General features: G+C 32.7%; 6 protein-coding genes and 6 long non-coding RNA genes across 12 annotated transcripts; 8 read left to right on the top strand and 4 right to left on the bottom strand.

Annotated features, from left to right (window-relative positions):
* The first annotated feature begins 7,213 nt into the window (after positions 1 to 7,213).
* On the top strand, positions 7,214 to 8,254 carry LOC121124636 (trypsin-1). The gene is made up of 4 exons (XM_040719811.2): positions 7,214 to 7,462; positions 7,517 to 7,722; positions 7,778 to 7,920; positions 7,998 to 8,254. The coding sequence occupies exons 1-4, from the start codon at positions 7,232 to 7,234 to the stop codon at positions 8,213 to 8,215; spliced, it is 798 nt and encodes a 265-aa protein (XP_040575745.1). The 5' UTR covers positions 7,214 to 7,231; the 3' UTR covers positions 8,216 to 8,254.
* Positions 8,255 to 9,865: 1,611 nt separating this feature from the next.
* Positions 9,866 to 13,412, bottom strand: LOC121124257 (uncharacterized). Its single transcript, XR_005866259.2, has 3 exons — positions 13,148 to 13,412; positions 12,743 to 12,964; positions 9,866 to 12,686 (listed from the first exon to the last, which is right to left on the bottom strand). It is a non-coding gene; the product is annotated as an uncharacterized lncRNA (long non-coding RNA).
* A 21,848-nt stretch (positions 13,413 to 35,260) lies between these two features.
* LOC121124798 (uncharacterized) lies at positions 35,261 to 128,635 on the top strand. The gene is made up of 6 exons (XM_040719998.2): positions 35,261 to 35,394; positions 121,251 to 122,303; positions 123,866 to 124,253; positions 124,313 to 126,778; positions 126,838 to 127,179; positions 127,244 to 128,635. The coding sequence occupies exons 2-6, from the start codon at positions 121,385 to 121,387 to the stop codon at positions 128,325 to 128,327; spliced, it is 5,199 nt and encodes a 1,732-aa protein (XP_040575932.1). The 5' UTR covers positions 35,261 to 35,394; positions 121,251 to 121,384; the 3' UTR covers positions 128,328 to 128,635.
* Positions 109,803 to 111,454, bottom strand: LOC139906404 (uncharacterized). The gene is made up of 3 exons (XR_011781898.1): positions 110,772 to 111,454; positions 110,577 to 110,716; positions 109,803 to 110,514 (listed from the first exon to the last, which is right to left on the bottom strand). It is a non-coding gene; the product is annotated as an uncharacterized lncRNA (long non-coding RNA).
* On the bottom strand, positions 128,350 to 142,921 carry LOC121124799 (mitochondrial protein C2orf69 homolog). The gene is made up of 3 exons (XM_040720000.2): positions 142,539 to 142,921; positions 140,928 to 141,018; positions 128,350 to 129,186 (listed from the first exon to the last, which is right to left on the bottom strand). The coding sequence occupies exons 1-3, from the start codon at positions 142,689 to 142,691 to the stop codon at positions 128,639 to 128,641; spliced, it is 792 nt and encodes a 263-aa protein (XP_040575934.1). The 5' UTR covers positions 142,692 to 142,921; the 3' UTR covers positions 128,350 to 128,638.
* LOC121124800 (uncharacterized) lies at positions 137,460 to 138,715 on the top strand. Its single transcript, XR_011781819.1, has 2 exons — positions 137,460 to 137,812; positions 138,429 to 138,715. It is a non-coding gene; the product is annotated as an uncharacterized lncRNA (long non-coding RNA).
* A 379-nt stretch (positions 142,922 to 143,300) lies between the features above and the next one.
* On the top strand, positions 143,301 to 148,783 carry LOC121124902 (uncharacterized). Its single transcript, XM_040720103.2, has one exon. It carries the CDS (start codon positions 143,548 to 143,550, stop codon positions 148,480 to 148,482), a length of 4,935 nt encoding a protein of 1,644 aa, XP_040576037.1. The 5' UTR covers positions 143,301 to 143,547; the 3' UTR covers positions 148,483 to 148,783.
* Positions 148,784 to 151,558: 2,775 nt separating this feature from the next.
* LOC121124436 (uncharacterized) lies at positions 151,559 to 152,794 on the top strand. Its single transcript, XR_005866308.2, has 2 exons — positions 151,559 to 152,188; positions 152,394 to 152,794. It is a non-coding gene; the product is annotated as an uncharacterized lncRNA (long non-coding RNA).
* Positions 152,795 to 193,215: 40,421 nt separating this feature from the next.
* LOC139906354 (uncharacterized) lies at positions 193,216 to 195,456 on the top strand. The gene is made up of 2 exons (XR_011781832.1): positions 193,216 to 193,529; positions 193,592 to 195,456. It is a non-coding gene; the product is annotated as an uncharacterized lncRNA (long non-coding RNA).
* Positions 195,457 to 198,010: 2,554 nt separating this feature from the next.
* LOC121124584 (structural maintenance of chromosomes protein 3) lies at positions 198,011 to 202,706 on the top strand. Its single transcript, XM_040719741.2, has 5 exons — positions 198,011 to 198,372; positions 198,463 to 198,642; positions 199,025 to 200,231; positions 200,303 to 201,840; positions 202,319 to 202,706. The coding sequence occupies exons 1-5, from the start codon at positions 198,028 to 198,030 to the stop codon at positions 202,583 to 202,585; spliced, it is 3,537 nt and encodes a 1,178-aa protein (XP_040575675.2). The 5' UTR covers positions 198,011 to 198,027; the 3' UTR covers positions 202,586 to 202,706.
* Positions 202,707 to 204,128: 1,422 nt separating this feature from the next.
* LOC121124872 (uncharacterized) lies at positions 204,129 to 208,592 on the bottom strand. Its single transcript, XM_071890901.1, has 4 exons — positions 208,492 to 208,592; positions 205,122 to 208,321; positions 204,654 to 204,743; positions 204,129 to 204,588 (listed from the first exon to the last, which is right to left on the bottom strand). The coding sequence occupies exons 1-3, from the start codon at positions 208,501 to 208,503 to the stop codon at positions 204,698 to 204,700; spliced, it is 3,258 nt and encodes a 1,085-aa protein (XP_071747002.1). The 5' UTR covers positions 208,504 to 208,592; the 3' UTR covers positions 204,129 to 204,588; positions 204,654 to 204,697.
* A 65-nt stretch (positions 208,593 to 208,657) lies between these two features.
* On the top strand, positions 208,658 to 210,951 carry LOC121123993 (uncharacterized). The gene is made up of 2 exons (XR_011781693.1): positions 208,658 to 208,935; positions 210,635 to 210,951. It is a non-coding gene; the product is annotated as an uncharacterized lncRNA (long non-coding RNA).
* The last annotated feature ends 77,407 nt before the right edge of the window (positions 210,952 to 288,358 follow it).

Genomic DNA, 288,358 nt, shown 5'->3' on the forward strand with positions numbered 1-288,358 from the left:
AAAGAGAAAAGATATAGTTAAATGAAGTCTACAAGGACCAAGCTGTAGAAGTTTTTATGACTGATATGCGTGACTGAGATGGACCAGACCAGAAAACAGGTCTGGATGGGACTGTAGTTTTTTACAACACGACCCATGGTTTTTTTTGTCTTTTTTTTACAACTATATGATTGAAAAGAGGATTTTTGTGAGTTTGGAAGAAGGAAAGATGATATTATGTATGTTCTTAGAAAGGAAAGCCTCAAGTTGAATATGAGTTACACAAACGAAAGTTTATAAACTTAAATTAAATAACAAGTAGCAATGTCTATGCACAAAAAAAAATACTTTGTTTAAGGTACTAAGAACTTTTTTTTATTCATTTTCATGGTAAATAAAGAGAGATAGTCCTCAAAAAAGTTTTATTAGATGGTGTCAAAGTTTTTAAAAGGGAAAAATAAGGCATTCTTGTTCATAGATTGAAGGTAAATGCATAAATGCATACTCAGTTGCGATATTTGCACTTTCTCATAAAGGCAACCGCGTCCCCCTACAAATCCAGCGTTTTTATGTGACGTCAGCACTCTTGATGTCAGCCAATTGGGAAAAACAAAGAAGGCTTTTTCTATTGAGATTAAGAAAGATAGCGAGCTACAGTGTCCAAGGAAAAATCATAGACTTTTTGAAAACGAACAAATATTAATAGGATAAAATTCTTGCAAGAATGAAAAGAAGTAAAATATTGAGGCTTACTCACAGACATCTTTTTAGATACATCTTTCTTTTTTTCAAATTCTTTTGGCTGCTACCATGGGCTCCAATCTGAGCTGAAAAGCGCCACAGGACTTCTTGATAAAGTCCTGGGATATGGTCACCCACTGATGCTTGATAAAAGCCTTGAGGTCATCCAAATTTAGGTGAGGGTAGGACTCTCTTCTCGCCTATGCTTTAAATAGCATAGTCGATGGGGAAACCGTCTGGGGAGGAGAGCGTCCATACCGACCTCTGCTTTAACTAAGTCAACAATTTCTGGCCTCTATTGACCCGGTTGGCCTTGGTTGTTGTTGAAAGGAGTTGTTGATGTCCTTATACATAAGATACTTTCTCCAAATCCTTCTCGTAGATCCTTGCAGTCCAATTACTGATATTGAGAGTCTTGGCATGCATGGCCGGACTTCTTATGATCGCAGAATACAAGCACTCCATGCTCCCAATTTTCTGGCTTGGAGTCACCATAGTTTTAATCTTATATACAAGAACCTGGGATCCCCCAACAGCCGTCATGATTTCCTCAACACTCACTTGGGCGTGGAGTAGATCAGGCACCCTTTTCACCTTTTAGATGACACTGCTGCAGTGCTGCCACTCGTAGGGAATTTAATCTGTCGTAGGAATCAGTTATATTATTGAAGGAAAAGTCAAAGAATTCCCTACGCTTATCTTTACCTAGGGATATTGTATCTTTACTTTTTCTTTACTAACTACGAATGTTAATCCTCACGGAACCTCGTGGGATAGACATACTTAGAAATCATAACATATCTATGGAAGGGAAGAGTTTGAATTGAGTCGCTTGGTAGTTTTGGTTTATCGGTGATTAATATTGATATGTTCGAGAAAACATTCGTATAATGGATCTTTATGGAACGCATTCTTTCATTGAATCCATATCTTCTACTTTTAATATCCAAGGAATACACTTTCTTGTTCAGAGATCTCAACCCTTCGAAGCAGGATTTTGTCTTACTCATTGGCTCTCATCTCATTTAACGAAAGGATCATTCATTGTGGAGATACATTTTAACATAAATTCCCGATATATATAAATAAGTCGCTCAAGGTTTTTTATGGAATCCTGTTATACTGATGAATTTCTATATTGAGCAAGAATAATCAAATAATAGATCCGATAAGGAACCCGGGAGTTATCTTCTTATATTCAATGCTACTTCATTGAAAATCTTGAATTGTGTCCTTAATATACATAACAAACGAATTACTCATCTCCGACACAATGATAAGTGGTATCAATTTCATTTAAGGTTGTAGGGCCCTTAACCCCAACCAACTACCTTTATCCTTTAACCACTAATCAATTACCTCCTTTTACTCCCAAGGCTTTCACACCCCAGAACCATCTACCCCCTTGCATTTTACCCCCTTGTGCAACAAATAGCAAACATACAATCTTTGAACAACCATACAAACGTAATTATATATTTAACTTAATTACGTAAGTATTAGTGATGTATTAGACTTCTCTTGACCTGATCGCTTGTCACCTCTTGAAATTTAAGGAGGAGATTAAATTAACTATACATTTATTTATAACTTATTAATTGTTATTATAATAATTAACAATAAATTTATAATTTAATATTATACATAATTATATATATATATTATAGTTTATTATTGTCAGAGGTGGGAACTTGAACATGACTTGAAATTTTACGTGGATTTGCAATATAATGATGTTGTACCTACTCTGATTAATGTGCTATTGCAAGCTACAGGATTGGAAACGACATTCTAAATTCCTTGGAAGCTATGGGTTAAATATATACATAAATGATTAGACACCTACTAGAATTCAAGTGTGGGCTCATTACATTTTTGATAAGGACTTTGAAGAAGAAACTATCTATCAACAAATCTTATCATTTTTCATGTCATGGACTAATAAAAAGAAGCAAACTGAAAAAAGGTAAATGTAGTTCCATCGATATTTGTACCCAATACACACTCCTCAATCTTGCTAAAGATGAAATACGAGTTGGGTATCTTTAGAAGCAAGACTCAGGAAATCATTGGAATGAACAAATAGACGCGTTTCACTCCTCCACTCAAATTCATAGTTTTTCACTTATCCAATAAAGGTTGTTCTTAGAGCAAGAGCTTACTTTTTATCCTTATCTTTAACATAAGAACCTTCATTGTCTAAGCATGTGTATATTGTGAGGTCAAATAAAGTTAAGATTGTTGATAGAATTCGTACCGTCATAGCTTATTTGAAAGAAACTACCGACTATACATAATGTGGAACAAAAATAGATGATTACAAAAATTAGGGAATTCATTTCTTCTAGTGTCTTTGAATCCAGAGGATCGTAGAGGAAGACTAATATATGTATATAATGGACCTTGTTTTTAATTGCTATTTGCCTTGTAAAATTGTACGATGATTTTAAGATTGATTGAATTAATACCCTAGAAAACGCGTCATTTCATAACTAAAAGTCCCTCTGGTAATCTGCAAGAAAATAGAAAATGCATGAAACAAAGTGATCCTGGAGAAAATAGAAGAGTGATTGAACTGTCAAATGTATCTTGAATTAATTTTATTTGTCCTTAACAATTATTGTTTTTAATATTATAATTGTATCTATAATATTGTAGCAAGTTTATGTGCATTTCATTTCTGTATTCCGGGTGAAATATTATTTCTACTGAGCTAAATTATTGAATTAATTATTTATAGTGATGAATTTGTCCTTCAAAAATAAAATATCAACTTCAGTTTGGGTTTATACAAGACTATTATGTAGTAAGTTTCATTGAAATAACTAATTAATATAAAATACTATTCTTCAATTGATCTGTCTTATGTGATTAATTCATAAATTCGATATATTTGCATAATTAATCAAATGGATTTGGAATCAAATAATGTAATGTTTGGATTAAGACCCAAAATCACAAAATATTATTACAAACTATATAATAAGAATGATTGATTATTAAATGTGTGTATTTTTAATTAAATTGTTTATGCGGTTTTATTATTTTACGGACTCAAAATTAAAAATTTAATTTCTAGAATATGATTCGAATAGTTTTTTGAGGTTGGAATTGTAATATTTTGAGATACAAGCTCCGAATCTGCAAATATTTTAAAATTTGCGACTCTAAATCATAAATAAATAAAGTATATATCCTCTGTGTTCCAAACTAACTCCGTGAGAAAAAAGCTCGTCAAACCTAATTATTACTTCATGGGATTTAGATGTACCTAGTTACTAAAAATTGCATTATTTTGATTCTTTAAGCTCATGAATAGGGCTATAGTAAATCAATAAAGTCTGACTGATGTTTCCAATTAGTTCTATTTCGGCGCCAAATATTAAAAAATCTTGGTTATACTAATGAACTAATTACATTATTAATGAAACACTAATGGTGAATATCATATTTTTTAAACAAAACTTATTATAATTCAAAATCCATTCAACTCCGTGCGTAAATACATGAAACTTTACGGCTCAATTAAATGTAATTACATAAAATTGCATCATTTTATCTTAGTAAACTTAAAAATTTGGGAATATAAGTAAGCAATTCAGTCTGTATGAAGTTTTCTATCTCTTATTGTTCAGCAACTAACATTTAAATCATAATCACCCTTAAAAATTAATTGAACTATTATTTAAAGATTAATTAAGGATTTAATATTTCATATTATTTGAATAAAACTTACTACATAATCCTGTAGAAACATAATTTGAAGTTGAAATTAATTTTTAAAGGGCAAATTCATGAGCTTTAATAATTAGTTTGATACTTTTTTTTTTCAATTTTACATTAGAAAACTCTTTAACATATATCTACTTAGATTTGGAGTTATATACATCACGTTAATCCATCATTTTTTGCTCAAAAATTGTCTTTAAGGATTTCAAATATTATTCCATAAATGGAGGAGTTGCCTAAATGAGTTTCCGAAGTGGAATTCTTGTCAGAAATGATATTTAAACCGAATGGGTTATTTAATTGGATAACGTTCGTAGTCCAGGAATTTGTTTTCTTGGTGTTCCTCCTAGAATAGTCTTTTTACGACTCAGTATTAAGCTACGTGTTCATCTTCTTAAAGACAAAGGATCATCGTCTCAAGAACAATCAATCCTCTAAATTGTAAAGAGCCACATTTTTATATCAAATTTACTGGTTTTGTGAACCTGTTGTGGGAACATGCATTTTTATTGATTCCACTATTTTTTTTATTTTTTTTCACGTTTGCTTCTTTGTATTCAGTATCCTCTTTTTAGGCTCATAAATCTATGAAATTGAAATTAATTAATTCGTCATTCAGACATTACAATTTTCAATTTATAGCCCCATTATAGCTTTTAGTTATCAGAAAGGTTGTGTATTTATCAGTCTAACAGTTCTGTTTCTTGAATAGCTAGAACCATAACCGACAAAGTCGAGCCAAATCTTATAACAGCATCAAATATATAAACCCATTATACTTAATGGTTATTAGCAAGGTTGTGTTTTTATTGATTTAGCAGTTACGGATCGTGAATAGCTAGAAACTGAACCCAGAAAGTGGAAGAGAGACTGCAATATTGGTTATCGGTCTTGGTTCTTGTGCTTTTTTTTCGATGTAGAAAATAAATTGATTTTTTTATGTTGTCAAGGTGATACATTTGCATCTGAGTTCTAAATAGCTAAGAGCTTCTGTAAAAGTGGTTTTAGGCACCAAACGGTGTAAATAAAAGAGGGAAGGGGTGGGGTAGATTATGGATTCAGGTCCGCTACTAAGCTTGACGGTCCACCATAATATGATCGCTATAATATTTCTAAAGGCAGTCAAGTTATTAGTGAATCGACAGCTGTAAACAAAATATTCAGGGTATTTTTGTGTTAGAGAGGTAATGTATGTAATATAAAACTATAAGGGTGATAATTTTGGTAAAAATACAAAAGTGTGTAAGGACACGAGAAGAAATACTTATGGCATCATTGATTAAATAAAATCCCGCCTTTATTATTCAATATTTATATAATATTAGATGCTGATAGTCGATAGAGAACTGAATAAAATGGCTAAACTAATGTCACCTTCTGTCTGGATTTCTAAAAATGGAGGCCCAGAAATTTGGAAAATACTTGCCAGATGGGAAACAGATGGCTTGCCGGATTTATCGATATAAATGTGCCTTTAGTCCCCTGTCTAGAATTACACGCCACTCATTATCCTCATCTCAAAGCAAGAGTACGGATATTCATCTATAAAATCAAGTTAACGATGAATAAATCAAGTCAGACTTTAACTTTCATCTCACAAAGATGCTTATTGCATGTAGTATAACCTTATCTATTGCTAATCATCCTACGTTCAAAAAATTATTGAGAAATACACGGGTAAATTCTTCCCTTCCCAAGGAACCGTCATTAATTAATGGGGGATGTTGGTAATGATGTCATTTATGGAAATACCCCCATCGTAAATTGTGAAGTTAAGATAATTTTCAGCATGTTTAGAGTCATCCACACCAAATTTCGAAATGGAACTCTGAATTTTGTACCATCTAACAATAAGTATTCATTTTTTTTTTTTTTTATCAAATCATAAAATAGGATTCTATTTTAGCTAAAATTATCAAGAATTATGATACACAACTCATTAAATGGCAAAAACAAGTGCTTAAATGGTCATAACAACGGGGGTAGTAGCTTTGGATAGTTCGCAACTAGTTTGTCTGACATTAGTTTTTTCACTTAAAGACTTGAGTATGATCATTAGGTTTTCCAATATTACATAGTCAATAAATATTACTTTTTTATCACTTAAGGATTACCTACGGTTCATAAGAAAGAAATATAAATATTTGTATTGGTAATCTCTGAACTCTCAGAGTTTTCTTCATTATTCATAAGTCTAAAATGAACCACCAATTATTATATTAAGCATTTATTTAATGAGAGATCATTAATTAGAAATTTGACTAATGATATATAGTAAAGTTTACAAAGACAGACTAAAAATTCAATTTTTATCATTTAATCATTGTTAAATATTTTATTTGTGCAAATATTGAATTTACTACACTCATTCAATAATAAGTAGTGTTGTGTAGGTTCTTACTTAGGACTGAAGACTGGAGTCCCGTCCAATTCAGTTTTGGTTCGGTCCAGCTCAATCCGGCGTATCAATCCTAAAAAGTTATAAAATTGTGTCATTGACGACATCAACCACATTTATTTCTTCTTCTTCAATCAGTTCTAGTATTGATAGTCCGAAGGACCAGTCCTAAAACTGGACTAGACCAAATAAATAAGAACTGACACAACACTAATAATAAGTAGTATTATATTTAATATTATCTTCAAATACTCATCGTTCCATAATTTTGTATCATAAAACGTTATCTCCATGAATTATATCTAATCCTTGATATAATTCGATTCAGAAAAAATCATATATAAACGATAATTGTCATATAATTCATTATCATAAATATTAATTATGAACAAGGTTATTTCAGCTTTATTTTTCTTGGTCGCAACTGCTCTTGCAAAACCAAATGATGGCATCGCCAAAAGAATCATGGATATGAGACTTATGTATCCTAATCAATTTGATGGTAGAATTGTTGGTGGTGAAGAGGCAGAGCCTAACGCTTTTCCCTATCAGCTTTCTCTACGAACAGGTGGTTTACTTTCATATCATTTCTGTGGTGCATCCATATATGACGAAGTAAGGTACTTTATTCATTTTATTTCTGGGTAATATCTTCTTTTTTAACGGTAGAAAACAGCTATTACTGCAGCACATTGCTGTCGAAATCTTCCTAAAAATGCTAAAGTTGTAGCAGGAGATCATTCTCAACTTTCTTTAGAAGGATTTGAGCAAAGAATCCGAGTCAAATCCTATGTCATACATCCTGATTTTGGAACCTCTGGAGTAAATAATGATATTTGTATTCTACATCTCGAAAAACCTCTTAAATTCAACGAGTTAGTTTTTTTCTTCTTACAATGTGTTCATAATTAACCTTGAGTATCTTCTTAGTAAAGTAGCAAAGATTGCAATGCCTGACCAAGATCAAGCATTTGAAGGAGAGGCTGTAATCTCAGGATGGGGAACTACCTATTCTGGAGCACCTCCATCATTTGTTCTAAGATGGGCTAAAGTTAATATTGTGTCAAAAGCAGGTAAATGTTTCAGTTTCAATGATTAAACATATTTTATTTCAATTTAGTTTATTAATATTTCTGATTTAATTCCTTAGAATGTCAAAATGCTTATGGAAGCCTACTTGACGATTCAATGATCTGTGCTGCAGCACCGGGTAAGGATTCTTGTCAAGGAGACTCAGGTGGTCCAATGGTTTGTGATGGAGTACAATGTGGTGTTGTTTCATGGGGATATGGATGTGCTGCTCCAAAATACCCTGGTGTCTATACTAAATTGAGCAAATTTATGGATTGGGTTAAAGAAAATGTTTAAATTTAGAACTAAATAAACTTGATGCTCCATTTCTAATAACCTTTTAGCGTTTTTCATTTCTTTTTCAAAAACAAAATTATATTTAATGTACATCTTATAAGTGTTCTTTATTCAATCAAAAACCAGGCTTCGATATTGAGCAGAAAATAAGCCCTGTTCATCCTTACCGTACATTCTTGAGCGCCTGAACAGAAAATAATTTAACTATTAATGGAAAAATATTTGAACGGCGTTCATGTGACTTTAAATCATCCACCCCTCTTTTATTTTTCTCTAAAGACATATTTTGCCCAGGAACAAAGCTAAACCAAAATCAGGAAACGAATAATGACCAAATGATAAGATGTCTAAGAAGAGAAAAAAAAGTTTTGTTCTTATTATTATTTGATACGTCGTTACCTTTGATGTATCTCGCAGCCTTTCTTTCAAACAGAAGAAGAGGCTAAAAATCAGTTGGTAATAACTATTTGTTTTCCAATTATATAATTATCGTTTGGAATAGTTTACAGATCAACAAAAGCTAATTCAATCAACGTTCAGACCAATGATAAGGAGAACAGCACGACCAGCTTTTGTATCAATATATACTCACACAGAGGGATTTTTTTTTTTCTAAGACATATAGTAGCCTGCCTTCTGTATTTTTCTAGCACCCAACCCCTATTTATTATTTAGTAGTGTTGGATAGTACTAAAAAGACTTCAGTTCTTTCAGTACAATTTAATATAATTTGTTAATCTTAGGACCGATCCTTATTGGTCTTTTATGGTAACTACAACAACTAAAATGACATAGACACTATGTTCTTTCAGTTGTTCAACATAAGAGATAACTGATAAGTCAATCAAACCCTATCATAGAAAATAGTTGTTCATGAAAATATATATTATATTGATAATTTTAACAATCACTGAGTAGGAAATGACGAGGCTTCTAAAAGCAGGCCTTAGAATGTTAGAAACTAATATAAAAATCAAAATCCTATTTAATATATTTAATAAGTTCATAGGACGTACTACTTAGATTCAGCTGCTATAAATCATTAGAGAGATAGCTCATGAAAATTTGTTTATTTAAAAAAGCGAGCCGTGCAGAAGAGAAAAATCGACAGGTGTCCTATATAAGTTGGCCTGCACGTCATACTTTATCTTTCTATCTCGAAATTGGAGACAGCGATAGAGAATAGTTGAAAATCAATTCTTGCAGCCTTTCAATAATAAGGAAATAACTTTGGAACGTCAAGTGAAGGACCGCGAAGTGAAGGGGAAAATATTATTGGTGGAGGAAGAGTAGACGCGTAGTGAAGCAGAAGGATCAAGACTTTTTCAAGTTGTTCAGTTAATTAGCACGGGTCACGGAATCAGATGGAAGGTCACATTGTGTGGAAAGCATCATTCGAGACTGAAAGAGAAAGTATGACGTGCGGGCCAACTTATACAGGATACCCAGTCATAAGGCGTTAAAAGAAAGTAGTGCATCGATGCAGCTAGCCTATAAAAATTCGGTGTACCCGCGATGCCATTTTTTCTTAAATATATTTGTTGCGTCTTGACGAGGGAGAGACACAAACTTATTTATAGTAGGAGAGATCCAGAATGACCGAGAGACAAATGAGAAGAAGAAATGGCTTGGAGGAATAAGACTACACTGTTTATAAGATCATATGTATTCTTTATAATACAAAACCATACTCGTAATTTATTTACAAAATACACGACTATTTATAATACGTAAAACACAGTACTTATAATACATACAAGAAAATACAAGAAGATAAAACATGAAAGGAAATATGAAATACATAACAATATTTTAAAAATTTATGAAGTTTGTCTTCCTTTTCTCTTTATGGATTTATCAGTTGTTGTTCAACTTGCATTCATTTTTTTCGGGTGGATGCTCTGTGCTCGGATGTATGAGCCGGACTCTTTCCAAATACAAAAAAAACAACAACATGGAAATGTACAGTTTTTTAAATTTCCTTTTCCAAAAAATGCAAGAGAACTATCTAGAAAAAGACAATGATTAAATATATGTTTCTTATAAGAACGATTTTTTTAATAGAGAACTTAATAAATATTTAAGATTGAGAAGCCAACTTGCTATTTTTCTATTTGCTAGATTACATGAAGATTTTTTTTTTACGGGCCACATGGTTAATACTACTTTGTTCTTTGATATAGCTTTTACCACAAAAGTTAAAGAATTAGAAAGCTACTTGGTGTAGAAAATGGACAAAACATGATTTTTTTTTTACATTTTAAATCAAAAGGAATACATGTAGTTCCCTTCTGGAGCAAATTAATAAGCAATTTACTAAAACAACGTCTTAGATTTTAACAATATTTGACAGGATATGTCCGAAGAATATATTAATTTATATGAATGATTGGCATGTAAAGCTACAAATTATAACAAATAGCAATGTTGGATTAAGGCCTCCTCTGTCAACAGATTTTTGAAAATTTTCTATTAAGTCGTATCTTCTCCAGAAAAAATCAACATCAAAACATATTGATTTTTCCTGAGATTAAAAAGTTTGTACAATCACAGTTGTTTATTTTGAGTACTTTTATAATTGATGAGGCTATATAACCAAATAAAAATATAATAAATTAGCCTGATCTAATAAGAAATTTGAGGTTGAAAAACTAAAGAAATCTAGCTGAGATTCAATATTATCAATTTCATCTTCGAAACATTCTTCTTCTTTTTAAAAATGACGAAAGCATCGTAAACGTCTATCCTGCATAATTTTACAAACACATTGAACCTTTTTTTTCTGCTGCAAAAAATTAACAGCAACACAAAAAGTAATCAGCACCAAATAGTTGCCTATATTGGCCAAAAAGACGTTCAATGGGATCTGAGGTTATATCCCATGACACATCTACAATAGATTTTTCACTTCCTGAAGATATTCGCAAATTTCAATGGGGGCAGTATTTGCTTGAATGGCAATAACAACGTTCCCTTTAGTTAAACCCTTCTTTTAACATATTGGTGAAGCTTGCCACAATAATAACCTTCTTTAAAAGTCTTTCAAAGACTCTAAGTTCAGTTTTTGATTAATTGAAATAGGTTTTCTTTCTTCTCCTCTTTCCATAATTACAGATTTTGGATTTTTAACCGATTTTACGCTCCAACAATTGTTGATAACTTCTAAGAATATCTTAGTGCAATTCTATTCTGGGTAATCTTCTTCATATTGACATAGTCCAGAGATTGTTAACAAACTAAGAAAACGCTCAGCTAAATTCACTTTAACTTTTTCAATTGATTTAGGAGCCAGAACATTATTGTTTTAACTTTATGGGCAGGCCAAGTTCCTTGTTATGCGTTGAAAAATATGATCTATACTGGTAGTACTACATTCTTCGTATTGACAGTCTTTTAAAATGAATGATGGAAATACAAACGTTTTTCTGTTTGAAAAGTTGTGTATATGTTTTTAAAAAAGTTTACTGTATCAAAAAGCAAGAAAGTTTGACTTCGTGGTGCGTAAGTATTTTCAATTGATGCCTGTAAATTCTTTTTACATAGTTCATGAGTGTAAAACTTGCGATTTGATGAATGGCCATCACAAAATGAACCACATTGAACAAAGCCAAGTTCAGTTAGCATTATAATAGCCGACATAGCCCCATTTTAAATTATATTAGAGATGATTTTAACAGTAGGAATCATTGCGACAATATCCCTGTATTTGGATGTCAAACTTTTCACCATAAAGCACAGCACTGTTTTTGTAGGTACACAATTATCTTCTGCTCCATAAAATTTTCGTCCAACAAATTCAATTCTTTGGGAGGAGTACACTTTTCTTCTGGAGGAATAGGGGTCAACCTTGCCTTGAGATAGCAAATTGTAGAATATTGTTGTCAATATCGATGCTCACTTTTCCAGAATATCTTCGAAGATGCGATATACTAGGGAGACATAAGCGATCTTCAGATACAATTTTGTTGTAAAGGGAGGGGGCTGCAATTTTCCTATGGCATACACATCGCTAATAGTTCCATAGAGTATCGTCTTCCATTTTTGGGGTTTGACAATAGTTCAAGCTGTTCCGAAATAAAAATAACTTTCCTCTCAATTTCCTCATCAACCCTGTCAACAGTCCTTAAAGTTGAGATGCATAGTTCAATTCTAGATTTCACAAAGCCCTGAGATGTCAGGGATTTAGCATAAGCCAGCAAGTTTCCAATTTGGTAAACAGTTTTAATTCAATTTGTTGAACAAATGTGCCTAAAATTATTTTGACTGATGCGTACATCATCATGATATGCATATCAAATGATAAATCTTGAGAGAATATTGAATTTAAGGAACTTCACCGGTAATAGAACAAATTACCAAATTATCTTTTCCTTTTATTCAATTAATTTCTGAAGGCAAGAAAGCAAAGTTTCACAGAGTTTTCTTTGAAGTAGACTATGTCATCATTTGACGTCTTAAATCCTTTTCAAATCTGAAAAACAAAAAATGGAATATGCATATATCATAATATATATATATGAATCATACCTAGTTGCAAAAATGGAAGCATTAATTCTAGGAATTGCTGGTTTTTAAAAAAAAAGTAAAACTGTGGCAATATTTGGGAAAATGGAAGGAATGGAACCAGTTTTGAGAAAACGCCAAGTGGGGATTTTTTTTTCTATTTGTGTTGGAATCGATACTCTCAAGTTTGTAATTTTGTTTCGTAAAATGCACAATCTTGAATATTAATTGGGTTCCTCATTGCGTCTGAAAATAGGTAGAAATAAATTAAGATCTTAAGTTATTTATCGTACTGTAACATTAATTATTCTTTTTGGAAGCATTTAGTTAGTCAATTTCTGTGTTTCCCCGATACATGAATTCGTATGAAAATAAGTACTTTATCCATAGAAAAGTTCTAATATGAGGATATAAAATTACGATGCAAACCTCAGTAATACTCGGATCTATTTAAGTAGGAGATAACCATCTTTTAGAAATAGCCTATGCAGAACTAGGTTGTCCTTGTTTGGCATTCCAGGATAACGCAACTTACAGCCCAGAGTACAACAAATACTAGGCATTTTTGAAATATCGTGAGAAGAATGGATTGTTTATGGACACGGTAACAAATAAATATATACTACGTTTTTCCAATGAGTTCTCATACTATCTGGAGCTCCAATCTCCAATCACGCAACCTGTTGTGATGAAAACCATCATTTTTGATGATAAATTCCTCTTGGTAAACTCATATGTACTTTGTACAATTATAAGGCTACAATATTGGTCGTAGTTGTGTTTTTCTCTTCACATCACGTGTTATTTTATGCAACTCTTCCATTTTGGATAATATTTGAAATCAAAAAAATTGTTTTTTCTGTAAAAAAAAATAATGAATTGATTTAATGTATACAACTCAAAATTAAAGTAGATGTATGTTAAAGATTTTTTTAAAGTAAACTTAAAAAAATCAATAAACTGATTATTGAAATTACGGAATTTTCCCTCAAAAATAACGTGTCAACTTCAGATTGGGTTTGTACAAGATTATTTAGTAGGCTTCATTCCAATAATACGAAGTATTATAATTTATAATCCTCCATTGATCATTGAATAATAGTAAATACATACATAACTATGATTATTTGTATTTTAGTAATAGAAAACTTTATACAGATTATATCAATTACTCATATTCCCAATTCAAGAGTTTAGAAAGATCAAAATAATGTAGTTTTAAGTAATTTAAATTAATTGAGCCGGAAGTTGTTAAAGTCGCATGTATTTAAGCACAGTCTTGAATGGATTTGGAATATGTTTTATTCAAATAATATCAAATGTATCCCCATTAATGTTGCATTCATAATTGTAGTGTATGGTAAATCGTTTTGATATATTAGTTTTAGCTTCGTGTAAAGTTTATACATCCTGGAGTGTGACTCCCTTTTTACCCGTGGGCCGGGTCACTTCCCTATATTTTATTCCGTGTATTTAAGTGGATCTATACAATATACTCTTAAACAATACCTTGTCCGGAGTGCCCTCTTTTATATTCATTTTACCCGTTGGGTTGGCGATGAGACCGAATATTAATATATTGATTATATCTTTATATAAGAACACAACATACTGTAATTAATTTATAGGGATGAGTAAGATTCTTACATTTGATGCCTAAATAGAACCAATTGGAAACATCAGTCAGATAGTATTTATTTTCTATATTCCCATTCATGAGCTTAAAACTATCAAAATAATGTAGTTTTTACTACGTGAGTACATCTATTTCCCATGAAGTAATAATTATTGCTATATAATTATAAATAAGTGGGCCGGGAGTCAGCAGGGTCACGTGTATTTTCTCTCAGAGTCGGTTTAGAAAACAGAGAATATGTATATTTATCTATGAATTGGGAGTCTCAAATTTTAAAAGAGCTGCAGATTTGGAAACCAGAATCTCTAAATATTATAAATCCAGCCTCAAGAATCTATTCGAAGAATACAAATCAGAACTGAAGTAAACTTGGATTTTAAGTGATTACATGTGAACTTTTATAAGGGGGGGTAATGATTTAATATTTATTGTGTTGGCTTGTGAGTTTACTCACTTACGTTTGATGAACTCACAGTCCTAGTTTTGTTGCTTGTAGTATATTATCATTATTCATTGTTGTGTTTCCTACTTCGATCCATTTTGTTTTTAATAAAGCCTACATTTGGTAACTTAAGTGATTCTCTTATTTAAATTAGTTTGATAATATTTTGAAAATTTACGTTAGAAAACCATTTACTATTAATTTACTTTGATTTTGAACTGAATACACTAAGACAAGCTATCATTTTTTGTTAAAGAACAAATTTTTGGGATTTTAAATATTATCCCAAAATGGAAGACTTGTTTAAAATACCGCGTGATATTGATAGAAAATTACAACTACGACAATTTTTTTAACTTTATAATTTGACAAAGTTCATATTAGTTTACCAAGTCGAATTTCTCAAAATAAGTTATGTTTTTAACCGCCATAGGTTGCGTGATTAGAGTTTGTGCTCCTCTTGATAGTATTAGAACTCATTTGTTTTTCCCTCCCTTTCTGTTCATCCAAGTCAGAGAGTACTTAGTTCTAGTAACATTTGAGGGGATCTTATTATAAGGATGGAGGTAGTGTTTATTTACACGAGAATTATACAACTTGTCATAGATAATGACTTTCAAAAAGTGAGGAGGCAAATCAAGGAATTTTTGGTCTTGATGGAGAAAAATTGAGTAATACTGAGTATTTCTTAGGGAGTTATCTTCATTGTTATTAGAGAATAAAATTTATTTTAACCGACGCCTAATTACTCCGGGCAGTGCTGAGTACTACCGTTAGTATATAATAGAACAAAGAAATTAAGCTGTAAAAATTTTCTAGAACAGGGGCGTCCGCAGTATAATATTTTTGAGGGGTCTTGGTTTTAGGAATCTTTTTTCAAAAAATTATTAAAAAAATTTAACTTTTTGAAATTTTTTTGAATTATTCAATTTTTTTCCAAAAAATTACAAAATTTTACAGTTTTTTGCAAAGTAAAATATTTTTTGTTTTTAATAAATTTCAAACATATTTTTTTTTTTTCAATATTAAATTTTTCTCCGAAAAATTTAAAAAGACTATGGTTATTAACAAAAAGTTAAATTTTTTGGAAAAAAATTAAATTAAATTTCTGGAATTATTTTTTTGTTAAAAAAAATCAAATATTAAATTTTCTAGCATAAAGGAAAAAAATTCTTAATTTCTTTTTTTAATTATTCATTTTTTTCAAGAAAAATACCAAAATTCAGATTGGTTTACAGTAAAATAATATTTTTTTTTTTAAAAATTTCAAATATAAAATTAAAAAAAAAAAAAAATTCACCCATAATTAAACTAGATTTTAATCATTATTTTTTTCAAATTTCTTCTTATTAATTAAAAAATCCTTAATTTTTTCTTTTTCTTGAGTGGGCTACAACCCCTCCACCCAATCGCTGCGGACGCCCCTATAGACTATAAGTTTTAAGTACTTTTATTCGTATGCCCACTTTAACATCCAATAGTTCACTACTCTCTTTTCATAACAATGAAAAAAGGGTTTTCATTGGTGTAAAGATTGGTTATTTAGGACCACAAAATGGACGAGATTAAAATTGTGACGTCACGTGAAAAAACTTTATATTCTACCCAGGTATTTCAAATCTGTGTCCAAGACCCGTCCTACATTTTTTAAAATGATAAAGTTTGTCTTTTCCCCGATTTTAATATTTATTTATGCAAATAATTTGTAATTTGTACCTAAAACACTACTCCTTAGACAAACATGGTAACAATAAAATGATTGGAAACTGATGGACTCATCCTGGTCAATTGACAAAAATGAAATTTGATCTTTTTTTTTTTTTTTTTTTGGCATAGTGGGATCGTCTATCGTTTGTGTACTTTTTCTCTTTCTATATTTTATCTATTTAGTGACTTGAATCATTTGTGTTTTTTTTATTTTTTTAAATACTATTTTGTAAGAGACAAAAAAGATAAATAAACCTGAGCTAATCGAGTAAAAATAAAGTTATTTCTTGGGACGATATCAAAAGTCGTGTTCAATTTAAGTTAAAGGTAAGGAGGTATATTATCATCTATGATGTCATTGAAATTATAAAAAATGGAGCTGTTAACATTAAAAGCAACGTATAATTATTTTTATCAATATTGACTGTATTTTATTCAATTTGTATTCTTCTACGAATAATCATTCTTGATTTCTACAGGGGTATCCGTAGGGGTGTAGCCTCCCTCTAATTAAGGATTTCCTTCTTTTGCTAAGAATTTTTTCTTGGGTCAGGATGACAATTTTGTAGGAGAAAACAGGTTAAAATCTTTTATTTTGAAAGATTTATTTTTCCAAAAAATAAATATAAGTCCTTGAAAAAAAGCTTCTAATTTTAAGGCACACTCTACAAAACATCATTTTAATAACATTATAATAAAGTATCTTAGTTTACTAATTGAGTTCTTTATGTGCCTTGCATGCATGAGAATAGTTTGCCATTATTCTGTGGTGAAGCTGTTTCACAGTGATGCACATCGTGATCATTTTGAGGATGTAAAAAACCAAAAACAATAACAACGTTAAAATCAATATGGTAACCCTGATAATTTGAAGAACGTTTTGGAGGAGTGCAGCTTAGCTATCATGACGTTTCATTGGATCAGCTACAGAAGAAGGAAATAAACAAGGACATAGGTAATAATTACTCCGACGTCGATCCCTAATTTTCTCTAAATACAAATATAGGTTACAATTCCTGAACGAATCATCAGTGTTATTCTCTGTTTCTTGTGAGCTCACGCAAATGTGCCATGCAGTTTCATAAAATCATGGCAATAATATAAAGGAAGAGTAGTTTTTCAGATGAAACAGAGAAAAACCTACTATAAGTTTTTTACTTAAATCAAAAACCAAGCGGGAATATTTAAGAGTCAAATACAATATTAAACAACTGAAAAACATTCCCCTTATGCCCTAATTTCTTGTATTGTCTTGTATATCCATATATGTGTTTGTAAAGTACCGTCTTTACCTCTTATAAGTATGAATAACCGTCCAATATTTATAAATATCAGAGTAGTGTATTGTATTAATAATAAAATAATAGTTCCTATTAAACAAGCATTGCCTTATTCCTCCACGTATTTTCTCTCCTCAATTCTCTCGGTCGTTCTGGATCCCTTTATATAAATAGTTTGTGTCTCCTCAACCTTCGTGAAGATCCAACCTCTGTCAATTTGATCGTGGGGTAGTTGAACTTTAACTCGTATTTTGATATCTTCAATATAATCAATTTCATTTGCTCAGGTTTGTTCTTCAAAAGCATTCATCGATTGCTGACGGGGCTAGGAAGATGAAAAAGTCCCCATCAATGGTGTTCAGCGCATAAAAGATTTTGAACCACCCCAAGGGAACCTGTAGACTCATTGTGACCTTTTCTGATGAGAATACCTTCACTGTTGACCCTGTATTCAACAGACAAAATGATTGAGTAGGGGCATTTGGGGATGTAGGAAAGGAGGAGCACCGATATGTTTCCAACTCCAAACATGTTGTGGATGTTTAAAGTTCAAAGTGTTCAGATTTTAATGGACCACTCGGTATATAAAAGAAATAAATACAAATCCCACTTTGTATCAAGTAAAAAATATTCATTTTTGAGTCCCATTGGGACTTACCAGGGGTGCAAGAACCAAAGGCACTAAGAGACTATTGGTTCCCCACTTTTGGAAAGCTTTAGAATCTCCAAAAGAAGAAGAATGTGATGATGGGATGAAAATATGAAGGGGTGATAATGAAATATTAGACATTCACATTTAAGGAAATTGCACGAATTAAAATTTATTTTATTGTTTTGCATAGATATAGAAAGATGCAGAGACTGAAAACGAAACATTGTTATTTTTTTCCGCGTCTCACATTCTTAAATAAATCAAATTGCATCATGGCAAATATAAAAACAAAACATTTTATTTTATATAAATGCAAGCATGACCACTTATTTATTATTCAACAGTCATAGATTTCCCTACGAGTAAATGACTAGTAAATGTTTCCTTTTAAAGGAAAAACTGATCCAACTAGAATTGTACATTGTCATTTTTCCTATATTGGATTTTTTGTATCTTTATTAAACCTACTCTTTATCTCAATATATTCCAAAGTTATGGTCAATTATTAGTGATGCACCGCGAGCTGAATTTTACTACATGAGTATTTTCGAGTTTCTAAAAAGATGCTCGAGGAATTACGAGCTTAACTCATTATTCGCTTGAATACTCGTTACTTGACTGAACACTTGATACTCAACCCAACATTTTAGTCCCCTAAAAAACTCGTGAGTCAAAGAAATCTTATTTTTTAATGATTTATCGAAACTTGTCCTCTAGAGGACTTTGTATTTGTAATGGAATTTATTATCTTATATGTACAAAAGAAACATCTATCTTCCTCCTCCGTTTTTACTGCCTGGCAACAGTTTTTGTTTTCTTCTATGGTGAAGGGAAGATTGTATTTGTCCGTTAATTCTTATTGGATTAACACTTATGAGATAATTTTTTAGGCATTATAATGCAGAATACTAAATTATTTGGAGGTAAATTTTAAAGTTGACATGTAGTTGGTTCATCTATTAAGCGATATTTACTTTAGGCAAGATAGGAGTAGATTAGTTTATTGGGTTTAGCAACATACTGAGATGATTGCTACGTAGATTCTGTTGACTGTTTACTGTTAGTGAATATTTGGTATCTTTGAAATTTGTTGGGTTGTCTTCAAAGCATGCGTAACTTTGGGAGTGTTGCCATAAACAATACCTGTTTTAGAGTAATTCTGACGAACAACCTTTTTTTTCCTATCAAACTCAAGAGGCTACCCATTTTTTTTTCATTCGTTCTTGTTTTTTTTTTAAATTATAGTTCTGGAATAAATTACGTACTTTAACATTCGATTCTAATCGACAAATATAAGTTATGAATAATATTATTTTTTTGAACTTTTAAATTATTTGACCACCACCATTTTGTGTTTAAATACGTTCCTGCTCATGCGTCCATGGAACGGGCAGATTCATACTAGTATATGCATATATAAAAGAATCTTATAATACATTTAATATAAGGTACTGAAGACCTCACATAATTGTTTTCTTAATTTATGATCCACATATTAATCTAAAAAATATTTTAACTTATTTGAATTGTGGTCATAAGGGTAATTCAACAGTTTATACAATCAATAAATCATCACTTTACTTTAGTGTGGTCATAACTTGTAACAAACATGTTTTTAGTCGTACGGATGCTTATTAATATGAATGTATATTGATGATAATATATAGAAAAAATGGATGGCTAAGTATTTCCAAGTAATGTCAAATACTCCCGCTAGTCTGCTAAAAAAAGATTATTCCTTCAAAAAGAACTGGGATTATTGGGGAAACGTAAATTATAAATTTTGCAAAGAAATGGTATAGAAAACTTTTATAAAGTGTCCCAAGTTTCGACGAGTTCCGAGTAAATCTCTGCTTTTATGCTCACGAGCCAAGTGTTTTTTTTTATTTACTTAATAAAACTCGAGTACCAATTTACAAGTTTTGATCCTGGCATATCACAACGACGATTATGTATTTTTAATGAACGATTTGTGTAACTTTGACCTAGATGGTATTGGAATGTAATGACCTCTTATTGCAACCACATATAACCTTCATACCAAATAAGATAGAAATTGACCTTTAAGTTATTCTGTAATCCTGGTTACTAACAAACAAAAAAATATTGGTTAAAACAGATTCTCCGTGCAACTTCTTTAGGAAAGGTAAATATTGCTTCTTCAGCTTTCATTTGTGACCATTATACATAAAAGTAAATTTGAACAATTTTTCGACAAATAATCGTTGATTTCTATAAATCAAAAGAGTTTTATATCTAAATCCTGTGAATTATTTTAACTCACTCATTTTTTCGTGGAGTTGTTAATCTCAAGAAGGTATTTTCTTTTCCTTAGCAGTTGTCATTATTATTTAATTCCTGAGTAGTGAACATCCTCCTTTCCTAAATAGATTGAATTATCCTGTCTGCTCATAAACTCGAGAATGCTGCTGTAATTACAAGACATCGATGTCTAAAGTAACTCAGTGTAGTGCTTATTTTTCTTATTGTGTACGTTTTGTTATTCAGTATTTTCATAAATTAAAAACAACCGGTCCATATGCAAAAATATATATATATCTTCAACGAAAAAAAAAATTCATAAGAATATTTTCACTAATTATAATTTTTTTAAATGAATAGTACTTATATGTGCTTGAAATTCTTGACATTGAATGTGATGAAGAATATCATTTTGATCGTTCTATATTCTGTTCAAATTGTCATGTAATTCTGACGTAAATGATAATTTTCAAAAAGATATAAAAATAACTTAATTTATGTTAAAAAACTGAAGAGTAAAAAAAGATTTAAAAATTTAACTGTTGAGATTAAAAGGCTGATTTATTTTCTTAAGAATATTTATATACTTCTGCAACCTATATAAAAGTTTACCTTAGCTAATTGTTCGAGTATTATTATAATATTATTTTTAATAATGAATAAACTTATCATATTTACAATAATATACCAATCAATGAAGTAAAAACATAAGAATACCCACTGATGTAAATCTAGGGATTTTTTCAGCTGCTACATTTTTTTTTTTTTTTTGAATGGGTAATCTAAAGAATGAATTTTCCTTTCCCTAGCAGTTGTCATTAGTATGTAATTCCTAAGTTTCGTTCTTTGTAAAAAATTAGATCTGAAAATATTTTGACCATCTCATTGATGGGAGAGCCAAATTATATAATGATGACCTCATACAGAATGTTTCCAGGACTTAATGGAAGAGTCATTTCAACGAATATTCAACATTCGTCACATTTCAATCCGAAAGCGTCAAAAAAGAAAATTTGACTCTGGCGTTACCAAGTCTGTGAAAGATATAGCTTGAGTGGTGACTGGAAAAACTGGCTTGTCTTTTAAATAACACTCCAGCTTTTTGGTTTTTGATAGCTTGATTGCCAGAGGCATATACCAAGCATGATTTATAATTTTCTTCAGAAAAGAGGTTCTGTATTCATTATCAATATGTTAATATTGAAGCATGTTTTTAATCAATCACATATAGTGGATGGGAGCATCGGTGGAAGATTTTGCTGTTATCGAGTGCTTTTATAAAATAAAGCCAGGAGTTGATTTATTCTTCTAGTTTAATGATGGTGTCCCTTTCGTATTTTATTCAATTTAAAATCATTAACATTTTCATAGCATATGTATTCTTGGCAATCCAACGATCTTGGTGAATCGAACCGGTCTTGGTCCAATTAATACCTCCACTTCTTATATGAAGTCTGCCCCTTGGAGATGTCTTCTATAAAAATTGTTTATTGCATTATTTGATTTTTTCTTCATGGAGTCCATATCATTTTCAACCTTGGCTAAAATTCTTTGATTGTCCTTATCTAACATGGACCAAACTTCATTTAATTTACCAACCATTATATTGTCAGGCCCTGACTCTTGCTAAAAATAGCCTCCCATGGTCCTCCAATGATCAACTCTGATATTTGATGTCTACAAGCAAAGTAGAAAACTTTTCGCCCAAGTTTGCCTTCAATCAGTTTTGCTGCAATTGTTGATGCAACAATTGCTAGCTATTGTGTCAAATCCTAGACCAGCAATGCTGTTTTTCAGGTTCCATGTTTCCAATAGATCAAGTGTAGCCTTGGATAGTTGAAGTCCGGTGGAACCTGTTATGAAAAGAACACCGAGCAATTTTCCTTCCTAGTACTGTGGAGCACCTGAGACGGGTACAGCTAGACTATTAGCTATTATGTGTCTTTTTTAGCATAGAGTTATTTGCTTTGTTCAAGGAAAAAAAGTATCTTTTGTAATAATAATAACTTAGGATCATACATAAAATGATAGAGAAAATAATGTAAAAAATATAAAAACAACCTTTAGCCTTTATTTTAGAGCCACCAGCAAAGAATGTTCAAGGCCCATGCAGTAGGCATAGCCACAGTCCAAGTAACAGATATATTTAGTTTTTATAGATCTTAGAAAACAGGACAAAGTTATATATTAAAAGGTTTGAAAAAGAAGTTAAAAGTAGAACAGGTATACTAGGCATGGAAGCCTAATGCTCCATGATGACAGCCACCAGATTTGCCTCAGTTGTGCGGGCACCTCAAGCAGCTTCAAGGTAGTACCAGACAAAATAATCCATTGGATTAAGATTGGGGCTACTTGGAGGTCCTTGGTTACAAAGTCGTAGTAGTTCTATTCAAGCAAGGCAAGAATACTTGTTGGAAACATGACGGGGTCAAAAGTCCCCCTGCCACACGCAGGGAGTGCCCATATTCATCTGTGTGATCAAGGGGATCACCGTCTGCTGATTTGTCATTTATAAAAATGGATACATAACTTTGGCTCATCTCTGTTCCTTCTCTGTAAACTAAATCTCCAGAATGTAGTTCATCCATCGTGATTAAATTAGTCTGAATGTATATTTTTTCTCTGTATAATACGCGGGATTAAAAAAAACAAATTATACGACGACGACATTTGGTTCCAGGGCGACCAAAAGAGGGAGAGATTTCATCTTCGAATCCTGTATGTTCACTTTATACGACATTATAATGAAAACATGAATATTTTTTGCAAATTATGTTTAATACATTTAAAACATATCACATAAATCATTTAGGAAATATTCCAAGGACTGGTCTCCAGAACTGACAGTGCTAAGGACCATAAAACCGGTTCTAAGACTGAAATGGACCGAATAAATAAAGACCAACACAACACTAATTACAGTACCTACTAATAAATGAAAAACTTAACCCAGAGTGTTTATATTAGGAGTGGATGACCAAAAAAGTAATTATTTATGTATCCATTGATTAATGAATTAAGGCTGTAATTAGAGTTTAATTAGTATTCTTTTTAGGGCGTTTGCAAATATGTATATGAGTCCATGTACCTAACCTTATATCAGAGCTTCCGTGATCCAAAATGGGAGATTGTACTGTCTATACTATGACCCACTTGATTCAGACTGTTTTTTTTTTTTTTTTTTTTTTTTTTTCAAATACTTGAGCTCATGAGTCATATAAGGATTTTTATTGTCGTGTCAATTCTTATTCATTGAGGTCCTTCCAGCCGTATGACCGGTTCTATCAGTACTTTGGACAAGTCTACAAGAGCATCGGTCCTTTACAGGGTCAGTAGTAAAACTGATCTAAAAAAGAAGAAATAAAGTTGAGTGTCGTCATCAAGGACCGAACTTTATAAGTATTAGGACTGATATGTTGAGCTGGAACGGACTGAAACTAAGGTGGGCGAGACTGCAGTCTTCAGTCGTAAATAAGGCCTGAGACTGAACTGCACTGAGACTGAACTGGACTAAGACTAGACTGACAATGAATTGGACTGTGACTGACCTGCAGTTCTATATAAGTAAGGGTGATAATTTTGGTAAGAATAGAAAAGCGTGCGAGGAGAAGAGAATAAATACTTATGGCATCATTGATTAAATAATATACATCTTCTTATATCAATTATGAACGTTATCATTCCCGCCTTTATTATTCAATATTAATATAGTAATATTAGATGGGGATAGTCGATAGAGAACTGAATAAAATGCAAAAAATAACGTCACCTTCTGTCTGGATTTCTGAAAATGGAGGCCCAGGAATTTGGAAAATACTTACCGGATGAGAAACAGATGGTTTGTCGGATTTGTCGATATCAATGTGCCTTTAGTCCCCTGTCTAGAATTACACGCCACTCATTATCCTCATCTCATAATAAGAGTATCGATATTCATCTATAAAATCAATTTAACGATGAATACATCAAGTCAGACTTTAACTCTGATCTCACAACGATGCTTATTGCATGTAATATAACCTTATCCATTGCTAATCATCTACGTTCAAAAAATTTATGGAGAAATACACGGGTAAACCTATCCCTTCCCGAGGAACCATCATTAAATTAAAGGAGGCTGTTGGTACTGATGTCATTTATAGAAATACATATAAAAATGTTTTGAGTCATCCACACCAAATGACGATCAAGTTATCAGTAAAAAGTATTTACGAATATCGAAATGGAACTCTGAATTTTGTACTATCTCACAGTAAGTATTCAATTTTTTTTTTTAAATCTAACCATAAAATATAATTCTATTTTAGCTCAGTAAAGGGCAAAAACAACTGCTTAAATGGTCACAACAACGGGGGTAGTAGCATTGGATAGTTTGCAACTAGTTTGTCTGAGACTACTTACTTCGCTTTAAGACTTGGGTATGATCATTAGGTTTTCCAATATTACATAGTCAATAAATATTACTTTTTTATCACTTAAGGCTTAGCTATGGTTAATGGGCTCCAAGAAGTGGTGTTCAGAAAACTCATAAAAGGCAAAACAACTGTTTAAATGGTCACAACAACGAGGGTAGTTACATTGGGTGTTGCATTATAAATAACAATTCTGTATATTCTTCATGATAATAGTATGTTGTTATATAAGCATACCTAAATAACGGGGGGAAAATCTTTTTTGATGCTCTTAATAGGGATCAATATTGCCGGACATTACTACATAATTAGCTTTTGCTCTAAATCTTTACGATTAATTTATTTATAACATTTTTTTATTAGTATATTTATTGTCTAATTTTATGATTTTGACATTTACTTTATTATTAATAATTAGTTAGATCTCATCGGTAGAGATATATCTATCCTGTGCACAATTGTATATAGCAACTTCCACATGAAGAAGAGGGGTGATTATCTTTTTGATTAAACTCCACGTCTCGTTTGTGTTTTGCAACCTAAGTTATGACATATTTAACTGGATTCCGGTGTCAGAACAAGAAAATATTATTTGGATCAATCTATGATTTCAATATTCTGTGTTTATAATTTATTGTTATTATTAGTTATATGATTCTAATTGTTTAATTTTGTATATTTAACATAAATGTATGATGGTATATTTTTTAGTATGTCTATTATATTTAATTTAAGCCTTCTTTTTTAAACTTTGAACTTGAAATATATTTCGAAATACTCTTACTTTGTCGTTTCATTAGCTATTATTCTGAGAATAAGGTTCAATTACAAATTCATGGAGTGTGACGTTTTCAAATCTACTGTAACGGATAAAAAACGTCTAAGTCAATTATACGTAGTATATCTTCATTAAACATTTTGCTAATAAATACATTCGTTATACCCTCAAAAATCATTATAAAGCAGGCAGATTATAATCACATCAGTATTTTAAACAATGATACCATATGTCTTTTCCCCCTCCTCCTTGCACGCGTTTTTCTCTACAATATTATCAACTATATATATAAGATCGATCACTAGAGGCAAATATCTTTATCGGGTATTATCTGAGTTGAACTAATGTTTAGTACAATGTTGTGTCGGCTTGATTTAAGGCTTGAATTGAGTATGATAGAAAAAAAACAAAAAAACGAGAGGAAAGGAAAGGAGTAACCAGTCTCACATGCTCGAAGCCAAAATAAATTGCTGTGAATATTACAAAATAATTAATAGAGTTGTATAAAATATGATATCAACGCGTTTGGATTTTTGTTTTAATTGGTAATCTGAAGAATCTTTTATACTTTCCAAAGTTGTTACTATTATATGTGTATGAATTCTATATATTACCAGGAAAGGATTAACAGCCGTTGGTCGGCCAAGGAGGGGGGGGGAGGGAAATCACAATGGTCCATAATATTCCTTTTTAATATGTAGACCCCTTCAGCACGGGCCAGTATTATAATTAAAGTTGATTATTTGATAATTCTGTAGAGAAAAACGCGTGCGAGGACAAGGGGAGGGGGAGAAGGGCTTATGGTACCATTGTTTAAAATACTGACATGATTATCAGCTGCCTGCTTTATTATGATTTTTGAGGGTATAACGAAAATATTTATTAGCAAAATGTTAAATGAAGATATACCACGTATAATTGACTTTGATTTATAATTTTTGCAGTAGATTCGAAAACGTTACACTCCATGAAATTGTAATTCATTATGAACCATATTCTCAGAATAATAACTAATGAAACGACAAAGTAGAGTATTTCGAAATATATTTGCAGTTCCAAGTTTAAAAAAGAAGGCTTAAATTAAATATAATCTACATGCTAAAAAATAAACCATCATACATTTATGTTAAATATACAAAATTAAACAATTGGAATCATATAACTAATAATAACAATAAATTATAAACACAGAATATTGAAATCATAGATTGATCCAAATAATATTTTCTTGTTCTGACACCGGAATCCAGTTAAATATGTCATAACTATTTATGAATAAAGGATTATCAATACAACCCAGTACTAATTATATTTTAAATTATTTTATAAAATTTATTTTTTATTTAAAACAAAATGGCTCATTTTTGATGTTTTCGGTGCTAATCTTTCAAAATTTTAACATTCTTTTTTTTACTCATTTTCCCAGAATAAATGGCTCAAAAATTTAAAGTCTAATAATTATATTGAAGTGTGAATCATTTTCAAATAGATCAATAATTTTTTTTTTTCACAAAGGGTCATGAAACACCTTGAATCAGTGTTTTGATATCCTAGAATCCATCAAGACATTAATTCAAGGATGTGACTACAACACTCAAATGATTGGTTAAATATTTTTTTTATTATCATTCTTTTTTTCATTTACTTAAATACAATTTATGATATTCATAAATTACAATTTGCAGAATTTTAAACTCTGTGAATATGAAAAGTCTACAAAAATAAATAAATGCCCATAAGTTAGCAAGAATTACCGATCAGCAAATCATTGAACAAAAGAAGAAGAAGAAAAAATCACCTCATCGATATCTACAGGGTTCTTCATAAGTTGTAAGAGTTACATAATTTGCAGGAAGTTTTTAGGGCTCTACGATCAATCTCCAATCTGATTGGCTTAAACATAAATCCCAGATCAATTACACAAAATAAAAAATAAAAATGGTAACAATTATTATTTTTTTTTTTTAATTTGAAAACTTAAATTTTTGTATAAAAACCCCGGAAGTGGAGGGTAGAACAATGTGAGAAGTTTTATGAACAATTAGATAGACCATCGAAGATAATCCAAAAAGGTCAATGCACAAATTATCAGAGGAGTTTAGTCTCTCGGAAGCCACATTGTGCAGAGCGCTAGGGTACTTTAGTATGACCTCATATGTCAGATGGAAAAGTCAGCCAGAATCGTACAAAAACAGTAGACGAAAGAGGGAAAACCTTTAGCGGAATAATTGAGAACATGCTGGAGACAGAAGGACGCCATTTTGATAAATGAAAGTTGAATATGTAAATAATTAATTGTATTAATAAATATTTTGTATATGACCATCCAGACTGCCTCCAATAGGCATTGGACTGGGCTAAATTTATTTCCGAGATTGGCTGACACACACATTAGAGTCCAAAGTTAAGGTTTATTCCTATCAAAATTTGTTATCTCTTCGCATCATCATCGAAAAAGTTATGATGGACTTTCTGTAAAAATACATCCGTATCACTTCCTAATCACTATTAACATGTATCAGGACGTCATTTCTTATCTGTAAACCCCATAAATCCGTCTCTCATCCATCACTAGTCATCCCTCATATCCAGTCCCGTCTGCCAAAAGTCTCCCTCTACAGCCCAACTCAAAGAATACTAAGTACTTTAGAAACGTCACTAAATATATCTCTTCAAAGTGGGAATGAAATGTATGGGGATGAATTTACTGGGAATTAAATTACCCCGAATCAAATTTAATTCGGCCTGATTATATCCCGTTAAATAATACCTTTGAAACTTATGAATAATCCTGTATATTAATGTCTTTATTTACAACAAAAAATGGTTTGCATATTTGCAAAAAAAAAAAAAAGAAGGACATCAGGTGTTTTGTCTTGTTTTCTTTTTCAACCTATGAGTCAATCTTCCTACATGCTTTTTCATCTACGAACAATAATATGTTTGCATTTGGTTCCATTACTAATAATCTATATGTCTTATTTTTGCAATCACAATTTCAAATTTTTAATCATTGACTACACTATCCGACAAAATCATACATTTTTATGCACGAGAACAACATATGCTCAACTTAGTTCAATTTGACCTCATGATTCCAAATATGGCCTTATTTTTTCTCTCATAGCCTCATGACCTTCAGAAAAAGGTCATACATTTTTTATTCTTTTTCGCTATTTTTAAGGTTCAAAGCTGTTTTAAGCCCTCATGGTTGAAGATAAGGATAAATTATGTTCATATATTTTAAAGCCGAAAATTAAATTTTTTTAAAGTAATCCCACAAAAAGTACAAATCCACAATTTTTCATAGAAAATTTAAAAAAAATTTCAAAAATCCATATCTATTGAGATAATTTTTTTTTTTTTTAATTAATATAAAAAAATTAGTTTTATTGGAACAATAGTTTTTAAAATTGAGTTTGAAGTATTGAATTTTTTTCGAAAACAATCCACAGTTTTTCACGATTTTTTTTTTTTTTTTTTTTTTTGATTGCAGATGTATTCTTCTGTAATGGCGTACCAGTGCTGGCTGTCAGAGGCTTTGAGAGTCTAGGTTTTTGGATGATGGGAACCGCATGCCTTTCCCCTCAACAGGCCACCAAAATGTGTAGTCGATTCTCCACCCTCACAAGGCTCTTTTCAAAGCTTTTGAAAGCTATCGGAAGTGTTTGTTTTGAAACTTGAGATCTCTTGCATGCCCTTTATGGACCTCAGAGGAGATTGGTCTGGGCTGTCGTATTCAACCCTTCTGTGTCCAGTTTGGTCTTTTCGACAGAGCTCTTTTTTCCAACGTTTTGGACTTACTGACGGCGTAGACGGTCGTTCTGGAGATGCCCAACTACTTGGTTACTTCGGTCAGGGGTTTTTTCAGTGTCAAGGAGTGCAGGGATGAAAATTTGTTGATCACGTTCAAATGTCATTTTCTCGACTTTTACGTAAGCTGGAGAGTTCAGCTTTGTTTTGTTTCTTAACTATTTGTTTATTCTTTAATATATCGAAATAGGAATTAATTTCTAACTTTATTAAGTATTGAATTTGTAAGTGTTCAGATTTCAATGGACCAACCAGTGTATAGCCTTTATAGAGTTGTATAAAATATGTCCTGCTGGTATGTAAAAATAAAATAAACCGAAAATGAACGTAGTAGTCCAAACAATTTGAAGACTATTTGGAGGAAGAGCAGCAAGCGCCTGTGAATTTAAGGAAATAATCACAGATCTCACTCAGTATCCAGCAATAATATATAAAGACATGAATTAATCGATTGCCAATATTCTCTTATGCTTTGAGTACAAAAAAGACTTATATTTATATAAGTCCCTCATTAAAAGAACCTTCGGTAAATAAAAGTAAGACAGAGTAACAGATCCAACATTCCATTTCTGAGCTGGTCTACTTTGGATAATACTACATACCAAATATTAGTCAAATCCGTTTCCTCGTGGAAATTTCTCATAGAATATCCCATCTCATAGACCCATACATATGTATATCCAGGGTTAATAGAAATACAAGGTTATACCATAAAATGTGTCGACTGATGTTTGACTTCTACCATTTTTTTAAATAATGGCGTCATAGACTATGATTGGTTGCGTTTTTTGGTTAAAATCTATCTGTCTTGCCTAGCAGTATGCACGATACATCAAATTGAAAATTATAGCAATAGTGTTGTCATAGACTATGATTGGTTGCATGTTTTCTCATGACCTATCTGACTTGCCCAGCAGCCGGTGCAATACATCAAATTTAAAATTGTAGCTAGTCGTATTACATGTTGGTTAACATTGTACATTTAAACTACCACTTTTTTAACGTTTGACAGCTGTAGTAATATTCTCATTGTGTCTAATATTTTGTAAAAGGTCTTCGGTTTACGAAATGGTTAAGTTTACGCTCAAAGAAAATTGGGAAATACTGAAGACTTACTTCCAAAATGGAGAGTCTTCAAACGAAACTACAAGAAAATTACGCTCAAAAATTGGTCGAAATAAAGCGCCTTCCAGGCAGTTTGTGGATAAATTTGTGAAGCGTGTGCGCAAAACTGGTTCATTAATGGATCAAACAACGCGTTTTCGTGTTCATCCAGTGCGCTCAATCGAAAACATTGCTGCTGTTGCTGAAAGTGTAAGTGAAACCCCATCGGCAGGAATTCGACATTTTTCGCACGTCTCTCCAACGTATTTTGACGAAAGACCTCGGCCTCAACCCATACAAAATCCAATTAGTGCAGGAACTGAAGCCACACGACCATCCGATGCGTTTTCAGTTCGCCCAATGGGTCAAAGACCGCTTCATCGAAGATGAACATTTTTACCGAAAAATCATCTTTTCAGATGATGCGCATTTCCACCTCGGCGGATATGTCAATAAACAAAACTGATGAATTTGTGTATAAGAAAATCCGCACGCAACTTTGGAAAAGCCAATGCATCCTCAACTAGTGACTGTTTGGTGCGGAATGTGGACCGGCGGCATCATCGGCCCGTTTTTCTTCGAAAACGAGCAAGGAGCTGCCGTTACGTCAATGGTGAGCGCTATCAGGCCATGTTGGAAGATTTTTTGTTTCTCCAAATGGAAAAGGAAGACATCGACAACATTTGGTTCCAACAGGAGTGCGCTACGTGCCACACAGCCAACGTTACACTGGATCTTTTGTGCACTGTCTCCGACAATTGTATCATTAGCCGAAACGGCAACGTCAACTGGCCACCTCGTAGCTGCGATTTTACTCCGTTGGACTATTTTTTGTGGGGAACCGTCGAGGATAAATGTTACGCCAACCATCCAGAGACGATTGACGATTTGGAACACGAAATTGGAGTCGCCATTAGTAGCTATTGAAGCTCACACAATCGAAAATGTATTGACAAATTGGATCGACAGAATAAGGCTAGCTACGGCTGTCATATGAAGGAAATGGTGTTCCATTATTAACCGAAATGTTGAGGCCTTCAAATAAAAAAAAGTTATTGAAAAATATCCATTTGTCTTTTTTTATAGAGATATCAAAAAGTTTCGTGGGCCACTCTTTATTTCTATTAACATTTTGTATATTCAAGTTTCATTTAGTGTAACAAGCTCCTTTAGATGGGGTTGAGTGGTAGGTACTTTAGACTTTGATTTAGTTAATGGTCCCAACCGATATTTCCTGTGTTGTATCTTCCAAATTAGAGGGGTTTCCAAAAATGATTTTAACTACTTTATAATCAAATAAAAAAATTATGCGAGTGTGGTCTGAAAAGTTCTTAACCTCAACGTGGTTACAAACTTCTTCATAAATAATGAATTATAAACAATAAAAGTTATATAATTATATAAGTTCTTAAGTTCTTTATAAATAAAGCTCTGAGGAACTTTATTTATAAAGAAGTTTTAAATGGTTCCACCCATTAAAATATTCAGCACTCTGGCTTTATGGGACGAGAGGTCAGGATAAATACGTGGAAGAAGACTGAATGGCATAATATGTCGTACAATTAAAGAGATGGAGGGTGAAGGCCCAACCCGAATAATTGATATTTAGAGGGAACTTTTGGACTTTTGGAAGAAAAACTCAGAGGTAAACTGACAAATGGCAATGAAAACCCTATCAACAATGGAATTGCCAGAACCACGTAGAAGATAAAATGAAAGTCTTACGTTCCTAAGCTAACAATTCAATTAAGAAGAAAATATATTTTGTGGGAAGATCCTTAATGACCTCTCAAATTATATTTTTAGTAAAAGACTCGAGAGTCAAATAATTTAATTTTTACAGTTAAGAATATCGTAAATGTGTTGTGATAATAATATTAATTAAATAAAATGTATGTGAATTTAAAAAAAAACGGTTAAGAATGAAATGGATCAAAAGCTATCTATTGCTACTAAACTCATAAGTTTCTGAACATAATTTATGTACTCCTAACATAGGAATAACATTACAAACAACCTCTCACTTCAAAATTACTCTTTACTCTAATGATATTGACTATTCGAAAGTAATGAACTAACATAGGCGGATGCTATATTCTACCTAACTTAATAATTTAGACTTTAGAGATGTTTGGGAATTGTGATTGTGTGGGCCATAGAGCACGTTTGAAATTTGTTAAGTAAATTTGTAAATGAGTTTACTGTCCAGTTTCACAAATCAATAGTAATAGTATCTAGACTTGTTGATTGGAGTTTTTTTCTAATTGGCAATCAATTGCGATATGGTGATATTATATCGCTGATTGCAGTATCGCAATCGGTCCTCATCTGTATATCACTATATCGCAACAAAAATAACAAAATATTGCAATCCGATGAATTTGCACAAAATTACATATCATCTAATAGTGCTAGGTTTTCGAGACCCATCTTTGTCAGGAGACAGCTCTCGAGACTCCTTTTTGATGGTTTTGGTCTTGCCTCGGTCTCGGAACATCAAAGTCTTGTACTCAGTCTTGGTCTCGAACTTAAAATACTGGTCTTGGTCCTGATTTTCGTGTCAAACTTTATCACCTGGGGCTTGACTATATGACGTGGGAACTGATTTCGGCCAATATTTATAAACAGCAGTGCCAGCAGCGAATGTTTGTTCTCCAATGCCAACCAGATCATGAGAAAAACTAAATAGAGGTGGAGAGTGTACATCTTTGAGAAGCAGCTCCTGTCAATGTCAAATAAAAAGCTAGACGAGAAGTGATTTATGCAGATTTTTCTTTATTCGCCGGCAGACAATATTTCAGTTTTTCCCCATATATATTTTATTTTTTTATTATAGTAAAAAATTTATAAGCAAATACATTTGAAAAAGGTGTATAAATCGTGTATTTAAGTTAAAAAGGTATATATATACAAATAGATGTTTTAAAAATTGTATTTTTAAATAGGATCGCAATTAAATTAATTGGATCTCTGATCACAAATTTTCCGATTTGGCAGCTCTGGCTGAGGTCTGAAGTCCAGTCCAGTCTTGTAGCACTTTCCGGGCCTTAAAAACAAGGTAACATTAATCCTTCGTGTCGTAAATGAGGGTGTTTTTCAATTTTTTTAATTATTCTGTTATATAATAAATTAACTCATATAACTAAGTAACAATAAAATATGTTCATGTTACATTGTATAATAATTAAAAATTATGTATTTTTTTGCAAGATATGTGCAATAATCTTAAAATATATTTTATATATCGTATTTGCCTTAATTAAACATCGATGTTTTTATGAGAAATTCCATGGACCCAGAGTTAAGTCCCATTCCCAAGGACTGGGCCCATTGATCGACAGTCCTGAGGTACAATAGAAATAGTTAGACCGGGATGGACCAAATAAGTAAAGATGGACACAACACTAGTTTTAATGTAACAGTTGTTTGAGTGAGTATCCAGCTGTCATTAAATATTTTTTGTCCAAAATGTCAGAAACTTTGGTGAGTAACTGTCAATGGATGCTAAATGGATATGACTATTTGTTTCAGGTATTTTAGGCTATTTCAGATAATTAATATTGAACAACGGGGTCCTTGGTCATATGACACATGCTGCGCTTGGGGTTACTCTGGATCTTTTTCCTGATGCACAAGATGAGCCTAGGGATGCCTAATGTCCTTGTTCTGTGGACTTTGGGCCTGTCCTTAAGTGTATCAGTCTTTCTATAACGCTTGAGTATAATCACAACCCTCGATTTCTCTTCTTGATCTCACAAATAGTGAGACCCTGATGTGAAATATGCACAATCAACTTTATTTTTCAAATTTTATCTTCCATTTCACTATTAATTATCTTAGCGACTTGAAAATTTCGCTAAACACGCGTGAATTTATCAAAAAAATCATCTTTTATAAACGAAAAATAAGATGCTCCTTTTTAAAGGAGTCCCCTACATACAATGGCTGGGGTTAGTATTGTATCAAGCCTTATTTAGGACTGAAAACTACAGTTCCATACGGGCCAGTAATGTATATAAGTCCTAAAACGGATAAAATTCTGTCTTGATGACGCCACTCAACTTTTTTTTAAATAAGTTCTAGTACTTATTGTCGTAAGGACAGACGATATTAATGAACAATCCCCAAGAACTGATGGGACCGGTCCTAAAACTGGACTGGACCGAATAAATAAGGAATGAGAAAACACTAGCTGTGGGTAAAAAAAAACTATTAAAAAACTTTTTGTTATATATGATTTAAAAAATAACTATATGACTATTACGAGTATTTTTTAAAGACACAGAAAATGATATTGAGAAATAAAAACAAAAATCATTGTGCTCAATATGAACAGCGCTTCTGCATGCATTTTGGGTGCGCTCAAGAAGAAAAAAGAGGAAGGAAAAACGGGGAATGAATTGAATAATAATAATAATAATATTTCACGTTGTGTTTTTCTTCATAACGGCCGATAGTCAAGTACTTCACGGTGACTGAGTCACTTGTAATTCAACACACACCTCTTACATCAGGGGTACATCCTCTAGCAGTGATATTTCGTCCTAATCATAAATATTTAGTACATAACAAGGATAGCCATATTCAAAGGTAAGGTCATTTCCCACATTTTTATGTATGTAGTATATAGCACAAAAACATAAAAGGAAGATGATTCTCAAAATTGAGTGTGGAATACATTTCTACTCTTCACTTAATTATCCTCCATTTCTATCAACCAATTATTCCTAATAACCCTGTGGGTGCGTCGCAAAATGTACTTAAAGTAGACAAAATCGATAGTCACAATATTTATTTTTTATATTGATTAATTATATTTTAAAGTGGCCATATCGGGGCTAATATAAGTTCCTTAAATAAATTAAAGACTCCCAACTCTAGCTAAAACCCTCTTGTACCTTGTATCATCCCAGTAATTTGAATAATAAGCCTATAATTGACTTACAAATGAAATATTCTATCCAATCTTATTCTATGAAATATTGGATTGTAAATATATAAAGGTAAAAAATATATTGGAGTTTTCTTCTTCTACTGATTTTTGTTCAAAAATATTTGTGAAAAATAATACATGACCGGCAACTACAATGATTTTGTGTTCCCTCAAAATTGAGTTTGGATTACATTATTATTCTTCGAGCCTAAAAATCGAAATATATCGAGTTCAGAAAAATATACAGGTCAATAAAAACACTTTTTAATCGTTAAAAACACTTTTACATAAGTTATAATAATCTATCATTTAATTAGGGGATTGTTTTAAGGGTAAAATGACTCTGAGCGTATAAAAACGGATATTTCAGAATTAAGATGACTGAGTGAAAAGCTGAGATCAGTTTTTGATTCAATTATTGTCTTTAATTTATTCTTACAAAAGTTTTCCCCTAATTGTTCCCTCGTGTTATATTTGAAAGGGGCGATATTGGGGCCAATATAAGTTTCTTAAGTCGAATAAAGGTTCGAAACTGCTAATAAAATTAGTGTGTAAACAAGGGTGTCCGTAAGGAGAGGGCTGGAGGGGCTGTAGATCCCCGGCCCAAATTAAGAAATTTTTTATTCATACTAGAAAATTGAATATATTAAATTCTTATAAATATTTTTGAAAAAATTTGGAGCATTAAGTTTTTCTCTACAAAATTTAATATTAATTTTTTTTTTTCCAAAATATTGTATACTTGAAATTTAATTTTAGAATTTCTTTTCCAAAACATTTCATATTTTTGTAAACAGTTCTAGACTTTTGAAATTTTTTTCTAAAAAAATTTAATTTTCTGAGAGAATATAGAGATTATTTTCTAAAAAAAAAAAAATTCTGAGAGAATATAGTGACTATTTTCTTAAAAATTTTAATTTTCTTAGAGAATATAGAAATTTTTTTCTAAAAATTTGATTTTCTGAGAGAAAATAGAATTTTTTTTTTTTTAAATTTAATTTTCTGAGAGAATAAAGAGATTTTCTTCCAAAAGAATCAATTTTTTTTTAATAACTGTATTTTTTTGAAAAAAAAATAATTTTCTATCAACTATAATTTTTCGATTTTTTTTTTTCCAAAAAAAATTCAAAAACCATTCCCTTCCAAAATATAATCCTACAGACGCCCCTGGTTAAAGAATAAAAAAAAACATATTTGAAGGCAATGATAAACGTTATTTGATGTTGCCTTTTCTTCTTATTAATGACGGCCATTTTTGGAGCCTCAATAACCGAGTTTGATAACAATAACAACCCTATTTAAATTCATAATTTAGCTATTACATGAGGGTTACCTATGAATTCCCCTTCCTCCTTTACAGAACGGCATTAACGCCTCCTACAACTTATTTAATATTCCTATATAAACTATTAATTTAGTATCTTAACACGTCCCTCAAATTTGAAAAATAAAGAGTGTCTTCAGGAGGTGGGCTGTTTTTTCTCGTTTGGCTAATTATCTAGCTAAGCAAAACTCGTAATATTTGAAATTTTTTTCTAAAATAATTAATGTTGGAAATTTTTTTTTCAAAAAATTATTTTTTTGGAAACAGCTTTTGATTTTCAATATTATTTTTAAAAAATTTAATTTTTTTAGATTTTTGTCCAAAAAAATTTAATTTTTTTAAATTTTTGTCCAAAAAGGTTTAATTTTTTTAAATTTTTGTCCAAACAAATTTAACTTTTTTAAATTTTTGTCAAAAAATTTTTGTCAAAAAATTTAACTTTTTAAATTTTTGTCCAAAAAAATAATTTTTACTAAATAGCTAAGGATATGAAATTATTTTTCTTCAAAATTTAATTAATGAATTTAATTTACTAAACATTTAATGTTTGAATTTATTTTACAAAAAAATTAATATATAAATATAATATAATTTTTTTTTTTTCCCCAAAAAAATTTATTTTCTTTGAATAGCTATGGATTTTTTTATTTATGTAAAAAGGTTTGGATTTTGAATTTTTTCCAAAAATGTTATTTTTGAAATTTGTTTCAAAAAATGTTATTTTGAAATTTGTTTCCAAAAATTATTTTTTTCGTCAATAGACATGGATTTTTTTTTTAAATTTCATAAAATTTTAGGAATTGGATACTTTTTTTAATACATTCCAAAACCGAAGCCATCCCTCCCCCCCTCCTCCCCCAAATAAAAAGAAAAGGATAATAGGATAATCCTTCAGAGACGCCCCTGATAAGCTTATATTTGAATCTAATATATCTATGAAATATCTGCTTCTATATATAAATTAATAAAAAATAAAAAATTGGATTTATTTTCGAGATTGTCCCAATACTGATATTTATGTAGATATTAATTTGGCAATCATTTTTGTATTTTAACCACATATATGAATATTGTTTAGTTTGAAGATTGGCGAGATTTTAATAGTTTATAATTTTAATTCAATCTACAATCACTGATACTTATCAAAACATTATAACAGAATATAACTTCTGGATTCAAGTCATATTAAGTATGTATATTGACTATTGTACTAAGTGAACACAAAATCAATCCTAAACATAAATGAAGAAAATCAAACATCAATATTTAATCAGAGGGGTCCGTAGGCTTATATTTTGGGAGCCTTGGTTTTTGAAAAAAAATCCAATTGTTTGGAAAAAAAAATCAAAGATCTATAGCTATTCATAGAAAATAAAATTATATTCTAATTTATGTTTCGGATTGATACATCTAGGAACATTGGTTATAGCATAAAGTCTTCACTTAATATATAAGACTTTGTATTCTTCCAATGTGACCCCTTTCAAATGTAATAAATAAATCATATCTTTTTTCTACCAAAAAAAAGGTTTACATATTATAATTTATGGTACAAATTGAGATAGCCAGGAATATTGGCTATATTCTGAAGACTTCCCTCAATATATGAGGCTTTGTTTAGCTCCAATATGCCCCCTTAAAATATATCATATCTTCCATATTAAATATCAATATTTATTGGACTTATTTCGGCAAAAATGGACTATATATTATAATTTATGTTATGGATCGAGAGAACGAAAAATATTGCCTATAGCCTTCATTAAGTATATGAGACTTTACGTAGCTCGAATATGACCCTTGCTAATATATATCTTCTTTTTTTTTTGTAGCTGTTTAGGGAATGTACAATTTGCATCACTCAAGAAGGGTTTATGGAAATATTTCTGAAATAGAAATAAAAGATAATTAGATTGAGACTGCAAATTCATTCTCTTTTGTGAAAAATCATGCCAGTTTGTTTTTGTGTTGACGTGCCTCATATATACGAATATGTAGACCTTTTGTTTCGTGAATTACTATTTTATTTATTTTTGAATGTAGGCATTTATTTACTTAATATTCGGAGTGCATTTAATACTCACTTAATTACTAATTATTTTAGGATATATCTAAATTTATTTAGAGAGGAATAAATGTTGATAGTAAATTAAAATGATAATAATTAATTTTGCAAAAAAATTAGCAATTATCCCTTGCTGAGAGAGAGGAAAATAGAGACTCAGTTATAGTCAGCAACTATTTATAACTGAAACATTCAAACAGTCACCTCTCGGATTGAGAGGTAAACATTTGACTACGTAGGAAGTGAATCGATCCACAAATTAGGTATTTAATAAATTCAATAAATTGTCAAATTCTTGACGAGTATATTTATTTTCAATTTGACCTCCCTGCCCTCAATAACTACCTCAATTATCCCCCGGAATGTTCGAGAGGCTTTGATGATGTTCACAGAGGAAACTTTTGCAGCCATGCACCTGATGGTGGCCTTGAGAGCCTAAACGCCATTTACGTAAATCCGGTGTTTTTTTTAGCTGGCTTGTATTTTTTAGAATTGGTCATCCGGAGAATGCATTTTCTTTTCCATAGCAGTTATCATTATTACTTGATTCTGGAGTAGTGAACATCCTTTCCTAAATAGATTAAATTACATTTAAAACCTGATTGAAGAAGGAGATTAATTAACTTTAAAGATTTTTGGCAGAGTTATAAATGTTAGTCATTTTTGGACTCAGAGTAGAATTGAGGATCGACATTGGAGTAATTCTAGCAAATGTCCTGGTTCATATCCTTTTCTCCTTCCTCCTTTGTCCCAGCTGATCTAATTAAACTTTATGAGCATTATTATTTCTCTGCTCCTGATCCTCGGTTTCTTTTTTTAACATGCCCAATGAATTTTCATCACTACATCATTTTCAAAATACGCTGTATTTTGAGGTGACGCAGGCGTGCCTCTTCAACTCCTCTTAGTTATTGAAGTCCAAGGGTTCAGATCAGAAGAACCTGGAAGGTAGGAGTCGCTTTCTTTGCCTGAGACCTACCTTGGACCTTCCTGGTGATGTTGCAGGAGTTCTAAATCTTCTCAACGCCACTCCAGGCTGTGATCCTGTGGGTAGCTAGAGAGTTTGGTGATAGTGTTGAGTTCGTGGCCCGCGTGGAATAATTGGTAGATAGTTTCCTTCTATGCTGGTCCATCTCAACAACTGATTCAAAATTAAAACCAACTGATGTTTTCTTTATTAGTTATCTAACCTCCTCTTTGAGCAGGACAAATTCAAACGGGATCTGAAAGAGATCAAAATTCGTTTCGATCGTAGTGCACGACCAGGTACATAAAAAATGGACAAATTTCCAACATATCTAGATTCAATTCCATCAAAATTTTAAAAAAATACTTAAGCCTGCATTGAATCTAATGGATGCCAATGATCAACAGTGAAATTTGAATATAGTCAAAATAGTATCTGCTGAAAATCTCTATGAAATATCTAAATTTGTACTTTTTTTGATAGATTATGGACAAAAAGTAGGATGATTTGTCAATTTTTTTATATTCATTCTATTGTAATAGTTAATTTGAATCTACCATAGTGGAAATAAGATTATAAAACTATGTAATAACACATTTTTAATACATTGTAAGACCAGATGTACAATAGAACTGGGGAAATATAGTGATGTGTTTTGAATAGAGAGTATGGTTTAAGTGTCCTTTTATTTCTAGGTACCATTTTGAGATATAGTGGTCTACTATTTCACTTCATATTAATTTAAATAGGGTTTGTATTGTTTTAAAACTCAGTTATTTAGGCTCTCAAAATGTCGTCATTAACGTTACGTAAAAATGGTCTATATAATTCTATAATATTTAGTTTACAATTTGATAAATTATATTTCGATAAATATTGACATATACGTTGTTTTGGGTTCACTACTTGGTTTAAAAGGCTTTTCTATTGTTTAAAAAAAAACGTTACAAGTTTTTTTTTATGGGTAAGTACATTGACCATCATCCTCCAGAGATCAATTATTGTAAAAAAAAAGGTTCTTGCTCACGTTTGAATATATGTACATAAATCTCCTCTCTGTTTGTTCCTCGTTATTAGAGAAATGACTGCATGCATAAGTATATTTTTAGCAATGTGAAACACGACATTGCATTAAAATAACTGCAAAAATAAATTGTACATATATACTGCAAAATGCTAGAGTTAAGAATTTAAACATATTTTTTTTTCTTTTCATTATTGGAGGTCAGCTTTTTTCTACTCTTCAAATTCAAATAGTGTTAAATCTTTTTTTTATGGGGGGGATTTTAACCTTATGCAACTAAAAGTACACTTGTGACTCTCAAAGCAATTCCGAAGCAGACCTTCTCAAATAAATGAGTAAAAAATCCCAAAAATTTTAGACTTCAAATAATAAACTGTGATGTAGATATGTTTTGTGCCGCTCTCAGCTGAGATGATCAAAATACAGTTAAATTCGGATAATGGAAATTTCTATTTTTCAGATGCAATGTTGACTATGACTGGGTTTTTAAATACCCATGTAAATAAATAATTTTGAGATGTGGAGGAAACGAGTCTTTAATTAGATACTGTTTTTGACCAATCATTGAGGATTCTTATCTAGTACTAGAAAGTATTTTCCGGGGAGCGCTAATGATTGATATGAACCCGTATTGATAGAAAAGCAATGTGAAATGAACTTAAAATGTAACATAAGCAAGAAAAATTGTGGAACAGCCTAAGATTTCTACCTATAAAAAGAAGGAATCTTCAGGGGAAATCTTCTTTCTGAGGAATTCTTATTGAAATTGATTGAAAAAGTTAACTTTAGTCTGACTTTTTACTTCTTGTTTCCACTTTATGCAGTATTTTCATAATATTTGAATGTTTTATAAGCGGATTTGATCATTTGTTTTCTTATTACTCACAGTGAGACTCTAGGGGTTGTCTCTCGGAAATAATGAGATCAAGTCCTCGTGGGGAATGGTGAGAAGGCTGGCAGGCAGAGTGGCATTCAAAATTGTTTTCCGTTTGTTCCTAACCTTTGATTTTGTGATAGTCACAATGGAAACCCCTGACAGGGGATATTGACTGAGAGCCAGAATTCAGAATGAAGCAAAGGATAAATGTGTGAAGCTTCAGGCTGCAGTCTGCTATCAGTTCATTTTCCAGTACAGCAGGTTCTCCCTTCATTCAAAGCTAGCCTTTATGCCCACTCGTAACCTTGATTGTCAAGAGGGAAAGGAAAAATTTGAAAAACAAAGAAACATATGGTAGCTAGCCTTCTGTATTTTCTTGTACCAACTGTTAATAATCATTAAAGAAATAAATTTCAATTTTTATGCATACTGAATTACACAGGAAAACAATTAAGGGGGGGGTACAAAACTGATCTAAGTTTTTCTATCAGTTATCTGAATTCTGAAATATCTAAGATTATAGTATTTGGGACTATTATCGTTTAGAGTCATTTTTTACCCTTAAAACAATCCTCAAACTAAAAGTAGAATGAATAAAGCATATGGAAAATTGTATTTTTGATAAAAAAGTGTCTTTATCAATACGGTATTTTGTTCTGAACTCGATAAATTTCAATTTTTAGGCTGAAAAATAATGAAAAACGACACTCGTCTTTAGACCCATATAACTTATTCATAAAATATCATAGAAAAATATTTAATGTATAATTTAAAAATATATATTAAAAAAATGGATCTCGAAGGATTTTTGCTCTATTTTGTAGTGATACCATTTTTCTGGGGATGTACTAGCAAATAGTCAACATTATCATCTTGTTTTTTTCCAATTTTCTACCCCGTAATAGGAACATCGAGGCAATGAAAGAAAGATATTTCTAACTTGATCATCCATCTCACGAGATGTTCGAATTTGGATTCTGAATTCCAAGAGGGACAATGGAAGGGTAGTTCACCCGAGGAAAACTACCAGACCTCATAAGAGTTGTCTCCTTCCTTAGGAATGAGATACCAGGATCGAAACAATAATTTGATCCATACAAAATGAGTAGTTAATTTTAATATGTCAAAATGGAATCACTTACAAAATGAAACAAAAATTCTTGGAGGTGCAATTTATCTACTTAATTCATATATCTACATACGGCCCAATGTTTCATAGATATATTTGAGTCAAATATAGGCTTATTATTCAAATTTAATAATAATTCAAGATACACAAGAATTTTAGGTACAGTTTAGAAGAATTCTTACATTCAAGGAACTTATTTTGTGTCTGGTATGACATTTTTCAAATACATTTAAATCGATAACATTTTTTATTTTTTTGGACTACTTAAGTGTAATTTGAGGGACACTTACTGGGTTACTACGAGTAACTTGATAATTCAAAATTGACAATGATAATTCGTCTAAGAATACAATTGTAATCCACCATTAATTTTGAGAAACATCCTTCTAGATTGCTTTTGAGTTGATGCACAGCATTTCTTTTTTTCATTTTTTTTCTTGGTTCCAGATTGTTTTAATGTTAATTCCCCACACATACATAATATATTTCCTCCCACGCTAAAGAGAGAAAAATTGCAATTTAGTTTGCAGTCCACTTTTGTACAAATCCAGTATTTTGTAACAAGTGTGTGAACAGTTGCCACATTGCATTTTATTTTTTACGATCAAATAAACTAATCTTTATCTCAACATAAAGTATTATTTTTAGGCAGGGATGTCTACCACAGGTGGTGTGCAGGAGGGTTTGTAGCCCCCCCACCCCACCCCAATGAAGAAATTTTTTTACTTTTTACTAGATTTTTTTTTGGCAAGGATGAAAACCTTGTACTCGAAGAAAAGGGTAAATAAAAAATAAAAAATAAAGGTCATTCGGATCAATTATGAAACAAAACCAAAAAATTAATCATTTGTTAGTAGCATTGGATTTTTTTTTTAATTAATTTTTGAATTTTATTTTTGAAAAAAATTAATTTTTGAAATTTTTGTCAAGAAAATTTCAGAATAATTGTGAACTTTTTAAATTTATCCAAAAATATTTAATTTTTTTTGAATAGCTGCAAATCTTTAAAAAAAATTCAAAAACTTTAATATTAGAAGTTAAATTTTTTAAAGAAAATAAATCCTTAAAAAAACTTTCAACCTCTGTTTTCTCATTTTTTCTTTTTTTTCCAAAGCGATACTTTTCTTTTCCAAAAACAAATGTTCCTTATTTTATTTGGAGAAGGGGTATAGCCCCACCAATCCACCCCCTGCAAACGCAGCTGGGTAGACAAACTTCTTTCATGACCAAAATTAGTTTGCCCACTAAAATCATAACCCTTTCGGACCGGTCTAAGATTGGCATACCTAATCTAACACTGATATATAGGACATGATATTATTCAACTTGAAACGATCATCCCATTTATGTATTTATTTAAGAGTACATGTTATTATTAAGATGTGAATGTAGTTGACAACACTTGCGGAGGCGTCATGACTTGGCGCCATTTTTGAAAAAACACACTTCATAATAATAATAACAAAAACTACAAGAAAAAAGAAGAAGCAGAAGATAGTGGGAAATACGAAAAAATGCACCTTAAGTAAATATTAGTGTTAAGACTCGGACCAAGACCGAATGTTTGAAGGTTCTTAATAATAATAACAGGGGTGGCATCCACAGGATGGGGAGGGGGTTCTGAAATTTCAAAAATCAAAAGCTATACATGGAAAAAAATTAATTTTTTTGGAAAATAAAATCGAAAAAGTTAATTTTTTGCAATAAAACTTCAAATATTTAATTTTTTGGAATAAAATTTCAAAATCAAAAGTAATTGACAAAAAATAAATTTTTGCAAATAAAGAAATTGAAAAATTAAACTTTTGAAAATAAAGAAATTGAAAAGTTGAAATTTACGAGAATAAAGTAATTAAAAAGTTAAACTTTTTGATAATAAAGAAATTGAAAGGTTAAACTTTTTGAAAAAATATTTGAAAGGTTAAACTTTTTGAAAAAATACTTGAAAAATTAAATTTTTATGAACAATATTACAAAAATCCAAAGTGATTCACAAAAAATAAATTCAAAAATTAAACTTTTGAAAAATTTTTTTTTTTTTTTTTTTCAAAATTAAATTTGTAAGATCAAAATTTAAAAGTTAAATTTTTAAATATTAGATTTTTTGAATAAAATGTCAAAAGTTCAAAGCTACTCACCTAAAATTAAATTTTTGGAAAAAAAAAAAAATTGTTAAAAAAATCCGTAGCTTTAAAAAAAAAAAAATTAAACTGGCGGTAAAAAAGTTAGATGTTAGTTGTTAATCCACCAAAATTGTGACGTCATGCTCAAATGCTCAATACAACACTATGCAATGGGACTATCCTAATGGTTGGTTAACATAAGAACAATATTGAAAACAATTTCAGGAAAGAAGAAATGTTCAATTACATTTAGTATATATTTTTGAATGGCACAGCCTTTCATACGATAATAATCAAAAAAGGGGGGGGGATATTTGGAAAATTCAACCAATCAAAAAGAACCAGAAACATATGGATATCGACACCTGATAGCAAAACACACTCTCAAATAAATAGAAAATTAAAAAGGCCGAAAGTATGTAGGTATTTGGCTATTTTTTTGCAACTGTGGATTTTATTCAATAATTGTTGAATAGTGTTCACAGTTTCACAAGGGTTAATTCTAATTTTATTGATTAATGTTTGTCACTAATTAGGAAAACAGAAGCCAGAGCAGGAATTGAAAAAACCACAATGTGTTATTTGTTATTCGGTGAAAAGCTATTTGGACAGTATTTTAAAAACACAGCTGTTTGTGTAAAAAAAAAAACAAGATGATTTTGGTGTCAAGTACCAACAGTAAAAATGACTAAAAAAAATCGATTTTTTTTTAATTTCAAAAATTTATAACTATTCACAAAAAATTTCAAATATTGTTTTCTTTTTTCAAAAATCCATAGCTATTTACAATAAAAATAAATTTTTTGGAAATTTTTTTCAGAAAAAAATATCAAAAATCCAAAGTTATTCACAGAAAATTAATTTTTTTGGAACAAAAAAATTCAAAGATTAAATTTTTTGCTCTGCTCCATAATTTGCCATATTTTTTCATCGTCATCAAAAATTTTATAATAAAAAACGAAAATAAATGTCTTACATTGTAGGGTGAGGGGGGAGGGGTGCTACAGCCGTTCAGAACACTGATCAGTAGAAATGAAATATTAATATGGATAACTAACATTGTTGCAATATAATTAATGCAATTAATTTAACTTCATATGACTTATTTGTAGTCGCAATGGTGCCGGGCCAAAAGGCCATCCCCCCCCACTTTTGAGGGATTTTTATATTAGAAACAATAAAACAAATTTGTTTTGCTTCAAAAATTTTCAATGTTAAGATTTTTGATCTATTTATTTTATTTGTCTGTTACAAAAAAAGTGATTCTTTCAAAAAATTTTGAAAATTTTTTTTTGTCTCAAATTTGACATTTATAAGAAAGCAAAACCTTTTGTCAAAGTTATGAAAAAAATCTCCTCGCCTTCTCAATTTTTGCAAACACCCCCTGATGACGTCATCAGTATATAATTTGCCCCCACCTCTTTCAAATACATACCGGGACCGGTCAGGGTGTCTGCATGATTACATATATATTTATTTTTTGTGGGAGGGAAGGAGCTTGGCTTTTGGATTAAAAAAATTAAAAGTCCCAAATATAATTTTTTGGAACTTTATTTCCGAAATCTAATATGAATTTTTTTGTTATTTTCTTTCAAAAATCCATAGCTAGTCTCAAAAAATTATTTTTTTTTTTTGGTAAATAATTTCAAAAATCCACAGCCTTTCTCAAAAAACTAAATTTCACGGTATAAGTTATTTAAAAAAAAATCAATATTAAACATTTTTTTTTTTTGGAAAAAAATTTAAAATAATTATATTTGTTAAAAAACAAGAAAAAAATTTTTAAATATAATTTTTTTGCGAAAAAACAACAATATCTTAATTTTCAGGGGGCTAAATTCCCTCCAGTCCGCTCCCTGCGGACGCCTATGCCGGTTTTTGTAGTCCAATTCTCACAATTTTCGGAATCACAACTGTCGTCATTAACAATTCATTCGTAGACCAAATTTTAATGAGAACTATTCGGATCCAACTATTCCTTTGAGAGCAAACAAGTTTTTCCTTTACATTGACTCGGTCTACTAAAAATCTGAACCGTTTCAGACCGACACCCAACACTAATTAGTATGTATATATAAAAACGCAACGTATGTTTGTTTCTTATGAAACTAATTGAAGTTGACTCATGCAACTTGACAGACTTGAATAAAATAGGGACTTATTAAATCTTATATAAATTTATATTCTGCTAATTAAAAAGATCTACGATTGACAAATGATTGATTCTATTACTATATAACGAGTATCATAAATATACAATGACGACGAGTATGTCGGGAATACTTTCATTGTATCTCGCAACCTTTTATCCAAAAGAAATATCGGGAAGACTATTTTATAGCAGTTATGAGGTACTAAAAAATTGATTAGTGCTCCAAAAAATATTTTTTATAATTGTATAAGGAACAAATTAATGGATCAAGGATAGGGTGGTTCTGTTGTTCAAAAGGTTATTGGTGTTTCAAAAAACAAATATACAAAAAGTACGTTTTCGAACTTAATTCACAACCAAAAAAATTACGAACAAAAAAAGAAAAGTGCACTTTCGTTCTTTTTTCACTTGCGGAAAAATGAATTTCTAATGAAATATGGGATCTTTAAATAGAATACAGTTGGTAAAAATTGGTGTAGAAATTCGTTTGCATATAAATTTGAGAAATAAAAATTTATGTTTAACAGGAATATTTTGTGATTTTTTGAATAACTTTTCTCTTTTTCTTCAACAAACGCAAATTTTCAATTCTTTAGAATAAATGCCACAAAACAATCCAATTTTCATATGCAATTATGAATCACAATAAATTAAATTTTTGTCTGGAAGGTTTTATTTACAAAAATGAGCCAGTTTTCGACGTTCGGTTTTTTGACGACAATATTTATTCTCTTGAACTTTTTTACTTTTGCGAGTACTAAAAAATATTAATAAGTTTGTTGATCTATTTACAATGTCAATAAATATTTTTTACAATTTTTTGGCAAAATTAGTCCTAAACAGTTTTTTACAGTTTTATTTGCAAAATTCAATTTGTTTTCTTCTTCAAATCGAGATTTTTGACTCATTGTTTTTGCTGATGTTTAATTATTTGAAAAAAAACCAAAAAAAAACCCCGGAAATAATGGCTTCGTAGTGGTGGCAGAAGCCATGGTATACGCTGCAGATATTGTTATTTATCATACCGTACCAGCTTACAGTGGCATTGAGTGCCTTGGGGAGTTTATATATAAAATAACACATGGTACTGTAGGTTGTGTAGCTCAGAATGTCATATTAAAAAAGCAAAGGGGAGTAGGGTTTGTTTGTCATTAATTAATTTGTAAATACAGTAAAGACCTTATAGTCTAGAGTGGACACTCTTTCTGTAAAGTTTGCTCCAAATCTGCTTAGAAAAAAATCACTTGAGACCGAGAAAAAAAATCGATCTTGGGTCGAGTTTCATGCCCCCATTTTTCTGTTATTCTTCCCAATATATCTTTACTTTTTTTATTTATATATATTAACTAACAATAATATAGAGAACTATTAGAGTTCTACAGACAGAAAAACCTGGCTTAAATCATACGGAAAAAATCATTTTTGTTATTCACTGCGTTTATTAGTACATAGACACGTAGTTTCTCAATACTTGAATCTTATTTTTTCAATTATATCATTTTTTTTATACGCTGCGGAAGGACTTCATTTCACACCAAATTTACACCAAAGATAAGCGAAAATCCTTCTTTCAGAGGAAGAAGTTAACACCAGGACGATCTATTAAATAATAAACCACAAAAGAAGAAAAGAGTGTACGCAACAACCGTTTTTCTTTTTCTATACTTATTTTTCTCATTACAACCATGCTATTCTAGTACTTTAGTCTCTAGAGCACTACCTGGCTATGTTTTCGATACAACCACTCGCTGTTTAACCTCATTTAAACACACATTTCTTAGTTTTTATTTTATATAATGTATTTTTTCTTCTTTTTATTAGTTACACAAGCTCATTGTTAATAATGAGTCCTCAACTTTTATACACTCAGAAATCCCTAAACTTAGCTTTATTAGCCCTAAATGTCTGGACATTTCCCCTCCAGGTGACAAATTTTACATATCTCTAAAAAATATATGCGGATGAGTCTTTAAATATGACCTTCTTCAAGAGTTGGGTTATTATAAAGAGAGTTTCCGTTCATTTGTATCTTTCAAGAGCTCCATGAAATTGAATATTTTAAATCTATAAGGTGATTAGTCATTATATAATATTACGAAGAAAAAAACAACAAAGTTACCTTGTCCTCTTTTTAATTGCTGTTATTTTGAAAGGGGAAATAATGATATTGCAAGAGTCAGGTATTTTAATACTCCAATTGACAGCGGTTCTTGATCAAATGCAAGTCTATAAAAATAGCAATAACAATAATAAATGCCGATTCATTAATCATTTTTCTTATTCCATGTCTTCACATATTATAAGATATTATTCCCATTGCACTCTCTTTTGCAAAGATATCATCAATCAGACTCATCAAGCCAAAAGGGCCTTCTTCTTTATTTATGTTAGAACTTACAAATCAGTGCGAATAGACAGAATATTACAGAGTTGATCATATCGAGTGGTACACATTTTTTTTTATTTTGTATTTTTCAAAATTCAAATTTAGAATTTAAAATTTTTGAGGACATTTATTTCACAAAATCCTTCAAAAAAGCGCTCAGCACAACTTTTATTCAGTATGCAAGCCCTCAGCTCTACTAATTCCCTCAATACGTGGCCTAAATCCGTTGCAGACCTTGACTATGTAGTCAGACTCAAGGACTACATACTGAGCATTCCCGTGAGGAGTAGCACATACTCTTGCCTCCAGATGCACCCAGATAGATGCGAAATATATATTCAATTGTACCATATGTCTTGCTCCCGCCTCCTTTTACGCCCTTATAATTTAAAGAAAAATGCACCTCCAAGGATTTTTGTTTCATTTTGTAAGTGATTCCATTTTGACATATTAAAATAATCTATTCATGTTGCATAGATCAAATGATTGTTTCGATCATGTTATCTCATTCCTAAGGAATGAGTCAACTCTACTCCCTTATGAGGTCTTGTAGTTTTTCCCGGGTAAATTACCCTTCCATCGTGCCTCATGGATTCCAGAATCCAAATTCGAACATCTCTTGAGATGGATGATCAAGTTAGAAGTATCTTCCTTTCATTGTCTCCATATTCATATTACAAGGAATGAAGTTATGAAAATGACAATTATATCCCCATAAAATATATGAACACTACAAAATGGAACAAAAAAATCCTTGGAGAGGCAGAAGGGCCTTAATTCAGTATAAAAAGTTTCAAGTTTGAAATTTTATTCACAAGTTCTAATAATACAATAGAAAAAATTAAGTGAATGTCGCTGGATACGAGGGATAAAGGCTTTTGCAGGCATTGTCCACGTCCTAAAGAAAGACTATGTTCCAATACTTGATGAAAAGAAGTCGATGCTATTGTGTGAATTGGTAGAGAGCTTTATCTCAATCTTTCCCAAAGGAAAATAATGGGATTCATATAATGGGAGTTATTGGGCCTGTTTTGAGGGTGTCACAATGACTCTTTCTCTTCTTTAAACAAGTTGGAGTCTTGCAGGCCTTGTGGTAGGTGGCCGAGTCTTGTCGAAATAGCTATCACTTGGTCTGGCAGGAGTTCACAGTACCTGGCGGTACTTGCTGGCAGGAAACTTGGTTTTAAAGACGGGGTGGGGGTGGTTATTTTTTCTCTCTGTGGCGAACCATCTGTCGTTCTAGAAATTGTAGGATCTATCGACAATCATTTCAGATTGAAATTAACGAGTTAAATGTTTTCCTTATTGTTCAGGATGTCGTTAAAGATGGTACAAATTTACTTGAATTACCCTGTATAGTAAAAAGTAACTTGGTAATAAATAATACGTGATTCACACACATAATATGTATAACAAAGGATTCTTTTAATATTTGCAACAATAAGTAAGTTAGTATTAAATGACTACTCCGGTTTTGGCACCGTTGTCCCATTTTGTAGAAGTTTAAATAAGTTCTTTTTCTAAATAATTGCCCATTTAATCAAATGATGATGATTCGACTGTCAAACAGAGAAAATAAGAACAAGAAAAGAAAATAACTTCTTCAATCTTCATGTTTATTAAAAATAATCCTTTATACGTGAGTCATTCATTCCTCATCTGCAGTGAGGAGTATATGTACATTAGGGTGGACTTAGAAATTCATTTTTTTCACGGATTGTCTCTCCCTTCCCCATTTTGCGGTATCCATTCTCTGCAAAAAAATATTTAACTTCAATAATGGGGGTTCGTATTCCTTTAACGAATTGATCTTGTTTTTTATTATTGATCTTCATTCATGTAGATACAATGTGCATAACTGTGAGATAAATTTTTAAATTTCATTCAATAAAATCACCTTCCGCCTCAAGTATAGTCTCTATACCAGGACGATCGCGGAAGTAGGTATTTGCTACTTGGTCCCTTGGCAACTCTTGGAATTCCTTCTTGATCGGACTGAGAAGTTAGTCTTTGGTTCTGCTGGAGGTTCGGGGGGGTTTGTCGTTCGATTGCCACACAAAAAAAAAAAAAAAAAATACATCAGATTCAGAAGAGGGGAGTTTGGAGTTTGGAAAGTGATGTATTCTTGCAAACGAACATCTCACTGAGTACTATAGGTCTCCCGGTGCTGATTCCAAGGAGGTCTATATGCCTTTTCTAAGTATTTGGGGCAACGAATTCGTCAATAGACTACATTTTTTTCTACCCGGTGCACGTTTAAACTAGCTATCTAAGAAAAAAGCCTAAGTGCCTACGTTTGCCCAAGAAAGGAGCGAAAGTGGTGGATAGCTTGTGCGCCCTTTAGTTAGCTACAATGTATTCAATATGATTCCCATTAGTTGTCATAACAGCCTCCGAATGGGTCTTAAATTAAGAGAAAGTCATCTGGGAGTAGCCCTCACGCTGTTTATCCCAGTCTGTCCTGTGGGAGATTCAAGACGCTTCCATCTTTACAACACTCATATTGCTGATATCCAATGGATTAAGATCTGGTAATGATTCGGGCATATGGATGCAGCCCAAAAATCAAAATAAACCAAGGTTTAGAATATAAGTCTTCAAGTTGGTCGGGATACTTCATGTCTATCCCTAACTGTGGGAGTACCATCATTGGTTGACAATGTTCCTTGGCTTTATTCCAGCCCTGAGAAAAATCAGGATGTTGTTTCGTTTTCTTTCATCCATAATTTAAATCAAAACAAAATGAGTTGCTAAGTAGAATTGTGTAACATTAACAAGAATAAGCATTTCAGCTTAAAGTGAGACGTTCTATCCAAGGCAAACACCTAAAAAGCAGTCCAATATTTGAACAAAAATTAAATTAAATTAAATAATTATGTTCTAAGCATAGTAAACAATCCATGGGTATCCCTCGATGAAAGTGTTCATACCTCCGAACAATTATTTTCAAACTATTCATGTATGTAGCTGAATCCAACAGTTTGTATTTGACAGTGTCAAAGCCCAGAATTCCCAGGAATATCCAGCTGCAGAGAACAAAACTAATACTCTCAAATTTTATCTATGAATTGGCGTTACACATTCCAATTTATTGGTAATAGGAGCTTTGGCACTCAAAACAGTCAAACGTATAGCCCGATTTTCAAATCTGTTTCGCCTTTGCATAGTATAAGCCGAAAAAAGGGTTTACGCTAAGGTATTAACATTTCCCTCTCCTCGAAATCTATTTTTTATCCCGCCCTTTTTCTTTCTTTCTTTTTCTTTTCCTACTCTGTTGTCGTTTTTATTTAACTCCTTAAACGACCTTACTACTCACACACAAATATATACACTATAATTTGTTGTCAGCTGCCGATGTTTCTGTTTCTCTTGTTAAGCTGTGTATAATTTTCAACAGCTATTAGATAATCATTCCGTAGTTTGGAAGAATGGGACGCCAACAGCTTCAACCAGGTACAGATCAAGGCCAATGTGGTCAAAAGAATTGGTTGAGGCAGTTAAGGGCACCATTGAATGGGAGTATGGGCAAAGTGAATGTCAATGGCTTGCTCGTGAATTTGACAACAGCCAGACCGCCTTGTGGTGAAACAAGTCTTCAACCTTAATCCCTACAAGGCAACTCCACGTGAGGTTTGAAACCTCTGGATCAAGTAAAGCGTGTGACACCGTACAGAATCCTCTTCAACAAGCTTGAAAAGCAAGAATCTTTGGCTTCAACAGTCCCAACTATCCTCCCAGACTTTAGTATCTTGGGCCCTCAAGGGGAAGCTTTTTAGGAGTCCGATACACAACAAAGAACAAAATGAAGGCTGCCGACATTACTACTTGACCCAACGTAGAACATTGCCTTCAAGAACTGTTGTATAAAGTGCTGCACCAGACTCGAACTTGTCATTAAGTTAAAATGGATATATTGATTGAGAATGTAAAGAAGGTGTGGTGTGCCTTGATTTTATTTCTGAATTAAATTTTCCAAACTTGATAATATTTTTTAATATCTCATCAACTTTTGTAATTATTGGAAAATCTTTTTGCATTTTAGACCAAAGAGCATCTATAAACTTTGCTGTGAACTTACCTTTTTAATTTTCATAATATTTTAATTATGATTATTGCTTTAGATCCTATTGAGTATTGCCTTGATACTAGGGGGACTGCCAGACGGTAAACAGTCCATATACCAACTGATTATATTTTGGAGCAATCCAAGTTTAAACTCGCTGAAATGATCAATCAATATAATTGATTGTGGAAAAAGTAATTTCATATTTCCCGCCCCTTTTTTAAAACTAAGTATATCTTGTTCATTATTAGTCACATCGGATCAAAGAATAAAACCATGTGTAAAGGTGTGACTTTACCCTATAAATGCTTTGCAGACAATATTGTCTATGGCAGGTTCCGTCGTGAAACATCGTGCGTCGAGTATGGAGGTCTCACAGGAAAATTTTCCCCATATTTTAATTTTTTATACACGTAAAGGGAAACACGCATTGATAGCTACCAATAAAATTTGCAATGTCTTTTGGGCCGATAATCTGTCAGTTTATGTTGCAGAGCAGTGGTTCGAGCGATTTTTTATCTGCTCAATTTTCCCCTCTGCTGTGAGCCGCAAACATATTTAATGACAAACCAGAAGCTCTCGGAGCACAGATGGGAAGTTCATTTATCCACAGTCCCAACTTGGCGGCCAGCTACTATCATCTGTGCCTGTCTATGGCCAACACGCTTGGGGTACAACTTGACCTTAATATAGGGATGTGAAAATTGGTTGTCCGTGTTTTTTTGCCTATAGGGACAATAACTTTTTACGAGAAGGGCATTATGAAGTTAGATTCTCGTTGTTACCAAGTTATCAAATAGAACGGGGCATATTTGGCTTCAATCTGAGGACTCTAACACTTCTTATTGAAGCATTGAAATAAAACGGAGAATACGAAAATACTTTTTACACGACCTATTATTAACTAATTTTTCCTTTTAATGTGGTGAGATATCGCGTGTTTTGCAAAAAAGTGGAAATTGAAAATGAGATATCCCAAGAAATATCCGTTAAGAGGGTAATCTCTTAACCCCTATTATACTTTTAATATGGTCTAAAGTACTTTGTGTACAGTCAAAACTCAAGATTATTTGGTGCATACCTCTCTTTTTAACATGAATGAATCTTAATTGTTTCTATATTTCATTTGTGTTTAAATAACAAGTAAAACGTCGTCATCAAATATTGAAAATTGACAATTTTAGTAAAAATTTTAAAAGCCAATACGTTCACTAACAAAACGGATTGAAAGGGTGAAATAATGTAAATAAAGACAATGATTTTTTAGATACAAAAAACAGAGCCACCCTAATAATATATTAATCTGCTCAATTACAGATTTATATAGTATGTACTGACTTCAGGAGGCATAAATCTGTCAGAACTGCATTTGATATTCTCTCTCTCTTTCATCTTCATTTTTAAATCCCCCCTCCCTCTGCATAAATAAGATTATTTAGAATCTTATATATGTATTATTATAATTATGAAGAAAAAGAAGAAATTACCCCATATTGTATTTATTAGTGATGGCTTTTGTCTCAAAATCCAGGACCGGTCTCAAAGAAAAAATCGATACACAGAATGGGGATCCAAAACATACCATTACAGTTTTATCACAGTTATTTTTCATTACACCACCAAATAACAGCTGAAATAGGGTTGCCAATTGTCCTTCGAAAAACAGCCTCTTCCCGTAATTGAAAAAAGAATTCATCCTGTAATAAGTTGAAATTTTACAATAAACGTGTTCCTGGGGTATTTCCTACTCCGGAACCAATGACCTGACAGCATATTTACACAAGACCGAGAATACGCTCATCTAGTTGGCTGAGGAGGTACTGTTGCGCGAGCAGAAGATCGTGAAATATAAGAAAACATAAATGACAGTGAATGACAGGCCAAAACTGCTCTAAAGGGGTCCAGCTCCAAACAGCCATTCAAATCACACTCCTCCGAAAACAAGTGAAAAGGATGAAAAATACCGGGAGGAATGGGAGAAAGCTAACACCTGGATAGAAAATACGCGTGAAAACATCTATAAAGCGCAAGGAGAGGTGAAGGCGACCCTGCCAATGACGTGGCCCATATTTATTTTTCAGAAAGTTAGCAAACCTAAGCAGAAAAAGAGTAAAAATGTTGGAACAACGACAAAAATCACCTCCACGCTGGTGTCAATTCTGAAAAAGAATGTAAAGGCCGTTGGAAAACTCCATCCAAACTGCCTATAACATCAAGAAATCCATTGCAACCTAATTCACAATATGGCAGACTTCTGGTCTGCATCCTTATGGACCTCCTCCAATCATGAGCCCAACTTCGCGGAAATTACAGTTTACGACGTCTTGGGGAAGAATGAGGGGCACAACTATCAACCAAATTTGTATTCACTCCGAGTGTGATTCGCCATAAACACTACCTAAATTTTTGTTCTCCGACCTGTTGCGACTGTTATCAGGGCCATCCGCAGAAATATATAGTTGTTCTTTCCTGATTCCATAAAAATCATGGTTTTTGTAATTTTTGTCACTAAAAAATACAAAATTTTGGTGATCAGAAAATTGGTCAATAGTTATTGACAGCTTAAAACCGAACAAAGAAATTTCCCATATTAATTTTTTTTTGAAAAAAAGTCAAAAATGAAATCAAGTTATTAATTATTACTTAAATATTTTCAAAAATCTGGCCTTGGACAAATTTCTAATTAGGCTTGAAGAAAAGGGGTCAATTTTCTTCCCATCTGAGGCCACGACTCCCAAGTGCATTGTTTGGGCTGGATATTTTGTTCTGAAGGTGCCCTTGACTTCCTCAGGTGAAGTTTCTATAAATCTGTAGTTTCTGTGGTTCAAATACTAGTCCATTGTGAATTGTGATTGTCTGAGAATTTATTCATAGTCGACCGATGACTCTTCAAGTAATTCAGGACTTTAGCCATTTCTGAAGCCTTAAGACCTTCATCCTGTCGGTAAAAATATTTCTTGAAGTCCTGATGAAGCTCTTAAGGCCGAGGTGATCATGCACTGCCCCCTGGTAGTGATTTCGCCCAATACGTTACACTCCTCAGAAAAGCATTGCATTGATGCAGTTGGATCTTCTTTGATCTTGGCCTCCAGGGACTTGAGAAATGTTTCATCTCACTTCAACCCATTTCATCCACTTACAGCCTTCCTTTTGACTCCTTTCCCATTCTCCTTGGTCACTGCTGGTCGTTAAAGGGACTGGAAGTAATTTAAATTTTTAGGAGGGGAGCTCAGGCTCTCTTCAAGACTACGGCCCAAATGGTATAGTCGAGAGGGAACAGGCTGGGGAGGACGATGACCAACCCGAACTATTATTCTTTAAACAAGTAATTAATTTCAGGCTTCTCTTGACCCTGTTTGCTGTTGAAAGCATTTGCTGATGTCGTCACATAAGAGGACTTACACAAGTACTTCCGATATCTCCTCACAGAGCAATGACTGATATGATTGATAGTCTTGGCGTGCTGCCTCGTCGACTTGGCCTGACTTTTGGTGATCATAATTGACACTCACTTGGGCGTGGAGGGAATCAGACACCCTTTGCCTTTTCACGTCCATATTGACAACTGTTGATTGTTAAAAGTATTTTTTTATTGTTTACTTGCCGAAATAATCCTTACTTTTAATAAATTATCCCAATATTTTAAAATATTCAACTTAAAGCAATCCAGATTGATTTTAAGTCAAGTTCATGATTTTACCTCCGACAAGATTTAATGTTCTTTCTTGCAATTAAATAGGAATGATGTTAAATTTAAATTAAAAGGGTTCAGGAGAATTCCGGACTCTAAACTTATTCGTTCCGGAAGGAACGTCGAAAAGCGATGCATTGAATAACTTTGTTAGGACTTAAATCCATACAGATTTTATAAGAGGGAGTTATTACAGGGGCATCCACAGGGGCGAGGTGGAGGAACGAAGGCCTCTACAAAATATACAAATTTTCAAAAAATGTAATTTTTCAAAAAAAAAACCTTCAAACAATGTAATTTTTCAAAAAAACCTTCCAAAAAATTTAATTTTTCAATTTCTTTTCCAAAAAAATAAATATTTTGTGAATAGTTCTGTATGTTTGAATCTTTTGTCAGAAGAATTTTAATATTTGGTTGTTTTTTTTTTAAATTCATAAATTTTTTTCTCCAAAAATTTAATATTTGATTTTTTTTTTCCCAAAAAATTTAATTTTTTTTGTGACTAGCTATATATTTTGATTTTTTTTAAATTTTTTATGTTTTTATTTTTTTTTGAAGAATTAATTTTCAAAAATTTTTTCAAAAAAAAAAAAAAAAGCCCAAAAAATGTAATAATTTTTTAAATATTTTGTGATGTTTAAAAAAAGGAATAAATATTTGGACCAAAATCCACCCATCCCCTCAAATATAATCTTGTTGAGGATCCCGTATTAAGATAGTGAATTGACTCTCAAAAAAATATAAGTGAACTTTTTTTTAAATTAATTCAAGGACCTACATCTAGTTGATTCGAGTGGATACAACACTATAAAATGGACTCTCAAAGGCCTTATGTGTCTGTTTATTTATTCACTTTCCCATCCCTGTTTATACAAATAATTAGTTTATGTTTTATCAATATAAGTATTTTGCTATCGCTATTATTTCGTCTCTCAAACTGGTATGAAGCTTTTGGTCAGCCCACGCAGACACTTTTAAATGGATTTCAATAGATCCCATACATAAATTATAAGAAGTCACTTATGTATGTGTAGAGTCTCTATTGCAGATAAATATTATAGTTAATTATGAAAGAAATCCATTCTGAATCTTTTTTGATCCTCTAATCAAAATAGAAGTATTGTTTTTGTTTGGTTTTCTTTTTGCAAAACACAACATTTAAATAATTCAGGCATATTACAACAGGTTTGAATATTAAACAGTATATCATTAACACGAAATCCTAATACAAAATCATATATAGGGGAACCAGTGTGGATTTGCCTTGTGTGTGCATTTCCCTCCTTGATTCGGATTGTGTTTGTCGTTGACCAACAAAAATTAAAATTAACATACTAGGCCAACTGTTATTTTTTACTCATCTCTTTTAAGCAAATTTTGAGAGGTTACGAGTAATTTATTTTATAACCTTCCGAGGAACTATGTTGTAGAACACATAATCAACCGTAGATTGCTAAGAAAAACATTATCCTTGTCGCCACTATGAGCACACACACGGGAAGATGATTGAGCTCGCTGCGCTGATCCACGCAGGATTGTAAGAAAAGTCCATGTAAGAACAGACTTGGGTGAACATCATCGCAACACAACATCACGTTGTGTTATACGGAACTCTTCCATTTAGGATAATATTTTAAAATCCACAAAAATGATGGATCGACTGAATGTATACAATTCAAGATCACTGAAAAACGGGGCTGCCTATACTAATACTAATTAATTAATGTTTGATAAATGATAAGTCAATCAATCATATTGGTATTTTCTTTGTTTTTTCTTCTTCTCCATGGTATATAATTAATCTGGTCGATATAGGTATATACAACAGTAAATTTCGAAATGAAAATATAAAAACATAAGAAGGCGGCGAATATGTCATACGGCAAAATGCCCTATAGTCAAAATTACCGGAGGCAAAAACGTTCAAGGTAAAATTGCTTAGAACCTCTTTATGACGTCGGATGCGCAAAAAACGTTCCTAGGAATATGCTAGGTTGATTTTAAAGTCTACATTCTATGGACTGATATGTTTGATTGTGTTGTTTTGTATGTATGATAACAACCAAAACAAACTTATAACTCCTTAAAAGACTCTGTGACGTTTGAGAGAGTTCAGCTTTTTGTAAGAAGTGTCTTCCCTACAAAACAAAATATTTTTCCAGATTGCCTTTAAATGTCTTATTAGCCCTTTTTTGTTCGACTATGTTGTATAAGGAATTGTTTATTTTTCAAGTATATAATATTTGTATGAATTTTGCAAATGTGTACATTGCAAGATCCTTATCTGGATGAAAGGAACGGTGGACGGTTACAAACATTTAACAGTAATAAAGCGTTTGACAAGTCTTATTGTTATGGATAAAAATATTGTTGACGACGCGGTAGGTAATGAAGTCATTAGCATAGATGACAAGACGAGAGGTTGAGTGGACAAAATGAAGCTCATTTGGTGTCCGTAACTACACAAGCAAAAGTGAATGTTTTTTTGTTTTTTTAAATTGAGTATGATGAATCAAAACTGCATTGCAGTATGAATCATCATCCAATATATTGAATTATTATTTTCAGACAATTGTCTGTTTGGCAAAGTGTCCTAAAATAGTGGTTGACAATGTTGTGGTCACGGAATACAATGGAGGGTTCCCCATATGCTCATTTTACCGCCACATCTAACTGTTGGTCGTCTGATAAGAAAGATGCGCTCATCGAACTCTTATGAGATCAAACACTGAAAACAGATTTTGATTATATTTAAGTTAATCCTAGAATAGACCTGCTTGGCTCAACGCACAGAGTGCATCCGTCAAATTAAAAGTTTGATTTGTTTTTAAACCTGTTTGTGCATCCACAGCCTGTAATGTTATTATTTGTTTGTAAGTCTCAATTTTGACTTTATATACCACATCAAAGAGAATTCGTTGATTAGAAAAGAGTCCAAGTATCATATTTATCGTTCATTATATATTTACAAAATATTCGATTATTTCTTATTTTTTTATAAATATAATTAAATGACTTAAATTATTTAGCAAACTTTTTTATGCGTTGTATGTACTTTAAGTTATATATTTTATTTGCATAAAATGAACTCCCAAATATATATTCATCTCTCAATGAGAAGTGTAGGAGTTGCAGATTGTTTAAGCAAATATTTTACGTCTCGAAGTCATAAAAGTTTGAGAATCACACGAACACTCGTGTCATGACTAGTACTGTGTGCGTACTTGTCTATTGAGTCCAGACCAGTCTTAGTTTCCATTCTCGTATTCGTCATATAACTAATAAAGTTCGGTCATTGATGACGTCACACAAATGTATTTATTCTTTTATTAATCAGTTCTAGACTTGACATGTCCTAAGTTTGGACTGTACCGAAAAAATATGGACTGACACAACACAATTGTGGATCAAATTTGTATTCTTCCGGGAATGTACAAAAATTTATATGAACAACTTATTCTAGTTAACAGTATGGAGTCCCGGTAAATTGCACTTAAAGTATCCAAAATTGATCGCCACAATAACATAATGTCAAATTAATAGATTTTATGTTTGAAAGAAGCCATATCAGGGCCAATATAAATTTCTTAAATCAAATAAAGGTTATAACCTATACTATATATAATTTTTGAGTATCTTAACCCATCCCGTAAGTATAAATACAAACACCTTATAATTGGCTCAAATATATCTATGAAATATTGAGATGTACGTTCATTGTATTATAGAAAAAGCGGGAAAAAAAAAAAAAAAAGCATATAACGAACAAACAATATGGAATGGAACCATTTTTTTTTTATTTGAAGCTACATTTGATGACATTATGTTATTTATAATGAGATCTGCCTCTCTTGATAAGCTCAACCAGATAGAAAGTTTGGGAGGCTTGGGCGACCTTGTGCATATCTAGCTTTGTTATTGAAATGGTGCATGTTTTTGCACTTTTAATTTACTTTCCCCAGATGAATGGATTAGCCAAGGAAGAAATTACACCTTCCCACAAGACAGTAGTACATCAGCCCACAAGGCCAAAAAGTGCAGAATGTCTTGTAGATCAAATGTCCTTACTTTTGGAGCCCGGATGTTTGCCTTACAAACAGGCCGTATCTGAACCCATCCTATTTGTATCTGTAGGAGAATGTCTAACATGAGGCTTGTCTCAAGATCATTCGTCCCTGAGAAGGTCAGCTGCCTGTACAATGACAAAGCTGGATTTACACGAAAGCTTCCGGTGACGTGTGGGGTGTGGGTTGTGGACAAACTTTATGATTGAATATCATTGGATCTATCTTTGAAAGGTGATGTGTGCCAAGACATTTAAAGTTTTAGTATATCTCTTAAAATCTTTCTACAAATGCACTGGGGACTTTGTTTACACAGACTCCATTTGCAGGTTTTCATTCTACCCACTTAATTATGCATATTCAATGACGTGATAGATTGAAACATAAATTGAAGTTATGTTGGAAGCTTAGAGTAGATATATTTATGTAATTAAATAAAACGGACAAATTTCAATAAAATGTTAAAAAACTACGAAAATTAAAAAATAATTAGACTTAATGGCTTCATTGTATAGTACTTAATACCAAGGAATGTGAGTCATATGGGAACATAATCAATATCCTGAAATCCATATGATATGTCTAAATTTGTACAAGTTTGTTTTTGAATTTTGATAGATCTAAGTCAATTATTCCTTTCGTCGACATTTTCAAATAACAAACATACAAGATGGGTGACCTCAACAACAATACTGACGTCACATGGGAAATATTCTATATTAGAGTTGTATGAAATATGACCTTAACGCGAGCGAGATTCTGTTCTTTTTCCGATCTTTCGATATTGTTCATCTATTTCGCAAAGTTGTTATCTTTATTATTTTTTTATTTCGTGATGAGAGAACGTCTAAATATAAAGTCATCACTCGTAGATGTCCTCATAAATGACAGAGAGAAGTACTGTGGATTTGTTAGAGTCCTTATTGGACTCGGAATAGAATTGATAATTCACATCAGAGTAATTCTATTTCTGTCTATGTCCTCGCTAGTTATGGAATAACATGCCTGCTAATTTCCTTCCCTTCATCTAAGGAATTAGATCATCTGGTATCCTTTCAAACATTTTTCAAATAGTCAACTGTATAAACTTATTTTTTAGCTTGATTTTTTTTTTTTTTTTTTTTTGATTTGTAATATGAAGAATGGATTTTCTATTCTTCAGCTGTTGTTGTTATTGTTTAACTCCTGAGGCATGAACTTCCTTTCCCTCTATATTCAATTTTATTCACAACCTTATTGAAAATTCGTGTGTGCTTATAAGAAAAACGAGATTAAGGATCTAAATTTGTTGCAAAGTTATAATTGTATATATCCTTGTTGGAGTTTCAGTATAATTGGGGTTCCATATTGGAGTAATTCATGGATTTGATCTCTTCCAAGACATTCCTCAAATCATCAGGGTTCCCATGCTGATGTTTTTCTGTTGTTGTTTTTTTCACATGCCCTTTATACTCAGGATTTTAATCACTGTATTACCAAGGCTCGTCAAGTTTGTATTCCATAAAAATCCCTCTCTTTTTTTAAATGGTCCTTTTTCTAACATTACTAAATATTGTATTCGGTAGGATATGAATCTGTTGGCAAACAAAACAAATACTTTCAAGAAAAGGCTCATTAGTCATTTGTTAACATATTATTGAACATCTCAGTGGTTGGGAATCCAAATTATATAATAATACCGGTATGATTTTTTGGTGGGCCGTGACTAGGATTTTTCTTTGGGGGCGGGGATCTTTTTGCAAATTGTAACTAAAATTTTTATTTATATATATATTATCAAATTTGAAACAAAAAACTTTTTTTTTGATATTTTTAGAGTAATTTGACCCGTTTTTATGGAGTAGGGATTTTCTATTCGTTAGATGTTGTTATCATTTAACTCCTGGGTAATGAACCTCCATTTCTTACTAGATTCAATTATATTCAAAACCTGATTGAATATTCGTGGGAGCTTAAAAAAGACTGAAAGTAACCTTGAGGATTTATTACGGCTCATCTAAATGGAACATCACGGCAGCTATGCTGCTCTCCTTCAAAACATTCTTCAAATTTTCAAGGTTACCAAATTGATTTTGGGTTTCTTTTATTTTAATATAACACCATGACATATTTTAAACAACTCTATCTACTATGTATTTATAAGTATTTCAATTTGAAATCCATTCATGTAAAATGATAGTATATTATGCCCTCAATTTTTGCAATAGAATTCAAATATAGGTAGAGTGATTAGGATTAGATTTGTAAAAATTAATTAAAAAATTTGAAGGTAGGAGCAAATCCAATTAATTATTTGTTCTTTTGCTAATTTTCCTTTGGTAGGAAAGATTCAATTTCATAGTTTGTTATGGAGCAATGGATACCAATGATATATGTATTAGTCTTGAGACACTATACAAGACCGAATTTTTTTTACAGTACTGATTAGGAACATTGTTAGTGTCCAAGCGGTAGCATCAACCTTTTACGTAAATTTAATCAATTTCAAACCGTGGATATTATTTTTTGTCTTAATATATACCGAGTGTTCCATTGAAATCTGTACACTTACTAATTCAATAATTAATAAAGGTTGAGCGATTGAAATTCATTCATTTTCCAATAACTTAAAGCATACAAAATTATTTTCAAAAGAAAAATAAACCTTCCCTCTCTGGCTCACGTACAAGTCGAGAAAATGACACTTGAACGTGATTAACAAATTTCCATTAGAACAACTTAGCATTTGGGTATCTCCAGGACCACCGTCCACACCTTCAGCAATTCTGAAACGTTGGAGAGGAAGAAGGGCTCTATCAAAAAGGCCAAAAGGGGCCGGAATAGTTCAGGAAACAGCCCAGGTTTATTTTTACATGTGCATGAGGACCCATACAAGAGATCCCAGGATTTTACAACATACTGAGAGCTATCAAAAATGTGGGTGGAAAGAGCTTTGTCCAATTAGTATTGTGTATATTCATAAAGTCTGGAATTTTGTTTGAGTGCCAATGGGTTGACAAATAATCAAATCAAGATTAATTCGTTGAGCTTGCATCCTACCACTATTGGAATGTGCATTATATTACACGCAAGCTGTAGAAACTTATTAGTTATTACAGATTCAGGTTCACTCCAATACTAGAGGTGATCAATTTCCCAGGAATTGGTGAAAAATTATCGGGAATCAATCAAATAAGCTTCCCAAAATTATCTGGAATTATGGATTCATTCTATAAATTTTAATTGCGGTAGTACCCTGGGTTGCCTTGAGTAATTAGGAGTCAGCTACAATACACATTTTGCACACGGAGCACCCCGTGACAGTTTTTTTATACAAATAGCTAGAAACACATCCCCTGCCTTATTAATATTATAGATATAACTGTGTGGTATTTGAACTATATAATGTGCCAAAGAATACGTATATTTGAGTAATTTGTATTAAATAGTTTTATATTACACTATAAATATATAGATCATTCATGGAACATTCAATTATTGCATGGTCCTCATCCTAAGTAGCGTAAATCCTTCATCAAAAATTAGCCATCTCATTTTTTGGATGTAACTTGTACAATTTCTTTATACAAGTTACAACTTGTACACAACATATACACTGTTGTGGTTTTTTTTTTCTTAATCTGTGGATATTCTTTCATCCCTTTCTTGATTTATGAGATGTACAACTTTAATTTATGCAACAGATTTCATCTCATAGGACGTTATTGAGTCAAAGTGTTCATAATTTTGGAACTCACATGACGTTCTCAACAATTCATCAGTACGATCGGTCTGGACCGAAAAATCAAATGTGACCAATCCAGACCAAATAGCTCTGTGGGAAGGATCTAGACCGAATTTTTCTATTTGACCGACTGAATTAGATCGGCCCACTAAAAATCATAACAGTCTTAGACCGGTCAACGACTTTCTGACCGAAATTCCACACTAATACCGATTGGTCCACTAAAAATCATAACAGTCTTAGACCGGTCAACGACTTTCTGACCGAAATTCCACACTAATACCGATTGGTCCACTAAAAATCATAACAGTCTTAGACAGGTCAACGACTTTCTGACCGAAATTCCCCTCTAATACCGATTAGTCCATCAAGAAATGAACACTTTAAATTTGAAAATTCAACAAGATATAATTTATTAATTAAGAATAGAATTCCAACTAAATTAATATTATAAAATGATGTGTGGCTGAGATCTCTGAATCATTAATGTAGGTAGGCGGCGGTGGAAGGCCTGGCACCTACTGCAGATTACGTATTTACTATCATAGGGGCATATTGCTGGCTGACAGTGACTTTATGGGATGGCAGGCACTGCAGCCCTTATCCTCGCCATGTACCCACAAGGGATAATCGAGGAGGTTGGAATCAGGCCTGTAAGAGGCTAAAGGTGTCAAAAAAGAGTTCAAAATAACTCTGAAGACTGATTCAAAAGAGGCTTGCAACCAAAAAAGATAGGTTTCTTTCATTGTTGGTGTTAAAAGTAGCCTCTCACCCTCACAAGGCTATTTCCAATCATATTTTTGATAGCTCCCTGGACAGTCTGGTGTAACCCTCGAGATCTCTTGCATGGGCCCTCATGGCCATCTGGGGATTGGCCCTGGGTGTTTTCTTTACATCTTCCGGACCCTTTTGGCCTCTTTGATAGAGCTCTTCTTCCTTTGCAACGTTTCGGACTTGCCAACAATGTAGACAGTGGTCGCGGAGACGGCCAACTACTGGGGTGCGCGAATAGAAATTTGTCAATTACGTTCAAGTGTCATTTTCTGGACTTGTACGTAGGCATTATTTTGTTTAGTTAACTAATTGTTTATACTTTAATATATCAAAATATGATTTAATTTCAGTCACTCAACCTTCAATTATTGTAAAAGTGGTTGGATTTCAATGGACCACCCCATATGTATGTGGGACGTATATTTAACCTTTGTCTTTAAATTACATCCATTGCCGATTAGATCAATCACGACTATTTTAAACGTGTATTTAATATACAAATGTACCTAGAGAAAATATTGTTAAAATAGGTATATAATTTACGACATATACGATGGTAGTCTGAAAAGTTTCACCCTAATAAAGATAGAAGACATTTTTGTCCAAGTTGGATTGACTGCTAGTGTTTGAATCTAAACAAATGTTTAATGACAGCTCCTCCATACTCGATATGGGTCCATTTTCACAAAAACACTTCGATCAACTTACTCAGACTTACATTTACATTTCAACTGCGCATCCAAAATGGCAGGAACTGTAGTATGTTACTGTCAACAGATACTAGATAGAAGTCCCTAACTTTTTTCTTACGAGTGCTGCCCTCTTTATGTGAAAATTGGAAACTTTTCAGAATCCCCTGGTAATTAATTAAAATTGTATAATGTGCTAGGTGATGTGAGAGTCTGTACTTGTTGCTTTAAGTAGTAGTCTTAAAAAAATGGGATATAAGTCCGAAAAATGATAAATTTTGGTGTCTTATGACGTCACACAATTTTATTTCCTCTTTTTTTAATCAGTTCTATTGCTGACTTGTCCTAAGAATCAGTTCCAAAGACCAATAGAACCGGTTCTGAGAAAGCAATGAGCTGGAACGAATAAATTAGACCAGACACAACACTACTCAGGCCGTCTGCAGGGTCTATAGCCCCTCCCCCCCAGAGTAAGAATTTCTTACTTTCTACAAGAAAATTTAATATTGCAAATTTAATTTTCCAAATTTTTTTCTCAGCAAATAAATTTTTCTTTGAATAGTTGTGGGTTTTTGAAATTCTAAATAAAGTTTTAGAATTTTTTTTCCAAAAAAAATTTAATTTTTGTATTATTTTTCAAAAAAAACACCCCAAAAATTAAAAAAATATATATATCCAGCGAATACTAAAATGTATCTAATTGATATACATCATTTCATGGTTGTCTATAAAGATGACGTCATCATTCATATAGTATATCTACATATTATTTGTGACGCACCACGAATTGATTAATGAAGACTTTGCAAAAAATGATTTTGTTTTATTCCTTAGAATATAAATGCATACATCTATTGTGATAATAAAACCGTCTTCTAACAGGTGTGTCCTTTGAAGTCTGTATTTATGGGTCTTATTCTAACATATAAATATATGTAGGTTAGGGTGGCTCTAAATGTGTACAGAAAAATCCATGTTTTTTTTTTTTTTACATTATCTCATGCTATCAATGGGTTTCAATAGTGGAAATATATTCATGTGCCAAAAACCTTAACATTTAAGATATCCAGGGAGGGGCAGCAAAATATGGGCTCTAGAAGTTACCATAGAAATACTTTCATATTTTTACATTTTTAATAATAATAAAAAAATGGTTTTAACAAAAATTGTAAGCAATGCCTCCCTTTGGCCAATCAACATAGCCACCTTCAGGATCAGTCACTGTCTTTACACGTCACCGGAAGGCCTTGGAGGAGTTGATAACAAATTCCTATGACAAGTTTGCCAAAGTTCCCTTCACAGAAAAGTCAAGGTGGGCTCAAATCTGGCGAGCAAGGACCACATCTCTTTGCCTTTTTACCTCTCGAGCCTTCATGACCTCTGTCAGAAGGTGGCTTGGGATCTTTGTGTGTAAGATAAATCCCTTTTTACTCTTAACGGCCTTCCTAATGGTCCATGCAGCCATGGAGAAGTCGTTGGCTAGGGGATTCATCAATTTGGTTGGGCCTTGCTTGATCTTCGTCTCCGAGCTGGACAGGAAATCAGAATCCCTTTTTAAATTGTGACCTCCACTTCCTGCTTTCTTGGAGAGGTTTTCTGCATCATTCTTCATCTTAGTCACCTTAAAAACCAGGCTTCTGGAGCACTTCAATATGTCCATAATCCTTGCCTCATCAACTTCCGCATCTTATACTTATTATAGTTTGCTTATGCACAAAGGTTGGCAGAACCAGATTGTCAAAATTAATCACTAAAACCTCCTATATCGATGATGGAATTAAAATTAATTAACAGACCACATTATACTTCCCGATCCTATATATATATTTTTTTCTTTAATGTTCCTCTAATTGGTCAAATGGAGTTGCATTGGTTAAGTAAAAATTATAGTATTTCAATTACTCCATCAGGACTAGGAACTGTCTTTGAAGTCCATATACATTCAGTATATTTCCTTCACTAGGAATGACCGAGTATCGAACCTTCGCACATTCAGTTGAAGAGAGTGTGTTATTCATTGAGTCGTGTCGTTCCATAAATGGTTCTTAAACTTTTGACTATAATTCTAAATTTATCAACATGAACTTATGAAGTTTTTATTTTTAAACAGAAATTAAACCTAGAATAAACTAAAATTCAGTCAAGTCTAAGAAGAGAAGAGTGCTCCAAATAATGGTTTGTTTTGACAATAAAGTAATTTATAATACAATAAATATTAAACGATCTTATTGGCAGTCAAAAGAATTGAATATTGAAACTACATAAACTTCTAACCTATTAGAGACATTGCTGCCAATCTTTATCTAGAACTGAAGACTTCAGTCCCTTCAAGTTCAGTCTCGGTGTGATCCAGTTTAGTTCGCTTCCTCAGTCCTAAAACTCATAAAGTTGGTCCTTGATGACGTAATTCATCTTTTTTGCGGCTTTTTATCAATTCTAGTACTGACAGTCTGCAGGACCAACGGTATTTGAGACCGTTCCCCAGGACAAATAGTCCTAAGACTGGACTTGACCAAATACGTAGGTTGCTATTATAAATTTTTTGGCTAATAATGAAAAAATAAATAGTTAGTACCAAAATTGGCTTTGATTTCTTTTCAACAATTACTGCATGAAGATCAATATATTTTTGCATACGTTTGAACCAGTTTTCGAAGTTGTTGGTTTTTTTTTTCATACTGATTGAGGTAACTCTATAACTTAAGTATTGAATACATCAGTGCCTTCTCTTGATGATGAAATTCGTTGACCCCTTAATTTATTTTAGATTTATGGGAATATAAAAAAATCATTCTGGGCTAAATATCACTGATATTGGAGAACGTATTTATTTTCAAAGAAGTGTATCAAATACAAATTATACATTAGGAACTGTAAGTGTTGAAAGTTTATAAAAGGAGAAGAATCTATTACTCATGTGGAAAAATAAAAAAGGAGACGAATCAAGCCAATATACTTTTATTTTCTTAATATATAAAGCAAATTTTCACTTCTACGTATTTATAATAACATCAACTCTTGCTTCCTTCAATCTAAAGGGATATTTCATTAAAATAAAGAGTATATTTCATCATGTGAACCTGGGATACAATGTGAGTATCAGTGAGTTGATATAATTTGACTGGATATAGTGAAACATCTTGCTAATTGGTGTGAAAATCTATTTAAAAAGTACTATTGACTCAAGTTAAGAGCCATCTAGCGAGTAAAATATAATGTATGGATATAGGAATGTTTGTAAATATATATGTGACATTCATAGACATATTTTGATCTAAGAAATAAATATGATTGTCTAATAGCTTCGAGCAACGATGGTATCTAAGTATAATTCCATGGGTTAGACAAATCAAAGTAAAATGTTAATCGTTAAAGACCACCCTAACGTACAAGGTATGATGTACTTTGATGGCGAGGATGGTGCCATGGTGCTTAATGAGAAAGTTTTGAAGGAGGATTCTTCTATTGTTGTTGCAGAGTTAATTTATTGTCATTGTAACGTGAGTTTGGGAGTAAATAAATATTTAAAATGTAAATATATGTAAGGAGGAGATATTTTTAAAAGAAAAAATAAGCGTGTTTGTGTGACTCAACACCCTTTAAGAAACAAATCCCATGGATTCGGAAAAAATCCTTTGAAATATTGCAAAAAGAATTAGGTATACCTACAGAGTGGTACCAGAAAACTTCCATTAATATGATTAAATAACAAAAACCAAATGTTATTGACAACTCAAAATCAATGTTATAAATCCTCCTCACGTGGCCAGGATTAGTGATATGTTTGAATACTATATTTAGCTATATTTTTATTGAATATGTCCTCCTTTACAAGCAATAACAGCCTTGACACGCCTCCGAACCTATTGGCAGCTCTTGACAGTGACAGTATGGTGTAGCAAGCTGTCATGATAGCCGATAGGAGCTAATCATAATTTGAAATAGAGGCGTGGCATACATTTCTCTCCATGACACACCAAGCTGCAAAGTCCAGGGCTGATTTCAGAGCTGCAGGTGGGCCACATGAAAACAGGGCGGAAGTCATGCATAATAATAATTTGTTCTTCTAGGCTGTATGGAACTATAATGGACTTCTTGATGTTGTAGACAGTTAAGATAGAGATGCCAACGCTCGAAGCAACACGATTATGGCCTCTGTAGCCTACTCGGTACTAACACCGGTGTGGAGGAGATCGTAAACGCGTTGCTCAGAAATTTTTATACTTAGAGACATGGGATAAAATCAATACTCCTATATTTTTGTTTCAGCTGTCGTTTAATTGTGTAATCAAAACTCATATATAAAAATAATGGGGAAACCCCCATTATTAAATGTTACTATAACTATTGGGTCCCCAATCTCTATAAAACTTTCTCCCCCCCAAATGGCAAAATCCAGGGGGTTGAAGTGATGTTTGAAGCAAGGTACATAGAAATAAAAGATGTATTCGGGCTTGCTATAACTTTCAATTTAACGAACTGTACCGATTGCTGAGTAAGATAGGCATATATGACGTCATAGGGTATAACAACTTTACTCTAACAGAAACAGTCAAGAAAGGCGATATATATAATCTACTGTTTGTAATAGTTATACTACTATTTGACGTCACTATAAAAAAGCGTGTGGAAGTTAAAATATCAGCCGAAAAAGCGTTATGGTATAACTTTGTATTTCTACTAACCTTGGCCTGGCGGAGAACCACAATGGAGGTAGGCCAGAAGTCAGCCATATTATTGCTGGATAGCTTTTGTTCTTTTTAGCTGTATGAGACTATCATGCACTTCTTGATGCAATAGGTTATTCGGATGGACATGTCAAGGATCTTTGAAGCCCTTTTTTTGTTGTAGATCCGAGATTTTTACACTTAGTGACATGGGGTAATAACAAAACTTGTTTATTGGTATTTGAGCTCTCCCTTGGTTGCTTAATCAAACTATGTCCCCACTATGTATAGCACAAGATTTAATAGTTGCAACCTGAACCTTGTTTTTTATTTTTCAAAACTTTAATTATTATTATTTTATAAAAATTGTTAGTCATTAATCTTCCTTTTAATAAACAGTCATTTTAGGTTGTTTTTATGTCGACAGGCCACATCTTTTTCTTTCTTGAAATAATAAAAGGGTCAATTCATAAGTGTACATATTTTGTTGTTTGATTGGATTTTACTCTTCCGCCCTTTTCCGTAAGTGTAAGTCAACCGACTTGTGTTAAGGGCTTCTCCATATTTGGAAGATGAAAAAAAAGTTGAGAAACATAGATCAACCCACACAAAAAGATCGGATATGCCTATAAGACAAGAATGTATGTATTTACAATGTACAAACATATTCTTTCAACTGGCTTTGTGGTTAAGGTATCCCGCAAAACAAGTGTGCAAGTGGGAATGATGTAAAACTGTACTTTTTCTTAGTTTAATTATCCCTCATTTCCTCGTGCTCTCCTAGGATTCGACCTTTAAGTGCCTCCTAGAATATTCGAAGGGAATTTGTCTTATTTCATCTCTCGGCCTCTATTTTTGACTCATTATAGATCGCAACGAAATGGAAATCACTGCTCTTGGAAGATATTATGTTTGTAAATGATAATTAATTGATAACGGAGAAGTGATATCACTTTTTCCATTCGAATCACTGTCGTGTTTATTTATTAAACCGTATAGTTTTCGTCTCACTTTCTGCATTGACCATCTTTAGCGGATTTAAAACAATTGTAGCCTTAGAATGATGTTATATAAGAGGTGTGTTCAAAAAGTAAAGTGCCTTTGTATTTATAAGAAATAATATTAAATTATTCATCAATATTTATGCTCCTAACTGCAAAATAATCCTTCTCAGATACAATACACTTGTACCAACGCTTTTTTAAATCCTCCAAGCATTTCTTATTAGGCCTTATAGATATAGCCTTGATCTTTTGAAGTCATGCATTGTTTATCTCCTAAATTTTTGTATAAATCCTTCCTTTCATAAGTCCCGTCATTTTTTGGAGCAGGAAAAAATCACATTGGGTAAATCCGGCGAAGATTCTGGCTAAGGCATGATCGTGCCGTTGTTTCTCCACAATTCAGGACGTTTTCTTCGTATTCCTTCTTACAAGCGGTGCATAACTTCAAGATAATACCCTTTATTGACAGCACGATGGTTTTCAAAAACAAATTTCTTCACTGTTTAAAAGTTTTCATCTCTTGTGGACGAAGCTCCTTATTGGCATCTTCCCAGCCATCTTGTAAGAGTTTGTACCAATAGTAAACATTATTTTTTACTAAAAATGGTTTCACCGTATGGCATTGTCAACATTTCAAGTATTTTGGAGCACTTATTTTCATTTTTTACGCAAAATTTGATGCAAATTCTTTGATCCATTTTTTTGAATAGCAAACTATCGCCAAACAGGGAAAATACTTGGGACTTTTATGCCTATCACAAACAAACTAAACATATTATAAAGCTGAAACAGTAAATATATGTTTGCAGCGAGTGTACTAACATAAAAAATAATAAAAAAGTCGAGCATACTAAATGTGCCATCCCCGCGAAATTTGAAAAGTAATCTTACTTTTGAACACAGCTTGAATATATGTACATTATTATTTTTTCTGGGAGTGGTTAAGATTTTTTGTTAGCTATTCTAGACAAATAAAGATATGTGTTCTAAGACAAACATAGTAGCCTACTTGGTAAGCGGATACCTCCACCCATGATCATTTTCCCTGAATGAAATATGATTTATGCTCTATCTTAAGTCTTTTATATATATATAACGCCATTTGATTGAGCTACATTAAGATTTATTGGAAAATTGTCCTTTTTATATTTCCAAAAGGTCAACTTTGAGCCCTCCGAAATGGCGTCCCTTAAATTATGATGCAATTGATGACGTCAGAGAAGAAGCTGTATGTTGTATTATTTATCATTATTTGACATGATAAAGAAGCTCAATAACAAAATAAATTGTTGTCAGTCCCCAAAATTGAATAGGAAATGCAGTTACAAAATAATTAAATGAAACTTCGGTAACGAAAAAGGAATAAATACATAAAAAAAGAATTATTTGTGTAGTGTTTATTATTATAATCATGGCACCTGCACTGCTTTAAAAGAATTGATTATATATATGATAGCCTTTTTCATCAGGAAACTCCTTTAGAAAAGTATAAATGTATATTCATGATCTAAGAGATGATGTTTTTTTTTTTGGTTTAATTTATGTCTCCAGAGACTAAATGGGCCTGGGATTGTAAATATACGTAGGAACATATTTATTATGTATTTGGAAATGAATCATGGCCGGCTCCATTTTCTTTTCTTTCTAAAATATAAAAGGGAGGAGAAAAGAAATGAGTATTCCTTTTCTTCTCCTTTTTTTTCTCGTTTGAATTTTTCCCGCTGCTGACATTAAAGGTAAACATGACTATATAAATAAAAATAAGTATTTATATAGTACCCCTAAATATAATTTCTTTTAGAAATACGGGGAGTCATAATAAACATTATACTTTTAATTTATTAAACATTAAATAAATAAAATCTAATAGGTATATATTATTTTTGGCATCACTGAATAAAAGAAGATTGAGAGTATCCCGCTATGATGAGTACGAGTTAACTCTTGTACTCACTTCCCTTCTTCTTCTTTTCAAGCGGAGCCCCTTAAATTTACAATTTTTAAAAGAGAAAAAAAAATGATTTGATGTTTCAAAAGAATGAAAGTACTTTAATTAGACCAAAAAAGGATTTAAAGCTATCCATAGAGTTGTGTAAAATATGTCCTGACAGAAATGTCAAAATAAAATTAACGGAGGAAAGCATCTTAGCTCTCACTACGTTTTATAAGATCAGCTGACAGTAGCCTGGTTGAGGAAATTAATAAACATAAATCCCACTACGTATCTAGCAAAGAAATCAATGGTGGACTTACTCCAATGTCAGGGGCGTCCACAGGGGGTTGGCTTGTGAGGCTATAGTAGAAAATGAATCAAGAATTTTTGTACCTTTTACTAAAAGCATTTTTGGTCAGGATCAAAATAATTTACGTGAAGATAGGGGTAATTTTATTTTTAAAGATTTTTTTTTTTTTGAAGAAAAAATACACGTAATACGGGCAAATTATGGACAAAATTTTATTGTTAGTGAATAACTGAGGGTTTTTGTAATGTTTTTGAAATAAATTAATATTTGAAACTTAATTTTTGATAATATTTTTATTGATTTTTTGATTGAATACTTATTTTTTTTGAGAGGTATTTTAGTAATTTACAAATACCTGCAATATATTTAAACACAACTTTAAATACCTAATACTTAAAAGCCTGCAAGATTTCATTCATTTTTCCATCCGTAAGGAAGTTGAAAGGTGGTTTTGCTTATGCATCTGTTTATTTGTTAGTCACCAGGATTTCTTCAAAATTTATAAATCCACTTTGATCAAACTTGGTACGAAGATTATATATGTCAACAATAAGAGAACATTAGATTTTGAGGGGTCAAGCTGACACCTAACATGACCTTATTTGATTTTATAGGAGGTTTTGCACTCTACCGTGTGCCCATTTAAGTCACATACTTTTCTTGTAACTATTAATCTATACTAAATAATAAATAAACGCGGACTTTGATAATGAATTATTCCGATCTGGATCCTCAATTCTAATTTGAGTCTAATGATGACTTACAATATTAACTCTGTAACAAATCTTCAAGGTTACTTTCCGTCTTTTTATGCACAGACGCATTTTCGATCAGGTTTTGAATATAATTGAATCTGTTTGTGAAAGGTATTTCACTACTCAAAAAAATAAGTATAACAACTGCTAAGGAAAAGAAAACTCATTCTTCAGATTACGTAAATACACAAAAGGTATTTACATCACTAGTCCTTGCTACAGTACTGTTTGTGTCAGGCTTGGGTAATAAAATTTTATTTCATTTACTTATGTGTACCGTCAACACAAGAGCTAGCTGGAATTATTTCTCTCAAAAATTGAGTGTGAATTACGTCTCTATTTTTCAACGGATATTCGTCCATTTAAATGTTATAGCTTGCTACTTCCTTTAACATCGTTTTTACACCTCTGCTAATGAGGGATCATAGATTGAAATCCTGCTTGTTGTATGGCATACATGGACGATTACTAGTGATGAAAATCTTGTCTATAACGGACATGTTTAAAAAAACAACAACGAAAATCAACATGGTAACCCTTACAATTTGAGGAATGTTTTGAAAGGAGATTCGCTACAATCAGCTGCCACAAGGATGAAAGGGAGAAGGAAATAACTAAGGAAGTTTGTAATAGTTACTCCAATATGGATCCCTCAAGTCTACTCGGAGTCCATCATGGATTTACAATTATAACTCCACAACAAACCCTCACTCTTCGTCTTTTAAAAGAACACGGTAATGTTCAATCTGATTTTGAATATGAATGAATGTAATTGGAAATAGAATTTGAAACCTAAGGAATTAAATATTAAGAACAACAGCTGAGGAAGAGAATATTCATTCCTCGGATTACCAATTCCAAAAAAGCAGGCAGCTAAACAATACACATGCCTACTCATTGCCACCCTTCCTCTCTTTTGTTATCTTAGCATTTTTTTTAAATATATTTTTTAATGACATCTCCCATATTTCATGACCGGCCCCTTCCTTATTCTCATTTGGCATTTGCATCCACCCACACATTTCTGCAAAGAATGATGATTAGTATGTACGAATGGCAGACATATACATGATATGAACTACGAACATAAATATAAATATATATATAATTTCGTTTTCTCCAGCATTTCTTTATCTCTTTTGTGGAATATTTAATTAGACTAATGAAAATCCTTGCTTTTTGTTTTCCTTTTAATACCTTTTCATTAGAGAAGGTGAGCCTCCTACCTGTGTGAAGGTTTGGAGGTATGTACAATTCTTTGTAGAGTCAATATTAAACTATTTAAGATGTAATCAAATAAATCTTATACGAGGGTATTTTGAAAAGTCCGAGAGATGGCACTGCTTGCGCGTATCGAGGTTATTTGTTGTTAGTAGCATCTCTAAGACGACAAACAAACGTCTATTTTTAGTCAGATCGGTCAATTTCTTTCTGTTTGCCATTTGACAAATTTTGATTTGGTCTGACCTGGTACACCATGGGCAATGCCTTCATCGTCAAGAGCTGTCAATCTGTTCCCTGGCGACTAAAGGTTGTTATTGCTCTTGAATGAAAGGATATTGAATAAAAAGTATAGCTAAATATACCATTCAAAGATATCACAAGTCGGTTTTGAGCTGTCTTTTCTTGAGTTCATGAAAATAAGGTTTTTCGTAATTTAGTCAAACTACTGCAAGTTTTGGACCCACACTCTTTACAGATCGAGATTTGAAAGGCTTTATACCTTCCAAACATTTATTTTCTTCTTTAACTTCTACAAAAATGCTAGGATTGTAACAAAAAGTTGTCAAAAATCAAAATTTAGGGCTTAAAAAAGTTACCTATCCCTTATGAGACTTATGCCGTTGTGAACGTTGTTAAAAATAGGCAGAAAAGAAAGGCCCAAATCTCTTTTTGTTATTTATTAACTAGTCTTTGGAATTTTTACGAGTACCCTAACAATATCTAATTCGAACTCAACCAATTGTCAACGTTCAGAACACTGATTAGGGTGGAATAATATTCAGTTAATAATCATGGGAGGACTCACTGGAGCATGAAACCCGATCTTGCCATCCCAGAATCTGAAGAGAATTGTCATTCATCCTACCTTATGGTTTCCTCCAAGAACCCCTCATTTCAAAAGGAGTTTAAAAACCTTTAACTCCATCAAACAACTAGTAGAGATGATAGTCTTAAGAGGGACACATAGAGAGAGAGCCGGGTTTGTTCAATCATTTGGACGTGGCTTGCTTGGAATATTGGATGAAGAGAACAAGGGATTTGAAGAGATGGGGAAGGTGCATTGGCTCGTAGTCGAGCTCGCTATGATTCGATATTTAAGATGTTTCGCTGTAGAGGCTAGAATATTAGATTTTTTTTCAAGAATTTAATATTTGAAATAATTAAAATTTTATATTTGATATTTTTTTAAATATATATATGTACGTATGCGGATGCCCCGAGGCTATGATATTAGGAGAAGAGCGGATATGAGTCCGACGGAGTTAGAAAAGGATAATCCACTCTGAACCCATTCCTCCTTGTCTTGGAATAAGTATTTTATTAATTCGGAATTAAGAGACGAAATCCTTTGTGTAGATACTTTGAATTACATAAAATATGTGGCCCGTCACCACAAAAGCAATCTTGAAGGATGTTTTTCGGGCATTTATATTTTCTGAAAAATGCTCCTCAATTCTAATAACAAACTTTTTAAGTGTTTTTTTTTTTTGGTGTGTCGTAAATTACATTTACAGCAGCCGACAATTAATATATTTTAGTTGAAAGGGTCAATATTGGAGCAAATACAAGTTCCTGAAATCACAAAAACATTTTAAACTATACCTACGACTCTTGTGTATCTTAAGTCATCCTAGAAATGTGAATAATAAGCGTATAATTGACTCAAATATGTCTATGAAATATTGGACTATATGCCGTATACATATATAAATTAAAAAAACATAAATTTGGATTTTCTTCCTTACTTTATTTGTGTTCCAGATTGTTTTTATGTCGATGCATCACAATATACATTCGTACATAATCCTATGACGAATGTTTTGACGAAGGAAGTCGTGGGGTGAGCTTGAATGATATAAATAGGTAATAATATATCCACGTGCGCCCTCCGTAATTAGACTCCCTATCCAAAATAATCCTTAGAGGGATTCCTAACAAAAAGAATACAATTAACTGGAGGGTCCTTGATCTATATAAGTAAATCTACAATATTGTATATACTTGATTATAATAAGTGCAAGGATTTTCTGAATAAAAAAATGTGTTAATTTGAAGGTGAAATATAATAATTTTACATTTTTTGAGTGGGTTTCATGGTTGATATTAATAAGCAAAATAGAGTGTATACAGTTTGAAGAGAACTTGTTACTTATTCTGAAACAATGACTGTCCAAAGACATCAGAGTCATTCACTTAATTTCCCCAATTATTTCATACAATGTATTTGTTTTAATAATAATTAAGGATGTACCCATGTCATCTTTATGAATGATACCGATTCCTTATTGGCTTTATGTACATATAACGGAATTAAATAAAAAGTGATTTACCTTTTTAATGCTTGTTATTATTTCACTTATTAATTGTTAAAATAAAAAGTAAAGAAAAACTAATTTTGAATGGGCACCCACAGATAAGAGCTCCTTGTCTTCAAGATATGTTAGTCCAAACTATGATCCTCACTTCCTTTTATCGGATGACCATTTCAAATAAGACGATTAGAGTTTAATTTTGCTAAATAATGGTATTGTGGGAATTGGAATTAATGAGCCGATCCCATGTGCATCGCCACACCCCTAACAATGAGTCATTAGTTTGTATGTAGTATATACAAAATGGCAAGCTTTAATTCTAGTTACAAGATTTTACCAGAATATGAATATATTTTACTACACATTGGATACAAGTTGTGACTATAAATGGACATGTAGTATAGTACACGGCATTGCCCTGAGACATTAAGCATTGTCTAACAGCATCATCACCTTGCTTTCAAAATATAGAAAATAAGTCCCAAAGAAATCAAGAGTAGTGTTACTCTTGATTTTTCATGAGGGCCCCCACACGTAGCTAATCAATATCTAGAGGTTCTCTCCTTATCAATGAAATATTAGTTATAACAGTTTAATATTATTTTTTTGTTATGCTGTGATGAGTATTTTAGTCTCTAGAGCGCTGCTTGGGCATGCTTTAAGTATACACACCCATTGTTAAACCTCATTACATTTCAGGTTCAGTATTCTATATTAGCGGTAGTATCCGAGATTGTCCGGAGTTATTAGGGGTCGACAAAGATTTAAATGATGCCAGAGATTGTATTATGGGTCATTTACAAATAGGCTCGCTACTATAGCTGTATGCGGAGAAGTGCTATACTCTGCTACGGCCCCCTGACTACAAAAAAAGTTATTTGACAAATATGGGAATTATTCAAGAAAAATTGACCTTTTTTTTTTTTTACAAAAGATCATTTTAAAAATAGAGGATTGATAAAAAAAAGTTCAATTTAAAATAAAGATAAGGATGTTTTCTATTGCAAGTGAGCGTAAAAATTAACTCAAAAAGAATCACGTTGTTTATATCTTATAGTATTTCAACTCATCCCAGAAATTTACATATAAATTTTAACTCTAGAATATACTAAAAAGTTTTTTGTCTTTTTCTAAAAATGAATTAATTGTACTACAAAATTGTATTAGGGGTAATTAACAAACAGACTCACTTCACACCTCACCATAGCTATTTTCATAAAATTAACTTGTTTGAATAAAATTGAAAAAACCACAGTTATTCAAAGAAAATTAAATTTTTTGGAAACAATTTCAAATAATAAATATTTTTGAAAACAATTTCAAATAATAAATATTTTGGAAAGAAATTTATAAAATCCATAGCTATATACAAAAATTAAATTTTTTGAATTTTTTTTTTGAATACCCAGCTGTTCGCAAAAACATTAAATTTTTCGTTAAATTTTTTTTTAAAATCTCTAGTTAAACACAAAAAAATTCAAAAATCCATAGCTAAATACAAAAGTTTTTAAAAGTCCTCAGCTGATCACAAAAAAAATTAATTTTTAGGGAAAAAATCTCAAAAATCCAGAGTTTTTCACAAAAATTTATAAAATCTTTTGCTCTTTACAAGAAAGAAAAAAACAATAGGAAAACAAATTTGAAAAATTAAATCTTTTGAGAATTTTGTCTCTAAAAATTCACAGCTATTAACAGAAAATTAAATTATTTGGAAACATTTTTCGAAGAAAAAAAATCAAATCCTTGCTGCAACATTTGCCGGAATAACCTTTTTTATAGATAAAATTATTTTTGTTCCAATTGTTTTGAGGTTGACTCAGCAGACACATATTATTATTAAATATTATGGTGTCCATATAGACGAATTTGCAGAAAAACAATTTAATCTGTTTCAAATTAAATGCTTTTCAATATGAGCTTGTTGATTTTGGGGAACAAATTATGTTAATAGTTATCTGTATATATTTAAAAGGGAAGAAAGAAGTAGTTGCCTACTTGCTTGATTAAAGGTCTCATTTTCATAAAAATACATAAAGAATCCCATTTTTGGACTAACAACGTAGTTAGTATAATATCCACCATACTTTTTGCAAAAAAAAATAATACAGATTTTAATTTAATAATGAATAAAAGAGCACATTTTGTATAATAGAATATTTGAAGAGAAAGAAAATATTATATTTATATGTTATACATTTAAATATTCATAATAATTAGTGATGTGCCGCATGCTGAATTGTACTACTATAGTATTTTCGAGTTTCAAAAAATTATCGAGGAATTACAATCTACAGACGACTTCCCTTTTAAAATACTGGGTAATCCATTGATATTTGAACATTTACTTATTCAATAATTAATCAAGGTCGTGTGATTGAAATTAATTCATATTTGGGTATATTAAAGCATGAGTAATTAGTTACAAAACAAAACAAAGCTGTGCTTTCAAGTTTATATACAACTTGATTGACAAATTTATATTCGTGCACTCCAAGCATTTCGCTGTCTCCAGGACCACTGTCTACCCCGCCAGCAAGTCCGAAACGTTGTAGAGGAACAAGGGGTTTTGTCAAAAAGGACACACTGGAACCTGAGGAGTTAAAGAAAAGAGCCAAGGGCTATCAAAAAAGAGAGTGGAAAGAACCTTATGATAGTGGAGAGGCCGCTTTTGACACTAGCAATAAAGGAAACCCATCTCCTCCTTTGCAAGACTCTTGTGAGTTATTTAGAAACTATTTTTTGGCCTGTCTACAGCCCTGATGCTGCTAACCCCCTCGACTACAACTTTTAGGGCATGTATAGGGGACACCATCAGTGTTTGCCATCCAAATAATGATACCCTCAAAGCCACTGTCAGTCAGAAATAGGACTCCATGACAGAGGACTACATCTGCAGCGGGTGGCAAGCCTTCTCCGCCTGGAAGCCATTATTGACACTAAGGAAGGGTGGCTACATTAATGATTAAGAGAACAAATCTATTTATAGAATTAGCTACATTGAAATTCTATTGGTATTTAATAAATTATATCTCGTTGAATTGAATAATTCCAAGTGTTTAGATTTTAAGGGACCATTCAGTATATTAGTTTTGAGTTTGGTCTGTCCAGGACAGTTATGATTTTAGTGGGCGAACTAAATCTGGTCTAAGAAGATGGTACTAACTGAAAATGAAGGGAATTTAAAACAAATAGGTTTATCTAAGTCCGGGACTTTTCCACCCACTTCTACAAAGTATCGCCAATGGGAAACCAATAATTCAAAATTTTCCAAAGACAGGGAGTAATTCTATGAAGATTTCCATTCCATTGTCTACTCGAAAAATATGAGGAGGGCTTCTAAGTTTGGACGAGTGACGAGTAAATACTCACCTTTTATGTACATGAACCGAGTTTTTGGGGTCTTCTATTGTTTTGTTTTTTTGTTAAAACTGGATTAGCAATTGAGGAACTTTGCTCGTGACACATCACTAATAATAACCATAATTCCCATATTTTGATTATTTTTGGTCAAAATTCTAACAACATACTATAAAGAAGAAAAGGAGCATAAGGCGGATATCCACCTATATACATAGATAAGTATATTTATGTACACACATACTTATAGAATTAAACAAGGCAACTTTAAATGCTTATGTTATTGGACTGAGTGGGTGCATAATTGCTTTTCCTTACTGCTTACTCAAAAGGCACTCTTCTGCACCATACGTGCTCCGACTTACCTATGCATGCATGTAACTAACTGTAACATATGTTATATTAGGTTGGGGAAAAAGTAATTTCGTATTTCCCGCCTCTTTTTTAAACTATCTTTATCATGTTTTTTAATGGTCACATTGGATCATAGGATAAAGTGTTGTAAAGGAGGGAGTATATACTACAAATGCTTTTCGGACGGTATTTTATTGGGCCGTCTTAATCGTGAATTATTGTGTGTCAGGTATTGAGGCTGCAATGTTTTATATTTTTAATGCCTCAAAGGGAAAAACACGGTGAAAGCGACCGAGAAATTTGTAATGTAAACACGGCCGATACTCTTTTGATTGTTTGTGTTGCACAACAGTGGGTGGATCAATTTTCCCCCTTGCTCAATTCTGCCCTCTATTGTGACCGTTTGAAGCTGGTGATCGAACAAAAGCGGACAGCATTGGAAAATAAAAAACAACAACGAGAAACCATCAAGACAACGCCAGGCTTCACACATCTTTGATGACACCCCAAAAGCTCCGGGAGCTCGGATGGGAAGTTCTTATCCTTCCACCCTACAGTCCGAAACTGGCACCAAGTGACTACTGTCTCTACCTTTCTATGGTCAACGGGCTTGAGGATACATGTTTGTCCTCAATAGAGGCCTCTGAATAATGGTTATCATCTAAATTTGGGGACAAGGCTTCCACGATAAGGACATTAAGAAGTTGGATTCTCGTCAGCAACAAGTTATCGAACAGATTGTAACACTTTTTATAAAGCATTTAAATAAAGCAAAAATACGAAATTACTTTTTCTATTATCATTCATATTTAGTGAATGAGTTTGTGATTATTATTGCTGTAAAAATATGACCTTGGAGGAGACAAAACGTATAATAGTTATTAAATTAATAAAATGCTTGTTTGGGTGCAATTCAAAATAGCTAGTTTTCAAGACAGCAAGTGAGAGTGTAGAGGGGGGGCATAGTGATCTTCTTGACTTTGATCAAATTTTTGGTCAAATTTGGAGAATTGGATCTTGCTTCATCTAGCTTGCGAGTCCCACTTTTTGCTCACTTTGAAGGGCTGGTAGAACTTATAGGCTTTTAAGAACTTGGGAAAGACTTCGTATTAATCGTCGCCCCGTTGTTTGGATAGTTCAAGTCAACAAGAGGATTATCCTATCTAATCCTGTGTCAATAGCCTTTTTGGGGACCCTGGAGCCCTTTTTGATCCACTGACGGAAGGTCCTTTGATTTCTGACGTTATAAATACATGGTATTTAATATTTAAAATAATCGAATTAAAAGTAATGAGAGTTGTAATCTTCATGATGAATTCTCCCTATATGGAAAATTCAAACGTAGCTTCAAGCGTCAAGCTTGTCCAATAAAACGTCATGAAATCTAAGCGACTGGCTACCAAAAAGTCGTTAAAACTTTATAATTTAAGAAAATTGTTATGCTATTAATTCTGAAGAGGTCTCCAATGGAGACGAAATGGATTAAATGATACTGATCCCATAAATATCTATGTTTATGGGTGTTGGTTGAGTCTTCTTTAAAAAAAAAAAAAAAAATTGTAATGGTTACCACATTAATTATGTGGTAGTTATAACTGAAAGTCCATGTTGTACCCGGATTAGAATTAAGGATCAACATCAGAGTAGCTCTTCTATGTCTTTCATCACCTCTCAACAGCTGTTTATACCTGATTTAATAATACAATAATTGAAAGTCCTTTTTAGACTTACAACATAGTTAAGTAATTATTACCTATGGTCATTTTTTATTTCCTCCCCCCGTGTGGCAGCTGCTTATAGATGATATAATAAAACGTCATGACAGCTAAGCAGCTCTCCTCTAAAACGTTCTTCAAATTGTCAGGGTTACCATTTTAATTGCTGCTTATTTATAATTATAAGTCCTTGATGTACTCCGAGTAGAATTGTGGATCAACATTGGAGTAGCTCTTCTATGTCCTTGTTTATCTCGATTATACCCCTCTTAACAGCTGCTTCTAGCTGATCTAAATGAAACTTCAGGACATTCATGCTACTCTCTTCTAAAATGTTTATCAAATTAACAGGGTATATATTGATTTTCGCTTCCTTATTTTTACAAATTCCCAAGATTATCAAGATTAGTATCAGGAGTGATGAAAAGCGTTTGTATTTTTAGCTCTATCTAATTTTAGAATTGGTAATCTGAAGACTGAATTTTCTCTTAATAACCTGTTGTCAATATATTTATTTAATTCCTCAGGAGTTAATCTCCTTTTCTACTAAATAAAATCAATTATATTCCAACCCTGAGTGAATACATGTGTGTGCTCATAAAAGACGTAAAGTAGCCTTGAGGATTCGTTGTGGACTTATAATTGTAAGTCCTTATTGGACTCTGAATAGAATTGAGAATCGACAACAGAGTCATTCTTGCCAATGCACTTTATTATTTCCATTTCTCCTCGTCAAAGCTGCTTATAATTAATCTAATGAAACGTCATAACAGCTTCATATCGTCAGAGTGACCGTCTTAATCTTCACTTTCTTTTCGTTTAACATGCACCAAATGCTACCGATGAGGATCCTTGTAGTGTATATGGTAGTCAAGATACATTGTGAAAATCGTTAAAGGCATATAACGAACGAGATAGATGGGATAGAACCATGCACTGTTTGTTATTTGAAAACTACATTTAATAACATTCAATTATTCTGCATGAGATCTCTCTTTTTTGGTAACCTTGGCCATACGGGGGCCTGGACGACCTATTGAGAATTCAGCTTTCCTATTGTACTGGTTCTGAGGTTTTGTACTTTTAATTTACTTTTTCTGGATAGATGGAGTAGCCAAAGGAAAAAAATACAACTGTCACGGCTTATCTTATTAAACATCAGGAGAGCTAAGCTATTCTTCAAATTTTCAAGATTACCATATCACTTTTTGATTTTTTTTACTCTTACCCACCACCGACAGGTGATATTTCATACAACTCTGTAAAAGTAAGCACATTATTTATGTGACATAAATTAAGAGTCATCATGTTGAAGTTTCCATTGTAATGCATGCCAATTCAATTTGCATTTTACGGATTATGGATAACGTTTTCTTCTTATTCTTCTTAATTATAAAATATGAACTCTAGTTCTAAAAGTATATGTATATGGCGTAAATCAAGGACTTTCAAACAAAGCAAAATGAAACAAAAATCCCTTAAAGAGACCTTAAATGACCCCTCCTTGAATGAATCACGAGAAGTCTTTTTTTTCTCATTATAATAGATTTAAATTGCAATTATGACTAAAAGATACTCCTCCACGTAATTAAAAATCATTTTTTTAAAGATTCTTATCCCCCTCCCCCTGTCCCCCGCCCCAAATGATAATTTTGGAGTTGTTTCCACCAAAATAATATGCTCTATTCTTGCCGCCGACACCTGCACTTCTAGAATCTATATATTGTAATCAACGTTGATGTGATGCATGTACACAGGGTGTTTCGGATAATTCAATCCATGAGGAACTGTTTGAAGTAACTTATTTCATATATATATATATATAGTAGTGATGTACCGCTAGCTGAATTTTGTAATGCCCACAGGCGTGTACGGAAAGTTCCCCCGGTCTTTTCACCCCAAGTTAAGTTTAACCCAAGACAAGTTTATATAATTTATATTTGCCTAAATTGAATATAGATCTATTGTAGAGTACAGTGCACTCATTTTAACATTCCCTAATAATTATAATTTAGATTATATAAAGGTGTATTTGTTCCTCGAGATGAATTTGTCATGGGTTGAATTTAACTAGGTATGAACTTATCTGGAGATGAACTTTCCTCGGGGCGAAAAGAACTCGATGAATTTCCCTGTAAGCACCCACAAGCCCGCAAACTTGCCCTCCAGAGCCCAGGAATCCTGTATGCCCAGAATAAAACATAGCCTTAGGTACGTAACTCAGAATTTGGAACAACTATTATTTTGCGGACGGACATGTACTATATTAAAAGATATATAAAAATCAGGTACATCCTATGTGCTATAATATGTAGAATGTAGATGTAAATTTAATACGAATTAAAAAAGAGAATTAGAAAGAGTACTAGCGAGTTTGTCTTAGTATGCATTAAATAAATAATTCGTAATCAATTCTATAAAACGAGTACATTCTAGTGTACTAGAATATTATATTATAGTAAATTATGTTAGTATGCATTTCAAAAAAAATACACTTAAGTTAAGGAGGAAGTCATTATCCAATGTTAACACAGCGTGAAGATCTATTAAAGAATGAGCTAAAAAGAACATTAATACCAATTGTTCTTCCATTTCTAATTTCAAAAGTGTTTTTTAATTTACGTTTTACCCATCTTTAGATGTGGTTGAGTAGCAAAACGTAATCTTTCGAGTCTTTTGGCCTTCCATAAGAATTAGTTTCTATTTGAAGGTGTATAAAGATAATCCCAATTGTCCTTCACAGTTCTCCTGAGTGTCCTAGCAGCTACGGGAAAGTCGTTGGCCAGGGGATTTATTGATTTGGTTGGGTCTTACTTGATCTTTTTCTCCAAACTGGAGAGGAAATCTGGATCCCTCTTTTTCTTGTTTTCCTGGAGAGGTGTTCTCAACCATACTTTATCTTGGTCACATTGAAAACCAGGCTCTTGGAGCACTTTATAATCTCCATAACCCTCACCACCTCAACTTTGGCATCTAGGAGATTTGAGATGGGCTGCCTATTGTCTTTTTTCTCACTCATGATGACGAGATGACGAAATGTTTGTTTATGCACAACAGATGGCTGAACCAGAATGTCAAAGAATATTCATTAAAGCTTCCTATATTAATGAGAAAATTCACATTTACTAATTTTCCACGATTTGCTGTCCAACCCTGTATATCAAATAAAATAATACTCGTCCCATAAATCTTAATTTTTTGCATATATTTCTTCATAAAAGAAATACAATACTCAGTAATGTTGACATTATGTGGTATGTGCGATTTGGAAATTCGGAGGTAACAAAGACGCCTATAAATCTTTTCATCCCTGTAGACAATGTTGCATTCATTCATCACCGACCTATCCATCTATCTAGGCCTAAATAATCGTATGTATTTATTTGTATACAATACATAAAGGAAGATTTTTTTTCTAATAAGGAGTTGTTGATAAGGCAAATGTGATGGATATCGATAGTAATAAATGTACAAAGTGTGACCAATAAGGAATTAGTATATAATAAGCTCATAGATCCTGGTTCTTGAGTGACTGTCCATTATATTTTACATCAATATAAAACCAATCTTGAACGAAAAATAAGCCAAGAAGAACTTCCCAATATATTATTGTTAATTCAAAACTTCATTTGAGATGCGGTTTGTTCAAATCTTGTAATTGGAACAGGATTTATTCCGGAAAACACATCTTTTTATCCCTTTATGTTTTGGGCACCGGAAATGTGGCCATCGGATACATAGCACTTGGAGGGATATGTGAATGGGAGATAGAGCCGTACACATTACACTTTTACTCCTAGTTGGCTTCCATTCTCGATGCGGTGGCCAATATGGACAACAGACCCGTTTGATTTTCTACTTTTGTCAAATTTTGATGACGGAAAATGTGGAAAAGCTGTGATATGTGTAGAAATTATCTATGCAAACTTTCATTTTTGCTAGGATATCCTCTTTAGGTAGTGAATCTAGTTCCAGGTTTGAAAGGAAACTTTAAGTCTCTTTATTTCGCGAATAAAGATTAAAATACAATATTAATCATTATTTTGTAATTGTTAATTATGATAGACATTATTTTAAACCATAAAAAACTTTTATAAAGTGTCCTTCTAAAATTATCATATAGAGTCAAAAGAGAGAAAAATATTAAAGAACTTTGATCTTTCCTTTCTGAAAATGTAAAAAACCAAAAAAAAAAAAGAATCCGTGCTATATGCAGATCATCAAATTTTTCCTAACTTTTTTTTTTTTTTTTTTCATTGTGCAATTTTAGAAAAAAAACTTTTGAAACACTTTTTAACCTATAAAATAATGTCTATCAACATTATTAATGCAAATTAATTTAAAAAAATCATCTTATCTAGTATATATATTGACTAAGTAAAGAGTTTTTACCCTTTTTCATAATTTAATCGAGATTTACCACATAGAGATGAGGATGTAGAACAGCAAAAATTAGCATATGCTATTTTCACACCATATCACAAATTTTCTGCACTATCCATACTCGAAATTTGACAAAAGTTGAAAATCAAAGCAGTCTATTGAACAAGGAGTTACTCATCAAGTCCTCTGGTAGGTTCAGGACATAGTTAGAGGCTGTGGTTGAAGCTAGTGGTAGTTTATGCCATTCATTGACTTGAATATAATGGAACCTGTCATATAAGAGCTAAAGATTTGTAATGCCTAAATTCATTATGGGAAATAAATTGTAATATACATAACTATTAAATGTTCCAGGTTTAATATCCCTACCATGTACAGTAGTAGACCAGTTTGATTGTCAACTTTTTTCGAATTTAACAATTACGACTAGTACAAAAAAATGTTGTAATATTGTATAAATATTACCTATACAAAATTCCATTGTCCTACAAGATCATCTTTGGGTCGCATATCTAAAGGGAAAAAGGCAAAACTCTTTACTTAGCCAATATAGAAGAAATTTTTATATGTTCGAACGGTGGTTCCCAAAGTGAGAGTTGCAACCCTTATGAGTATTGCATGACACAATGAGGGGTTACGAGATGATTTACTAAAAGAATATTGTTTAAATTGACATTATATTGTGTGACGTCAAAATTCAAAGGATAATGAGAGCACATATTTTTTATAAGTCACTTCTAGATCATTTTAAAATATATTTCCTAGAAGATACAAATGTATAATTGGATGGACCCCTTTTACTACAACAGCTAATCTTACGTCGCCTGATATGAAAGATGTGTTTATTTAACTTTCATGTGACCAGCACTAAAATCATATTTTGATTCTAAAAAAGCTTGAAGAATTGTGGATGTCTGTGTTGGTTGATACAGCTCTGTATTTACTTTGAACTTTACAAGGTTGATATGGACTTTAAGTAATATATATTCGCATAAAATGCGCTCAAAATTTTATATTCATCTCTCAATGAAAGGTGTAAGGGGTCGAAATCAAAAAGTTTGGGAGCCACTGGGTTAGATGAATCATAATTAATTTATGTAAAATAATAACTAATGCAGTAATTTAATCTTTATTCAGTAAGTAAATAACATTAGCTTCCTTTCAAAATTTGAAATAAATGTGTTGCCCAAGGATGACATTGTAGAAAACTGAAATTTTGCAATGGTTATTATCTTACTATATGACCACTTTTCAAAATTATCCGTAATCAAAATTCGAAAAAAGTTGAAAAACAAAGCACCCTACGTTATGTACATACCTTTATTTTTCCTCTGCTGTCATTAGTCGTAGTGAAAGATGATATACACAGGTATGTATTTAAATTACACACTCAGGAAGTTTATACTTATCTACATAACATCCAAATCCTCTAGGCCTTTAATAATGACTTTGTGAGAGCCTCAAATGATATGCGTACAGAGTTTAGAGGTGGATCGAGCTAAATTGGGCTGGGAAGTGTTGGGTTTTTATCCAGATTGATTTATTTTGGCCCTAAATATGAGAATCTATACAATATATGTGTACATTATATACTCATGCGAGCTAAATAAATTTAAAACATCAAGATTAGATATATATATATATACATTAGTGTTGGGGTTCGGTCCGGAAATCCTAGACCGGTCTATGACCATTATATTTTTTGTTGGACTGAATTAGTTCGATCCAACAAAAACGCTCGGTCTGGACCGGTCTCATATAAAAATACATTCTGGATTGGTTCAAATGAAAAGTTTGGTCCAGTTCGGTCCGGAAAAAAAACCAGTCTAGACCGATTTTACAGATAAATTGTTTATAGCATTACATCATATGTATCTTCAAGTACAATGACCATATACTCGGATTAATGTTAATCCAGCCGTCTCTTGTGTACATTCAGAATTTGTTCTAGTCCTGGTTATTGTGTCCTTTTGAGATTTTTTTTGAAAAAAATGAATGACAGTTGATCTACAAAAAAAATTGGTTTCTCATAATATATGAGACAGAAAAAAAAATGTCCTCCATAAATTGAGACCGTAAAAAAAAAATGTCCACTAAGTAAGACCGAAAAAAATCGGTCCATAAATTGAGACCGAAAAAAAATATGTCCACTATGTGAGAGCGAAAAAAATCGGTCCATAAATTGAGACCGAAAAAAAAATCGGTCCACGATCAGAAACTGCGGTCTGGACCGAAAAATTGGTCTAGAAAAAATTACTTAAGGCCGAACCGAAAAAATGCGCTTTAGGACTGAGATTTTGAATTTTGAAAGAAAAATCAAAAATTAAAAGTTTTTGCTCCTTTTTTATTAGAAAAGAAATGATAAAAATTATTCTGGCACAAAACAAAAATTTCTTCATTGGGGTCAAATCAAAAATGAATGACGTCATCGATTAGTAGTGAAGGAATTATTTTACATTAGAAATAAATGTCAGGCTGGAAGGTTCAGACAACAGGCTTTTCGGGTTTAGTAAAACTAGGTTCGGACGGAGGGCTTACGGGCTTGGACCTATACCGAATCCACCTCTAGTACAGACTCGTGCGTAGTATGATAAGTATAATGTACATTCTACCAAATAAAGACAATGAAGGAGAGATCCTTACTTATCATTTGAATATTATGATAGTACTTAAAAATATTCAAATAAAGACACTGACCACCAGGGTCGCCTTGTATTAGCTAATGCATTGAACTACACACAGAAATGAATTCCACATAAATTCAATGAGCAAAAATAGTGAAATAAATAATAATCAAATGATGGTTATTATTATATATATCATCTCGAATAGACGTTCGGCATTCAAAAAGAAATGTTTTCTTTCTTTATTTGTCATGCAAATGAGTATTTACGTATATTCATATTAGTGTTGGGGTTGGTCTGAAAGCCCTAGACCGGTCTATAACACAGAGTCTGAGACGCTAAGTAGTAGCGACTTGAGCATGCTAAAAAAACCCCGATAATCAACACGTTAACCGTACAATTTGAAGAATAGGTTGGAGTTTAGCATGACGAATCATTAGATCAGCTGCTAGAAGCAGCTGTTAAGAGGGGTATAATCGAGATAAACAAGGACATAGAAGAGCTACTCCAATGTTGATCCACAATTCTACTCGGAGTACATCAAGGACTTATAATTATAAATAAGCAGCAATTAATATGGTAACCCTGACAATTTGAAGAATGTTTTGGAGGTGAGCTGCTTTGCTGTCATGACATTTTATTATATCATCTATAACAGCTGAAACAAGGGGGGAGGAAATAAACAAAACATAGGCAAGAATTACTTCGACGACAATCTTTAATTCTATTCTGAGTATGTTGTTGTCTGCAGTCGATGTTTCATCCAAAAAGAAATGAGTACATAGGCCCAAAGTCAGTTGGTTGTAATAATTACTCAATAATTGGTGGTAATTATTCATAGTTAAAGTTGATAATCCTATATCCATGCGTGCAAGGAGAAGGAAGGGATAATGGGGGAGAAAGACGTATGGTATCATTGTTTAAAATACTAACATGATTATCAGCTGCCTGCTTTATTAGGATTTTTGAGGGTATCACGAAAATATTTATTAGCAAAATGTTTAATGAAAATATACTACGTGTAATTGACTTAGACGTTTTTTATCCGTTACAGTAGATTTGAAAACGTCATACTCCATGAAATTGTGATTCATTATGAACTATATTCTCAAAATATTAACTAATGAAAAGACAAAGTAGAGTATTTCGAAATATATTTGAAGTTCCAAGTTAAAAAAAGAAGGCTTTAATTAAATATAATCTATATAATAAAAAATAAACCATCATACATTTATGTTAAACATACAAAATTAAACAATTAGAATCATATAACTAATAATAACAATAAATTATATATACAGAATATTTAAATAATATTTTCTTGTTCTAACATCGGAATTCAGTTCAATATGGCATAAGGTTGCGTTATACCATAAAGGTAACGAACTAATTCGGGTACTTTAAGGAGTCGCTGTTTGGACTGGTCTCAAAGGCAAATAGTGTCTAGATCCCTCCAAACTATAAATTGGCTCTAGGACGTCGAACAAAAAAATCTATCTGGATCGGTCTCATTTATAGATTCGGTCTATACCGAATCTATAAATGAATTGTTGATGACGTAATACGTATTTCAAAATAGTGAACATTGACCTACACTAACGTCAAATAACGTCAGGACAACCGTTTACAGCATCAGCAAGTCTGAAACATTGAAGAAGAGAAGGGTTCTGTCAAATAGGACAAACTAGATCCGGAGTATTTAAAGAAAACAGCTCCGGCCAATCCATTAAAGTCCATTATGGGTCATGTAAGAGATCTCAGTGTTTCACAGCAGACTGTCCAAAATCACTGAAGACTGAACCGGAAAATGATTCATTCTCGGACCGCGTCTTAACACTAATAAATACATACATATTTAGAATTTACTCAATGTAGCATTTTGGGTGAGATCAGTTCTTTCGGTTTCCCCCTTTTTTTTAAAGGGAGTTAGTTCTTTCTATTAAATTATAAATAATTCAACAAAGTTTCATTTATATATTGTTATATATTTAAATGTTCAGAGAGTGTTTTTATTACTCACTGTTTAAAGAAGGTGGGAAGTGAACGAATGACCATATTTAGGCACTCGGTTAATAAAACAAACAGAACAGGATTATATGTAAATGTACCCTCCTAGCTAACTAGTTATGAGTGAAACTGAGATGGGAGATCGGATCAAGTTGTGCTGTGAATGGATTCTATGTATGAATGATGATTTACTAACCTACTTAAAAATAATAGTCTAGTAGCCACAGAGAAGTATTTACGAGACGATTTATCGATTAGGTGGAGCTCTCCTTGATCTTCTTCTCCTAGCTGGACAATATCCCCGTCCTCCACTTACGGCTCTCCTGAAGAGGTATCCTGCATTATTCTTCATCTTGGGTACTTTAAAAACCACGCTCCTGGAGCACTTTGACAAGTCCAGAATCCTTGTCACCTCAATGTCAACATCTAAAAGATCTTAGATGTGCTGCCTTTTGGCTCCTTGCTCACTCATGATGACGAGATGGCGAAATCTTTATTATAATTTGTTTATACTCAAAGGACTCCTGAACCAAAATGTCAACTATTATCTTTATTAACCTTTCTATATTAATGAGAAAATTAACATTAATTAACAGTCCACTCTGGTTGCAACCCATACCTCTATATTTTTTTTTGTAAATGAGGTAACGGCAGTTTATATGTAGAAAATAATACTATTTATGTGACGTATCACTCACTTATGAATGATGATGTATTACCCCACTTAAAAATGAGGTCCTGCTTGAAATGTACATAGTTACATTATTAACAAATAAGTAAATGCTGTTAAGCATTGATTAAATTCAATGTCATACAAACATGCATCTAGCAAATTGAGTTAATAACACACTCAAAATAAGGTGTGATGTAACGTGTGTATGACTTGATGCATCTTCGTGATTCACAAGATGAAATGGAGGATTTTAAAATACATAAATCCTGACATATCATCATCTACCTTCTTTCACTCCTCCAAATAAGGATAAATATCTCCATGATCCGTTGTCTGTTTACTTATATTAGAAGATATTTTTTCAATAATTTGTTGGAAAGCGAGGAATCAATAATAAAAATTGTTCAAATATTTAATGTAAATTTGTAAGGCTGTAAGACACTCACAACCACGAAGGAATCTTGGAAAAAAATTGGTTATGTAGGGGAGACTGTGACCATTTTACCTACTCAACACATTATTCAAATCTATAAAATAAGATCTATTGTAAATTTATTTTTTTGGGAAATATAGACAGATTTGTGAGGAACGTACGTTTACTGTTAAGGTCTACTTGTCGAATCGACTATCTGTAATTACAACCCGAAGTGGCTTTTGGAATCATTTCAATGTATCCCCGAGATTCCCGGATCCTGACTAGAAATGTCACAGGGAACTGTCCATTTCACTCTCGATATGTTAGAATTCAGTCCTAAAAACTTAGTATGGTAGGTCCTTGATGACTTCACTCATCTTGTTTTCTTTTATTTTTAATCAGTTCTAGTACGTCTGACAGGACCAAAAGTCTGTCTTAAGGACTGGTCCAAATGACTGATAAGATTAGGCCTAAGACTGCAATGGAACGAATAAAGAAGGACCGATACAATATCTGCTATTTTTAAAAAAGGCTCATCCTTGGTTTATTTTTATATACTTTTGTCCCATGTCCTTTGTGAAGTCCCGCCGGCGAACAGTTTGGTTGCTCTTGACGATGAAGACCGTGTCTACCAAGCTGTTATGATGGCAATTCTGAGCGAATCAAAATTAGAATTAGAGGTTATTTAGTAAGACACAACAAACTGCAAAGTCCAGGGGGTGAAGTAAGGGCTGGAGGCCAGACACATGTAGGCAGGTCAGAAGTCAGCCATATTGTTGATGTAGAAGTTGTTGTAGTTTTTCATGGATATATGGGACTGTAATGCACTTCTTGATATTATAAGTAGTCTGGATGCAAATGCCAACATTCTCTGCAGCCTTTTCGGCACTGATCGCAAATCCTTTGCCTTTTTTGTTGCAGCTCCAACATTTTGCACAATGAAGCATGGGATAAAAATAAAAGTTGTTTATTTTTATTTCAGCTGTCGTTTTGTTGTGTAATGAACCCTCATATTTAAAAATAACAGGGATAGACACGGTATTACATGTAACTGCAAGTTTTGAGTACCCACTCTGAATTAACAACCAAGTGAATGGCTCCCATCTCCGAATGATTGAGCCAAAAGTGACAGAATCCTCTCCTGTCTACCCTACTTACTTATTTTATGGATATTTTGTGTTTTTTGAGAATAAATAAAACAAATAACTTCACTTTGACTCCCACGCAAAATGTAAATCTGATGAAAAATGGAAATGAAGATGTCACACAAAATAAATTAATAGTGTTAAGTTTTGGTATATAAATTTTAGACTGGTCTGAGATTGTTATGATTTTTAGTGGACCGAACAAGCTAATTCGGTTTTTTATAAGAAGTTTAGTCTGGATCGTTCTCATTTAAAATTTGGTCTGAACGGATTCTACTGTTGATTATTTCTATTATGTTTAAAAATTGTGAATATTGACCTACAATTACGTCATATGAAGTCATACGATACATAAATGAGATTGGTGGAGAAAATCCATAGATTGAGACTGGGAACCAAGGGTCCACAATTTAAACGCGATTAAATTTCATTCTACAGTCTGTGATTGCGCCTTGGATCAAAATAATCGTACGAATCGGTCACTTAAGACCAGACAAAAGACAAACTCGGTCTTGGACTAAGTCTCAACCCTAATTGTAGGGACGTACATACAAAGAAAACATTTTTAATCCTTGAGAGGAAGAATATAATGAGGCAAGATCCTTATCAACATCCATGATACTGCAGATGATATCTTTTTCAAAAATGGATGAAATGAGTGTTTTCTGATTTACTAATAAATGGTTATAGAATACGAAATGAGAGGAAGAAAGGATGAAACCATGATCGGGGTACAAAAACAAAACGAGGGGATATTAATAATAGTACCTATCAGATCCAACAAATATGTATGTACATATTTGTCATCCATGATGTTTAATTGACGTCAAGGAAGAATCAAATTGTCTTTTGGAATGCGTTCTTTCTTTGATGTGGTGGTTGACATTTTATTCTGGAATAGAATAACTAAGTTTAGAGATTAGGAAATAAAAAAATGGTTATTCGTATGATTACTCAAAAATGAGTGTGCCTGGTGATTTTGCCTTAAAATATTTAGCCTCAAGTCATGTTATATTTCAATAAATAAGATGTATAGGTTAAAATTGATGTAAATTGGAACTTTAATCAAAAATAAACAATAACGACGTATTTATTTATATATTAAGGCGAAATCCCCTGAGGCAAAATAGTTTATGACAAAATTAACAAACACCCTCAATTTGGAATAATCTTACTAATAACATTTTTCCCTTTTCTAATCTCTATATTTAGTTATTCTATTACAAAAACGTCAACTCTATTAACCTAACGCCCCAAAATGAGATAAACGTATCTACTTTTTGACGATCTTGAACACTAGAATCGCAGCTATAAGAATTTTATTTTTGAAAGCTGTTGTCATTATTGTTTAATTTCAGAAGAGAGTGTTAAACTTAAGTGTGCAAAAAAGCTTTAAGCCAAGTAGTGAGGCAAAAACCCTCGCGATCAATATCTGAAAAATGTCTTGGCGGCAGACACATTTTTAACCGCTAAAGGAACTCTTTAGTTATTATTAGAACAGCACGTCGTTACCTTTATTGTATCACACAGCCTTACCTCCAAAGGATAACTTTCTACAATTAAAAAAGCATTAGTAGAAGGCAAATATTTTAATTATATTTAAATTAATATAGGATTATATTTATTTTAAAAAGAATTTTAATACAATTTACACCCAAAATAGGCGATAATGAATACTTCAGAAAGAGAAGTTAACACAACAACGAACTATTAAAGAATGGGAGAAAAAACATACGCTAAAACCGTTTTTCTTTTTCTAATTTCATATGAATTTTCAGTATATTTTAAGATTGGAATAAAATATAAAAATGAAGTAACTCTCGCAAGGGTTTTTTATGTAGCATACAAGGAGTATTTGTTTTGTTTGTGAGCACTCTATAGTCTAAAGTACTATTATTAATTTTTTCCCTCCAAAGTATCATTGATATTAGAAGACATATGATTTGAAAGAAGTTTTAAGTAATTAAGTGGGATTGTGGCCGTGAAAAGGAAGAGCAAATCTCAGGATTTCTGAGGGTGTTATCTCCTATATATTAGTCAAAACAAAATTTGTCTTTTAGCCGACGCCTAATTTATCCGAACAATATTTAGTTCTATTGCTAGTTGATTTATTAGATAGTCCCTGGACGCTCCAGACAGGATGTACTAGGAGGGTGGTTTGTCATCCTATCTGATATATGCGTAGAGAAAGTATAGCAAATTATTGCGTGAAACTCTTTGAGCAAATAACTCATAATTGTTACATTAACTCATTTTTGTTCATGAATACATTACATTGTACATTAGGGTGGATTGTATTTCAACTTTTTTCGAATTTTCATCACAACTGGTTTGGAAAAGTTGTGATTTGTAATGAAAATAACATATCAAAACTTTTTATTGCTCTTTGATGTCATCTTTAGGTTGTTCATCCAGTTCAAAGATTGAAAGGATACATTTAAGTTAATTATTTCGTCAATAAAGATTAGATTACAGCAAGAGTCCTTATTTTACATAAATTAATTATGATAGACATTATTCTGACCTATAAACAATATCAATAAGGTTTTTATTCTGAAGCTACCCTATTAAACAAAAAGTGAGAATATCATCAAATAATTTTGATCTTTCCTTTCTGAAAATGTATGAAAAGTGTGCGCACTATACGGGGATCATCCATTTTCTTAACTCCTTTTGTCCTATAGAAAAATTTTAGAAGAAAACTTTTTTTAACACTTTTTATAGGTTAAAAAAATGTAAATCCTAATTATTTTGTACAAAATCCTCGAAAACGTCGTCTTAGTATCTATATTTGTTAAGTAAAGAGTTTTTGCCTTTTTTCATAATTTGATCGAGAAATGTAACCTAAAGATGAGATTGAGGATGCATTGGTAATTCTCATACCATAAGACAACTTTTCCACAGGTACCGTAATCGAAATTCGAAAAAGGTGAAAAACAAACCGTCTTTGTGTACATATTTTATTCAAATAAAAGGATAAAAAGTGATTATTAGGAAGCCTTAGTTTCCATAATGAAGAAAAAATCTATTTAGGATCAACGTCTTCATAAATCCCTGGAATAAACACCCTCTGATAAATTTTTTAGGGGTGTGTGGAATATGATCACAATAGTATTAATAATGGCTATTTATCACACAGACATTCATACAATACTACATAATGCGATCAGTTAACGAACCATATTTGAATATTTAGAAAGAGATACTTAAAGGGTGATGTGACTATGAAATGAAGGTCAAAGCATTGCTTCTATGAATTATGTTTCTAAAAATAATTTTAATATTAATGGATATCAATTTTGTTATTTAAAATCTTATTTCATTACAATCTCAACATTTTGAATTTTAAACATCAACAAGATATAATTTATTAATGAACAATAGAATTTCAACCTGTGTATGAGCTCTCTTAATCATTTATGTAGCCACCCTTAGTAGTAATGAGGGCCTCCTGGTGGTGGCGAAAGACCTTACACCCACAAATACGTACAACCTTCAATTTCTTATTCCTTCAGACTGTCATTACTAGAAATAATTAACAAAAGAATAATAAAGTCGAGTGATGTCATCAAGGACCAAAATTTATAAGTTTTAGGACTGATATGCAGGACTGAACTGGACCAAGACGAAATTGAAGTCGTTTAAGACTACGACAGGGACACCATGCAGTTCCAAAACAACCACCATCATTTCACAAATAATTTAGGACACCTTCAAATAATTCAAAATAAACTACGGGCCATGGGTTGATTAACGCTACGGCAAAAATACCAAGCAGGTTAAAAACCAAATCAAAACTTCAAAAAAAAATATTTAGATACTTCAAAATAAACCCCGAACTCAAGGTTTTTAACCTGTCTTGTGTCTTTTATCAACCCATGGGCTCAAGATATATTTAGGAGGTTCTGAACATGGTATATATGTTCTTTGAAGCCACATCGGTGTTGTTTTTAACCTACATGGTTTACTTGTCGTAGTCTTAAATGACCCATGGGCTTGAGGTTCATTTTGTAGTATTCTAAGGGGGTTTCATTGCTTTTTGAATTTACAATTGTGGTTTTCTACATGCTTGGTGGCTCTACCATTCCACAAAACCTGTGTTTTGGGCCGAGATATTCTGATTTTGTTAGTAAATGACTGGAAAGTTTCCCAATCACAATTTTTCACATGAGATATTTTCTCCAGTGCAATTTTCCCCAATGAAAATTATATTAATGTCAATTTTCCTAAAACCATAATTTACCTACAAAAAGAGAACTTAATGAAGGGATTTTTTAAAACGAATTTTCCGTCGAAAAATATAATAAAATAATCATCAAAAACTGTTGTATAGCATCACTAGAGTCCAAATTTTCTCTATTTATTTTAAAATTTCATATTTTTATTTTTAACTATGAAAATCTCGGGGCAGGAGCATTTTAAAAATTTAATGACAAATAATTATGCAACACTTGGTATTATTTGAAAACGTTGTTGATTCAAATATTGATAATAGCCAGTAGCCATATTGCATTATATTAGTCATAGTGATGAAGAAACTGATAGGGCGCCATTATTATTAAAAGCATACAATTAGATAAATTACACCTACATAATATCGAAGGAAATTATTATTCATTACAACTTACTTGGAGGTTTGACAAAAGAACGGATTTATTCAAAGTATTATGAACTTTAGCAGTCATTTAACCGAAAGATGTGGTAAAAAATCTAGATTGAGTGTGAGGTATGGGACTCGTCAACACCAAAGTAAGCTAGAACGATACTTATCAAAATTGAATGTGGTTTGCATTTGTATTCTTGGACGAATCTATCTACAAATTATTCTAATTAACCCTTTGAGTGCGTCGCAAATTGTTGCAGAAGTTAGTCTTGTGTCAATCCTTATTGATTTGATCCAGTCTTGGGACTGGTCCTTTCAGTACTTGGAGCCACTTCTTAATACCGTCAGTCCTTCAGACCGTCAGTACTACCAGGTGGTCCATTGAAATGTGAACACTTATCATTCAATAATTAGTGATGGTTGAGTGATTCAAATTAAATATATATTCCGATTTATTCAAACATACACACTTAGTTACAAAACAAAACAAACTTGAGCTCTCTAGCCTACGTACAAGTCGAGAAAATGACATTTGAAAGTGATGTACAAATTCCCATTCATGCACTCCAAGCAGGACCGTCGTTGATGCCGTCAGCAAGTACGAAACGTTGGAACAGACGAAATGTTCTATCAAAAAGGTCAAACTCGATGCGGATGAACTTAAAAAAAAAGCCCGCGCCAATCCCCTCAAGTCCATGCAAGAGATATTGGGTTTCCACACCCGACTCTCCGGAGAACTATTCAAAAAGTGGGTGGAAAGAGCCTTGTGAGGTCGTAGAGGCCCCATAAGATACCTTCAATGAAAAAAAAACACATTCCCTCCGTTGCAAACCTCTTTTGAGTTCTTTTTTGCAATTTCTGGTCCGCTACAGCTCTGATTCAAACCCCCTCGACTACATTTTCTTGGTGGATTTCGAGGAGAAGATACGTAGTGTTCGTCATCAGACACAGAGGCCGCAAAATTACTATGAGTCAGCACTGGGACACCATAAGAGATTACTACATCTACAGCGGGATGCAAGACTTTCATTGCCGCCTGGAAGCAACCATTTCCTGCAAAGGGCGACTTCATTAATGAATAAGAGAGCCCAGACTCACATCTATTATAGTACTCATTTTGTTGAAATTTTATTGCTAATTAATCAATTATATATTGTTGAATTTTAAAATTAAATATATTCATAAGGAATAAGGAAAAATTTTATTCATATTTTGATTAAAAAATTAAAAGGAACATCAATTATAATTATTCAAATAATAAATGAAGTAACAAGTTTTGAGTGTTTTTTCGCTTTATTTCGACAAATAAAATTAAGATATTTAGGATTATCTCGTTTAGATGGTTCCAAACGGGTGTCTGGCTAATTTTCAGTTCCTGGACAATCAAATAAGTGTTCTCGACGGTTTCCATTATTTTATCGACATTTTCGACGTCCATATTACCAGAACGGAATTGTTGGAGCCACTGCTTTGCTATTGCGTTCATACTGTATTTGATCAGTAAACAGCACAACTTTGTTAGGGGGACGGCTCCGCCTTTTAACCTTGGTCGTAGTTATCCTGAAGAATGCATCGAATTTTCTCTTTTTTACTTCCATATTGGAACGCTGTAATACACAAACACAAAACTATAAATGAACTTTTTTAAAGTGTAAGCTTAACATTTAAGCATACTTTAATCTTTTTTTCATGCAATGTATTAATAGTGACATATAACTCACACAAGACAACATCAAGGGAAAACGCTCAGGGCTTTTTACTTAACCTAATATTAATGCGAAATATCCTTTCTCGGTAAAATAACTTTAAGGCAAAAGTACTTTGCGACAGAAAACACTATGAAGATTGCCAACAATAACAAAAATTACACGGCAAAAGATGCTTAAGATCTACAATCCTAATTAATACAAGTTTGTTTGGGTGTTTTTTTACTACACCTCCAAATATGATAAATACAATTTATTAATTTTTTAAACAACATATAGAATTAGAAATGTCTAAATGAGAGGAAAATATTGGGTGAATGAAAGAGGAATCAAACAAATAAAGAGTCGATGCACAAAATGTGTGCATACTCTACTCCAAAAAAGAAGACTATGGCACATATAATGCAGGCTCATAATCACCTTGTTGAAAATGAGATCGAATTCATGGTTACTGTTTTAATACGGGATGATATTGCTCCAAAAGGTGTGGGCAGTCATTTTCAATAGAGTATTCAGTAAATAATTGATATAGACTATAGATTGAATGTATGTAAGTATTAGGGTTGAGACTCGGTTCAAGCTCTATTTTTTTCCGGGTTGGATTGAAGTGATTTTTTATAAACACATTCCGACGGTTGTTACATCGCACCAAAAAAAATATCTCAGAGCGAACACCGATTTTATTTTTGATGTTCTGTTAAGAAGAAGTCAAATGAAGTTGACCTGATTAAGTATATGTAAACATGTTAGAATTAATATTAGATGGTTTTTTGTAAAGGTGCAAAGAGAAGGTGAGAGCGAGACATATTGTACACCTGAATAAAGTCCCTTGTTAATATCAGCTGTTTGTTTTACCTTTTCAGGAGTAGAAATTAAATTATTGCTATAAAGAGGAAAACCTTTCACATTTAAAATATCATTAATGTAGGGAAAATATTATTATTATATATAAATATATTTTATCATGCTTTATTATACATTTTTAAATCAATTTACTGCAGAGATAGGCGAGAATTCTTCTTTCCGAGGGAGATGTGAACACACACACGACTGATTAAATAATGAATAAAAAAGAAGGTCAAGCGCACGCATTAACCGTTTTTCATTTTCTAATCCCTATACTTAGTTTAATCTTTATACATATCCCCTCATTATATATTTAATTTACTCCATCTGACTAAGGAGTGTTCTTTGAAGTCCATATACACATCAATTATGCAAATCTAGTGTAGAATGGGCACGCTACAAAAGAAACCAAAAATCCACATGGTAACCCTGACAATTTGAAGAATGTTTTGGAGCCGAGAAAGAATAATGCGCATGACGTTTCAATAGATAAGCTACACTCATCTCTGACAAAAGAGCAAGGAGAAAAGAATATAAACAAGGAGATAAACTTGAATTACTCCGATGTCGATCTCAATTCTCCTCCTATTCTAATGAAGACTTACAATTTTAACTCCCCAACAAATCCTCAGTGTTACATTCCTTCTTTTATGAGCACACAAGAATGTTCAACTAGGTTTTGAATATAATTAAATTATTTAGAAAAAGGTGTTTACTTCTGAGGAATTAAATTATAACGACAAAAACTAAGGAAAACAAAATTCCTTCTCTATATTACCAAGTACAAATTAATGGGCCAGCTAAAAAACACAGCGGATTTACAGATTATACATCCTGTATACATATTTCCTTCCATAGGAGCGACCGAGTATCAAACCAACGAACATTGAGTTCAAGAGAAGAATGTCTCCTGAGTGCGTTGTTTATTGGGTTACGTCGCTCCGGCCAAAATCTAGCCGTTTTCAAATAGTGGATTGAATAATTCCCTCTCAATATATCACGTTGTTTCCTTTATTGTATCACGCAACCTTTTCGCATACAAGAAAGTGAAAAAGGCTCAACATCAGTTGGTGGTTAGACAATTCTTTCCGACTATGGAATTAGTGTGAGTTGTTTCCAAGGCTTAAAAAGAGCAAATTCAAATTCACTGAATCAAATCTTAATAACACTGATTAGGAGAAAAGGGGAAACCTATCGACAGCTGAAAACAAAATACTAGGTATATTTTTGTGTAAGCGTGATAAGACTCACAAAAGACCCTGTTTGTTTGTTTTTCGTTCCTAATCCTCCTAAAGACTTGTATGTATGTGATTTAATTGCAATATGACTTAATTGTAGGTCGATCTTCACAATTTTAAACACATCAATCATATAATCGTGGATCGATTTTCTCAGACTCTATAAATAGACCGATATTTATTTACACTCCTGATTTAGGAGTTGCACAAATAGGGTTTAATGCAAGACATTTAACTTCATATACGGAGTGTTATCTTGGTAATACAAAAATTTACCATGTATTTTGTCGTCAGCTGTCATGTTTCTGCTTCTTTTTTTCTTGTCTGTATTCTAAAAGTCGATTGAACGAATTAGAATAAAATCATTTTTTAACTGTGAACAATTATTAACAAGTGTTGAATGATAGATTGTCTCTTTTGTTATGAAAAATGTTCACCGTTGATGCCACTGCGAGAACAGCCGCTGCATCACAACTGTCTATATCTCAGCTTCAGTAAGAACTGTCCCAGAACTAAAAATCCAGGCGGAACTATGGTCTTGATTGTTGTGCAGTCCGCTCTCCCATTTTTGTAGAGAGAATAGAAAGACTTAACGCAGATGCTTAGGTCGAACTTCTGGGCAAGAAACTGCTGTTTTGGGCCAGATAAAATTTTGGAATAACTTTGTTTTCATTCAAAACGGGTCTCCGTCTCATCACACCACTAAGACCCAGGTATTCCTGCAATACAAATTTCTGGACTTTTAGGAACGTGTACCCGCCCTCTTCTTCATACTGAACCCCTGATACTAATCTATATAGGCGCATCTGGAGGAGAGGGCGTGTGCTAATCGTCAAAGGAGTGTTCTGTCTGTAGATACTTCCATATAGAAGGAGTAGACTAAGGTCGAGTCTGACTACATAGTCAATGTCTTCAAGGGATTTAGGCCTCGTATTGAGGTAATTATTATTACAGATAATGATATATATCTATAAAAAGAATCATTTTGAAATGTTTACGAAGAGAATACTTTTGGAAATCTACAGTATCGTCTGATTGTTTTAATCTCCCATATTCCAACTATGGTGTACGTTCAACAATGAGTAATTTATGTCAACTCAAATATTGATGCTCCCTCCTTAGCACAGTAAACGATACTTTTTATACTACTCTTCAACTGGCCATGGGTGGGTACGCTCCATTCAAAGGGGCCTTGATAGAAATTCCCACTTATCTTCTCTTTTTCTTGGATGATCTTCTTAATTATAAGGATAATCTTTTAGCTAAGATGACGCATAAAAAAATTTCTAAAATGCAGAAGATTCGACATGGGCATACTTATGATTTTTCTAAGGAGGTTTATTTAAGTCAGCAGCTCGCTAAGATAAAAGTTGCATCAATAAGAAAAATGTGGTGTGAATCCTCACTACCACTGATTAAAAATGTTTTAAAGAGGAGCAACACACAATTAACTGAAAGACAAGCCTGTAATAGTTTTCAGAACCCATTGCTGACTCCTTCTGAAAAATGGTTTTCTTACATTGTGTGATTACTGGAACACTGGAAGTGGCAGTTTTTTAAGCAACGACAAACTTTGCTACTTTTGTAGGGATAAAGCAAGAAACAACATCTCACAGTCTATTTGAATGTAAAACACTGCAGCCAATATATGAAACATTGACAGAAGAACTAAAAGTGATTTTTGGAAGGCCAATAAAGCAATAGGATTATTTTTTGTTCCAGTATCAAAAAGTGACGTAAAACTGTATGCAGTAATCGTCAAATTACAGTATGGTGTGTATGCAATTTAAGGCAAAGAAAATGGATATTGGTGCATGTATTTTGAAAATTGGAAGAAATTATTGAAAAATTTTAATGAACTAGGGTTTTTAATTATTTTGTTTCTTTTTTTTTTTTATGTGTCGTTTTATTATTCTTGGAAAATTTGTATGGTCTTAATATTTTTCGATGTAGTTTGATACTTTTACTGTTTTTGTATTTTGACTAATTGAGCACCAGATTAAATTCATACTGTTTATAAAAAAAAACAGTCTAGTTTGGTCTCAAAAAAACGGTCTAGACCGATTTTACAGATAAATTGTTTCTAACATGACATCATATGTTGTTTTTTTTTCAAATACAATGACGTTATACAAAGTTTAAACAGACATAGCTTGGATTAATTTTGATCCCCCCGTCTCATTATGGATACAGTATTTGTTCAAGAACTTATCGTTTACTTTTGATATTTTTTCCAAAAAATGAACGGCAGTAGAAAAAAAAAAGGTTTCTCATAATATATGAGACCGAATCAGTCGATAAAGTGAGACTGAATCAAAATCGGTCTGCAAAGTGAGACCGAAAACAATTGGTGCTGGACCAAGTCTCAAAAACAAGTGATCACGTTGATTTTTATATCTTTCGATATTTTCAGACAGAAATCCATCCCTAATAGCATATAAGTACGCATAGGAAATATTATCAGACAAGAGTTGTTTGTTTGTTGATTTTATTTTTAATAAATGCAAAATATATGATAAATTAGGAGTGAAATGAATTCAAACATTCAGAGACTCCATCCATTCAAATGGAAATGAAATAAGGAGATTTATATGACTCGCACATATATATACCGATAAATCAAATGATGTTATGAATCTATTCCAGGCATACTCTGTAGTAGTGATGGGTTTCAGTCTGAAAATCATATACCGTTCCGAGAGTAAAGGCGACCACGGGTGTGGGCTGGGGGATGAGCCCTCCCTGAAAATGAAGAAATTTTTGCTTTTAATGAAAAAAAATTACTAATTCGATAAATATTATTTTTTCCAAAAATTTAATTTGTTGAAAATAGCAATATATTTTTTGAAATTATTTTACAAAAACTTTAATTTTTTGTGAATAGCCATGGATTTTTGAATTTTTTTTTCGAAAAATTTAATACATGAAATTTTAATATTTATAATTTTTTTTTTTGAATTTGTTTTTCATAAAATTTACTTTTCTCTGGATAGCTAAAAATTTCCAAAAAGTGTATACTTGAAATTAATTTTTTAAATTTTTTCAAAAAAATTAAATTTTTGATTTTTTTCTTCAATTTAAAAAAAATCATCTGGACGCCACTGGAGAGCATTATGATTTTTAGGTAGAGGCGAATCTGGCTAGAAAATATCTGGGTTTGGGTAATTTGGGCTACAAAATACCGGCTTTTGGGCCTGCTTTGTAGGACAAAATATGCAAATCAATAAATTAAAGGTATTCCAATATATACTCATGAGAGCTAAATATATTTAAAACATCCAAATGTAATAACTAATTGATGAAGTCAAATATAACACAGGGTCTGAAGGATTATTTTTATATTTATATACAAAAATTTCTTCATTTGGAGGGGGAAGGGGGGTATCAAATCGAAAATGACGTCATAGATTAGTTGTAAAGGAAATATTTTACATTAGAAATAAATGGCAGGCCCCAAGAAGGTTCGGGCAAACTCATTTGGTACAATGTTCTTTAACTAAACATTTTTATTTACATATCTCAATTATTGTTTTTTTTTGCCACAATAATCTGGATTATTTTGTACAATTGTAATCTACAATTTGATACTCTAGAAAAAGGGCATGTTGCACCTGCCTTCTTCCCTATTACACATCAATACAAAAGCAAGCTAAAAAATTTATTCTTAAAAATAACTATGAATTACTTTTGATTTCTTCGACGAATATTTCTCAATTTTTATTTAACCTTTGGATGGGTGCCAAAACTTGTACACTTATAGTAGCCAAGGGTAGCATAGTTAAGGAAGTAATTGTGGAGACCAATTACTCTGGACTGGCTCCAGGAGTACCGCTACGACTGTGGGGCCAAGGATATTTGGCCTCGTAGCTCCCCCCGTCCTTCCATCAACAGCAAAAGATTTTAAACCTATTACATTTCCAGAGGCAAAACACAGGGACGATATTATGATTTTTTAATGAACAAGGGTCTGGATATCAGCAATGTTGAGGTCTCAAATATGACATGGATTGACTGGAGAATGTTTGCAGAGTTGAGAAAGCCCCGGTGGAGACCAAGGTCCACAGAATTTGTTTTAGGAGAACCTCCTTCCTTGCCCCCTCGACCTGAATTCGATGAATTATTTTGTTAAGAGCAGCATTAAGTCAAAAGTATTCAGAGAAGGTCCTTGACTTGAAACGAAGAAGTTCCTGATCGATTCCAGCATCTTGGAATGCAAGAATTTAGATTGGGATCTAGTTTCGAGGGCCAAGTTACAGGACCCTAATCGAGGCCGTTAATGAGAGCACTGGAAGCTATATTGGGAGACAAATATTCTCAATTCTCCTCAGTTGTTTTTTTTTTAAATAATCTTCAAAAATTTGAATTTATGTTAATTTAAAACAGATAAATCAAAAGCCCTGGATTTCGTTGTTACATCCTATATATTGTAAAATATTCATTTTTGAAAATTCAAAAATAGATAAAAATAATTATGATTCGTATATTTGATTATTATTGAATTAAATATAAATTAAGATTGGCAAGGCTGTTTTTCGTTCGTAAATCATAAATCAATTTTAAATTAAGTATATTAATTAATGTTGCAGAATTAAATTAAACTTCATCTGTTTTCATATACGATAATATACACTGAAAAAATATTAGTGTGTATTATACATATATTTGACTTGAGGGGGTTTGTTGAAATGTCTACCACAGAGACATACAATAAGGAAAATGGGGCAATATTTATGTTCATCGCAGAGGGATGATTTATGACTCCGTATAATGAGACTTCCAAGGTTTTTAATAAATTGTAATTAAAACGGTATTACTTTATATCAGTTTCTCTCTTGCAATTACTCTATAAAGGATGAACTTTGCCTATACCTACATAATACCGGGTGGTCCATAAAAAATCTGAACACTTACTAACTCAATAGTTAATTAAAGTTGAGTGATTGAAGTTAATTCAAAATGCATAAATAATAAAGCAAACCTGAGCTCCTTAGCTTACGTACAAGTCGAGAAAATGACGCTTGAACGTAATTGACGAATTTCCATTCCCGCACTCCAAGTTGTTGGGCGTATCCAGAACCATTATGTACGCCTTCAGCAAGTCTGAAACGTTGGAAAGAAAGATTCGTAGTACAATGAAAAATATTATAGTTTTGCAAGATATGTACAATAATCTTAATACAAATTGCATATATTTTATTTGGCTTAATCATCCATCGATATTTCTATGAAAAATTCCAACTGTCTTAAGGATCAATAGTACCGGTTCTAAGACTGGACTAGATCTACTGAATATGGACCTACACAATACTAGGTACTGGTAATAAATAGTCAATAAATAAATAAAGAATTATTATGAATGATGTGTAATTTTAAGCTAGCCCGATTTTTTTTGGAAATGGTAATATGAAGAATAAATTTCCTTTTTTGTTGTAGTATACATGATGTATAATGATTATAGTTGATAATATTGTAGAGAAAAACGCGTGCAAGGAGGAGGGGGGAAAAAATACATATGGTATCATTGTTTAAAATACTGATGTGATTATCATCTGCCTGCTTTATTATGATTTTTGAGGGTATAACGAATGTATTTATTAGCAAAATGTTTAATGAAGATATACTACGTATAATTGACTTCGACGTTTTTTATCCGTTACAGTAGATTTGAAAACGTCACACTCCATGAAATTGTAATTCATTATGAACCTTATTCTCAGAATAATAGCTAATGAAACGACAAAGTAGAGTATTTGAAATATATTTGAAGCTCAAAGTTTAAAAAAGAAGGCTTTATTTAAATATAATCTACATACTAAAAAATAAACCATTAAAAATTTAAGTTAAATATACAAAATTAAACAATTAAAATCATATAACTATTAATAATAATAAATTATAAATACAGAATATTGAAATAATAGATTGATCCAAATAATATTTTCTTGTTTTAACATCGGAATTCAGTTAAATATGTCATAACTTTAGGTTACAATACACAAGCGAGACGTGGAGTTTAATCAAAAAGATAACCCCCTCTTCTTCATGTGGAAGTTGCTATATACAATTGGGCACAGGATAGATATATCTCTACCGATGAGATCTAACTAATTATTAATAATAAAGTAAATGTCAAAATCATAAAATTAGACAATAAATATACTAATAAAAAAATGTTATAAATAAATTCATTGTAAAGATTTAGAGCAAAAGCTAATTATGTAGTAATGTCCGGCGATATTACTCCCTATTAAGAGCATCAAAAAAGATTTTTCCCCGTTATTTAGGTATGCTTATATAACAACATACTATTATCATGATGGATATACACAATTGTTAATTATAATGCAACACCCAATGTAACTACCCTCGTTGTTGTGACCATTTAAACAGTTGTTTTTGCCTTTTATGAGTTTTCTGAACACCATTTCTTGGAGCCCATCAACCATAGCTAAGCCTTTAGTGATAAAAAAGTAATATTTATTGACTATGTAATATTGGAAAACCTAATTATCATACTCAAGTCTTAAAGCGAAGTAAGTAGTCTCAGACAAACTAGTTGCAAACCATCCAAAGCTACTTCCCCCGTTGTTGTGACCATTTAAGCAGTTGTTTTTGCCCTTTACTGAGTTGTGTATCATAATTCTTGATATGTTTAGCTAAAATAGAATCATATTTTATGGTTAGATTTAAAAAAAAAAATTGAATACTTACTGTGAGATAGTACAAAATTCAGAGTTCCATTTCGATATTCGTAAATACTTTTTACTGATAACTTGATCATCATTTGGTGTGGATGACTCAAAACATTTTTATATGTATTTCTATAAATGACATCAGTACCAACATCCTCCATTAATTTAATGATGGTTCCTCGGGAAGGGATATGTTTACCCTTGTATTTCTCCATAAATTTTTTGAACGTAGATGATTAGCAATGGATAAGGTTATATTACATGCAATAAGCATCGTTGTGAGATCAAAGTTAAAGTCTGACTTGATGTATTCATCGTTAAATTGATTTTATAGATGAATATCCATACTCTTGTTATGAGATGAGGATAATGAGTGGCGTGTAATTCTGGACAGGGGACTAAAGGCACATTTATATCGACAAATCCGACAAACCATCTGTTTCTCATCCGGTAAGTATTTTCCAAATTCCTGGGCCTCCATTTTCATAAATCCAGACAAAAGGCGACGTCATTTTGGGGATTTTATTCAGTTCTCTATCGACTATCAACATCTCATATTATATTAATATTGAATAATAAAGGCGGGAATGATAACGTTCATGATTGATAGAAGAAGATGTATATTATTTAATCAATGATGCCATAAGTAATTCTTCTTTTCTCCTCGCACGCTTTTCTATTCTTACCAAAATTATCACCCTTAATAATGATGTAAACCCGGTGTGTTTTTAGCTGGCCCGTTAATTTTTAATTGGTAATATAAAAAAGGAAATTTATTTTCCTTAGTTGTTGTCGTTGTTATTTAATTCTTCAGAAGTGAACATCTTTTTCTAAATAATTTAATTATATTCAAAACCTAGTTGAACATTCTTGTGTGATCATAAAAGACAGAGTGTAACCTTGAGGATTTGTTGGGGAGTTAAAATTGTAAGTCCTAGTTGGACTTGGAGTAGAATTGGGATCGACAGTGGAATAATTTTAGGAAAAGTCATATTTTATATCTTTTTCTCCTTCCTTTGTTGTCACTGCTCTAATGAAACGTCATGAGCATTCTTTTTTCTCTCCTCCAAAACATTCTTCAAATTGTCAGGGTTACCATGTGGATTTTTGGTTTCTTTTTTTTAACATGTCCACTCTACACTGGATTTTCATCACTACTTATTATAATTATTATTAACTCACTTTTTCTAATAATATCCGGATATTGTTACATTGATGTTTCGGGTACTATTTGAAAAAAAAAACTGTTTTATTTTTATTGTTCGATAAAAAGGAAGCTAAAAGCGAATCATTGCTTACAGTTACATTAGCAAAGTGCATTTAAAAAAATAAAAAAATTATTGTATGTAGAAAAATATGCAAATTTTGCATTGATTTGTTATGATATATTTATTTCTTGTTCAAGTGATGCAGTTCCTTCTTTATTGGGTGGAGATATAATCAAATCATATTTAAACGATTCAAGACGCTTAATAAATTGTTCTATTTTTTTTATGTGTGTTATTGAATGTATTATTTAAGAAGACGGATCTTTGAAATATATACACTTCAACGCCGTGATCATAAATCCCCAACTCTCATTTCTCTTCCAATGCATACATTTAGTACACTAGTCAAATTTGATGATTTGATATACTGACTAATGAGCATAGTTGTAAATAATATAATCTGTCGGTATGCTAAAAAAAAGAAACCGAAAATAAATATGGTTATCCTGACAATTTGAAAAATGTTTGAGAGGAAACCAGCTTGATTCTTAATGGCCGCTCCTGGGTGGTTCATTGAAATCTGAACACTTTCTAATTGAATAATTTATCAAGGTAGAGGGATTGAAATTAATTTATATTTTGATATATGAAAGCATGGGCAATTAGTTACTAAACAAAGCAAACAAAAAACGACACTATGATCAAGGATTTTTTGTTTCGCACACTCCAAGTAGTTGGTTGTCATTAGGGACGACTATCTACACTGTCAGCAAGTCTGAAACGTTGGAAAGGAAGAAGGACTCTGTCAAAAAGGCAAACTTGACCTGGAGGAGTTAAAGAAAACAGCCCAGGCCAATTCCCTCAAGTACATGAGGGTCCATGCAAGAGATCTCGAGGCTTCACAACAGACTATCCAGAGAGCTATAAAAAAAGTAGAGCCTTGTGAGGGCGGAGAGGCCACTTTTGACACCAGCAATGAAAGAACCCCATATCTTCCGGTACATTACTCTTTTGAACGAATCTTTTGAGTTCTTTGGAACTCTTTTTTGACTCCTTTGGTCCCCCTACAGCCCCGATGCTAACGCCCTCCCATACACCTTTTGGGTGCAAGTCGAGGGAAATGCCTGCTGTATTTCTCATTCAAACACTGAGGCCCTCAAAGCACCTGACAACCAGCACAGGGTCGAAATGACATAGTACTACATCCACAGCGGATGCCTAGCCTTCAGCCTCCCGTAAGCCATCAATGCCGCTACGGGCAGCCATATTCATGATTAAGGGATCTCAAACACACATCTTTTTATCAAATTAATTTTTTTGAAATTGTATTTTTAATTAATAAATTCCATATTGTTGAAGTTTAAAATTCAAAAGTGTATAGATTTTAATGGATCACTCGGTATTTAGCAATGATAAAGGCTAGAATTAAACTAATGATAACACTACCCAGGATTGATCAGGGTAATTAAGTATTGACTAAACGACACTTTACTTTAATAATATTGTAGATAACTCCACAACAAATCCTCAGTGTTACTCTGCGCTTCATGTGCTGACTCACACGAAGTTACTTTGTACTTAGATATTGTCTCCTCAAAAATGAAAAAAATAATAATAACAGCTTGATAATTTTTTATCATAATGATATGATGAGTAGTGATGAAAATAGCGTGTAGTTTTTGTACTGGGTGATTTCATTTCCAGTCAATGCATCCCCTGTATGGTCATTTTCACTTTGAAAGGAGATATATAGTGACGTCATAAGGTTTTTGTTCCTAAGCTAGTAAGTAGTTTTTGTGTAGGGCTCTCAGTCGGGACTGGAGATGAGTGATGGAGTGATTAATAATGGAATGCCAATCCGTGGATTTTGATATATCTTTTTTTTATTTTTGAAGTTTTAATTTTATATTTACAAATTACATAAGAAATAAATGAAGGAAGAAGGATCAAGTAAACAGATCACATAAATAAACATTCTAGTTTATAATGATCCCTTTTGAAAAAAAGAAACTCTACCTAAACACTATAAACAATTTACTTATCAAAAACAACTAAATAAAATCCTTCATCACAGAGCATTTAGAACACACATACAACCATTTAACAAAAACCAAAATAGGAATAATATAAGGAGAAATCCACCATTAAAAGTACAAACAGTCTCCATAGAAAGGCTGTTTCTTCTTAAAAGCTTTGTAAAGTCTTACAATCCACTTTAAAGGATCTAAATATTTAGCGGACATCGAGGGGTAATACGTATTTTCGATCCAGATCCAGAGGTGTCAGAAACCATCAAAGAGAAGGCAGCATACCTTGCAATAGCTGAGATAATGACAGCTCTTACCTCTTCAGCAGATTAGGCTTCATAATTTGTAATTTTGCTGGCAATAAGAGCTTTGGAATTTAATAACGCGTATTCCAACGTCTTCGTCTTTCCCGTAGATCCCTTTCGTTTTGAAAGACCGAACAAAACCAGTGTTTTTGTCAATTTTGATTCTTGATCATCTAGTCCCTTAAAATTTAAGGAAATAAATACTTCCAGCATTCGAATACTAGGACAATCTACGAAAGCGTGAATGGGGTAATTAAAAGTCTTTCCACAGTCTTTAGATAGAGCATTATAAAAAATAAGGCGAGCCGAGATTTTAAACTGCGCAGTAAATTTTTTGTCGTCATAAATATATAGTAAGGATATCTCGATTTTTTTATACCAGGATTCCGGGAGATGTAAATTTTTTATAAACTTTTCACATATCACAGAAACCTTACTCTAAAAATCTCGTGAATAGAATATTTTCAAAAACCATGTTGTTGGAGGAATTTTGGCTCCTAGCATTCCTGAAAAGCAGAAAACAAATTTTACCCTTCACAAAAACCGAATTAGGGTATTTTGGAAGGTCATAGACAGTCCAAATAGATGTATTTATAACCATAATTTCTAGGCAGCTTGGATCCTCTGTAATATTGAAAAAAGGTTTCTTTGCTCAATTTTGATGAATTATAACTTTGATAGCGTTCGACTCATACGTTGGAGTTCCACACCGTAAAACATGATGAAGAGCACCCCATGAAAATGAGATTGTCTCCACTGATCCATTTGATTAAATAGTACCCATCATGAGAAGCATGTATACCTAATACAGTAACTCTCTATTCAAAGAGGGGATTCTTTGTTATGGGATAAAAAATCTTCTGGTATATCTTGGGGATAATAAAGTTAGCCACCCTCCTCTAAATTTTCTTGGCATTTTGAGAAAAGAGAGGTACTTTGAATAAAGAAGGGTATTCAGCCAAGAATGGTCTTGATTAATTGCCTTCTCAGCTAAAAAGAGGCAGAGAATTTGCTTTATATAAAACCAGGGAAACTATTTCAGCACCATACAATTCAACTTCAATTTTAAGAAGACATGATGAGCCAAAAAGTGCATTAGTCTCTAGAACGCTCACTGACTGTGCTTTATCTACACACGCTCGTTGCTAAATATCCTCTAAAGTCCCATTCATTATTTTTTGTTCTTCAAATGTACTCCCATTTTTTTTATATGAGTTCGATGTAAAAAATGAGTCCTAATCTGATACACGAATAAAGAAAAGAAACAGACATACTTTGACTGATTAATATAGATTATAAGGAATTAGTTCGAGATCAAAAGAGTTATCATAACTCTTCGCCTTGCCCACTAGAAAAAAATATCAGTGCACTAAAGTCATAATTTATACAAGTCTATATATTGAAAAATAAACAATTTTATTTTTTCGACCCAGTTGAATGTTGCGGATAATTTATAACTTGATTCATTTGGTTTTAATTGTTTCTTGGAAGTCAAGCCGTTAAAATTTTTATTGGGAATAAGTTATGTCCATAGATAAATTATGGGTGAAAGGTAAATAATAATAAAAATAGCCATAGACAATAAGTACCACTCCTATGCATAAATTAGATAATTCAAATAATAATTAATTATCAGATATGCAGTAAGTAACGGCAGGGTATTTAACATACAATGTAGTGATATGTTGCAACCTAAATTTTACTGCTCAAGTATTTCCGAGTTTGAAGGGGGAAAACTGCAGGTTTGCAACATGAACAGGTTTTTGCATTTTCCAAAGCTGTTATCATTATTATTTAATTTTGAAGACAGAACTTCCCCACGAGATTGATAGCGTAATGAAGAGATTTGCAGCCACGTGGCCTAAGAGTTATCGTTGTTTTGATCAGGGGCATAGGGTGAATTGTTGTAGATTCAATTCAAATTGCTGACCGATTAATCAGCGTCCTACATTTTGTACTAGAGCTATTACCTGACATTGCCCGGAGGTATTAGACGTCCACGATCATACAAATTTTGCTTTAATAATATCGAAGATAACTCCGTAAGAAATCCTTCGTGTAAATCAAGTCTAATAGAAATACAAGGTTATAACATGATGTAATCGGGCTTGCTAGGATTTTCAATTTGATGTATCATACCGGCACCTGGGCAAGACAGACATATTTTGAGCAAAGACGCAACCACTCATAGTCTATGACGTCACTTTTGCTAGAATTTTCAATTTAATGCATCATACCGACTGCTGGGTAAGCAAAAACAGATTTTGACAAAACACGTAACCACTCATTTACTATGACGTCTTTATTTAAAGCATGGTTGCAGTCAAACATGAGTGCCCACGCGTTATGGTATAACCGTGTATCTCTATTAACCTTGGAGTAAATCTCTTCTTTTTTTTTTTTCATGAACACAATCATACGTAGCTCCTCACACAATACTTAGAAGTTCTGTCCTCAATAATAAACTAATAAGAACAACAGATTGAGAGATAAAATTTATTTAATTTGATGAGCCAGGGAGTACTTTAGCTCTTTGCTAAACCTCATTTAAATTCCTGTTCCCTTTTTAAATTTTATATAGAGTACTAACCGCTTTTATTCCTTCTTTAATATGAGTTGAATATAACCCCCGCAAGGTTTCATTCATTTTAAACAGTTCTCCCTGTTGATTACACTTTTTCCTCCATCTTTATACTGCACTGGTATGTGATATACATCAGGGAACATTATATACAGTACCCCTGTGACACACATACATCCACATAAACTTTTCTTTATTAATAAGATTAACCAGCCACTAGTTGAACATTCCCTGGGCACCTCGACCCCCGCCATATATTTCAACCAACAAAACATAAATATAGACATCCATACATAAAATACTATGGGTATCAATATGCAGGGAAGCCATATGCATATATTTACAATGAAAATAAACACGTACACAGAAAAAGTTAGGTAAAGTACGTGAGATCATAAAAGACGGAGAGTAGAAATGAAGCTTGCTCGGGATTTATAAATGTAAGTCCTTGTTGAATTCGGAGTAGAGTTTGAGGATCGATTGACATTGGAATAATATCAGCCATTACGTCTTTCCATGGAATTTGTACTTATTTTCTTCATCTCACGGCTGCTTGAGCTGATCTAATAAAACGTCATCAAAACAGATTTTAAGTTGTTGTGATTACATGTTTATATTTTGGGCTCTTATTCCAATAGATCATATTTTTTACAACTATAGTTATACTAACTGATTTTTATCTCAATACTGGGTGGTCCATTGAAGTCTGAACACTTACTTAATCAATAATTAATGAAGTTTGACCGCTTGAAATTAGTCATATTTCGATAAATTAAAGCGTAAGCAGTTAGTTATAAATTTAAAAAAACCCTGAGCTCTATAGGTTAGGTATGAGTCGACAAAATGGCACTACAAACTTCTATAAGCAAGCTACAAGAAGTTCAACGTCTCCTCCACCCCTGCCAACGCCGTCAGCAAATCCAAAACCTTAGAGAAGAAGAAGGGTTCTGTCAAAAAGGCCAAATTGGATCTGGGGGAGTTAAAGAAAACACCCCTAGCCAATCCCCTCAAGTCCATATTGTCCCATCCAAGACATCTCGGGTGTCACACCAAACTGTTCATAGAGCTATGCCAAAAAGGGGTTAAACAAGCCTAGAGAGGGTGGAGAGGCCACTTTTGACACCAACAATGAAAATAAAACCATCTCCTCCCTTGTAAGACTCTTTTGAACTCTTTTTTGTACACTTTTAGCCCCCTGCAGCCCCTGTTAACCCTCTTGACAAGCACCCAAAAGGTCTGCAGTGTACTGTACATAGTCCAAACACGGATACTCTCAATGCACTGTCAACCAGCACAGTGGCGCCATGTAATGTATTCGTGATTCCTTCCCCCTTGTTCTCTTCTCTTATTTTCTTGTATATATATAATATATGTGTGTAAACCTCGTTTTAAGTATAAATAGTCGTGTATTTTATGTATGTATTAGAGTAGGTTTTTGTTTAACTAATAATATAGATGTTCCTATAAACAAACTTTTGTATGATTCCTCCACGCCTTTCCTTCTCCTCACTTCTCTCGGTCGTCCTGGATCTCTCCACCTTTAAATAGTTTGGCTCTCCTCAACCTCGTCAAGACACAACACGCCATGACAGAGGACTATATCTGCAACGGATTCTAGACTTTTTGACGTCGCCTAGAAGTCATTATTACCGCTAAGGGCGGCTACATCAATAATTACGACAGCTTAGATACACATCTATTTATAGTATTCATTTTGTTGAAATTCTATTGTTAATTAATAAATTATAACATGTTGAAGTAAAAAATTCAATTTGTTCAAATTCTAATGTACCGCTCGGATCAAAAATTGTAATTTGTAAAAAAACCCCAACTGGTGCACAACATACTTATATACATCAATACCTACAAGACTCGATTTCATGATACATAACGAAACCTTTCTTTGTTTATTATTATTATTTTATTTTTTTTATAAATAAGGAATGCACATTATTTTTACGTAGGAGTTGACTTTAAAAAATAAAAACCAATCCTAATAAAATTTACAAAATGCATCTTGATGTGCTCTGTAGTTGTTTTTTTTTATTTTAATTTTATTGTGTCGAAGAAAAAATCATACATAAATTATTATTATTTTTCCTTAAAGATAAGGTGAAACAGTTTGGAGTTATGTGTAAACATATGTTGAACATATTAAATCACGTAGAGACTATTTATTGTACATTTTAAAATACGGACATAATAATTGATTTATATTTTTTTGATGATTGAAAGAGGAAGGAGGGATTAAGACTCAATAAAAAGTGACAGGACTCTATGAAAAGAATTTGTATCTTAACTGTTGAGATTTAACATTAATATTATGTATGTCTGTTATGCAACGATAAAATTCATAAGTGGCTCTTCAACACAAAAGCAAGATATAATATTTGTTCTCAAAATTGAGTGTGGATTACATTTTAAGGAATGAGGGTCAAATTGACGTGACTCAAAAAATAAAAATATGTATGACTAAGCAATATTATATATTACAGTTTCGAATAAAATCCAATTATAATTTGAATATTATAAAATATTCGTAAACATTTATGTTTTAAAAAAAAATTTAAATTTGCGATAAAGTAAATGACAATCAAAGTCAGGGAGTAATTCATAGATACAGAGAAGTTCGTATAATTGACTTATTTGACTAACTGCCAACTGATTTCCGTACCTTTTTCTAGTTCTTTTTGCCTACAAAATTGTGCTTGAAACGGTCGATCTTATTTTTATTATTTTCAATTTTTTAAGAGTAAAATTTAAACAAAAGGTTTAGTGAGGACAATTATTTTACAAAATAATCTTAAAATACTGCTTGACACACCTTTTATTCAATATGTGAACCCTCAGCACTAATAACTGCCTCAATACAAGGCCTGAATCCCTTGCAGACCTTGACTATGTATTCAGACAAACCAAGAAGGAGTAGTCCAAGGGGTTTGGGTCTGGAGAGGAGGGCTACCACATGTTGAGATCCCAAAAGTCAGGAAAATTGTCTCTCGGGAAGGTCTGGGGTTTTGGCGCGATAATACGGAGCTCTGTTTTGAGTTAAAAAAAAGTTTTCCTTGAACTTTGGGCTAGAAGTTTCTTATCAAAATAATAGTATTACATAAGAATCGGAACTTACATCTTATTTTCTCACTACTGATTCTAGAAAAAGAACCTGATCCGATTACTCATCCCATCACTAGTAGTTAGTATAAAGTACCTAAAAATAATTGAGGCAAACCCTTTTACTTCCTGGTCTCAGGAATGGTTTCGGTACAGGTTGATGACATCCTCAATTTACAGCAACAAGTGAAAAAAACGAAATTTGTAATTTTGTTCTGCAATAGAGCTGTGGAATTTTATTTCGTTTTTTTTTAGTATTTTGATTCTATGAGATCTCTAATATCGATAGTAAAAGAGAGTATAATAGCCAATAGATTCATTGATATATAAGAAGCTGGATTGAACATTTGCGTGCGCTCATAAAAGATGAAAAGTAAGCCGTAGGATTTGTTGCATGGTTGTAATGTTAAGTCCTTTTTGGACTCCAAGTAGAATTGAGGATCGATATCGGAGAAATTCTAGCCTATCTCTTTGTTTAATTCCTTCTCCCCCTGCGTCTTTGTCTCCATTGATTGTAGCTGATCAAGGTTAATAGAAATACAAGGATAGACCATCATGCAATCAGTCTTGCTAGAATTTTCAATTTGATGTATCGTACCGACTGCTAGACAAGACAGACAGATTTTGCCAAACAGGCAACCACTCATACATTATGACGGCAATATTAAAAAGCGTGGTGGAAGTCAAACATCAGTTGTACAGGCATTATTTTAGGACCTTGTATTTCTATTAACCTTACAGCTGATATAAGAAAACCTCATGACAGCTAAGCTGCTCTCCTACAAAACTTTCTTCAAATTACCAGGTTCTTCATGTTGGTTTTCGGTTTCTTTTTTTAACATGACCAAAATACGCCCGATTTTCATCGCTATTCATACTGATGATAAACAGTCATATCCAAAATGACATATAGTATGTTTATGACTAATAGAAAATAGATTTTATGGGATCACAACTGAGTCTCAATATTTTTTTTTAACACCCATTTCTGTAAATAAAATATATTTAATAATGTGAATTTTTATACATGTTATATTTATAATCGTTTTTTATGCCTCTTTATTGAATATATCAATTTATGTTGATCAATTTTTATTTATTCTTGAGCCTATTGTCATTTCTTTGAGATTCCGTTTATATTCTGTGAAGATTAGTTACTGTTGCTTCATCAAAGCAAAAGGTTATCATTAGCACGTCATGTTATTTAATAGAAGTGAATTTTGGCAACTATGGTTCTAATTGTATTATTTTATTTTTTAATTTAAGGTGAGGAAGTGTGACTTTTGGTTTTGAAATGATGAATCGTGGTTGATGTTGAAGACGCCATTTTCTGTATTGCTCACTTACTTAAAGTCCAATAACACCTCTATTATAAGAAGGATAACCGTTCCTTTATAAAAATGAGATCTCTAAATGTGTTCATATTTATACAACTTTGCATTTTGGTCCTAGTGGACGACTCTTCATTAGCCTCCTCCGAAAAGGACTGTAATTACAAATTAAAACATGGAAAAACCTCTCTTAAAAAAGACAACAGACTCTATTTTCAATGCCGTACGGGTTATAAGCTGATTGGATTTCAAAATGTGCCTTGCTCAATGCTCAAAGATTTAAAGGAACGGAAAGGAATTACTCCGAAATGTGTTCCCAAGAAAAATGAAGAGGCAAAGTCCGGCAACGGAGGAAGAAGAAAAAGGAAGTTTCCAAAAAAAGTTCCAAAAGATGAACCTCAAGGGGACTACAATCCTGACAACTATGATGACTATGATGAGAGTAATTACGATGACTATGAGGACTATGGTAATTACGACGACGAAAATTACGATGAAGATTATGATAAAGAGACTGACTATGACGAAAAGGTTTCTACTCAAACTGATGAGGCGAGTACAACTTCAAAGCCCAGGGATGACTATGGAGACTATTATGACTATGATTATAGTAAATTTAGAGACAAGGATGAGGAAGATTATAAGGAAGGTTCAACTACCATTTTGAGTTCCACGGATAACACTCCTACAACAACAGTCATTGTCATGGAGATTGAAACTACAACGGTTTCATCAACAAGTCTGAGTCCGACTACTACAACAAGTATCACGACAACTGATAGCACTACGACGGAATCATCAACAAGTCCGAGTCCGGCCACTACAACAACTACCCTATCCACGACAACCACCAAATCGACAACTACTACATCAACAACAACTACTAAATCCTATAGTGATTACGAATACGGATCTGGTCGAGGTTTTATTACAGATGATGAAGACTTTGATTTGGGTAGTGGAGATAATAATGGATTATATGATTCAGGTAATATATATTTTACATATTATATTTAGTTTTATGTCGATTACGTCCAGTTCAGTCTCGATTCCTTCCTTCCTTTTTAATCAGTTCTAGTCAGTGTTGGATGGGTCCAGGGACTGATTCCCTTATCAGTATAAAGGGGATGTTTCTGTAGAAAATGCTAAGTATAGCAATTAGAAAAGGAAAAACGGTTAATGCGTGCACTCGTTCATCTATTTTATTCATTATTTAATCAGTCGTGGGAAGGTTAACATCTCCCTCGGAAAGAAGAATTCTCTCCGATCTTTGATACAAATTGATTTAAAAATGTATAATAAAGGAAATAGATATGCATTTAATAATAACTACAATATTCTCCCTGCACTAAAACTATTTTAAATGGAGAAAGTTTGCCTCTTAAAAGCAGTAATGCATTTTTTCCCCTCCAAAATCATAAAACAGTTGACTGAAATTAACAAGGGTCATAATTCAGGTGTACCATATGTACCGCTCCTGCTTTCTCCTCGTGCTCTTGCAAAAAACATATAGCTATTAATCAATCTAATAAATCTACTACCTAGTAACCCCTCCCACTTCCAGCCTTAAAATCAGTGACATCGTTTTTACCATTCAACGGTCCTAAGGACCGATACGTTGGTTTTTAGGAATGACAAATTTTAATTACAACCGAACTGATAGGACTGTAGGGCATTCCATGTATACTGTACACACTTTCTGAAAACTTTTGACATGGTCATGACTGATTTTCAATCTTTTTATTGAAGGTGTTTATCCCAACAAAAAAAAAACACTATATGACTTGAAATTTTAAGCTAGCCAACTTTTGAACAAAGGAGACTCGAACTTCAGTTGGGCATAACTCTACTCGGACTATTAAAAAAAATCAAAAATGATTACTTTAAAATACTCACAAGATCAAGTGATTTAATTCAACTTTATTAAAAAATAATAATTTTACATCAAATACCATACAATCATTATTGCAAAATATTAAAAATGGCGCCCCAGCCATACTTCAACTTTGATTTTGCCCATTTTTTGTTAGAAGTTTAATATACTTTTGAAAGCTGATGAACTTTTTTTAAGTGTATACTTAACATTAAAGCATACTTAAAGCTCCTTTTTTTTTTTTTTGATGCGATGTATTGATCGTGAGATATAGCTCACTAGAAGCATCTAGCAGAACTTTTTACTTAACCTAATATTATGTCCTAATAAGTCATAATATGTCCTTTTACATAAGTTTTAATAATCCTAATTTTAATTTGGAGATTGTTTTAAGTGTAAAAATGACTCTGAACGATAACAGTCTCGAATTACTATAATCCCCCCTAATTGTTCCCTTGTGTTAGCTAACTATTTTCCAAGTAATATTAATTTAATTTAGGGTTTTCATTGTTATAAAACTTGGTTGTTTAGGCCAAAAAAAAGGACGAGATTAATATTACTTGGAAAATTGAATACTACCAACCAAACCTTTCTTTACTTTTAAAAAACATAATTTGATCAATATTATGCATATTAATTGGTAGGACTTATTAGTTATTTAATAATCTATATTTTAGAAGATTTGTTTCCACTCATCTCAACATCGACAACGACGAAAATATTAACAACAGCAACAACTAGAACCACTACAGCCTCTACGACTACGACAATTGCCACTTTGACGACATCAGAAGTGCCGCCTGTCTTTAAGAGTTTGAATAACATATTTATTACGGACGACGAGGATTTAATAGATGGGTCCGGATTCGACTTGGATTATGAGACTTCGGGATCTGGATACTATGTACATGAAATAGAGGATATAGGAAATAGTAGTGGGGAAAAGAAGGAACAGAAAGCTCGAGTACAATTTTATGAAAAATATGAAGTTGATCTTCTCCGACTGGATGCGTCCTGTATCATTCAATTCACTGAGGCTCATCCCATCACTCATGCAACAATAAGGTATTATTGCTAAACAAACACATAAATACATATTTAATATGACATATATTTTCTTATAGACGCTATGACCATAGAGTACCTAATCCTGCTCTTCCAGGAGAGTTTTATGCTGAAGTTTTGTACAAATGTGATGAAGGCTATGCTTTTGATCCATCAAAACCAGATACATTGTTTTGTTCGGAGCGACGTTGGATTGGAAAAAGACCATTATGTGTTGCGAAATCCACCTTGGAAATTGCAGATCCTTCAAGACCATCCTGTGATCCAGATGTCCAAGAAAAGAAGAGATGTGAACATATTTGTTACTTAGACAAAGGGGTCACTCCTACATGTGAGTGTCATGATGGATTTTTCCTTAACGATGATGGAGAATGTGAGGACGTAGATGAGTGTGTTGATGATCCTGAATTGTGTGACCACATATGCACCAATAAACCTGGCACATATATGTGTGACTGTCGACTGGGTTTCACATCTCAAGGAACAGCATGTGTGGATATCAACGAATGTCTTTTAAATAATGGACATGGACCTTGTCAGGATGAGTGTAAAAATGTAGATGGAGGATATCAATGTGAATGTGGTGGACTGCCTGGAACACAGCTCTCTGATAAAGATAATCACACATGCATAAGTGATGAGGCCTGTCAAGTCAATAATGGAGGATGCAGTCATGAATGTATACATAGCTATAACCAAATATTTTGTTTATGTCCCGATGGCTACGAATTAGATGAGGATTGGAAGACATGTGTAGATATTAACGAATGTGTAACTGGAGACATTCAGTGTCTAAACAAATGCATGAATGTACCAGGCTCTGCTTACTGTAAGTGTGATTCCGGATACGAGGGTGATGATTGTTCTGATATTAATGAATGTGAAACTCAAGATCTCATTTGTGACCATAATTGCATAAATACTGAAGGATCTGCACATTGCACATGCAAGGCCGGATTTGACCTTATGGATGAAACTGAATGCTTTGACAAAGACGAATGTGAAATGGATAATGGGGGGTGTGAGCAAGTATGTAATAACTTGGAAGGTACTTTCCAATGTGGTTGTAAGCCTGGCTTTCATCTCAATACAGATAATTTAACCTGCACGGATGAGAATGAATGTACAATTGGTATAGCAAATTGTGGAATCTATGGGGATTGTATTAATACCCCTGGATCATTTTATTGTGAATGTCATCCCGGATTTGAACTAATGGAGGATTCTTGTATGGATATAAATGAATGTACAAACAGCACACTCTGTGGTTCTGGTAGTTGTAATAATCTAGAAGGAACATATGAGTGCAAATGCGACTCTGGTTATATATTCCACAATTCCACTTGTTTAGATATTAATGAATGCATTAGAAATCCATGTGGTCACGGAGAATGTATAAACGAGTCGCCAGGGTATTCATGTAGTTGTCATTCTGGATACGTGGATGTCGATAATGTTTGTAGAGACTATGATGAATGTCTCCATGATAACCCATGTGGAGTCGGTGGAAAATGTAATAATAAACCGGGAAGCTTTGATTGTGACTGTGCTCCAGGATATGAATTTAAAAATGGCTACTGTCATGATATTAATGAATGCTCTCTTGAGAAGGATCCATGTGGGCCCCATGGAGACTGTGTAAATAATGACGGATCCTTTGAATGCGTTTGTCATCAGGGTTTTATTCATGATCAAAATGATTCAAATATTTGTATTGATTTCGATGAATGTCTTTCGAGTCCATGTTTTCACAGTGAGTGCAAAAACACTCTGGGAGGCTTTGAATGCCTTTGTGAAACAGGTTTCGCTCTCTCAGAGATACTTCCCAATACTTGTGAAGACATAAATGAATGTGCACTGAATAATGGGGACTGTTCCCAAGTTTGTGTTAATATTTTAGGATCACATTATTGCCGTTGCTATGAGGGTTATAAGAAAGATGAAAGAGGGAACTGCTTCTTGAAGGATGAATGTAGATTATCAAGAAGACCCAATGGAGGATGTCAACAACTATGTATCAATATCCCTGGTGGCCTTAAATGTGAATGTAATCCTGGATATATCGTTGATTCCCAAGATCCTCGCCTTTGTGTTGACAAAAATGAATGCACCATCAATAATGGGGGATGCCAGCACGCATGTATCAATAAACTTGGAGGGCATACATGCTCATGCCATTTAGGATTCAAACCCGATGAGAAAAATCCAGAGAAATGTGTCAAGGCTAAGGCTTGCTCTGTTAATAACGGAGGGTGTTCTCATATTTGCAAAAGCACAGAGTCAGGTTTGCACCATAGGTGCATGTGTCCTTCTGGATTTAAATTGAAGACAGATGCAAGAACGTGTAAGCCCATTGGTGGTATTTGTTCATCCGCTCCTAGACCCTCTAATGGATATTATCGATGTAATAAGAAAAAAGTATCAGGCTATTTTGTCAAAGGAACCAAGTGTAAGTTAAAATGTCGGAAGGGATTCATGCCAACGGGTCACATAACACGAAAATGCATCAACAATGGAACTTGGACGTAAGTTACAATTCAATGTATTTATATTATACTAATTATGTATATCTCTTTCCCTCCAGGGGTGACGAAGATCATGCATGTGAAGTCATGAATTGTCCACCACTTCCACCTCTACATAATGGTAACATTTCTCCAGAAACCTGCATGACCGACTCCTCTCCTCGAGGAAGCAAATGTTTATTCACGTGTAATAACGGCTATCAAATAACTGGTGTGAAAAAAACAAGGTGTACTCGTCTCTCGGAATGGAAAAGAATTCGAGTGAATCCTCCAAAGTGTAACCCAACGTTCAATCGTCCACAAATTCACTGCCCACCAGATATGATAGAGCCTCTGCCACGGGACAGTAAGTCAGTGTATGTATTCATACCGAAACCGAGAACAAATGTGAATTGGGAAAGGTAAATGTTTTCTATTTAACTACCTAGAAAAAACTTTTATTTACATTGAAATGTAATATTATAGGTACGTGGACTCGGATCCAGTCTGGGCTGTACATCTTGAGGGTGAAATGATCCGAGGAAAACATGTTGTAACATTTAGGGCAAGAAGTCCTGTTAACCCAAAGGAGTCTGCGACTTGTCAAATGTTAATACATGTAAAGGACGTGATCCCGCCCACAGTACAGAATTGCCCTAAATCCTTTATCGATTACCTTTCTCCTGGTCAAGTCATGAAGAGAATATCCTGGAATGAACCTAATTTCAAAGACAATATCAAAATACAACATGTGATGGCGTCCTTCCTTCCTGGACATTATTTTTCAGAGGGAGCTCATAAAATTGTATATCATGCATCCGATATGGATGGTAACCATGGACGATGTGAATTTACAATTACCCTTAAAAGACTTGATTCCCAATCCAGCGAGAATCCTTTCCTTGTTTTTGTACCTAAAAATGGACACAAAGTCTCTTCCTCAGAGGAGGGATTAAGTTACTACAATTACCATAAGCTTCCAAGTGATCATGGGCTCTTTAAATGCGATAAAGTGCCTTCTTTGGAGAACGGGAAGTTTAATTGTAAGAACCTGGGGCCAGGACAAGAGGGTATCAAATGCATTCCAGAGTGTGATTCCGGCTATCAATTCTATCAAAAATTCTCAAGTCGTCCTCCATCCTATATTTGTAATGCACAAAGAGTGGATTGGGAGTTAAAACGATTTATACCCGACTGTTCACCCGTCCACAAAAGTCAGCTTAAGTCTAACTGTGATGCTGGGTGGGAGTATAGATCCGACGAGGGTATATGTGTGGCCTGCCCTCCTGGTATGTATAGGGATTCAAATATAAGCGTTCTATGCCAACTATGTCCGAAGAGCTATTATTCCAGTAAATTTGCATCAAATACGTGTAATCAGTGTCAGAGGAGTTACACTACAAAAGGATTGGGAAGTCGAGGGTATCGTCACTGTTATCCTAATAGATCTTCTTTCGAAAGTAGGAGAGGAAGAAAGGAATATTTACTTAATAAGAAAAGGAATAAAGAGAAAACCGGGGGTCTTCGATTCTACAAAAGTTGGATGTCCCCTCCTTCGAAGCTAAAGTGATGATTAATTATTATGGACTGAGTTGTGTTTTTTTTTTACTCTGACCCTTTCTTTGTACATTCATCTTGAATTAATGTTTAAAAAAAAATTATGAACACTACTAACAATTATTCAACGCATTATTTTTATTATAAAATTTACTCCTCGTCAACGCAATCCATTAAGAAGTAAAATGAATATCATTTTAAAATGTGTACAACTATTACCATGTTTTGATTGTAAATATTATGATTTGACATATTTAATTTAGAAACTCAAGTATTATTAACTCAAATACACATGATAATAATTTATAAAATATATAAAAACTTTTATTCTGGCTTCTCATCTACAAGAGTATTGATAATATTGAAATGTGCATCAAGACTAGTATCGTTCTCAAAATACAATTGTCTCTTAAAAAATCCGAATGTACTCAAAGTATTCGAGAACACTTCTTCTTCATGACCCACCCAGGGTTTATTTTTGTCGTTTACTTGATAGGGAGTCACCCTGACTTCCAAATCTATATCAGGATAATTTTTCCGAAAGCCCTTCAGAACACCCTCGTCCGTGATCCATGTGTTCTTTTTGCCTCCATGACCCCCATCCAACCATACCATTGACTTTATCTTTGATGTAAAAGAGTCCGGAGGCCTAGAAGACATTTCCATCAAAAACTGATTGAGCACGACGCATCCCTTACTAAAACCAATAATTCGAATACCAGACTCATGATTCGCTACACATTTCACAATTACCTCCAAATGAATAAGTGAGTCATAGTCTTTGTTTTTAAAGGAAGGATTACCATGAGAATCGCATTCTACCCAGTTCGAAAAACGACTAAAAATCCCATCAAATAACTCCGAGGGTCGAACTGAAAATAAAAATAAAAACAAATTTAGTGGTTGGTTTGTAGGTAAAGTCTCGGGGCATTTCACATCAAATTAAACAAAGGGGTTCACCTCAACAACTCAGACCTTGAAAGAATTATTTAGTGTAAATGTGGATTTTTAGCGTCAAACCCCAAACCCCCCAATGAACCAAATGATTGTTTACCAAGATAAAGCGCACTTTTTTTTTTTCAATTGTAATTTTAGGAAAAACTGTAATGTTGACAGCAAATTTCAAATATTATTTTTGATTCTAGGAAGATTATTCTCCGGACTATTGAATATTGTGCCCGCAATTATACTGTATATATTGTAATTCATCTACCCATCTGTCTCATTTACAAATCGGACTGGCCCATCTAATTATCTGCAGATTAAGATTGTGTCAGTCCTCTTTTATTCTATCCAGTCTTAGGCTCGGTCCTATCAGTCCTTGGGACAGGTCCTTGATACTGTCGGTCCTTCGGGCTACCAGTACTAGAAATAAGTGTAAATCAGTCCGGTCCTAATAAAATTTGTCAATCCTAGGACCGATCCTTATTGGTCTTTTATGGAAACTAGAACCGTTGAAATAACGTAGTTATTACTAACTACGTTATTTCAGTCGCCGAAATTTCATCATAATTCATACCTTCCTTCAAAGAAGCAAAATACCAGAAGTTAAAAGTAGGAGGTGTGTGACTAGATCGTACGTTCTAACTCTCATTAATTATTATTTTCTTCGTTCTTATTTTCTTCATTCCTAGCTAGAAATGAAGAAAATAAAAATAATACTAGGAGGTATCGATCCTTAGCACCGTTCAAAGGTAAAAAAGATCGGAGTGATAAAAAAGACAGCTTAGGTAATCAGTCCTAGGACTGATCCAATACTAACTAGAACGGATTTTAAAGAAGAATAAATAAAGTGGAGGGACGTTATCCTGGACCGAACTTCATAATTTTATAGGAATGATAAGCAGGACTGAACTGGACCGGACCGAGACTGATCTGGGTGGATTGCAGTCTTGAGTCCTAAATAAGAACTGACACGATACTGCCGTAGATGGTTTTCCCATCTGTAGCAAAACCGTTGAACATAAATAGCGGTCGTCGAAGCTGTCATTGCAAAAAAGTAATTAGAAATTAGGAGGGATCCTTTATGCTTCTTGAAGTGGCGTTGGAAGTTTTTAATCAGCTTCGAGGCATCAAGTACATACTAAACAATCCGTTGACTCGAAGCATAGGCGATTCTATAGAGGGTTCATTGAAGTAGCGGCTGTGGTTTTTAACCTGCCCATAGGTCCAACTATTATCCTACACAAATCCCGTGTGCCTGGGGTACAATTTAGGGAATTAAGAGTTATTTTATTATCGACCATCAGTGGAAACTATCAACGGTCCCTTAGATCCAGTCAGACCTATCTGTAGATTTGACCAATATAAAGTTGTTTTACATATTTCACTTTACAAATACACTTTGTTTGTTGAAATTGAATCCAAATTGGTTCAGAAGATATGACCATTTGAAAAAACATTACTTGCTTCTGTTTAGTGTTCAATATATCGGGAAAACAATCATTAGATTGAGAGAAAAAAAACATATAAATAAATTTAAGAAAACTTAATAGAAATATTCCTCAAATTCTGAGATGATCAGGTGAAAAATTGCCTTTTTGAGTTGATTAGATACAGAATGTTCATTAGTCAGGAAAAACCTATTTTAAAACAATTACATTAATATGAATATACATTTATAAATATATATGTGAGGGTGTGCCTCAATGATAAAAGTTGGGAATTTGGTATCACTGGATATTTTTTATTTAACTTCTTACTCCTTTAAACAAGAAAATAACCCTCAAACGTCCAAAAAAATTGGTCGTCATGGACGCATTTTTATTTGAACATCTGTAAAATATCAAGAAAAAAAGAAAATTTCGATGTAGTTTAGTTCAAATTATTTATTTGAATCGAGTTAGAGAACTTTTATTTTATTAAGTATCATGGATGAAACATATATTTTAACAAAATCTCATTTTTTGATATAAAGTGTCAAATATATTATTATAAATTATAGATTTATTGTGGATTTATGCCAAATATGATAACTTTTCTCACCAATTTATAATTTTGGACTACGAAAACTGTCAATTAAACTCTAAAAAATACGACCATATATTTTTTATTATTGTTTTTATTTAGACACCTTTTTATAATATCCGGTGATAAGAAAATCCTAACTTTTGTCATTTCAATACAGTCTAATATATATGTATATATATACATAAATGATAAGGAAACTATACGGAATCTGGAATTAACAAATTGGACAAACTAAAATTCGATTTGAAATACATATACAGCAGATTTGGGAAAGTAGTAGTCAATACAATGGAAGCTTTGATGCCTGTAGTTATGAGACAAAACAGATAATCATTTCTATTCTATTCAATGTATTATGTCTTGATGAATACAAATGGCTATTTGAGACATCACTATGTATTATATAGAATAATTGATTTGTTTTTCATCTTTATTGAGGATCAAAAGAATCCATTTATAAAATAATATATTAAAACTAGGGATGTACCGATTCCAAAATGTTCAGCCCATTCCGATATCATCATTATGGACAATTAAAAATACCGATTTCTCATTATGTGCATAAAGGAATTTCATAAACATATAACAAAATGGTTTACTTGTTTATATTTTAATTTTTATTTATTACGGATAAGGAAATAAATTTATCAATTAGTTGTTAATAAATTTTAATCTCAGAAAGTTAATTACTCTCCGTTCTTCGGAGTCAATTAATTTATAGTTGGTTCATATAAGGGAGTTTTACTTTGTTAGATATTTAAAGTCAGCCTCCCATCTAATTTCAACTGCCTCACTAAAAAATGAGATCAAATGGCTTTGAACTGTCTACAGTTCATAATTGAGCTTTATATGCTTGCCTTAGGAATTAAAATATGTATAAATCAGTGCTTCTGTCGAGATTCGTGTCTTTTTTAGTGGACCCGTGACTTCAACTTGACTCAGAAAATATGAACTCGACTTCAGTTCTGTTATAAACAATATTATTAATATTTAGTGAAAAAGTAACTTAATGGCTTCAGAGTAAAGCGCTCAACGCAACTACTATCGTTACGATTTTTTTAAAAGACTCCTGATACAATTCATGGGGCAGTAAAAATATGGTTATTTCAACATTGTTACTCACAATTAAATTTCATATACAAACCTGCGAATATGTATAATCTCTCTATGTAATTTCCTCCTTCTTTTCTATTTTTGAATTTGTGTGAACAAAGTCTAGCTATTTGATTGATTTGTAACCGTCATTTTGTTTCAAAAATGAGATCAAATAAGTCATATTACCTAAATAAATAATTATGCATAGGTATCGGCAGGATTGAGCCAATTCCGATACTTAAAAAAGGACGATTCTTGCCGATTCCGATGTACCGATACATCTTAAATAAAAACCCCATTGTTTTATTATTTAGTATTTATATTTGAATTTATTTCCCATATTATACAATATCATTCATTGTAGGAACTTTAAAAACTTCAGCACTAAACCTCGATAAATATCGTCTTTATAGAAAATTAAATTCTTGCTGAACTAAACCTTTTAGAGGATAATATTATTTTATATATGAAGCCCTAATCATTCATACTTCGAATAAATTCATTTGGCGTACAAACAATTGATACATTGAGGCCTTATTCATTTCAAACAAACCCCTGAAAAATATCTAAGGTTATATACAATTGAATAGTGTTGTTCCAATCCTTATTTAGGACTGCAGTCCCCTTTAGTTCTGTTTAGTCGAGTCCAGTCCTGCACAAATGATGTCCTTGATGACGTCAGGTAACTTTTATTCTTATTTTATAAACAGTTCTAGTACTGACAAGCCGATAGTTTTAAGAATATAAAAATAATAGGAGCGGTCTTAAGACTCGAATGGACCAAATTTATAAAGACTGACATACGGTGCTCCAGTTGTATGAGGATTGGGGGATGCTATCTCCCTACAATGAATATGGTTATTATTTATAGGCTATATACGGGGCCAAGCGTTATTATTTACTCATCTCTATTATGTAAATTTTAAGAGGTGAATGGATGGGAGACATTGTAAATCGTCTTCTTCGAGGCGTCAGTCTGCTCCTCGATGGCCTTCTAGATAATCCCGCGTGGAGAAGCGGGGCTATCTCAATCCTCTTATATTGTGCGCTCATGCTGGAAACTAGGACAATTTTTTCTTAGCAATCGACAGCTAATTATGTGTTCTTAAATATTGCTTATACGAAAATTATAAAAAAAAAAGACTCTTACCCTTTCAAAAGTGGACTAATAGAGATGAGTAAATAATAACGGTAGGCCCGGAATTATATATTCTCATATTGCGTTAATATTGCAATTTAATCAGCGGTATTTTCAAAATTTCCTCGTAGAAGAAATCCCAACAATTAAAATCAATCGCTGACAATCCCCCTGGTTTGATTTTACAAGACGACCACGCTACCTTTTAAAGCTGTAAGCAATTCATACATCATTTCATTAATCTGAATTATTCTAACAATACTACGGTAGTTACTTCTAATAAAAAACGTAGAACACTCTTGGGTAGGGTTGTCAACCATCCCTTGAAAAACTGGAAAATGAGTGGAGCAGCAGTTTTACTCTCTTTTCACTCAAAGACAAATAACTCCTCACTTCAGCAAGATCTCAGAAGAAGTACAAGTGGAAAAAGTTGGCTCTTCACATATTGTGGCACTGAGTTTTTTTTTGTTTTTTTTACTACAACACTTGCCTTCTGTCAAAGTCTTTGAAGCACAAATATGTTGAAAAAATTTCAAAAGATGCTCTATAAAGGTACTATTTCAGGATGGATGTTCTACTTTCTATCTATAGTTAAATATTAATAGAGTGATTGGGGTAATGGGTCTACTAATTCCTAGTGTTGAATGAAATAACAACATGCCACAACAGGGGCGTCCGCAGGGGGAAGGGTTGTAGCTCCACCACCAAATTAAGAAATTTTTGATTTTTACTAGAATTTGTTTGTGGGTCAGGATGAATATGTTTCACACAAAATTTAATTTGACAATTTTTTTTTCTAAAACATTTAATATTTGAATTTTTTTTTTTTTGTGAAGAGTTGTGGATTTTTGATATTTTTTGATTCTTTCCAAAAGCCAAGCTTCCTCTATATATAATCCTGAGGAAGCCCCCTCACTAGGTTTTGGGGTAAATTAATTTTACAGCAAGTTCTTTTGGTATAACGCTGAAAAAGTTATCCGACCTCTGTATTAATATATACAGTTTTATGTTAAGCAAGACATGTTTTTGAGGCACAAATAAGTTTAAAATGTAAAGCATATATTAAGAAATTGGTCCAATATTAAAAAGAATTGCTTTCATTTGAAACATTCACAAACAAATATAGAAGATAAATTAATCAATTCAATAAGATTTCCAATTGACGATATAGAGTGTATTTTGTATATAAATTACTAAGATCAAAACATTTTGACCTCTACCTCTTGCTCAGCAACTCCTATGTAATGTTCTAATTCAGCTCTCATGGTCTACCCTTAATTAATTTATTAATACTAATTGAGCAAAAACAACTTTACTTTCTTCGCAATTGATATTCAATGGATTCTTAATTGGCGAATCCCCTTTATAAGTTACTAATTTACTACAAGTTTTTATTGTTAAATTTAGAAGGTTGCTCTCACTGAGCTGTTTTTCGTAAAATTGTATTTTAAAAGTAACATTGATTTAACTAAGGAGTCATATAGCAAGCAAGCATAGTTGTATATATTACAAGTAGTGTTGTGTAGGTCCTTATTTAGGTCCAAAGCCCGCAGTATAGTCTCATTTGTTGGCCCTTACAGAAAATAAAATCAATCTTTCGTGACGTCAACGTCTTTTCTTTAATTATTCTGTCACATAATAGAATAAATTATATAACATTATAATGAAAAAAATAATATTTTTGAGCAAGATATATCCAAAATCTTAATACATATTTCATATATCATATTTGCTTAATGAACCATTGATAACTTCCATTTGAATAACTTTTTTTTTTTTAATTTTATACACGTTTAGAAGCTTCCCAGTGAAAATATGAATGAATTTGTAAAAATCCCTTCTATTATAATTCAATTTCTATGTGTTTATTTACATTTTATTATTTATATGGACTTATTTATTGATAATAATTATGTTCGCATGTTTTGATTGAGAATAAATAATAGATTTTTTTTTCTTTAATAATAAACCATCGATATTTTTATGAAAAATTCCTGGACTGGACCAAATAAAAAAGGACCGAAACAACACTAATTATAGGGCTGTGGACTCGCGGATTTACTATTTAATTGATGCTTAATTACTCCGAGCAATGCCGGTTACTACCACTAGTTAGTAATAAATTATTTTTTTATGTAGATTACTGATTGTTTTTGTAATCAAAAGTTGACTTAAACCTATCAAAAGAGTAAAAATACACAAAAAATTGTAGAAAATCATATTTGATTTCGAATCTAATTATCAATTCGTAATCAGACTACAAAGAAGTAGTCTCAAGCACTACTGGAATTGAATATGGAATTCAAAAGTGGTTGTTTTTTGATAAAATCGTATTTTGTTTACTTGTTTAATTAAGAAAACTTTCATAACCTTCTTGCTAATTTAATTCCTTAATTGATTGTAAATCTATGAGAACACTAACAATATTCCTTTACATTGTTAGTTATTAAGAAGCATATATTCTTTCTCAAGCCTCAAGACAAATGGATGGAGATTTCAAAGAACAAAGTCAATGCACATCAGGTTACTTAGAATGAAAATGAAATAACTCAAGCAATTATTTAATGAGAACTTATATCAAGCAATTGTATCAAATATTAAAATCAATGACACCCTCGTATTATATATACAAAAATCCATCAAAAGTTAGGACAGTACTTTCTTTTAGGGTAGAGATACTGTCACTCTGTTTCGTGTGCATCCAGTGGCAATACAAATGTAATCCACACTCTATTTTGAGAAAAATCATTCTAGCTTGCTTTTTTGTGTTGACTCTAACTATGAGATCTGCCCCCTACTTGTAAAGCCTTGTTTTTCAGTTTTTTTGCCTTACCACTACAGAATAAATGACATTTTCCAGATTTTATTGCTTTGATAAATGAACTCCTTTATTAGCAAACAAAGTAACATGACTTAATCCCCACTAATTACCTACTTAATCAATCTAAAGAACCTTAACAATCAGTAACAAAATAGCTCTGCATTGTCCTTCAAGAACCCAACAAATTGAGTTTATTATGGAAGCATCATTTATTCTGTGGAGGCAAGGAAAAAAAACCTGAAAACTTGCAGATAATATGTTTTACAAACCGATGGGAGAGATGAAGGAAATAGAAACAAACCCCACTTGGTTTCTAGAAATAATTTATGCAGACATTACTCCAATGTCGATCCTCAATTCTACTGAAAGTGTAACAGAGAATTACACTTAAACAAGGGCCTCCCAGGATGAAATTTTTTGGGACTTGATTATTTACTTTTTTTTATATCAATAATCCTATTCAAGAAAAATTAAATTTTTTGGAGTTTTTTTTTCAAAATCTATAGTTATTCACAGAAAATTATTTTTTTAGGAAAAAAAATTGAGAAATTAAATTTATAAAATCAATAGAGCATAGTTATCCACAAAAAATTATTTTTTTTGGGAAAAAATTTCAATCATTAAATTTTTTCTAATTTTTTTTATCCATATCTATTCACAGAAAATAAATTTTCTGTGAAAAAAATTTCAAAAATTAATATTAAAATAAAAAATCCATATATCTATTCATATTAATTAAATTTTTTGAAAAAAAATTATAAAAAATTAATTTATATTATAATATATTTGTATTGTAAGAAAAAAATTGAAATATTAAATTTTCCTGTAAAAAGCAAAAATCCTTCATTGGGGGGGCTCTAGCCCGTTGACGCACCTGTAGAATTACACAACAAATCATCATAGTTAGGGGATGTGTATTTTTTTGTTACCCAGTTTTTTTTTTGCAATTGGTAATTGGTATGAATGTTCTTTTCATACACTTTTGTCATTATTAATTAATTCCATAGTAGTGAACTACCTTTTCTACTACATACATTGAATTGAAATTCAATCGCGTATTCTCATAAAAGACAGAAGACAACCTAAAGGATTTGTTGCAGAGTTATAATCGTAAGTCCTTGTTGACTCAGAGTAGAATTGATGATCGACATCGGAGACATTCTTGCCAAACTCCATATTTATTTATTCCTCCCTTCCTTTTTTGTCACAGCTGATTTTAGCTGATGTAATGAAATGTCAACAGACATATATAACATTGTTTAAAGCTAATCTATTCTCCTTTAAAACATTTTCAAAATACACAAGATTTTCATCCCTAAAATTAGGGCAAAAAAGTGCATTTTGGTGTTATTATGTAGGCCTTTTAAATGAAAAGGCCTAGACTAAGTAATACTGTTGTATAAATCCTCAACTTAAAAATAAAGTAATAAAATACATCTGGAAAAAATGAACCCTTGGAACTCAAAATACTCTTGTAAGCTGTGAATTGTAACTTGAAACAAAAATAATTATATCTCCGATGGCAAAATGACTTCAAATGTTTTCAAATATATGAAAATACATTTTACTTTTAAGTTGTCTGTTTTTTTAAACCGTATTAACAACTCAATTTAAAATAATAGATTCTAAGCCAGTGGACTAGAAAATAATCTATATTGAGATTAATATTATTTATTAGATAAAGAGCGGATTTACATATTGTACTAAAACAATGATGAGTTACTACTTATAAGACTAATTTTATTTCCTTCTAAAATATTTTATATCTATATTAGGTCGGGTCATAAAAAGTGAGAGTGATCTTTATTACAAAATCCACTGATATCCTGTTAATATAATATTTATGTAATATTTAGTCATCAGCTCTAGGAATTTGATGTTTATTTTATCCTAATCGTGCAATTGAATTTCCATATGTTTTAATAATATAGATATGGGGCGTACAAGTTAAACTGGGTATACCTCATTACGTTTTTTTTTTTCCCCTTTTAAATAACAAAATCATTTTAATTCACAAATATAGAGAGTTTTCATGTAACGTCAGTATTGTTTATGTCAGTATTTTAACAATAAAAATTATTTTTTCATAGATACTAAGGAAAATAGTGAGCTTTTGGATGTCAAATGGGAGCCTCAAATAAAGGGAGTTGAACAAAAACTGGATATCAAAAATCTATCTTCCTAAATGCCTAGTGTTATTATATATCTTATCCTAAAATGTATTTAAAATATTCGATGACATCGTTATATAACCTTATTTCCATATTGTTAGTAAAAATGAACTGTGCCATGGGAGGAATAAGATATTTGTCTTTAATTATTGTACTTTTCTTGTCCCTAACCAATCCAAAAATAAAATAAAAAATCTACAAATCTAGCCTTTTTCAGGGAGTTTGATTCAATATTACTTTAATTTAATTATAATATCAGGCATCTAGTACTAGATGTTGAGTTTTTATCATTCTTAAAGAAATTTGATTAAGTTATATCAAGATTTATAGGAAATTTATCCATTTTATTTAGTAAAATATGAACTTTAAGCTACCAAGACGGAGTCTTCTTTAATTATGATGCAATTAATGACGTCAGTGAAAACGCTCTATATATTGTTGCTATTATTATATTTTGATCTACATATTACAAATTAATTGGTTATTAAGTAATATTGTACGTACGAGTTATATAGCTGTGGGCATTTGTCTACAGTAAATTCTTCAACTCATTTTTGGTAGAAACTTGGTCAAATGTGGTGTGTCAACAATCTTAAGTAAAATTCAATTGAGCATAAAATCCTAAATTATTTTTCTATTTCAAATACGAAGGTCGTTTGAAAAGTCAGAGAAATTGCCCTACTAGCGCATATCTAGGTTATGTTTAGTTAGTAGCATCCCTTGGAAGAACACACACCAATTTTCAGCCAGATCGGTCCATTTATTTCTGTTTGGCATTCATTAGAATCGAGGATTCGGCCGGAAGGATTATGGCGAAAGTCTTTAAGATTTTTAAGGAAGAATCCTCCTTGACTATCTGAAAAAGGGTAAAACTATCACAGGTGCATATTATTCATGATTATTGGACCTTCAGAAAACTGAGCTCACGATTGCTCACAAAAAAGTAATTTTCCTTCACGACAATGGACCAGCTCACATCTCAGCAGTTGTGGTCGCAAAATTAATGGAAATATTGCTCCAACTATAGATATCCACACCACTAGCAATCTCACGCACTTTCCTTCTTTTTTCATCCATCACCATATCATGGATTTTATCAATGATTCCTGTAGTAGTAACCTCAAGAGGCATCCAATGCCAATATAGCCAATTTTGAAACTACTAATAAACTGTTCTAATCGAAGGTGCAGAGTCCCCAAAATGTTTATCAAGCTTCTTTTCAGTCTCTTGAGGCGTTTAATAAAGACACAAAATTATTTTTCGACCATTTTTTGAAAATCAATCCACTTCCTCGATTCAAACGAATGCCAAACAGAAAGAAATAGTAGACCGATCAGGGTGAGAGTCTTCCAAGATATGCTACTAAATAAACATAACTTCCATATGGGCCAGTAGTGTCATCTCTCGCATTTCTTACGGACTTTTCAAACGACCCTCGTATATCAATGTTTGTGTACAAGTTACAACTTGTATAAGCAAATCGTACAAGTTTCAATTTGTTCTTCCGCAGGGGAAAGAATAATAATGGAAAAAACAATTTAATTATTCAATTTTTTTTCCAAAAAATTAAATAATCTGTTAATAGCTACGGATTTTTGAAATTTTTCTCCGAAAAAATTAATATTTGAATTTTTTTTTTAACTTTTTATTTGAAATTTATTTTAGTTTTTCAAATTTTCTTCCAAAAATTACAATACATTATACAAGAAAAATAATATTTTAAATATAATTTTTTATATTTTCTATGGATTTAAATTTCAAAAAAATTAAAAATTTTATTCAAAAAATATGATTTTTTGTTAATAGTTCAAGATTTTTGAAATTTTTTTCAAATTAATTTTATTTTTGTGAATAGCTGTGGATTTTTGAAATTTTTTTTAATTGATACTATTTCAATTACGTGGTTTTTATGTCTTTATGAGTAATATAATTGTGGTACTTTAAATGTATAATGTGACACAGAATACTTTTTATTAATATCTTTATTAAATTAGTCAAAAAAGACACCATGGACCATATTCATGGCATATTTGATTAACGAATTATGTTCAACTCAAGTAATGTAAATCCTCCATTTAAAATTATTCATGTCATTGTTGGGTTGCAACTCGTACAATTTGCTTATTTGTCAAAAAGAGATTCAAATTGCATTTTGTAAGTTTCCTTGGTCATGTCATAATTCTCCAATATTCAATTTTTCAATAATGGATTTTATTCGTGTATAAACTTCAAAACTACTTAAAACTGGAGGATGGTTCTATAATTTGAATGAATAAAGATTTAACAAAATAATTAGTAGGTGCATGATATGAAAGACTGGACAGTTTTCTTATAAGTGAACAATATTATCATTGAGGAATTTAAAAAAAGAGAAACAATGGTAATAAAAATATTAAGAAATAATGAAAAACTTCTCACCAATGACAATTCTATCATATTCAAAAGCAATGCGTAAAACTTTACAAATACTCTCCAAACATCGCTCCTCTGCAAATTTCTTGGCTTGCGGCTGTAATTAATTAGAAAAATAAAATAAAATTGATTAATATTTAATATTTGATACTTTGCTCTGTTATTAAAGTCATTACAATAATATATAATTAAACATTAAGAATACAATGAGGGGGGGGGGATGAGCCCCATTTTCGACTAAAAGGATTTTGTAACATTTACCTATTATGAGTCTAAAAACGAAAAAAAAAAAAATAATGCAGTCAAACAACAAAGTTAATAAACATTAAAACCTCATAAAAATTAATGACTTATATAATAGAACTCTCAGATTTGACCATTGTAAGGAGTCAAGAACGAGGTACAAAGACATTTTGTAATGCATTTTTTTAAAGTACATTTATAAAAAAAAACACACTGAGTGCATTGACAAAAAATACATCCTTTAAAAAATAACGATTTTTGTTAAAATAAAAAAATATGAACAAAGTAAAGACTAACATAGAAAAAGCGAAAGATTAAATGACGGATCGTCATTCAACAAAAGTTGAAATGCTAGAAAGATTGATAATAAATAATATACCTATAGAGCGTTTCAACTGACGTGAGTAATTGCATTTTAATTAAAGGAGACGCCATCTTGGAGGCTCATAGTTGATATTTTTACTGAAATAAATGAACAAAGTTCGAATAAATCTTGATGAAACTTTATCAAATGGCTTTAAGGATAAAGAAGGACTTAGTACCTGCATTGAATACAACTTTATGCCTATAATAAATAGTGATATTTGAATTAAATCAAAGTAATATGTACAGGAAATCTCTATGAAATATTTAAAGTTGTACAATTTTATTTTTTTGTTTGATCGATTAGACGAGAAAAGTAGGGTAATAAAATAAACGTATCTAATTCTTTCTATTGTATTAGTTAATTATTATCAATAATATGGAAATATATTGTATCACGATGTAATAACATATCTTTAATACATTTTAGGATCTGACATATAACAAAACTAGGCATTAGAGAAATAATTTTTTGATGGTTAAGGTCTAAGTCCTTCTATTTTTTGGTCCCTTTTGGATGTCCAATAATGGACTATATTTCTTAATATCATGATGATAAAAGGGTTATCGTTGTTATTAAACTTGTTTTTTATACCCCCCAAAATGGCCGACATGAACAATGCTAACAACGTCACATAAAAAAGCTCTGGTATTATTTATTATGACTTTCGAAATCCTTTGAGAAAAGAAAGAACCTGCTAGATGAGAAAAGTGCCATTCTTCTCAACAAACAACTCCATGAAGAGTGGGAAGGGGACAAGTGAGCAAGTGAGTGAGTGAGTGAGTGAGTGAGAAATTAAGAGGGCAAACGGCAAACGAGGGAAGAGTTGGAGCAACAAGTGTCAAAGAAATGAGATTCTCTCCTAGATGAGAATGTCAAAGGTCCTTATCCTCATGCTAATAAGACCAGACAGCAATCTTACTCCAAAACGGAAGGAAATGACGTCCCCATCCGGCCAGAGAATCAATAGCATATTTAATCGACCTCAATGACAACAATATTATTCATACTCGAACAAGCATTCGATCTTTCAAGTCTTGAATATCGCCCCCAAAGTATAGGGTCATGATCTGGGAAGAGATATTACCAATTGGCGGGGACTCCATTAGCTCTTCTACTCGATCCTTCCATCCTAAGGCCTTCTTGAGCCTTCGAATCATCATCTTTGACGTCTAGCTCAATATTATATTAATAATTTAATATCAATGACAGTACATTAAAAAATGTACGTCATATTATATAATTTTTTTTAGATGGTAGGCAACATCTTTGTTTGTACATGATCCATTCCACTGGTAGTCTCTATAGTGTACAAGAAATGTTTAAACGTCACGTGACACACGAAGGAAAATGACAAATAAAGGACATGCCGGATAGATCCCGAGACTAAGACTGTTTATTTGCTCCGATTGTCCCGAGACAGGTTCTTTCATCTCTCTTTCAAAAGATGATCAAAGGAGGGAGCTGAGGGAAGGCGTGAAATACAAAATGGCGTCGTCGTCGTAGTAGAAATAGGAAAGGAGAAATTGGCCAGGAAGGCCTCTAACTTTTTTTTTTTCCAATATTGAAAAAAAAGAAGAAAGGAAGAAGAAGAAGAAGAAATCTACCTCCTCGACGATATAATAGAATAAAGCGTACGATATATATATAATGTACTATATACTGACTGAAGAAGGGGGAGAAACGACTTTTGTGGGTGTGCGTTAGTACGTACGTGTCTGTGTGCGCGCGCGATGAAAGAAAGAAGAAGAGGAAGAAACAAAAAAAGGAGAAGTGAAGTTGAGTTGAGTTGAGTGAGTGCGTTGGGAGTGACAAGGACTTACGTTCCCTTCTTTTTTAAAACTTTTTTTTTTCTTTTTAATACGAATAATTTAGAGAAAATTACACATATTATCCCTCTGTTCATCATCCTTATACTATTTCCCGGATTTGTTTTTGATATCGACTTGGAACTTTGCACCCTTTGAGTCTTTTATTGATATTAAGAAAAAAAAAAAAAAATTAAATAGTGATGCCCTGATGGTAGACCGTGGTGGGAATTTCGAGGGATGGTCGGGATCCCCTCAAAGTAATCCCTACCCAGGGCCTTCCAACAACTTCAACTCCCATCGCCAAGTGTATATGCAACAACTACAGAACTTTTCAACGAACTTTGCGCATTTGACGAATGGCTATCCGCCCACACACTACGCACCTTTGCCCGCACATCATTCGCAACAAGGCCGGGAGAGCACGAATCATCGTGTTCGTCTGCCTCATCCAGGCCATCATCACCACGGGCCTCCGGGGAGTGTTCCGCAGCAGCATCATGCTCTACAATACTCTGCACATCATCATATTGAGCATGGTGCCCCTTTGCCCGCTCACATACGCTCCAATCCCTATCAGCCACATGCACATTACTCTGGACCCAGGGGTGGAGCACACTGTGCCCCCCAGGCGACACCCCTTCACCATCCTCCTCAATATCCCCAGCAATATCCTCCCCCTCCAGCCTCCTCCTCCTCCTCCTCTTCCTCATCTCCTTCCTCTTACTCAGAGTACCCGGACAAGTCCTCGCATTTCAACAATGGATACTACAAGAGAGGAGAGTATCCACCCCATCCATCCCATCCACCCCACTATCCACACCCTTCCTCTTCTCCCTATCATCACAATGGCCCCCAACAATTACAATATGAAGGACCCATGAACCTCACACCCAAGTCGTCTCACGAAAGGACTATTCTAAATACTCCCAATTATCAAGCTCCCTCTAATACCTCTGCTCACGCTCCACACCCTCCTTCATCCATTCCTATTCAGAATACTTCTTCTGGTGCTGGTGCTCCTAGTATTAAGGACAATAATTCCGTGACTAAACCTGAAACCATTAGTGTGCCAACTTGCATACCCATTCATGACACCTTCCCCACTCCAACTCATACAATGATTCAACCCTCCGTTTCATGGAAACGAAAAGCAGCCGCTGCTGCAGCAGCAGCAAATGGCGGGGATGAAGAACTTCCCTCTTCATCGAACGCCAAACGGCTAAAAACGGAGGATCCATATACTTTTAATGATGAGGATAGTAGCAGTTGTACTAATGATTCCAAAAAAGATGGCCTTATAAGAGATACCAAGGAAAATACCTTTAAGCATAGCAACAAGAATAAAAGTAGTAATGTTCTTCTACCTTTTCGAGAGGCTGCTGGGGGAAGTGCGTCGGGTCAATCCATCAAGAAGGGGGAACAGGGAAGCTGTAAGTCATCCTCTGAAGCCGTCTCTATTATTCCATTAGCTAAAGATAAACAAGATCTCATCAAGGCAACTACTCCCTCCTCCGTCCCCAAAACAAAAAAGAAAAAGGAGTCGTTGAAACAAGTCCAGCAACAAGTTCTTCAGGAACAACAGCAAATTATGCGAACCAAGGAAGCAGTCGTTGTTTCATCTTCAGTTGAAGCGGCAGCTGCACCACCACCACCACGGGAAAAGGTCAATATGGAAGTACTTCAGCCCCCTCCTCCTCCCGTCCATGATCATCTACAAGGTGGTCGAGGTGGTCGTCTGTGTAACAATTTTCTCAAATCTGGAGATAATGGAGTAGTTCTCAAAAAGGCCTCTCTTCCAACTTATCCTCCCCCTTCAGTGCAGCCACACTTTCTTCAACAATATCATCAACAACAACAACCTCCGCCACTACACAATAGTAATAGCTTCTTTCCTACATATCCCTATGGTGGACACCCATCTCAGCCGCCTCTATATCCCCATCAACAAGAACAACAAACTTATTACCAACCTAATTCTCCTTCTTATCCTCCACCTCGAAATTCACCTTCCCCGCCACCTCTTCAACTTTCAACTGCAACGGCAACAACTGTTGTTGTAACATCCTCCATACCCTCAAAAGCTCTGACTCAACCCACTGTCAAAACTACGGTGTCTAAATCTGAAAATTCGGCGCCAAAGACGAGTAGTAGCAACAGCAGCAGTCTTCCACCTAAAAAAGGAGGAACACTCTGGGCATTGCCTATTGTCCCCAAGTTACCTCAAAAGCCTTTGTCCAAAGAACGCAAAAACAACGTTGCTCCGCCTCCAAAAAAGGACCCTTCTAGTGCCACATCAGTCAAAGATGTTTGGCTCTCAGCATTTGGTGCCAACAAGTCCACTAAGAAGGAGTCTTCCACGAATTGTAATAATAATCATAATAATGAGGAAGAAGGAACTCCCAAGGATCCGACTCCCTCTTCATTGGCAAAGACAACGACTAACGTAGTTGTTACGTCATCTGTGACTAAAACTCTTTCTTCGTCTCCTAATACTTCTTCCTCTATTTCTTCACCTCCAACAACATCAACAATCTCAACGACAACAACAACAGTGAATGCATCAACCACGTCGATTCTCATATCTCAATTGACAGCACCACCCATCATAACGACAGCGGCAGCAGTAACGACTCAGGCGAGTCCAACGATGAAGACGATCCTTACAGGTGTTCCTTGTACTACTTCTATTAAAAGAGCTCATAAAACGTATTTAGACATTCCTCCTGAGTTGCGCCGTCGTCCACGACCTAATTACGGTGGAATCATACACTTTGCTCCTAATTGGGAGAGTGCAGTGAAAATTCATCATGAAAAGTGTCGTCTCCCAGATAAGTTAATCCAAACTATCCATGTCTATCCAAAAATACTGAACAAAACGTCCTCCTTACAAAAATCGAGTAATGCAACCAATTCTTCCGAGAACACAAATTCTCTCTCCGATTCTTCTACTACAAATAACATTTATAACTTTGAGAACTCAAATCCTGAAGATGATCTCTTACCCAAAGGACCACCTTTAGGATTTCGCCAATCTATGTCAAGCATGCAGTCACCCTTTTCAACAGCAACAGCAGAAGTTCCAAGAGCTGTTAACAACATTGTAGACTCAATTTTAGAAAATCGTAAAAAACTCCGGATAACTATGGGGCGAATGTATAAAAAACCTTTAAATAAGGACAGGAAAAAGAGGAGCTTTTCGAGTTGTGAGGATGAGGATGATGATTCAGAGTCGGAATGCCAGGGTCTAATACCTACGCCGGGCCTTCCTCTTCTTACGTCGGATACAACTGATATTTTAATGGGCTCTAATTACGGTAACTTTCGAAGACAAACGCTATTACGGTATTTGGAACTGGATCAGTGTAGTGATTTAAAAGCAAAAATGTTGGACTGGAAGCCTGAGGTTTTTGAAACCAAGACTCGGCGTCAGTCGAACCAAGTTCGAGCAGTTACGGCATATAGAGAAATATTTGGTATTGACTTGCCCGAGCGATTTACGAATGGAAAGAGCTCTTCTCCTATTAAAAAGAAAAAACGACCTTATGTCAAAAAAGTCGGAGATCATAAGGATGAGGGGAAGTTGTCCGAACCGAAAAAGGAATGTGAATTAGAACTGCTTCCCTCACCGCCACCTCTAGTTGAAATTAAAAAAGAAATCATAATTAGTGAAGAAAGTTTATCACCACCATCAACACCTTCTAAATTGCCTCAAACACCTTTACCCACTACTGTACCTCATTTGTCTAATATTAAAGCAACTTCAAAGAGCTCCTCAGTAAAGGTTCCTCCAACCTTGACGACGTCCTTACCATTTGCATCATCTCATAAGCTTCAACCAGCATCGTCTTCAAAGAATAGTATTCCTTTTTCTGCAAAGTATAAAAGGACACCTAAGAAAGGAATAAAGGTTGAACAACTGGATGAGGATGACGACGAGGATGACCTTCGGGAGCCGACCCAAGAAGAAGAGGAACTTCAAGGGGAATTACAAAAGTTTGCTCTTGATTTAATAGAAGATAATCCTAGTTGGGTTCATAAAGTGGTGATTCAAAATCTCGTTATTTGGGAGCCTATTGATCCTGTCCCTTATGTTCAAGAGAAGAAGCCTAAGAAATACTATCATCGAAAGCAGAGGAAAAGGAAATCTGGTATGGATTTCTCAAGTTCTAGTCGAGCAAAGAATAGAAACTCTGCCAAGTCTCGCGATACTTCTCGAGTTGGCACTCCTGAGCCTCAAGAAGTGGTGGATGTAGTATATACATTAGATCAAATTATGTCAGAGTCAAAAAGCTGGGTCATTGATAAAGGTGCTGGGGAGACGATTCTTCATCGTGCTTCAAAGATGGGCTATCCTGATGTAGTTGCTTATGCTTTGGATATGGTGAAAATCCCTCCTTCGATAAAGGACAATGCAGGTATTCCTCCAATTCACAAAGCGGCTTTTCGAGGTCATGGCCACATTGTGAACTATTTATTGCGCTATGGTGAGGATCCAAATAGGAATGTAAAGGGAACTCGCCCCCTTCACGAAGCTTTGGAGGGAGGCGATCCCATGGCTGTGTATCACTTACTTAATTACGGGTCAGATCCTTTGCTGTACGACTATAGTGGTAACATGCCCCTTGATCTCACTGAGGGAGATGAGGATATGAGGAAATATTTGTCAGGGATTCTTGCAGATCTTCATGGAAAAAAGTCTGATCGTTGGAACGTTTCATCTGTTCATGAATATGTACAACCCAACTTTGAGTGTGATGATGACTCTTCGGATAGTGATGAAGGAAGAAAGGGAGGTGTAGAGATGGAGTTTGAATTCAGCTCAAGTCAACTCCCCCCCTATTACCAGTTCAAAGACCATGAAGGACATTTTATAAAAACTTCGGATCTCAAATCCAGCTCGACGACGAGTAGTAAGGGTGGACACAGCAGCAGTAACCTGGAAGGAGGGACTCTCAAATCCTGTTTTTCGATTGAGATGTCATGGGAAGAATTCATAAAGAATAGTCATTGCTGTCTCTTAGGTGCGGATAGTCGACTCTCTACTTCATCTCCACCTCAAACGGGAGTAGTCAAACTTTATCGAGTGGATGAGACTATCAAAAAATTCTTGGGCATATCCTCAGAGAATATGACGTTTCTGTAAGAATCTACCTTGCAGAATATTGTGTACGTACATTAATATGAACTAATTGATGATGAATTCTTCAAACCTATCTACCTAGCTACAGACTCTCGTGTGTGTGTGTGTGAGCGCGCGTCTCTTCTACTGATTATTACATTATTAGAATTAATGATGAACGGAATTTGTTATTCACTCAAATATTTTATAATTATTATAATCATATTTACAATCACATATATTATATTAGATGTGCAATGCCCATGTGTTTTTATAATTTATCTTATATATTTATATATATATATATATTTATCTATTTTTTAAATTAAGTCCACTGATATTACTACTGAATATTGATGAGATAGTATAAAACAATTCATACACCACCTCCACCCCCCCTTTCTGACTTACGTGTACGTACAAAGTGTTCCTTCTTAACATCCATTTAGCATGATTTTTTTAATATTTATTTTGTTAGTACATATTTTGAAGAAAAGAAACTATATATTATTGAACGTTTTAAAACAAAGAAAGGCGGGGGAAAACACCAAAGTAGTTAAATCTTATTATTATTATAGATACTTATAATTGTCTCATTTTCTTTACTTTTTATTATCATAATTTAGATACAAAATCCCGGTCGAAAAGGAATTGCTGCACCAATTAATTAATTAATTATTATTATTATAGTGAAAGGAAATATATAGAATAATGATCATTTTAACAAAACAAACTCAACAATTTATTCTGTAGTCGACTTCCACTCCAATCAAAGGCTGGGTACATATATTTTGATTTTAACCTCTTTTTTTTTTTTTTTAATTGGTAGTCAGAAGATTGAATTTTCTTTTCCTACGCTGTTATCATTGATAGCTCACGTTATTAACTCGAGATAAGTGAACTTACCATTTTACTACATTTGATTTCATTCAAAACCTGATTAAACATTCGTGTGTGCTCATAAAAGACGGAGCGTAACCCGGAGGATTTGTTGCAGAGTTTTAATTGTAAGTCCTTAGAATCAGAGTAGAATTGGGGATAGATATTGGAGTAATTCTGGACAATGTCCTCGTATACTTCCCTCTACCCCTTCTCCCTGTCACAGCTGATTGTAGATAAGGCTGCCAATCGTCCCTTGACAAACGGGACGTACTTGTTCACGTAGTACAGTGAGTTTTAAAAAATGGTAAGTAAAATGGAATCACTGGAAAATTAATTTTTAGGCAACAATTGTTCAATAGATTCCCTATTTCAGGGTAGATGTTCTACTTTCTATCTATAGAATTATATTAATATATACAAATTTATGTGAGAAAGGCAGGTTTCTATTTAAGAAAGATTCTTAATATACTCAGTTATTTTTTTTTCATTATTAAATGAATTGCAGGATAATAATTTGTTTTCCATGTGTTCATGTCACACAAAAATCTTCATCTAATTCAATTCAGGGTCAAAAAATCGGAAAATGGAAAAAAGTTTGTTCCATTGGAAAATGAAATCGTTCCGTATTTAGAAAAAAACACCGATCCTGCACGGAAGTGTCCCTTAATTATTTTTCAGGGAGTTGGCAATCCTAATTGTAGCTGATTTCCCTCAAAGTATCAGGGTTTCCATGTTGATTTTCGGTTTCTTTTTTTAAAAAGCCCAATATTAAACACAGGATTTTCATTTACTGAACATATATTCAGGACTCGACAAACACGCTAGCCCGTAGCTAATAAAAAAACAATCGAACTATTGTAGGGTAAACTGTGTCTAGCCAATTTGGCTATGTTATGCCGTAACTTAAATACCGCACATACACAGGGAATTTCGGGTTCAAATCCTGAGTATATGCCCTGTTTGGCAAAGTAGAATAGACATTGAACATAAATGTTATGGTAATTTTTAAGTAAAATATATATCTATAAAAGATAAAGTTCGCATTATTTTTCTCCCAGAGTTATTTGGAAAGCCCTAGTGGCTAATTTTAACGACTGTCTAGCCCTGCATATGTAACAATTCATTTCCCAAGATTAATTTATGGATTCGCAAATATTTTGCTCTTAGTGTCCATTATAGTGAAGTCAATCTATCAAACCAACCACACCCAGCTTCAACTACAGCCTCCTATAGGACTTTGAAGCTCTTAACATTATTATCTATAAAATTAATTGCGCCCTTAGGCTGCACCCGGCACGGAAGCACACAAAAATTACCACACAGCGTTTCGACATCTCATGCAAAGATTTTGTAATTTTTTTATACAGTTTTGTGACTTAAATCAGATGAGCGCACTTTCATACAGATAGATCTTCTGGTTTCCAAGATATGAAGGGATACACTTGTCCGGATTTAAAATCACGACTCTCTAGATTAAAGGTTTAAACTAATTGTAAGGAATACTTCCTTATATTGTATTAGGGTAATGACCAATTTGTTCATTCTACTACCAGTCCAAGAAGGACTTATAAGTTATAACTCTACATCAAATCTTTGTGGAATAAAGAACACTACAAAAAGTATCGCACTCCTCTCAGCTCATATTTTATACAACTCTATTCATTAAAATCCAAGATTCCATACTTTACAAATACATTAAAGCTTTTAATGGATTTTATATTTAAATACGTCAAATTGATGATAAAATGAAGGAGAATAACTAATTCTAAGGAATACTCAATTATCAACTACTAATTCATAGTCGTAATCCAAACGTTAATTAAGTACTTAAAATAAAGGAATTCATGTTCTGATATCACATCATATTATCGCAGCACAATATGCGACTCCTTGACACAAAGCCATGTTTGTTTTTTATTATTGCTTGAGTGACTTTGATGAAAAGGTCGACCACTAGAGGGAGGTACCAGTCGTTCATTTACAACTAATATATAATATCATGTCACTTTCATCATAGCCATTGACAAAATATAATTATATCACATTAATAAATACATAACAACACGATTTGACGTTTTTATTCCTTATCATTTATTGTTCGAAATAATAGTATTCTCTTTCTTTACCATAGTTATTCCTGTATTATAAATATAAAATTTGACCCTCATGACGAAGCATACCCAAACTGTGTTAGTTTGCTTATTTGTAACTGAGTGAGTGTATGATTTTTCTGGAGCAAAGAGAGGGAGAAAGAGGATAAGAAGTGATGATAATAACAACAACAATATCAGAGACGCGTAGTAGTAGACAGTAGTACACTATTTTTTTCCCGGCAATCCTCGCACGCGCTCTGTTCATTTTTCCTCCCCCCTTTTTTTTTTTTTACTCGCACGTCTATTTTTCTTTTAAGTCTCCTTAGTGTTGTTAATGCATCCGTCAGGGTTGGGTAGGCGCACTTAGAATATTAATATATTTTTTTTATGAAGTTAATCTGTTATTAAACTGGCGAGTTATTTATGAATTTATTTGGGTTTCTATTAGTTATTGTCCTATCACCGCTACTTCTAATAACTTGTTGCAATTAAAATGGCGTCTTTTTGAAAGAGTGACGGCCTGCCCTTCTTCTCCGTTCTCTCTTCTGTAACTAAACTTGCATTTTTAAAATGAAAAAGGATTTAACACGAGTTGAGAGAAAGAGGATGATTGTTTTATTTTCTCTCTTATATATTTTTTTTTTTTTACATTCATTGACTGACTAAAAGAGCGTACGTTCGAAAATATGTTAAATAAAAATACTACTACGGTTCATTCTTCTATTAAAAGCCCACAGTTATGTTGCAAATAAAAGGTACATATTTTTCGCGGAGAGTGAAATAATAATAATTGCAATGCGCGCAAATACTTATAAAGATAAATAATAAATAAATAGGAGTATGATACTCATATAAGTAGGGCTGTAAGTTTTAAGCATTTTTAGATTTGAATTTTTATTGTTCAAAACTACAGTCTTAATTATTGTTCAAGCTAGTGTCAAAATCCGTTGTATCTTTTAGCTCACCCGTTGTAATGGATTTGATCATTATAAGGATAAATTATCTCTCGGATTGTGGGAATTTTGTTTTGTCCAAGCGCGCCAGCAAATACAACTTCAACTATCTGGTTCATCTGTTTCCTTTCGGACATAAACAAACCTTTATTCATAAATCATACTTGATGGCCGATGGATAATTTCGAACATACTTATAAGATATCTCAATTATGATTTTTTAACATTACAACTTATCTGAAAATTTACTGCATATAGAAGCTTTCCTTCACCAAAATATAGCTTTGCTTGCTAATATTTCATCAAAATTATATTATCTAGAAAATGTCTTCATGTTAGTTATGATTTATTGTATGATACAAATAGTATTAAATATTAATTGTCATAATATAAAACTTTGGTATGTAAGTATAGAGAAGCACAATTAAGATGATTTGATGACGCAAATAAAATATGTGATGTATATATTAATGGAGAATAGTAACAACAGCAAAGAATAATCAAAATAGTCTAAATGATTTAGTATCAAAGGGTGTTAACGCGAATATAAAGTCATGTGGATTCAATATATATCGAAGAGTCAAAGTTGTAGGAGATCGTAGAACAAGAGCTAAGAAAGATTGTCTTAGACAGTGTGTCTTCCAATTTCCTCATAAGAATAGGAAAGTTTGCCTTCCAAAGAGCGTCGAATGCACAAGATGTGGCAAGAGAGACCACTATGCAAGAGTATGCCGGTGTCTAAAAGAAAACTCTATTTCCATCCTCAACTCTATTCAAAAATTTGAACTGAATAAATTACCCATCGCTGTATTGAATGTCCATGGGAATTACTTCAAAAATATAACAGCTACATACGACAGTGATGCAATTGTATCTGTCGCTGGATCAAGAGTTCAAAGTAAATATCGACTCCAACCCAATTAATAGCGTATCGTTTAGAATAAATATATCTTCAACTTAAGTTATTTATTTATTTACACACATAAAAAAGGGATTGTTATATATTATTAATATATAACTTCCTTAAATATAACTTTATAAATGTATATTATATTCTGTAAATTTATGCAAGACAAAATATATTGTTAGTTAGAGAACATCAAACCCATCATTACAGGAAGTGTACTTATAACTTCTTAGTGACCACCAAAGTATGAATAGATAACTTTAGCACGAAATCTAAAGAATAGAAATGAGGCAATAAAGTAACCAATTATTAAAAAAAATATTGTTAGTATTTACGCGTTGACAATTAAATGATAACAAAACATTAATTCCATTTGGTGATCAATAATTCCCTCAATTTCTTAGTACTTAGTTTGGACCTCCTTTTCGTATTGATGATATTCGTCATACTAACGACTCTCTCAGCATCACAATTGACAATTGGAGTATTTTTGTATACAAGGTTTTAACTAGTTGAGAGTTCATTTAGTTTTGTGTAGCCAGGATTCTTTTGAAGCACTTCTTTTAACTTGGTCTTGAATGGCTCTTCCTTCAAATCTTGAGTCAAATTTTCTACTATGGTTAGGCTGGTAAGAAAAGGCAATCTTTCCTCAAGTGCAGTTATTGCCAAAGGTATTTGACGAAAAAGAATTCCTGTATAAATACGGCTTCTTCTGTTAAGGAATCATTATTAATTACTTCTTCTGGTTGCAGCCAAATCTTTATCAAGGCTGTTTAAATATTCTCTGAAGACGTCAAAGTAACGGTAGTAGTACTCCACTGCTTTTAACCAAGTTTCCTATCTTGTTATGATTGGTGATGGAGGGATGGGAATTTCGGTCGAAGCAGTAAATACTCTCTTTCTTCTTCCAGAATTCAAAAACATCTTCTTCACATTGGAAATAAGTTCGTTTGTTAGATGAAACTTTTGTTTAACCATATCTGCAACTCTATGTAATCCATGAGCAATACATGTAATGTGAATCAATCCGGGAATTTCTTTGAAGATCTTCTCCTGCTTTAAGACAATACGAGGCAGAATCAGTGATGAAAGTCTACACGGGAAAAAATATTCTCCCAATAACTTATAAAATGAGCTTAAGACAATGTTCTTTACATTGTTTGCGTTTGCAATCTCAATCAACTCAATAAGGTGAGGTCTCCCACAGAAATGTCCGTCCATAGGGCCAATCAAAATTGCAGTCATTGACCTCCCTTGATGATCTCTTGTCTCATCTAGTGCAACGAAAAAATCCCACTTCTTCTTTTATTCTATTGAAAACTCCTTGACATACCTCCCCAATCAAGTTGTTAACGACCCATCGACCTGGAGAAATTTTTCCAGTATATTTTTCAATAAACTTAGAGAAATTGGGATGATCCAGAACATTTAAAGGGATGTTGCACGACACAAATAAATTTGCTACGTCCAAATTGAATGATGAACCGCTTAATTCTCCTTCGTTTCCTAGAGTCTTGTGTTTCTTGAGAACTTTAATGTTGTTGATGTGATGGGAGGTTTTGGAGTGGGAGATTACTTGCCATAAAGAATGAAATGGGCACGAAAAACAGCAAAAACGGTGAGATATACTTTTATTCTCAAAAAACATAATTCCACACATCAGTACCTCCGTTGTTAGAAACCCATGAAAAAAGGCACGTTTTCTTCGGCACAATGATGATGCACGTGAGAGAGAAGAAAGGGGAAGTTGTTTTGATGATGATTAGTACAATACTGAAGATAATTTGTTTAGAAGATGCAAGGGTACTAACGTATTTTATTCCTTTGTTTATATAATCTCTTTCAACCAATCAAATTCGTTCTTTTTCAAGGATTCCAACAACTCTAATTATCTCTTTCTCAGCTGTTGTGCTTATTATTTAACTCCTGAGTAGTGAACTTCCTTTCATAAACAGATGCAATTATATTCAAAACTTGATTGAGCATTCTTGCGTGATCCGAAAAGAGGGAGAGTAACCTTGACAATTTGTTGCGTATCTATAGTTGTAAGGTTCTCTTGGATTCGGGGACAAATCGTCATCATTGTACATTATTGCCTATGTATATACATAGGTATGTTAGCAAAAGATCAAAAAATCATAATTTTGTATTTTATTTGGATTATAATAGTATGAGCCTGCCCGTTCCAGGGATACATGGGGGTTGATAATGAAAAGTGTGATGTGATGGCAATAAACTCACCTACTTCCTAACTTGCCTTAAGTGAAGATCGCTAAATAAATGCACCAATTATAAAATTACTTTACCTCGAAATAAGTTAGTATCCTGCGTAATATCCAATGCTTCAATAGAATGCTTACGGACCATAAGTACTTTAAAATATTAGTTAAACTATGTCACTATTTGGCTTTATTGAACAGCTTAAATTGCAGCAATCCTAGACAAATCTACTGGTTAATGCAATCTTCCTTTCCCTTCTAATTTTTAATAGCAGAGTGTAGAACAAAAAATGTTGCTAGGCAGAAAAAACGGAGGAAAAAATTCAAAAGTTTATTTTTGTATATATAAGATAATTAAAAAATGTTTAAACCCAATTTAGAATGGACTAATAAAAAAAAAAACAACCTGAAAATCAAGATGGTAACCCTGACAGTTTGAAGAATGTTTAGGAGGAGAGAAAAAGAAAAACACTCACGATGTTTCATTGGATTGAAGAGTGAATGAAAAAAATGAATGGAATCGCCATAGTCCATGGACAGCACGCTCGAGAGTTATTCTCTTGAACTAGATGTGTGTACGTTTGCGCCCCGGTGATTCCTAGAGAAAGAAATATACTATACGTATATGGATTTCACCAAAAGATTCCTATGTTAGATGGAGTAATTGTAATACCATAATGTTTACTTATAATTAATTAGTGCATCTCCATCTAACCAATTAAAGGAGGGAAAAAAAGAAAATACATTTACTAGAATTAATCCGATCTTAATCCCTAATTCTGACTCAAAGTAGAAAAAGGGCTTACAATTATAACTCCGCAACAAATCCTCAGGGTTACACTCCGTCTTTTATGAGCACACACGAACGTTCAAACAGTTTTTGAATATAATTAGAAAAGGATGTTCACTACTCAGGAATTAAATAATAATAACAACTGCCAAGGATAATAAAATTCGTCATTATTCTACCAAATACTAATTAACGGGCCAGCTAAATACACACCGGATTTACATGTACGATAATAACTATTTTATCTTCACACTATTTATGAGTATTTGTTTGTTTAGTCTATTTTAATATTAGATGGCGCATCGAATTAGTAAACATCGTCATAGCAAATATAACATCGCATACTTATGATATATATTTTTTTAGTTTGTTTGCTTCTGCCTTTATTTTCGTTCATTATTCAGGAGAAAACATCTCTTTACATTCATTAGCTTCCGGTGTCAAAAACGATTCCACCTGTTTTTAAGCAATACAAACTAGTCATTTTCCAACAACATCTTTTTTAGAATTTGATATAATATTAAACGGATAATAGTCTAAATTTAGTTGTATCAAACTAATAATGTAATAAACTAATACTGCTGGATACTATAAAATGTCACAAAACTATGCTGAAAGAATGATGTTTCAGTCTCACTTTTCTACAATTATATAAAAAATTGCATTTAAAAAGCATAACATTGATGATCATCTGTTGTGGAGTTATAATTGTATGTCCTTGTTGGACTTAAAGAAGAATTGAGGATCGACATATAGGGGCATTTCCAAGGGATAGGCCGAAGAAGTCCGCCAAAATTAAGGGATTTTGGCTTTTTCATAGAAAATTTAATATTTGTAATATTTTACTATAAATTTAATCACAACTATTAATTTTTTAATTTAATATTTCTATTTTTTTATTCAAAAAACTTAATATTTGAAACTGAATTTAATTTTTTATTTTTTTTTCAATTAAATTTTTTGTGAGCAGCCTTAAATTTTTGAATTTTTTTTCCAAAAGAATTAATTTTGTAAATAATTGTGGATTTTGGGATTTTTTTTTCAAAGAATTTAATTTTTGAAATTTTTTTCCGAAAAATCTAATTTAGTAACTTTTTTTAATTAATTTTTGAGAGCGGCTGTGGATTAAAAAAAAAAATTCTAAAAAATTTAATTTTTTGTGAGCAGTTGGGAAATTTTGAATTTTTTTCCCAAAAAAAATCAAATTATTTGAATTTTTTTCTAAAAAGTTTTAATTTAAACCAAGTTCCCTCCCCCAAAAAAGATAATATGGGACGCTCTTGACATAAGAATAATTTTTGCCAATTTATTTATTTATTTCCTTTTCCCCCTCCTCTTTTGTAACAACTTATCGAATGAAACGTCAAGAAAGCTAAGCTACTCTATCCCAAAACATTCTTCAAATCTTCATGATTACAATGCTAATTCTTGGGTTTTTAATATCCCCAAAATAAACACGATGAACCAATTATTCGTTCATTCTCAGTATAAAGTTTAACCACAAGTGTGTCATCATATCAATACATTCAAATGATATGATTTGCCGGTATATTAATAAAAAAGAAATCCGTAAATTATCGGGTCACCCATTTTAAAAGGATGTTTATTAAGTTGTATGTGGCCACATACCAAACAGACTATACTTGAGATTTGATGTATCTTGTTTTTGTAAACTTTTGTTCCGATATATGGCTCGCCGATAAACTGCTTAGATTGGCGGGAGCTATCCAACTTTACCAAATAGTTCACCACTCATTCAAAGTGGATTTTCTCATAGCTTTCTTAGCCTGATAAACGGAATCGGGGACCGAGACTGGCGTACCCACTTCTGCATCCTCCTTAGCCATGCATCAACAAACTCGATCCTTGTGCTATTATAATTACCCTTGATCCATCCAACTGTGATATCACTCTCGGAATTATCGAGGGCATTTTTACGGCAAGAAATTTCTTCTCTCAATATACTCATAACGACTTATTTTAAGACTGAAATTTCAGGGAATACTCCTCCCGAAATTCCTACCCCCCAATTATGTATTCATAAAATACTATACTTCCTACAATAATAAGTATAAATTAATATTTGGTAATTATGAACAAGCTCAATCAAATCAAATCAACATGGATGTATAATTTTTGGTTGGGGCATTTAACTGTATTTAATTATTATCACCAGTATTTACAACTTTATATCATTATGTATGGTGTCAAAGTGTTAATTTAATTAGGGCAATTACAACACACTTTTATATACATATTAATATATGTACAACGCCATATTTATCTTATCAGTTATCTCAAATCCTTTAACCTTGCACACCCCCTCCCAGCTATTGTGGTCGAGAAGAAGAGAGAACAATGTTCAGCCATATTGGATAACATTTTATAGTCCAACAAGGATTTATACAAGGAAACTCCTCAACAAAAATCTCAGAAATTCTCTTCATATTTATAGTACTAGTGGTTACATTATATTTATATATTTGCTCTTCAAGAACAAAAGAAATGTCTTGGAAAATGTAAAATCCTCTTCAAATTGCAATTATAAAAAGAGTGGATCTTCAATTTTCATAATTTTTAAGCCATTACTCGTAAATGTGGAGTAATATGTGTAAGACCTTTTTGTGCTCAGGGTAGAATTGTGGATCGGAAATTGAGGAATTCCTGCTTATATAAAGGGTTTTTCATTAGGGATGCTTCATTTTTTTCCGTCAGGGAGCAAACGATGTCATATTTTTTTTCTTTCTTTGACATTCAGAAACTTCATTAATATACATTTCATTTTTCAAAAAAAAAATCCCAACACCAAGCCCCTTCCTTGCCCCAAATTATAATCCTGCGAACGCCCCTGAAAAGAAGCTCATAGTATCTAGGCCAAAAGTTCCACTTGTGTGAGTTCCATTTTTTCTTATTATTATTAACTCTTGGCCTAGAATCCGACATTCAAATGTTGAAACCTTAAAAGACTTTTTCAATGAAGAGTGCACTGTCATGTCAAAAGCCTACAGCAAAAGTACCAGCTGTAATTCTGCCCTCGGGAAGCCGCTATTGCGGTGTATTGGTGGTCATATTCAAGATTAATAGTTATCTTAAATATCATTATTATAAACTATTTTAATGTAATTGTTTTGGATGTTAAATCTACACAAAATAATAGATCATTGTTCACTTCTCTTATTTTAGTCTCAAAACTTTTGCACGGACTTGTAATATTATATATTTCTTCATTGGAGATATTTATTCCTACCATCAATAAATCAAATCATTTTTCCCTTGCAATGGTGAAGAAACAACGCGTTGGATATATTTTCATAGACTCATATCGATATGATGATGACTGAGTAGCTTCCTAGAATCTTCATGGGAGATATTAATTATTAAGTACATATTATTATTTTAAGCAGAGTTAAACTCAAGATGAAACAATAACTTTGCTCACACACAAAGCTGTCCAGGTTTCTACCTTTTATCCCCTAATAAGTATTGTAAACGTTGATAGCTTGAATTAGAATTCGTTCTCGTTAAGTTGTGGGTAATTATGGTATATAGGTCCATAGTTAGAACGAATTTCGCTCAGTTTTGGATAACTACCAACATATTCCGTCATAGCTGAAAGTTGAAATTCAATTATCGCAATCTTTAAATAGATAGGAAATCACTTTGCGAAGTGACAAAAATATAATTACCATTTGAGGAGGAAATTAGGGATCTTGACTTTTTCGAGATATTCAGACAATTTGCACTTTGAAGGATCATAAAAGTAAATGGAAGGTATCATTATGTACAGAAGGCTGTGAGTTTATCTCTTATGGAGTATACAGGGGAGAGGGACTCGAAGTAAATTCATAGGCTGAGGAAACATGCCAGAGGAGATCACATCGTAGAACCTAATGAGATGAGATCTCTTCTGGCCTCATCTTCCAAGTCCAATCAGATAGTTTTCGTATCTTTTCATTTAGCAAAAATATTTCTTTACTATAAAAAGGATTCGATAATTGAATTTAAACTGACAACTGTCGCTGTACCCAATTTTGAGATAGAAAGGGAAAGTATGACGTGCGGGCATGCTTATACAGTGTACCTAAAGGACTCTAGGTAAGGAAGGTAGGACTTAGTAGGTCTCAATTTTGATTGGTTTCAAATTAGAAGCTGCTACATGTTCCTCCAACTAGTATGTTAGGGGGGGGGGACTACGTTAGGAACATATTCTTCCCTGTTTTTTGATTTGAATTGTTTATTTTCACCTTGACCACTCTTTCCTTAGAGTGATTTAACACGGCGTTGGCTAACACAGAAATACGCGATGTGTGTTGTTGTCAGCTATTGATTCCCTCTTCTCCCTTGATAAATAATGGCATAATTTATTCTTTTTTGATAAATACACAAAGAAATAAGTTAGGCTATAGTTATGCTAAATTTCCAAGGAACATGAATACAATTTCTTGTTGATCCCTCGCCGTTTATATAATATACATGTTTATTGGTCATTTCATTATTTCTATGAAATATTTTGGGCTATAATACACAATTACTAATATATTACTTCACTTTTCATCCAATATTAATAAGCAATATTATAATACAATATCACATAAAATACTAAGTAGATTTTAATAATATGAAACTAATTTAAAAAATGGTGAAGAAATTATTTTTTCCAAAAAAATTAATTATTGTATTAAATGTTAAAAAGAAATCCCAAAATCCCCCCCTAAATAGAATCCTGCAGCCCCCTGGGACCCGTTCCAAGACTGAACAAGACCAAATAAATAAGGACTGACTCTATACTAGTTATTTCATATTGTAGATATAAACTAACATCAATATTTTTCTCTGATTATGCAACTTTCCTCGTTCCTAATCGATAAAAAAATATATAATCCTTCAATTTTTGACATTTCATCGGGATTTTCAGTACATATTACTTGAATGATTAATGTTGTGTCTGACGAGTTTATACGACACAACCTGTGTTACGATATTCCAGATTCACCAAGGGGAAAAGAGGGATTGTGGATGAATAAGATAAATAATATATTCTATAATACACATAGACTTTATACTATTCAATACATACCACTCTGATATACACAAATATGTCATGGTATTTATAATCAAGGTAAGTTCATACTATAACATTTATGTTATAGTATGAACTTATTATATTACAATTATTATATTCAAATATCAAAAAAGCCATTTAATGGAGTTTAATAAGGATTTAGTGGAAAATTTGTGCATTTATTGTATTAAAAATATCAACTTGTAGCTTCAAAGATGGCGGCGTCTCCTTCAATTATGATGCAACTTATAACGACAGTGAAAACGCTCAATGTATACCTTATATACAATTTATAATTTCTTGTTGATCCCTCGTCGTTTATGTAACATATATATTGGCAAAGGTGGAAATTCAATGTGGAATGGCCATGTTAAAAATAACAAAAAAACCGAAAATCAACATGGTAACCCTAACAATTTGAAGAATGTTTTTGGAGGATAGAAAGAATAACGATTATGACGTTTCATTTGTTCCGCTACAATCTGCTGTGACAAGAGAGGAAGAAGAAAAGGATATAAAATAGGACATTTGCTAGAATTACTCCGATTTTAATCCCCAATTCTACTCTAAGTCCAACAATGACTTACAATTATAACTCCGCAACAAATCCTCAGGGTTACGTTCACGAACGTTCTATCAGGTTTTGAATATAATTGGATATACAATATAGAAAATGATTTTCACTACTCAGGAATTAAATAATAGTGAAACTGCCAAGGAAAATAAGATTCATTCTTTATACTACCAATTACAAATTAACGGCCCAGCTAAAAAACACACCGGATTTATATTTATGTATATTGACTATTTTATTATTTCTTTAAAGAAATTTTGGCTATCACTCACAAATATAAATGTATAACTACTCTTTTAATAAAATATTACTTTGCAATAGTTAATAGAGTATCGAATAAAATACTCTATATATCTTAATTATATGTAATTCATTTTAAAAATGGTGAAGAAATAATATAAGAGTGATAGTCTGCGAGTATATAAGATATAAATGACAGTTGGTATGATTCACTTATTTGGCTAACTACCAGATGATTTCTGGCATTTTTTCGGTTTCTTTTTGGAGTAAAGGTTGCGTGATACAATAAAGGTAATGCTGTGATTAGGTCAAATAAAAAGTTCCGAGTTTTTTTCTTTAGATGTCCATAGTGAGCCATTTCTCACGAATAAGTTTTAGCGTACAATTTAAAAAAGTTTATTTACAGTTTTGTGTTTGGTGAAGACAGTAGTTGTGCGTTACAGCGTTCCAAAAGAAAAAAAAATCAATTTATTCTTCAGTATCACTACAAACAAGGTGAAAAGGCGGTGTAGCGGCCATATTTGTAGTGCTTATGGACCAAATACAGTAAGTATCAATTGCAACAGCAAAGCTTTTTTTGGTAATTCCGTTCTGGTAATGTGGACGTAGAAAATGCCGATAAAATAATGGAAGTCGTAGAGTTAAACAGCATTAAGGCACTGTTGTGTATCGAGGAAAATGGTTGACGATGTACCAAATATTCAGAAAAAGGAGGAATCCAGGACGAGCGAGATAATTCAGGAGAGAAAAGACGTGGAGAAATAAGGCAAGGCTTGTTTAATAGGAATAAGTATATTCTTATTAATACAATACACGGCCATTTATACGTATAAAAGCTTAAGACAGTACTTTACAAACATATATATTCATATATACAAGACAATATAAGAAATAAGAGAATAAGAGGGAAAGTGACACGAATACATTAGAGGCACATATTTCATTGCCACGGAATTGAACAATTTGTCAGAAAACCGTTTGGAACAATCTAAATCGGATAATTCTAACTATATTAATTTTATTGTCAAAATAAAGCTAAAAAACGATCCGCTATTATGAAATAGGTTTGCTAAAAATAATTCATTATTTTTTTAATAGATGGCTTTAGTAATGTGTTTTCTCGCGTTGTATTAGTGGATTGGTTTACGCTGGATGGCGTTTGAAAGATAAGATTCCGTAATAAAAACTTTTTCAATAGTTTGTGATTGTTTGACTCATGCTTCTTTGAGCGGTCATCATAGATGGACAGCAGCAAAGAGAAAATACTCAATATTTTAAAGTTTATCTTTGATAAAGGATAAATACAAGTCAGGTGGCTGCAAATGTGAACGCAGTATTTTGATTCGTGGATTCCTGAACCGGTAATTGTGATTTGAAGGATGCACCCTGTTCTGAGAGGTCAATTTTCGAAAAATGAATACAATTATGGAAATCATGGGAGTCCCACATTATGTAAGCATTATTTTGATTTTCTGGGACAGGGGGTCACCAAACTTTTTTTACTGTAAGCCTGATAGTTGAAGTAATGACAAGCGTAGGCTGCATAATCATTCTGTTCTATACTTGCTAGCCAGAACAAAAGCACTGCAAAAAAAAAGATAAAAAACTAAATTTAGTATTTCATGCTAATCATGTGTGAGTGATTGGTGTACAATGAACAAAAAATAAAAACAACCAACATGTTTATTTATGAAAAGTCATCAAAGAAGATTTTTCGTTTCATAAGGACGCCGAAGATTGTTCTCTTTCAAAACTGCAACAGCTTCACTGCATGTTACACAACTAGCTTTCTGTTTCCACACAGAAATACTGCTCCCCCCCCCTTTGCCCAATTGTCATTGAAAATGCTTGACTCAGAGTCCATTTTTCTTTTTTTTAGAGTATCCATAATGAAGGGTGAAGAATACTGGATACAAGGAATGAATACTATTCACTACCAAGGTTAATACCATTACGCGAATATGAGTGATGCTCGACTTCCATCACGCTTTTACTATTGACGTCATAGTGTATGAGTGGTTGTGAGTTTTGTCAAAATCTGTTTTTCTTCCCAACAGTCGGTAGGATACATCAAATTGAAAATTCTGGAAATGGTGACGTCATAGACTATAAGAGGCTGCATGTTTTGTCAAAATCTGCTTGTCTTGCCCAGCAGTCGGTACAATACATCAGATTGAAAATTCTAGCAAGCCCGATGATATGATGTTCGAGCCTTGTATTTCTATTAATCTTGTTCACTCCACAATATTACCACCGCTGGAGAACTCCAATTATGGAATAAACGAGGATTTGGACTTTCAAACTTTATAACCCACAAGAAAAACACATCACTTGTACTCAAGCACAAAGATACTATGCGTTTTGGACCACCAGCTTCTTTTTTCATAGTTCTGGAGTAAATTAAAAATAGATGAATAAGAACGGAACTATGTATTAGGTTGGGGAGAAACCTCAGCGGAAAACCATTCCAGGTGATAATTGATTCTTACAAATGCAACAAGAAATCCAATCCAACAGATTTGGAAGGTGTCATCGAGAAAGAACTCAACGTTTTAGTAAATTTCTCCAATGATGGTCGTTAGTTCGGACTTTTAGATGCTTGTATTTAAAGATTGAATAAAGTTGTGATTTTTCTTGTTGTTTTTCCTATTATTGTCAGATATGTGAAGGGTGATGTGATTTCATTAAATTGGAATGTTTGTTAATTTGTCCCCAATATCAATAAAGATATAAATATTTGGTTTAAAAAAAATAAAGGGTGCAGAAAACAGAATTTTAGAATGAAACAATGGAAAAGATGCGTTATTATGTGATACCAAAATGGATATGGAGGAAATAAATGTTGCTTCTGCAATTGCTATATGTACACTGTATATACATTTCTCGAATTGCATGGAAAAGGACAAAAAGTACTGTACAGCTATTTACAAGATAATAAACACTACAACAACAGTAAATTTATGGGACATATCAATCAGGATCTCCTTCTATTCTAAACATAATATTCAAATTTAAATCATGTCATAAAATTTCGTGTTCCATACATTTCATTGTGCAAGTTCAAGTACTGTCGGGGCCCCGTATTTTCGTGAACCTTTGGTGTCTTGGACATAAACATTAATTTAAAAAATAAAGAAATAAAATAATCCATTAAAAATAGCGGATTTCTTATTACTAAACATCATATTTATAGGATCACTCAGAAATTGATAGACACATCGATTTTATTCCATATTTTTAATAATAATTGGAAAACATGACATAACTTTTGACATATTTAATATATTTTTGTTTGTCATAATATTTTGACTCTACTTAAACATTTATAAGTGTACCTTTAATATATAATTAATAGTTACATACTGTTAATTGTATCTTGTATCCTTATATGTAGATACATGAAGATAAAATGGGGGTCGCTACCCCTTTTAGGGTACCGACAAAGGCTAACAAAAATAAAAGGTTAGAAGATTATGTTATCGGGCTTGCTAGAATTTTCAATTTGATCTAACGTACCGACTTTTGGACAAGACAGGCAGATTATTGACAAAGCATGCAATCACTCATAGTCTATTATGACGTTTCTACTGCTAGAATTTTCAATTTGATGTATCGTACCAACTGCTAGACAAGAAAGTCAGATTTTGACAAAACACGAAAACTCTCATACACAATGGCGTCAATATTAAAAAGTGGGTTGGAGGTCAAGCATACGTCGTACAAGTGTTAGGGTATAACCTTGTATTTCTATTAACCTTGGGTTGCGAGATAATTTCAAAAAAAATGAATAAGTGTAATGTAAAATTACTTTGAGCGGCATCAAAACTTGACTAATGATGATTTTTCATATTTTTTATTAGTCTATTCTGGATCATTTTAAAAATTATTGCCCGAAAGATGGCAAATTATGAATTTCTGTGTGGCTAAACTTATTTATGTGAGGAGGCCTTTTCCGTATTCACTTATATATAAATACAGATTGCGGCTACACGTGGAGGATGATATTCGAGTTGCTGTATCCAAAATAAAGCCAAGAAAAGACTTGCTTTCCTCAATACACAGTTACCATAAGTCAGACTTTGATTCGTTTATGTTGTTTTTGCAATCTATCCCACTTTTTAATATATTATGTATTTCTATGTTTTTACACCTTATATTTTGATTTAAAGTAGTACTCCAAGGGCATCCGCAGAGCGAGGCTAGAGCGACTGTGATCTGTTTTCCCCAAAAATTTAATTGTCTGTGAATAGCTATAGATTTCGAAGTTTTTCTACGAAAAATATAATATATAAAATGTAATCTTAGAAATATTTTTCCAAAAACTATCAACTTTTCTGAACAGCTCTGAATTTTCTAAATTTTTATCCAAAAAAGTTAACATTTTCTGAGAATAGCTAGGATTTTTGAAATTTTTTCAAAGAAATTTAATTTTTTTTAATAGCCATGGATTTTTCCAAAAACCAAGGCCCCATTTTGGGGGGGCCCAAAAAATATATAATCCTGCAGACGTTCCTGTACTTTTATCATGATGCTTGTGCTCACATATTGTATAGTCAATCGAAGCCCGAATAACAATACAGATACTCTGTTCGGGTATCCCGCCCAAGTTTGGCCTCACTTCATACTTTCTCTTTCTATCTTGAAATTGGTGACAGCGTCCTCGTAACCTTTTAATAATTAGGAAATAACTTCCAACGTAGGGACGCGGAGTGTAGTGAAAATATTTAGCTACCATAAACTAGAGCTCATACTCAACAATTGAGTCTTTGTCGTGTCATCTCAAGGCTATGCTCAGACAGTTAGAAGTAATGAATAGCTCTAGAGCAGTGGTTCTTAACCTGGATTCGATCGAACCCCAAGGGTTCGGAGACACTCTCAACAAGGCCTCTGCATCCACTGACGCGACTGTCGACTGGGCGATAAATTTTGAGTGCGAGTGTGCCGCGACAGTGTTGGATCGTTCAGAGTGGGGGATAGCAATTTGAAAAACAACAACAAAAAACAACAGGGCGGCCCTGCTGTGAGATTAAAAAAAATATCTTCTCCGTGTTAGATTACAAAGATTTAGTTACTAAGTGAAAATACGTTACACAAAATAAATATAGCCCCTTTTCGTTATTTTTGACGTTATGCTCCGCTTGACGATCATTGGTTGCATATGATCAAGCCACATTACTAAGCTTTGTTATATGTGCTGCAATGAACTTGTGGCTGTAGTGATTGTACGTCATTTTTAATTTTCTTTTAATCTTTCAATACCTTCTTATTAACTATATCGAGCAAAAAAAGAGAGTGGTCTGATAAATACGTACAATATAGATTCACGTGTATGGGAGTCAGTGTCCTCAATGCATGATTAGCACTGTCAAGTTGAGCAAGTCTTGTCTAGCACGTCAGAACTGAAGGAACACTTCCTGAAGCTATATGGAGATGAGAAATACAAGAACACAACACTTGCTAAATTCAAGGTGAAGAGAGCTTAATTTGATGAAAAGGCTACTCTACCCGGCTTTGTACCCATCGACAGACCAATCCCCAGCTACGAAGTAGCTTACCTCATCACAGAGCAGGGCAAATCACACGCCATTGGTGAAACACTTGCAAAACCAGCTGCGTTGAAGATGGTGAATATCATGCTGGGAAAAGCTGCTGAAGATAATTTATCACAAACCGTTTGTAACAATATATCTTTGTGAAAAATCCTTTTTGAGGATTGTCGAAATAAAAACGAAGAAAATAAACTGATTCCGTTGAGAAAGCTATATGAGAGTGGTACATGCCAAGGTGATGCCACCCATTTATGAAAATGTGCCTGTAAAAGTATATGGATTTTCAGAAAATATTCATTGTGTTATGTTTTTGTATGGAAATCATGTTTTGTTGTTTTTGTTCTTTGATCAAAGTGACTTTTCGTTGCATCCAATGCATCGCTCATTTTGTGCACAGATAAAATATACACCATTGTTCTGAATAAATCATATTTTATTTCCCTATCACGAAGGGATTTGCTCAAAGCACTGATGAAGCTTGCAGGGTTCACTACCATCAATAAGGTTAAAAATCACTGCTCTAGAGAGCTTTTTCAGACATAATATCTCAACGAGTATATGTGGAGGAAGTGTCTTAAAAGGATATTTATCCTTCTTAAAGAATTCTCGGCGACATACTGAGGAAATGTTCGATATGAGGTTATTTTATAGTTTTCATTTATTTTTTAAAAGTTCATTTATACTAATTTATTCCCAAATTCTACTTGTTCGATAGCTTTGGATTAAAATATTTTCTTTTAGAAGGAATCTGAATTAAACGAATCAGAAATTCGGGCTTCTTTATATATGATTTTATCAGTTGTTTTCTATAAATTTTAATGTTATTTATGTATGTTATTTTTCATTTTTTATATCTTCTAGTTTATTCATTTCTATTTTGTGACATGTTTAGGTTTTGTTTCTGTAGCGTTTCTGAATACTGTATTGCTTAGTTTATTTTAACTTCTATATTTTTTGTTAACTCTTAAATTTGTTAGTTATTATGTCTTTAATTATTTAATATACTCAATATTTTTAATGTCTTACATACTTAGATATGATCTCCTTCTGCCTCATCCCTCAGTCAACGAATGGACTCCGAGTGAACTCAACCCCTTACCCTCTTCCAAATAATCCATAATTCACAACTTCTTCCACTCAATGAGGCCGTCCATCTACTTTTGTGACTCTTTGAAGTGCTAATTAACCAAATAACTCGAAACAGTCGAGATCCTTCTCCGCTTCCTCAGTCAATATATTCTTTGCTTCACTTTGCGTCCCTTGAAAAAGTCGAGATCCATCTCCTCTTACTCAGTTCATATATGTATTAATTGCTTCTCTTTGCCTCTCTACGCTGCATGTACGGAAGTTATTTCCTAATTTTTAAAGGTTGAAAAGATTGAATTTCAACTATCCTCTATCCCTCTCTCAAATTTCGAGGTAGAAAGTGAAAATATGACGCGGTGGGCAAAACAGTATAGGATACACCTTTGTTTTTTCTCTCCTACACTCTTAGTAGAGTGTCCATTTATTTCTGGTGACGAGGTTCTAATATACTGACTTTTGTTGGATATCAGTTTGGAAATCTTAGACCGGGTCGGAGACCGTTATATTTTTTGTTGGACTTATTATCATTTATTTTTGAGATTTTTTTTTCAAAAAATGAATGACAGTTGATCTAGAAAAGAAAATGGATCTCTCATAATATATGACACCGAAAAAAATCTGTTCATAAGTAAGACCGAATCAAAATCGCTCTACAATGTGATACTTAAAAAAAATTGGTCTACGGTCTGAACCGAAAAATAGGTCCAAATCTTTCTAGAAAAAATGACTTAAGACCGAACCGAAAAAAATAGGTACTGGACGGAGTTTAAACACTAATACTTACTTTCTCATATAATGTTCATCAGGTAGCGTTAATACATTAAAGTTTATAAACTTATTTTCCCATCCACTCCCTGTAATATTATTTTTTGTGAGTTTTTACTGCTAAAATAGAATTGATACTATAGAAATGATTCCATGTAGACTATATATCGCTGATTAAATATTTCCAATATAGAATTATTTCTATGTTGTATATCTTATTTTTCTTATATTTTTAAATATATCTAGAATTGAAATCTTTATTCTTGATCAATGTAGTCAAATAACTAATATTATTTGCTTCTAGGTTGAACTTTATATGGTTTTTTATGGCTTTCAAGTATATATATTACTAGGATCGAACTCAAAATTCTTTGGGAACCACCTCAATAAGGAACTGTTAAAAGCCCTGAAATCCGTTTTAGTTAGATAATTCATCTCCCCAACTATTGGTCTGAATAATTCATACTTAAATAAATAAGAGATCACATAAATTAAACCAATCATCGTTCAGAACATTTAGATGGGAAAACACGTCATTACCCTTATGAATTATGGTACAGTTTGCGTAAGCAAATCATACACCTTCTTGATAGTAAGATTTAACACGTCGATACATTAAATGTATCACCAATCTTTCCTACAAAAGGATACATATAAAAGGCCTGCAATTATTGGTAGTTGGATAAATAAGTCAATCATACCAACTGCTCTTTATCTTTTAAGTACTCCTAAACTATTACAGTTATTACACAAAATGTCCTGCTTGTCAACGGATGCCTTGAGGGAATCAACATTGTGGTGAGAGACATTGAAAGTCTTGTTCTCCACGAAGCCCTATATTCCATAGTCCGTTGGAGAGCAGTCCGAGGGGGCCTCAAGTTTGAAGGCCAAAAATCGGTAAGCTTGTGCTTACACCAAGTTTGAGTATTTATGGCCAGGTGCTGACATTCAACTACCCCGAACACAAACACTTTCATCCTCTCCTAGTAGTCCTTTGCCTTAAGTTCAAGGCCACACCGGTCAAGAAGTCTTCAGTGACAATCTTGTTGTGTTCTCCACTTCTTGGCTCTCATCGCTCTTAATTAGCCTCCTGACCTTACGAACAAGCTCAATAGAGCAATTTACAATTACTGCGACTTCCTTTATAGAGGGATGAGCACGGGGAAGATCTGCATTCCGTTCACTTTTTACCTCCATAGTAAAGAATATTTCCATTGATAAGTTTTCTTCATGTATATATGTAGAAATATGGTGGCTGAGGCATGATTGTAGTATTATTTTTGGAGCAAAGATGAGCCACCAGGGACATTATTGTGATGCAAAAGCCATGAATTGTTTTTCCACAATTCAGTACATTTTCTTCGTATTTTTTCTCGCTAACTTTAAGGTAATACTCTTTATCGACCATACAACCATATGTTAAGAACTCCTGATGCACTACACCACGGTAGTTAAATAAAGTAAAACTTGGAGAGGCTAAGAGGGGGTTTCTTTTGGGGAGGTAATATAAAGGGAGCTTATCCCATACACAAAAACCATTTTTTGCAGCTCAAAGAAACTTGATAGGGGGTTGAGTTATTTATCAATAAGTGATGGGCATTTCAAAAACAACTATAGAAATAATACGTTTTCTAAATTTATTCAAAATCAAAAAAGTTATGGGCTAAAAAAAGAAAGGGGTGGAAATTGTAATTTCGTTTATTTCAGGTGAAAAAAAGAAGAACTTCCAATGGACTATGGGATTAATAAATTGAATAAAGTTTGTAGGAATTTGTCTGGAGAGTCGTTCGCATATAAATTTGACAATTAAAAATTAATGTTCAACTGAAATGTTTATTTCCACTTTTTTCATTTTTTCTCTTTTTTTTTTTTTCATTATTCATCGGACGTCAATATTCAGTTTTTTTTTAGAAAAAATGCCACTAGACGATGTTTCTTGCACAAATAAATGCTGACGCAACATCTTGTAGTGAGTATTTTCAATTTCTGAAACATTTTATAACATAATTTTTGCATTTTTTGCAAAAATGAACCAGTTATCGAGTGTTATTTTTTCGAGAATATTATTCTTCATAACTTGCTTGTTTATGTAAGTACAAAAAATATATAGATAGGTTTATGTTTCTTTTACAATTCCAATAAATGCTATTAACTATTTTTTTTTGTTGCAAAATTAAGGCAAAAAAGTTTTTGGTGTTTTTCTTTGCGAATTTCAATTTGGGAATTCTTTCAAGTGAATAAATGGACCTCTCATCTAGACAATTTTTTAGATGCATTTATTTCGGTATGTTATTTCAAGTTTATAACACATTATTTTTTGTTTCATATTACTAAGGCTACAAGAGGCAATAATAAAAGTATTTTTTGGGCTGGGGGGCTGCGACGATAGGACTTTGTAATTTACCTTATTTAAACGGCTTGATATAGTGTGAAGAATCCCAGAGAATTAGAAGCAAAATTAGCAGGGTCTTTCTCAACAACAACGAAACATTCATATTATAATTATTAGGAAATAAAAGTATTTTCTGTATATTTTTTTAATTTTCTCAATTAATTTGACCATTCTCAATGTGACTTCCCTCTCCCTCCCTGGCCCGAGCAACGCCGAGTAATTCTTTACTAGTATATTATATCCATCTTGCAACCAAAGCTATTTAGATTTTTTACAATCCATTTTTTCCCTATATATATAAGCAACCATTCAATAGATTTTCCTTTACATTAATTAGAAGTGAAATACCATCTTTTTAAACTGACTATGCCCAAGGTAGTGGACCCCTTAGCGCTCATTAAGGAGCTCAGTGTCATCAAGATATGAACTTATGAGCCTCAAACAAAGTATTTGCTATACGAGCTTTGCAACTTTAGCGCTAAAACCAACAGGAAACGTGTCCTAAAACAGTATGGACAGTACGCCAGGCACAAAAAGAACGTAGATTTTAACAACAAGAGATACAAAGCTACAAAAAAGGTGCTCAACGTCATTAGCTCTAACGATAACAGCGAGTGCTTCTTCAATACTGATCAAGTGAAAGCCTTGGTATCCGCTAATATCCCCCATTCCAGGATCAACCACAGGGAGTACAAAGACTTCTACGAAAAGTAATCTAAGAAGACGATGCCTATCCGCATCACATGATAATGGAACGGAACAAGAACCTGCTTGATTGATAAATTTTAATTATATATTTGTTTTTGATCAGGATACATCCTATTTTACTAGACTTATTTGCATACTTAGCTCCATTTTTATGCATTATTTGAACATTACTAATCGTCAACCTATGTATTTTACGTCTATGGAGTAATTATAACGAGAAAAGTTTATGTATGTTATTATTTTTATGTTTGTACAGTGGCCGGTAGTAGAAGAAATGGCGCATATGTGCATCCTTCTTAATCATATGACTAAGTCTATCATATAGTTACGGAGAAAAAGAGTGCAGATGATGAGTTATGTTGCATAATTAATGGCATTATTAAAAGTCCTAAGTATCACAAGAGAAATAAACAATATCCTTTGAATAACTAACTGAAAAGGTGAGCTTCAGAGGTTTCGTCACACGGAGTATGATTAGTGTTTTCTTTCTTTCTTTCTTTCTTTCCATTTCTCTCAGCTGCTCACAGCTAATCTAATAAAACGTCATAACAGCGAAGCTGCTCTACTCTCAAACTTACTTCAAATTGTGAGGGTTACCGCGTTAATTTTCGGGTTCTTTTTTAACACACCGGCGGGACATCGAATATTCATCACTGGTTATGTATGTATGTGACTCAACACTCAATTATTTTTCCAACCAAACTCTCATTTTCAATTTATTTGGTACATGAAAATGAAATGTGATGTCACAGGAGACAATGGAAATGTCTTTATGTAAATAGATGAGAAGAAAGGTTTTGAGAACTAAAACTAAAAGTGCGGAGATTCTTCTGCCATGTTATTTGCTTACATGAACGAAACTCTCTAATTATTAAAAAAAAATTATATATGTATTACTACACCAGTGATTTAATTACCATTATATTCATCCTTTGTCTTTTTATTCAGAGTAAATTCATTCCTTATAAAATTCATCCCCAGAGATTAAATTCCCACTTTGAAGGTTTTTTATTTTTTCTAAACTAGTTAATAGTTTTGTACATTCTTCGAATGTATTACATTACTCAATGGGATGTAAATCAAGGATATTGGGTAGCATGCCCCCCTTTTTTATAATGGTAATCTGAAGAATAAATTCTACATTCCTCAGCTGTTGTTATTATTATTTAAATCCTAAGGAGTAAACTTCCTTTTCTAAAACATTCAATTATATACGAAAATTGTTTAGTTTCACATAAAAGACAGGGAGTGCAACTGAGGATTTGCTATAGAGTTGTACGTCCTTGTTGGACTCTGAGTAGAATTGAGGATAGACAACTCCCATAATCACCCAACAGTTCCCTAACCAAATCCTTTTTTGGTTTACTTCCAGTGAGACCATATATATTTTTGCCGAGATTTATATATGAGGGCGAAAGTTCCGTAGGCGAAACGTCCTGGGACCGGATAATCCTTGTCTACGTTCTAGCATGGATGTCATGTCTCTACTACATGGAGGGTGGACTTCAAAACAAGCTACTCAGAGTAAGGCCTACCGTGCATTCAACAATATAAACGTTCGTCCTTCTTTTACCTGATTTAATCTGTGAAATAAGTTATTATAAACATTTAATTTATTTAATGGAAACTATGAAAATAAGGGATGCTTAAATAAAAATCAACGAAAATGCATAGTAAATATATAAGTTACTTTATGTTGACTTAGATTGGAGTGTCGCAATCTTTCGTGCCTTGATTTTAGTTGCTGGTTTCTTACTCGATACTCTCTTTCGGCTCTCTTGTCTTATTCCATCATGTAGTTCAACAACTTAGTTCTTGACCATTTCTGACCCCTTTCAAACTCTTTGCCTACAGTGACTTGAATTACTAATTCAGAGCTCTCCTGCATTTTTCATAGAAGGTAGCAACAAAGGAAGTGATTCGGCAGTCCTTTTCTTCTGCTTTTTTATGCTGGTAATGTATGTATGTAAATAAAGAATGAGTGTAGAGGCAAGTGAGGGACATCATGTCCGATGGAGTTGACAAACCTCCTCTACTCATTATGTCAGCGAACTTGATCATGTCTACTTGTTCCTCTTCCGAGACTCCCACAAGCCTAGTCCTAGTGTCAAGTGGAGAGTCGGCATAAGACAGAAATGATTTGCAAGATGCGTATTTTAGTTTCTTCCTGAGGGAAAAGGCAATGTATCTCGCAACAAAATACAGGGCATTGCTTTCATCTGTAGTTGTCATTATCTTCAGTTCCTAATGCAGAAATCAGTGAGGATGATTTCAACCTTTTCAATGTCAACATCGGCCAACACCTTTTGAATCTCGGAGATGTTCATGTCATTGAATATCAAAAGGGACTTTATTCTGATCTTCTTTTCTGCTCTTGGCTCTGCTGAGTTGTCTGTACCAACTCAATCTTTTCTTCAATGTTGACGGACTGGAATATTAAAAGTAATATGTAGACAAAGTCTTCATCTGCTCCATCCAATAAGTACTCGGCAATATCGGATACAACAAGGCATGTATGTCTGTTTAGTTGGCGCCACTGGCCATGTTGCTTGTCGACCGACTTGGGGATGAAGTCATCATCTGTTAAATGGAGGCTGCAGATTCTTGAATTCTTAGTTATATTTGTTTTTATTTCCACCCTATCTTCTTCGAAGTAAGGAGGATTCGATCATTACATCTAGATAACAAAGCTGAGTAGTTAGCACTTTTTATCAATACTAAAGGAAAAGAGCAAAATACTTAGACTACCTTCTAATATCGGTCTGCGTAGAAATGATGAATGGTGAAAAAGAAAGGACCGATTAGAAAAAAAGTTTGATTAGAAATGCAATTCTAGGACCAATCCAGCACTAATATTCATATATTATAATGTATAACATTAGACTATTATCAGAAACGATTTGATACAAATGTAGAATCATAAATCAAATTACTAATGGTGACAAAGATGACAATATAGTCTTATATAGGAAGCAATATTATATATTAAAACTTTGGTGAGTGGGGAAATGGAGTTTTTGTTTGGACTAGAGTGGTTTTAAGAGGAAATGAAATCATCTATACTTCTCACATCTTTACCTTTATTCAGGGCCGGGAGGTTCCATATCAAAAGTGCATATCTTTACTTTTGTATCGATAATTAATCAAAATATGATACACATATACAGGAATCATCTGAAAAAATGGTTTCGGATATACGATAGGAACTAATAGAGGCTCTTCGTTCAATCTCTTTCAATAAATTCATGTCTAAAATTGAAAGGGGGGGATAGTAAACAGGTCCAAAAAATTTCTTTCTGTATTGGAATTTGTTTTAATCGAGGAATCGGCTTGAAAGATTATGGCAACTGTCTTTTGGATTTTCAAGGAATAATCCTCCTCAACTATCTGTAAAAGGGTAAAACTATTACGGGTTCATATTATTTATTTATTTTAGTTATTGGACCGTATAAAAACAGGGCTCACGATTGCCCCAAAAAAGTGTTTTTCCATCTCGACAATGTACCCGTTCACACCACAGCAGACGTGGTTGCAAGATTAATGGAAATAGGGGTCCAAATAAAGATGCCCACAGCACTAGCAATCTCACGCAACTTCACTTTTCTATCATTCATCACCACATCACGGATTTTGTCAAATAATTCTGGAGTATGAACTTCGACAGCGCGTCCAATGTTACTCTTGCCATATGGCTACTCTAGCATTGTATAAATCAACTCAATTATTTCCAGAAAGACTCCAAGCAGTAATCGACGAGGAAAGTGGTTTTATTGAATAAATTTATAATATTCTGAAGGATTCAGGTAATGGTTTCCATTCCTGCTCAATGCTGGCTTTAAGAGATTCAATATTTGGATGTCGTATTGATCCTATTTTCGACTTTAGACAACCCAAAACGAAAGAATCGAAGGAGGCGAAATGTTATTGGACCAAAATTACATATTAGACTGCAGAAACTCCTGACTTTGTTTTCCCGTATGTGCAGGGCTCCGTCCTGCTTAAAAATAAGTATCTTTTTTTTTACTTCCAGGATTTATGCCAAGGAAGGACAATAGTCTCCAAAAATTTTGATATGTATCGTTCTTGCTTCATCCGAACACCATTTTGAAGAAAAACTAACGGAAGATTGAATACTTGACTTGTAATTCCGTCCCCTATTATGAACAAAGCTACAAATTTAGACTTGAGGACTGCTCTTAGATCTGATGGAACCTCATTACCTGGACCAGCTATGATTCGTTCATTTTGACAGTTGAACTTGGCATCCAGGTCAAACTTTTTCTCGTCCTAGAAGGTAATTGCTGTGCGTCACTTAAAACTTTGAAGGGAAATTGGACTCCGTTCCACATGGAGTGCTGCCGTTGCCTTAGTTATGTTCGCCCAGGGATGAAGCTTTAGAAATTGCATTTTGTGATCTTTAAGGACTATCCAGTGTATAGAACTATGCGAAATAGTATATTCAGCGGCCAATATATTGGGTTAGTCTTTTTGGGCTCCTATAAATCTTGGCACAGATAGCCGAGAAAACTTTGGGGGTCCTTGCAGTACGAGAATTTGGTATTTGGTTACCGATCTTGATTACTATCAGTCTCCTCATATTGTTTGATAGCTTTGTGGATGAATTTGCAGGAAAATGTACTCCCAAAGGCGTCTCTAATTTCCGGTGGCTTCATTCAGTTTTTATGGAGCATAATCAATATTTCTCTTCAAGCCTTCATCTTGACTGAATAAAACTGGTTTTGACTTATAACATTATATAGTTGGTGTGTTGTGGAACACATCAACCAATTAAAGAAAATCTATAGATATTGCTCCCTGATGTATACCATATAAATATTTTTGATATAAGAAATAATAATCTAGTGGTATTTATGAAATATTGCAGGCGTGTGTATGTATAACAAGAGCATTGTTTCTGTTTGTTTTTGTAATTAGTCAATTATGTATATCAGTAATTATTTACGTGCTATTTCAGTATATTTTCAGATTTGAATTATAACTAAGCACTGGTATGTTAAAATGAATTTGTTTGTTTTTATTAGTAAACGCTCTAAAGAAAAAAGTACTCATCAGACATCCTAACCAATTATTTCCTCCCCACCCTAACTTTTATTATTTTTCTTTAATTCTTGAGAACAAAATGAAACACATATCATATGAATTGATATAAGCATAAATGTAAAGCCGATGAGTTTTTTAGCTGGCCCGTTGGTTTTTTAATTGGTAGTAAGATTTTATTTTCCTGAGTAGTGAACATCCTTTCCTAAATAGATTCAATTATATTCAAAACCTGCTTGAACTTTCGTGTGTAGTCATATAAGACGTAACGTAACACTGAGGATGTGTTGTGGACATAAAATTCTAAGTCCTTGTTGGACTTAGAGTAGAATTGGGGATTAAAATCGGAGTAAATCTAGCAAAAGTCCTTTTTTACTTCCTTTTCTCCTTCCTCCCTTACAACAGTTGATCTTAACTGATCTAAAAAAACGCCATCACAGCTAATCCACTTTCCTCCAAACATTCACTAAATTGTCAGAGTAAATATGTCGATTTTCGTTGTTTTTTTTTACCAGGGTGAAAATATACAAGATTTTCATCAATAAATAAAGAACTCAATAATGAATGGCAACTTATTTGAGGATCGAGGACCCCTTTTAATATTCTATAATGCCCACGGTTTGTGCTAGTGAACCGCATGTTCAAAAGTAGAGCCATCGGATTTATTCTAGCCTGCACTTTTTAACTAGATACAGAGTGGTATTTGGGTTACTCTTCCCTCCACACAAAGCATGGAACTGATCTAATGTAACATCATGACAGCTTAGCTACTCCCCTCCAAAACATTCACCAAATTGTCAGTATGACCACGTCCATTTTCGTTTTATTTTTTTCAGCTGATTATTTTCAACCATGTTCATTGAACAACACATACAAATTATTGATATTTATAATAATCAATTTTGACAGGAAAAAATGTCCTTTTTTATATCCTTTTTTCCTTCCTCTCTTGTCACAGCAGATTGTAGCGGATCAAATGAAACGTCATAATCGTTATTCTTTCTATCCTCCAAAACATTCTTCAAATTGTTAGGGTTACCATGTTGATTTTCGTTTTTTTTTCTTTTTTTTCAACATGCCCATTCCACACTGGATATTCACCTTTGCCAATATATACCGGTAGTTGCATAAATACGCGGACTATTTGTGGCAAATAATTAAATGTGTAATAAAATTCGTATGATGTACTTTTTTTGAGAATTATATAATAGAGAATTAATTTGGTATAAAATTTAATATAACTACTTAATATAACCGACGTAAGCTGCTATGACACCCTCCAAGCGCCCGTGGAAGGCCTAGCACACATTGATGATGCAATGGTCTTCCATGGCTGCCCATTGCTCATTGACGCTGGCCTTCAATGATTCCAAATTCGGATGGTGGGTAGCACGGGCCTTCTTCTCAATTTGCCACCACACACTGTTGTCAAGGGGATTCAAATCAGGTGATTGAGGTGGCCAAATGTTTTTGTTCCAAAATGGCATGTTGGCAGCGAGCCAATCCTGAGTCCTTCCAGAGGTATGGGCAGATCTTTCAGATCTTTTCTCTTCTTGACAAGCTTCTGGACCTTGAACACAGAAGTCCTGGATAGTCCAGTGTCCTTGATTATCTCTTTGACAGACCTACCAGCGCGGAGGAGAGTGGCAACCATGACGTTTGGCCTCGTCATTCATCGTAAACGTCTTTGTTTGATGCGATTAAGCAAAACAAAAACAAAGCCAAAAGATTTACCAAATTACTTGTGCTGGTGACGGAACCTCGAGACATAAGCGTTTAAAAATTAGTCTGCGTATTTATGCAACTACCGGTATATTACATAAACGACGATGGATCAACAAGAAATTATAAATTGTATATAAGGTATACATTGAGCGTTTTCACTGTCGTTATAAGTTGCATCATAATTGAAGGAGACGCCGCCATCTTTGAAGCTCAAAGTTGATATTTTTAATACAATAAATGCACAAATTTTCCACTAAATCCTTATTAAACTCCATTAAATGGCTTTTTGATATTTGAATATAATAATTGTAATATAATATATTCTCTTGTTCATATAATATCTATGTTATAGTAAGAACTTACCTTGATTATAAATACCCTGACATATTTATGTATATCAGAGTGGTATGTATTGAATAGTATAAAGTCTATGTGTATTATAGAATATATTATTTATCATATTCATCCACAATCCCTCTTTTCCCCTTGGTGAATCTGGAATATCGTAACACAGTTTGTGTCCTATAAACTCGTCAGACACAACAATAATCATTCAAGTAATATGTACTGAAAATCCCGATGAAATGTCAAAAATTGAAGGATTATATATTTTTTTATCGATTAGGAACGAGGAAAGTTGCATAATCAGAGAAAAATATTGATGTTAATTTATATCTACAATATGAAATAACTAGTATAGAGTCAGTCCTTTTTATTTGGTCTTGTTCAGTCTTAGGACTGGTCGCAGGATTCTATTTAGGGGGGATTTTGGGATTTCTTTTTAACATTTAATACAATAATTCATTTTTTTGGAAAAATTATAGGAAGATTGTTTTTTAAGAAAAAAATCCACAGTTATTCACAAAATAATTCAAAAACCACAGTTGTTCACACAAAAATTATTTTTTTGAAAAAAAAAAAAAAAAAAACTGAAATATTAAATTTTGAAAAAAAATACAAAAATCCAAAGTTTTCAAGTTTTGGTCAAAAGTTTTGAGAATTTAATTTCTAATATATAATTTTTTCTGGAAAAAAAAATCAAAAGTCAACATCTATTCACAAAAAATTTCGAGAATTAAATTTCAAATATTAATTTTTTTGTAAAAAAAATTATATTTTAGATATTATATTTTTTGGTCTGCTGCATAATTTGGCCGAATGAAAAAAAAATTAACCCAAATTTTGCGATAATTTTCTTCATTTTGACCAAAAAAACTTTTGTTTAAAACCAAAAAATCTTTTTTGTGGGGGGGGCAGCTCCTACAGCTCACCCCTGCGGAAGTCCCTGATAGCCAAAATTTATTCATATAAATAATAAAATGGTCAATATCTATATTATTTAAAGGACGTGGGATCAACAAGAAATTGTATTTATGTCCTTTTGGAAACAGAGTATAAACGTATAATAACTTATTACTTCGTATATTTATCAAAATAATAAGTTATGAAATAGACATGACGTATCAAGCCAGACGAGGGAATCAACAGCTGACAACAAAATACATAGGTTATTTGGGTATATGCAACACGACTTTATATTTATTGTATCACGCAAACTGTTTTTCAAAAATAAACAGAAAAAATGCCCAAAATCATCTGGTATATAGCCAAATAAGTAATGTATTCGTGTCTTTTTCCCTCTGATTCTCTCATTTCTTGTATGTTCTTGTATATATGTATATTCATAAAGTACTGTCAGGGTAGGGTGCTTGTGTCCCTTTAACCTCTATAAGGGAGATCGATGTTTCTCCCGGGAACGAGTAGGATACCTGTGTTCCTAAAACCTCTATGAGGAGTAGTGTTCTCCTTTCTCCGCTACGCGTCCTGAGAGCACAGCAGGTCTATGGAGATAAGTTTTGTATATACAAGAACAACTGGTTTGTCCGCACCTGGTTATGGATGGAGCAAATCAAAAGGGCTTTTATTCATGAAGCAGGCCCTGGTAAAGCACTGGCATGGATTTGGTGCTTGGGGGGGCGGTGTAATGTATTCGTTTCTCCTTCCTTTTTATTCTCTTATTTCTAGTATTGTCTTCTATATATATATATATGTGTGTAAAGTACTGTATTTACCTCTTATAAGCATAAACAGCTGTGTATTATATATATCAGAGTAGTGTATTGTATTAATAAGAATATAATTGTTCCTATTAAACAAGCCTTGTGTTATTCCTCTACGACTTTCCTCTCCTCAATTCTCTTGGACCTCCTGGATTCCTTTGCTAAATAGTTTGTGTCTCCTCAACCTCGTCAAAGTACAACAATTTACACACTGTATTTTCAACTTTGGATATAAGTATTGAGTAGTTACGCGTGAGTGTACTAGTGAAAATCGGAGAGCAACACTAAGGATATCGTGGGGAGTTATGTTCTATATTTATTAAAAGAAAATTCGTATTTTAGCCAACCCCTCGCTACTCCAATGTTTTTGCTTCGTACAACCGCTAGAAATTAATAAAACGCTCACAAGATTTCGACAATTTCTAATGAATAACTATTTTAAAAAAACGAACCAGAAGGAAACCTTTTTTTTAAAAGATGCACTTTGGAGAACATGCATAATTTTTCTCATTAAATTATTTAGCTAATGTTTGCTCACTTAACTGCATTGGTATGGCAGTTCGATCATCGGGCATTGCTGCAACTTTAATAGGAGGAAGAAAAACTGATCCTTCTCTGTATTCACACTTAGATCTCCAGGAATATATATATATTTTTTTTGTAGGGTTTTTAGAGATTTTCTAAAAAAAAAAATCAAAAAATTGTAATTTTTGGAAAAAAGATCTAAAGTCTATTGTTATTATTCATATGCCTTCATAAATACAAAATTCCGACTACAGATCACTAATTTAAATTACAAAAAACAAATCAATAAAATAATCTCCTATGATTATAGGAGCAATGAGTCAGTCTGACGTATTTAAAGTTGTTTTAAACTTATGGGTATTTATAATCTCCGCCATAGACAGTAGAGGGCTCACTCGATCTCAAAAATAAAATAGGTAGAAAGAAGATTCGCGGCTTTTTTACAGAAAAGACATCTACGGTCCGTTTTATTTGGCTTGCTGGTGCATATCAAAGATGTCGTCAGCTGTACGGAAACCCCTTCTGTGACCATGTTGTAAAGGGGGTTGAGTGTATTATTATTGTATTGATTGCTTCTTCTTCCATATTAAGTTTCTTTCAGTGCTTTGCAAGCAACAAGCTTGGTGTTGATTTTTTTCTGTCATGATCTTTTTGGGTTTCTTTTTTCCTCTCCAATGAACCAACTCCTATAAAGAAGGAGATTGGTGGACCTTGTTGCAGGAAATTAGCAGCACGAGTCATGGAAGTGACCCCTGCGTGAAAAATCCAATTTGCAATATTTCATGAGAATATTTTTGGCTCGTCTGTTGAAGTTAGGGCATGTTCTTTATAGCACTGATCGACAGTTCTAAGACGTGGGATAAAGTTGAGTGGTTCGACAGGACTTAAGGCAATGAGAGTATCAACCATTGAATTTCCCCCTAATAAACCAATGAGAAGTTGCGTGTTTATTTATGTATATTAAGTTGCGTTACATATCATATATATTATCCTGTATATAATATCCACCCCCATTCTTTAACAATAGTTACCCAAGGTAAGCCTGTCATTTGAGATAAACTGTCGTATGTCTCTCTAGTTATATGATTGCAATTGTATATTTAACATAAATGTATGATGGTTTATTCTTTAGTTTGTAGAGTATATTTAATTTAAGCCTTCTTTTTAAACTTGGAACTTCAAATATATTTCGAAATAATCTATTTTGTCATTTCATTAGTCATTATTCTGAGAATAGGGTTAATAATGAATTACAATTTCATGGAGTGTGACGTTTTCTAATCTATTGTAACAGATAAAAAAAAGTCAATTATACGTAGTATATCTTCATTTAACATTTTGCTAATAAATACTTTCGTTATACCCTCAAAAATCATAATAAAGCAGGCAGCTGATAATCAAATCAGTATTTTAAACAATGATACCATAACTTAAATCTATCTCCCCCTTCTCCTTGCACGCGTTTTTCTCTATAGAATTATCAACTTTAGTTATAAATAAAGCGTAAAAGTAAAGTAGTGCAACAAAGCAAATGTAAACAAAAAGTTGTTGGTCATAAAATAGTTTATTTTTTAAACGTTAGATGTCGCTTTTCCATTTAACATTTCATTCAAACAGGTAAAGAGGAGTTCATGAGGGATGAATTAGAATAAACACATAATAAGTGTACAGAATACTAGTAAGTAGATTTCAAACAAATACAAAATCCACGATTCACGAACCAAGACTTTCGTTCACAATGACTCATAATTCATAATGAGTTCTAGAACTCACTCCATTTAGTAAATGATTTATAAATAATACAAGATATTTGTTATTATTTTGAAACAGCTGTTTCATCAAACACCCTCTAGCGCCTGTAAAATAACTACATTTGGTCCTTCTTCTTTTGGAAAAAAAGAGAAGTTTATGTACTTGTAGCGCCACTTTACTTTAACGTTTTAGCTATAACTAAGCGATATGATTATTCTTAAAGGATATTGCCATAACAGCTTCGGAAAAAAATAATAAAAAACATATATTCAGTTAGCAACTATAAAAAGCTTATTCATCTTCACCCAGAATTTAATTTTTATCAATGGTGATGACAGTATCAACTACTAAAAGGAGATAACGTCATTCCAGTAACAATCATTAGTCAAATAATTATTATTATTGTCTCATCGTAACCATTGACATAATATAATTAATTATAACTAGTAATAAAATATTATGTTTTAAGTCGAAATCTCAGGGTTAACTTTTCATTGTTAATAACATCCTATGAGGTCATTTATTGGCAAGTAGGATTTTCATGAACAAAATTATGTATATTCTTATTTCTTTCAAATAAGTCGTAAAATGAAATATTTTAAAATAATCAAATTAAAAAATAAAGAGAGACAAGGAAAGCTTTTTCGTTTATGAATCAAACTATGTAAAAAATTCGTTTTGCTCCCAATATATGTAACATATATATTTCTACATTATTTTGTTTAATTTCTTGACCTATAAATACGTGCGTTTATATGATAAAGAATTTAGAAAGATTGATTCAATCCAACAAAATGATATATATTATTCAAAACACGCAACTTTTTAAATAATTATTTCACGCAACCTCAAAAACGGAAAATATATCATTCTAAGCTTTATTTATTAATTAATAATTATCTTATTGAAAAGGATTTATTTGTATCAGTAGCCATTTTTTTTTGTACAATAATTTAATGGATTATAGAATGTAAGTGAACTTTAAAGAAAAAGGAAGTATTAAGTGAAAGTATAAATAACTACAAGTTCAAAGGATATTAATTGAATTTGTGTACTATTTTTTGAGGCGTATATCCTGGTAGAACCATGCAAAGATATACAAGTATAAATGTGCTTTAAATAGATTTCTTAAACAAATAAATCCAACAGATATAAAGAAGTGTTCAATTTTCGTTGTGGTCCTAGAATATTAGCCTCACTGTTCCATGATAGCCCGACACTAGTAATATAAATTGTGGTTATTTTTTTGGTGATCGGTTTTTGTTTTTTTTTGTTTCTTTTTTAATAGGTAATGTGAAGAACAAATTTTATTTTCTTACACTCTGGTCATTATTATTGAACTCCTGATAGAGCATTCCTGTGAGATCATAAAAGACGGAACGTAACACTAATGATTTGTTGCAGAATTATAATTGTATGTCCTTTTTGGCTCGAGAGTAAATCGACGATCGACATCTGTTGCGTCTTGATGAGGTTGAAGATTCACAAACTATTAAATAAAGGAATCCAGAGGACAACCGAGAGAATGACGTGGAAGAATAAGGCAACAATGCAATTTAATAGGAACACGTATATATTCTTATTAATACATAATCATTACTACTCTGACAAACATGGACAATGCACGGCTATTTATAAGAAGAATAATGAGGATAGGACTTTATACATATATTAAATAATAACTATAATTAAAAGATGAGAAAGGAGTCACGAGTACATAACGACATCGACTTAGTAATTATTGCCAATGTCCTAGTTTATTTACTTCTCTCCCTCTTCAGAACTGATTGTAGCTGACCTAATGGATGGATTTCTCTACACCGGGATTCTCACCTACCGCGCAACCTTTCTTTGAGATACCGTAAACAAACTAAATATTTATTAGCCTTAAAATCAATCAAATATTTGGTAAGATAAACTCTGACAGAATAGAGAAACACTTCTCATGGTATCGTTCTTTAGGAGGAGAAAACTTTTTTATTCCAACCAAACAATTTCTGGAAGCTGAAAAAAAAATTCGAATATGATCTTTTTTAAAATTAAATAACTTAAATATTCAGGGAATTAAATCACTATTATCCGAATGTGAATCATCTGTGAATGAACATTTTGATTGACCATTATTTTTAATACTTTACTTTCATTCTATCAAAATTAATCCAGAGTCAATTTTTAACGAGCTATCTGATATTTTTTTTGTGTAATATGTTTAAAGTGACTTATTTTGTAACTAGAGGAGGCCTCATCTACCCTTCTGATTTATTACATATTGTCTGCTTGAGCAGTTTAAAGCTTCAAAATAAGATTTTTGAAGAAAAAAAAATCGTCCCTGGATGTTATTTTTTTATTGAGTTTGTCCTCTCAAAAAGATTTTAATATATGTTTGGAGGAAATTTAAATGTATTATCGATGATTATTCTTCGAATATTATGTATATTGGCAAAGTATTAGTAAGCGCCGCTTCTTAGAGCGACATTCAAAATTCTTGAGCGGAAGCACGCTCGCCATTTTAAAAGAGCGAAAAAATCCCTCAAATGTTCTCTCATTTGTATTACTTTTTCCGTTTTCTGCATCTTATGAGATAACATCGAAAAATTTGAAAGTTAAAGTATAATTCTAATGATTACAAGACAAGACGGTGAAAGTGATGTCTCAAGAGAAGCTAGAATATTTTTTATAGTACTGTATTCTCTAATTCATGAAAATGTCATTCAATTATCTTGATGTTTAAGAAAGTTGTGTTGTTTAATTGAAATATCAGAGATTTTGGTATAGGTTATAACATTAACCGATTTAACACTACGAAGAAATGGCGTTAAATTCCAATGATAAATTGATCATAACTTCCTTCATATTGAAGCTAGAGACATGATTTTGGTATCAAAATGTCTTTTTTACCATTATCTATTACATAAAACAGGTTTAAAAGGGGGGGATTGAATTGGATTTTTTTTGTAACATACACACATAAAGAGCTCAAATACGAGAGAAAAAATGAGCGATGCTCATTTTTTATTGATCGGAAGATCGCTCATTGCTTTACAAAACGAGCGGGAGCGCGCTCATAAAATTAGTAACTGAGCAGGAGTGCACTCAGGATTTATTGAGCGGACTAACACTCTGTATATTGGTATAGTTATTTTGATCAAATATAAAAAAAAAATATTCATTAATTCTCACACAATTATTATTTTTACAGACTGAAAAAATATATTATCACTGATCTGTAATAGTAAAAACAACTTTGAAATGGAAAGGAAAAAATATGAAATAAGAAAAATAAATTGGTGTCCAAAATACATACAGGCTGCGTGATTACTTATTAAGTCTGATTATCCAGTAGTTGATAAATCCATGTCAAATGAACCGTTATGAAAGTTGAGCTGCTTTTCTCCAAAACATTCTACAAATTGCCAGGGTTGTCATGTTGATTTTTATAACATGTCTAAAATCATGAATTTCTTCAGAAATCTTTCCCAAAATACACAAGCTTTTCATCACAATATTATACTTTAAATGTGTTAGGAACATTTCCTTATCACATAACCTGCTCATTTGAAAATTCCACAAGCAAAGTTTACCACAGAAACGGTCTTCCCCTTTATAACTCTATTCCTAAGGGCTCCCTCTAATCTGACTCCGAATATTATGTCTATTTTTGTCATTTAACATTTACAAATAGTGAATGTTTGTTCAAAAAATTATATAATATTTGAATATACTAGTGTCAATCCCAATGTAAAATATAGATTTACTCAAATCTTCAATCAATTCATTAATCATTTTTGATAATATACTAATTATCTATTCATCTAATATTGACTTAGTTATTATAGTTTATAGTTAAAGAAGGGATCTGTGTAGAGAAAAACTAAATAGACCGAATAAAAACGAACAAGCGATTGTTACGTGTGCTCTATCTTCTTCTTAGTTTATTATTTAATATAATATGCTGTGATGATGTTAACCAATCTCTCTAAAGGAGAATTTTTGCCCATCTTTGGTGGTCACTGATATTTTCCATGAACTAATGCCATTATAAATATCGAAGATTCTTCCTTAAAAAAAAAACATTTTATGTGCTCCCTCCAAAATGATATAATAGGCAGCTGATATTAACAAGGGGTTTAATTCAGCTGTACCATATATAGTTCGCTCTCGTTCTATCCTTGCACTCTTTTTTCATTTCAAATTACTCCACTCTAGTTATTATAAGTCATACTTTATTATGTAAATCCGGTGTGTTTTTTAGCTGGCCCGTTTTTTTTTTTTAATTGGTAATTTGAAGAAGGAATTTTCTTTACATTGGCAGTTGTCATTATTATTTAATTCCTGAGTAGTGAACATTATATTATATTCGAAACCTGATTGAAATTAAGACTGAAGATTTGTTGTGGAGTTTTAATTGTAAGTCCTTGTTGGACTCAGCGTAGAATTGGAGATCGACATTGGAGCAATTCTAGCAATTATCATTTTCTCCTTCCTTCCTTGCCATAGCAGATCAAATAAAACGTCATGAGGGTTATTCTTTCTCTCCTCCAAAACATCTTCAAATTGTCAGGGTTACCATGTTAATTTTCGTTTTTTTTTATCATGTCCATTCTACACTGGACTTTTACCTTATAGTTAAGATGAAAATTATGTGTATAATGACCATGTTCACTACTCAGGAATTAAAAAATAATGACAACTCCTGAGGAAAAGAATATTCATTCTTCAGTTTACCAATTTAAAAAAAAAAAAAAGAAAACAGACCAGCTAAAAAAAATCACCAGATTTACATCACTGCTAAAGTATTCCCTAGTCATTAAAAAAATATTGAAAAATGCTCGTAAGTGAATTAAATTTTAAGCTACAAGGTTACCATAGCCTCCAAACTCTGTTATGTCCAATTAATATTTCTGAATAATTTTCATTTGTCCCAGCAACGTTTTAAAAATATCTAAACCAATTAAGGTAAAACAAAATAATGTTATATTAATGATATATTTTTGTATAATTTATTTTTTCTATAAAGGACTCATACACAAATAAGTCAAGTCCTTCAGAATAAATGACCATCCTTGACGGTAAAATGAACGATGGATTTGCTAAGTGAGTGGGTGTTTACATTTATCTTACATATATAAATCTACAAGGTCATTTGTGTTCTGTCCTTTTAGATGAAGAACATAATAAAGTGGGTTATTCCAATATAAATAAATCCCAACAAAATAATCAATCTATTCTTTCAACATTTTTAAGTTAGATGCAATCCCTTTTTGTACAATAGATTTTAAAATATCGTGTTTTATCACATTTGAAAAACAATTAAATACCTGGGTTGTGCACAGTTCAGGTTAAGTAGTTCTATCAGTCCCTGTCTCAGTTCTTCCATTTCAACAGTTTAGATCTAAGTTCTTTTTGATACAGGCTCAGTTTGGTAACAGGCACTCAAAACAAGGGGCTTTGCTAGAAATTTCGGGGCTATGAAATTATGTTAGAACCAAACAGGGCCGTAGCTATCTTATACGCAGAATGTGTTGTACCCCAAATTGCAGTAGGGTTCTCGAAAGCTAAAGTAGCTTAAGACAACGGTTTACAAAGTGGGGACCTTGAGGGAAGTGTTATGTATTTCATATTTCCTTTCCCCTTGTTCTTCTTATTGACTTGTATTATCTTTTATTATGTATTAAAGTACTGTATTTTACATAGTATAAATAGTCGTGTATTTTGTAAATAAATTAGAGTATGGTTTTGTATTATAAAGAATACACATGATCTTATAAAAAGTGTAGTCATTTCTTCTTTTCATTTGTCTCTTGGTCATCCTGGATCTCTCCACCTATAAATAAGTTTTTGTCTCTCCTCGTCAAGACACAACAGGGAGGCTATGGAGTTGCACAGGAAGATGGAGAATTGAGTATTGCTTTCAGTCTACACAAACATAGTGCACATATTTCGTATAAAGAGGGCCTCAGCTAACAAATGTATTTGTGTAGGGAGTCCTTGACTTAGTTAAGCTTGGGAAACCCTGGCTTAATAATATTATAGGGCCCGAGAAGCTTAGTAGTGGACCTGGATCCATAGTATACCCGACCCCTTCCTCTTTTATATACACCTTCCGGTGCCTAAAGCACTTTTCCGTATCCATAAGAAGCCCTTAGTTATTTGGAACTCAGATACAACTGTATTACCCTGGCGTATAAAAAATCCTTAGGAAACGCTGTAATTGCACTCATAAAAAACAAAAACAAAACAAAAAAACTCGCAAAATTGACTTATTGATTAGTCTTGTTTTAACTTTGTCGGTTTTGGTTCTAACAGTTCAAGAACCGGAACCGCTAGACCATTAATATAAGCCTTGTTAGATACTATTAACAATTATAAATGTGTACGTTCATGTTCCAATGAAATATCTTTACCGTGTGTCATTCTATTATTATTACATTATATGCATGATAATAGCTACTATTTAGAGTAACAAAAAGATTAAGCACAAAATTAGATATTTTTTACTCTCATAGTTCACACACAAAGTCAAGAGCAATGCTCAACTATGTATATCAATGAATAAGTGTTCTTATTTAATAGGTAGGTATGTTACAAAAGATTCCCCATTTAATATTCTTATTGTAAACCTATTTTATCTAATGGATAATAATAAAAATGACATTTTGATACCAGAATCATGTCTGTAACTTCAATATTAAGGAAGTAATGATCAGTTTATCATCGTAATTTCACTGTTTATGCTATAGCCGACACCAAAATCTGTGATCTAATATTATATTTCTATAAAACAAATAAACTTTCTTAAAGATCAAGTGAATAGAACGAAATTTTAAGGAATTGCAGAGTACAGTATTGTGCAAAAGTTGTTTCTGTTAAATACATGCAATTAAAGAATAAAATGATAATAAGACAAAGAAGGCCAATGCCAACGTTATGGAAGTTACATTCTGATGAGAAATTTGGAAACTAAACTTAACATTAACAAGATTTGAATTAAAAATTGGATTTACATATTTGGGTCACACTTATTGATATAAACAAAAGCATACAATATGAAATGTTTGAACCTTTGGATTTTGAGAGAAGTGAAAAAATACCCAGCGTAACGGATGTTACGGAAATAGACAAGTTTTTTGGACTCATTGAACACATAATAAAAGCTATTTGAATTTTTCTTTCAAAGACTAACAATGTTAATTATTATTTTATAGGGAAGGGTTTGAGGTACGCAAAACTCATATTTATAAAATCCTGTTAAACAAAGAATCACAAAAAAATTGCCGTTACAGATGTTACATTTTTACGTTAGGGATATTACACGTCTAAAATAGACAAAAAACACTATCAAAATAGGGCTTTAACCACATATGTTTATCTTCAGTGGCTCATTCAAAGTGTCAAACAAGTCTGGAGGGCCAACTCTTGTTTAATTATATTTGCTTAGTTTAGGAATATTGCTTGTGCACATATATAATGCCTATCTTTTCATTCTTTCCTGCAGAATCACGCAGTTCCATCACACACACAGCTATCAACCAAATACATATATCCATATACATATTTTTTACAAGCTAAAAAGCTAAGCCTTAAAGATTATTCAATTCATATTAAAGACATATTGAAAATATAAATTAATATTTTAAATATGAAAATCAAAATTAATGGAACGCACCTCATTTTTTTGTAGGAACTGAATTTCGGTTCCTGTGTCGTCTTTTTGTGGTTTTGGTGGTTGAAGAGAGAAAAGTGTGCAGGTATAATACCTGAGCAAGAAGATTACATCCTGTGTTTGATCCGTCCATATGACACAACCACGACATTATGTACTCCTTGTGGGCCATGAAAGGTGGGCACATCTTCCCACTTGCCCTCCAGCTCTTGTTTGTCTGTGAAGCTCTTCATCTCCTCGAGAGTCACTTATTCGATGGTGATGTTTGGGAATCTCTTTGCAGCGACTCCGGCAGATTCGGGTGCAGTGTGGACAATGCCTTTTCAGTTGAAAACAATCGTGCTAACGGCCAGCTTCACTGTGCCTCCCACATTGTCGACTGCTCCCTTGCCATGATAAGTAGGTTTTGTTATAAATGTAGCAACTTTATTTTTTCATGGTGATGTTAACATTTGCATAGAATTACCCAGTACTTTTATAAAACTTAGTAATAAAGATTGAATGAGCTTATGTCGGCTTAAAATTAATGTTTTTTGCATCTACAAATCAAATTTGAAACATTACAAGATACTTTCTTAATCAATGTATTACCGTCCATGACCCTTTTTATTTCATCCATTACACCTCATTTGTGATTTTGAAGGCTATCTTAAGGTGACTTATAGCACTCTATCCTATGTAATTGTTAAGTAATCATTTTAAAATCCATACTTAATTCATTCTAAGGCAACCCAAATTAAATAAAAATAATTAAAATTCCTTTATAGTACACAATGGTAAACTTAAGACCATACCAAAAATTATTATAAAAGCAAAAAAAAACCCAAAAAACTTAACTTATATTTTGATATTAATATCTACAAAACTAAATCTTTTCCAAAACTTATTTTGATTGTTATGAAACTTGACGACATCCTTCCTTAATATTTCATAGAATAATTCAATCAATTTCAGAACTAATTATTTAAAAAGATTTATATGAATAATAATGAACTATCTGTATGTAAGCTCATATTAATATGTTTAGTGACTAATTATCTAATTTGTCATTTTATTACATGGAGAATAAAAGAATAGCAATATGTAAACATGGAAGCATAGTGGAGAGTGAGGATACTTGTTACGGAGGACCCATGTTGTATGGTCAATAACTTTAAAATGTAAAGTTAGCCAACCACCACCCTGTTCTTATACAATTGAATGTCTTCCTTTGTTTATCAAATCAACATAAAACCCGGGTTGCCTAATGTTAGAGTTATAGATAATTTTCGACATTTAAATTTTAGGCACAAAAAGTAATTAATTTAGGTAAGTGTATCTTGAGATATATTTCTATTCTAAAACATGAGATTTTAATTCCATTTGATTAAATGTCATAGTCTAGCATGTTGTTCAATTAAATAACATGCTTGTAATATATTATTAGTTTGAATATTCAGTTCACATCATAATTTATTTTGATTCAAACACTATGGAGGAGACTTGTTACACCCCATTTTTATTATATATACTCATACTATATATAAATATAATATATTCAATTATGTTTTGTTTTATGTATAATTTCATGTTATACTTTCATATCATAGTAAATTATAAAAAAAATTAAATTTTCTATAAATGTTTTATTTGTTTATCTTATTTATCTGATTATAAGTATTTATTTTATGCTGACAAACTATTATAAAGAGTAAAATAAATATGCTTAAATATAATTAGTTACAGTTTTTACATATTTCCTCCAGTTGTAACATGTCTCCTTCTACCCTGTATCATGGCAAGGCTTACTGGAGTCCTTGATCATGGAAATCTAGATAACTGGAACGCTCACGCGTTGAAAAAAATAAAATAAAATTTCCGTTTTAAGGCTTTAAGGTTTTCTCCCTCTTGTTTTCATACTCAACAGCGTATTTACTTAATACAGCCTTGTTCATCATAATAACTAAAAAGTACGTTGCTGACAACAATCTAAGTTAATTAATATAATATTTGCTCATTTAAATAAAGCTTGTGAATTACTTGAGGTTGTGTGCTTTTCTATCTCTTCTACAATCTACTTTTGAGCACAGTAAGTAAAATACCCTGTAGCACTTGTGGATATGGGATTAATAATTTATCTATATATTTCAGATCATGCCTAATAAGTGCTGTGTTCCTAAGTGCTCCTCCGGATATGATGGAAAAACAGCCATAGCAAGGTCATCGCTCCATTCTTTTCCACTGGATGAATCCTCAAAAGGTGTCTGACTTAGAGCCATTCCACGGGACTGCAATGGGACTTCACGAGGATGACTTCTTTGTATATGAGAGCGCAGACCACAAGAGGAAATATCGATCTTATGGAGTTGAAGATAATAAGCTCCAAAAACGTTATTTGAAACCCTCTGCAGTGCCTAGTATTTTCCCCAATCTTCCCAAATACTTATCATCCGTCCGTCAAAAGTCAACGGCCTACATCGAGAGATACCACATCAGCCAGGATTTCTAAGGAAAATGAAGCTATCATTGAAGCTCCACGATCATTATTCCTTAAAGATTCTGTTATTGACTTTAGTGATCTGTGTCTTAAGTGTGGAGATGAAAAATTCCTGACGAATGTTCAGTGGAGGAGGACGGAGGATTCAATTCAGTTTTAGTGTCTATCTGAACTGAGTTCTGATTTCGTCGAAATTGAAATCTCAGTGATGATAAATAGTGATTTGACATTCAATTTATACCACAAGAACGTCATCCTAGATCGGAGCTGCGTGAATCATCTCACAACGAATAGAAAGATCACCTTGGTAATCCTTCTCCAGAACATCCTTGCTCATATGAAGAGTTTTCCTTTTCCTCTGATAATAGATATGATTAATCACTTAATCAATGAAGTTGAGAGTATCGTTGAAAATCTATATCCGTCGGATATAGACTCTCACAAACAGAAAAAGTTGATTTTCATAAGAGAGCAACTTGCTTTGATAAACTCCACACCGAAACAGAAGCAATACTCTCCTGTATTATTAGCTAAGTCACTTAAGAAAATTGTCATCTGCATTTACCATGAACGGGTTTTCATCTTTGTCCGTTGATTACTTGGCCCTAAGGCTCAAATTATTGTCACCCAATCAAAAGAAGGTTATTCTAATGGTTGATAAAGTATATACAGTTTGGTTAAATTCATGGAAGTGTGAATCTACCTCTCACAAAATGGGCCTCACTAAAGAAACTTCCAGGGCAGGTACAAAGCGATTTTATCGAAGCTCAATTTAGTTGGTCCCGTTAATTGTCTGGTGCAAACTATTTTGTATCCGTGCGCCAAGAACTGGAGGCTGAAAAAAAAATTAGGATTTCTGATCTGTGTGACATAAAAAATATTCATTCTAACTCGGACAAAAACAAGATTTAAACCAAGAAGAAAAGATTTGTATTGATAAAATTTTTGTCGACTTTACAATCCACCACAGAGTTTAGTTTTGAATTAGAGGAATGGCGAAAAATCGATTTTATTCTTTGTTTAAGGCTATATAGCCAAATCTCAATCCTTAAAGTTAAAATGTAATTTGTGCGAAGCCAAACTTGTGTACTCAAAAAGTTTTCCTCAAGTTAGTTTGGGCAAATCAATTGAGGAGGTGTTCGAAAAGCAAGCTCCTAGATCAAATTAATAGAGGAGGACAATTTAAGAAAAGTATTTACAAAAATATGTGGTCAAATGATAGATTATGAACTAATTAATCAAAATTGTTCTAATGGTCATATTTTTAAAGATTTTTTTTTTTAGCATTTGTTGCCAAGTTTTCAATATTATGACCAAGAATTTGTCTAAAAAAATAAATGATAAAATAAATTCGAAAAGGTTCCAGGGCAATGTAAAGTCTTGTAAACAGAATAAAAAAATTGTTAAATTTACTTCCCAAATATATATATGTATGTTGTGTCGTTGTTATTGTATTATGATAGTTGTCAATAATTCCTTAATTTATTGAAAATAATAAATAATAGTTGTTAAAATTTTACCACCTCTTCTTTTTCTTAATTGAATATTGTTCCTTTTTTATATGCGTCAGACTCATGCTGGAATGAATAAAAAGGCATGAAAGCGCTTGTGCTTGGTTTCGAAAACACCAATAAATAGTTATTAATTATTGCAATATATTAAAAAAATACTTTGGAATAATTAGTCTTAGGTATAACTACCCATGTCATGCTGCCCAGAAACTTGTGACAATTTAAAAAAATATATGAATTTTTGTAACATGTATCCTCACTCTCCCTAGATATTTTTTTTACATAAATAATAAATATTAATCTTTAAATTGATTACTCTCTCTAAGTTTTCTCAGAGTAGCACTTGCGTTCTTCAGTTTGAGCTTTTTATTAAGGTTATTTATTCTAAATCTTGTCCTTGTTTTCACAAAATAAATTGTCTTCATTGCGAAAGGATTTCTTCTAAGCTCACTTCCAGTCATTTACTTCCCATAAAAGTAAACGTACTAATAAAATGGGATTTGCACCATAAAAAATATATTCTTGGGCGTACTTGAATATATTGCCGGTACTTGTAAATTACTTAAATCCCCGCCCTCCCCCCTAAAATAACCCTTACATTTATACTTAAAATTTTGATGAAGTACTTAAGAGTTTGTAATAATATTTTGTGATCTTGGCTCTGAATCCAAACATTTGAATAATATGACTCTAAATTCATTTGACTAATTGTGCAATGAATTAATCACATTAGTATTGAAAGATCAATGGAAGAATGATATTTCATATTAATTAGTTATTTGAATGAAACATATTACAGAATAATCTTGAACAAACAAAAACTGAAGTCGATATTTTATTTAAACTGATGGACAAATCCATCGGTTTAAATAATTTATTCAATAATTTAGCAAAGTAAAATAATATTTCATCCTGAATACAGATTTGAAATACACATTTACTTGCTACAAAATATAGATACAATTATAATATTAAATAAAATAATTTTTGGATTTAGACACATGAAATGAATTCAAGATACACATTTTTATTTGCTTCAAGATGACTATGTCTCTTGCGTTTTCTATTTTCTTTCACATTGACAGAGGTACTTTTAACTATGAAATTAGACTTTTTCTAAACTATTAATTCAATCAATTTAAAAATCATCGTATAATTTTACTACGCACATAACACTTGAAAACAAGTTCCATTGTATATATCAGTCTTCCTCCACCCTTATTGATGGTGAAGAGCAAAATTCGGAAATTTTAACCCATTGGTATACAAGACATGAGAAGAAATTAATTTCTCAATTTTTGTAATTATCCTTTTTGATTCCACATTATAGTCTTTCTACCTTTCAAATAAGTTATGACGTTATGAATTGTATCAACAATCTTAACTTTATTTGGCCTCACCATATAGACAAGCTATGCCACTGGAAACTTTTTATAATTTAGATAAGGATAATATGTAAGCTCTTGCTCTATAAACAACCTTAATTGGATATCTGACAAATTATTCAGTTGATTGAAGGAGTCAAAGGCGTCTATTTGTTCGTTTAATAATTCCAATGATTTGGTGTGTCTTGCTTCAGAATATGCCCAATTCGTATTTCACCTTTAGCAAGATTAAGGAGCGTGTTTCGGGTACAAATATTGATGGAACCAAATATATATTTTTTAGTTTGCTTCTTTTTATAAGTCCATGAATAGTAAAATTTGTTATCTGATAGGTTATCTTCAAAATCCTTATTCAAAAATTTAATGAGGCTACACATTTTTACATATATATATCTTTAACTCATAGCCTCCAAAGATTTCGGAGTGTCGTTTCCACTCCTGCAGCTTACAACACAACAATAATCAGAGAAGGGAAAAAGTCCTTATAATAAAATTCATTTTCAAATCTCAAATCATGTTCATGTCCTTGAATATTTTCATCAAATCCTCAGACTTCATTCAAGCTCATTTCAAGGCCATAACTATATTACAGGATCCATATTGTTAAGGATTTTCTTGAGAGCACAATATTTGGAGTCCAAGTCGAGTTGTAAGAGCTATCTATTGAGTCTAAGTCAAGTCTTTGATTGAGGTCGTCTTCAAAGTATGGACTCGACTTCAAGTCGTGTCGCAAGTCATTGGACTGATTCATGAGTCCAAGTTTCTGATCACTAGCCATTATATCTTAAATTATACATTTATTATTATAACAATCAATAAATCATAAATAAATGTATAGTTAATTGAAAAGTCCTCTTTCAAGAAGTGGCAAATGATCAGGTCAAGAGAACTCGATACATCACTAATACTTATGTAATTAATCTTAATCATGGATTACTTAACAATAGTAATACATGACTCAATAATAATTACGTTTGTATGGTTGTTAAAAGATTTAATGTTTAGTTGTAAGTCCCATCACTAGAAAAGACTATTGATGGCCTTGGATCTCATGTTTCTTACGCCTCCGATGATATTTCTACATAATTAAATAAACGATACCAAAAAGATTTTGAAATTTGGCGCCATGGATTTAATGAGCGCGTATTTATCATGTTAATCGCCTTGATGATTCATCCTTTATTAATTGTATGAATGATACAATTATATTCATATTTGTTTCATAATTCAGAGAAGAAGACGTGGAAGATGACGTGGATAGAATCGTTGGAAATCAGTGGATTCAAGTCCTACAGCGAATCCCCAACTATATTGACCTTTAGCGAAGGCTTAAACGCCATTGTTGGAAGCAACGGATCTGGGAAGTCCAACATTCTCTGGGCCATTGATCTACTTTTCCAGCCCCGTACCATGAGTTCTAAAGTACGCCAGTCCATTTTTCATCAAAGTGCTGCTCAGGCTAATAAGACACACATCAGTGGCTACGTTCTTATGACTCTCAATAACTCGTCTCAAGGCTTTCCATTTCCATTGGAGAAGGTAACTTACGTACTTTGATAACTAACACTAAAAGGATTTGTACTTCTCATAATTCTAGATTCTTAATTATTATAACTTTACTATTTACAGGTCCATATCAAAAGAGTCATCGGTCTCAAAAGTGACTCCTTCTTCGTTAATTCAATTCTTTATTCCAGAGAAGACTATCGGAATCTCATCGAAAATGCTTTAAATCACGTCTTCATTCGACAAGGAGAAGTCTGTAAATTTGCTCTTATGTCTTCTGGAGAAAGGTTTCAAGCCATTAAGGTAAAACCTTCTGCCGACCTCGTAACACAAAAGCAAGCCAGAATGATTATTCTTATCATTGATGTGTGCTGTAAATTGCACTCGTTAAAGTAGTTGGCATATTTTAGTTGAAAGGGAGCAGATCTGGGCCAATAAAAGTTTCTTTAAGGGAAATAAAGATTTTCAACTACTATAGCCAAAAGTCTTGGGTATCCGATCTCATCGGGCAGATATTTGAATAATAAGTTCCTAATATAGTGCTTTCATAAAATATCTATAAAGTAAAATAATACATGGAAATTTTCTCTATCTCTTTATTTTATTTTCAAGATTGTTTATATGTTCACGTACCCCATTTCCAATTCAAACATCTTTTCGAGATAAATATTATTTCATTTTTTAGACATACTGTGGGATTGATCATTTTGATTATATTTGGGGACTCATAAACAAGCGAATGAACCATATAATTAAATCATCGGAGCTCGTTGAGGAAGAATTGTGCGAATTTGACAAGTGTTTACTTGACTGTGAGAAGGAGATCCAGGCTCTCAATAGACATAAGGATTTAGTCAAACGGATCGATGCCTTGAGCTATATAATGAATGCCAGGAACCTTGAACATTACAAGAATAAAGTAAATGTTATTGCAGATGAGATAAGTGAGCAAATCAATGAAAATAGGTACGCAAATTGTTCAGAAGAACTCAAGGTTCATGAAGAAAACTTGCAAGGCTTTTGCAGGAAGCAAAACTTACTTCGAGAGGATATTATTGCTCTGAATCAGGATTTTAATAATGAATTGTCTCATTATGAAAGGTTAAAATGCGAGTTGTCGGATTTAGAAGAGGAATATCCCGTAGGGGATTCTCAAAGAAACAATGATAAATTAAATGAGATTAAGGAAACAAAAAATAACCTGGAGGAGCATTTGAATGACATTAAAATGCGCTTAGACAAACAAGAAGATAGAGTTAATGAGGATATGACGGACTTTGAAGTTCATCAAGGATTACAAGATGAGGGTTTGAATATTATGATATCCAAAACTCAAAATAAAGAAGAATGGAGCCAAAAAGAGATTGATAAACTAAGCAAAAGTATTCATGAGAAAAAAGAATGGATACTCATTCATGAGAAAGAAGTGGAAAAAACCAAAGCAAACTTAGAGGATTTAGAAAACAAAAGAACAATTTTTCTTCAAGATTTGACAGCTATCGAAAGTCCAATTTCCAACTTACTATACGAATATGAGGAAGTATCTAGAGAGCATACTGATCTTATGCGACAATTGACCAATCGAAGAATGTTTTTAATTGATCTAAAAGATGATTTTTGGTTATGTGAAGAGAGCATAAAGAGTCGATATAGCATGCGATCCTTAATTATGGGTATATCATCAATGAAAAAGATCTATGAAGAGCTACTCGAGAGTAAAAGTAGTTTACTTGATGGATTTTATGGTCTGTTAATAGACTGTCTTGATCATCAAGAAAATATTGTTCAGTCCGTGAGTGCAGTTGCAGGAACAAGACTATTTTACCATGTTGTCTCTCACCTAAGCATTGCCGATAAATTACTTAAACTCTTCAAGGAGCGTAATTATCAAGGTATTTATACATAAATATTTCGACTGATTTTTTAAAACAATAACCTTCAAATTACAATCTCATATTTATAGGGGAAGTATATTTTATTTCTCTTGATAACTTAAAAAGTTCTGTCAAAATTAAAGATAACGAATACGATCCGACGTCTGCCCGTCCGCTAATGTCAGAGATGAGATTTTCGCCTAAAGAAGTTGAATCTGCAATGAAATATGTGTTCGGGAAATGGCTTTTGGTTAGAGATATTAACTCAGCACATATACATTTTCATCGTAGGATAAGCGTCGTTACACTTGAGGGCGATACTTTTTACGGCAATGGAGTCATATCAGGAGGATTTAGAAGACTTGGTCAAGATAATACTACTTTGTATCTCAAAGTAACGGAAAAGAGTGAAGCTATGTATAAAACTGAAGACGAAATTTGGGAGTTAGAGAGTAACTCTCATGGGCTTCAGTCAAAAATGAATGTTTTTTGTAAGGATATCGAAAGTTCAAAACTATCAAACAGCTCTCGTGATATGAAACATGATCAAATCATGTCAGATTTGAAAGTGATAGATATAGAAATCCAATATTCAAAAGAAGATCTGGAAAAAACATCAGAAGCACTCATTAGAACTAAAATAGATCTACAGAAATATTCTGAACAAAAAAAGCTATATCTTGATCGGACGTCAGTTTTGTTCAACAAGATGAAGAGTCCCAGCTTCATTAAAAACCTCAAGCTTAAACGAACAAAGTATGTTGAATCTCATGGTGAATTGAGAAATATTATTCAGGAAAAAAAGGATTTAGAGTGCAAAGTCAATTTTTGTACAAAGGCTGAAGAGGAATTAATTAACAAGTTACAGAATGAAACTCGAGTTAAAGAGTTGATTCAGAAGAAGAGTAAAGGCCTTGAAAGTCTAAGAGAATATCTTACGCGAATAAAAGGAGATAGATCCAAGGTTCGTAAGCAAATAGCTGAGCTTGATATCCAAATCAATGATATGAAGGAAATCATTAAAACCAAGTCTGATATTCTATCTACTCTGAACGAGGAAAATGACATCGTAGATACCTTGTTTTTTAAGAAGAGACATTATGAAAGTGAGATCAGTAAGCTACAAGATCAAACTCAGTACTTTGAAGGAAATTCTAACAAATACTTAACTTATTACAAGAACTTAAATATGAGTCATTGTCTTCAAAGAATGAGGGCCCTTAAGAAAGAACAAAATAAATTAGGCTCCAGTACAAGCTTTTGCACTGCTTATGAAGTACAGGAATGTACGAATAAAGCCAATGGAATGAAAGATAAATTTTCAGCAATCTCCTTTGGAACTTGTCGACAAATTGATTTAATTGAAATTTTAGATAGTTCTAGACGAGAAATCATTGACCATACGGTGGAAGAGGTTGAAAAATACTTTGGAGATGTTTTTCGATTCCTAGCTGGGAACAGCTCTGAAGGAAAGATAAGGACCGGTAGAAATCCAGAAGGTACTATACAGGATTTGGACGTTTTGGTTTCCTTTATAGATGGTGGTGAGTTATCTGGTTCAAATATTGATCATTTGAGTGTTGGACAAAAAACAGTTGTTGCTCTTTCATTTATTTTCTCCATGCAGGTAACTCATTTAATCTTCTATTCTTATCAGGGGCGTCTGCAGGGGATGGGCTCCCAAATTAAGGAATTATTGTTTATTACTAGATTTTTTTGTCAGGATGATTAAAATTTACTTGAAAATAAGGGGGAAAATGTTTTATTTCTAAGATTTATTTTCTTATAAAAAATGGCATTCATGAAATTATTCAGCAAAGCAATAAAATTCATTTAGTTTTTTTTCCCCAAAAAGTTTATTTTTATGAGAGTAGCTGTGGATTTTGGAAAAAAATTCTACGAAAAGTTTAATTTTTTGAGAATAACCATGGGTTTTTGAAAAAAAAATTGGGAGTAGTTGTGAATTTTTGAAATAATTTTAAATATCATACTGGACATTAACCAAGCAAAAAAACAAGTACTTATATAAATATAGAGAGAGATATATATAATCCTGCAGACGCTCAGGCTTATGTACACTGTACGTAAAAAATCCCTCATTTCAGAATTGTAACCCTGCTGGCCTCTACATAATGGATGAAGTGGATGCGGCACTTGATCCAGATATACGTCGTAACTTATCTATGTGGTTGAATAGACATGTCCATAATAGTGATTCAACGAGGCAGGTGATTTTTACCACTTTTAGAAAGGAATTAGTAGAGCATGCTGATCGGTGCATTCGAGTTCAAGATAATAATGGTATTTCACAAATCCAGACCATACCTCTGAATGAGGCCATTGATTTTGTTTCCGGAAGTCTTTCTCAATAGTCTCCTTTTATTTCAAAATATATATAAACAAAATATTATATAATTTGTTTTATCTCCTTTAATGTGTTTTTACTCAAATATACATGTATTGAAGTTTCTTAATAAGTTTATTTGAATGTTTTCTTCCCTTTGGAATCACTTTTTTCTTGGAGAAAATCATGTCTGGTTTTTTTGTTTGTTTGAAAGAAAAGGGAAATTATTGCTTATATGATTCACACATCATGTCAATTAGAATTGATTTTCAATTAATAATTATGTATTCACGTTGATGGTACAAGTATGAATACAATATATGACCCTAAAATGTATTAAAAATATGTTAGATTATTTTTCTCGAACTATCCTACTTTATTCCATAGGGAACTTCATTACTTCGATTATATTTAAATATCACTGTCTATCGTAGACATAAAGTAGTATTCAATGCGGGTGTTAGGTTTTTTTATTGTCATAATGCCACTTCATGGTATTTAATGAAGATTCATTATAAATTTGACCATGCTATGTTGTAAAATATCAACTTTGAGCCCCAAGACGGCGTCACCTTCAATTATGATGCAGCTTATAACGTCAGTGAAAACGCTCGATATATACCTTGCTAACACAAAAATACCCTTTGTATTTTGTTGTCAATGTCGAATGTTGATTCCCTCATCTCACTTGATACGCCATGGCTATTTCATATATATATATCTATCGTAGAGAAATTTAGTTTATTTTATTCAAAGTTTTAATGTTTGTGACTAAAGTGTTATGACAAACGACTTTTATCGCAAGTTACAACTTAAATATATAATTTTTCTTCCAAAAACTTGCAGAAATGACTTTGATTTCCTCTCTTAAAGTGAAGTGAAAATTTTGAGTAGATTTTAACTTGATCTGAAATGGTTAATTTTTCATTTAATTGACATTTTCCAAACACCAAAATTTCCATATAGATAGTTTTGAGTATATAAAAAATACATTTGTCAAAAAAATGTAAAAAATAAAATTCTGCTTTTGAATGTATACTTGACAATTTTTGCAATTATCCCGTTTTTATGAAAATAAAATCCATCTTATATTTGATTACATAGCTCTAAAAAGAACTTTAAGCAATTATGTTTAAATTTTTTATAAGTAATTTCATCAAACAGGTTATTTATGAAATAGGATGATGCTTTTTCTCTAAACTTCATTAATATTTTTATTGCTACTTTAATTATTCAGATCAATTTCTGAGAGGTGTAATTTTAAACTAAATTGTTTTTTATATTTTGAATAATGCAATTCATTTAATTATTTATTGAATTATTAATTGAGTTACTATTGATTGGAGTGTTATGTAATAGTTTATCAAAAAATTTACATCTTGAATAAAAAAAAATGCTCAAACCCTTGATTCATGGGTATTAAAAAAAAGTAATACTCAGAATCTTACAGGACTCGCTAACTAATGGAATTGATAAATATACTCAAAGTTACCCGAAATGACTTTTTTATTGATGAGTGTTTGTTCATTCTTAATATGGAGATAGATGAAATAAAATAACAGGATACGAGATTTGAATTGCATCAGAAAATAGAAACGTTTTATTTGCATATTATCACAAAAATAAATAATATACCTAGACGATGAATAAATTAGAAGCGTATAATAATAAATAATGTTTGAAGCGTATTGTGTTCTTGGGGTTGGAGATTTGAGGTTCTTCAGAAAAAGAACATATTGTAATGATATTTCATTATGAATAAATAAGCGTTTAAGCTACATAGGTAGCAAGAGAGGGTACTTGAACGGGTTGAATATTAGAGGGGAGAGGGACAATGGCTTCTCCTTCGAATTCAACGACGGGTACGAATCCCTTATCACCATCAACTTCGTATTTGACAATCTTTACTCTACCATCAGGCAAGAGAACAAAATATTCTCCGTTGGTGTAAAAGCCATCACGTGATTCCTTGTGTCCAAAGTCGTTATCTTCGGATTGAACATGATATTCATAGGCATACTGGGCAGGAATCTATATACATAGAAATAAAAAAATGAAAATCCATCTGTAAATTTAACAATTATTTGAGTACTTACATCTGGGAAAATTTCAACAGGGGAAATGGAAGATCCAGATTGACTTATTTGAGATCCAAAATAAGCAGATGAAGCAGTTTGTCTATCAGAACCAGCAGCACCACCAGCAGCACCACCACGTTGACCAGATTGAGTAGTTTGGAAAGATCCTGCAGAGTAGCTTGATCCAGCAGCAGCAGCTTGACTACCAGCACCACCACCAACGGCAGCACCACCTTGTTTAGCTTGGGAAGCTCTTGTAGCTTGGAAGGAAGCAGATGAAGCAGCTTGTCTACCAAAACCAGTTGCACCAGCAGCGGCAGCACCACGTTGTCCGGATTGAGCAGATTGGAAGGATCCTGCAGAGTAGCTTGATCCAGCAGCTTGACTACCAGCACCACCAGCGGCAGCACCACGTTGTCCAGCTTGGGAGGTTCTTGTAGCTTGGAAGGCACTAGATGATGCATCTTGTGTACCAAAACCAGTTGCACCACCAGCGGCAGCACCACGTTGTCCAGATTGGAAGGATCCGGAAGAATAGCTTGATCCAGCAGCAGCAGCTTGACTACCAGCACCAGCGGCAGCACCACGTTGTCCAGCTTGGGAGGTTCTTGTAGCTTGGAAGGATGAAGATGAAGCAGCTTGTCTACCAAAACCAGTTGCACCAGCAGCGGCAACACCACGTTGTCCAGATTGAGCAGATTGGAAAGATCCTGCAGAGTAGCTTGATCCAGCAGCAGCAGCTTGACTACCAGCAGCACCACCAGCGGCAGCACCACGTTGTCCAGCTTGGGAGGTTCTTGTAGCTTGGAAGGAAGAAGATGAAGCTGTTTGTCTACCAGAACCAGCAGTACCACCAGCTGCAGCAGCACGTTGTCCAGATTGAGCAGATTGGAAGGATCCTGCAGAGTAGCTTGATCCAGCAGCAGCAGCTTGACTACCAGCAGCACCACCAGCGGCAGCACCACGTTGTCCAGCTTCGGAGGTTCTTGTAGCTTGGAAGGAAGAAGATGAAGCTGTTTGTCTACCAGAACCAGTAGAACCACCAGCTGCAGCACCACGTTGACCAGATTGGGAAGATTGGAAAGATCCTGCAGAGTAGCTTGATCCAGCAGCAGCAGCTTGACTACCAGCACCAGCAGCAGCACCACGTTGTCCAGCTTGGGAGGTTCTTGTAGCTTGGAAGGAAGCAGATGAAGCAGCTTGTCTACCAAAACCAGTTGCACCAGCAGCGGCAGCACCACGTTGTCCAGATTGAGCAGATTGGAAGGATCCTGCAGAGTAGCTTGATCCAGCAGCAGCAGCTTGACTACCAGCAGCACCACCAGCGGCAGCCCACGTTGTCCAGCTTGGGAGGTTCTTGTAGATTGGAAGGAAGAAGATGAAGCTGTTTGTCTACCAGAACCAGTAGAACCACCAGCTGCAGCACCACGTTGACCAGATTGGGAAGATTGGAAAGATCCTGCAGAGTACCTTGATCCAGCAGCAGCAGCTTGGCTACCAGCAGCACCACCAGCAACAGCACCACGTTGTCCAGCTTGGGAGGTTCTTGTAGATTGGAAGGAAGAAGATGAAGCTGTTTGTCTACCAGAACCAGTAGAACCACCAGCTGCAGCAGCACGTTGTCCAGATTGAGCAGATTGGAAGGATCCTGCAGAGTACCTTGATCCAGCAGCAGCAGCTTGACTACCAGCAGCACCACCAGCGGCAGCACCACGTTGTCCAGCTTGGGAGGTTCTTGTAGATTGGAAGGAAGAAGATGAAGCTGTTTGTCTACCGGAACCAGTAGAACCACCAGCTGCAGCACCACGTTGACCAGATTGGGAAGATTGGAAAGATCCTGCAGAGTAGCTTGATCCAGCAGCAGCAGCTTGACTACCAGCACCAGCGGCAGCACCACGTTGTCCAGCTTGGGAGGTTCTTGTAGCTTGGAAGGATGAAGATGAAGCAGCTTGTCTACCAGAACCAGCAGCACCACCAGCTGCAGCAGCACGTTGTCCAGATTGAGCAGATTGGAAGGATCCTGCAGAATAGCTTGATCCAGCAGCAGCAGCTTGACTACCAGCAGCACCACCAGCGGCAGCACCACGTTGTCCAGCTTGGGAGGTTCTTGTAGATTGGAAGGAAGAAGATGAAGCTGTTTGTCTACCGGAACCAGTAGACCCACCAGCTGCAGCACCACGTTGACCAGATTGGGAAGATTGGAAAGAGCCTGCAGAGTAGCTTGATCCAGCAGCAGCAGCTTGACTACCAGCACCAGCGGCAGCACCACGTTGTCCAGCTTGGGAGGTTCTTGTAGCTTGGAAGGATGAAGATGAAGCAGCTTGTCTACCAGAACCAGCAGCACCAGCAGCGGCAGCACCACGTTGTCCAGATTGAGCAGATTGGAAGGATCCTGCAGAGTAGCTTGATCCAGCAGCAGCAGCTTGACTACCAGCAGCACCACCAGCGGCAGCCCCACGTTGTCCAGCTTGGGAGGTTCTTGTAGATTGGAAGGAAGAAGATGAAGCTGTTTGTCTACCAGAATCAGCAGCACCACCAGCTGCAGCAGCACGTTGTCCAGATTGAGCAGATTGGAAGGCTCCTGCAGAGTACCTTGATCCAGCAGCAGCAGTTTGGCTACCAGCAGCACCACCAGCAACAGCACCACGTTGTCCAGCTTGGGAGGTTCTTGTAGCTTGGAAGGAAGAAGATGAAGCTGTTTGTCTACCAGAATCAGTTGCACCACCAGCGGCAGCACCACGTTGTCCAGATTGAGCAGATTGGAAGGATCCTGCAGAGTAGCTTGATCCAGCAGCAGCAGCTTGACTACCAGCACTAGCAGAGTCATCACCACGTTGTCCTAATTGAGAAGTTCTTGAAGCTTGGAAGGAACTGGTTGAGGTAGCTTGACTACCAAAACCATTGACACCACCAGCAGCAGCTCCACCTTGTCCAGATTGAGAAGATTGGAAAGATCCTGCAGAGTAGCCTGATCCAGCAGAGGTACCTTGTCTTTGAGCACCACCAACAGTAGCTCCTTGTTGTCCAGCTTGAGTAGTTCTAGATGATTGGAATGAATTAGAGGAGAAGCTTGATCCTGAAGAGCCGGTTTGTCTACCAGCACCAGCAGCATCACGTTGTCCAGATTGGGATGATCCTACGGAGTATCTGGATTCAGCAGAGGCACCTTGTCTTTCAGCACCAGCAGCACCATTCTGTCCTGATTGAGCAGATTGGAAGGAACCTGTAGAGTAACTAGATTCAGCTGAAGCATCTTGTCTACCAGCACCACCAGCGGCAGCACCACGTTGTCCAGCTTGGGAGGTTCTTGTAGCTTGGAAGGAACTAGATGATGCATCTTGTGTACCAAAATCAGTTGCACCACCAGCGGCAGCACCACGTTGTCCAGATTGAGCAGATTGGAAGGATCCTGCAGAGTACCTTGATCCAGCAGCAGCAGCTTGACTACCAGAAGCGTCACCACCAGCAGAGAAGCTTAATCCGGCTTGTCCACCAGCAGCTGATTCAGCTGAAGAACTTGCTCTAGAAGGGGAAGAAATTAGTCCAGCTGCACGTGCTTTTGCAACATCTGCTCCTCGAAATACGGTAACAGTAGATGCAGGCTGATTGACTTGATATAAGATTGGAAGATCATGTAATCTTTCTTCTGAATATGCAACCTGAACAAACAGGAGGCAAAGGACAATCTGGAAAAAATAAAATATATATCTTTATTTTATTGGTTACAAGACTGAATTGTATTTTTTTTTTTTGGTTTTATTTTGGGGAGTAGAATCTGATTTTGTATTGTACTCTATTTATCTACGAGAGTATCTTGTTCGTTGACAATGCTGTATGGGTGGAAATTGATATTTACCTTTGAAATCATGGTGTGTCTTTCTCCTTGTATGAGATGTGAAGAGCTATCAATTTGAACTCTGAATGATATCTATATCCTAAGGACTTAACTTTATATATACTTATTTTGAGTATAGATATCTTCTTAATTAAAATGGACAAAGTCTTCATGGAATAGTATTGCAAATGTACATGCGTAAAACACACGCTCTGAGATTACATTTTAAAATAGGCATCCTTATACCTCATTCATAGGTTTTTGCTCGCCCAAAACGTAAATAAGTGTAATTGTGTGGAGGAGTATGGTATGTAAGTCTTTTTAAATATAGAAGAACAGTTGACATTCATTCGTCTGTGTTTCTGGATGTGAAAAGATATTGCAAATCCTTTTGTAATATATACATCATCCCATTTCGATTCCATTTATTCTTCATTTGCGGAAATCTCCAGACAAATCATACAAGTATATATTATATTTTACATATTATTTTATTTTCTGTTTTTCTAAAGTCCTTGCTTTTTATAAATGTAATGGTCCTAAATTACTCATTTCATTAGATTTACATAGATTTTATGTGTCTTTACTATCAAAGGAATTAAGAATTCTTTATTTTGTTCAACATACGTGGCCCGTCAACACAAAAACAAGCTAGAACAATTTTTCTCAAAAAGGAATCAAGATTACGCTTGTATTTTTGTAAATTTCTATCAATAAATTATTATATTAAGTAGTAAAAATCCATCGTCCCAATGATAAAATTAGAAATCAATAAAGATTTTATGGTTAAAAGGATCCAATTTAATGCCAAATGAACCTTCTTATAAGTCTAAAGAAAGTTTGAACCATTAATATTTTTTTTGAGTATCTCAACTCCTCCAAAAAGTTGAATACAAAGCCTTCAAGTTTTTGAATTATGTTTGATATCGCATTTTCATTAACGTCATAAATTGCATCATAAATAAAGAAGACGCCATTTTAGGGGCTCTAAATTGATGTTTTAATACATAAAATGTACAAATTTCCAATAAATCTTTATTAAACTCCATCAAATGGTCTTAACACTAATAAAAGACTTAAAAAGACTGCTTTGAATACTTCTTGATTGTAATGATTAACAGTTGATATTTGAATATAATCAAAGTAATATGTACAGATAAATACCTATTTGTATGATTATTTTTGTTGTCGGTCTATTAAGGACGATCCAATTGTAAAATATCTTATTACTTCCAGTGTAATAGTTAATTTTTATCTACAATATTGAAATAAGATTGTAAAACGATGTAATAACATATACATTTTAGTGTCCGATATATAATAAAACTAAATATTAGAGGGATACTTATTTGTTGTAAGTTAAGTCCTTCAATTTTTTGTTCCCATTTTGAGATACATTAGTTCAGTATTTTCCTTAATATTAGTGTTGGATCAATCTTAGGGCATATTTTCTAATAAGTCTGATCTGTTTTACCATTCAACTGTCCTAAGGACCGATCATCGGTCCTTCTGTCCTAGCTATGTTTTGCTTTTCTTCACTCCTGGCTAAGATTGAATAATATAAAACGAAGAAAATAATGAATTATAGCTAGAACTTATTATACTTAATGATCAAACTTTCTAGCCACACACATTTAACAATAAACTTAAAGTATCTAGTCTCTTTGAAAGAAATTATGTTGAACAGTTGAAATAACGTAATTGGTAACTACGCCATTTCAGTTATTGTTGTTACCATAAAATACCGATAAGGACCTGAAAATTTTTATTATGACTTGACTGTATTTAGACCGATCCAACACTATTTAATATTAGTGAAAAATGGGGTTTCTTTTTTTAAAAGTTGGTAGTTGATAACTCTAATGTTTCATTGGATGCCTCTACCAAAATGGCCGACATCAACAATGCTGACTTCACTTGAAAACGCTTTATATATGATGTACACAAAATTAATGGTGTGTTTCTTCTAACAATCTTGATTTATATGTGTTCAGGATTGTTTTTTTTTGTTAACAGTCAACATTTAGTACATACTAAGTACTAAATGTTGACCATTCACACGAAAACAATCCATAGGCAAGAAGTCAAGAGAAGTATTTTAGGAATTCAAAACAAAATATTTGCATTTGTATTGTAAGCATATTTATTCAAGTTTGCTCTTTAGGTTCTTCAAATGACGGATACAAGAAAACCAGCATTCACTTATATACACAGCCAATACAGTATTACGTATGATAAATATTCTTACTAAATCAAATCTACACAAAGAACGAGTAGGAAGTACTTGGATGTATTATGATATCGGATTCAAACATGCCTGAGTGATGAACCATTTTGACCATAAAGTAATGGATTTGTGACTGCAAATGTTGTAAATTTTCTAATTCCAGAGTTCATATTGAGTGTAATCTGTTTATTATTACTATATAAATAATTATAAAATAACCATTAAATAAAATAAAGACCCATCAACATCAAAAACGAGCTAGATTAATTTGTCTCAAAATGGAGAGTGGATTATATTTGTATTCTTCGACGAATATTTGTCAAATTCTACCAACAAATTATTCTTATTTACCCTTTGGATATGCCGTAAGTTGGACTTTAAGTAGCCAAAATTGATGATCACAATATAAAAATGAGAAATTGATATTCTTCATTTGAAATGGGACACAGAGGGGCAAATATAAGTTTAATAAATGATATTAAGATTTAAAAGTATAGCTGAAATTGTTGTGTATTTTAATTCATTCCACAAATTTGAATATAAAGCCCACAATTGACTCAAATTGGTATATGAAATAATGTGTGTATATATATATAAAAAAAAAAAAAAAGGATTTAGGTCTTTATCTCGATTTTATTCAAGATTGTTTTCATATTACAATACTACATATATTGGCCTTAATTCCATCAATTAATAGTATTGTGATACGTCTATGTACTTATTGAGTTTACATCTTATTTTCCATTTTTAAAATATAATATAAAGCGCATAGCTAGACAATGAGAATATGATACCTTTGAAAATACTTAAAATGTATTTGTAAATTAAATCCAATCAATTTATTTATTAGCAATCCGTCTCTCTACTACTTAATAATGTACATATATATGTTGCCTTTCAACACAAAAGTAAGCTGAAATTATTTTTCTCAAAATGAAGTGTTGATTGTATTTGACAAATTATAGTCAATTTCTATCTTCAAATGATTCATATTCGCTCTTTGGAAGCTATGCAAATGAGCCCAAATTGATCGTCAGAATGATGAAAAAATGATAAATTTGTAGATTATATTTGAAAGGGCCCATATATTATTACAAATATAGGTTTTAAACGTTAGCTAAGATTCTAAGGCATCTATTCTCATCCCACAAATTTGAATACAAACCTAATAATTGACTCATATGAATATCAATGAAATACTCGTCAGTAAATGAAGTAAAAGAATAAAATTGCATTTTCTCCTTTTATTTTATTTTTGTACAAGATTGTGATTATGCTGACGTATCTAATATCTTAAATTCTTCCTAAAGAGTGGGGTCGCAAAACATCAATTGAAACATAAATAAATAAGTTTTTTTTATCACATGTCTTTAACGGAAACAGACCACCTACCTCCAGGCCTTTAACCCCCGGCTAACTCGAAGTTTGAATTGGAAAGTAATTACGAGTTCTATAAACAAGTTCAAAATTTTAATACTAAAATAAATAAAAATTTGAATTAAAATAAATACTTAGCCTGATTTTTTAAGATAGGCGTGCTTTGTAAGATACAATAAATATTTATAAAAATGCCCAATCTAATTTCCTTAATTCCATGTAAATTTTTTGGTAAAACATTGAGTTTTAGTAGGTTATTTATAGCATGAATTGAGGGATTGATTATATTGAACACATGATGTTATAATAAATGTATGAGAAGGATTTTCGGATAACTCCTTAAACACGGTGAAATAGAGTCATGCATATCCAAAAAAAATAGGTTAATTATATCTAATTTTTAATACAATATGTGTATAACATCACAAAAAATCAAATAGAATCAACCAAAATCTTCTCCAGTAATATCAACAGTTTGGAAAGATTCAAAATACTGATTTGGATGCATACAATTATTATCTCGTATTTGATGAGATATATAAATTAATAATAATACGTATCAATAATATTTACGTCATTAAGTTAAATCAAGGACTCCTTGGTGAAATTAATAATAATAATTAGGTTTGTATGGTTATTAAAAGATTGAATGTTTGGCAATTTATTGCAATAGGGGGTGAAATGCTGGGGGTAGATGGCCTGGGAGGAGTGAATGGGTAGGAACCCAACAACAGTCTCTAACAAGGTTGGTTGTAGGGCTCTTACCCCGCTACCAACTACCCCCAATCAATTTCATCCCCAGGCCATCTACCCCCATTTCACCCCCTTATTACAATAGATTCTATGATACTTACCCAACCAACTACCCCCTTCCTTTAACACCCCCCCGACCAATTATCTCATTTTACCTCTAAAATTTCACACCATCCCCGAGCCATCCACCCCCCATCATTTTACCCCCTATTACATTAAATAGCAACCATTCAACCAAATATTCAATCTTTTAGCAACCATTCTAACGTAATTATTAATTTACCTTAATAACGTAAGTATTAGTGATGTATTAGACTTCACTTGACGTCAACACTTGTCACCTCTTGAAAGTAAAAGAAGAGTTTTCAATTAAACATTTATGTATGATGTATTAATTGTGATTATATTATTTAATTGTCTAATAATAAATGTACAATTTAAGAAACAATGATTATTTATTACCAGTCTCAAACCTTGTACATATGGCGAGGTCAAATAAAGTTAAGATGGTTGATACAATTCATAACGTCATAGCTTATTTGAAAGGTAGAAAGACTATAGTGTGGAACCAAAAAAGATGATTACAAAAACCGAGGAATTAATTTCTTCTAATGTTTTGTATACCAATGGGTTAAAATTTCCGAATTTTTCTCTTCACCATGAATAAGGGTGGAGGAAGACTGATATATACAATGGAACTTGTTTTCAAGTGTTATGTGCGTAGTAAAATTATACGATGATTTTTAAATTGATTGAATTAATAGTTTAGAAAAAGTCTAATTTCATAGTTAAAAGTACCTCTGTCAATGTGAAAGAAAATAGAAAACGCAAGAGACATTGTCATCTTGGAGCAAATACAGGAGTAAATACACTGTCAATGTGTATCTTGAATTCCTTTCATGTGTCTAAATCCAAAAATTATTTTATTTAATATTATAATTGTATCTATATTTTGTAGCAAGTAAATGTGTATTTCAAATCTGTATTCAGGATGAAATATTATTTTACTAAATTATTGAATAAATTATTTAAACCGATGGATGTGCCCATCAGTTTAAATAAAGTATCCACTTCAGTTTGTGTTTGTACAAGATTATTCTGTAATATGGTTCATTCAAATATCTAATTATATGAAATATTATTCTTCCATTGATCTTTCAATACTAATGTGATTAATTCATTGCACAATTAGTCAAATGAATTTAGAGTCATACTATTCAAATGTTTGGATGCAGAGCCAAGATCACTAAATATTATTACAAATTAAGAATAAATTATTATTGGATATGTGTATTTTTAATAACATTGTTTATATTTATTAATTATTACAAGGACTGAGAATTTAAATTTAATTTCTATATTATGATTCGAATAGTTTCTTGAGGTTGAATTTATAATATTTAGAGATCCCGGTTTCAAATCTGCAGGTACACATCATAGATAAATATGCATATTATCTGTATTCGAAACCGAATCTGTGATTAAATAACTCATCAGAACTAATAATTATTACTTCATGAGAATTAGATAAATATAAAAAAATGGAATAGTTCCTTAAAATACCACGTGATGTTGATATAAAATTACAACTACGACAAAAATTATGATTTATAATTGTACAAAATTCATATGAGCTTACCAAGTAATTTTTATCATCAAGAAGGAAATGCATAGGTCAGTATTTTGAAATTTTCCATTACAAATATGCTGTTGATATTACTTGAGAAGATTTGATTCTATTTGATTTTTGTGATGTTGAAACACATATATGAAATTTTTTTATAATTAACCTTTTTATTTTGGATATGCATGACTCTATTTCACCGGATTTATGGAGTTATCTGGAAATCATTCTCGGACATTTATTATAACATCATATACATACTTGTTCAATCTAATCGATTCCTAAATTCATCGTATAAATAAACTACTATAACTCAATGTTTTGCCAATTTTTATCATGGATTGAGGTCATTAGATTATGAATTACTCAAAATATTTGTTTTATGTTATTTTTCATGCCTATGGCGAAACAATCAGGAGGATAAATATTTATATTGTATTGAAAAATGTTTATATCTTAGCATTCAAATTTTGATGATTTATAGAACTCATAATTACTCTCTGATTCGAACTTGAAAGTTTCATTGCTCAACAACCGCTTCAAACAAACATATCATTTGGTAATAGGTAACTTTGTAAATCGTATTAACATTTTTGTATAAAAACAATTTCGTATAAATTTATAAGTCTATAGACTTTATGAATCTTCATTGTGTACCCCGAATGCTGGGGGTGTTTTAGAGTACTACTATGTGCCATATCAGGATGAAACCCACCGCCGATACCTAAGAAACAACTAAGAGCCCCTCATAATCCCCCAATTATACCCTGAATGATGGGGGTGTTTTCGCCTACTGCCGATTCCCAAGACAGGATGAAACCTACTGCCGATACTTAATAAACAACTAAGAGTCTCTCACAACCCCTCACTTATACCTCAAATGTTGGGAGTACTTTTGCCTACCACTAGGTCCCAAAATAGGATGAAAACCACCACCGATGGTTTAAAAATTGAGAACTACTAAACTCCAAAAACATCCCAAGATTAGAAACATCTTTTTTTCGCACTGTACTTGTGCGAATCCTTTATCTACTCACCTCTTGTAAGCGTATAGATATATAATAATGATATTCTTGAATAACAGACAAAAAACATTATATCAAAATTTGCATTTCCTAAAGACTTAAAGATCGAAAATAATGGCATTTCTCTAACAAATACATTTCAAGATAATTAGTTATGAAATTTTGTGTATTTTTGGGCATGTAAAAAAGAAACACAAAACAAAACAGAAAATGATTCCCTGTAAATTTGAACCATTTTTTATAGGAGATCAGCTACAATCAGTTGTGACAAGGGGGAAGGAGATAAATTAGGACAATTACACGAATGACAAGGACTTACAATTATAGCTCAAAACAAATCTTCAAGGATAATTTACTTCTTTTATGAACACAAACGAATATTCAATCATGTTTTGAATACAATTAAATGTAATAGAAAATGAATTTCACTTATTAAGAGTTAAATGTCAAAAGCTTAGGTAAAAAACATTCTTCAAATGATCAATTTCAGAAGTACCCGGTAGTTATAATATACACATAATTTACATCAATACTAATACTTTATACTTGGTAGCTATAGGCAGTAGTGATGCTAGTCAGTAGTGATGAAAATATTGTGTATTTTGGGGTTGTTAAAAAAAAGGAAACCGAAAATCAAACCCTGAACATTTGAAGAATGTTTTGAAGAAAAACAGCTTACATGTCATAACAGTTCATTACATCAGCTTCAAGCAGCTGTGACAAATTGAAGAAGGAAATAAAGAAGGACATTGGAAGTGATGCGCCAATGTTGATCCTCAATTCAACTCTGATTCGAACAAGGCCTTACAGTTATAACTATGCAACAAATATGCAGGGTTACTATCTGTTTTCTATGAGCACACACGAATATTCAATCAGGTTTTGAATATAATTGAATGTTGTAGGAAATAAGTATTTATTAAAGGGATTTATTTCATGAAAGAAAGATCATTCGTTCAAATTTAGGCATAGGTAAAAAATGGTATTATATTTGTAAGGGGATATGTTGACTATATAAATCATATATAAGACAATATAATAAATATACAGTGGGTCATTCCTTGATTTTGGGTTTATATATATATATAATAGTTAAATATGACCTTAGTTTTTGATATTGAATTTTTCAAGGTTGGTATCTTTTGTGACTACAAAAATAGAAGACTCATAAATATATTTTTTTAAAGTATTGAGTGGTAGAAACATTACAATATGAGTAATTGCCTGATTTATAATAATCAAAACTTCATTTTATGTGTGGTTAATCTAAACGATCGCAAGTCGAGAGAAAAAAGTAAAACGCTACTGTGAATTAATTTCTTTACCGATTTTATTGACATTTTTAGAAAAATCGACATTCAGAGGCGTCTGGGGAGGCTTTGGAAGATTTGTAGCCCCCTCCCAATGAAGGAATTTGAAATTTTTTTATTAGGATTTCTTTTCTAAAAAAATGTAATTAATCAAATTATGTAGCGGAGAAAATGTTAAATTTTTTTAAAAAATTTCAAAAACTCAAGCCAAAAAAACCAAACATAATCCTGGGGCATAATAACATAAATTTGACATTCAATAAATACAATTGGCATTAGCTCGGACCAAACGTTCACAACGTCCTCGGAAATACAACACTGCTCAAAATTCACTAATTAATTAAAGTTGAGTGATTGAAATTAATTCAAATTTCGATATATTAAAGCTTAAGTAATTAGTTACAAAACTAAACAAACTTCAGCTCTCTATATTAAATAAAAGTCCAAAAAATGACACTTGAGATTCATCGGCGAATTTCCAATTTGTGCACATCAAGCAGTTGGGTGTCATCAGGGACTACCGTCTACGCCATCAGCATGCCCAAAACATGAAAGAGGAGGAAGGGTTCTTTTAAAAATGCCAAACTTGATATGTTCAAGAAAAAAGTTCAGGCCAATTCTATCGAGTCCACAAGGGCCCATGCAGATATCTCGGGGTGTCATACCAGGCTGTCCAGAGAGCCATAAAAACGGGTGGAATGTGCCTTGTGAGGATGGAGAGGCCACTTTCGACACTAGCTATGAAAGAACCCCATTTACTCCGTTGCAAGACTCTTTTGAGTACTTTTGAACTCTTTTTTGACACTTTTGGCGCCCTTACACCCCTGATGCCAATCTTCTCGACTACACCTTTTGGGTATATGTCAAGGAGAATGCCTTTAGTGTCCGCCATCCAAACAATGAGGCCCTAAAAGCCACTTTCATTCAGCACTGGGACACCAAGACCGAATACTAAATCTGCAGCGGGTGCCAGTTCTTTCGATGCTACCTGGAAGACATCATTCCCACACAGGTTGGCTACATTAATGATTTAAGAGAGCTTAGATACACATTTAATTATATTATTAATTTTGTTGAAAATATATTGTTAATTAATAAATTATATCTTGTTGAAGTAAAAATATTAAAGTGTTCAGATTTTAATGGACCACTCTGTGTAAATAGATAATTTTAATCTTTCTCGATTTATTCCTTTTGAAGCCATGATACTTTAATTAAATAGTACCAATTTTGAAGTAGAAATAAATATAACTAGAGTTATAAACATGATACATACATTTTAAAAACAGTTTTGAAATCTTTTAACATTCGGTTTTGAAATAAATTCACAAATTTTATCCTTATGCTCTACATCTTATGAAATAAAAACTTTATTGCCATTTTTTGAAGGCCATAAGGCTAATAGAAAGAAAGGCAATATTTGATATCAAGAGATCAAATTCTACTAAGCTCATTATGTGTTGTCCTTGTAACAACAAACGAAAGTGGAATAGTTTTGTTGAATAGCCTTATTATTCAAAAGTTTTTGGAAATTGTTCACAACCAATCAACATTGACAACACCGATATGGAAAATATAAACATCAACAACTGACAACAAAGTATATCATATTTTTTTGTGGTAACAAAGTAACGCTGTAAAGTATATTCATCATTTATAATCATGGATTTTTGCAAGGATAATAGAAATACGGGGTTATACCATCCAGAACGCTTTCCCGACTGATATTTGACTCCACCACACTTTTCAATAGTGACGTCATAGAGTCTGCTACACAGAGTAGTTATATACCACGTTTCTTGACTGTTACTGTTAGATTATCACTGTTATTCTCTATGACGTCAAAATTTGTCCGTCTTGCCTAGCAGTCCGTACGGTACATTTAATTGAAAATGATGGAAATCCCGATTACATGATGGGATAACCTCCTTGTATTTCCATTAACCCTTAATCTTTGGAAATGAAGGAAACCACCCTTTTTCTAATTTTTTATCAGGTTTATCACTTAAGCATTAAGTACTTAAGGGTTCCTGACCTTAGTATGTACTCTCACTACTTAATCAAAGTATGCATGGAAATTTGACTAGTATAGGAAATGTAAATGCGACATAATACCTTAATCTTTTATTGTGTACCTTGATTGATGTATTTGTGTTTGTAGGTATGGGATGTTCTCTATGATTATGAAGCATTATAATACACAGAGGTGTGTGTACACATAAAAAATATCCTTGAAAGCAGGAATTGCTTATTGTACTTGGATATCTAAACAGGATTTTTTTATTTTCCAAAGCTGTTATTATCAATATTTCATTCTTGAAGACAGACCTTCTAAGTACAGGGTTGATTTTATCTAGTGGTACACATTTTATTAATTTGAATCAGGAAATACATTTCTATAAAATCAAAAAGGAGGACAACAAGACGTCTTATCTCTGAACAGAGCAAGCTAAGACGGTTGGTAATAGCTAAAAAGATTCTAAAATTAGGGAAAAGTTTTTTTCTTTTCTGATGAAAACAATTTCATCGTTGATGCCCCCTGTGAATCAGCAGAAAAGCCGTTACATGACAAACAAACATCCAGACAATGTCTCAACTTCAGTGAGACATTGTCTGCGGAACAAAAAATCAAGTGGCCAGCACATGTGAAGTCTGCCCTCTCATTTTTGTGAAGAGGAAGGAGCGGCTCATTGCAGACGGTTACATCGAGCTTTTGGATATGAAAGTGCTACCTTGGACGAGAGATAAGTTCGGAGACCCGTCTCTTCACACCGCTAAGAACCAAGCCTTCTTGAGATACAACTTTCCGTACTTTTGGTACCTCAACATGTGTCAGCCCTCCTTTGCAGAAGCGAATCCCTTAGACTACTCTATCTAGGCTCGTCTGGAGTAGAAGGCGTGTCCTAATACTCATGGGAGTGTCCAGCCCCTAGATGCATCCATCAAGAAAGAGTGGACCAAGCTCGAGTCTGACTACATAGTCAAGGGCTGAATGGGAATTAAGTTGCTCTTTTTGAATGTTTGCATAAAAATGGTTTCTACCAAAAAGAACATAACCTTATAAATAAATGACATATTGCCAAGGTATATTTTCTTGAACTTTACCTATTATCTATTATCCCTTTTGATTTGGAGAAGAAGCTAATTAATATAGACGAATGCATTCAAAATTACTATATAAAATGATTTAACCTATATTTGTTTTGCGTCAACATAAAAGCAATTCTGAACAACGAAAATCCTATTTATTTTTCCCCCCTTTATATATATACGAGGGTCATTTGAAAAGTCCGTCAAAGTCCGATAGATGGCAATACTGGCGTGTATTGAGTTTATTTTTAGTTAGTATCATCTCTTGGAAGAACATTCTCCAACTTTCAGCCAGCTCAGTACATATTTCTATTTGTCATTCGTTTAAATCGAAGAAATGAAGGGATTTCAAAAAATGGACGAAATATAATTTCGTGTGTTGAATAAACATTACTTTATGAGAGGTAAAATACCTCAAGGGTCTAAAGAGAAGCTTAATTAACATTATGGGAACTCTGCGCCTTCAATTAGAACAGTTTATAGGTAGTTTCAAAATTTTCAAAGTGCCATTTGGGCACAAGTGGCGTTGAACGTTCAGGATGCTCTGTTGAGGTTACTAATCCAGAAATCGTTGATAAAGTCCATGATATGACGATGTATGACAGAAGAGTGAAGGTGCACGAGATTGCTAGTGCTGTGGGCATCTCCAGTTGTAACCCTATTTCCATTAATTTTGTCCCCACTACTGCTGAGGCGTGAGCTGGTGCATTGTCCTGATGGAAAATGACTTTTTTGTGGGCAAATCATCCGGGTTTTTATTGCAGCTTGGTTTTCAAACGGTCAAATAACGAAAAACAATATGTACCGGTAATAGTTTGACCCTTTTGCAGATAGTATATGAGGATTATTCCTAGCGAATCCAAAAGGAAGTCGGCATAATCTTTCCGGCCAATTGCTCGATTCAAACGAAAGCCAAAACAGAAAGATATATACCGATCTGCCTGAAAGTTAGTGTGTTCTCTTCTAATAAATAATACTACCTAAATTTAATTTCGATACGCGCCAGTAGCGCCATCTCTCGGACAATCTACAGACTTTTCAAACGACCCTCGTAACATATATACAGCCCAATATTTCATAGACATATTTGAGTCAATTATAGCTTATTATTCAATTTTGTGGGATGAGTGTATATACTTGAGGATTTTAGCAATAGCTTACAGCCTTTATTTGATATAAGAGTCTTATATTGACCCTAATAAGCCCCCTTTCAACGCATCATTCTTTTATTGTTAATATGAATTTTGAGTACTTGAAATACAATTTGCGGCATAGACAAAATGTTCATAATTTGTTGGAAGTAATTGACGATTATTCGTGGAAGAACACAAATATAATTCACACTCAATTTTGATAAATTATATAATTCTAGCTGGAGTTTGTTTACACAGGCCATATTTTGTCCGTTCCCCACTCATTTTTTGATCAAGGGGGTGTGAATCAACATATTTTAGGTACATATTTTTTGAGTAATTATTATTTCAATAGACATTTCCCCAATCCCTTTGATTCCCTTTACTTGGTGTCCGGTAAAATTATTATGGGCAAAAAAGGTTGTGTACAAAATCGTTGGAGTAATATCATTGCGTGGTAAAATTCTTCTAATAGGCTCCACGGCACTTTAAACAGCACCACTACCACGTTTCCCAGCATCCCATGGCCCCTTATAATATGCTATAACACATCCCTACCTAAAGGGTTGTACAGATGAACGGCTGGATGCCGAGGTAGGTTCTTCTTCGAAGGTGTCATTGATGCTTAGAAAAGTGGCGGGGTGGAGTTAACACTCCCTTGGGGCCCAACACTTTACCTGTACAAACATAAGGCTGTTATGAATTTTTGGATATTAGAAGGGGTCCTTGATGGTCTGAGAAGGGGCTGAGTTGGATTTATTTTATATCATTCAATAGTTTGATTCCTGAATATAATATAATCAACAGCGTCCGCAGGTATATCTTTTGGAGGGGATTGGTGTCTTGATCTTTTTTTTTTCAAATATTAAAATTTTGCCAATAAAAGTTCAATCATCCAGATGATTTTGTACCTTTTTTAAGGACCTTTTCGGAGGAAATGTTGAATCATACAATAAAGGTAACAACGTGCTACCTTTGAACAATTTTCGGTCTCATGATATGAGACAAGGAGGTTTTCCCATAAAATTTTACTCCTTTCAATGCAGTGAGTTTCTATCCCCATGCTTGATGGTGGGGATTGTGATCTTGGGGTTATACTAAAAAATTTTAGCAAGGGGTCCATTAAAATCTGTACACTTCCACTTTTAAAAATTCAATAGTTCAAAAATGTTTGCCTTCAAATAATTGAAAAGTATTCTTCACTTCATCAAGTTTGTTCTTTATAATAATCCTTTAAATATTTTCCAAATTTATCCTATCTACACTATACAGATGAGAATGACACTTCCAGGAAGTAACGTAAGGTTAGAGAGAGAGTTTTCATGTCCAACAAAGTATATAAGGTCTTATAATAATGTGCAACAAATCCCTATTTATAGCACAATTATTTCTTGATTATATTTAAAAATAGAAAAACTTTATTCAACAAATGTATCATATGGGACTTGTCAAAAAGGAACTTATTTGCCATGCAATAACCCTCACATGAATATGCTTAGTGATTCTATCATCGTATATGACATCCTTGCAACTGTACAAATAAGGACATAATTTGCATTTTTGCATGTGTAAAGCATCTAATTAATGAAATAGTAACTAAGTAGCTAAAGGGAGAGAGAATTCGTGTTGTCCTTTTGTCCTTGTTGCAATGGAAGCCATGAGAATATAAATCAAAAAAGTCGTACATATAAAATATTTTAGCAGAGCGTTGAATGAGTTTTTTTTTAACAAAAGTAATGGCATTAAGTATGGAGATTTCATGTCAAGATAGTTAGAGTATCATTTATTGCTTCAGTACCTATCTAATTATAGAAATGAACATCATACGTGGAACATTAACAGAAAAAAAAATCAAGAAAGTATAAAATTCCCATTTATTTTTACTTCCAGGGGCGTCCGCAGGATTAATTATGTATATATATATACATTTTTTTGGGGTGGGGGGGGGGGGACTTCCTTAAAAAAAAAAAAAAAAAATCAAATATGAAATATTCAAATATTTGAAAGAAAGTTTCAAATATTAGATTATTTTGAAAAAAATTGAAAAATCCACAGCTATTCAAAAAAGAAGAAAAAAAATAAAAAAATAAATAGCTATTCACAGGAAATTGAGTATTTTGGTAAAAAAAAAATAGAACAATAAAAAAAATCATATATTATAATTTTTTTTAATTTCAAAAATCCATAGCGATTTCACAGAAAATTGAAGTATCCAATAATAGATTTTTTGCAAAAAAGTTTCAACTATAAAATTTTTTGATGCAAAATTTCAAAAATCTGCAGCCATTTACAAAAAAATCCAAAAGATATTCACAAGAAATTAAATTTTTGAACAAAAATTAAAAAAATTAATTTCATACATATTTTTTTTAATTTAAAAAATGCAAAGCAATTCATAGAAAATTACATTTTTTAGAAAGAAATTTCAAAATTAAAATTTTTTGAAAAAAAGTTTCAAATATTAATTTGTTTCATAACAAATTTCAAAAATCCACAATTTAGAAAAATGATGGAATCAGGCCCAAAATTTCAAAGATATAACAACAAAATCTCATTATGTATGGAATTTGAATTAAAGACAAAATAGTACATATAATGATTATTATAAGAAAAATGAAAATAAATAAACACCGCACCGATTCAAATAAAATAATTCTTAATCACTTCTCCGTTAGTAATTATCATTAGACATTATAAATTACTCATGGATTGACAAATAAATATGATATGAGGTAAGACCATAATTCCATCATTATTCAATTGAATACAAACATTAAAACATTATATATTTTGATTAAGAATATTCTAAAGGAACATGAATTTTAACCAAAAATATATAATAACGACGGTTAAACCTCATATTATTAAGGCAAAAAACCCTTTGAGACAAAATGTCCTGAGGCAAAATGGTTTAAGGCTTAATGTCCTTCGGGGAAAATAGTTTAAAGCAAAATTAACAAGCACACAATGCCTTTTTCAAATATAATTGATCATTGTTATATTTTGACTTTAATTTTTTGCTGTTTTAGCAGTTCCAGTTCATGAACCGTTAGAATCGAAAAATCGAACTGAGGCCACTATATATTACTTATCAGTCTCGGTTCTTGAGCTTTTGTTCCTACAAAAGTATATAAAGAAAATACAATAAAAGTATCTCTGAGTTCCAAATAGATGAAGGCTTCTTTTGGATCTGGAAAAGTAGTAGTAGTTTTAGGCACCAGAGGGTGTAAATAAAAGAATTTAATTTTTGTAAGCAACCTTAGTTTTCAGGGACCCTTTCTGGAACTTGGGGAACAACACACTCTCCGTAGAAGGTATCTGAAGCCCTATTCGTATCTACTATCATTTCTTGGGCCCAAATTTTCTAGAGACGTGTCCCTTGTTCTAAGTGCTTGTTACCAAACTGAGTCTGTATAAAAAATAACATAGACCAATAAACGGCAGAATCGAGATCGAAGCCGTTGAAATGAAAGAACTGAGACCGGGACGGATAGAACCACTGAACCTGAACTGGTCACAACCTTGCTATTTGCAGCACACATAAGGGGTTAATAAGAACAGTTATTCGAAAGAAATGGATGATCATTTGACAAAGAATACAAAATGTAATACACATTCAATTCTAAGAAAAATTATTCTAGTGTGCACATGGCTTGGCAGGACACAGGATATTAATATATATCCAATATAATCATATAATTAATAGATATTGAATATCCCTATTAAAAATACAATAAAGGTTATTTTGAATAGACGATAAAAGTATGATAATTGAAGAAAAATATCTTTCTTTTGCAAATGTAATAGTTAATTTATTGAGTAGACGAATAAGTAAATGATAACTTCTAATGATGTAATATAAAATTTTTGTAATACATATAAAGGTCTGTATATACAGTGATGTTAGTAATGTGCATTTTTTAGTCCACCCGGTTGAATTTTTTTGAGTTAAAAACTTGATGAGATCATTTTCTCTTCCTAAGCTGTTATCATTATCATTCCTGAGGAGTTGACTTTCTGTTCTACTACATACAAGCTATCATTGATATACAGGGTGGTTCAGGTAAATCCGGACCATCTTTAACTATATCCTTATCAATATGGGAAGCAAGTAGAGGCTTGAAATTTTGTTTAGAATTTATAATAATACAAAAAAAAAAAAAAAATTCCATGTGATTTGGACCTTCCCCAATCATTCACTCGATTCGAGGCTTAAAGGACTTGCTGGCCTTGACCACGTCTGTTGGGAAAACTTTGTCCCAGTACTTGATGATGGAAGCCTTCATGAAGTCAAAGCTGATGTGTGAATTAACAGAGACCTTCTTCTCAAACTCCCTCTAAAAAAAAAGTAATCCATGGGATTCACATCAGGGAAGTCCCAACATTACACATTCTCTTCTTTAAACAAGTTGTGGGTCTGGTGGGCCTTGTGAGAGGGGGCCGAGTGTTGTTGAAACAGGAGCTCCACACCATGAGCCTAAGCTTTCATCCAAGGTATCACTTGGTTAGACAGGAGTTCACGCTCACCCTCTCCTTTCACTCAAAGAAAGAGGGGGCATGGCACTGCCGTTGCTCCCACTTACCCCAAGTGTCATGATGCTGACTGAAAACTTGTTTTAAAGACGTGGGGGACATTGACTCTCTCTGTGGGCAACCATATGTCATTCTGGATGTTATGGGATCTGTCTGCAGTGTCTTTTAGACACTTAACTAATATGTACATATATCACGTTTGAATATACTATACAATATATTAATCTTCTTCTCTCGTTCAAGACAAAAAATAAACAACTCCTTTATTTTTATTATTAAATGTATGAATTAATAAGAAATAAGAAACTGATCAACACACAATTCCAGAAAATAATAAGATAAGTAATTATAATTTATAAAGATTAGAGCCACCACATACTTTCCTCTTCGATTAATTTTGTTTTTTTAAATTATAGACTGATACTGACTTTGGTTTCCCTTTGATTAATAAAACAAAAATGTTTTCGGAATTTTCCAATTACATTGAATGGGGTCCACTGTAATGAGGATTTAATGAAGGAGGAATTGGTGGTCAAATACACATACGTGGGTTGATTCTTTAGGTCTTTTGTTAATCGAATTACGTCATGAATCATCCATTTTATTATTTTCTTTGGTTATTATTTATTTTATCAGAGGATGAAACTCTCACAGATGATGAAATTTCTTCATCGAATACCATTTCTGCTCGTGAAGACTTTTCTCCAGATTTAATGATTGTCCTCAAGTCCAATAATATGCAAGACAATACTTCTACTCAATTGATACTATACTCTAATATTGCTTCCTTTAAAGTTCGATACTCTCTTTCAATAATACCATTGCCTTCAAGGTGGTAGGAACTTGTTTTTAGGTTTTTAATGTTGAAGTTCTTCATTAATTTTCCCCATATTAAGGAGTCAAACTCTCCACCTTGATCTGTCGTTATATGTATACATAGGATATCCAAATCTTGCAAGCCAATTAGTATTTAATTGTTTTATGATATTGTCAGTAGTATTACTAGATATGGGATATACTTCAAGCCATTTGATGTACCTATCAATCACTGAAAGGGCCATTGTTTTATCTTTTGGAAATGGACCTATGATGTCCAAGTTTATGTGATAAAAAATTTTAAATCGGGATTTTATCTTTTCATAGTATACATTTGGTTATTTTTTCTTCTTCGATTTATCACATATTTTTGCATCGTTACATAATTTTTTTATAGCCGAATTAGTAGATTTTCACAAATATTGACGTTCAATTTTTCTAATCCAGTTTTTATTTTCTCTGTGAAGTTCATTATGAATTGTTTTTATCAATTTAATGACCTGTTTTGTATGTACGATAGCCTTGGAGGTTTTGCTGTAAGGTCAATTGGTATATTTTCTTTATCTATTTCTATCCATTCAGCCAATGGGTATTTCTTATGTAGATTTTCCAATTTTTGTTCTTTTCCCCACTGTTTCCATTCGACGAAACATAATTTCATCAAATTAACTCTTGATAAAAAAATCTGTAGGTATATTAATTATTTTAGCCCGATATATGTTTTAATTTAATCTTTCTTTCGGTCAAATCTTGAAAATATATATATGGTATTTAGTTGGCCATTTTTGATCTATAATAAATTGTGCATTAATCAATGGTTTATTATCTGTAAAACACAAAATTTATCTTCCTTCAATAATGTGAGCAAAAATTTTTAACTTTATATTTAATAATGCTCTACTAAAGAAGGCCAAGTGACGAAATTTATATCCTTCTTCCTAATCAAGAACGACTCTAATTCCATTATCCGAAGAATCGACACATATCCTCAATTCCTCACCATGAATATAATTAGTGAGCCTTATGACCTTATCCATACTCAGTTTAAACTTTTTAAAAGCTCAATCCAATTCTGGAGACCATGAAATCGAAGCATTTTATTTTTTTATTCTGTATAATTTTATAGAATTGACTTAATAATTCGCCAGGATGAGGAATAAATTATTTAGCTATAATAATGCGTCATACCAATTAATTTGTTGAAATTTTTTACAGTCTGAGGTCTAGTAAACTGTTTCAACTCAGACATTTTGTATCTATAGGCCTAACACCTTATGGAGAAACAGTCATCTCTGTTTTGCAAAATTGACTTTTTTCAATGTTCAAACTGAATCCATCATTTTGTCAAAGCTTTAAAGTCTCATCTAATAAAAAATTAGGATGCTCCTTTCCCGTCTTAGAAAACAAAATAATGTCATCAACATATGTTAAGTATCCATAAATACTTCCCAACACTCTGTCCAATCATCCCTTGAAACGAGCTCGTGGTATTTATTAGGCAAAATGGCATCCTCAAATATTTATAAAATCCTTATGGAGTTGATATGGCTGTCATCTCTTTCTCAATTGCTAACATAGGAATTTCATAATATGCCTTAATTAAATCCAATTTGCCTTCGTCACATTATTCAAAAGTATGTCATCTCCAACCATTTGCCAGTCCCCATTCTGTTTTTTTACTGGTTGTATTGGAGATGCCAGTAAGATTTGGAGTGTTCAATTCTACCATCCTTCAATAATTTAGGAAATTTATTTCTGAATTACCTCCATCTTCTTGGTAGTGAATTGTCTTTGTCTGAAAGCGATGGGCATTCCTGTTGTTTCTATGCTATGATATAGTCTACTGAAGGAGTTTTTATTCGCTAATGAGTATCTTTTTATAACTTCATGTACTTTAACTCAAGGAGTATTAAATTCTATAAGATTACCTTAGCTACTATCTCCTAGCAATTTTTTATAATCTACATTGACTAGGATATTGAATTTATTTAAGAAGTCAAATCCTATCACACAAAAACTCATATCAGATAAAAGAAATGACCAATTGGTTATCATCATTTCGGGCATCTCTATTTTTGTTTGGAAGATGCGAAACTATTTAAGGTCTAATTGTTTGCTGCTAACAATTGAACTCCAAAATTATCGATGCAAATTGATTAAGAATATGGAATTAAAGAGCGTTACGTCCCGTATCGATCAAAAATATGATTGAACTCCTATATTGAGTTATAGGATCAGTAATGTGAGCCCTTATTTTAAATGTATTATTTATATAAGATTGATAAATATTTTTATTTACGTATTGTCTAAAGGAAACTTTTTTGGCTTTTACATTGATTATACATATATGTATAAATTTGTATCAGGTTTAAACGAGGCCAGTTAGTTTTTTGTATTTTTAAATAATAATGGGAAACAAATATTAGGAGTAAGACAACAAAAATTCGAGATAGAAAGAGACAGGCAAATATATAGAGTGTACACAAATAAAATAGCTGATTGAGGGGTTTCACGTGACGAAAGTTTCCATCATTTTATATGAGGTATAATAAGTAACAACAAAATTATATAATGAGAATAAAGCCATTCAATAATTAAAGGAAAATTGCGGCTTATTGTAGTGTATTTGGATATCATTATAGAATTGACATAATTACGTGAGACATTATAGGGCCGTACGCCTCTTCCTCCAAAACTATGATTGTGACTCTTCCAACAATCAAAATATAGAGGTTTTCATGTGAGATCAGCATTGTTGATGTCGGCCATTTTGTACGCCTAAACAACATAGTTTTATAGCAATAAAACCCCTTACAACAATGAAATTAATCAAACAGTTTTATTAGAAATAATAATAATTCTTAGAGGGTGATCCGGATAAATTGGGAAAATCTTTAAAGACTTATAACAAAGAAACTAGATGGAGTAGAACCATATTTTTATTATTAGTTGAAAGCTACATTTAATGACATTCAATTATTTTTAAAGAAATCCGTCTTTCTTGATAACCTTGGCCACACAGCACGGGAAGCTTTGGCAGGCCTGAGCGACTTGAAGCGGATCCATCATTGTTATTGTACGGGTAATGGACTTCTTTAGGGTATCTGCGGATAAATGATACTTGGTAAAGGCCACATCCTCGATCCTCCCCAAGAATTATAAATCGCATGGATTTATGTGCGTTTTGGCCTTGTTGGCTGGTGCTCTGTTTTGTTGGAAGGGGTAATTTCTTCCATAGTCTACCACATATATCTAGGGAATGTAAATTAAGGTGTCAAACCAGAAATACTACAATGCCAATGCTGGACCCGTACGAGGTCTCCTAAAGCTTCTGGCTAATGTGACCCAGGTTGTCAAGAGAAGCAGATCTCATTATGAATAATACCATGACATTCAATGTAGCTTTCAAATAATAATAATAATAATAGTTCGTTCGTTATAAACCTTTAAAGATTTTCCCAATTTATCAGGACTACCCTGTAGATCAATTAAATTTATTACCTCTGTAATATCTTTAGTCTGTGTTGAAAGATTACTAACAACATAAGTGCTGGATGGATTAGAGATTAGCTGTTTCAAATTGATTGGATAAAGGGCGTTTAGTTGTGATGTTTTGTACATCAGGGATGATTGCCTATACACTTTAATAGGTGTGAACTTTCTTTAAGTAGATATAAAATAGACAAACATGTCCTTAATACATGCCCCTTACATCGGTGGTTGTTAATCTTAGTTATATCTTATATTTTACTCGAGGTCACTACACTATTAGAAAATTAAAAATATAAGTTGCCAAAAATGATATCATCTCATAAAAGTATTAGTATTGCGTTTGGTTCTGAAATTCCTAAACTACTTTAAGGCTGTTATAATTTTTAGCAGACCAAACTAACTCGGTCTTTTAAAGAATCTTGGTCTAATGGGCACACAAAACTTACAGTAAAATTTCTAAATTACGAAAAACATGATTTGAAATAAAGTCAAGAAAAGACAACTGAGAACCAATTTTTGATGTGTTTAAATACTACTTTAGCTATATTTTTTATTTAATATATCCCCCTTTACAAGCAATAACAGCCTCGATACCCTCCACCAATAGATTGGTAGCTCTTGACGATGAATGCCGTGTCCATGGCGTACTATATTGTCATAATAACACTAAGATTAGAGATGTGGCAGACATTCTTCTCCAAGTCGTCCTAAAGTTCAAAGTCCAGAGGTTTGGAACACTTAAGACCAAACCAAAACAACAATTCAATTTTGGACGAAGTCTCAACACTAATATGTACCTTTAATCCAACTTGTAGAACATAAATAGATGTACTTTATTACTATAAAAGGGATTATAATCATGAATTAACTTATAAATGCCATTTTTTAACGGAAATACTTTTCTTATTTTTGTAACTTGAAGATTTTGTACGTTAGGGAAGTCAAAGGGACCTTTCTAACTGTATTTTATTCAAATGATAACATATATCTGCCGAAAATGCACATGAGAAATAAATAAACAGAAACAGGCCTCTTGTTATAGAATCACAAGCCTACAATATTCCATTAATGTGACCAAATTATTCAATGTCTGAGAATGAAACATGTCGTAAGGTCAATATTTAAATCAATAAGGGAAGCCTTTCTGACATCACTAAGGATCAATAAATGACTTTGACGTCATCAGTTCATAAAGAATACTATTAAGTTAAATAAATTGTAAGAAAAATCTTCTTCAGCCTCTATGTGACACGTTCAAATGGCTCTCAGATTCCCTCGTTTTAAGAAGGGTTTGTTCTTCAGAGTTTGGAACTCTTGCAAAAGTTTAATAATAGGGCATGCAGTTCATTTTTTTTTCCACACCAATATCTATAACACCTATAATAAGGGATGGACTCTTCATTACTCTACGTTCTAATAACATACGTTCTCCGTCTATTCTTCTCATCAGCTGACAACAGGGATACCTCAAAATTAGAGTAACATATTTCTTCCATAATTACATTAGTATTAACAAATATAAAATATATGATTAAAAAATAACAACAATTTCCCAGAAACGAATTGAACTTCTTTTTTTTTTTTAATTTCCTACAAATCATTTGTAACGAGTAATCACCAAGTTATAAGATTAATTCTGATTGGTTAGTAAATAAATACATGATAAAGAATTTAAATCCGATATAAAAATTTGAAGTTATGTATGGGATGTTAAATTTGAATTTAAAAAAACAAAATAAATCTTATGAATGCATCCAAATCAAATCCAAAAACCATTCTCAGAAACAATAATTATAAATGATATTGAATACTTTATTTTTTAATAAAAGTACAATTATCGATTATACTTCAAATAAATAAATCTTCTATTTTAAATGTGTGTATAATTTTATTAATTCACCAAAAAACCTTTATATCTCAGATTTTGATTGAATTACAATAATCAAAAATATTTGCCTTTGGGATTGAAATGGTGTGTTTCTGAAAGATTATACCTCAATAAAAAAAAACTTTTATGCCACTAACTATACTATCAATCAGCCTTGATAGCCTTCATAGATGTACATAATATTTTTCAGCTACAAATATAAAACAACTAAACTTTTCTAAAGTTCTGCTTTTTTGATGAGGTTGTATGTAGTCACTTCGATCCTTTAAGATTTTTATTAATGTGATGAAAAATATATAAAATCATATTTATATGATTGTCATCAGGGAGCACTATCTACGATACACCCTGTATTGGGGTTGGATGCTATATGTACACACCTGTAATATTTCATTAATACTACTAAAGTTTTATTTGTTTTATTAGCCTGATAACTGAAAAAATGACAAACGCAGGTCGCTTAATCATTCTCTGAGAAGTGTCCAATGAACATAAATCAAAAACAACCAACATGTCTAATTAATGTTTAAGTAGTGGATTACATATGATTGCACAATATGAAAGGCAGCAGTACATATTAAATTATCCCTCAAAAAGGAAGCCACTGTTTCTTTTCAGCCAACGAATGTATGGTGATTAAAAGGGGTTTTCATCACCGTAAGGCCTTGAAGCATTGATTTCAATTAGATTAATTGGAATCGCATTACTTAAATATGTATAGGAAAAAATAGTTATATCAATATTACTTTATTAAGTAACTAACGGCAATAGACAAATTCTGCTTTAATAATATAAAGGATAACTCTACAATAAACCCTGAGAGCAACTTTCTGCTTTTCATCAGCCCACTCACAGGAAAATATTCAATACTTACAGGGTTGCTCTAAAAAGATTCCAATCTAACATAGATACAAGGCAATTTTTTTGAATTTTTATTTTATTTTTGAACATAGTCTCCTTGTTACTCTCCTTCAATCTCCCAGCAATGTTCCCGTCTCTGTCACCTGTCCACATAGTACTCAGTGCTTTTATTCGCAAAATAATTCTTCACGAGACATTTTTTGCTTTTGGCTGAATTACTCCGAGTTTGATTGACTTAGACGCGTCAAATTTTAAAACAAAAAGCCTCTGCTATTGTACAAACATATTAAAAAGCTACACCTGCAAAAAAAGAAAGTAAAAAAATGACAGCTTGATACTTGATTTTGTCTATTTTTACAAAAACATTCACATTAACTGACACAAATAACAGTTAAATAACACTTGTGCGTTCTAAATGACTGAAACTTTGTTAAATAACTGACAATAGATGCTTGATAAATAAGACTTAAGAGACTAGATAGGAAAAATGAGACAAAATGGTTGAATAAACAGTAAACAAAAACTATGTATAAGTATGAATTATGCCCAGGATTCAAGAAATCCTTGATCGAAAAATATAGAACATAAATACACATCGTAGAAGATTAAGGTTATGTATTTTTGTTTTAAAATAACTTTTATAATTTTTTAGCGCAGAATTATGATTCAGATACTATGAGTTTTAATCAATAGCTTAGGTTTCTGGTTTATTCTAAAGAAAAATACATAACCCTATCGTAAACGTTTGATGAATCTTAGTCAAAAGACGTGATATAACAATGAACTGCACTAGAAATGAAAATACATAATTTTAGACGAATCAGAGAAAAAGAAAAGAAAAAAAAAACACGTTCAATATAGATAAATGTGACGCTTCTTTCATTCATAGTCTCGAAGGCTAACGTCACTATTAGCGAAAACAAATATCTTGCTCAAAATTTACTTTTTTTTGTCCGCTAGAGGTATTATTATTTACAGCATTTTGGGGAATCATTTCCTGTTCTCTCGTGAATGAGTCAAGTAGTGATCTATTTCTACTTTTATTTACTTCATTATTCATATACTTTTTGCTTAAGCAATTATGATTCAAAAAGATTTTCACGTACAGAATGATCAGTAGGTTTCCAAGTAGGAAGATATTTAAGATTTGAAATCAATTTTTTTCTTCTTGCAACTTCTTTTGGCTTTTGGGGAATGGGAAATTTAAAAAAGCGAGCATTTCCTTGAAGCTTATGGTAATTTGACTCATATCTATATTTGCATCCTCGGACACTAGAATGACCCATTATTTCGCAGTGATTTCTTTCAAATTTGCTTGATAAATAATATGTAAATATAACATATTTAAGACTAGAGTAAATTATATACGTATTATTTCTTATTCAAAATTATTATTTCTACGTAATCCGTACAATAAATATTAATGAGTGACGTCATACAAAAGCAACATCTTGCAAAAAAAAGGTATGACAAATATTGACCATACAATTTCCTCAGGCTAAATGTGCTCGATGCACTACTTGGGTTAATACTTTAGATAGGTCTGAAGGACTCTAGAGAAAGATCTGTTTAGGGGTAAAATAAACAATTCCGACTATGTTCCTAACATCGACATTTAATATTTTGTTATTGTTGTGACGTAGTCACCTTTTATTCTTCTCTTTTCGTTAGGGGGAAGACGGCTTGTTCAAACTGACTGCGTGTCTGGACGAATATGTAGCAGTTTCTAATTTTAAGCCAATCAGTATTGAGAACTACTAAATCCCACCTTCCTTTCCTTGAGTCCTTTAGATGAGACTAACTTTTATTTATGATTGCTGCCATCTTCATGTTAAGGTCGGAAACTTTTCAGACCACCCTCGATTATACTAAAAAATTATGTAACGCCATGTCAAGGGTTACTAGAGAGAAGGATAAGGAGACCAAATTGACGGTTGCGACAATGAGACGGTTGCGTTCATAGAAAAAGAAATAGACTGAGACGATATATGATTTTGATTTATATGTTCAGGATGGAAAGGCTATAGTAAATTAATATCTTCAGTCTGATGCAATGAACGTCAGCCATGCCTAAAGTTGACATGATTGTAAAAAAAAAAAAAAAACTATCCTTAAAAATTAGAAAATGAAAAATCATTTACTCTTTCTTCTTTTTTGTTCGTCATTGAATTGGTCGTAGGACGGGGAGGGGGGTTACATCACCCCCTAAACCAGTGGTTCTTAACCTGTGGGGAATTCTCAGCTGATAGGAAATAGCAAAAAAAAATGATAATAATGGTGTAAAACACAACTTTAAATGTGTGGTATAGTTATGAGACCAAAATAAAACTTTTTTTATTGCCTTTTATATTTCTTTTTTTGCACCCTTTTTAGGCATGTTTACGAAACGATCTATATAGGGGCTCCACCTTGCGTTAAAATAATACAAATCACTATATTATAATATTATTTTACTAATGGTAATCCCACTTGATGTTCGAGTTATTAGGCGTTACATACAGATAAAACTAGCTTTCATAGTAGAAATAATTCCTCAGGTTACCTTTTCATTTTTTATGAGCACGCTCACACGCAGTATTCAATACTTTGACGTTTTCTCCTCAAGAATGACTGAATAATAGTGATAGATTGGGAAAATTAAAAATATTGTTCAGGGTACTAACAACAACCACACAAAAATCACACGTTAACCAATATTTAGACTTATCCATCGAAAATATGTGTACTAAAACCATAGACCGAGTGGTCCATTAAAATATAAACATTTGGAATTTTAATCTTCAACAAGATATAATTTATTAATTAACAATAAAAATTCAACGTAAATACTGCTATACTTAGATGTGTGTCTATACTCTTTGTAATCATTAATGTAAATACCCTTAGTGTCAATGATGGCTTTCAGCCTGAGGAAGGCTTGGTACCTGCTGCATTTGTAGCTCTATGTCATGGCGTCCCAGTGCTGGCTGTCAGTGGGGTTGAGGGGCTCGATGCTTGAATGAAGAAAACTGCAAGCCTTTACGTTGACATGAACCCAAAAGCTGTAGTCAAAGAGTTGGTATCAGTGCTGTAGGGGGCCCAATAATTCTGAAAAAGGGTTCAAAAGACTCATTGCAAAGAGTTTTGCCACGGAGGAAATGGGTTTCTTTTATTGCTGGTGTCAAAAATGGCCTCTCCAAACTCATAAGACCCTCTTCATCTTCTTTTTTTTATAGCTCTCTGGACAGTTTGGTGTGAAACCCTGAGATCTCTTACATGGCCCCTCATGGACTTGGGCTGTTTTCTTTAACTCCTTCTGGTCCAATTTCGCCTTTTTGAAAGAGCCCTTCATCCTCTTTAACGTCTTGTACTTGCTGACAGCGTAGACAGCGGACCCGGAGACGCTTAAATGTTTGGAGTGTGCGATTGGAAATTTGTCGATAACGTTCATGTGACGTTTTCAGGACTGGTACGTTAGCTGGAGAGCTTAAGTATATTTTGTTTTGTAACTAATTGTTTATGCTTCAATATATAGGAATATGAATAAATTTCAATCACTCAACCTTCATTAATTTTTTAATTAGTAAGTGTTTAGATTTCAATAGATCACCTCGTAATATGTCAAACTGAGTTTTTGCTAAAAATGATCTAAAGTCAATTCCATTATTTTATATACTCTTCTTTTCTTGTCTTTTTTAATATGACACGCCGAGCCATGTAACTCTAGATCTATCTAGAGTTACATGGCTGAGCTATTGCCACTCACACTCATTGCTACATTGTTATTTCTTAGATAAAGTAGTCTCACAACTATTAGATTTACAAAAAGGACTCATTGGCAAACATCCAGACTGACTTTGCTTTAATAATATATAGGTTTGTTCAGCAAAAAGTGGACTGTTTATGAATGTTAACTTGCTCATTAATACAAGAAGGTTGAAACATTATTTTTGGATATTCATGTTCTGCCATTTGTTCTTCACAAACAAACTATTCGAAATCATTGCGGTATCTCATCATTATGAGTGAGCAAAAGTCAAAAGGAAGCGCGTCTCAGATCTCCTGGATCCTAAAGTTAAGGCTGTGAGGATTATGTACGTTGTTAAGTGCTACAGGAGCATGGTTTTCAAAGTAGACTAGAAGGAGAATAACGGAAAAAAACTCTATAGGAATGCAGAAAGTGGAAGTCACAATTTAAAGATAGATCCGGAGATCCTATCCAGATTGGAGTAGAAGATCAAGGAGAACCCCCTAATTGAGGAATTACCTCGCCAATGACTTTTTCGTGGCTGCTAGGATCATCAAGATGGCTACTGCGGATTATCCTCATATACCAGAACCCCAACCTTCTGACAGAGGTCATGAAGGCCAGGAACTTCTTGGTTTTTTGCTGCCAAATCCTATAGATATTTATATTTATACAAAATAACAAAAATCAAATTCAAAATTGTATTTAGCGAGTAAGAAAAATAAATTCAAAAGGGATACCCATTTTAACATATATTAATGTCCCTCCCCCAAACCACACCTTGCTAATAATATCGATATATATATATATATATTTTAATAGTTTGCCTATGCCCTATTATTTGATCCATTTGTCATTAGTGTGTTTTTTTACCTTGAATTCCTATTTTGTCATCTTTCAAAAAATCAAACAGATATATTTGCTAATATTTTCCAAACGTTTTACTTCCGTTTTCAAAAAAGAAATACAAATTATAAATTATATAATCCGGTTGAGTTAACACAAAAACAATCTTGAACAAAAATCAAGAAAAGGAAAAATGTGGACTGGATTTGAATTCTGAGTTATGATATTATCCAAGCATTGTTTTTTTTCCCTTTCCGAAGAACATTAACTGGACTGTCATTCCTTGAACTTCTCAGGGTGTATTGAAATACAAGGTTAAACCATCATGTAATCGGGCTTGATAGAATTTTCAATTTGATGTATCGTTCCAATCATACTCCATGATGTCACTAATAAGAAGTGTGTTGGAAGTCAAACATCGGTCGTGTATACTATAAGGTATAACCTTGTATTTCTATTAACCTTGGAACTAGCTCAATGATGACCAGGTGCGGTGAAAAAATCATTACACTTCGTTTTTGCGACATAAATCAAGGTTTTTGTGAATGGAGTAAAATTGTTCCGGTCAAAGACTAAAAATAAATACACTAATGAAATCCACAAAAAAAAAAAACTGAGGTCTTTTTAAGTGACTTAGAAGCCATCAAAGTGGTATCTGAACATGAACAATGCATTTTGGTATTGGATGCTGGCAAGAAACCAACAGAGATTCCAAAGTAGTTGGGAATCTCCGACATAAGCCCCGTCATGACCACCAGATGCCAACTCATTGGACTTCACTTTTTGGGTGCATGTTGACTCCAAGGCCTGACTCCTTCGTCACCAAAATATTATTAACCTCAAGGACACTGTCAACCAGCACTTGGATGCCATGTTTTAGGACTACAAAAAATCTTCCCCCTACAAATTCACTTCGAAGTGATCTCCACGGTTTTATTTGTTTTACCAACTTTTTGGGAATGTAATCAGGTGTAGGTGTACAATTTCGTCTAAAACTATACTATGATCATTGTCTATGGCTCTGTTAGAATTTACATCCTGTTTATTTAATTAAGTTTCTACATCTTTAGAAATTTGTTTGTCTAATAAATATCCACAATGTTAATTCGGTTCAGAAGTTTTTTTTGAAAGTAGATGTGTAGAATTTTCAACAGACTAAATGATCTTTTAGGCGATATTTCTTTCAATAAACAACTTAGGCTTTTGTGAACAAATGACCGTCAGAAGAAACTTCTTTCATAGGCATCTTGTTGCTATTATTTTTTATAGGTTCTTCTTCTTTGCAAATAGGTTTTTATATTTTTGCTATATTGTTCTTAGTTTCAATTTTTAGTAATTTTGCGTTATCCTTAATGGTATCATAGTAACAATTAAAACCTGATACGTCCAGAATTCTTATCATACCTCAATTCACGAACCATTTCACAGATGGAGTAAGGAGATGATTTGCATGGCAGATAAACGCTTGAGAAGTGGATACGTCTACACTTTTACGATTTAATTACGGCTCTACTGTATCCATTAACGAATACAAACATAATTTTCAATATGACTTAACATTAACGTTCTTAATTGACTCCTGAATGGGAGATGCAAAGCCTAAAATTGACTCAAATATGTCCGTGATGAAACATTTGGTTGTATGTTGTACATTAGGTTGAATCAGTTGCCCCACGAATTAGATATCCTTTTCAGAATCAGCGGAACTTAATTTTGGTAAGGCCAGCTAGATAAGTAAACACAAATATAACATTTTAGCAAATTTGTTTAACGTTTACCTCTCGCACCATTGCAAAAACGTATCAAGAGAAAAAAAAATAAAAATGTTGGTTTTTTTAAAACATGTTTGACAATAAAATATTTCAATAAACAAAAGAAGAAATGATTTTTTATTATTTTTTTTTTCTACTTTTATTTCCTTGAATGTATAGAGCAATAAGTGATCACGCCTAAAGCGTTTATTAAATATAATAGACATTATTAAACTTCAGTACAGAAAATCAAATAAACAGAAAGCAAAAAAAAAAAAAAAAAAGTTGGTATTAAAGAATCTATTCTATGTATTGATGTGTAAAGGAGTTCCTAATCAAACAAGATTCTCTCTATTTGATTATAGAAATATCTTACTGTGCAATATGCTTTTTATAAAACCAATAATATTTGATTTTTTTTTTGCATCATAGACGTTTAAAAATTGTAATTGTGCTTGAAGTAAACGTTAACCAAATTTACTACAACTTTGCATTTGTGATCTACTTGTCTAGTTGAAGTAATAAATTAGGTTCAGCTGACCCTGATAACATAGGGGGGAGGGTGATGGTATTTGTAGTTTAAAAAAATTAAAAATTATGACAGGTAAATTTTTTTTTCAAATATTAATTTTTTTGCAGAAAAATTTCAAAAATCCTAAGCTTTTCACAAAAAATTAAATTTAATAGAGAAACATTAGAAAATTTTAATTTTTGGAAAAGAAATTAGAAAAAATGAAATTAGTTTTCAAATATTTAATTTTCTAGTAAAAATATATAAATTTTAAATTGGGGGTGGGGGCTACAACCCCTCCATTGAACCCCTGCGGACACCCTTGATAAAGTATAGCTCATTTTCTTAATTTGGGCTCACGATTGTTTGTATGTTGAGGGCCCACATATACATTTGCTATAAATTATTCATAGAATGATATACATACTATCTAGACATCTTATTAGTTTGTATTCAAGAATGTCCTTAGTAATAAATTATACAAAATAGTTAATGAATTCTACATATTATGAAAATGTAAGGTCGTTTGTGTGCATGAATATATGATATACCATTCACATTGTTAAAGATAGGAATTTATTTGTGTTGGATTCATGTCAAAATTGGGGTTGGTCAAGTTCGAGTTTTTTGATTTCCAAATAATATCTGATTTGGATTTCTTTCAATGCCTGAATAGCTCATTTTTTAATAGGAAATGTGTGTTGGTAATATCTTACAGTCTTTTGAGTGAGACTTATAAATTTTGTAGGTGGACACAGTGCCGAAACCCTTATTACTCAAAACCACATTGCCGAATGCCATTTTGCCAAAGAAACACTCTGCCAAATGATCATATTGCCGAATTAATATTTAACCAAATAACTACTTTGCCAATCAGACCCTATAACAAATCATGTGCGTCCGTACGGGGCGTGCTCAAGGGCTTTTTACTAGTTCTTTTTGTTCAGGATGAAAAATATTTACGATAAAATAGGGATCATTTTTTTTCAAACATTTATTTTCTTAAAAAAAGGTCATTAAGGCAAATTATGCAGCAGAAAAAAAGTTTAATATTAAAAATTTCATTTAAGACATTTTTCCCCAAAATTAAATATTTGTAATTTCATTTTTGAATTTTTTTCCAATGAATTTAATCTTTGAAATTTCATTTTCCATTTTTTTCCCTATAATATTAAAACTTGAATTTTATTTGAAATTTTATTTTTCCATGAAAAATAAATTTGAATTTTTTACAAAAAATTTAATATTTCAATTTTTTTTATAAAAATATCATTTTATGTGAATAAGTGTAAATTTTTCAAATTTTTTTTCAAGAAATGTAATAATGAAATTTTTTTTTGAAATTATTCTTCAAAAAGTCGTATTTTTTGGATTTCTTAAAAAAAAACCGCTGATTAGTCTCTTAGATAGTAACTTAGCAATGCAGTTGAATTATCATCAAATATATTCATTCGGTATTGAACCTAGAAATTAATCTAACCATTACTACTCAAATGTTTCAAGTTTTGATTTTATTTCGAAATCCAGTAAAGTCGATTTTTCAAAACAAATATTTTGTACAAGGTGAAGTGATTTTCAGAAAATAACTGATTTCTCTTTAAAAATTAAAGAGAAATGATAACAGCATTAGAAAAAATAAAATAAAAACACTTCTTAGATTACCAACAAGAAAACCATATTGCACGTATGTAGGTCATATTCAATACAACTCAACATTTTCACTATTATTCACAATAATTTTTTGGGCGCCTATTAGACAAAGTTCCATATCAAAGTTTTATTAAATTTATCAAAACAGTAAGTTATGCTCTAAAAGTTCTAAGATTTAACCAAAGATCCCAAAATAAATACATTTGCATGTTGTCAATTTTCGATGAAAAATCAACAAATATTGAGTACAATAAAAATTGAGGCCCAAAAGTTTTTAAAAATCCTTGAATCAAAAATTAAGTTACAATTTCCTCTAAAACAAAAAAAAACAAAGAAAAAGAAGTCATTCAAAATGTCTTGTCAAAAAGTAAATGAAAGTTTTAGAGTATAACAAAATTATAACCCTGTTAACTGAATAAAAGATTTTGCATGGCCCTGACAATGGTCCAATACAAATCAACACATTAGTATACAACATCATAACACTTAAACTTGTTAAAGTGTGCCTCCATTGTTGAATAAATCAACATATATTTTTTATGAGGTTTAATTTGAATTTGTTGGTCACATTTTGACATCTAATAATTTATTCTTTTCTTTTATAACAATGAAAAAAGGATTTTCGTTGTTTTAAAAGTTTAACCCCTCAAAAAAAAAAACCCAGTAATCATATGAAAACAATCTATGTTTCAATTGTGGAAAGAGGCACACACATTCTTTTGGTGGTAGAAGAGTATGGCCCTACAGTGCCTCACGTAGTTACGGCACTATTTGATCTTATTATGAAATCCAAATACAAATCCATATATTTTCCTTAATTATAGGGCTCCATCTTTATGATATTGTTGGGTTGTTTAATGATTAACCCTGACATAAAATAGACGAATATTATCAACATGTGAAAACATTTTAATCACCTCTTTTATACACTTCACATCTAATTGATATAATTTTGTCATTCCTATAAGTTTTGGACTTAGGTATGAAAATCCTAAGCTGGCCTGAGACCGTTAAGTCTCTTAGTGCACCAAACGACTACCGTCCTTTAAAGACATTTGGCATGGATTGATCTGAAAGAAAAAAATCGGTATGACTCGATGCCATAGAACAATTCTGTCTGGATCATTCTTACAAAATAATGGATCTGGATCGGTCTGATTTAAAATTCTGTGAATGTTGATTCTAATTATTAGGTTGGAGGAAAAGTAATTTCGTATTTGCCGCCTTTTTTTTAACTAAGTATATTTTGCTTATTATTGGACGCATCGGATCATACGATATGGCTTTTTAAAATTAGGAATGTGCAGTTCAAACATTTTTGCGTTTAGTACCTAAGTCTAAAAAAAGAAATTCGCCATATTTATATTTTTAATAGTTGAAAGGAAAAAACGATTCCAAGGCGACCAACAAAATTTGTGATGTACACGATGTTTTAAAAGTAGCAATTGAACACATTCAGCAAGCATTGGTAAATGGGAGACAAGAATACATCTTTGGTGACGACCCAGAAGCCCAAGGAGCTCGGATGTTTTATGTATGAATAAAAGAATAATTTTTAGTGGACCGAAATTTTCTTCATGATTATTTTGTGTTAACTCAACATAGATGTGCAATTGATTTTTATACTGTATACCATACAAAATATTGAGGCGTACACCTTTATGCTAGCATTGACAGATCGTTAATAAAGTCACTGGTTGATATCTATAAGATATATATAAGATCCATGATACTGTTAAGAAAAATGTATTCAATAGGACAGTTTTATTTGTCCAAATTGGACATCTTTTAAGATTTAGCATTAGATTGGACAATACTGTGTAATTTACAGCAAAATTTTGAGTCCGATTCATCCATGATTTTTAGTCCACCAAACTAATTCGGTCTTTAAAATAAGTTTTTATAGAGCAATCTCTTAGAAAAATTGTTCTAGATTGGTGTCAAAGAAGAATTAGTCCTAGAAAATAATAAATTTGAATTACTCTCATTTAAAATACGGAAATATACCTTTTTGTATATAAAGTAAATGAGTGATATTTAGTAGATCGAACGAATTCGATCCTTTAAAGAAGTTTCGTCTGGATCCAGCACAAAAAAAAAAATTGATTGTGATCAGTGTCAACAATAATTCAGTCGTGACTGAATCCATAGATGAATTATTGAATACGTCAATTTTTTTTTTTAACTGTGCACATCAACCTACAATGACGACATATGAAGTTAAATGGGTTGTATAAATTATATTGGTACACAGCTCATCAATCAGGGATGGGGAGGAAATCGCTCCATAGATTGTTACCCAAAACATGTGTCCCCGATTTGAAAAGGAATACATTTTGGTCTGGTGGTTGACATTGCGTTTTGAACCGATATGTTGGTTCAAAACGGTGTAAAGGAATTACTGAAGGCTTCACCTCAAAAAAAAAAAAAAAAAATCGCTCTTGAACACTAAATTATATGTGTATTCTTGAAATCATTTCTATCCTTTCTGCTCTAAAAATAATAAAATAAATAATATTTAGACCTCAGAGCTATTTCCAATAATTTCAAGGTTAAGAGAAGCAATAAATGCTAAAAAAATAAATGATCTATAAATAGACCCGTAATAGTTAATCAACTCCACAACTCAGGAACAATGTATATTTATATATACAATAACAAAACTCTTAATTCCATCCTTTTTTAGAAGCCATTCATCACTGCCTTCAAAATTGAACATGGGCGTAATATGTGAAGGGGCGTCTGCTCGCACACTCCTTTTCAAATCAGACAGGAGAAGAGCTCTCAAAGAAATTGGTACACTCGGCGACTACATGTTACAGTCATAAAACGTACAAGGAAAACACTTTCTGCAGAAGGATACAACAAGTTTGACGTTTCTTCTCGCACACAAATACCTACACAGGTTTTTTTTCTTTTGCTAAAAATATGAAGACGATTCTTTTGCAAAAAAAAGGTAGTTTTCGGACTTTATCTTCCTCCTTCATATTTCTAGGTCAACGCAGAAACAAGTTTGTTAGTGGATAGGTCAGCGCCCTCTATGTACCTATAATAAATAATATTTTGTGCAATTTATTTGTAATCCTTGGGAACCAGTTTTAGTTAGGGGACAAAGGAGATGCAGAGGTAGATAACCAAATAAACGCATGTAAATGACGACTTTAAAAAACTGGCAATGAGTTGAATAGCTTTGAAAAGCCAAAAATTAAATATTATACATAGTTGTTGAATAAGCAGGTAAAAATAATTTGCATCTAAATACCCATTCGTATATTTACTAAGTTCACTTTAGAGTCCGTCTTCCTCCGTATTAGATGCAATACTACTCAAAAAATAGTGTTTTAATGCTAACCAATTAGCTTCCATGATTCTCAATGGGGATCACGAAATAAATACATATCAAGCCTAAGAAATATTGAAAGCATATAAAATATATTTTGTAGTAACGAAATGGACATGAACGATGCTTACTTAAATTGGCTTGTTTTACAGAATAATACAACTCCCTGAATGATAATATGATTGCTCAGAGTAATTAGGTGTCGGCTAAAAGAAGTCTTTTGTTTTATTAATATAGGATATTACTCCCCTAGAAATCCTGGGGGAAAAATCGGTCTTGGATTAAGTCTCATTACTATATTTTAGGTATTGAACGACTTCACTAATACTTAATTACAACTAGCAGTAGCACTCGTCATTGATCCCAGTTGTTAGGCTTCGACGAACACAGAAATTTTGAATTAATAATATAGAAGATAGATAAATCCCCAATAAATCTTTATTTTTGTTACTCGAGTATTTCCGAGTTTTGGAAGGGAAAAAACCACGGGTAATCACGAGGTATACTCAGAAATGAGTAACAAATATTTTAGAAATCGGGATTGTCTTTTTTTATTGGGGTATCTGAATTTTTTTGTTTTTTTCACAGAGATGTTACCATTAATATTTACTCTTGAAGACAGAACTTGCTGAAGAAATTGAAAATATAAGGAAGAGATTGTCACCCACGTGACTAAAGACTGATAAAACATAGGGTACACCTAGCGGATTGAGAAGCCTTATGCTTGACATGGCTGTTCCAAAATTAATTAGTGTCCCTTAATTTATTCTAGCAGTAGTACCTGGCAGAAGTATAAGGAGGTGATGGACAAAAAAATTCTACTTCTTTAATATAGAAGATAACTCCCTAAAAATTCTTGTTGTTACGCTTCGTTTTTCATGTGCATTAATCACACGTAGTTACTCCCTCAATACTTAGACATTCTCTCCTCAAGAATCAAAAACTAATAATAAAAGCCCGATAAAAATAATGGAATATGATTTAATGAGCCAAGGAGTACTTAAAATCATAGCTATACCTCAATTTAAAGTCATATTCATTTCTTAATGTTTTACATAAAGTACTTCCTTTTTTTTACTCTTTAATATGAGTTGAAATAAATCCATGAGAGTTTTAACTCTTTTTATACAGTGCTCAATATGTATTATAGAACTGATGTATATCTTACAATATGATATACATCAGGGGGCACTATGCACGGTACTTCCTGTGACTGGGTCTCATACATTCATAAGAGGTGTGTTCAGATAGTACGATTATTTTTCAAATTTTGCAGGCAAGTTATATTGGGTATGCTCGATTTTTTTATTTTTCATGTTAGTACACTCACCACAAATATATAACTGGTTATTGAGAAGTCCCAGTCCTAACATTTAGATGGCGCTACTAGAATAAAAAAATATATTCTTTAAGTTAGCCCTAACCCTCAAAAGATGCATGTAAACATTTGACAGCTGTTGGATCATTAGTTTCTGGATTATAGCCTTTTGAGTGAAGCCACTTTTGTTATTTTGAAAAAATGAATAAAAAAGAATTTCGATTGTTAATAAAATATTGCTTTTTGATGGGAAAAAATACATTTGAAGCAAAAACTTGGCTTGATGTCGAGTTTCAAGACTTCTTCAGGAAAATCAACCATCAAGGATTGGTATACTAAGTTTAGACGTGGTGAAATGAGCACCGAAGACGCTGAACACAGTGGACTCCCAACAGAGATTGTTACTGACGAAAATATTAAAAAGATCCACAAAATTATTTTGAATGACCGTCGATTGAAATTGAATGAAATAGCAGACTTTCTAAAGAAATATACCGAGACAACATAAATATTGATCAATAAATTAATATTTTTTTCTACAAATAGAAAATCATCTTACATTTTGAACACACCTTTTGCAGACTTATAAGATTGGTTTATTAATATAAATAGATGTAAATAAACCAATTTAAATATACTTTTCTTTAGTTATGTAATATATGTATATACTAATATTCGGAGGATGAAGGAGACACAAAAATCCAATCCCGTTAACTTCCTAGAAGTCCCAATAATAATTAATATGCACATAGGTCCCAGGTACATAAGTATCTGCAAAAAATAAAATAACAGTTTTCCATGATGTTGTGGGCGCAATGACTCAATCAAAAAATATAATCAATATACTAATGGTCACATACATCAAATATTTAAAAAAATATATCCCACAAATGCAATTAATGAAGATCACTTATAAATAAGTGCATGCAAGCATTTCATTCTACACAATAAGCACAATTCATGTGGAAGATGATTTGCAATCCAATGGTCTGATAATACATCTCCTCCTTTGGCTAGAGTAAAGTCTTCGTGTTGTTGAAATACCAATTATAATTCGTCTATGATCATTGACGGAAAAAGAACGTCTAATCGCATTTATAGATCTTTGGATTTCAAAAATCAAGGATTATTAAGATTAATCCAAAATGAGAGAGATATGTCATCTACTCGACGATTTTTAACACTGGATGGACGCCTATATATCTCCTACAACGAATAATATACCATTTCTTCATAAAACGACTGAATTTATAACTGACAAATCCAACATTTTATAAAATACTTTGACTGACCAAGATCTGGAATAAACTTTAGGGATATATAGCCTTTCCATTCGATCAATTTGATATACTCCACAGTACTATAGAGGGTCCTGCACTACAATTGTAACAAACTTTTACAATATTCAGATATTTATGGGCTTTCCGTTGGTTAGAACCAGGGTGTTTGGTGGTTGAGACATATCGGCGATCCTCTCCTACATCCCCAAATATAAATACTCGATCATTCTGCCAGTTGAAGACAAGGTCAACTTCTCATCAGAAAAGATCACCATGAGTACACAGGTTCCCTTGAGGTGGTTCAGGATCTTTTTTGCACGCTGTATACGGACTTTGCTCTGCTGTTCTACCAACACCGTCCACAAAATAAGCCGTTGAGACTTTCTTCTTGCTTTTTTAAGAGCCCTGCACACTGCTGATAGGGACTTGTTCAACTTTCTGGACATGTCAGCAATTGAGGAGTTAAGTTTTTTGTATTTCCAAATATTAGGTTGCGTTATAAAAATTAGGGGCTATTTCGGTTTATAAACAATGAAATAAAACTTATTTACAAGTTTAAAAACCATGTTAGCTTTTGGTCAGAGCCTTAAGAGATCTCCTGGCAGAGGTAGACATAGTAAAACTGGGATCATGGCGAATGTGGACACTGTGAACACCAGAATTCCGGCCAAGTCGATAACTCTCAATGGCAGTGATTTGACTATGAGGAGGTAATTGAAGTATTTGAGGAAGGCCTCTTCTGTACGATGCAACTAATGCCAACTCGGTCAAAAGACGCCATAAACTGTTGACTTGGTTAAAGTATGATGGGTCAATTTGGCCACTCTTCATCCCAGGAGGCTTTTCCATCGACTATGTTATTTAGGGTGTAGTAGAGAAGAGACTCTGTACTGCCCCTTACCAAAATTTGGATGACCTCAAGGCCTCCGTCTAACAGTAGTGGGTGGCCGTGTAAAAGGGCTTCAAGTTCTGAGGCCCTTTAGATCTAGGTTGGAGGCCATGGTCGTAGTCAAAGTAAATACTTTTGAAAAATAGAAAGATATATATCAATTCATAAGTCGGTGATAAAGCCTCAATGTTGAACTCCTTTTTTATTTATCCAAAAGGCTACCTAGTTTCCTTGTTTTCAAAAAGTCCAGAGTTTTACCTAACGCACTCTACGTACAATTCTTTAGCTTCACAAACATACAGTTGGTAATTAAAAGGACTGATCATGTAACTAAATGAGGAATTTATAAACGTAGAAATTGTAACTTGTACAATCTGATTATACAAGTTGTAATTTTTTATACCAAATCGCAGCTTGTACACAACATAAGTATTACTATTATTTGATAATGTCGGAAGGAAAAGCTCATTTGTAAATTTTTTTTGAAAAGGAATCCTTCTGCGTTTCCTGCACATTGTTTATTTAAATAGTACAAACCCTTATAATCATTATATATGTACATTAGGGCGGTTTGTTTTTAAATTTAATCGAATTACGATTATGGTTAATTAAAAAAATTTGGGATATGTTCAGAAATAACCTATGGTGTTTGAAAGAATACAAAAGCTCTTTACTTACTCGATAAATAATTATATAATGCATTAATTATTCTTTTGCATCAATATAGGTTATTCCGAAATGATTGAGACTGCTCTAGTAAGACAAGCAAATACATCCCCCCAATGCTTATAAAAACCATACGTCTAAAATTTGAATCTCTCAAGGCCAGCATTGAGAGCAAATGGGTACAATTCCGAAATCCTTAGTGAGTAAACGTTATGAGTCCATTCCGCCAAGACTCCAAGTAGAAATCAATATTTAAAATCTTTGATTGAAAAAATAAATAATATTTTTTGTAACATTTTAAATGTCAAACAAAAATATTTATACAATTTTTTTAATCATGTCATATAGTCTCCTCCGGCTCGGATAACGTCGTGACAATGATTCTCCAACTCCCACAGCTTCCTCGAGAGCTATTCTTTGTTCACTAACTCCATCCCCTACTGAACGCCGCGTGTGAGGTCTTCATGGCAGATGGGACCCCAAAAACTGCTTCCCATGGTTCTGGAAAACCTTAATCAGGGCTTTAAAACATGGAATGTTTTTCCAACATAAAATTCATCAGAAAATCGAAGCCGGTGGAATTTTGTAGCTTATTCCTCTCCTTCTTTTTCAAACGAACCTGCCTCAATCATGTCGGAACAGGCTAATATTATGATAGACATTATTCTAACCTATAAAAAATATGTATAAAGTGTTTTCTAAACCTAAGAGAGAATAAAAAAAGAAAATTTTGATATTTCCATTTTGAAAATGTAAAAAAATGATGTGCGCCATTTTACTTTTCTTTTTTGTTCCCTAGGATAATAAAAAAAAAACAAAAAAACTGTTTAAACATTTTTTATAGGTTAAAGGATCATCTATCAAAATTATTCATACAAAATAACTAAAAATGTCTTTTTATTATATATTTTTATTTAGTAAAGAGTTTTTGTATTTTTTCATGATATCCTACGAAATGACCTCGTAGGATAATGGAATTTTGCAGATATGTAATTTTTATACCATAGGACAACTTTTCCGCACTTGTCATAAAGTCAAAAGTTGAAAAGCAAACCCCCCTAATGTATATAATATAGCAAAATAATACTTTTTTTTTTTGTTGCAAAGAGTGATACGGAATAAAAATACAACAGACCATTATCATATTCTATCTATAGATTATTTTATCATATTTTTATATCCACCAAGATAATATCCTCAAAATATGTATTATGATAAATCCCCTGAAAAGAAGAATAACAATAATAAAAAAAAGGATAAAAAACCATTTTATAACCATGTAATGTAACATCATTTATTCCAACTTTTCTAACTCATTAATTGTATATATGTGACCCGTCAACTCAAACGCAGGCTAGATATATTTTTGACAAAATAGAATGTAAAAGATTCTACATTTGTATTCTTTGATAAATTGTCCTCAACTTCTATTATCAAATTATTCTTAATAACCCTTTGAAATGGCAGCAAATTACACTTAAAGTAAACACAAATTGGTCGTTACAATAATATAATGAAAGTTGATGGATTTTATATGAAAGGGGCCATATGGTGGCCAATATAGAACCTTTAAATTAAATAAAGGTTTCTAACTATAGCTAAAACTCTTGGATATCCTATATCGTTCCAGTAATTTGAATAATAAGTCTATATTTAACTCAAATATGTCTAGAAAATATTTGGGTGTTTGTACATAGTTGACAAAATAAATTACCAATGCTCAAAAATAAGGAATTTGATTTAAAACAGTCTATAAATAATTTTTGTTTGAGATTTATAATAATACAAAAGATATTTTTCATTTATTCAATGAAACATTTTACATATTGATTACTACTTGGAGTCTACTCGGAAATGAATCAGAATATTTACTCACTGAAGTTTGAAGTCGGCCTTCAAGAAAAAAGCGAATTTTTCAATTGCTGAGAAGATCAGGAAGATGAACAAATCCAGGGATCTAAAAAATGAAGGAGGAAACAGGGAACCTGTGGAGTTATTGTGATCCTTCTTTATAAAAATACATTTGGGCATGTAGCAGAGGAGCACCAATATGCCTCACCCGTCCAACACCCTGCCTCCCAAATCCCTAACAATTCATACATTACGTAAAGGAACTGTAAAATCAATAATATATTCACTTATTACTTAGAAATTTAGACATTATACTAAACATATTTCAAATTCAATAGCTTAAACGTTCCACAATTATCACCTTTATTATGAGCAAACATATTTTTATCAATATCTGAAACTATGACAAGTGGAGATCTACAATCACTGTCGGCCAAGTATTTAAAGATAATGCCAGAAATAATATATAATTTTTAGTAAAATACTTGAAATTTGAAGTCTTTTTGAATATTTATTAACAGAATATCTTTGATTCGTTATACAAATTTGCTAAGGTACAGAGGTACTCATATACCTGGTACGGAACCCTAATCTGAAACAATGTTATGGAGGAACGGATACAGAATCACCTAGTCTAATGGTACAGGGGTAAGGAAACGGTAAGCTGTCCAGTTTTTATTATTATTGAAAAAGTCTCCCTCCCAATGTACGTTGATGCAAATATCCAAAGCTACATTTAAAAAAAGATTATAATCTTTTTTAGGGGTTGTAAATTTAATCAAAACAATCTGCAATCTATGTTGTTTAAGTATCCTAGTAGAACGAATATCAATGTGCTTTTGATCCCTATTAATTTTAAGACAATATTTTGTCTTTTCATTCAGTTTTAATAATTTTTAACATTATTTTCTAAAAGTTTTCGCGGGCTGCACAGAATATAGATGCAGGCCGTTGTTTTCTCGCTTCTGATGTAAAATAAATGAAGAAGATACATATTTCAATTATAAAGAAAAAAACACAAATCGTTATGAGCTGTTGTTGTTAATGATCTTTTAAATTTAAAAATTTAATTTGAAATTCGATGTGAATCTTGATGAAGTTGGCAAAGGCCAGTATAAGTTTCTTTAATCAAATAAAGGTTCTAAACTACAGCTAAATCTTTTGGGTATCTTAATTCATCCAATTAATTTGAATAATAACCCTATAATTGATTCAAATATGTCTATGAAATAGTAGAAACTACTGGGTGGTCCAGTAAAATCATAACACTTTCCATTTTAAACTGCAACAAGATACTATTTATTACTTATCAATATCATTTCACAAAATTAATGTTATGAATATATGTGGGTCTGAGCTTTCTTAATCATTAATGTAACCACCCTTAGCAGCAATGATGGCTTCTAGGTGGCGGTACAAGGGCTGGTGGATGTAGTTCTCGGTCATGGCGTCCTAGTGCAGGCTGATAATGGCATTGAGGGACTCGGTGTTTCGATGATGCACAAACTGAAGGATTTTCCCTCGACTTGCTCCCAAATGGTGTAGTTGAGGGGGTTATAATCAGGGCTGTAAGGGGGGAGAGGTTATGATTAAAATTAAATCAAAAAGAGTCTTACAACCGGAGGAGATTATTTTTTTTTCCATTGCTGGTGTCAAAAAAGTGGCTTCTCCAGCCTCATAAGGCTCAATCTATCGACTTTAAATATAACTTTCCGGTCATTCTGGTGTGAAACCACGAGATCTCTTGCATGCCTGCATGGAATTGAGGGGATTGACCTGGGCCATTTTTTAAAATCTCCTCCGGATCTAGTTTGGCCTTTTTGACAGAGCCCTTCTTCCTATTCTACGTTTCGGATTTGCTGACAGCCTAGATGGTGGTCTTAGAGACGCAAACAGCTTGGAGTGTGTGAATATAAATTCGTTGATCATGTTCAAGTGTCATTTTCTCGACTAGTACGTTAGCTAAAGAGCTCAGGTGTGTTTTGTTTTGTAACTAATTGCTTATGCTTTAATATATCAGAATCTGAATTAATTTTAACACTCAACCTTCATCAATAATTGAGTAAGTAAGTGTTCAGATTTCTATTCACCCACTGGTATGTAGAGTAAAAAAATAAATGAGATTTTTTTCCTTGATCCCCATTTTTGTTAAAGACTGTTTTGATGTTGAAGCACCACATATAGAGTTAGGTATGAATCGCATAATAATGAGTCTGAGTGCAGTTCAACTTACGTATTTACAGAGCCCTCCCACTTATACATATTATGTTGCTATCTTGTCCTTGGTTACAAAGGATAGATTGTGCATTTTTTGTGTGTAAGAAAATTATTAATACATTTCATGGGCAGCTTATTATTAAAAGAGATAAATATTATCATTTGGACACACACGTCCATCATAAGGCAATAACTATTATAATGCTATTATGACTGAGTAGCTGGGATCTATTTAATTTATTCATTTGTAAATTTATGTAGGAATGTTCTTTGAGTAGATTTAACATTAAAAAAAAAGGGGGAATCATTGGTTAAATACAGGGTGTAAATTTAATTGTAGATTTCTTACAATCTGCTACATTCTCAGAATATGTGGTAGGTTGTTTCTCTTGTTAAACCGCAGAAAAAACGATCTGCTCGCCCGTCTTTGTAGTATTTCCTAGCCGTTTCAAGAGTACCCGAAAGGACTCTGTTCTTAAACCATTTGTTAGGAGCGTTTAAATACTTATTTTTAATGACTTTGATGCTTTGCTGTGGAGTTCTTGGGATTTTTTAAACGGCTTAAATAAGCAATGAAAAGAGTAAGAGTAGGTTGTATTATACATCTTCTCAGGTACCAAGTGGAAAAAATACTGATCTTGATTCTAAAAGGAATTATTAGCTGCTGTACTGGTTAAAAAAAGTCTTAAGACTGACCTACAGCAGGAAAAAGCCATCTGATTTAGAAGAGAAATTGTTGACTCTTTTAAATCCAATTACTTACTTTGTAAAATCACCAGTAAATTTGTAGCTAATGTAATTTTTCAGAGGCATTTCCCATCCCAAGGAGACTTCAAGTTCTTTGATTACTTCCCAAGACCAATCACAAAATCCTTGGAGCCTAGCCGAGAATCCACTTAGTTTTTCAAAGACTTTGGATAGGTTCGAGTATGGGCAGTCGGTGTGTTTTAATCCTTTTGAATCTAGAAAGTGGTTCAATTGGACGCCCCAAAAGTGTTGTGTGTCCCACAATTTCCTGATCCAATAGGAGTTGAAGCATTTCCAAAATTTAGCAAATGATATCACGCTTAAGCCAACATATTTTATTGGATTATACATTCATTGAGTTGATATATTTTTCTTCCTTAAGATATTAAGGAAAGAATCTTCAAATATATTAATCTTAGAAGCTATTTGGAAAGAATGGAGATATTCGCAACAAGTGGGTGATTTTTGGCATAATGTATGTGTTCTGTTCTCTTATTTTATCCCATATGTATAAATTTAGGTAAGCGTAGTGGCTTAAATATATTTCTATCCTTGAGATGATTTCTTTATGATTCCTCAACATACTATCAGGGCCAACCCCTGATCTTAAATAATTTGAGGTTTTTTCTAAACTAAATTGTGGCCACTCTCTCAATATTAGGGGGCCATAAGGACATAAAAGTTTGATTTTCTCTTCATTTACAAAAAGACCAGATTTGTTGGAAACACTTTTGGGTATGCGTATAAATATTTTAATTGTTTTAAAGTGTTGATAAGACTTCATGAAAATACCATGGTTAGGTCGTCTGCATAGCAAAGACATTTTAAAGTTCTGTCAAATAGTTGAAGTCCTGTTGTCGTGGGTTCTGACTGAATATTGCCAATAAATTTGTCTAAGCATATGATGAAAATTGTTGCAGACAGTGGATCTTCCCGGGAGATCCACATTTTATTCTCAAAATAACTGCACTGGTTTCCATTAACTAGTTAAGTTAAAAGTAAATTAACTAATCTAATTTAAGTTAAGTGACATTAACTTGCCCAACACTGTTTACTAGTGGTTGAACGATTAATCAAAATCGAAGAATCAGGTGCTTTTTCTCAAATTGGAATCGGCAAAATTAAATTAAATTTCCCATCCCAATCCTTATGGTTTCTTATTTAGGTGAGCCATTTAAATATTTATTGATTTTATAGATTATGACAAAAAAATTAAGAAATATATTCGTCAAGATATATAAACGACCATGTAAATGTATGATTTGATTCATATAATTAAATAAAATAACGTTACTTAATATAATTTATGAATTTTAATGCTCAAAAACTGAGAAGAAACAAATTGAGCACGAACTGAACGTGAACAAAAGTGTTCTAAACGCATGCAGTAATTGTTATTTTACGTAATAAGTTTTGTAAATGTAATTCCTCTTGCAATACATATGATCTAGGAAAACTCACTTTCCGAAAATTTGCCTTGGGAAAGTATGCCGTGGGATTACTCGCACTGGGAAAATTCGCCTTGGCAAAAGCTTGCCGAACAGAGGAATCATCATCCTATATGTAATGAAAATATTCCTTACATTAAATAAGGAAGACTTTTTATTTTGTCAATTCTAATTCTTAGAAATCTACAGTAAAATTGTTATAGGATGTATTTGTTAAAATATCAAACAATCAGCATTGGGCATTTTATTCGAATCAACTGTCCATTTTTTGGGGGGAATTGTTCCATCACTCATATTTGCATCAATTCATATGACGTGTTCTTTCTTCAAAAATGATATAATAATATTAAGAGTTTGAATATGTCTGGAATACTGATGCATACTTTAATTTTATGAACGTTTACTCATCAAAATTCATTTTAAAATATGATTAACATCAAGTAGTATTTTTATATATATTCCGTTGACTAAAATACGTTTAAAAACCCGTCAAATCAAGCACAATTTGATATTGGCGAACAGTATTCCCGAGATCTGAATGATGATTTGGTTTTGCGTCATGGAAAGACGTTGGAATATTTGAAAAAACTGTTTTTTGTATACTGCGTTTAAAAAAACAACAATAAAAACATGTATAAAATGAATTACACATGAAAATTGGCCATTTCTTGAAAATCTTATTACCTATACGGCCAAATCCAAGCAGCTCGGGTGAAAGTTTTCAGACTAAAATTAACGAATTAAACAATGAAATATAGTTTTTTTTTTACACTTAATATAAAAATAATTGTATTAATATAATTTATAATAATGATAATTATCAATCTTGAATATGTCTGTCGTAGGTAACAATAACGACTTCTAGGCGGCGGTAGAGTCGATGGTTTTGATATAGGCATCTGACATGGCAGACCATTGTTCATTGACAATGTATTTTAAAGTCTAAATATTTAAGTCTCGGATAATCAGGCGTTAGACTATACTTGGCCCCAGATACTAACGAGTGGTCCATTAAAATCTAAGGATTTTGAATTCTAAGCTTCAACCAGATATAGTTTATTAATTAACAATGGAACTTCAATTAAATTAATACAATAAATAGATCTGTATCTGAGCTCTCTTAATCATTAATGTAGCCACCCTTGGTGGGAATGATGGCTTCCGGGTGGCGGTGGAAGGCCTAGCACCCTGTATGGATATAGTCCTCAGGCATGGCCATGTGCTGGCTGACAGTGGATTTAAGGACCTCTGTGTTTGGACGACGCACACTGAACGCATATACCTCGACATCCAACCAAAAGGTGTAGTTAAGAGGGTTAGAATCAGGGCTATAGTAGGCCAAAAAAATCAAAAAATAGTTTAAAAGAAGTCAAAAGAATCTTGAAACATTTCTTTCATTTCTGGTGTCAAAAGTGGACTTGCTACCCTTCATAAGCTTCTTTCCTGCCGGCTCTAAAGATAGGTCTCTGGACAGTCTGATGTGAAACACCGAGATCTCTATCCTGGATTACTATACTATATGGATGATCACTATACATATAACCTCTTAAGCTCACCTTCTCAGTTATATATTGTTTGTTACTGTTGTGATACTTAGGACTTTTAATAATTCCATTAATTAGATGTGGGTGACTTGTAAAAAGTAAAGGAATCAGTTCTTGAACAGCAGGAAGTCTTCGGGAGTCCTTATTTCTTCATCACATGACAAGGTGGATAAGTATCTACTTCATTGTCGTCATTTGGGATTCAAGATGTCAAATTTTACTCCCAGACAGAAAGTATATTTCCTTAGTTATAGTGGTAGAGGCCTCTCCTTACGGAATGACTTAAATGAGAGGAAGATGAAAAATACCAAACCGATCCCCAATTACTTTTGATGGTCCTTTCTGACCTTAAAATTCATCAGGGAGGTTTATAATCTATGTAACTGGATACATTTCAGGATCAATAAACTTACTATGGCTGTGCTTCATCAATATTTAAAGAAAGTTAGATGTCAATTCTGAATCCAACTACTTTGAAATCTGGATACCTATCATAGGTACATAGTAGGTTCTAAATAGTTTCTAATTATTTCCTTTTAAACTGCAAGACCTAACCAAATGAGGAAATTTGTTTGAATATCCTGATGATTGCTAGTTATTGTATAATAAATATATTTTAGCAAATAAGATAATTCCAATTTCAAAGTTAAATACAAATTTATTATAATTGTTATATCTCTTGAATTTTTAATTTAGTTATTTAAAGTAAATTTAGTTTTTAAAGAACAATTCGAATCTATATTTGAATGAATTACAAAATTACGAGAAGTATAAAATAGACTTAATAAGCATCTAATTTGAAGGTATCACAAGTTTCCATTTTTCTGAAAGCTCTCCATTTTTGCTAGGAAATCGATGAAAAGAAGCTTTTTTATGCTCTTTAATATCTTTTTCTTTCAACTTTTCTAATTTTACAAGATGGAAATACGCATGTTGACGTCATATATATTTTTTAATAAAAATAATATTATAAAAATTTAATATAAAGTGAATTTAAAATATTTATACGGATACTTATGGTATACTTTTATTGTTTATGAATATTTACATTAGTTTTATAAATCAAAAATATTCCAATGTAAGACTTGTACTTCACTCCCTGGTTAAAAGTTCAGATACAATTATTTATTTATATCATCCTTCAATGTATTTATGAAGGACTACTAAAGAGGCTACATATTTGTCCTTCTTCATAATTAATAAAAAAGGTTACTTCTGAGGTTTTGCCGACTTTTAAAATTTCCCCTCATCCATATATCTAGGAATTCATGCTCTATCATGGGCCCTCATGGACTTGAAAAGAATGGCCTGGGCTGTTTTCTTTAACTCTTTCGGCTCCAGTTCGGCCTTTTTGAGAGAGCCCTTCTTCCTCTCGAACGTTTTAGTCTTGCTGACGGTGTAGACGGTAGTCTTAGAGACGCCCAACTGCTGGAAGTACGCGAATGGAAATTTGTTGATCATGTTCAAGTGTCATTTTATCAACTTACAGGGTGTCCACGATAAATTGGAGCTATCTTAAAATTCAACCTGCTTGATAAAAATGAAATTGGGAGTGTATTTGTTAATATGAAAAAGTTAGACATGATATTAAACAATAAATTTATTCAACATGTCCTCCCTCAGCAGCTACCATCTTCTCCCTCTTGCCCCTAAAGGATTTGCATGCCCTGATGACTTCCGCAGAATCGACAGCATTCCACTCCCTCGTAATGGAGCCCTTCAGGGCTGCAATGCTCTTGTGGCTGACCTTGCACACCTCCCTCTCCAACTTCCCCTACCAGTAGTAATCACATGGATTGAGGTCGGGTGAGTTGGAGGGCCAGGTGTTACGATCCCAGAAAGTGATGTCGTGGGAGTTTAACAGGTTAGTGGTCCTCATGGCGATGTGTGCAGGTGCTGAGTCTTGTTGGAATATGAACTCCCTCCCAGCAGCCGTATCCTTCATCCAGGGAATGACGAACTCCGTCATGACTTTGCAGTACCTTATCCGTTAACCCTTTCCTTGGGATTGAAGTAGAAAGGAGGCATCACCTCACTGGTGCTGCAGATGACACCCAGGGCCATCACGGAGGCCAGAACTTTGTGGTGAAGACCGCAGGGACCTCTTCTCTCTCCTTGGCAAGCCACCTGTCATTCTGAACGTTGTAGGTTTTGTCGACAGTCCAGTTTTTCTCATCGGAGAAGAAGATGATTCTTCCTCCATGGCTTTTCAGGTCATTGAGGAGACGCTTACCGTTGGTGAGCCTGGTGGTCTTCATAGATGCCGTGAGGATGTGTTGTTTGGCCATTCTGTATGGCCTGCACCCGAGGTCCTCATTTGCAGCCTTGGAGACCAGCTGCTTGCTCACTCCACGGTTCTTGGCCAACCTGGACAAGGAAGTCCCCGGCGAAGCCTTGATGGACTTCCGGAGGCCTTCAAGGAAGCGGGGAGTGCCGATTCGGTCACTTCTCATGTTGTGGGCCTTGCAACAGACCTTCCCCTCACCCTCACAGGCATTGAAGACCCGATACACCGTGTTCTTAGGTAGTTAAGAAGCTTGTAGATAGCAGATGGCTTGTGTCCCGCGCGAGCCAATTCGAGGATGGCGTCTCTCCTTGCTTGTTCCATGATGACTATTGTTTGTTGTCAAAACAATTGTGGTGGAAGTTATAGTGTATTGTTCACGCAACCTTTTATATTAGTATAATTTAACCCCGAATATCCACATGATGGATCTGGATGAAGTTTAAATTAGTTCCAATTTATGGCGGACACGCTGTATACGTGAGCTAGAGAGCTCAGGTTTATTTTGTTTTGTAATATATTGTTTATGCTTTTTTACTTAGAAATATGTATTAATTTCAATCACCTAACCTTCATTCATCATTAAATTAGTAAGTGCTGCGATAATGGACCACCCAGTATAATCCAGAATTCCCCAAAAAAACTTGAACTGATATGATGGTTCAAGCTTTTCTATATCTCTAATATCAGGAGTTGTACTTTTGAGCTTGTAGAAAAGCATTCAATGAAGCACATGGTCATCTCTGTCATCGAAATATCCAGCTTATTTTGAGAGACATTTTTAGAGACATTTCATGAACAACCACTCCTGGTACTTCTCCGAGATCCTCATCCTTATTTGAGCACTACTTGACACGATAGAAGATTGCCTGCGAGCTATATTTGTCAGCAAAAACAGCTTTACCTGGCATTCAAGTGGCAGGCAAGGTTGAAATCTTTAACCTTTGTTGCTCTTGTGACATGATAATAAATTGCAATGCTTAGAAATTAACGTTAACATAAAGAAGAGACTCAAGGTTCTCGGTATAACAAATTAAATGGTTGTTGTATACGCTGAGTTATTAAGTTTTAAAAATGCTCTAATAGCTTTTATATAGCTGTTATAAATCGTTTAAATGATGCCACATTAGTTTTATTAAGCATATTAAGTAAATTGTGAAACGGGTTTTACTAAATTATTTTGAATCATTTGATGAAAAAAAAAAGACGAAAAAGATTTGTGCATTAAATAGTTCCTCATTGGGACTGTGAGCCTTTATCATTTTATCTACAAGTATATATACCAAATATACATAATACCTATTGTTGGCTTTAAGGTATATCTTTTTTTGCATTGATAAATGCATCAGGCCCTTATCTCATCCTATGCCTATAGTACAATTTATGTCCGTTAATTCAGTCATTATCATTCTTTATGGGGGTTAGATTAAAAAATGTGTGAGAGAAAAAACAAAACAAATGCTTGCTATGATGCATTCAACTGACGGATAATTGAAGCAGTGTGTCGGAACGAATTCCAACATGTTGGCGTACCAATTTCCAGGACATAGACATGTCGTATTGATACGGAAAACATCTGGTAAAAGCCCTGAAATTTTAAAATAATGGACCATAATTTCTAGGCTGCACCTAATTTAGGTATTTTTCAAATATTTGCTCGAGTGATTGCACTAAACATATATACTGGGGGAGGACTTAAAAATTAGGAAAATTAAAAAAAACCGTTGTGACTATAATATATTTTTACTTTGTGCCATTTTTATGGCAAACTTTTGAAGCAGAAGTTGTAATTCAACCTCTTTCTACACTTTTTATTCAATATGCCCCCTTCCATTCTGAATGATGCCTTCAATACCTGGACAAACAGGAGTATAGCTGGTCTTGATAAAGTCCGAGGACAAGTTGTTCCACCCCTCTGTGATCATGGCCTTCCGGACATCGTCATTCGGATAAGAAGTTTTGTTCGTCTTTCCCTTCCAGACGCACCAAACAACAAAGTCCAGGGTGTTAAAGTTGGATTTGAACGAAGACAAGAAGTCGACGACTGGTCTAAAGGCAGCCATGTTCTCCCTCTAGAAATGCTTGGACGTGTGTGCCGGGGTATTATCCTGGGTAAACATATAGTTGTCCTTTGGGAACTTTCTCTTTCCATGCTAAGACATTGTACCTAACGACCTTGTTGTGGACGTCCGTGTTGACTTTCTCGTTGGCCTTGAAGAAGTAGGGAGACATCTTGATGCCGTCAGACGCCACGACACCGAGAACCATGAACTGAGCCGCATTTTTAGCCCTGAAGGTTTCCTTGACCGAAGCTCTTGAGTCAGCTAACAGCCGATGATTTCTTCTGTTCAGAGCAGCGTCCGCTGTGAAGATCTTCTTATCGTAGATCCACTTGTATGCGGAGGAAATATCCCACGCGTCTACTATTTTTCTTTTTGCTCGCCCATTTTTGATTGCAAAAAGTAACAACAACATTAAACAATAGATTTTTGTCAGTTCTTTCGAATGGTATCAAGTACAAAACTGTCAGACTTTTATAACTGAGACTAAATGGTCCCGAAGGGGATTCATATCTTTGAGTTCTCACTCTGTATATATTATCGTTAAAAAAGGCATAATAATTTTATTGGATACTTCAATTTAAAATTTAATCCGAGTCCTAATAGAATTGGCGAAGGAAACCAGGGCGGAAGTGCTTATATTATAAACTTTTTTAACACTACAAGGATATATTAATAATATTATACACATAAGGAAAATAAAAAGAAAGAGAGAGAGTGAATCAATCTATTTACATTGGCTCATCCACACATCATATTTAAGGGATGGATTTGTACATCAAGGTCGACAAGAATACTCTTTCTTAATTTACGAGGAAATAATATTTAGAAATGTATTCATGATCTAGTTCCACAATCAAAATGCAGGCACCAATGTCATTTGAATTCCAAGACATGAGTGACATGTACGGATGTCTAATTCAAGAGATTCTTGTTCTTTAAAAATTGAAGACGTAAATCATTTGGCTATTTATTTGAATGATAATATACAATGCAATGGAATTTTCCTAAAAATTAATTCCTTATTCTGATATAAGACAGGGTAAGATTTTTTGGGGAGTAGTTTGGCCCATTAAAATCTGAACACTTTGAATTTTAAACTTCAATAAAATATAATTTGGTTAGTTAACTAACCAAATTAGTACTATAAATACATGCATGGAACCCGATGCAGATATAGTCCTGTGTCATGGCGTCCCAGTGCTGGCTGATAATGGCTTTTAGGACCTCGGTGTTTAGATGACGGGCACAACAGGCCTTCCCCCTCAACATGCTCTCAAAATGTGTAGTCGAAGGGGGCCAAAAGTGTGCGAAAAGAGTTCAAAACACTCTTGCAGCGGAGAAGATGTGTTTTTTTTCATTGCTGGGGTCAAAAGTGGTCTCTACACCTTCAAGGCTATTTTCCCTCCCACTTTTTTGATAGCTGTCTCGACTGTTTGGTGTGAAACCCCCTTATCTTTTCCATGGGTCCTCATGGACTGCGGGGAATTGGCCTTTTCTTTTTTTACTTAACTCCTCCAGGTCCACTTTGGTCTTTTTGACAGATCCCTTCTTCCTTTCCAATGTTTTGGACTTGCCAACGGTGTAGACGGTGGTCCAGGGGACGCCCAACTGCTTATATATTTCCGATAATATTTTTCTAGAGTCAAGGAGTCCCTGAAGGGAAATTTGTCGATCACGTTTTACTGTCATTTTCTTAACTTGTATTAAACTAAAGAGCTCAGGTTAATTTTTATGTAAGTAATTGCCTATGATTTATTATATAGGAATATGAACTAATTTCAATAACTCAACCTATATTAATTTTTTGAATCAGTCGGTGTTTATATTTTACTGGGCCATTAGGTATAAGCGTAAGTCCTAAACGGACTCAGAGTAGATTTTATCCGATTGATATATGAGTTATTCCTGCCTACATATGTCCTTGCAAGATACGAAGCGGGATATGTGGCAAACTGACATATTTCCCCTCAGAATTTAGTAAGGATTCCACATTTGTATTCTTCAACAAATATTCCTTATTAATCCTTTGGGTATGCTGCAAATTGCACTTGAAATAAAATTTATTGTTGCAATAAAATAATGAGAAGTGAGTCGATTTTATTTAAAATGGCCTATAACTGGGCAAACAATAGTCTTATGAATCAAATATAGGTTCTACACAATATTATAAATTCTTGGGTATCTTAATTTATGCTACAAATGTGAATGATATGCACATAATTTACTCAAATAGTTCCATTAAATATTTGGGTCCTTCACATAGTGAGGCCCCAAAACTTGCAGCAACATATAATTGCAGTTTAATGACGGGTATATTCAATTACACGCTTTGATTACGCAAACGGACCACAGTTGAAACAAAAAACAAAACAAGTTATGGTTTTATACCATGTCTCTAGGGGTAAAAATGTCGGAGCAGCATCAAATCCTCCTCACTAGTGTAAACACACTGAGAAGGCTGCAGAGACAATTGGCATCCCCATCGGACTGCTCACCACATTAAGAAGTCTATTTTAGGCCCATACAAACAGGGAGACCCAAAACTTTTGCAGTAACAATAGGGCTAACTTCTGGCCAGTGTCCATGTGATCCACCTAGAGCCCTGACCTCAGCCCCCTGGAATGTGCAGTTTGGTGTGTCTTGAATAAAAGCGTCTGCTGCTTCTCTCATACAAATTTTGATCATCTTAGATCTGCCAGTATGACAGCGGGGTATACCAGAGACACAGCCTTCATCGTCAAAAGCTGCCAATATTTTCCCCGAGTTTGTTATTACATGTAAAGGAGGACCTATCAAATAAAAAATTAATCTATGTGTAGTATTTAAATATATCCCAAATTGGTTTGAAGTTGTCTTTTCTTGATGTCATAAAAATAAAGTTTTTTGTGATCAAGTCATACTACTACAACTTTGGGGTACTCAATCTGTATATGTAGTAAAAAAATTAATTTGGTTTTTCCTACAATTTCTTGACTAGGGTCCAAAAAATTTTATGATCATACCCCACAATAAGTGAATAGGGTACAAAATTACCAAAGGAGTTGTGAATGATCTTTCTAGTTTGGAGAAAGAGTACAAAAAAGAACCCTAAAATAAGTTTGTTCCGATAGGGCTTGAGCAAACTAAAAACTTATACAGGTTACACAAGCTATCTATGCTGCCACTCTCTATGGCTAACGGGGTCGATTAGATAGCACATTGGTTTCTGTAAGATAGCTTGTTCAAACTTGCTTCAGTTGGAAAAAATGGAATCAGTTGATGATGGTGCAACCTCAAATATTTGGCAAAGGTGTGGAGCCCCAAGATATCTAGCACACCCCGTATTTATCTGAAGGCGGTGTGACAGTTTTGAATGGATTGCACATGCTAAAATGAATGTTAAAAAAACCAGGAAGTTTTAAATTTTTGCCACAAGATGGCGTTACTCTCTGTAGCTTTATTTATAAACGAATATATGCACACAACTCTTATCCCCCATTGTAAATTCAAATACATACTATATTTAATCTTTATTTGGAATGATGTAACTCAATCAACAACATACTCGGGACAAATTATTCACATGAACTCAAAGTGCATAGGTTCGTGTCCCATTCGTTCCTTGAGAAGGATATATGTCCTTTGTGTGCCTATATGGACTACAAAAAATATTCCTTGCTAAGATTTACTTATACTTTATCAATGGTAGTCCGTCTTGCCTATTAAAAGAACATAAATAATATATATATATATATGTTCTAGAATTTAACGATACCTTATAACCATCAAAACAGACTATATCATTTCAAATTTAATGGTACTTTGATTTACAACAAAACTTATTTATCAGATTAAACAGCGTTGTTCAACGTGGGAATTTAAATAATTATTAGGAAATAAGATTAATTAATTTCCTTAAATCTTACGGTCATAACGAATATGAGTGCGTGGGTCATTCCACATGTAATCTCCCAAAAAAAGTATTTTTTTGGGAGATCCTCTCATAATTTAATGGAATTTGATATATGCGCTTATTTTACTTGTAAATTCCAAATATATTTAATTTTTTTGCATAAGATGATTGATATCCATGATATGGAGTCCTTGATTTTAGGAAATTAAAGGAAGAAACTGTGGCGGCGCACATACCTAGTTTCAAATAGTCAATTTCAACAAATAGGTAAAGTATTCCTTAATAATGAAATTATAAGTAATTTTTATTTACTTTTAATATGTTTGAACATGTTGGGCTTCAACATTAAAACAATCTCGAAAAAAATCAAGAAAATCTCCATATATTTTTTACTTCACATAAGAATACAATCCAACATTTCATAAAAATACTTGAGTCGTCCATAATAGACCTTATGGTCAAATTTCTAGAATGATTTTAGATAGCCATATTTTTTAAAGATTGTTTAAAAATTTTATCCGATTTCAGAAACTTTTATTAGCCCCGATACGGTCCTACATAAAAAAAAATTTCATTTTATTGCGATGATCAATTTTGGCTACTTTAAGTTCAATTTGCCGTATGTGTATGGGATATGCATGGGGGAGGGGTTAAAAACAAATAAATGCATTTTTTTCTCGTAAAAAAGTCATTGATTTTAGAAAAAATGAATGAAAAAAAATTCCAACCCTTCCCGCTCAAATACTATCCTGGATGACGCCCTCTACCCAAAGGGGTATCAGAATAATTTTTTGATAGAAATAGAAGAGTATGCATCGAAAAATACTAATCTAATCCAAACTCAATTTTAAGGGAGCTCAATAATTATAGCTTCCATATATGTATCTCATCATTTTTTCATATATTTAAAATCCAATATTTCATTGACATATTTGAGTAGTCAATTATAGGCTTATTATTCAAATTACTAGGATGGGACAGGATACACAAGCGATTTAGCAATGGTTGGCCACCTTTTTTTGATTTGAGATGCGTATATTGGTCCCGATATCGCCCCTTTAAAAAAAGATCATTTTTTTGCTAGTGTATGAGTTCAAAAGATAATGAAGGAGATAGGTGTCATGTAACTAAAGTTGATAATCCTGTAGAGAAAAACGCGTGCAAGGAGAAGGGGCGGGGAGAGAGACTTATCTTATCATTGTTTAAAATACTGATGTGATTATCAGCTGCCTGCTTTATTATGTTTTTAGAGGGTATAACGAAAGTATTTATTAACAAAATGTTTAATGAAGATATACTTCGTATAATTGACTCAGACGTTTTTTATCCGTTACAGTAGACTTGAAAACGTTACACTCCATGAAATTGTAATTCATTATGAACCATATTCTCAGAATAATAACTAATGAAAAGACAAAGTAGAGTATTTCGAAATATATTTGAAGTTCCAAGTTTAAAAAAGAAGGCTTAAATTAAATATAATCTATATACTAAAAAATAAACCATCATACATTTATGTTAAATATACAAAATTAAACAATTGTAATCATATAACTAATAATAACAATAGATTATATATACAGAATATTGAAATAATAGATTGATCCAAATAATATTTTCTTGTTCTAACATCGGAATTCAGTTAATATAAAAGATCATCATCACCCTTTTTTCCTAATGTGGAAGTTGCTATATACAATTGTGCACAGGATAGATATATCTCAACGAATGAGATCTAAATAATTATTAATAATAAAGTAAATGTCAAAATCATAAAATTAGACAATAAATATACAAATAAAAAAATGTTAGAATTAAATCCATCGTAAAAATTTAGTGCAAAAGCTAATTATGTAGTAATGTCCGGCGATATTGCTCCTTATTAAGGTCATCAAAAAAGATTCCCCCCCGTTATTTATGCTTATATAACACCATACTATTATCATGAAGGATACGCACAATTGCTAATTATAATGCTACACCCAATGTAACTACCCCCGTTGTTGTGACCATTTAAGCAGTTGTTTTTGCCTTTTATGAGTTTTCTGAACACCATTTCTTGGAGCCTATCAACCATAGCTAAGCCTTAAGTGATAAAAAAGTAATATTTATTGACAATGTAATATTGGAAAATCTAAAGTCCCAAGTCTTTAAGTGAAGAAACTAATGTCAGACAAACTAGTTGCAAAACATCCAAGGTTACTACTCCCGTTGTTGTGACCATTTAAGCACTTGTTTTTGCCATTTAATGAGTTGTGTATCATAATTCTTGATAATTTTAGCTAAAATAGAATCATATTTTATTCTAGATTTAAAAAAAAAAACCATGAATACTTACTGTTAGATGGTACAAAATTCAGAATTCCATTTCCTAATTTTATGTGGATGCCTCTAAACAGGCTGAAAATTATCTCAACTTCACAATTTACAATTGGGGTATTTCTATCAATGACATCATCACCAACATCCTCCATTAATTAATGATGGTTCCTCGGGAAGGGAAGAATTTACACGTGTATTTCTCCATAAATTTTATGAACGTAGAATGATTAGCAATGGATAAAGTTATATCACATCCAATAAGCATCTTTGTGATATCAACGTTAAAGTCTGACTTGATGTATTCGTCGTTAACTTGATTTTATAGATGAATATCCATACTCTGGATATGAGATGAGAATAATGAGTGGCGTGTAATTCTAGACAGGGAACTGAGGGTACATTTATATCGATAAATCCAATAAGCCATTTGTTTCTCATCCGGTATGCATTTTCCAAATTCCTGGCCTCCATTTTTATAAATCCAGACAGAAGGCGACGTTATTTTAGGCATTTTATTCAATTCTCTATCGACTATCAGCATCTAATATTATATTAATATTGAATAATAAAGGAGGGAATGATAACGTTCTTGATAGAAGAAGATGTATATTATTTAATCAATGATGCCGTAAGTATTTCTTCCCTTCTCCTCGCACGCTTTTGTATTCTTACCAAAATTATTAACCTTACATGTAAGTCAGATTGCAATTGATGGAACTGCTCTAATGTGAACATTTCTCAATTTCTTAATTTTTGTTCAAAATCTTTTTGTGTTGATTCAGCGTGTCTGTAAACTCCATAGCTCTTGGTATTCACTCCTTAATCACACTTTCAATAAATGCGTTCCATTTTGATATATATATTTATTTATTTAAGAAAAATTTTAAGCACTAAATATTATGGCTGGGAAGGTACGCTAAGCCCACGGTTCGGTACCGCATACCTTCAGAGTGTGCGATTTGCTACGGTATAATAGTTATCTTAAAAAAATTTAATTTAGTTATACATGTTTTTTTCGATATTTCATTCTTTAATAATTTATTTTCTGTACAAAAATATACTTAATTTCTGTCAAAAACAAAGATTCATAGAAAGTAAACACGATATAATACTATTATTCATGATTTAATAATTATTTTTTTGCAAAAAAAATAATTATTAAAAAAAATTTGAGTTTTTTCTGAACAGCTCTGAATAGTTGATCTTTTTTTTCCAAACCAATTTAACTTTTTGTAAATAACCATAGATTATTCAATTTTTTCAACTAAAAATTTAATTAGTAATTTTTTTTTCACAAACTTTTAATCGAAATTTAATTTTAGGATTTTTTTATTAAACAAATTCAAAGAAACAAACCTCCTCAAAATAGAATCCTGCAAATGTCCCTGAAGTAATATTGCATTGTATATACAACGTGTGCCGTTGTTCATGTTTAAGCAGCTATACAACTTTTTTTGTGACCTTTTTAAAAGAAAAAAAAATGGCATAAATCAAAAATTTATTTATTCCACAATTGTGAAAAGTCAAAGTGCCTTTGCAGACGAGACAATGCTGAGATTACAAACTTCTTAGCAGGTCCTTTATCTGGAGAGTCATAAAGGAGCGAGAAGATTCTGGAGTTGATTATGAACATACATCAATTTTTGCTGATCACGACATGATGTTGGACTACCGGTGGGATCAAGTTTTGTGGCAAATTTGTTCAAATGCATAAAAATTTATGATGAACTATCCAAATGAGGGCCATTATTATGGGTGTGAACTATTCTAAAAGCTGATCAGGAAGTGTATGGTATGATTTGCAATATAAATCTGTAAAAAAACATTCACCTGGCTATCAATTTTTTTGGTTTTATTGGACCCAGTGTATGTCCCCCATGAACTTCTTTGTGTGGGGCTCAGTCGATCAAAACACCAACAAATCCTCCTTCAAACAAAATTTGAACTGATGTCCAGAATCTGGTAGGATTTCCGGAATTTGCGGAAGCATACTTTTATCAAGACCTGAGTCTGTTTCCTAGGTCGAGTGAAGAGCATCATTGTCGTTAAAGACAATTGTATTTAATAATGCTACATGTTCGTTTATTTACCTTTAATTTGGCATTGGATTTAAATAAATTGGATAATTAGTTAAGGAGAAAATCCGTTTAAAACTAATTTGTGTCAGTTTCTTAAATAGAGGTTGTACCCTATATATAGGTAAGTAAAAAATATATTGGGATTTTCTCATTTTCTTGTTTTTTTTGTTCCAAATTTTTATATTTACGCAGTACGTATAACATATTTAAGTATTTTTGAATCCTCTACTTTCACGTACTAGATCAACGCAATGAACAGGTCTACTAATTAATAATTAATGCACCTAATGAGGAGATGTCATGCTGTGTGTATCATCTCTTGTTGTCAAGGCTCTACTCTCTCTTTCTGTCATGCGGAATATTAAATCAAGGGCGTCTGCAGATTATATTTTTAGGGGTGGCTGTGAAATTTTTGAAAAAATTTCAAAAATCCATTGTTATTCTCAAAAAATTACATTTTTGGATAGAAAAAGTCAATATGAGCAGATGCTTACAAAAAATTGAAATATTACACTTTTTGTAATTTTTTTTCAAAAATCCGCAGCTCTTTACAAATTAATATATACATTTTTTTTAATTTAAAAAAAACTACAGCTATTCACAAACAAATTCAATTTTTTTGAAAAAAAATCTAAATAGTAAATTGGTTAAAAGAAAATTTTAAATAATATGTTTTTTGGGAAAAAATATCAATAAACTGCAGTTGCTGGGAGAAAATTAAATTTTTTTAGAAAAAATAATCAAAAATCCACAGTTGTTCATGAAAATATTTTTTGGGTAAAATTTTCAAAAATCCATAATAGCTTTAGACAGAAAATTAAATTAAAAAAGAATGAAGTCAAATATTTTAGTTTTTAGTAAAAAACGAAATTCGTTAATTTGTAGAGCCTCTCTAGCCCAGCCCAGCCCAGTTGATGCTTTTGTAAATGCACTAGGGACTGTCAGTTTGGACGGTTTTTTTATTCAGGTTTTTTATTAATAATATCCTTTCACTTTTTATAAGAAGGAAGAAATGGAAAAGGAAAAGTGAGGAACTGGAAAAAATATTTTAAACTGAAACCTATCACTAATATAATATGACTGCGGCTCGAATGGAAGAAGTGCTAATCAATTAAGGATCTGTTATTAATTATAATATCTTTCAACATTATCGATTTTTTATGTTCGACAAGACTCATGGATTGACGAACAAGAATTAGCAAAATATTAGGCAAGAGTAGGAATTTCCATTTTGTTATGATCCAGGATGCATCAAAAGAAGAACCGGTTGAGTGTGGCGCAACAAACCACTGAGTGGATTCGGGGAGGCAGTCGAAGGTCGGGTTGTTGGAGAGCGCGAAGAAAATGATAAAGTTTAGTAGAATTGGAGCAGTCAATATTCTTCGTCTCTCTATAAACCTTCTGTCTATAGAGAACGAAATAGTCTACATTACGTAGTTATTTTAAGGACTCGAATTCTCAAAGTTGTTTATCAGGGACTGTGAATTCATACTTCCAATGGATATGAAGTCAAGTTGTGAGAACCATACAAAGTTAAATGTATTTTTATGTGTTTTTTTTCCAGTATGATACAATGACATTTGAATATGTAACTACGTTTGTAATAATGATTTTCAATGATATCTTTCAAGGAATATTAATAGCTCTATATATTAATTCATTTAAATATAGATTGATAATCCGTCCTTAAATGGTTAATTGCAGTTTGTATGGTTGGGATCCACTTTATCGGAAGGTTTCGGGCTCTCAAAAGTTTCAAGTGCTTCATATTTCTCAATATAAGTTATTTTTTGTTCATCAATCCATGAGTCTTTTACAATGTGAATTATAAGAATAGTATATTCTTATTTGGTAGAAATTAACTTCAAAAGCATATTTGATAATAAAATATTAGGCACTCTGTATCAAAAAACGAGATTGGAGTAGTAAAAATGAAGAAACATATGAAAATATATGCGCGTAATACGCAGTACCGAAAGAGAATATTTATTTACTTGTGACATGTTTAAGACTATTGTAGTCTTAATATGAGGCAATTTAAAGTAACGTTGTCATAATATAGTTGAAGAATACACTTCTTATCTTTAATAGTTAAGTTTATTAAAATTCTGTATCTGGATTTAACTCGATAATTTTAAAGGAACAACATGAAAAAATAATTTCTTTCGATATTTTCAAATCAAAATGCGTCCAAGAAGAAACTTTTTATTTATTACAATGCAAGGTTATTTTCCTGTTTAAACGAATATAATACAATATTTCTTTTTTATACTACTAAATTATTGTCATTTGTCATTTTGGCATGGTTTACACCTCCCCTAAGTGGCCGTGTGGTTTGCAAATGTCCCCTATCATTAATTCGAAAAGAAAAAAAACGAACATAAATACTTTTGCCTTTGTGTAATATTACCTTTGAATGAAATGAAATTACTAAAATATACTAAGTAATATTTCCTTATACTAGTTATATATATGATGACAAAACATTAAGGGTTTCAAGAACTTCAAGAACTCGTTTTGACTAATTTCTGCAACGTTTGATAAATTTAGTACCCTTGAATACTTTGTTTGTTTTGTAGACACATTTAGCGTATCCATAGATAAATATAACTCATTTATGTTTTATTATTTTCTGCTTTATTACCTATCCAATCAATCAGACACATATAATGAAATCATAATTTATGATAGGTCTCCTTTTTAATTAAATGCCATGCATATTAATGAAGAGGAACTGATTCATCTTAAGTAATAACTTATTAATGAAAATCATAATTTATTCAAATGATATGCCACTTGGATGTATAGAAAAATATACGACAAAATATAGGTTTGGGCACTCGCTGTCACCTCCATGAATACATTTCAGTGTTATAATCGAGTCTATCTGATTCTGTGTCCAAGTAAAAATTGACTCTACTTAGTTCCTAGTCCAGACTTGAGTAAAGGGTGATTCATCAGAACATTCGTAAACCGAGAAAAAAAAGTAAAACGATTCTGTGACTTTATTTTTCAATCGATTTTATAATACATTTGCACATAAATCAACTATTTAGAATTCCATTAATAAAATCGCCGTTAGCAGAGACCATACGTTCATAATGTACCTGGAAACGTCCATCTGCCTTCATGACACTTCCCAGTCACTAAAATCCTGAATGTTCTCCTTATACCAGCACTCAGAGATCTTGAGGTGCTTTAAAGATCATCATTTGAGACCTTTTTAACATTACCAAATACAAAAAAGGGTTCAATTTCGGCGAGTTAAGAGGCCAAGACCTGGCAAGACGTACTTCACATTCTCAGAATAAAAAAGTCGAGGGTTTTTTCGCTGGTGTGACCAGGGGTCTCGTATTTCTGCCACATCCCAATTTGTTTTTTTCATAATGCTGCAGATCCTTGGAAATACTTTGGTGTGCAGAATACTGATGTAGACCTTGGTGGTGACCTTCAAACCCTGCTTGAAGATGAATGGATGCATAACGTAACCTTAGCCGCTAACAATGGAAAGAACAAGAACTTTCAATGAGAACATGGTCTTCGTAATCCTAGGAACGTTATAAGGAATTTTTGAAAACCTTCAATTGTTCCTCAAGTTATGCTTCTGGGTCAGACTGAGAGTTTTCTTATCTGAGAAGAACCGACAAGATCTTTCACGGGAGAAACTGTTCTATCTTGTACAAATCCTTGGTTTGGATGACCCTATCCTGCCTGATTCACAGGGTTAGAAGCTTTCCCTTACAACATGCATAGACGTGGGTGGTACCGTAGGTCTTCATTGATGCCACGATGGACAGTTGTACAGGCCACTACGTCGATTCTATCAGCATCATGCTGTCATGCATTCATCGATGGGCCGGTATTCCTTGATTATTATTTTTTTAAATTTTCCTTAATAAAGTGGGACTTAAGACGATTTATGCCACTTATGGGTCACAAGGCTTCTAATAAATAATCGTCGATGGTCCTCACCATCCTGTTTTATACTTTAATTATTTTTTTTGACGAATTGTGATTAACTGACACGGCGGAGTTACATTCGTACCGGACTTACTCTCCATAAGTGTGACTTTGTATTAATACCAGTTTTAGGCGAATTGGATGAGGTAAGAGAAAATTGTGAACGTTTAAAAGAACTAACCATTATCTCAGTTCCCCTTTTCCTGAGAATAAGTCAAATCATTGTACTCATGCTTTGGATCAATCTGATTCCTAGACAAAGTCAAGTCTGAATCCACCATCATCAACCTCTATCTAGTCTCCTTGATCTCTTTAAAAAAAAATTTGGGTTCTGGGTATAGAACTAACCCCTACTTATATGAACCCCCCTCAAATTGGCACCCCGACTTACCCTGACCACATTCAAAAGAGACACTCACGCAAAATTTCAGCCTCCTAAGTTTCAACGGTGTGATCACCCCCCTTAAGGACACACCCAAAGTCTGTTTTATATAAATCTAAACATTTTCACGAAATATTTTGATAATAAACTAGGGATTGTTTAAAAAAAAAAAAAAATTCACTCTTGGGCATTTATAATAAGATCCATTCTTGGTTCCTTCAATCTAATAATATGTTTCTTAAAGGGAGTTAGGTACAATTTAACTGAATTGTGTGAAACATTTGTTCTTTTACAGAGAAATATTGCTAATTCTCTTGAAAAGTCCTGTAAAAGTAACATTGATTCAACTTGAGTGCCATCTAGCTAGTAAAAAATAATTATATATGTTGGAGAAAAAGTCACTGGGTGCACTGTACATAGTGCTCCCTGATGTATATCTTAAGCAAATACAGTATAAAGAAGAAAAACGTCGAAATTGATTGTCAAAATAAAAGAAAGAGTAATTGATAGATTATATTTGAAAGGGGCCTTTTTGGGGGCAATATTTATATAGTTTATATATATATGAATGTTTCATTGTTACAGTGTTAATAGTGCTTCTTGATGTATATCATATACTTATACAGTATTTAATAAGGTAGTACATATATTATATCTGTCTGTATAAAATGAATGAATTATCGCAGGTGTTTAGTTCAACTCGTAGTGAAAAAAATAAAAGAGGGAAGTACTTTATAAAATTTTTATAAAAATGAATGTGACTTTTAATGAGGTTAAGCAAAGAGCTTAAACACTCATCAAATCATACTATTTTTTCGTCTCAATCTGTTATTATTATTTTATATTATTGGGGAACGAATGTCTAAATATTTAATGAGTAGGTAAGAGTGAGTGTGCTCGTGAAAGACGGAGGTTTATTCAAAGGATTTCTTCAGGAGTTATTTTCTATATTATTAAAGCAAAATTTGTATGTTTGTCGACGCCTAATACCTCCAAGCACTTTCAGGTACTATTGCTAGTACAAAATAGATGACCCTAATTAATTAGTGAAACAGCCATGTCCAGGCCTCTGAATCTGCAAAGTGGATGTCAACAATTCACCCAAGTGTACCCAATGTGCCCCATCAAAACAAAAATGACTCTTTAGCCACATGGGCGTCAATATCTTGGAAATAAAAAAAAACCCTGTTCAGATTGCCGACTAAAATAAGGTGCTCCCGAATTTTAGAGCATATTTTATACACCTCAAAGTCTAATTTGTAATTAACCGAGGGTTTTTTCCCTTCAGAAACTCTTAAATACTTGAGTAGTAAAAATAAGGATTTGTTAGGGAGTTATTTTTATATTATTAAAGCAAAGCTTTGTTTGTTCGTCGACGCCTAATAACTCTGGACAATAATGGTTACTATCTTTGGTAGGTAAAGTAACGAAAGTAAGTTTCCACGGAGTAATATGTACAAAGTGTTACATTAAAATTTGAAACATTGAATTTAAAATTTAAAAAAGAAATAATTTATTTACTAACAATTTAATTCCATCAAATGAATACCATAAATACATGTTTGTTCTCTTGATCATTAATGCAGTAAATCATTAGCGGTAATGATGGCATTCAGACAGCGGCAGAAGTCCTGACACCCTCTTTAGATGTAGTCATCTATCACGATATTCAAGTGCTGGATGAGAGTGGTTTTGAAGGCCCTGGTGTTTGGATGACGGACACTACAGAACTTTGCCTCGGCATACACCCAAAAGGTGTAGGCAACAAGGTTGACATTAGGGCTGTAGGGGGTTTAAAAGTGTCAAAAGCACTCAAAAGACTAATAAAAAGAGTCTTGCAATGTAGGAGATGAATTTCTTTGAATACAGGTGTTAAAAATGTCCTCTCCACCCGGGCCCTGGAGATGCTCAACTGCTTGGTGTGTGCGAATGGAAGTTTGTCGATCACGTTCAAGTGTCATTTTCTCGTTTTGTACTTAAGAAAGAGAGCTCAGGCTCATTTTATTTTGAAACTAATTGTTAATGCTTTAGTATAATAAAGTATGAATTAAATCTAATGGCTCAACCTTTATTAACTATTGTATTAGTAAGTGCTCAGATAAGTAGCTTATTACTCAAATAAGTAATATCACATAACACTGATTGCAATCCTACCTAGCCTTCCCTACCTTATTTTTAACAGTAAAGGCCTTGCTTGAATTTATTTAAAACCTTATTTATGTATCTATGAATGACCTTTCCCGTCTCCTCTTAACATACTTTATAACTCGCTCAATAATAGTGTACAAAAATATGTCATGTTGTAATATTGATTTCATATATGAGCCAATTTCAATAAAAACAATAAATAATCAGGTTGTAATCATTATGCAAAAGGTAATCGCACATAATATATTTTTTTTATAAATGAACAAAGTCTTTAGAAGAAGGGTTTAACTCCTTTGCCAATGACGTCATTCAATATCTGATTCATAATTTATTATGTCCGGAAATACCTCATATCCCCTAATTTTATTAAAAAGTTAATGAATATGACTGGACAAGAAATGGTATTTCATATTTATTAAAATACAGTGTTAATTTATATTGGTATATAGGAGCAAGACCTTGACGGAGATAATATATGTCCCGTCAACAGAAAAGCAAGCTAGAATGGATTTTCCCCGCTTTATTTATTGAGAAAATTTCAAATGATGTTACAGAAAACTATCAAGTATGATGCTGAGAGTGAATGATGCAATTAAATAAGATCTTTGCAAACTTCCAAGTTGAGATGTTATCATCTGGAATCTTAATCGTAAAAACATTATATCGAGCATCTGCAGCAATGACAAATACTTTAAATTCGCCCACTTTTAAAGGTTTCAACTATGTCAGTTTCTCCGCGATAAGACCCTTTCAATTGAAAATGACGTTTAAGTTATTACTTTGGTTTTTTCAAAATTGAATGTAGATTACATTTCGTTGACCCAGGCCGAAAAATAAAAACAGAGTGGGGATCCAAGATTTTAATTACGATTTAATCCCGATATTATTAGTTACAAAGTTTTATTATGCAACAACAAGATATCTGAAACAAAAATGAACAAGATGTAAATGTATTAAAGGTGATAAAATGTCGGAGAAACAATTAAAAGGCAACGGGTGCACAATCTTCTCTACGGCATTGACAGTGCTGAAAAAGCTGCAAAGACCATTGTCATCTCCATCCCGACTCCCTACAACATCAAGAAGTTCATTACAACTCCATACATTCAAGAAGAACCAAAACTTCTGTCGTAAAAATATGGTGGTTATTTTGACCTCAATCCCCTGGTATTTGCAGTTTAGTATGTCATCGAGGGGAATGTGTGCCACACCTCCAATTCAAATTTGGTTTTGCTCCGAGCTCCAATCATGACTGCATGGTATGCCCTGGACACGACCTTCATTGCCAAGAGCTGCCAAGAGTATCGAGGCTACTATTGCCTGTAAACACAGCTAAATGTTGTGTTTAAATATATCATTAACTAGTTTTGAGTTTTTTTTTCAATCGTTTTTCCTAATTTACTCAAACTAACTGGTAAAACGATAAAATTAGTTTAATAACTTATTTTTGGGTATTCATTATATTCTTTTTTTTTAGTAAAATTAAATATTTTTCAACGTTTCAGGAGAGGTAATATATTAACTACAATCTAAATCTATTGTGGGCAAAACTATGCTTTTTGGCTTTAACAACCCAGTTTGCAATTCAGTGTTGTATTCCTTCATACAAATTGTGATTATTTTAAATTGACTATTAGCTACATTGATGTGGAGTACATATTATTAGCTTGAAACAAATGTAATTATAACAATATTTTCCTTTTATAGCTACCTGTACTGGTATAAAACAACTTTAATATTGCCCAAGGCATAGGCACGAAAAATAAAGAAAGTTAAATATCTCAGTCTAATTTTTTTTTTACAACTAGTATGTCTTCGCTCTTGGTCAACTATATATTTTGTTCGACGAATATTTGCCAATTTCGATTAATAAATTATTTTTATTAAGCCTCTGGGTATGTCCCAAATTGCAATTAAAGAACACAAAATTGGGTATCTGGTAAAATGATTCTGATAAAAAGGTTGGGTACAAAATTGTTGGGGTAATATTTTTGCTTGGTAAAATTGTAGTGTACGTTATCATTGCGAGATAAAATTGTGTTGAGTAATATATTGGTAAAGCAATTTCATTGTGAGTAATTTCATTGCAAGGCAATATTATCATGTGCAATTTCATCGCAAGACAATATTATTATATGAAATTTCAAGCAATTATATTATATTCGGGCAATCAAGTTATAAAATGATAAAAAAAATGTGAACCTCTACCCACAGGTTCTACAGATGAGGCTCTCGGGCTTGCGTACATCATCTGAACAACCTGTGTACTTGCCGAGTTTTTAAGCATAAACTCCCCTTCTCATATCCTATATTACGCCTCAGGTTGTCAAATGAACTGATGGACCCCAAGTCCTTTGGTATTATCCGTGTTAGAATCGGTTATAGGTGGAGATGGTTCAATTATGACGTTTATTATAAAAATATATAATATGTTATATTAGCCTAGAAGCCCATTAGTTCATCTGCACGACCTGTGGGGGAAAATAACGTGGTCCTTGATACTCAAGGAAGCAGTAGTGGAGGAATTTAACCTACCTTGGGGCCTAATAGTTCACCTGTCCAGCTTGTGGTTCAGTACTTGGATTGCCCAAATTTATATAATTTCAAAGAAATTGTACACGATAATATTGGCTTCCAATGAAATTACTCAAAATCATATTGCCGACAATGATGTTGCTTAACGATGATATAACAGAAAGCAATTTTGTCTCCCAATGATAATGTACACCATCATTTTACCGTGCCATTATATTATTCCAACTATTTTGGTTGCAATCTTTTTACCACAATCATTTTATAGTGAACCCCAAAATGGACCGTACTATAAAGAATGGGAAATTAATAATTTTATATCAAAGGCTCCATTTTATACCAATATGGGACTAATAAATCAAATGAAAGTTCTATACAGAACTAAAATTCTAGGGTATCCTAACTCATCCAACTAATTTGAATACAATGTCTAAAATTTTACTAAAATATGTTTACTAAATGTTGGGCAGCAAAAGATGAACTCTCGAGCTTTCCTGGCCTTCATAAACTCTGTCAGACAGTTGTATGGATTCCTCGTTTATGATCACAAACCAAGTTGCCCTTTACGGCCCTCCAAATGGTGCTATTAGCCATGGAAAATTAGATGGCGAGACGATTCATAGATTTATAGGGATCACTCCCGATCCCTCTTTAAATTGTACCCTCTACTTTCCGCTTATTTGTACAGGTCTTCTTCATCATCCTTCTTCTTGGTCACCTAGAAAACCAGCTTCCTAAAGTAGTTGATAAGGTCCATAATCCTCGCCACTACAACTTCAGCATCTAGGAGATGCGCTAGCCTTTGGCTGATTGCTCACTCATTATGATGAGATGACGAAATATTTATTATACTTGATTTATTCACAAAGTATGGTTAAACTAAAATATCCAAAATAATAATCACGAAAACTGCCTATATTGATGAGAATATTAACATTAATTAAAAGCCCATTTTAGCTGCCTTGACCTGTATATGAAGTAAGAAATTCCTTGGGATTTCTCTCATTTTCTTGACTATATGTTTATGATTGTTTTTATCTTGACTCATCACATGTGTACGTTCTATATGCAATTAGCATATTCTTTTATATGTTAAAATAAATACATTACATATGGGAAAGATGACTGTATTTAGTTAATCATAGACTTGCAAAAAAAAAAAAGGCCATAAATTATTGCTACCTTGTTGTTTTTCAAGTTATTCTTGTTCTAGGTACTTTTATTATTGCTATTATTATTATAATTAAACTCTATTCTTGGAGCCGATTTGCTCAAGGACGCAACAGTCAACTGAAAATAATTAAATATTTTGCGGGCGATCTCATACAGAGAGCTTAATAAAATACATTTCGGTCATTCCATGGAACATGTACCAAGTTTGGGAGCACAACGTGACCTGTTAGTTCATGTTAATTTTATCATTAATAAAGGAAGATTTAGTGACTATTATTGGCATTCTGGTTCAGCCATCTCTTGTGCATATACAAACTTACATAAACATTCCCTCATCTCCACATCATGAGTGTGCAAAAAGGGAGCACATCTCATATCTTATAGATGCTGAAGTTGAGGTGGCGAGGATTACGGACATTTTGAGCTACTCAAGGCTGCCCTGGTGATTAAGGCTCTACAAATTCACAAAAAATGTTATTTAGTCTAAATTTCTGAATTTCTACATCTAACTCGATTATTTTCAATTGTTTCAACCGTCCCTTTACACAGCAATTGTATCATTTGACCCGTTGCATTTAAATATCAACTATTTACTTCTATAATCTCTAAATAGATTCAAATAATGGCATGTTATGCTAAATTTTGACAAGTAATTGAACAAAACAAAAAGTATTACAATTGTACCCAGGGTCCCAATCCCACGTAATAAATAAAAAAATACCCTTTGACCTCCCATTAATTTTTTATGATTGTTTACGAAAATACATATTATTTTTTGTTATATTTTGAATTATATATATTAGTGTTGAGATTTGGTTCAAGAGCGAACCTTTTTCGGGTTCTCCTTCACGCGATTTTTTTCTACAGCCATTTAGATGGATAATCTGGTCCATACTACAATTTTAGAGAGTAGAACAAAATTATATCGTTTCCAAACCTTGGACGCATTGTTTGGGTCTGAATGTATAGAGCAATTTTCTCCCCTATTCGTTTAGATTATGAATTGTAAAAATGTATTACTTCATATGATGGCATTCTAGATCAATGTTCACGATTTTAAAACACATGACTTCATCAACAATTCACTTATAGAATCAGTCTTGAGCCAATTCAAAGATTGATAACGGAGTTATTGTCTAGCTTGGAGAAGAAGATCAAAGAGGACCCCCACCAAATTTATAAACCGCACGACTTCTGCGTAGCTGCCGGGACCATCAAGATGGCTGTGAAGGGCCACTTGGGATTTTCCTGATTCGCGAGGAACCCACGCCACCTTCAAATTATTGAAATATTTCCAAAACAACCTCTTGAGTCAACTTTTTGCTGTACAACTATATACATATTTTCTTCTTCATCCGGTTAAAATAAAATTTAGCCTATCAAATAACCTATGATTAAGAAACTCAAATATGAAATTTCAGATCTGTAACTTAATCCATTTTTGATGGATTTCTTCAAAAATCTGGAGTCTTGTTCAGTCCAGTCCTTCATATCAGTCCTAAAACTTATAAAGTTCAGTTCTTGATGACGTGACTCAATTTTTTTTTCTAATCAGTTCTATTAGTCCCAAGGACTGATATTATCGGTCTTGAGACTAGACCGATCAAGATCCGATAAATATAGATTGACACAACACTACGTATATATATATATTCGTATGGAGCGAAATATTGTTCCAGTTCTGAATACAAAAATATCTCTTAAGATGGAATTGAGACATAGAATTTAGTCTTAAACAGAGCTTCAACACTAATATGTATATTTAAGCTGAAGTTTAACTCCCCTCGCTAAAAAGACAAGACATTTCACACATCAACTATTCTAAATGATGGTTTGTTCCTGTGTGCGTGTGTGTTTACTAAATACTATTCAAGAACCATGGCCTACCATTAATAGGCAGACCACACACAAAAAAACCTACCCGATAAAATAGTTACTATTTACTTAAACAACAATTATCAACTTCATCCTTGGATTGTTAACAGAAAAACTTGAAATGCATTATTTAATTAGGAAATGAGTTATTCTAATTAATAGTAATCTCTTTGTTTCTCTCTTTCTCTTCTTCTTCTTCTTTTTTTGTTTTTATCCCTTCTAGTTGGAACATACCAATGTATATGGACTTTTATTATGAGATCAATTCATAAATGAGTTTTATCATTTATATATGATCATGGCTTTAGCTCACATTGACAATGCTATAGAGCTTTTATGGTGAGGTTCTTTAAAAAAAATAAAATAAAGTTAATACTTTTAGCTATCCAATGAGATACTTATACACTTTTTGAATCCATTTGTCTTGAAGCTATGAACCTCTGAATAAAAATCATCTATTTTCCACTTTAAACAAAGATAACTGGAGTTGTATGTTTGTTAAAATACTTAAATTCTAATACCCATAAATAATAATGTACATTAGCATATATCCAGTGTCAACAGTCAGTCTATTATTTTTGACTGAATAGATGGAACTGCCAACACTGAAGATCTCCACAGAAGAAAGTGGTGCGTAGAGACACTTCTTTTTTTTTTTTTACTATGAAGGGTAACTCTAGGAAACTTGATTAATTAATTTTCTAGCACACATTTCCGTCTCAAACTTTATTTCAGCATTGATTTTCTAATTAGCTTGCAATAAAGATTTTGTTTTTCATTTCATTAGAGGTCTAATTTTCTTTTTAATCTTTTTTAGAATACTTTTCTTTAATTGTTCTAAGGCTTGAAGAAAAGCTAATATTTACGTTTTTGCCCACATATATATATTCTCTCATCATCTGCTGAGTTATTTGAAGTTTTTTAACTGTTATTTGACGAGTACCAAGATCTTTGTTCCTGGACGATATATTATTTTCAACCATGCACTGCCGAATAATTTCTTCTCACTCTTTGTTATTATAAGTGTCATCAACAAATGTATATTTATATCGTGAATTAGGATATGAGGCAATAATTAGAATTTTATCATGGGAATATCACTAACATTTAGTTTTAATTGAAGCTTTCCATGCAAAATATGTAGACTCAAGCCAAGCATAGATATATTTTCTTCACCTTTTCAAAGGAATGAAAAATTGCTTTAACATTTTGAACTATTTAATAGTTCTCAAGGCAAGCATTCCCAGGGCAAATTCTCCAAAAGCAAGCTTTCTTAGATTCTATGAGACAATATGCATGGCATTTACAAAACTTATTCCCCCAAATCAACAATTGCTGCACTAACCGAACTTTTGGTTAGAACACGTTTGTTTCACCTTATTTTTTAACATTTTTTATAATTAATTATTTTATTACAATGTTTTATAATTAATTATTTTATTACGATATTTTATAAAATCAAAAGACTCAAGTCATAAGCTCAAATTATCATTTTATGTGTATCATAATTTTTTTATAACTTTTAGAAAAGTAATAAACAATAATTAATTACACATAAGAATCGGGATACATTATTTTCTCGATGCCGATAAAAATTCCGATTCCAGGAAAGTCACAAGATTCCCAATTCCAAGTAATCGTCCCATCACCGTTTAATTACCAATTACTAAATGATTTTATCATTTCATTTTTATTTATTAAAATTAGATGGTTATTATGAGTTTTACTGTTAAACTGTGCCCAAGAATACTTATAGTTTGGTAATTTTTATTAAAATACCCATAAAATTACACCATTCAAACCAGGGTGCTCTGAAAAATTTCTGACCTCAATGTGAATATGGCAGAACTCGTATACAAAAGCGTGTCACATCTATCTCGTATCTGTTGACAGTTACTCTCCAAAGTTTCGGCCATTTTGGAAGGATAATTGTTATGTAACAAATGTTTGAGGGAGTTTTTGTGAAAATGTACAAGATTGAGTATTGAGCTTTTGGGGGTGTTTAAGCGCAATAAATTTTAGTTTTGGCCCCGATTAATTACTGTAAATGAAACTTGAACTGATTTTAAAAAAAAGTCATAAAGTGGAGTGACGTCATCAAGAACCAAATTTATTCAGTTTTAGGACTGATATAGAGGAATGATCCAGAACGGATTTAGATTGAATTTGACTGAACTACAGTCTTCAGTGCTAAATACACAACATTAATCCAAAGTACTTCTTACTCTTTATATCATTTTTTGTCGTAACTTGTAGAATTTGCGTATACTGGTTAAAACTTCAAACAACATATCCATATATGTCAGACTATGTAATCCAAATTTTCTTTTGTTCTCGAGTTTTTAAGAGTAACGACAATACAAATATATCGATAGATAGTAAAAAGGAACTTAATGCTCGTTTTTTGACAAGGTTGAATATAAGATTATGAGGCTACATATTTACTACTGTTGAGTTTCGGTCTGAATATCCTAGACTAGTCCCAGACCGTAATGTACCGAACTAATTTGATCCTAAACAGGTCTCAAATAAAAAAAAAAAAAGTTCTGGATCGGTGTTATAAATATGAACTCTTTGAATTTTAAACTTCAACAAATTATAATTTATTAGTTAAAAAAAAAACAACAACAAAATGGATACTAAAAGTAAATGTGGTCTGAGCTCTTTTAATCAATAATATAGCCGCCCTTAGCGGCAATGATGGTTTCCTCGCTGAGGTTTTACCCTCAAGGAAAGGCAAAAGAGCACCCTGCTCGTCCCTGGGAAAAAATAACATTCTCCAATGGTGCTCTGGATGAACATGATCCTTGGGCCCGTAGAGAGGAGGAACCATAACATCCTCTAACGGTACATCAACATCCATCAGTGGAGGATCACAAGACATCGGGCCCATCCAGGGAAGAGAACTTAAACTTCTCCTCCTGTACAACAACTCGGAGAGAAGGGATTAAAGCTAGCCCGACTGATGAGATATACTGACTCAGTCGGATACAAACCTCGTCTCTTGTCAATGACAAAGGGTTCAGTATAAGGGGTTTTAGGTCGGACTCTAGGAGGCCACATTGAGGAAGACTAAAGGTCAGCCATATGGTTGCTGCAGAAGTTTTGGTTCTTCTTGGGTGTATGGAGTTTTAATAGACTGCTTAATGTTGTAGTCTGTAGTCTGAATGGAGACTCCAACAGTCGTTGCAGCCTTTTTTTGAGAGCCGTAGCAGTACATCGTCTTTTTGTATGTTAATCAAGCAACATTTTGACACTCAAATACTTGTTTATTTCTGTTTCAACTGTCTTTTGATTATGTAATAGAATATTGTAATTAAAAATAACTTGGATTAAATCGTCATTAAATGCTACTAAAAGTAAACATAAATTATCTTCAATTTTTTATTCATCCTCAAAATTGTTTTAGTGTTGACGCACCACTAATATTCTTTGAACCCATTAAATAGGATGAACTTTTGAACACAATTTCAATGATTTATTGTCCTTTTTTTTTTGCAGATAAACGAACAAGTTAATGTCATTACTAAAGTGTTGAGATTTATGTTTAGAGTGGTTTCGATCCATTGGGTTATTTTCTTTATTTCATATCCTATACAATATTCTGCGTATCAAAATTCAAATGCAGTTGTGAAAGATTTGATTTATAATATTATTAAATGACGTTATACGTGACTGTGTATACTCTAAAAAGCCTTCAAATCGTGCTCATATTTTATTTAAAATAAATATTTTTCTAGTTAATTTATAGCCTTGTAAATTAAATGTCGATAGTCATGTTGGATTGTAGCACTCATTTCAATGTTCGGTCGAGTTCCAGTTGTTCAGAACTTCCACATTTGGTGTCCGTCAAAAAAAAAAAAGCAAAATATAATTATTATTTTTGTCGAAATTGAGAGTGAATTACATGTATTGAATTCTTAGACGAATTATCGTCAACTTCTACCGAAAAACTATTCTTATTATCCCTTTGAATTTGCCGCAAATTGGATTTTTAAACTAGCCAAAATTACTTGTCCCACAATTAAAGAATAAAAAATTGGTAAACTTTATTTGGAAAGGGCCCAATATTATAGTACATAAATTTTAACTTTATTTAAATAACGGGTTTAAACATAAATATTATTTTTTTGAGCATATTTACTCATCCAACAAATTAAAATAATCTATATTGATAAAGGAAATTTGTCTTTCTATCTGTTTGAATGTTAGTATATATTACAAAAAGTTAACGGGTGAACTGTATTATACCCCATGATGTACATATATGATTTAGATATTTTGATGTAAGAAATAACAATGTAGTTCTAGTAATAAAATATTGCTGTGACGTACGTATAGAATCGAACGTGTATATCAGGGAGCACTAAAGATAGTGCTCCCTGATGTAAATTATATAAATATCTTTGATATAAGAAATAATAAAGTAGTTGTATTAAATAAATATTGCCGGCGTGTGTATGTAACAAGATCACTGATTCTGTTTGTTTTTGATATTGTTCGGGAAAAAATAAAATTTCACTTCTTTTTCTAATTGCATATGGCTTTACCACAAGGTAACACAGTAATTAGGCTATTAAAATGAAGAAAAAATAATGTTCAATATGGGTATAAACATTTATGTATTGGTATAAAATCAAAGTATTTTATTTAAATTTTTGCTTCATCAAAAATCCTCCGTTTGCCCCTGTAACTGCCTTACAGACTTTTGGGATCCTTGCCGATATTTTTTCAAGATATGCATATGTGATTTTCTTCTATTCTTGATGTATGTTCAAGAGTATTTTTATGTGATCCACCACAAATATCTAACGCCCTTAGTGAATATTATGAACTTTTCAACTTTTTTGAAAAATTAAATAATTAAGAATTAGCTATAATGACGTAATAAATTGCATCATAATTAAAGGAGTTCAAAATTCATATTTTTAATATATAAAATGTACAAATTTCAAATAAACTTGATGCAACTTCATCAAATGGCTGTATGAATATAAAAACAATTGATGCCAATTATAAACAATGATATTTCAAATAAATCGGTGCTTGGTCAAAACGTCGACGACAAAATGTCGAATGGAATAAATGTCAATTAGACTTAACTTCGACAGTAGAATATTAAAAAAGGGGGCCCAGAAAAGGGTGTTACAATATATCCCATTCAGACATTTGCCGCCTGAAACATACACCATCACCACTCCTCCTATATAAACTATAAGTTAGGGCCCCTCCCTATACGACATGAATGTAGGGAATATTTTCGTGTACCATCATTTCCCTCAAAGTGAGATGAAACCCACCGCCACTATTACAGCAACTACTAAGAGCCCTTTACAATCTCTATTTACCCTCAGTTGTTGGAGCTGTTTTTGTGTACGACCTGGCCCGAAAATGGGATAAAACAGCACCTCAACCCCCTTCCCATTTACACTGGACAAGACATAGTTTGGAAAAAAATGGAATTTCACTTATTTTTCTAACTATGTATGACTTTATCATCAGGTAATTAGGCTATTAAAATGAAGAAAAATTAAGGTTCGATATGTGTATAAACATTTATTTTTTAAAAATCAAAGTATTTTTGGTTAGATTTTAGCTTCATCAAAAATCCTCCGTTTGCCACTATAACTGCTTTACAAACGGGCATATTACGGGCAGTCTTGTTGTTAGTTTTTCAAGATAGGCAGGTGTGAAATCATTTGAAGCATTCTTCAGAATGTTCCAAAACTTGTTTTTCAACCAGACAAAGACCCAAAACATGAATCTAAATTCTGCAAAAACTTATTGGAATAGAAATAAGCCTCTCACATATCTATTATCCAATGGCCAGCACAATGTCCTGATTTGAACACAATAAAGCTATTGTGAGACCACTGAGACATAAAAGGTCTGTAAAAGTGCCCCACAAGTACTATTACAATTCAATTCAATTTTTAATTAATAAATTATATCTTGTTAAAGTTTAAAATGTGCCAGATTTTAATGGACCATTCGGTAGATGGGTACAATTTTAATAGACAATAACGTTTAAGTCCTTCTATTTGTTTGCCCATTTTGATTTCCAATGGCTCACTATTTTTTTTAATACTTTTGACTTTTGACCCTCAAGAATATTCACGTCAAAACTTATTATTTGAAAATGAAAACCAAAAAAGGATCTTATAATCACATGAAATACTTCATTTTCTTTCATTTCTGTAATAGGAATTAAGCTATTTTTCTAAATGTACGCGAGTTCATGTTCACTCTTATCAAGGAGATCTTTACGTAAATACTTTATCAAGCCTTTAACATAATTCAAAATTTGATAATATTCTGTTTCCTCGTTTTTCATCAAAGCTCAAGATAAAAGTAATCCAATCATAGATAGGTCCCGGATTAAGTGTGTCACCTCCAAACGGAATAATATTAAAATAAATTGACGCAAAGTGACCTTCAATGTCATCTCATTTTTGTATTCATATACGTACGTACGTACATAGGTAAGTACATTCACCCATAAAGTTGGTAATGAAATAAATGTCCACTTTGAGTCAAAACAATCCCAATTCTCTAGGTAGGACCATTTATAAATTGTTTAAGGGATAAAAGCAGACAAAGGTGACTTCATCAAAATCAATAACGAGAGTAACATATTCACGGAAGGGTGGGACGTGGCACAGGCCTTCACCTCTACATTGGCTTGGAGACAATCTTGTACAAATTCTGAGCCATGTGCCAGAGCAGAGTCCTTTTGCAATAAATATAGGGGCTACATCATAGATTAGAGGAGACAGTATATCCTTACAACTTGTCTTTAAATATTTTTTGATCATGTCTTGTGGCTGAAAAATATATCTGGCTAATGTGTGAATTGTACAGATTTCAAATTTGCGCCCGGTATATTAATGAATTAAGGTCAAATTAGCCAAACCTACAGATACAAATAAATCATCCGTCAAATAAAGATGCACATACTTAATAAAAACACCATCATCGTAATTTGTTACAAAAGAACAATCTTGACCCCTTATGACCTTTATAGGTTGTTACATATGGACATTTAATCACGTCCTATTTGAATACTTAAATCTTAAGTACATATTGATTGCAATCCTGAGAAGACACAACATAAAAAAACAAAGTGATGATTTCTTTTAATGCATGAATCTTTATGAATGTCCTTGATACTACTAGGGCCAATGAGTGTAAAGTATGACTTCATTCTGTCTGCTGAGTACATAAATATAAAATATAAATGTATGTCACTTGGTCGACCAAAGAGA

Source organism: Lepeophtheirus salmonis, chromosome 9, assembly GCF_016086655.4.
Source record: "Lepeophtheirus salmonis chromosome 9, UVic_Lsal_1.4, whole genome shotgun sequence".
Classification (NCBI taxonomy): Eukaryota; Metazoa; Arthropoda; class Copepoda; order Siphonostomatoida; family Caligidae; genus Lepeophtheirus; species Lepeophtheirus salmonis.

Coding starts and splice junctions, on each gene's coding strand:
- LOC121124636 (XM_040719811.2), top strand. CDS start 7,232: ATGAACAAGGTTATTTCAGCTTTATTTTTCTTGGTCGCAACTGCTCTT. Junction 7,463..7,516: donor GTGCATCCATATATGACGAA/GTAAGGTACTTT, acceptor TTTTAACGGTAG/AAAACAGCTATTACTGCAGC. Junction 7,921..7,997: donor TAATATTGTGTCAAAAGCAG/GTAAATGTTTCA, acceptor TTAATTCCTTAG/AATGTCAAAATGCTTATGGA.
- LOC121124798 (XM_040719998.2), top strand. CDS start 121,385: ATGAGATCTCTAAATGTGTTCATATTTATACAACTTTGCATTTTGGTC. Junction 122,304..123,865: donor TAATGGATTATATGATTCAG/GTAATATATATT, acceptor TCTATATTTTAG/AAGATTTGTTTCCACTCATC. Junction 124,254..124,312: donor ATCACTCATGCAACAATAAG/GTATTATTGCTA, acceptor ATTTTCTTATAG/ACGCTATGACCATAGAGTAC.
- LOC121124799 (XM_040720000.2), bottom strand. CDS start 142,691: ATGATGATTCGAAGGCTCAAGAAGGCCTTAGGATGGAAGGATCGAGTA. Junction 141,019..142,538: donor AAGATCGAATGCTTGTTCGA/GTATGAATAATA, acceptor AATTAATTACAG/CCGCAAGCCAAGAAATTTGC. Junction 129,187..140,927: donor ATATGATAGAATTGTCATTG/GTGAGAAGTTTT, acceptor TTTTATTTTCAG/TTCGACCCTCGGAGTTATTT.
- LOC121124902 (XM_040720103.2), top strand. CDS start 143,548: ATGGTAGACCGTGGTGGGAATTTCGAGGGATGGTCGGGATCCCCTCAA.
- LOC121124584 (XM_040719741.2), top strand. CDS start 198,028: ATGATACAATTATATTCATATTTGTTTCATAATTCAGAGAAGAAGACG. Junction 198,643..199,024: donor AAAGGTTTCAAGCCATTAAG/GTAAAACCTTCT, acceptor TTCATTTTTTAG/ACATACTGTGGGATTGATCA. Junction 200,232..200,302: donor CAAGGAGCGTAATTATCAAG/GTATTTATACAT, acceptor TCATATTTATAG/GGGAAGTATATTTTATTTCT.
- LOC121124872 (XM_071890901.1), bottom strand. Junction 204,744..205,121: donor GTGGTGCTGCCGCTGGTGGT/GCAACTGGTTTT, acceptor GGTGCTGCTGGT/TCTGATAGACAAACTGCTTC.